Source organism: Mytilus californianus, unplaced genomic scaffold (assembly GCF_021869535.1).
Source record: "Mytilus californianus isolate M0D057914Y unplaced genomic scaffold, xbMytCali1.0.p SCAF_17, whole genome shotgun sequence".
NCBI lineage: Eukaryota > Metazoa > Mollusca > Bivalvia > Mytilida > Mytilidae > Mytilus > Mytilus californianus.
The window spans coordinates 4465679-4754036 of record NW_026262659.1 but is presented as its reverse complement, the minus strand read 5'-3'; the positions used below and the strand labels follow the sequence as shown (position 1 = coordinate 4754036).

At 32.6% G+C, this 288358-nt stretch overlaps 4 protein-coding genes and 4 long non-coding RNA genes across 17 annotated transcripts; 5 read left to right on the top strand and 3 right to left on the bottom strand.

Moving 5' to 3' along the window:
- Positions 1 to 16747: 16747 nt before the first annotated feature.
- On the bottom strand, positions 16748 to 24360 carry LOC127726271 (uncharacterized). Its single transcript, XR_007993471.1, has 3 exons — positions 24236 to 24360; positions 21355 to 21553; positions 16748 to 16984 (listed from the first exon to the last, which is right to left on the bottom strand). It is a non-coding gene; the product is annotated as an uncharacterized LOC127726271 (long non-coding RNA).
- A 36535-nt stretch (positions 24361 to 60895) lies between these two features.
- LOC127726454 (iron-regulated protein FrpA-like) lies at positions 60896 to 62890 on the bottom strand. The gene is made up of 2 exons (XM_052233831.1): positions 62887 to 62890; positions 60896 to 61698 (listed from the first exon to the last, which is right to left on the bottom strand). The coding sequence occupies exons 1-2, from the start codon at positions 62888 to 62890 to the stop codon at positions 60896 to 60898; spliced, it is 807 nt and encodes a 268-aa protein (XP_052089791.1).
- Positions 62891 to 80974: 18084 nt separating this feature from the next.
- Positions 80975 to 96498, top strand: LOC127726262 (heat shock 70 kDa protein 12A-like). Of its 3 annotated transcripts, none has more exons than XM_052233574.1 (6): positions 80975 to 81090; positions 83214 to 83245; positions 86651 to 86956; positions 89716 to 89958; positions 91164 to 91323; positions 95264 to 96498. In XM_052233574.1, exons 2-6 carry the CDS (start codon positions 83231 to 83233, stop codon positions 96328 to 96330), a joined length of 1791 nt encoding a protein of 596 aa, XP_052089534.1. In that variant the 5' UTR covers positions 80975 to 81090; positions 83214 to 83230; the 3' UTR covers positions 96331 to 96498. The 3 variants fall into 3 exon arrangements, with proteins under 3 accessions (XP_052089534.1, XP_052089535.1, XP_052089536.1); XM_052233575.1 differs by having other exon boundaries at positions 80982 to 81090; positions 83189 to 83245; XM_052233576.1 differs by lacking the exon at positions 91164 to 91323 and having other exon boundaries at positions 80982 to 81090; positions 95264 to 95419.
- Positions 96499 to 112836: 16338 nt separating this feature from the next.
- LOC127726275 (uncharacterized) lies at positions 112837 to 113811 on the top strand. The gene is made up of 3 exons (XR_007993475.1): positions 112837 to 113045; positions 113273 to 113509; positions 113715 to 113811. It is a non-coding gene; the product is annotated as an uncharacterized LOC127726275 (long non-coding RNA).
- Positions 113812 to 135458: 21647 nt separating this feature from the next.
- LOC127726263 (LIM/homeobox protein Awh-like) lies at positions 135459 to 143611 on the top strand. 2 transcript variants are annotated; one of them, XM_052233577.1, is made up of 5 exons: positions 135459 to 135636; positions 138117 to 138289; positions 139447 to 139661; positions 141073 to 141342; positions 143443 to 143611. In XM_052233577.1, exons 1-5 carry the CDS (start codon positions 135526 to 135528, stop codon positions 143502 to 143504), a joined length of 831 nt encoding a protein of 276 aa, XP_052089537.1. In that variant the 5' UTR covers positions 135459 to 135525; the 3' UTR covers positions 143505 to 143611. The 2 variants fall into 2 exon arrangements, with proteins under 2 accessions (XP_052089537.1, XP_052089538.1); XM_052233578.1 differs by lacking the exon at positions 135459 to 135636 and adding an exon at positions 136206 to 136467.
- Positions 143612 to 147748: 4137 nt separating this feature from the next.
- Positions 147749 to 240144, bottom strand: LOC127726261 (CAP-Gly domain-containing linker protein 1-like). Of its 7 annotated transcripts, none has more exons than XM_052233572.1 (21): positions 224179 to 224273; positions 216549 to 217328; positions 215168 to 215831; positions 211665 to 211805; positions 208206 to 208320; positions 203426 to 203507; positions 198645 to 199590; positions 193552 to 193634; positions 192391 to 192499; positions 191457 to 191564; positions 175390 to 175613; positions 172498 to 172579; positions 171795 to 171953; positions 170400 to 170455; positions 169519 to 169624; positions 166230 to 166256; positions 162113 to 162186; positions 161249 to 161347; positions 160381 to 160500; positions 159350 to 159447; positions 147749 to 152257 (listed from the first exon to the last, which is right to left on the bottom strand). In XM_052233572.1, exons 1-21 carry the CDS (start codon positions 224230 to 224232, stop codon positions 151195 to 151197), a joined length of 5190 nt encoding a protein of 1729 aa, XP_052089532.1. In that variant the 5' UTR covers positions 224233 to 224273; the 3' UTR covers positions 147749 to 151194. The 7 variants fall into 7 exon arrangements, with proteins under 7 accessions (XP_052089532.1, XP_052089533.1, XP_052089529.1 ...); XM_052233573.1 differs by having other exon boundaries at positions 215168 to 215429; positions 224179 to 224272; XM_052233569.1 differs by lacking the exon at positions 224179 to 224273 and adding an exon at positions 240065 to 240144 and having other exon boundaries at positions 215168 to 217328.
- Positions 240145 to 242018: 1874 nt separating this feature from the next.
- On the top strand, positions 242019 to 244562 carry LOC127726273 (uncharacterized). Its single transcript, XR_007993473.1, has 3 exons — positions 242019 to 242281; positions 243518 to 243684; positions 244362 to 244562. It is a non-coding gene; the product is annotated as an uncharacterized LOC127726273 (long non-coding RNA).
- A 3661-nt stretch (positions 244563 to 248223) lies between these two features.
- Positions 248224 to 251724, top strand: LOC127726269 (uncharacterized). Its single transcript, XR_007993470.1, has 2 exons — positions 248224 to 248727; positions 250980 to 251724. It is a non-coding gene; the product is annotated as an uncharacterized LOC127726269 (long non-coding RNA).
- Positions 251725 to 288358: the final 36634 nt, after the last annotated feature.

Genomic DNA, 288358 nt, shown 5'->3' with positions numbered 1-288358 from the left:
TGATTATCTGTGTGCCATTTAACCGTTTGTCCTTGTAAAGACATAGATATATACTGAAGTACTCTCTAAACTGCTTCAAGTTCTCTCCAAGTGGAACTCTTTAATCTTTCTCCATCGTTCCAACTACCCATAATTTCTTCATCTGTGGCATCTACCAAATAGCCACCGTAACCTATGCCCAAGGCATCTGTGTATACTACATTAGAGTATTGCTCAACAATGCTCAACTCTCTGCCATTCATTTTCTCAATGTTTTCCTTCCAGAAAACTTTCTCACCAAGAGATCTACTATTCAACAGAACATTAGCATTCCAGCTTGCTCTATACAAAATACATTCGTACATACTTCTTGTACGTAATCTTACTGCAGGACCAACTACCCTTGCATAGATATGATCTGACCTACTATTGATGCAAGAAAACTTGCCGAAGTGTGTACTTCTCCTTTACCTATCTTGTATATAATCTGATTCAATGTATGTAAAAATTTGGAAAGTCGCCTTTCCGTAACTGAAACCATGCTTTTGTCAAATTGCCATACCAAACCTAACCCTACGACATTTTGGCTAGGTGCCCAATTGCATTTATCTTCTGCTATTAAAAACCCAGAAGCTTTCAGTACTTTCTGAACAACTATGCTAGTTTCACGAGTCTTATTGATCTCGTCAGCCCCAAGCCATCGTCACTGAAAGTTGACGTCACACTAAACTCGAAACATTTAAATGAACTAAAATTAAATAAACATACAAGACTAACAAAGGCCAGAGGCTCCAGACTTGGGACAGGCGCAAAATTGCAGCGGGGTTAAACATGTTTTGTGAGATCTCAACACTCCCCCTATACCTCTAGCCAATGTAGAATAAACAAATACACAGCAATACGCACAGTAAAACTCAGTTCAAAAGAAGTCCGAGTCCGATGTTAGAATAGGTAGCAGAAGAAACTAAGCAAAATGACAATGATACATAAATTAACAAAGGACTACTAGTATTTACTGACATGCCAGCTCTAGACCTCAATTAAACTGATTGAAAGATTATGTCTTCATCATATGAAAATCAAGCACAATCCCTCCCGTTCGGGGTTTAGTATCACACCATCATAAATTATATGAGAAGAACATAACCCGTATCATGCCAACAACTAGTTTTAGAATAAATGTGTTTATTTCCGATGCAAAGACCCTATGAGTGAATCAATATTAATTCCAAAATATGCCATCTTCAATGACCTGACAACAGTATGGTAACTATATCACTTCTGAATAAGTCTGTAAACACCATAAGATGGTGACAAGGAAATTTCCACCATATTAACATGGATAATTAACAATAGGAAATGAGAAATCATCTCTTTTATCGTAAATTTTGGTATTTAGCTTCCCGTTAAAGATATAGATATCAAGATACAGAAAGGGCAATATTCATTGTTAGTATTAGCTTTATTTAAAGTCAGTTCAGCAGGATAAATCTCTTTAGTGTACATACTGAAGTCGTCATTATTGAGAGCCAATATATCATCCAAATATCTAAAAATGTTATTAAATTTTTGTATCAGATGTTGTTTCGATGGGTCTTTGCTGATTTTAGTCATAAATTGTAACTCATAACAATACAGAAACAGGTCTGCAATAAGTGGTGCACAGTTAATCCCCATTGGAATTCCAATAACTTGACGATATACTAAGGAATCTCCATAGCGAACAAAAATGTTATCTAGTAAAAATTCAAGTGCTGTTATCGTATCAAAGCAGGTCCAATTGACCAATTTGTTTGTTGTTACTAAAAAATGCCATTTCTGACAAAAACATTTACTTCTACATCGTCATATGAATATCAAAAATATAGAAAATATATAGATTATGCAGTCCATCACACTTCACCTTCAGACTATCGCACATCAGTGTGACCATCGCGGTTCAGAGTCTTACATATATATCTACAGAGAGAGAGAGAGAGAGAGAGAGAGAGAGAGAGAACACATGTTCATCGAAAGGCAACCTTAAAATTGAAAACAATATTGCATCCTTTGTATCGTTTTCAAAGTGATATCAATCACCCATTACATAAGCATTGCCTATTGGGTGATACGGTGTTTTTGTCCGACATTTGCTTTTTGTCCGGTGTTGTTTTTTGTCCGATAGTTTTGCTTTTTGTCCGACACTTTTGCTTTTTGTCCATTGCTTTTTTGTCTGTTTTGCTTTTTTTCCGATACTTTTGCTTTTTGTCAGTTGTTTTCGGTCCGTTTTGCATTTTTTCCGATGATTTTGCTTTATGTCCGATTTAAAAATGTGTGTATGTGATATAGTGATAAAACAATCGACCTTCTGCAGCAAAATTGGCAACCCTAGTAATTAGAATTACAGTCGAGCACATAAGCATGAACTGACAACCTCGGTTTTGACTCTCTAGTGATTATTATAGGTGAACTACTTCGATCACTCGGCCACTCAGATCCAAAAGTTGTTTATTTAATTCGTTTTGAAATGTTAACACTTGTAATTTTTTGGCCTTTTATAGGTTGCTATGCGATGTGTGCTCCGTGTTGAAGGCCGTATAACAACCTACCCATAGTACTGTTGTGTCATCTGATGTCCAAAACACAATTTATTATATTTTTCTAAAACTATAAGAAAGTTCTTACATCAATAACACTAATTCATAAATGAAATACCTAAACAGAAAGTCACGCATTCATTATAAACATTGCACTAACAATGAAACTAATTCTTGAATACAACAAATCATGAGATCATTTTAGTCTTGAGCACTTTATAATATTCTAAGTATCGGTTAGTCTATGAAAAAGTATATACTATGAAATTTGGACTTACACCAGCAGCTACCATCTTTTCATTCTGGAGTCAAGGGCCTTTTGAAATCACATATTTTACTATGATACTAGTGAGTAGATTTACAAAACGTAAAATTTAGTTAATGAACTCCGTTTTACAAACACTTGTGATAGTATTAGTTAACCAAAATAAACTATCAATAGACCAATTTAAAGAATAAATATGTGCTAAGTTGGATAGTCTATGAAAAGGTATATCATCCCAAATTTTGTTGCTAAGATCTACGTCATTTGGTCTCTGGTTGATATTTGTCTCATTAGCAATCATACCATATCTTCGTAATTTATACAGTAGAAAAGCTTAGATTACGATATTTTTGCAGAAGCAAATTTTTGTTCTTCTATCGCCGGGATTCGAACTCGTACTATTGGGATATAAAGACAACATCGCCTGCACTGTGTCAAGTGTTCTTGAATTAAAAATTCAGCGCTCTAGACCACTCGGCCACCTAGACTGAACTGAAAATTCAGCTTTCGGTGGCCTAGTGTTACCTTTCCTCGGCAGTAGACTCTAGAGTTGTAAGACAGTTCATGATATATTAGGCATGAAGATGAAATTGATTGCAGATAAGCTAAATTATCTATCGTAAAGGATCGTAAGATACAGTCACAGAAATAATTATTTGATAAATAAGTCTAAACAAGTGACAACTCTACGATAGATCCATCGATTGGATCACCAGTGAAGGTGATACACGGCTGAAAACACAAATTATATTCAGAACTACTCTAAATATCAGCACAGCAATGTTAAATCTGCAAATTTGAGGAAGCAAATTTTTGTTCTTCCCTCGCCACGATTCGAACTCGTGCTATTTGGATATCGAGACAACACGTCTAAACATGTGACAACTTTATGACAGACATTCTCCATCGGATTACACGTGGTTATACAGGGCTAACACTATATATATATAAATTTAGCCCAATAATGTTAGATCTTCAAACTTGCGTAAGCAAATATTGTTTTCTTCCCTCAGCGGGATTCGAACCCTTGAGTCTGTGACATCGTGGCAACACCGCCTGCACCGTGTCCAGCACCCTAGACCATTCGACCACCTAGGCTATATAAAAATATAGCTTTCGGTGGTCGATGTAATGCCTTTCCTCGTCGGCTTTATCTAGGGTTGTAACACAGTACATAATGTATAGTGGCAAGTAGATGGTGTACCTTTCATATCAGCTAATTTGTCTGTCGTAAAGGATGATAATGTTAATTACCATTCCGCCACATCAAATTCTATTTTTTTATACACGTCTAAACATATGACAACTTTATGACAGAAAATCAAACTATATATATATGTATATATAACTCGTCTCAAATTTAGCCCAACAATGTAAGATCTTCAAATTTGCGTTAGCAAATTTTTGTTCTTCCCTCAGCGGGATTTGAACCCTTGCTTCTGTGACATCATGGCAACACCGCCTGCACCGTGTTTAGCGCCCTAGACCACTCGGCCACCCAGACTACATTTATATATATTGTGAAAGAAGTCACTTAAAGACATGACCTTCGTATTAGTATTCATTAATGGCATTGTTGTAGCACTGATTGCCTTATACGTCTACCAGAATGAAAGAAGAATTGGGGAACTTTCAACAGGTAATTGAATGTAAAAAAATTCAAGTACAAACCATAACTTGAACCTGTAATTAACTTATTTTTAAGACTTCCTGTTTATCACGAAAGCATACATGAAACGATAATGAAGCATCTTAACATTGGAAATATAACCTTGGAAAGTATGTAAAAATCACTAAAGATAAAAAAGAATCATATATCTAAACATCGTTTTAAATTTGAACATATTAACTCATAAAATAAGCCGTACAATTTTTGTTTGCGTTTGGTGTAAAGATTTTACTTGGGCATACATGGATATATTGGTGTACACTTGTCAACGTATATTTGTTCCGCCTAACAGAAGTTCACCTGGAAACTTTGTTATAAACAATGTCATATTTCAACAGACAGTCGGTATTCCAATGGGTACTAATTGTGCACCCCTACTGGCCGATTTGGGTTTGTACTCGTATGAAGCAGAATTCATTCAGAACCTTCTCAAAGACAAACAGAAAAAGCACCTTACGAAATTCTTTAATTTTACCTTCAGATATATTGATGATGTCCTATCACATGTATCACTGAATAACCCATATTTCAGTCAGTACTTACATTTCATATATCCCAGTGAACTTGAAATTAAAGCTACTACTGATACTAGGAGGACTATTTCATACCTTGATCTTTTCAATTTCCCATTTCTCAGCAGAAACATACCCTCTGCCCCATCTTGTGGTGTTTACATATCTCAGTTGATACGGTATGCTCGTGCATGTTCACACTATACGGACTTCATATACAGGAGTGTTCTCCTTACGCAGAAACTGCTCCAACAGAGTTATAAGGAGGAAAGATTAAAAATGACACGCCGTAAATGTAGTAAAGTGGTATTTTAGGATATTTGTATTTTATATTTAAGTTTGATTATTTCTATATTTTTAATCTAACTTTATTATTTCAGAAGATATTATAATTACACATGTAATACTGTAGTATAATATTATTGCATGGTTAAATTATACGGAGTGTAAATTTCAGGTTCGCTCAGGTGTGACTTTATCAGGTGTTTCAATTGGGTTTTATTGGTATTGATTGGTTGTCAATTCTTTGGCGGGAAGTTTACATTTCTATATGGTCAGTTTGTGTGATGCACACCATTTTCTATGTGTAGTAAATTGTACTATTATATTCTGTTTGGAGTTTGGTTTTCATATTTCCACGGTCAGTTATTCTTCTTATACTAATATATTAATTATCTATACTTATAATTATATGTATGCATGATTTATGAATGTTATGGATAAATGCATGTTTGAATGATGTGTAGATGTGATATGTAAGTGTAATTATAGAAAACTTAAAAGAACTTTAAATCTCTTTAATAATTGTGATTTTATGGTTAAATACGGTAAATTATATAAAACAGCTAAATTTCAGTAAATGGGATTAAACTATTGAATCTTAAAGAATGAAAGTTTTATAATAATTTCAGATATTAAATAAAGTCATAAATTGATAAAGATATTAACTATCTCATTTTGATATGTGATTTGAATACTGTATTTCAAGCCTTCACAAATACCTGTGAGGTAGGTTATGTTATGTTGAATCTATGTGCGTTTTGCTTATTGTATTGTCTGCTTTAGCAAGTGCTTTATGCTTTGTTTGCACGTATGTTCTTGCTTTGCATGTATATGTTATTTTTAAATATGCTTATTTAAATTTGGTATTCAACAGTTTATTGCATTACTGTTATAATGTGTTACTAATGCACCGACATATGCATTATGATTAGATTTGGTATTCAGATGTATGCATGAAACAATAGAATAGGAGATCACTATTCCCGACTTAATGAAATTATATATTATTATTTTATCATTGAAATGCTTTGAAAAGTAAACAGTTCCCTTGTTCATAATTGTTAACATAATGTTTTAAAGCTTTTATATAGTTACTTGATTATATTACATCCATTAATATAATGTACTGTTACTACAGGGTATTATTTTGGATTATGATATAAACTACGAAATGAAGAATCCGTTACCCTTAGATTGTTTCTTGTGTGTTTATTGCACCGAAACAAGACTACATAAATTTTATGGAAACCATCACGAATTGGTTGATATACGATGTGTCTGTGTCTAAACTAACTTACGACATTTTTATAACGTCTTAGATTGTGGTTTACCATCTATGTCGTCTGGTCTGCTAAGTACCGAACGCGACCTATTCCCGAATATGACTGTTTTGCCGAGTGTGAATTTGCATTGCTATACGACGTGTCTCGGTTTTTATACATCCAACATTCATGTATTTAGTTATGATGTTTCTTTTGTAAGTCTGGCTTGATATTGTGTTATGTCTTATCGTTTGTGGTTTGAATTCTCTTTTTATTGTTTTTTATATGTATATGTTAAAGTTAAGATAATTAATCAGCTAGTTCATTTATATGATTTTTAAGTTTAAAACAACTATATGTACAGGATTTTTGTTTTGTTTTGTTTATACACTGTTTTGATTTAGAAGAAAAACTGACATAGTTAGAAAGTACAAATAATAACACCATTACAAACACAATTCCATTTTAATATTCTTGCCATGGTTAGAAAATACATAAAATAACACCATTACAAACTCAATCCCAATTTTATATTCTATTTTTAGAAATTTACCTGTGATAAAATAAAAGTCACAAAAATACGTCATTTTTTGTGGCGTTGATACGTTCGTGTGACGCACAGTTTATAATTATATTGTGGTGTCCTGGTGTACTGTCGTAAATTCATGGGAGGTGTCCGTTGTCATTCTGTGGTTTACATGTTGTAATGTACTAATATATTATTTATTTATGTATTTCTTTGTCCTGAGTGTTCTCGCGTTTATTTGTACTGTATTCATTGCACGTAAAGGTGTCATTTTAGCGGTATTCGTAACATTGCCATAAAAGCGGGAGGTTTTGCTAGCCATAAAACCAGGTTCAACCCACCATTTTTTCTTAAAAAGTCCTGTACCAAGTCAGAAATATGGCAGTTGTTATCAAATAGTCCGTTTCGATGTATGTTGGCGTTTGTTTTTGTCGCAGTTCAGTGTTTCTGTTGTTCTCCTCTTATAGTTGATGTGTTTCCCTCGGTTTTGGTTTTTGACCCGGATTTGTTTTCGCTTAATCGATTTATGACTACTGAACAGCGGTATACTACTGTTGCCTTTATTCATAATATCTGCTCCTGCTGGAACAAATATGCTATAACATTTATTCTGTAAGGTACAAATATGTAACATTTGTTCCAGTGGAAATAATATTACAGTATATTTCTTCCACTTGGAACTTTTATTATGAAGGAACTTCTATTTCATGACACACTCAAATGTTTTTGTTGCGTTGAGTTACTGTCTTTTTGTTATTTATAATATTTCACCAATCATCTTGCTGCTCCGAATGATGTTGTTTGTAAATGTTCATAAACATCAATTAACGATATGTACTCTTCCTCGTTTATTTGTAAGCAGTTATTCTCTCGAAGAAAGTTGACCTACATTCCATGCACGAATGACGTTCATATATACACTTTTTTTTTTCACTTTTCAAGGAATAGCCTTCTTTAGGACACATTTAGTGTGAGATTTAGAGAAAAAGAGAAAAATCCATTGGGTGATAGTCAAAGTAAGAAAAACGCAAAGGAAAGATGAAGCGGAATGTTTGAAAATCAAATATGCAAAAATCACTGATGATAAAAAAAAAACAAATATCTAAACATCGTTTTGAAATTGAACTTCTTAACTCATAAAATACGTCGTACAATTATTTTTGGCGTTTGGTGCAAAGATTTTACTTCTTCATACATGAATATATAGGTGTACAATCACAAGTTTTTGTTGCGTTGAGTTACTGTCTCTTTTAATTCATAATATTTCACCAATAATTTTGCAGCTCCGAATTCAGTTGTTTGTAAATTCCATAAACATCTTTAAATGACATGTACTCTTCCTCGTATATTATTACGTAAACAGTGATTCTCTCGAAGACACTTAACCTACATTCCATGCGCGAGTGACTCTCATATATACATTTTTTTTTCAACTTGGAATAGCGTGCATTTGGACACATTTAGTGCAAATATCGTACAAGATTAATACAAAAGAGAAAAATCCATTGGGTGGAAGGTAAAGAAGGACAAAACAAAGATGGAGCGGAATATTTGAAAATCAACTAGGAATATGATGTCTGGTACTTTTTACATCCGACTTTAATAATTATTCGAATACATGTAGGTTTCAACAATTTTCAGATTTTTACGTAAGAGTGAAACAAATACAGGGGATCTTTGTACCATCTTTTTATTTAGACATTTTTTCATCTTTCAATATTGCATGCAAAGTAGCTTGGTAATGGAATTACTTGATATAATTTGAACCCTTTTAAAGTACAGAAATATCCGTTGTGATGTTACTATGCTGTAATTAACCTATACAAATACAGATATCTTACCAGATTATGGGCCCCCAATTGATATGAATCACAAATAAGACAAATGATAATATTAATAATAATGATAATAATACAATCCTTATTGCTTTTGGTAACTTAATATGATTTCAAATAACTTATTAAAAAAAACACATCAAATACACAACCAGTAGGAGGAAGAGAGTATCAGTTGTAAGGAGACGAATAACTTTATACCAATATGATCTGAAAGAAACCTTTTAATGCATAGATTTTTTGACATATAAATATAAGCCTAGACTTACCAATAAGAAATTCAACTCACAAAAATCATTAATTAAGACATTCTTATATATTTATTTATATATTTTATATTTTTTTTTAAATACCAATGAAAAAGTATGAACATGATGTTATTTTGCACGTGTTGCATAAAATACTAGACGTTTAAGGCCATTTAAGACAGAAATAAAAATAAAATACAAAATAATTCATATTGACAGTGCCGTCCCACAATTTCAATGCATTGTGTTCCTTGTCAATATGTTTTATCAGATAAACAATAATTTGATTGATCACCCTTGTTATTTATAAGATATATAAGGATATCAAAATAAATCTCCCTCTTCTGTAAAAAATGAGAAGTACATATTCCGACCTGTTTTGTATAGTTTAATATCACTATTAGTAAAGTATGTTTAGTGCAGATTTAATAGATTGGTAAATACGTCATTTTTCCATTCATGTGTTTATGAATTACTGTAACACCTAAAGAAGAAAAAAGCAACTGGGAAACGTATGACGTTTGCATAACATAGTATATCAAGTTTGCAGGTTTGCCGTTCCGTTAGAGTAACTCTTTCTTAATTTTTTACACCAGTATAATATGTTCTTGTGTTAAGTTATTGCAGACACTAGGAAAACACATAGCACTCAATACATTCAACAAATAAAGGCACTAAGAAGATGTTCATGTATAATGATTGATGATTTTTTTTTTTGTGTAACAAGACCAGAAACTTTCCGCTTTGGAAGAGGAACTCAATGTGTTAAAATAACAAGTCGGTGGACAAGTTTCATGTGAGATAAGTGATATTATTACACCCATAACAACTTTGGCTAAAACAAAAAATCATAATTTCATTGTTTGTGTCGTCAATGACAGAAAATTACCTGCTGGTGTATAAAAATATTTAGAAAATGGCAGGCGCTTGAATACGGCAATACCGAGGGCTATTACACGCTTTATCTTGACGAAGTTCATATTGACTATGAAAATGCCATAATTTAAGTTTGATTTTCACCTTCAATTTTTATTTTCCCTCTTATTAAATTCCAACTATTTTGACGAGATGGCCCAGACCTACTGTTCAAGTCGTCTGCAGACTCAAGGATATGTGTTTGCTTTTAGAAGGGATTGTTGTAGAATTGCACCTACGTGTAACGATATCTACAGAAATGCAAAAGATGATATGCTGAATGTTATAAATTATGAAAGAAAAAAGTAAGTTGGCCTTTTTTTGAAGAACAATGATAAAAGTAGCACTTTTCAAAAAGTAAAAGTGAAATGTGTCTGTAATTTAACAGGCTCAGTTGGTTTTAATGAAAACAATAATTCTTTTTTTTTATTCTATTTTTTTTCTTTGATTAAGAAAATAGAGATATTTGAGGTTGAATATAATACTGTTTACAATGCTGAGATTGGTTAAATGAGAATCAACAATTTTAGGTTGAGTTATACACATTTTGTCACAAAATAAAAAGAAAGAAAACTTTGGCAAGGATTGAAATATTTTTTTATCAGAATGCATTGTGGGTAATATTGACAATTTGCAGCTGCTTTTGCTTTATCTTCAATATTTTTCTCTTTCAGTTTTTCCTGTTTTGATAGAGTCCAGATTCGTAAAGATCATGAAAAGCTTCAAATCAATCCTTCTAATTATCAACCTGATGCTGGGAAAATTAGTATGATGACTTTCGGGTATGGGGACGAAGGATGTACGTTCATTCCAAACATCTGTGGACCGAACTATTATTGTTGCAAAGCTCAATAAATAAATGTTGGCATACTAGATCCTGAATAGATTACAGTTAACTAGCTATAAAACCAGGTTCAATCCACCATTTTTTACATAAGAAAATGCCTGTACCAAGTCAGGAATATGACAGTTGTCATCCATTCGTTTGATGTGTTTGAACTTTTGATTTTGCCGTTTGATTGGGGAATTTCCTTTTTGAATTTTCCTCGGAGTTCAGTATTTTTGTGATTTTACTTTTTAATAAAACAATTATGTATGAAAAGCCAGTTTCATCAAATAAAATGCAACATCCGTCTGAACAAAACAAACAGTCAGTCAACCATCGGCTGGTTAATTGTGAATGACGCTCTAAACGCGCATTTTTTGAAACATTACTTATTTGAATAAATCTTAAACGAAGTTGATACCACCTTAATACTGTATTTTGTATCAAAAAAGATATTTGTTGAGTTTAGGAAAATTATTTCATTGTTAAGCATGTGTGCACCCATCTTGTGTTACTTTTTCGTATATGTTGTCAATCATGTGGTCTTAATCATACCTTTTTACAAAACTACGAGTTTTAGTAATATCATGCCGATACAAAAGCAATGACCAGAGGCGGGTCTAGGGTCAAGGGGGGAGTATGTAAAAAATTTGTGTTGGCGATTTAAGCCCTAAAGGTATATTTTCCCATCAAAAGGGAGGTGGGCGTACGCCCTCCACGTAACAATGTCACCAATTCCGATGGTCGTACTTAAGTCAGCAGAGAATCTTCTGTACACTGTTACAAACCCTCATTCAAACCAATACAAACTTACAGCTATCATTTCGGATATTACAAGTCACAGACTTTTCAAACCAGTTCGCATTGGAAAAGATGAAAAAGAGAAAAGATCTTTTTTTAAACTTTCCTTTGCCAACAAAGGTCTCGATGACGTCAACTTAGGCAATATCCTTCATCATAAATTAGTTCAGTCGAAAATACCTCCTTATTTTAAAGATCAGTCTGTACCAATAATTTCTTATACCTATTCCAAACTAATTGCAACTAAAATTTTCAATTACAAACACGTTTTGCAGGATCTCAACATTGACGACTTCAAGTCTAACCCTCCTGATTGCACCTGTGCTAGTTCCCAATTCACATATAATCCGTCTGGCCACGTTATTACCGGAGACCTCAACATTGTCAATAACATTTCCCTGCGAAATTTGTTATCCAAAGGTCCGAAATATCGTGAGCCTAAATCCATCAATTGGAAATACAATTTCAAAATACTGATGGATTCAGTCGAGGATTATGCCAGGCAATGGGCTAAACGCGAGAAAGAAGACGTAGATACTCTTTCCGAATGGATTAAGGCTGTGAGGTCGTTGATACAAATCCGAATTAAGAAACTAAATGGGTCTATCAATACCCACGCTACGTCAATTTTTAAAGACCCAAATGTTGCAAAACACTTGTCCTACCATCATGACAAATATGTTGTTGTCCCCGCAGATAAAGCCCCAAACAACATCGTTTTTGTGTGTAAATATCATTACATAAACTGCTTGATAAATGAATTAGGTATTGACAATTCATTTGGAAACCCAACATATACCCTCACGACACTTATCAAAGAGGAAATCCTGGATAATCATAGGTCTGTTCTATGTTCCTTTGGAATTTCAACCAAAGATGAAGAACTGGATCTTCCATCACTGTATTGGATACCTAAACTACATAAGTGTCCTTACAAACAACGGTATATTGCTGGGTCTTCAAAGTGCTCCACGAAACCTCTTTCTAAATTATTAACATCTATTTTATCAGCAATCAAAGCCGGGCTCCAAAGTTATTGTCAAACTGCCTATTCTAGAGGTGGCGTGAATCAGATGTGGATACTAAAAAATTCCAAAGATCTTTTAGAGTACATACAATCTAAGACTCTCTCATCTTGCAATAGTATTAAAACATTTGACTTTTCTACACTTTACACAAGTATTCCCCATTCCAAACTAAAAGACAAATTGAAAGAGTTGGTATTACTTTGTTTCATTAAAAAGAATGGCGAACGTAGATACAAGTACCTTGTCTTGGGGAGGGATAAATCCTACTTTGTAAAGAATCACTCTGATTCAAACAAAAAATTCTCTGAAACTGACATTATCAAGATGCTTGATTTCTTGATTGACAACATATTTGTTACGTTTGGAGGATGTGTTTTTCAACAGACTGTCGGAATTCCAATGGGAACCAAGTGTGCCCTCTTCTTGCCGACTTGTTTCTTTTTTATTATGAGGCTGACTTCATACAGGAACTTCTTATGAAGAAAGATAAAAAGTTAGCAATATCCTTTAACTTTACGTTCCGCTATATAGATGATGTTCTCTCACTAAATAATACAAAATTTGGTGACTATGTTGAACGAATCTATCCCATTGAACTACAGATAAAGGATACTACAGAAACAGTTAAGTCTGCCTCATATCTTGACTTACATCTAGAAATTGACAATGAGGGTCGGTTGAAAACAAAACTTTACGACAAAAGAGATCTTTTCAGCTTCCCAATTGTGAACTTTCCATTTCTATGTAGCAACATTTCAGCAGCGCCTGCATACGGAGTATATCTCCCAATTGATACGATATTCCCGGGCTTGTATTTCCTGGTTTGTCTATCATGATTTCCTTGATAGAGGATTGCTGCTCACAAGGAAGCTATTAAACCAAGAGTTCCAAATGTTGAAGTTGAAATCAACCCTTCGTAAATTTTACGGACGCCATCACGAGTTGGTTGACCGTTTCACAGATGATATCGGATATGTTCCTTATGTCGTAACTACAATACCCTTCCCTTTTCACGAATTTGACCTACCGAATTAGACTATTTACCGGATTTGCAATAACATAAGCAACACGACGGGTGCCACATGTGGAGCAGGATCTGCTTACCCTTCCGGAGCACCTGAGATCACCCCCAGTTTTTGGTGGGGTTCGTGTTGCTTAGTCTTTAGTTTTCTATGTTTTGTCATCTGTACTATTATTTGTCTGTTTGTCTTTTTATTTTTGGCCATGGCGTTGTCAGTTTGTTTTCGATCTATGAGTTTGACTGTCCCTCTGGTATCTTTCGTCCCTCTTGTATTAAACAATAAAGTAAAACACAAAAAAAAATCTCTAATGTTCACATTAGGGGTTCAAACTGGTATTTTCATGAGATGTTTTCATGTCCGAGACCAATATTCAGGTCACCAGTTGGTCAACAGGAACAAAAGTCAATGTTCTCTGTGAATCCTTTTAATGCGACTTAAATATAAAAAATTGCGAAAACCATTCATTTTGTCGATTTGATGATATATTTTGATTAATATCAGCAGCCATCATGTTATCCAGAGAAACATCAGATATTGTTTTGAATCTATAAACGCGTGGGATGGTGTTAAAAGAATGGTGTCAATTGTCTTGATGGTTCGAGGGAATATTGTTATATGCAAATTAATAATTATAGCCCAAATTTGCCTTTTAATAAGCACAAAAGTGTAACTATCAATCTTGCCGATCCGCTTTGGGTTTTTTTAAGTTCAGTCAAGACGTAAAGATTTTACTGTAGTCGACCTAATGACAAATAGCATGAACATGCACGATTTTTTTATTTCACTCAAAAATATCATTAACTGGTATAATGAGATCATCTCGTTCATGCACGATATCAAAATCCAATTGGTCGAACGATTTTAAGGAGAACTGTAAGCAGGTACCCATAAAGGTTCTATTTCGATATGCTTTAGATATCGATTCCTCTAGGCGCGTTTTCTGATCGAAATTATTCAGTCTGCACAAAAACAGTACTGTAAAAAGTACAGAAAATCTTTATTTTTTGTTTAACCTAAACTTTAAATTTACGATTTTTATACTCAATACTTTGAAAATCTTAATATATTAAAAATACAGACAGAGAATTTCACAGTGAGGAATACACATCAAAATAAGACTTAAGGTAGATGGGGTGTCTAAATTATAATCCATAGAATTTTTTAATAATTTGCCAAAATGTAGTTTATATCATGCTTTTTAAAAAAAAAAAATAAAAAGAAGGGGTCACGGGGCTTATTTTCACGCTACAGGTTGTGCAAAATTGACAGATTTTGTATAGATTATGCATGGAAAACCCAATTTTTTGCCATAAAACGAAAACTGCACCATAGAATTTTGAGATAAAATATGAGAAGATAGCTCTAATAGTATGCTTTCAGATAAGAAAAAGAAAAAATGGGGTCACGGGACGCGTTTTCTTGCTACATAATAAAATAGGTAAATTCCTAACACATTCTATTGTAAAAGTAACTTTATCTGAATTATCTGCCCTTACATTTGAGTTGCCTCCCCTTATGTGGCAAAGTTAGAAAAAATAGAATCAAACAAAAGTATTCTGTTTTTTTGTAAAATACAACCATAAATATGATAAAATATGTCATTTTCTATATTAAAATGAAAATTCTTACACATAAATTACCCAATACTCTCAAAATTTGCACCTTTAATTAAAGATCTAGACCGATTGTTTTCTGGTATTTCAAAATCCAAGATGGAGGAAGACACCCTATCTACCTTAATATGAAAATTCACAAAAAAAATTGTGCTTCTTTGCCTTTTGAAAAGTAACATTTCAGAGACGGTACGCGATACAGAAAAACTTTCAGAAAAATCTATCTGAATCAAAATAAAATGAAATAAAGTTACTAATTTTGGTATATATAATTTTATCCACCTTTCAATCTGTTCATCTCAGAAACCATACCAGCTAGGTCTAATCTGACTGAAATATTCCTATAAAATTTACTAAAAATATAAATCATCGAAATTGAAGAAGTATCTATGTTTTATCCCTTGTATCTCAGTAATAATATAGTCAGCCAAATTTAGTTACTAACAACATAAAATCCAACGTGCAATATTAAGAAATAAATTATCAGATTCAGTTTAAGAACGTGCACTTCAGTGTGAACTTTTGGGATTTTTTTCGAACAATATGCGATATTTAAAAAAGTAATAAATGTTTAGAGGTCACGAAAACATTAAATTATAAAAGATTTCAAATATGTTTAGAATACTTTGAAATATCAACAGAAAAGACATAACTAAAACCGACAAAAAATCTTTCCAAAGTGTACATTTACAATCAATATTATCTTTCAAATTCATATTTCATTTTATGCGGATAATCTTCAATGCAAAAAATGTAAAGTTTGTGATATATCATCTGTACAGAATCGAATGGATGCTTGTACATATGTTTGGAAATCTTTAAATATATATCATGTGAACAACTATTGGTCAACTTACGACCTTTAACAGTGAGCGAAAGCAATACCGTATAGTAAACTATAAAAGACCCTGGTAAGAAAAAATGAAAAATATTTCAAAAGGGGAAACTAACAGCCTGACTTATGCTTTAACAAATGAAAGACCATCAAATATGACAGACAGGAACGAACAACCACTGAATTACAGGTTCCTGGGACATGCAAATTAAGAATGTGGCAGAGTTTAACATGTTTGTGAGCGCTCAACCCTCTCCTAACCCGGGACAATGTGTAACAGCACAACATAAGATCAAAAACTTTAAAAATCTGTTGGAAAGGGTGTGATTCATCATATAGACACGAAGAACATAAATAACTTTAAAAAGACAAAGACAAAACGTATCTTTTCCATACTAATATTTCAAAACGCCATCGAAATTCTCATTGTTTTATGATTTGTTCTTTTAGTGAAAAAATGACTGCGGGAAGTGTCCATACAATATATACATTCGTATAATAAAGAACAGAGTAGTTTTTAAAATGTAAAAGGCATTCCATGGGAACAAAAAAATGGTATAGCTTGTTTTATTTGTATAACAAATTTAAGGATTTATTGCAGAAGAAATTTCAAAAATTCCTCTAATATGCCACACAACAACAGTAGTTAGGTCCACAGTGATTTGGTGATCCTGTGCATCCTCTTGGACCAAACCCATAGGTATGGAAGCCCACTAAACCAGTTGTCTGCATCACATCACTGGAATTGTATTGGTCTGTGTAAACTTTGTAAGCATCAAAGCAGACCACTCTGAAATTGAAAAAAAAAGAAGTTTAAGGCATGCAACAAAGGAGCAGAACTGTTCATTTGGCGGCAAATAAAATAAATGGCAAGACGAAAGGAATCGAATGAATGGTGACTAAACTCCAAAACATATCAATGAACTAAAATTAAAAAAAACATACAAGGCTAACAAAGGCCAGAGGCTCCTGACTTTGGACAGGCGCAAAAATGCGACGGGGTTAAACATGTTTTGTTATATCTCAACTCTCCCCCTATACCTCTAGCCAATGTAGAATAAAGAAACACATAGCAATACGCACAGTAAAAATTCAGTTTAAAAGAAGTCCGAGTCCGATGTCAGAATAGGTAACAAAAGAAACTAAGCAAAATGACAATGATACATAAATGAACAAAGGACTACTAGCAGTTACTGACATGCCAGCTCCAGACCTCAATTAAACTGATTGAACGATTATGTCTTCATCATATGAAAATCAAGTACAATCCCTCCCGTTAGGGGTTTAGTATCATACCATCATAAAATATATGAGAAGAACATAACCCGTATGAAATCAAATACGTTGTTACATACACGAGCGAATCGAACAAGTTGAGATATATAAACACCATAAGATTGCGACAAGAGAACGTCACCATCTAAAAACGGATAATTAACAATGGGAAATGAAAAATCATCTCATAAAGCTTATTTATTTATACTTAGTGACATGGTTGTCTAAAGCTTATTTTTCATACTTAGTGACATGGTTGTCTAAAGCTTATTGTTTATACTTAGTGACATGATTGTCTAAAGCTTATTATTTATACTTAGTGACATGGTTGTCTATAACTTATTATTTATACTTAGTGACATGATTGTCTAAAGCTTATTGTATATACTTAGTGACATGGTTGTCTAAAGCTTATTATTTATACTGAGTTACATGGTTGCCTAATCTTATATTGAGTTATGATATTTGAATAGATATCGATTTTCTTGTTTTATTTTACATATTCTTGGTCATATTCACATCTCATTTGCAGTGCGTGAATAAAAAATTTTATCTTTAAATTTAAGTACCTAAATATTTTTTTCAAAACTACTGGTCGTATCTATACAACGATCTGTTTTTTTCAAAATTTTAATGTAAATAAATGCAACAGTAGTATACCGCTGTTCAAAAGTCATAAATCGATTAAGATAAAACAAATCCGGGTTACAAACAAAAACCGAGGGAAACACACCAACAATAAGAGGAAAACAACGGAACAACAGAAACACTGAACTGTAACAAAAACAAACGCCAACATACATAGAAACGGACTATTTGATAACAACTGCCATATGCCATGCAGTAAAAATTTGTTATTGGAACAAACCTACACTGTTGTTATGACTCATTAGAAACGTATTTCACTTGACACATATATTTCATTTTTTAGTACTGTAAATTTTTAATGTTATTATATCCACCTATAGCCTAAATGTTTAAAATATAGGCATATAAGTTCTAAAAAATTTGAGCTCAATGAAACAAATCTGAACAATCCATGGTGAACTAAAAACAATTACTAGTTTCCTGCAATAAGTGTTACAATACTATATTCGATTGACGAATATTTCAGAATTCTCTTGTTTTAGTTTTTTGTGTGTGGAGTTTCAGTTTGATATACAGTATTTGGTAATGTCCGTCGGATGGGGACGTTAAATCCGAGTTCCCGCGTTCAGGGAGTACCACGCTCTTTGCACGTTAAAGATCCTTCTCAACAAGCTTTTTTTGAGTGGTCCATAAGTGACCGGTTGTTTGGCAAAATTCTTTCATACTGGTTTTGGCTTTGATATATTTTTCTGTGGTTTATAATTTAACTATTTGGTAATTTGGTTTTCATGCTCTAACTTTTGTCTAAAATCTGTTAGTATTCATACTTTGATGAGTTGAGCCTTTTTTCAATTAATGTTTTATAGTGTGTCCTTTTATGTCGTATTGTTACACCACTGTCTCAGGTTAGGGTGAAGGTTGGCGCCAGATAAAACGTTCGTACCCGCTTCATTACAATTACGATCCTTATAAACCAGTTGTATTTTAAAAGACCAATGTATCTACTAGCTATTGCGCATCATTTAATGTACTTTTATTCATTTGGTTAACATAAAACTATTGTCTGATCGGTTGTCAGGGGGAATTTTCGAAAATTGAAAGTATTTAAAAAAAATTCTAATTAAGTATTTCGTGAAAGGGCAAACTAAAAATGTTCAGAGGTTGAAGACTAATTACCCTAGATAACACACAAAAAAAAGTTTTTTTGAAGTTATGCATTTTTAAGATCCACTTGTTAATATAAAAAGAAGATTTGGTATGATTGCCAATGAAACAACTCTCCACAATAGACCAAATGACATAGAAATTAACAACTATAGGTCACCGTACGGCCTTCACCAGTGAGCCAAACCCATACCGCATAGTCAGCTATAAAAGGCCCCGAAATGACAAATGTAAAACAATTCAATAGAGAAAACTAACGGCCTAATTTATGTACAAAATAATGAACGAAAAACAAATATGCAACACAGCAACAAACGACAACCACTGAATTACAGGTTCCTGATTTGGGACAGGCACATACAGACTTTAAAGTCTGTCGTCAAGTACTTTTAGTAAAAAATTGTTATTCGAACACACCTTCACTGTTGTTTTGACTCATTAGAAACGTATTTCACTTGACACATATATTTTATAATATTAGTACTGTATATTTTTAATGTTATTATATCCACCTATAGCCTAAATGTTTAAAAAATCTGAATCTGAATCGAGATGATGTATGAAATATTTTTTTTATACGTTTTCAAGACAGAATAGTCAACTCAAACACGCCTGAACTTAAAAAGGTGTACTCGACTTACTCTTTTTGATGAAATTATTGCCCATTTTGGGGATTTTTTTTAATAAAATTAAAATATTTTGAAAAAAATGTTTTAAAAAGATCAATCTATTATCTTTCTTTGGAATTTTTTTTCGGCAGAATGCATGCTGTTTCTCGTTTCTCGTTTTTTATATAGATTAGACCGTTGGTTTTCCCGTTTGAATGGTTTGACACTAGTAATTTTTGGGACCCTTTATAGCTTGCTGTTCGGTGTGAGCCAAGGCTCCGTGTTAAAGACTGTACTTTGACCTATATTGGTTTACTTTTATAAATTTTGATTTGGATGGAGAATTGTCTCATTGGCACTCATACCACATCTTTTTATATCTATTATGCACAAAAAAGATCCACATGTATTTGCATCTACCACAATCGACTGTTTTGTGAAAATTTGTCTTTAATTGTAAAGTTTACAAATATCTCGAAGTACCATACCATAATTTAAGTAAAAACACATATATAAGATGCATAAAATTCTAAATTATACACATTCATTAAACTTTTAAAGCCCACAGAAACAGATGTAAACAATTCAAATTTACCAACTTGGCCTTTTTTACCTTCTCTATTCATGCTAATTTAGAGTTCCGTTTCTTTTGTTTAATTTCAACTGGGTTTCCGCCTGTTTACATTGGGATTTGATTGGGATATCTGTGTCACCGATGACTATTGATATGTTTCATTTGTCGTAGCCACAATAACGTGGGGACTCCACATTTTCTCGTTTATGACATGTCCGACTGCGATATGCCAACGGATTTTACCTACCATTCGCAACATACACGGCAGTGTCAATTATGTAACAGGAATTAACGGTTATTCCTTCCGGAGCACATGCGTTCATCGTTCTTTTATTGGATTCGTTTTAATTAATATTCTGTTTCCTATAGAGTTGCTTCCTCCTCTTTTGTCATTTGGTTATGTTGTTTTCTCTAATTTTCATGCTTTTTTCACATTTCTCTATCGATGTGAGAAAAATATTTCTTATCCCTAGAGAAAACTTTGTTCTCGTCAAATGATTCGTCGAAATTTAATTATCACGTCAGATTTTCTTATTTTCTTTTGAATTTCCTATTTTCATGTTATGAAAAAGGCGATTATGCCTGACGACGTCACATATAAGCAACACAACTTTCTGCAAATTTTTGAAAAGAAAGGATAAACATTGTTTAGATATCGTCTAAAAATCATTAGAGAAACAGATTCCACACTATATCGTGTATTACGATATTTCTCCGCTCTCAACAGTTAAATTTTAATCATTCAAAAAGATCGGCAAGCATCGCGATTTAAATATTAAAATTTTACTGTCTAGAGAGGAGAAATATCGTAACACTCTTGATGCAGTGGTGGAATCTATATGTCAGAAGTTTTTCGAATAGTTGTTTCTGATTGCCCAATTTTTATGTTCTTACTTTGTTTACCTCTTTATTGCCATGGTAAAATTATTTCACAAAATATATATTGCTTACGTGTCTTTCTTATGGTAAATCGTGCCAATTATTGCATCTTTTGCTTCTGTACAAATTGCTTTGCAGTCCTTTGTGGTTTTCTCACAATCCCTCCTCAATACAAACACGTGACCAGATGAATGACTTGCGCAGTAGGCATGGGCTGTTTTGTCAAAGGACGCATAATCCAGTCCGTTAATACAGCTTATAATGAAGATCACTACAAATGTAAACATATTTTTGTTACCCTATATTCTTTGTTTTCCTATTATAGATGTGTTTACATGAATTAGTCAAAACTATAACAATATGTATGAGAGATTGTGTGAAACGTTTAATTAAGAAATTATAATTCATTGGGGCTTGAATTTATAATGATTTTACCACGGGTTGGCCTTTTATGATAAATATTTTACCACGAGCGATAGAGAGGGGTCAAATATCGGCATAAAGGGCAAAACCGTGGTAAAATCAATATAAATTCAAGCCCATATGAATGTTTCTATTCTGATAGGACAAATACGGCAATTCGTTTGGATCGAAGCGCTCTAGTTGAAGGCAAACATTTGCTGTTCTCGAAATTAAACACACTTTTAATATTGACGTATAGGAACGGAGAAAAATGAACTAGTGACATGCTTAAAATATTTACACTAAAGTACTTAGATAGATTTGGATGAATTTAAATGATAATCTTACTTATGTAAAAAAAAATGGCTTTTAACAAATTTTATCATCGTTTGTTTATGTTTCCTTGTTTTGATGACTTTCAGTTTTACAATCGTGCCTTTTCCCGTAAAATGCGTATATTCTTACGTCTTACACCGATTGACGTCGGGTACCTCATTCATAAAAAAACATATGACTTAGGGGAGTATGATCGAAACAAATCATGACGTTGCCGATCAGCAGGGTTGCTTTCAATACCGTAGCAGCTAGAAAGCCTATATGTCCTAGATATCTATCTATGTTGAACGATATGCTAAATAGCTAGGCTATCCACATGACGTCATTAATAATAACCTATCGGACACCATTTTGGATTCTCTAGATAGCATGAATGTTTTAGGCTATCTAGATCTATTTAGAGGCTATGCTAGTTATACGTTCAGTAGTCGAAATCAACGTAGCAGCTATGATATTGAACGCACCCCTGACATACAATATATTCATATGTTACCCCTGACATACAATAAATTCATATGTTACCACGGGTGTGTACTCAAAGCGTTTGAAGAACGTCATATTAGAATAAAATTTAGGAATAGGTTCAGAAAAAGTTTTTGACACAAGAGGCCTGATAAGTTTCATTACCACATGTCAGCTATTAAGACATTGCATTGCACTGAGATTATCAAACTTAACATATGAAACGCCTTTTTTGAATGACAACAACAACTCAGATATCAATAAAAACAACCCTGAAACGATTTATAACAAACCCTTCTAAAATTATCCGTTTAAAAATTTCTAAATCATAAAGAAACTCAATCTATTTAAATGTACAGTAGATCTTTCATTTCGTTATCCTCATATACGAGCACGCGAGTTAAAATATATCTGAATTTGAATTTTAAGGTTTCAACTCCCTCGGGAAAAGTTGACCTTAGATGGATCGCCTTGTTTAGGACCTTTTTGGTCATATAGATTTCCAACTGTTTCCGTTCTTATACATCCTTGGCTTTCAAATATTTGGCTTTGAGCGTTGCTGGTGACGGTAAATCCAGAAAAGCGATTCGAATTTGAAATTTATAAAGTATTGTTTTCATTTTTTATCATTTTTTTATCATTTATTTTTTTCTTCTTTTTTTTTGTGACTTCAGGTTTATGTCTTGTTACAGTAACGTTTATCACATAGTCCCTTTTCTTTCAATAGCCACCGAAAATCTTCGCATTTGGGACTTGTGAAATCAAAAAAGACTTTTTTAAGACTCAGTCCCCTCCTTTTATAGAAAATTCAGTTCTGAAATTAACATCATATTTTAAAAAGTTAGCGGTATAAAATGCAAGGATAAAAAGGATAAAAAAAGTTTTGATTTAAAAAAATCAGGATGTGTTCTGTCACACTTCTAGTGCATAACCATTATGACTGAAGAAGTTTCTTATATAATCTTACTACGTCTTTTAAACTTTATCATTCGGAAACCCACACAAACCACAGTGTCATTGTTTACCCGGTAGATCCTTAAAACATGTACTTTATTCAACATATTTCACGTTGATTTATTTTCACGTAGAAAAGGTCAAACTTTGATCTTGCACTTGGCGAACAATAAGATAAGATAGGATAAGATATTCTTATTCCAATTTAAGATCCCATGAAGAGCAAAGTAATTTATCACAATGATTTTAAGATATTACACAGTAATTTTGATAATCATATACAAATATGAATAAAATCAACTAAATTCTTAAACCACAGCTAGACCAGAGCCATTATCATGTAAGTAAAAAAAAGCAGTAACTTAACAGTTATATATAATGTTAACAGGCAAATATTCTCAATTGGTTACATATAAACATATTTGTACTATATTAATAATATGTGAAAATTACGTTTGAAATTTCGATATTGATTTATCTTGTTTATCCATTTATATTTTCGTGAACAATGAACGAGTGAATCATAGAAGTATGATTCAAAAAATGAAACAGATTTCTGATGTACGTTCATATCATCTTATGTCTTGTGTATAGGGGGCTCCTTATTTCACCGCTGAAGGCCTTGTGACTACTTTTAAGATAAAGATCAGCAAAAAAGTTTATTTCCCTTGTAGTGTTTATTTCCTATAGCACATTTGTATTTCATAAAATAGGAAAGACATAATGAGATAGTACATACAAGAAAGATTTCTTTTGTTTCTAATTGTTGTATTTGGTATAAGAATTAAACTGAACTTACCGAAAACAAGCATGTTCAACAACATCACAACGAAATTCATTTTAAGATTTCACTGCCAGTACGCAAAAAACGTACACCTAAATATGTCGAGAAATATGTTTTCTTTAATCTGCGCATATGTGTTGTGTAGGTTTATTGTAATTTAATTGGTTGTTGCGGCATGCATGTGCAGGTAACTGATTCGATGAAAGGTTATGTAACATTTATCATATAAATTGTATGATTAAAAAGAAATTACTACCCTTCAACAATAAGCTATATAAACTGTTATAACATAACATGATTTGAAATGAATCAAAATATATAAGGATACAGCGGCATTGTATTGAATGCCTATACGTATATCGTAGGTTTTCCTGAAGTAGTTTGCCTACACTTAGCGACGCATAGATCATTTTGGATAGTTAAGAAAACTAATGTATCCATCACACTAGCAATAGTTTGATTTTTATTTTATTTTTTACTCTTAACTGTGTAGAACATATTTGCAAAAGAAACTTAACCACATCTTCTTATTTTTATATTTATTACAAACACATTAAATCTTCAATTTTTAAATCTTTTCCTTTGAAAGTTATGTAGATGTTACTGAACTCTTAAGTATGTTATATAATGTATCCTGTTTAAGTGTGTATCTGTAATATTTGACAAGTGATCAGTAAAATAAAACTTCTCTAACTTCTTTAAATGGTACATATAAATATATTTGATTTTAACAGTATATTTTGCTTCCTATTAAGGCTTGTACTTGCTCGACACAGTAAGTATATACAAGTGATTTGGGTTTAAGTTGAGATAAAACCATCAGCAGCAGACTTGTAATCTTATATCATTCCAAAAAGATGAAAACCGGAAAATAAAACTTGTACTACAATTTTAATCTTCAATACAACAGAATCCCTTAAGTGGATACCTCAGGGCTGTTACGATAACATAATCCCTTAAGTGGATACATCAGGCCTAGGGCTGTTACGATAAATACATAAAATGTGTACTTCGTCGCAAGTTTCTGTATTGTTTTATCTTGATTCCGGCGCCTTAGGCACAGAAAAACTCCGATCTCATTAAATCACTAAAGTGCTGTTTGTATAACAGTCTTTAAATTTACAATGTTTTTAATAAATGTTAATGCAAATGGAATATCTGATAAAAATAATGACACAGTCCGAAAATGGCAACAAAGCTTGTCCTTGTAACAACAGTGAAAATTCCAGTAAAACACGGATATGATAGTAGTTCATGGAATTCATACTAAGAGCATCTCACGTTATGGTTAACTACCGCCCAGGAAGACGAGTATCAACATGATCAAGGCAGTGCCTCTTTGTTGGTGGTGTACGTGACGGCAAAGGCGATTTACAAAAGACATGCGACAGGTGAAATAGTAATACACAGATAGAAAAACATATTTAAAATTGACACTCATAATATTTAGCCACCCTCTTTCCCTTGCATTGTAGCAAATTATATTAGGCTCACTGTTATTTTCATGTGGTATTTTTAATTTTTAATAAAAATGATTAATTACTAAGAAAGAAATTTGCTAGATCTTAATTTTTCGCGGATTTATTATTGTTTTTCTGTTCTTAACGAATTGAGTTTATTTATTGCTACTTAATTTTTGTCCTCCTAAGTTTGTCATAACTTTTCTTATTGGATTATCAGTTGAATTATTCTCACTTGCATTTATCTGTTAAACTACATACGTTTTTTCTTCGCTCCAAGCTTTGTTTTCACCTAGTTCTTTTTATATTATTTTTCAAATTTCAATTTGAAGCGTCGATCAACAAATTCTGTAGTTTTGAGAACATTTTTAACCCGCCCATTCGTGCTGTTTTAATAAATGTGTATTACATTATATTGTTTTCTACTGGTCTTTAGGGTAAATTTTATGTATTAACAATTTTTGAATTTCTATCTTGGTAATTCTTAAATTGATTTGTTTTTATTATTATTTAACTGTTGTGTTGTGTGATTCCATATCATTAGCCTAATAAATGTTTTTATCATAATAGTTTTTTCGTGTTTTTGAAAGTAATTTATCTGCATATGTATTGAAACAGCATCTTCCATAGATTTTATTTCCAATGGTCAAAATGGTAAAATATAATCTCTTTTTGGTGTAATCATCATGCAATCTGCATTTATTTGATACAAAATATTGCTAAAAGGGGTGACAATGTTACAAGTGTCCGTAAAATGTGACCCAAAGTAGAATTTCAATCTATTTGAGTGATAACTTTTCTGAAGCTATTAACATTTATATTACAAAAACATCGAACTTGAAGGAAAATTCAAAACGGAAAGTCCCTTATCAAAATGGTAAAATCAGAATCTCACACACATCATACAAATGAAAAACAACTGGCAAATTCCTGACTTCAAGAGATCAAATAAAAATCATATGCATTTCCCCTTATTTTTGCATAAAATTGAATTGAAAAGTTCGAGCGTAAAACATTTATTGGAAACATTGCATTGATTTCTGATCCTATGACCGGTGCGGCTGTGAAAATATTAGCATGCAATTCATAGGATGAACAGCACCTCGCTTATATATAGTTTGAAACAAGACTTGAATGGCCCTTTTGTTTATCTGTATGGAATTGAAACAAAAACCTTGTCTGCCATCTTACAGTTACGTATAAATGATAAAAAAGGTATTCACCGTCTCTTCTGTTTTCTGATTGAAGCCAATATTTTATTCTTTGCACTAGCAGATATGGCTTTGCAAGGTTTTGCTACTCTCGAACAGTATCTTCGAAGAGCAAACACCAGCCTGATGGGCGACCCACACAATAAGATTGTGCCATCTCAGTAGTTGTATGTCAGTTTTCCATCATAATTCTTTACTAGAAGCACTGAAATTTTACAAGCAATGTACCCTTTAAAATATCGTGATTAGACTTTTACTGTTAGCATTCAAAAACCCATTTGAATTGAAAGAAAAGTTTTCATCATTTTCTGTTTATGTACTATGGTACATAAATTTAGATAGAAGTACCAATTTTGAATTTACTAATATGACTAAAAATGTACTTCAGTTTCCATACTTTTCCGTGTTCCATATTTCAAAAAATTTACATATATTTTTTATTTTAAATCATACTTCACAAAAAGTAACTGACACTCTGTAAAAGGCTTGAAAATGTAGAATAATATACTACATTAAATATGTCGGGAAGTAAACAAAACATAAAATAAAAATATCGAAGGTCAACGAAACAGGAAAGATGTAATGATGAACATTGTATTGACTACAAAGGTTTGAAGACGAAACGTAGATATGTTATTATAATTTTACAACATATACATATCGTCCTGATTATGCATGAAATATTTGCCACTGAACGTTCGCAAAGAAAGTAATATCAATAAATCAATCCCTCAAATAAAAATATAAAAGGAAAGTGCAAATCGATGGATACTCATTTATTTTGAGATTTTTTCTAAATATAAATATCTCAACAACCCTTATTCATTTTAAGGGGGTATTTCTTTCAAGTTGATTTTCACAATACTGTTGGGAAAGACATATTATACTAGTATATAAATGAGTGTATGAGGATGAAATACACTGAACTAAATTATGATTTAAACATAGGCATCAGTAATTTGACGTACCACATCTTGCACATTTCCTTTTTGTCAACTATTTTTCATTTTGTCAATTAAATATCATAATTGTTAAACTTACTTTACAAAAAACTTATACAATTGGTTCGTTTTAATTTCTAAAACAAGTCATCACGCAGCGCACATTTCGTCTGCATTTTTTCTAGTTTTCTCTTAGACCTATTCTAACGAACAATTGAATAGTATTCACCTTTTATTTTTTGTCATTCAATTAGATTTTTCGGTTTAAACAATATTTATTCCGATAAATCATAACATGACGATATAATACAATTGAAACAAATATTTAGGATTCAGAAACAAGCAAATTTGCTTTCACAAATCTGTCTCCTATTACACAAATAATACACTGATTGAACAATACATATATAGAAATACTGGCAAGCTCTGTTATAAATATATAAATATGAAAAATGTGAAAAATACGATAGAGACAAAAAAAAAACATTTGTAATGTATACAATGTTAAATGCTTGGGTTCTTATTGAATGATAAAGCAGTAACATCAAAGGTTAAAACGTTTGCTTTTGGTAATGTATTTCTGCACCAAACTAAATAAATGACTATTTTGCTAATCTGAGAGTACCGTTGATTCAAAAAGCAAATTTTTTGTGTCAACTTGGACAGGAAAAACTGAAACAGAAGCTAATTGTTCATGTCTTAAATCGGTGTATAATTGGCAAGATAACAGGAAATAAACATTTGTTTCTACATCACTACAACGACAGTTCTACTAAATTACGAAGGAATAGGTGAAAATTCAATGAACATGTATCCACTCTTAAGCAAGCATGGAGAATTTGACCAAGACGATATCCTTCATAGTAATACATTGAAACCTTAATATTTTGGGTACGAATTTGTTTTTTTGAATAATGGTAGAGATTCACATTTTCTTATCTTTAAGTTAAGTGTGTTCCATAGTTTTGTTGTTACTGGGATAAAATATTTAGAATATAAACGGATCCGTGTGTAATATTATTTCTTTGTCTTGTATAATGGTCATGTCTACTTCCCACTGAATCGGGTATAAAGTCTATTAAATACTCTGAAGTTTTATTATTTAAAATTTTGTGATTAATCTATGATTGCGTCGTCTATCGGATAATTTTTCCCATCGAGTTTCCACATATGAATTATTAATACTGGTAAGTTTAGTAACCCCCCTCGTGACGATACGCGCCGTATCAACTGGATATTTTCAAGTTTATTAATCAAATTCTGATATTGAGAGTCCCAAACGATATATTCGAGAATTGGGCGAATAAATGATATTCAATTTTTTTTCAAGTGTAAACCTAGATTTTGTTAGAGTGGTTTGACGCAAAAAAAAACCCAAGTTAGAAAGTTTTTTTTTTCTTAAAATCGTTTGATTGCTAATAGACTCGGCGATTCCGGCATTAACTACATGTACAAGTGTTTATCCGATATTGGTTTTCCTGGAGCTTCAAACTACTGCCCGTAAAGGGAAATGGAAGGTACAAAAATATCAGATGACAATTCCGAGTAGGTTAAAGAAGAAGTAAGACCAGGGCTCTTGGTCATGAATCTTTACTAAGTACTCGGAGTTAAAAATTTGTGCTCGAAACACCAAATGCAATTTTTTGATTGGTTAATTTCTGAGTCTGAGTATGGTAATCGCATTCGCAACTTTTATGACCACAATGCCAGGCTATCAGGTGAAATTGTTCCTTTTTAAATTAAGGAATAAGAAATTGGGAATGGAAATGGGGAATGTGTCAAAGAGACAATAAACCAATTAAAGAGCAGAAAACAGCCAAGGCCACCAATGGGTCTTCAACACAGCGAGAAAATCCCGCACCCGGAGGCGGGCTTCAGTTGGCCCCTAACAATATATCTTCCTCATGCAAAGCATGATTCCTTACCCGATTTTGGCTATACTATTTTGTCCTTTTGGTTTATAAGCTCTTCGATTTTTTAGTAAGATTTGGATTTTCAAATAATTTGGCCTCAAGCACTACTGACATATTTATTGTCGAAATGCGCATCTGGTGCAGAAAAATTAGTATCGTCAATGTTATTACTACCACTGGGTCGATAGCTCTGCTGGTGGACTGTTAGTCCCCGAGGGTATCCCCAGCCCAATAGCAAATTCTGAGAAAGCTGTCAATTTGAAATTGTCCAAAGATAAAGAAAAAACCTTGAATTATTTGAGAAAGTTCGAGTATTCAAATATCATGGTTGATAAAACATTGTCCAAATTATGTCTTTTGATCAGGTTATCCTCTCAAATTCTTAAACTTCAAGTGATGAATCTAACAATGGAGTTAAAAACAGTATTACGACATTGGATTAGATTGAAATTTCTGATAACTCAGATTCAAGTTCAGACAGTTTTCGATGAAAAAGAAAAGAAAAACGTCTGGTATGAGATCTTAAGCTTCTGGCAAAGTTAAGACACGGCTCATCTGGCCTCAGTCTGCTCTCAAGTATGAATTAGTAAACCATTATGTTTTTGAATCAATTTGAAAATAACTTTTAATTTTTTTGTTGGCTTAAAGAATCGTATCACTAAGCAGTACCCCGTCTACAAGAAAGGAATTTTTAGGACATATTCGTGCGACACACAAGCTTATATAACGATTTCCTGAAGGCAAATTACAAGATATTCGTAAAAATTTCGCATTCAAAGTCAAATAGAAAATCTGAAAAATTACGATAAATTAAGTCTTTGGTAGGAAAGCTAAATTCTTAGCAATGAATGTCAAACCAGTGCGTTTTTTTGTCACATCTGTCACGCTTTTTTATATCAGTGTATGATCAGGTCGGATATATTTTTGTTCCTGGAATTTTTTTGTTCCTGGAATTATTCAGAAAAATATTAGGTGCATGGTGGTTAAATTTTCTCCCATCTTATAATAGAATCTCCATGATGATTCACGAGGAATGGTTACTTACAACTATGTCAACAACAAAAAACAAAATGGCATTTAGACACTTTATAGACAAAGCACATAAGCAAAAATGAAATACAAGAATACAAAAAATGACCAAAGCACACAATAACACAATGGCGGGATGTATAAATGCCGAACCACGCCAAAATGATATTACCAAAAATAAAATAAACAGTAAAGGTAAGCAGTCAGTTTGGTTCAATGTCGTCAAAATAAGTTGTAAAGCATCAATGGTGTATGATTGACTTACAGGTCAAAAATTTAACTCATTTGAAACCGTATTCATACAACCATTTAATTTGACCTTTAGATGAGATGTGTGCACATGTGTTCATCATGTGGCTCATTCATTCAAAAAGAAAAGTGAAACAAGGGAACCACCAGGAATAAACGTTTCTTTGACTGACCCAGCCACCAAAAAAAAACCATTCTTATTCAGGTAAAACGATGATTTATATCTATTTTAAACCTATTTCATGAAATTAAACAGACCTAGTAAAATCCGATTGCACGTGCTCGCTATCAATTTATATTAATATTCATGTTTGTATCGGGTTATATGATCTCCGGCAGTCTTCGGAGGTCATTTCGATTGATAATTAGATGGCGTCTGTTCTAATATACGTATAAAATGCTGATACATTATAGCATGCCCATGCATTGTTAATTGTTTCTTTTGGACGTTTTGTAATTTGGATATTCATTTTCGTATGTTATAAATAAAATATAAGAATTTGGGTCGATTCGGTGAACATGAATTTTCAATAATGCTACTTTAATGTTTTTAGTGGTTGCAAAGCGTGTAACCCTTTCTCCGATTCTATTTTCACGAGTATTTTGTCTTGCTTGTAGTCTTTCTTATTACAAAATAATTGATATAATACATGCATAGGAGAGAACATTGATCGATTTAAACTTTGATACCCATGACTTCTCTATCCTTGCTTTAGTAGACGTATCTTTTCATCAGTTTGTCTAATAGTAAATTAGAGACAACAGCAGTTTATCGATTTTCGAGTCTAGTTAATCCATTACGCAGATACAATTCAGGATAAAAACAAAACACTTTGGGAATTGCATGAACCACAAAAGATGCAAGATAGCGTGTGCGTCGATATGGTAAGCGTCTGCATGAATCATCCGCCTTGCAAATCCACACTCGGTCAAAATGTCACAAGCGAGAATAAGATACAAATGGTAAACTCAGATGACTATTCTGGTATTGAAGACTACGAAAAGATGTCGCTAGTGATTAAAGACACATATACAGCGTAAAGATCAACTAATTCGTGATTCACAGTGCAACTTTTGTAGTGTCGATTTTAGTCACTCTTCCTAACTACTGGAAAGAGTTGTTAAGGATGTTCGCTCCTCTGTTTCAAAAAAACAAGCTTTTTAAAAGACTGTTATAAATTAATAGTATATAAATAAAGAAACTAAAAAAGCAAAAAAATGAAGGGTCCATGTGCTTGTTTTCGAGATATAAGCCACTGAAAATTTGGCGGGAAACAATTCTCTCTAGATTTTTCATACCTTTAACATTGGCACCTTTTTTCTTTCAAAAACGATGAAAAAAAATAACAAGGATTTTATAAGATTTTCAAAGATGACTTTTTAAACTATATGTTATCAAATCAGGAAAGAAAAGTAGGGGTTAGTGGGAAAATTTATTAATAGCACTACATGGATAAAACCAGAGAATTCCGAATATCCAGCAAAAATTTTAAACAAGAGGAGCGAACATCCTTAATAACGCACCACATGTTACCTAACATAAACTCATTTGGATTTGTTTTTGAGCATGAGAATAATGAAATGCCGATCAGTAAATTGTTTGCAAAAGTTGTTTATTTACTTATTATCGATTAAGGACATGATTCTCCTATTTCACAACAAAGGTGGAAAGAAAGCTTTAACATAGAAATAAGTGATAGAAAATATTTATTCACTAGCGTTTAAATGTACTATAGAAAGTAAATTACAAGCTTTCCAATACAAAATCTAACATAGAATAGTCTCTCATAACTATCTATTTGAAGAATATAGATTTACAGATACTATTGACTGTGCCAGTTATAAAGAGGTAGAAACTATAGAACCTAAGTTTTTGAATGCAAAAGAGAGAATTTTCTAATTGGTAGTATTTAGTTTTTGAAGTAAGGATGTGTTTGAATAAGCACGGTTTAATTTGTTGTCTTAAATTATTGTATTGTACAGGTAAAGTATAACACTTACTATGTAAACATCACACTTTTAGACAGACTGTTAATATCTTTTTGCAAGCTTTCCTTCAATTTTTGAAAAGACGTTTGGAAATTTTTTTTGGGATTTATATCTTTATAAAGACAAACACGAGTCATTTGACGACATATGGGGGTACATTATGAAATTGATTTAATTTATTTAGAATATAATTGTACATTTAATGAGCTATTTACTTTTATAAATTGTAACTTGGATGGAGAGTTGTCTCATTGGCACTCATACCACATTTTCCTATATCTATCTAAAGTAATCTTAAGAAAGTATCATACACTATTTATATATATATATATAGATTTTCTTATCCAAAATCTTTCCCGAGTGAGTCTATCCTCCCTAGACCAAGCAGTGTTGTGGTCCATGATGGTAATAGTCATTCGATTGATTGAGATCTGCCTTAGTATGGCCAGGGATCTCAAATGGAATGTAGGGCAAGTTTCTTTAAGAGAATCGGTGTTTGTTTATATAATATACAAGGAAGAGTACAAATAGTTAATAGATGTTAAGGAACATTTACAAACAACCGAATTGTTTTGTAATAAATAAGTAAGTTTCCTCAATTGAATTGTTTCATACTTTTCATGTTGGGGTCTTTCATAGCCAACAATACTGTATGGGTTTTTCTCATTGTTGAAAGCTGTTTGTCGTTCCAGAGTTTTTTTTACTTTTAACAGTCATAAATAAGGCAATATTAATACGCTGAAGTATATCGTAATCTCAGCTTTTCTTCAGTATAAAAATATGAAGATGTGGTATGATTGCCAATGAGACAACTATTCACCAGAGTTCAAATAACGTAGATGTTAGCAGAAATAGGTCACCGTACGGCTATCAAAATTGTGTAAAATCCATACAACATAGCATGCGAAAAAATGCCCAAATACGTCAAATGTAAACAAGAAAACCAACGACCTGATTGCTTGATTGTTGGTTGAAAACATCTAGTGGCAAATATGTCATGCATGTTTAGGACGAGAACAAATTAACAATAAATACAACGGGTAAGTCCTGTAATAGATGCCGTCCGGGATGAAGGTCGGGGAAATTAAGACTGCCACTGAAATATGACTATATATTTGATAGGGACAGAAATTTTGCCTTGTAACAGGCCATCTCCGGACCCATCAAAGAGTTGTTACACGGGGTCTAACAACCTGCTTTATGTACAAAACAATACGAACAAAAATATGATATACAACAACAAACTAGAACCACTGAATAACAGGCTCCTAACAATGGACGGGCACATATAGATGTGGCGGGTTAAAACATGGCGAACATTTTTTGGACGATTTTATGCAACTTTTGTTTTCCGATCGGCCCTTTACGACCTCTGAATCCCAGAATTGTCAGAGGCAGTCTGTCGAATTTTAGATGTCATCAGGCAATATGTGTCTTTGGGTTACTGTTTAATTTACGTATACAGAATATGTAAGAAACTATCAAGAAACTCAGGTTCTAACTCCAGCAGGCAAAGTTGATCCTGTTGATCTTAGATAGCTCCTAGTGTTTCTACGAAGAGGAACAGGCAATTTCCAAATGACATTGTATGATGACCATACTAACTTTTTTCCGTGTTTCAACAGTTTGCTTTTGTTTGATATAAACCTGAAAGGAGAATTAACCTTTTTGATAGAGTTGTTTACTGTTTTTCAATGGAAAATTATTGTAAACGTAAATTCATAATATGTGCAATACTACACTGCGACTGTATACGATATTTCTATTAATATGGAATAAAGTTACAATTATGAATTTGTATTTTGACGTGAAAACAGTTCAGTTTTACCTACACGGAACATTGCGCCTTTCACAACATAATACTAGTAATTACCGAGGTTTTAATAGATGATGTCAGGAACTTTATGGACACATATTAATGCTGTAATCTGCATTTCGTCAAAATAACTTGCTCTACTTGTGGTACATGTTATGCTGCTCATGACAAGTGATAATCGGTAATAAGTCGCTTCCGCAGATGTCTCAAATCAGGTGAAGGGGTTGGAATGTAGCAATTCGTTATATTTATTTTGTAATCAGTAATGTTCTTATTTTCAGTAAAACTTAGCTATGTAAATAATAAAAACATTTTCTTTTTTTTTAAATTTGTATTTCATGTTGTCTAGGAAAATCCTTAACAATTTACTGACAGTTAACTACTGCTATTTTCATTCATTTTTTTTTTTTTTATTTTATTGAATTAAACTGAATTAAAAATATATATTTTTTTTAATAGCAGTTAATAATCCAGTAGCTAGCCTGCCATACTGTATTAATTATAAGCCTTGCAACAACACCAGTTCGGTCCACAGTGGTTGGGTTTCCACGAGAATCCTCCTCTCCCGTACCCGTAAGTTATCATACTAATTTTCCCAGCATCAGGTTGATTATTAAAAGGGTTGATTTGAAGCTCTGCGTGATTTTTTTTAATATTGATTGCATCAAAACAGGCAACACTGAAAAGAAAATACATAAACGTTGTGCAGTTAGCAATAGTTACAATTACCAAGCACTTTGTCAAAATTACCCAGCATTATAATTGAAAAATATTTAATTTCCCCAAAAAGTGTCAGAAAAGTGATTCGGATATACGTAATTTTTAAAGTGTCATTGTCATTTTTCAGCATTGGGTTGATACTACTGCTGATGGACTGGTGCTAGTGTTTCCAAAGGATATCGTAAACTCAGTAATCAGTGATTGGTAATGACATGATTATTAACAAACTTTTCTTATATTCTCCAGAAATTTTTGAGAAACTTGGTTCAAACTCCCTCAGGCAATATTGACCTTAAATGAATTTTGCTAATTTATTTTTGTCCCTTTTTGTCGTATAGATTTTCCCGGTTTTAGGTTTTGTACAACCTTGGTTTTCAAATGTTTGGATTTGATTGTTCTTTATGAAGGTAAAGCAAGAAAAACGCTTTAAACGCATGAAATTATTAGTGCTATTTTCATTTACCAGAACTGAATCGATACTACTGCTGGTACACTGTTATTACTCGAGGTTATTATCAACTCAGAAGTCAATGCGTCGGTACAAACATGATTTTTAAGAAATTTTTCTTAAATTCACCGTTAATAAATCAAAAAAATATTGCAAAATTAAGGTTAAAACTCCATAAGGGAAAGTTGACTTTAGATAATTATGGATTTTTTTTTGTCCCGTTTAGTCAGTCAAATAGCTCTTCACGTATTTAGGTCTTATATATCCGTGGCTGTTTATTGTTCTGGTTTGAGCGTTCCTGTTGAAGACGATTCATAAAAGTACTTCCGACGCACGAAGTTTTTAGAGTGCTATTTTCATTTACAGTAAGAGGAAACAAAACAATTGAAATCAGAATGATTGTTTTTCATTTAAACAAGTTGATCATGGCAAAAATATAAACAAATACCTTCTACTTTAATTATCATGACAAATGTTACTTTTATCTTGTCCTTATTACTTACTTTCTCCTTTTGATAACTTATAGCTCTCAGCATGTCATCTTTTGCATTTTTGCAGATATCATTACATGTAGGTGCAATTCCTCCACAATCTCGCCTAACAGCAAACACAAAGGCTGGAGAATTCAGGCGACTTACACAGTAGGTCTGAGCCATCTCGTCAAGATAGTTGTAACTTAATCCATATCCATTAATGGATGGCAAAAGTCCTTAATAAGATAAACGCGGCAAATGAAAACATGAAAATAAAAATGTTCATTTATGCCTGACCCATATAAACATGATAAACGTATAGACAAAGCAATAACAAAAACATCGTCACATATTGAATCATATTTGGCAAATCAGCCCTGATAAGCTTACTGTTAAATGTCCTATTATTTTAAAATGTTCAATGACACGAATTAACAATGAGAGTTTATATTGTCTGTTTGAAATTATATTCATATTTTATTTAAAATCATTTAAATAGGGGAAGTATGTGGAAAGTAAACTAACTTACCAATACAGAAGATGCTCTGCAGCAGAAAATAATTATGCATTGTGTACTTTTAAAAAAGTGTTTCATAAATCGCAAAATTTTCCGGCTTTCGCAGCAAAGACAAAAATAGTAAGGAAAGAAATCTATAGAATCTTTAAGTAGTCTAATGTCACGTGTTGTATGCATTGTTTGCTATACTAGCTCCGCCTTCTTTTTACTATCGATGATCAATAATAATATTACAAAACCACAATACTAATTAAAAATGTTTTAAAAAAGCTAAAGATCATCAACAAAAAGTACGAAAACAATCTATAGTTTCGACTAATTAAAAATATAGATTTACACTTTTAAATAATAAAAGAAACATGATATAATTGAAAGAATGTGCAAAATTAGAAGATAACATTGTTAACTAGAAGAAAAATAATATCTTAAGCATCACAACGAGGCAAATTTCAAACACAAAACCAAATTATAATCTTACAGACAATATGCCAATTAAGCTCATTTAGAAATACAAAAATCTTATATGAGTTTCAATACTGCTATTTCCATTAACAAAGTAGAAAGTCACAATAACATGTACATAAGTTGTAAATCTAGCTAAATCTGAGTATGACAAAATGCACAGCTCATAGAAAATGGAATTGACAACAATAAAAGCAAGGGCAGCTGCATGCAACCACACCATGAGAATGAAGTACACATGCAACAAGTACAATGCAGCAAACACAGCGAAATCGCCACCAGCAAGCACAATGGACTACAACTGCAGCAAGCACAACGAAATACAGATTACACATACAGAAAAGACAGAGGAGGAAATTACAATGCACTTATGAAAGTAAAGCGGACTACAGAATACAACAATAACAGCAAGGACAGCTGAATGCAACAACACCATGAGAACAGATACTAAGTTCAACAGAGTACACATACAGCAAGTACAGCGGAATAAAGATTACACCTACAGAACGTTCATCGAAATAAAACTGCAGCAAAATCAGATGCAGCAAGCACAATAAACTACAGAATACACCTACAGCAAGTATATTGGAATACAATTTCAGCACGTACATCGGAATACAACTGCGTTAAGCACAGCATAATACAACAAAAGAAGTATTGCGGAAAACAACTGCAACACGTACATCGGAATACAACTGCTTAAATCACAACAAAACAAAAGTACTGGTTTTTATCTATAGAATACACCTACAGCAAGCACAGTGAATACAACTCTAGCAATCACAGCAAAATTCATATGGTTCTTTCTTAAATAAAAACTTATAAACTATTATTTTAATTTTAATCACTTTAATTAAGAAGCCATTTTAGAACGGCTGATAATAAATGATTATATAATGTATCTGTTTGTCATGTCTCTGGGAGTTATAAATAAAATCAGAAAACAATGTGTAATGATATTAAAGTTGAGGTCCATAAAAAAATATCCAAATAAAAAAGGGGACAATTCAATCTTTGTTTTCTAAAATTGTGTACAGTTTACAATTGCGAAGTCTGCAAGTTTTGCAAACCGATAGACAAACATCAATATCTATCTCCCGTGACTTCTCATCCAAAACATTGCACAAAGAGCATTCAATTCAGCAAGGCCATCAAAATTAAGCAGAATTTTTCTTTGCCAATGATACTGCGAAAAAAGCGATTACCTAATTACCTAGTAACCTAAAACATCGTTTCATGAGCTAAATATTATTTTACATTAATTGCGAAAGTTTTGTTTAATGATAATTGTGCTCATACCAATCTTTTAATTTCATATCAGTTTTATTTCAGTGCTATGTTTTACGAAATAAAATGCATAAAGTATTATTGAATAACTTTATTTTGTGTGCATTTTTGCATTTAAAAAAAAGTAACTCAACTATTTCATTGAAAAAGAAATCCTCTCTTGACCATGGGCTTGAATGCAAAATCAATCACATGTAAATTACAAGCCTTTGTTGTTTTTGCCATGGAGAATGGTCTCTGGTTACAAAAAAAGTAAAAAGTATACATGCCGTATATACATACCGTATTAAAAAAAACGTCATATTAAATTGTAGTTCATATGAGTATTATTTTCGTGCTATGTTTTATGAATCAAAATGCATAAAAAGTAAAATAACAGAAATACCGAACACCAAGGTAAATTCAATACGCAAAGTTCCTTAACAAATGGCAAAATCAAAAGCTCAATCACATCAAACAAATGAAAAACAACTGTCATATTCCTGATTTGGTACAGACATTTCCTTATGTAGAAAATTGTGGATTAAACCTGGTTTTATATCTAGCTAAACCTCCCACTTGTATGACAGTCACATATAATTCAATTATATTGACAACGATGTATGATAAAGTATCACTGAACTACCATGAACATGCAGTGTTTGCATTTACGTATGTACATAAAAATATGAATGTCCCTTTGGTATCTTACGCCTCTCTTTTGTTGATTTCTTTTAAAAAAAATGTCTGTACTAGAAGATGGGATAGTATGCTGAAATAATCTAAACACGGTGTAAATTTCGACTGATAATAGACAAGATGTGGTTAAAAGTCTCTTAATAAAAATATGCATGAACCATCCATATTGTATATCTGAAGTCATATTAAATTGTATGTTCCTATTAAGTAATATTTTTTAGCAGTGCTTTTAGAATCAAATGCGTAATGTATTCTTGAAAAAAATAAATTGTGGATATTTGTGTATTCATAAAATATGAAGAAGCTTACTCCTTTCTTTGCAAAAAGGCCTGTTCTAGAACAGGGGGGTATATGCAGAATCAATCACATCAATTCAAACGAAAGCGGACACTTTTGGGGATGGATAAGAGTCTGGTACTAAAAAAGTATGCATTTAAAAAAAAATTGAAAAACTAAAGTTATATAAGATTGTAATGTCTTGTCAATGAATATATATGAGAAAAACTTAAATTCATTTCGCATATTGCTGGGCATGTGGATTTGAAGATAAAGTTAACATTTTTGAACTTTAAAGCAAAAAACCCAAGACACAGGTACGATCTACTAGTTCATGTTGCCTATCTTAAAGCTGAAGTGAAGAATTCAGTCAACACTAACATACTTTGAAATTTGATAACGTCAATAATTCGTAGTCTAAAGTACATGTTGACAAATATTCAAATACCAAAAATCTATAAAGAGTCAAATGTCCCGATAATTTTGCAGACAAAGAAAATTAATAATTAAACGATATTATTCACAAATATGTTACAGAACATGAAAAATAAACCAAATGTGTACATGTAAACAAGCCCAGCTGTACAAAATTCAAATTGATCAAATGACATTTTAAGGTAACTTACGGATACTTTTATAGTGTACTACATGTACTATACGGTATCGTTTGTGCTGACATTTAAAGGTCGTACAGTGATCTGGAGTTGGTTTATGCGGGGTAGTTGTCTCAATGGCAATCAAATCAAACATTCATATTTTTTTTCAAATATTGTTATTTGCAGGATGTATTTGAAATCGTTCGAGAGTACCAATGGTAATTGAAGTAAGATGTGCTTTCTTATGGCCATAATGAGGACGGATACAAACAAAATAAATTGTCTTTTCCTTAGAACCAACATAGTCGACAGATCTTTTAAACCTTTCAAAAATCAATTTTAGAATCTCCAAATTCAGTAGTAGTGATTAGCAACTCTCAACCAGATTTCAATCGATGAGAGAATAGATGTTAGAAATCTGAAACAAAGTTTTAAGGAACTTATTTTCAAATTGTGTACGTTTAATATATGTATGATTAAGAGTGATGAAAAATATGACTATTCATCTATATTTTCAATTAATAACAAATGCACGAGGTTAGGTTACAAAAACAATCTACTTCAGCAAGTGCCGTTTGTTTATATCGTAGATTTCCAAGAAATTTTACCATACTTGTTCAATGACCTGTGTTCGAAAATTCGTGTATATAGAGACACATTTGATACAAAGACAGTACCAATTATAGAAATAGAAAAAAAGTTATGACGACAGTTAAGACTATTCTTTTACGGGTGCAAAACAAGTCAAGAACATCCGAAGTTATATGAAATGGCAATGAATGTATATGATAGTTAAGTATTAAGATAATTATGGCAGACGCATTGTTGTTTATGCTAATAAGTTGGGATTCAAAACATGCAACAACATGATAAATATCTTTGATACAATTTGAAAATCAAATAAACACGTCAACCCATATTATAATACCAACCAGTTGGTTCGGATTCATTGTTATTTTCAGAGTTTTCGGTATCGCGGTTTGAATTACATGTTGGCACTATAATTAATTCAGTGTCAATATCAGATTTGGTATTTTCAAGTATGTTTGGTATGTCTTTATTTTCCTGCGGTACAAATTCACGAATCTGATCAATATGTCTCTTCCATACTAAATCTCCAACTTGGACTAGATAAGTTACTGGTCCAAGTTTATGAACGATAACTCCTTGTTTCCACTTGTAATTGTCTCTATAGTATCTAACTAACACAGGTTCTCCTTTTGCGATTATTCTTTCATTTATATTTGGTTTCAACGCGTCTAAACGAGTTCGTAATCTTCTTCCCACAAACAATTCAGCTGGAGTACGCTTTGTAGCACTATGCGGCGTGGTTTTATAGCCCAATAGAAATCTACAAAGTTTTTCACTCAAAGTTCCGGATTCGTTTTTTACTGTTTTCATAGCCTTTTGAATGTTCTAACAGCTCTCTGCCTCTCCATTCGAAGATGGATTATACGGCGCGGATAGAATGTGTTTTACTCCATTCTTTTTCAGGAAGGTCTCCAATTCACTCGATGTAAATTGAGGTCCGTTGTCCGACACAATTTCAGTAGGTATTCCATGTGAAGAGAATAAACATCGCAACGTGTTTATTGTCTTTTCTGATGTTGTACTCGACATTCGGATAACATCAATCCATTTTGAGTGTGCGTCCACGACAATTAAAAACATTTCGTTCAGGACCGGTCTGCAAAAGTCTATATGTACAAGTTACCAGAGTTTTGACGGTCATATCCATGGATTAGCGGTAGCGGCAGGTGGTGCGGCTTGCGTGTTCTAGCATGCTGTGCAATTATTGCTAACCCTTTCATGCGCACAATTCCAGGGTGATTTACATGAAGTTAATTTAGTACATCAGCTCTGTATCTTTCAGGAATGATTACTCGTATACCGCGTAATAAGCATCCTTCCTCCATTGATAGTTCATCTTTCACACGAAAATACGGTTTCAACTCATTCGAAATGTCAGTGTATTTCGGCCAACCATACAATGTAGCATGTTAACTTTAACAAGAGTTGAATCTTTTTCTGTTTCTCTTTTAATGTTATTCGCACTGACTGGTAGTTCGTTCAAAGCTTGTACATTTCTTTTCTCCACTTCTTCCCAGAAAATGTTAAACGGCGATTCACATAGGGTTTCCTTCAACGGCAGTCTAAATAATCCATCAGCGTTTTCGCTGGACGATTTGCACTTTACATCGTACTGATATCCAATCAGTTGAATAGCCCATCTTTGAATGCGCGAAGCAGCTAACATCGGTTTACCAGTTTTCGGTCCAAAAAGTGACGATAGCGGTTTATTGTCAGTTATCAACTTAAACTTTCTTCCATACAAATACTGATGAAAACGGGTAACTCCAAAAATTATAGCTAACGCTTCTCTTTTAATTTGCGAATAGTTTCTTTCAGCACTTGTTTGAAGTGCGCGACGCATGCGCCATTGGTCGCTCATCTCCATTTTCATATTTATGCGAAATTACACAACCTAATCCATATGGAGATGCATCAACGGCTAATTAAACATTCCCATTTGGATCATAATGAGCTAACATTTTGTAGGGCTCAACAATTTACTAATTTTCAAAAATGATTTTTTACAATTTTCATTTCAATTCCACTTAGATTTCTTTGCTAACAACTCATTTAACGGATGTAACACTGTTGACATATCAGGAATAAATTTCCTATAATATTTCACTAACCCAAGCCAAGATTTCAAATATTTGGCTTTGAGCGTTCCTGATGAAGGTAAATCCAGAAAAGCGCTTCGGACGCATAAAATTATTAAACGTGTTGTTTCCAATTTTTTACAGCACTGGGTCGATACCTCTGCTGGTGGACTATCAGTCTCCGAAGGTATCATCAGCTCAGTAGTCAGTACTTCGGTACTGTCATGAATTATAACAAACCTTTCTAAATTTGTCCGTTTATAAATTTTGAAATTTTAAAGAACCTAAGGTTTAAACTCCCTCTGGCAAAGTTGACCTTAGATGGATTTGGCTTTTTTTAAGGTATTTTTGTCATATAGCTCTTCAACTGTTTCGGTACTTATACATCCTCGGCTTTCAAATATTTGGCTTTGAGCGTTCCTGATGAAGGTAAATCCAGAAAAGCGCTTCGGACGCATAAAATTATTAAACGTGTTGTTTTCAATTTTTTACAGCACTGGGTCGATACCTCTGCTGGTGGACCATCAGTCCCCGAGGGTATCATCAGCTCAGTAGTCAGTACTTCCGAACTGACATGAATTATAACAAACCTTTCTAAATTTGTCCGTTTATAAATTTTGAAATTTTAAAGAAACTAAGGTTTCAACTCCCTCTGGCAAAGTTGACCTTAGATGGATTTGGCTTTTTTTAGGTATTTTTTGTCATATAGCTCTTCAACTGTTTCGGTACTTATACATCCTTGGCTTTCAAATATTTGGCTTTGACCGTTCCTGATGAAGGTAAATCCAGAAAAGCGCTTTGGACGCATAAAATTATTTAACGTGTTGTATTTAATTTTTTACAGCACTGGGTCGATACCTCTGTTGGTGGACTATCAGTCCCCGAGGGTATCATCAGCTCAGTAGTCAGTACTTCGGTACTGACATGAATTATAACAAACCTTTCTAAATTTGTCCGTTTATAAATTTTGAAACTTTAAAGAAACTAAGGTTTCAACTCCCTCTGGCAAAGTTGACCTTAGATGGATTTGGCTTTTTTTAGGTATTTTTTGTCATATAGGTCTTCAACTGTTTCGGTACTTATACATCCTCGGCTTTCAAATATTTGGCTTTGAGCGTTCCTGATGAAGGTAAATCCAGAAAAGCGCTTCGGACGCATAAAATTATTAAACGTGTTGTTTTCAATTATTTACAGCACTGGGTCGATACCTCTGCTTGTAGACTATCAGTTCCCGAGGGTATCGTCAGCTCAGAAGTCAGTAATTCGGTACTGACATGAATTATAACGAACCTTTCTAAATTTGTCCGTTTATAAATTTTTAAATTTTAAAGAAACTAAAGTTTCAACTCCCTCTGGCAAAGTTGACCTTAGATGGATTTGGCTTTTTTTTTAGGTATTTTTTGTCATATAGCTCTTCAACTGTTTCGTTACTTATACATCCTCGGCTTTCAAATATTTGGCTTTGAGCGTTCCTGATGAAGATAAATCCAGAAAAGCGCTTCGGACGCATAAAATTATTAAACGTGTTGTTTTCAATTTTTTGCAATTCTATCACATTTTCCGGCTCTGGACCATTCAACATAACTTCCACTTTTTTCGAACATGGTTGAATACCATCTTTATTCTCAATAAATGCAAAATACTCCACTTCTGATTTCATCAGAGAACATTTAGATTGTTTCAGCCTTAACCCATATTCACTTAGGCGTTTTAATATCAATTATCAATTTTTCGAATGCTCTTCATCATTTTTTCCAGTGATATCAAATCATCTAGAATACATTCTACTCCATCTAATCCTTCAAGAACTTTATCCATAAATTCTTGGAATATTGCAGGATTGAAGCGGCACCAAACGGTAATCTCGTATAGCGGTATAATCCCAAATGTGTATTAATCATAACAAGATTTCGGGAATTTTCACATAGCAATAATTGTTGATATGCCTGAGATAAATCCAATTTTGAAAACTTTTTACCACCATTAAATCTCGAAAATAAATCCTCTGCGTTTGGTAATGGGTACTGGGGTACTGGTAACTTTATAATCTCAGCAAAGACGTACGCTTCCATCTGGTTTTATTACAGGAACGATCGGCGCTCCCCATTCGGAAAATTTTATTTTCTCAAGAATTCCTTGCTTTTCAAGACGTTTGATTTCATCTGCGACTTTGTCACGCATAGCATACGGTATAGGTCATGGCTTGCAAAATTTCGACACGGCTTCCTCCTTTAACTTCAAAGACGCCTGCATTCCTTTCACTGTACCTTATTCATCTTTGAAAACGTTCATGTGCATTAGTTTATTAACCTTATCTTTAACTGAAGAAGAAGGTGTAATCACTGACCTGCTATGCTTCCAATCTACAGTTAATTTTGACAGCCAGTTCCTTCCAAACAGAGACGTCCCTCTTTCACAACGATTAACGGCAATATTTCTGTTTGTTTGTCATAAACCACATTGACAGTTATTTCACCGATTACCGTAATTGGATCTCCTATATAGGTGTTCAATTTGACATTGCTCTATTGTCACTTGGTATGCGAAAAGTACTTTTTGTAGTTTTCTTCTCCAATAATTGATACTGCTGCACCTGTATCCAATTCCATAACGTAATCGACATCTTCAATCTTGACATCTAGCTTCAGTTCCTTGTTATCGGATGTCCTACATGTTTTGACAGTGAACACTTCCCATCCGGAATTTTCCTCTGGTTCTGATTCCGAATCTTCCTCAATCTGGTGAACTTTTGACGGTTTCGCTTTAAACTTAGTATTCTTTTTATATTGCTTGTTAACTTTGTCTTGATTTTCGTTTTTTGGAAACGATTTTCTGCATTTTCTACTAATATGTCCAATTTCTTTGCACTTGTGACATCTTGAATTCTTATAGAAACAACTGTCCCCATTTTCCGCAGCGGTAGCATTCTGACGATCTCATTGTCACCTTATGGGTAGTTGAAACTTCATTTCTAAATTCATTGGTCTCCTTTCCCGCAGCTTCTATACCAACAGCAATTTCAAAAGCTTTTTTCAAATCCAGTTCACTTTCGGATAATAATTTCCTTTGGATGGTTTTTGAATACAGTTCACAAACAAGTCGGTCTCCTAACGCTTCCTGTAGAAATGCATTGAATTGACAAGTATCAGCCAGTTTTCTAAGATTTTCTAAATAATCCCTCACTTTTTCATGGCTTTCCTGTTTGCGTTGATGACAATCGCAAAAGGAGAACCTGTGTTAGTTAGAGACTATAGAGACAATAACAAGTAGAAACAAGGAGATATCGTTCTGCAATAATCAACGGTTTATGTCTTAAATGATCCGTTAAAATTTCTATCAGGTTGTCAAATGTCTTTGTGTTTGGCTTTGCTGAAGCACATAAGTTCCGTAATAAACTATAAGTTTTTTTCTGCACAGACTGTCAGGAAATTGACCTCTTCTTGTCGTCATCGTCGAATTCATTTGCAAGAAAATACTCTTCTAGTTTTTCGGTATATTCCTGAAAATTATTTTCAAACTTATATTCCTCGATTCGACCATAAGTAGGCATTTTAATGTTTTCAGGTGTGTTAAAATATCAGCAGATTGTAAAATAAAGTTGTCTAAAAGTGTTCCAAATCCTCGTCGCCAATGTTATATATTTATCGTGGGTTGCAGTGATGACTATTTCATTAGAGTATACATGTTTATTAAAGTACAATCTACACACACAATGATTACATTTGCAATACATCAGTATATATAAAATATAGAGTAATGTAATGCCATGGGAAAGTTACGCCTATTAAACCTAACAGAATACTGAAGCTGTGAACTATGATAAGAGATAAGATCAGATAATAATCTATTGACAGAAACATCCGCTAATCTGATGATTATAAATTCCTAACTGTCAGTATTAATTATAAACCAATTAAACTATAGTGATAATGTATCATGTAAACATAACAATGACTATAATACCGACTGTTATTCCCTGTCCGTGGCAAGTTCCTACGAGAGCAAATTCATCAATTTAGGAAATTTGAAGACCAGGTAAGTTAAAATTATTATTTCAAAATCTCAAATTATGGAATGGATCAAAACAAGAAAGGTGCGGTATGAACAGTGCAAAGGTAGTTCATACACACTGTATGTAATTTTAAGAGATACAATATCATATTTTTAATTCATTTAAAAAGTTTTCCATGCATCAAATTTCAAATGTAATAGTAAACTTGTGGTTTTGACTAGTAGCACAAGCTTGCCATAAACACCTAAATTGCCGAATTCTGGCAGAACTTTGGTAACTGGGAAACTCGACATTATTATAAGCTAGAAAAGAGGGACGAAAGATACCAGAGGGACAGTCAAACTCATAGATCGAAAACAAACTGACAACGCCATGGCCAAAAATAAAAAGACAAACAGACAAATAATAGTACAGATGACACAACATAGAAAACCAAAGACTAAGCAACACGAACCCCACCAAAAACTGGGGGTGATCTCAGGTGCTCCGGAAGGGTAGACTTATCAAGTACCTGGGATACTTAATTTAGTAAAATACGAATTTTGCGGTTTGTTTGTTTGTTTTTATACAAGATGCAAGATGTACCAAATTAACAGTTGTATTTAAGATGTAATTAAACAGTACTGCTTCTATAAAACGTTTTCGTAAATTTATTAGAAATACGTAGGGTTGACTGGGGTTTAGAAATAACATCTTCCCTTGTTCTTCTTCACACCGTCATAAAGAGTTGCCAAAGCGGGCGTCCGTTTTAATTTGCGAAATATGTAAATTCCTAGCTACCTCCGGTCAATACTAGGGCGTTGAATTCGAAGTATCGTGGAGAGAGAACATAGGGAATGTCAAATTCTTTGCACGTTATAGAACGTTTTAAACAATTTCTTTGGGTCGCCAAAGGTGGCATGTTGCAAGGCTTAATGTCTAACCTTTTCTATTGTATCAGCGGTAGTCACAATTTCGCCGCACATCATCACGAGCACTATTACAGGAACTTGATATTTCAATAATTTTTAAATATTCTTGTCCAGAACATGCATGAAATATTTGCAACTTGATGTATAGTAGCAGCCAACAATCAATCACATAGCTGTTAAACAACACTTGTTTAAATAAATTACTTGGTATCGTCTGTCTCCTTAAGCTTTATACTATCATTTTTTTTTCATTTTTTCAATTTCAGTCAATTAGGAATATCAATTGAATGCTAATCTGTTCAAGATAGGCGGAAGACACCAAAGGTATATTCAAACGCATATGTCGATGACAAACTGATTATGCCTTTTATTTTTTAAACATCGAAAACCTTGTTATAGCACTAGTAAAAAGAAATAAGTAACTTGTAATTAGACTTTTAATTGAACTTAACTGGAAGAAGAAATAAAACATTAAAGCTCCAGATTTTTTTTTTCATAAACTGTTGATACACTAGGAAAAGATCCACAATGACAATGACACCTACCCATTGGTTGCAAAAGCCCATAAAAATACAAGGTTTATAGTTTAGTACGCTAGTCGCGCGCTTCGTATACATAAAAACTTGTCTTTTGCCCCCGAATCGAAAGTTTATCAAGCGCTAAAATGAACCAAAAGACATGTTTTTTTTCTACCCAAAGGCATATAATGCTTTATCAAATTTTTTTGTCCTAGGTACTGCTTTCATAAGAGAACAGCTGATGAGTCTTTTGTAACATAAACTCACGTCCTGCGTATTCAATTATAATTCTGACATCTTTGATAAGTTTTCGCCCACTTTGTTGATACCACTACTGCTTCACCCACTTGGTCGATACCACTACTGCTTCACACACTTGTTCGATACCACTACTGCTTCACCCACTTGGTCGATACCACTACTGCTTCACCCACTTAGTCGATACCACTACTGCTTCACCCACTTGGTCGATACCACTACTGGTTCACCCACTTGGTCGATGCTTCACGTTTCGTCTACAAGGTAATCACAAGCATGTGTCAGTGCTCCTGTGTTGATATAAAATAGAATAAATGGTTCAACAACAAAAGAACCACAAAAGCGCCGTAACGTCAGATGTATAATTTAATGATAATATATAACTTTATTGCAAAACATAAAACCCTGACGGGTTAAAAAGAAAACATAATATACACAAGAAACATACAATACATGAAAAAAGTGCGAATACGACATATTAAATTCGCTCGAAAACGAACTTCGTGAAATATTGTCATATCAGATACCCGAGAAGGGTTATAAGAATAGTTTGAGGTACTGTGCAGGATAATCTGTACACTTGAATTAACGAAACTTAGTGAAAAGTGTAATGGAATAGAGTAAAGTTTGAATAATTAATTTACTCAACCATGTATTACTTTCTTCTAAAGAAAACCTCAAAAGAAAGAAAAAAAATATTATTGAATTCAAACAATTTATTGAATATGAAAAAAAGAAGCAAGAAGAAAGAAAAAGTCAAAATAAAATAAGCAAAAGAGAAGCAAGCAATAACTCCAATAAGGAGAGTTTACTGACAATTTCGGCCATGTTTGACTTGTATGTAGATCTTGTCTGATCAATATTCCTAAGTTTCTCTCACAATCTATTATTATTTTCAAAATAAGAGGCAAAACTGAAAAAATCTGTAAAATTTTGCATTGGAGGGCAATAACTCATATTTATAAGAAGCCGTCTGACAGTTTTGATTTAAATAGACAGAAGGTAGATCTTAACAGTCTGAACATTTCTGTCCCTGTCAGATTTTTTCTATTCATATCGGTTTTCAAGATAATAAACAAACTTGCATTTACCCCTATATTTGATGTTTAACCATGTCGGCCATGCTGGTTGACAGGCGGGTCATCACATTTATAAAACTAGATACTCTAATGATGATTGTGGCCAGGTGAGCTAAAAAAAAACCGAGTTGTATCGAATTTAGTTTGTCTTTTAACCTAGATATAATGTTACTAGGCTTGAACATTTTATAACCTGAATTGAAATATTCATGGCTATACTATCCCCTTTCAAATCAATTGGGACCCAGGTTAAGAAATATGGTCATCTGTACTTTTCCATTTCAAATGTAAGACCCTCGTTAAGGTGACTGTACTTTAGTTCGGGATATCAGACGCATAAATACGCAGCAACATGATGTCAACTTTAAATTTGATTCCCCGTTTGCAGAGAGTGTTCATCTTTCTGCAAGGTAAATCCATACACATATACTTAACAATCCCGTTTTTACGTTTGAAGTCTTAATTTCCCACCCTTCATCCCATGATCGTCTATTTTTGAAAACCATAAATAGTCGAGTAATTTGCTTTGCTATCTCCCTGAGCATATATGAAATACTTGCCACTGGACATAAGCCAAACATAATCAATAAATCACATATCCGGTTTTATGAATAAAGATCAATCTACAAATGAATAAGCGTTTTTCAGCTGGTTTGACTCCCTTATGTGAAATATTTGGCATTTTCATCCACCAATACACAGCTATATTGAATTTCACAAAACATATTTTTATTCAACGAGTTTCTTTCACTTTGAGGTTACAAATCCGAATTTTTTTCTGGATTTTAATATTCTAAAGTCAGAAATAATAATTAAATATTAAACCAAAATTTTACACATATATATCTATAAATTGAAAAGGTTATTCGGTGCTATATATTGTTGGTGGAGACAATACCCGCGGCAAAATATTATAATTTATATTCAAAATTTTGCATTGAAAGACATCACAAAAAATAATAGCTTAACTGTCAATACAGTTTTTGTTTTGATAATATATGCTATTCTTATTCGTTTTTGTGGTACATGTGCAGATTTGTTTACAATCTACCTTAGTTGCAGTTATGTCCCATAATTGTAGGTGACATTTTTTTTAAGAAATGTGAAAATATTGTGGTTAGATCTTCGAAGTATACATAGGAAGGTATCACACTATAAAATTTAGTAATGATGAAGACTCTTTTTTAAAATTGTTCGGTTGTAAAATATATTCAGGGAAATTTAGCCCTATCGTTGTGTCCCCTGAGTTACGCGTTGGGGGGGGGGGGGGGGGGGGGGGGGACATGGAAATACCGGGCGTGCGTCCTTCCGTCCGTCCGTCCGTCGGTCCGTCTGTGTGTCCATCAGTCTGGTCTTGTTAGCGCTCTCACAGGTACAATTCTTGCCAGATTTTGATAAAACTTATATTATAGGTTAATATCAGCAATATCTCGGACAAGTTTTATAATGGTGGCCGATCGACTTGGCCATGGCACCGAGGCCCCTTTATTCAGAAGAAGATACCAACATAATAATATCTGAACATATACTGCTTGACCTAATAGAATTAGATAAATTCATAACATAAGTCCATATTTTGAACAGATTTGTATGAAAAAGTGGCTGTACATACATTGTATATATGTTATGTATTTGCAGGTCTGTGTTTATTTCATTTTCTGTAAATACAAGACATGTACAGTGCATGTTTTCATCCTGGAACCCCAAGGGTGACTGGATTCAGAAATATCTTCCGACAGGCAATAAAACATTTGCCAAAGTGGGGCATCCGTTTGGCTTTGCGGGATGTATAAATACGCTGCCACGTCCGGTCAGAAAAGGAACAAACTTTGAGGCCTCGTGTAGAGAGAGTTCCACGCTTCCTGTACGTTTAGACCACTTGCAACAACTCTTTTACGGGTCTGTTGGTAGCCTGTTGAAAGGGAGAACATTTCTATTCCTATCAAATATATAACCACATTTTTCAAATTTCCCTCCTTTTTCTCGGTCAATCCCTATTACAGAACATACGTATTGCATGCATCTACTAGTATTTGTGTTTTGTTCTCGTCTTGAACATGCTCGAAATATTTGCCACTGAACATGAAACAAACTCTTAATAAATCAATCATCCTGGCTCATGAATGAAAGGAGATGTATAAAGCAACACGACAGCAACGTTACCACAAAAAATAATAATTAAAAAAATAAATTAAAATTACAAATCCAGGCATGAATTCGTTTGGCTGTGCGGGATGTATAAAATGTAAGGAATCGAAACGGTATTTGGAAGACCATATAATTTACCTCAATTTAGGATAGACTCTTGAATTTTAAAGAGTCGAAATAGGATGAACGGATCATATAAACCCGAAGGCAAATATAATACAAGCCCAAACGTAAAATATAAACAAGAGTAAATTGAAAACAACGTTCAAACCTATGATTGCGTTGGATAAAAACCGCAATTTTTATACGTGTGCATGCAAAACAAATTTCTTGGTAGAGGGGTCTAAATACAACACAAACAATATTTTCCAAAAGACCAAAAAAGTGAAAAAGTATATTTTAACAAAACGCATTTGACTAGCAGGTCGAACAACTGATGTTTTCAAACCATGCTGACTGCCATTGGCGATTGCCAAATAAACGGATCACCAGATGTAACAAAATGGATCTTAACTATTAATTTAATACCAAACAGAAAACAATAAACTTCAGGAAAAGATGGTATACCGCAAACAAAAGGTGCAAAAATTAGTACACCATATCCGGATTTCGACAATTAATGTCTCTTCAGTGATGTTAGTAATCGAAACGGTATTTGAAAGACCATATAATTTACCTCAATTTAGGATAGCCTCTTGAATTTTGAAGAGTCGAAATAGGATGAACGGATCATATAAACCCGAAGGCAAATATAATACAAGCCCAAACGAAAATATCTTTATTTTGATAAACCTTAGTCAATACAATGGTATACAGAAGTTACATGTAATAAATAGCACAGTCATATATTAAAAAAAACCATAATATGTACTATGTACTATATTAACAAATCTAAATTGAATTTAGCCAGGAGAACATATACATGAATTAATGTGCCTTATAAATATACATAGCTTTTTTAAATATGATTTATTTTGTCATATTCATAACTTCCTTACATTTAATCATATTTAGATGATCAATATACTTTTTAACAATATACTTTTTTCTTTCTATAGCCATAAATTTACACTTCATTACATAATGAAATTCATCTCCAAGATCTTTTAAGTCACATTGTTCGCATATTCTTTTATCTCTCTGAATTCTTTTCCATCTCGCATTTTCTATTGTTAATCTATTGTTAATTAATTTAGATAGACAGAGGGTGTAAATATCACGGGGTTCCAAAACAAAACATCTAAATACTTCTCGAATCCAAAAAGTTCATTAATAAGGCGATAATTTAATGTTTAAGAGTTCGTTTGAATATCTGAATACCATGTTTGTTTAAATTGATCTTGGAGAGATGTTCTAACAGCATATTTTAACCAAATTTCACTAATACAAGTTTGAATTAAAAACCAATAGTTCACTGAACAATTGAAAGTCTTTCAACTTCATAAGATTTATTTTGATATGAAAATATTAAAATTCGGTTTAAAATGTCATTACCAGTGTCAAATGATAGCTTATTGTTTGCTGATTCCAAAAATATATGGTTTCTATACAATTTTGTTTGAAATAACGGAGGTAATTTGATACTTCCGGTCTGAAAAATGTCATTTCCGGTATTTCAAAAATATATATTGTTCTATATACTTTTACATGAAATAAGTACAAAAAATAGCCACTTCCGGTTTACACAACGTCACTTATGTTTGCTTTTTCAGTCATATGGCTTGTAACCTAATGCACAAAGTACTATGGCTTTATGATGTATAAATATGAATTTAAAGCAAAGGTCAAAATCTAGAACGTCAAATTTACCTATGACTTTGACCTCAATTTCAAGGTCATAAACCAAGGACCTCAAATCAAAAGTCACTAGGTCTTTATTATATATGGTTAATGAGTTATATCATCCTACGCGTAATTCTAAATATAATAGGGGAGAAAACTCCCATTTAATGTTAGGGTACCCTTTCAACCAAATGTATGTGTTACGACATGTCGCAACTAACAATTTAGTAAAAATGTGTTGTCGATATCTTATATGGTTTTTGAAAAGAAGTGAATTAAGCCAGAATCAAAATTTAGAATATACCCTTGACCTTTGACCTTGACCTAATTTTGTTTTGTTTTTTGTTTGGTTTTTTTTTTTTGGACCAAGGACCTCAAATCAAAAGACCCTAGGTCTCTATCACTTATGGTTTACCAGTTAGAAATGCATATCACTTATGTCAAATGCATAAGAGGAAATAACTCTCATATGGAGTCTCTGGATAGCTTCGGTCCAAATGGTCATCCTAATCCTGAAGATGTAACGAGCAATTTGATAAAATAAATTTGTCGCTTTCTTTTACGGTTACGGAGGAGATCTCGGAACAATGAAAAGTCAAAATTTAGAACATGACCTTGACCTTTGACCTTGACTTCAAATTTATTTTTATGAACCCAGGACCTCATATACACGTGCCTTAGGTCTGTATTTCTTACCATTCATGTGATACATTGACATATCACTTATGTCAAATTCAAAAGGGGAATTAACTGTCATATAGAGTCTACGAATTGATTCGGTTAAATTTGACAAATCATCTTTAGGATATAACGAGCAATTTGGTACAATAAATGTGTCGCTTTCTTTTATGGTTACGGAGGAGATATCGGAACAATGAAAAGTTAAAATTTAGAACATGACCTTGACCTTTTACCTTGACCTCAAATTCATTTTTATGAACCCAGGTCCTCAAATACACGTACATTAGGTCTGTTTTACTTACCATTCATGTGATACATTAACATATCACTTATTTCAAATTCAAAAGGGAAAATAACTGTCACATGGAGTCTAAGAATTGATTCGGTTAAAAGTCTTCGACTAAACATTGTCAGTCTCAAAAGCGCAATAGCTGTTCGATATCATATGCAAAAAATCTAAGCGACATCTTGCGAAACCACAAAACAAGTTTTGAAATTTGGCGAAAGAAGAAAAAAAACAATCAAAACAAATACAGTAGGCCTTTCCACAAAATAGTGGAAAGACCTAATTAACCATAGTTACATCAAATATAGATGACCTGCTGGCTTTAGTGTTTGAGAAACGGACTTAATTACAAAAACTTAACATTGACCAATGAACCATAAAAATGAGGTCATTGTTAGATGAACACTGCCAGACAGACATGTACAACTTACTATACAGTAGTTCCAAAAACCGTGTATAGGGGACCTTCTGTTTCAAGTTAATAGAATCTAAGTGACGGACCAAAACCCGAAAACTTAAGGGCGTAAAAATCCAAAATAAAAGTTAGTAAAACACAAACACTGGTTTGTGTAAAAAAAAGGTGTAAGTGGGTTTTTTTCTTAACTTTATCGCATAGGATAGTTGTGTAGACGAAAAACATTTTTTTTTATTGAATTTACCACCATTATGTGAGTTGTGACATTTTGAACTTTTTAACACTGAAGAGCACAAAAAATGTACTTTTCATTTTTACAGCTACAAATCCGAAATTCATAACACCGAAGTAAGAATAAGATTTTTGTCACTCTAAATTTGTGTAATATATTGAAGACCGTCTTAATCAAATATCTGATTCTCTCTCCATGATACTTTGGCGTGATTTTTTTTTCGATGAATATGCGAGTTGTGTTTATACTGATGACAAAAAGAACGGAATTATGGTCGTGACGTCAAAAGTTTGAGAAATATGGCAGCTGCCTTTGTGTCGAAAAATTAAAAACATTATTTTATGTGTATCAAATTAGCGTCATTCTGACATTTAACGGGGAAGGATGTTTTAAACAATTTTCTTGTATCCATGAAATTAGCTTTAGGTCAGTTGAACCCTGTCTGAATGCGAGAAGCTGAAGACGCCAAAAGGATAGTCAAACTCATAAGTTGAAAACAAACTAACAAAGCTATGTGAAAAAAATGAAAAACGTCCAAAAGACAAACAACTTAGAAAACTAAAGACAGAGAAAAACGTAACCCCACGAAAAACCGGAGATGATGAAATTGAGAATGGAAATGGGGAATGTGTCAAAGAGACAACAACCCGACCATAGAGCAGACAACAGCCGAAGGCCACCAATGGGTCTTCAATGCAGCGAGAACTCCCGCACCTGGAGGCGTCCTTCAGCTGGCCCCTAAACAAATATGTATACTAGTTCAGTGATAATAGACGTCATACTAAACTCCAAATTATACACAAGAAACTAAAATTAAAAATGATACAAGACTAACAAAGGCCAGAGGCTCCTGACTCGGGACAGGCGCAAAAATGCTGCGGGTTTAAACATGTTTTTTGAGATCTCAACCCTCCCCTATACCTCTAGCCAATGTAGAAAAAAAAACGCACAACAGTACGCACAGTAAAACTCAGTTTAAGAGAAGTCCGAGTCCGATGTCAGAATAGGAAACAAAAGAAAATAAACAAAATGACAATAATACATAAATAACAACAGACTACTAGCAGTTACTGACATGCCAGCTCCAGACATCAATTAAACTGATTGAAAGATTATGTCTTCATCATATGAATATCAGGCACAATCCCTCCTGTTAGGGGTTTAGTATTATACCATCATAAAATATATGAAAAGAACATAACCCGTGTCATGCCACAAATGGTTTTAGAATAAATATGTTTAATTCCGATGCAAAGACCCTATAAGTGAATCAATATTAAAGCCAAAATATGCAATCTTTAATGACCTGACAACAGTATCGTAACTATATCCCTTCTTAATAAGTCTGTTTAAAGGTTTTGTTAGCTTTTGAGGTGAATACTGACATTTTTGTGCTTTGTAAAGAATATTACCATAAAAGTTTGGATGTGAAATACCCGAACGTATAAGATGTCTGCATGTTGAGTTATATTTACGAATGATGTCCTTATACCGATGATAAAATTTAGTAAATGTTTTGACTAGTTTATGATATCGAAAACCCTGGTGTAATAATTTTTCAGTAATACATAAATTTCTCTCGCTAAAATCTAATACGTTGTTACATACACGAGCGAATCGTACAAGTTGAGATATATAAACACCATAAGATGGTGACAAGGGAACGTCACCATCTAAAAATGGATAATTAACGATAGGAAATGAAAAATCATCTCTTTTATCATAAATTTTTGTATTAAGCTTCCCGTTAATGATATAGATATCAAGATCGAAGAAAGGACAGTGGTCATGGTTAGTATTAGCTTTATTTAAAGTAAGTTCAACAGGATAAATTTCTTTAGATGTCAGCTTCTCCGGAAGGGTAAAAGAGAGGCGAAGGATGCATACCAAAGGGTAAGCAGATCCTGCACCAAATGTGGCACCTGTCTTGTTGCTCATGACATTGTAATGATACTATATACGAAATATAAATGAATTATAACTAAAAACTGAACAGAATCACTTGACAAAAAAAAATGAAAATGATATCAAGGACAATTTACATATGGCAGACGGAAACTTCGTTATTTAAGTTTACTTTCTGATATACAATCTGTACATAAAGAGATAACACTGCCTCCGTATTAGCATCCGTATGTCTCGCATCCTACAACATGTTTCGCAAACGAGACAAAAATCTTGTGCACAATCCAAAAAAAAATACAAATATTTCATTATGAAAATAGTATTTTTAATTCAAATCTATTAAACAAAAGAAAAATAATTTACGTTTGGTAAATGTTTATTGATTCAATATTTATTTGACATGCTTCAGTGAATATTTGTGGAAATCAAATTTTATGTTTACCAATCCACATTCTGTTTGTAGTGTTTTAGTTGTGTTGTCAAACCGATAAAGATTACATGCGTACCGCAAAAATCCAGCCTCTTTTAGAGAATGATAAATCTGTAGAAGGTCCACATAGTTGCTTGTATCAGCATTATTTTGAAAAATATGGAACTCTATATTTAGTTGTCGAATTCTTGATGTAAGATTATCATCACTAAAAATATTTTTAAGGACTTCCCATTCATACGCCTCAATGTCCACTTTTAAGATATCCAAATGTCTCTGAAACAGATTGAAACAATATGTTTTGGTTGAAATAAGATTAAAGACGTATGATATTATGTCACTCGCTTTGGGTCTCCATTTAAAAAAAAGGAAATTAGTAAGAAAGTTAAGGTTTTCCCCCCAAGCAACTTTGACCTAAGATTCATTTGGCTATTCTATTTATCTACCTTTTTGTCATAAATCTCCTCCTAAGATTCATGTGGCTATTCCATTTATCTACCTTTTTGTCATAAAGCTCCTCCTAAGATTCATTTGGCTATTCTATTTATCTACCTTTTTTGTCATAAAGCTCCTCCTAAGATTCATTTGGCTATTCTATTTATCTACCTTTTGGTCATAAAGCTCCTCCTAAGATTCATTTGGCTATTCTATTTATCTACCTTTTTGTCATATAGCTCCTCCTAAGATTCATTTGGCTATTCTATTTATCTACCTTTTGGTCATAAAGCTCCTAAGATTCATTTGGCTATTCTATTTATCTACCTTTTGGTCATAAAGCTCCTCCTAAGATTCATTTGGCTATTCTATTTATCTACCTTTTGGTCATATAGCTCCTCCAGTATTCAAATATTTATTTTTATATGAACCTTACCAGGAGGGATGTGTACACCTCACAATTATTCCAAGTACCCACCTACCAAATATAGTGATCATATTACTTATAATAAGCGAGAAATTCACGTGATAGGAAACTTTACATTTTTTATGAAAATGTGGACAAGGACATTAGACAAACGGAAACTACAGAACAGAAGGCACACGTATAGGAATGATTTTTCTAGGTCTTCTACCTTCTGAAATATTAAGCTTTATACAAACTGTGTATGCCGAATCGGATAAGTACATCTTTGCTCTTTGTCTCGCAGTCTGTGACGTAAGGCGCAGACGATACAAAAAAGACGAAAATACAATGAACGGACAAACAACACTACACAGAAAACGGCATCTATGTGTAATTTGTCAACACTTATTTTACAATTCGAAATTTTAATCTGCTATGAATTTAACACGAAACCCTTAAAAAGCTACATTTTGGTAATTTTTAAACCCTAAGCTTTTATTCTTAGTAACTACGAGACTGTGAGTATTTTTCATGCAATCATTTATAATATCGACTCAATGTCTGCCTGGATGACTGGTCATAAAGGAGAAAACAGTGAGTCTATGGAATTTTAAAATCAGGCCTGAAATTAGGCCAACAGTCTATCAATACAATCATACTCACAGGTACTGAGTAGCTATAGTCTATTAACAACCATACTCACAGTTAATGAGTAGCTATAGTCTATTAACTAACCATACTCACAGGTAATGAGTAGCTATAGTCTATTAACAACCATACTCACAGGTAATGAGTAGCTATAGTCTATCAACACAACCATACTCACAGGTAACGTGTAGCTGTAGTCTATTAACAACCATACTCACAGGTTATGAGGAGCTATAGTCTATCAACACAACCATACTCACAGGTAATGAGTAGCTTTAGTCTATTAACAACCATACTCACAGGTAATGAGTAGCTATAGTCTATCAACACAACCATACTCACAGGTAATGAGTAGCTTTAGTCTATTAACAACCATACTCACAGGTAATGAGTAGCTATAGTCTATCAACACAATCATCCTCACAGTTAATGAGTAGCTATAGTCTATTAACTAACCATACTCACAGGTAATGAGTAGCTATAGTCTATTAACAACCATACTCACAGGTAATGAGTAGCTATAGTCTATCAACACAACCATACTCACAGGTAACGTGTAGCTGTAGTCTATTAACAACCATACTCACAGGTTATGAGGAGCTATAGTCTATCAACACAACCATACTCACAGGTAATGAGTAGCTTTAGTCTATTAACAACCATACTCACAGGTAATGAGTAGCTATAGTCTATCAACACAACCATACTCACAGGTAATGAGTAGCTTTAGTCTATTAACAACCATACTCACAGGTAATGAGTAGCTATAGTCTATCAACACAATCATCCTCACAGGTAATGAGTAGCTTTAGTCTATTAACAACCATACTCACAGGTAATGAGTAACTATAGTCTATTAACAACCATACTCACAGGTAATGAGTAGCTATAGTCTATTAACAACCATACTCACAGGTAATGAGTAGCTATAGTCTATCAACACAACCATACTCACAGGTAACGAGTAGCTGTAGTCTATTAACAACCATACTCACAGGTTATGAGTAGCTATAGTCTATCAACACAACCATACTCACAGGTAATGAGTAACTATAGTCTATTAACAACCATACTCACAGGTTATGAGTAGCTATAGTCTATTAACAACCATACTCACAGGTAATGAGTAGCTATAGTCTATTAACAACCATACTCACAGGTAATGAGTAGCTATAGTCTATCAACACAATGATACTCACAGGTAATGAGTAGCTTTAGTCTATTAACAACCATACTCACAGGTAATGAGTAACTATAGTCTATTAACAACCATACTCACAGGTAATGAGTAGCTATAGTCTATTAACAACCATACTCACAGGTAATGAGTAGTTATAGTCTATTAACAACCATACTCACAGGTAATGAGTAGCTATACTCTATTAACAACCATACTCACAGGTAATGAGTAGCTATAGTCTATTAACAACCATACTCACAGGTAATGAGTATAACAATCTACTAGATATTTACAGGGATGTTAGTATTCATAAAAGCTAAGCCTCATGTATTATGTTTATTTTCTAGCAATATGTTTTAGTCAAACAACAATTGTCTTGGCAGGGGGTTGATTTTAAAATCCAACACAATTCAAATTAATCAAATCACTATAAGCAGAGGCTGATCCAGCCATTTTTAAAAAGAGGGAGGTCCAACACCTACAAGTCATATGAAAAGGGGGTTCCAACCATATGTCCCCATACAAAAGCATTAGTTGTCAAACATGACATCAAACATAGGTAAAGCCTATGCTGGCATGACATGAAAGGCTGTGTTGCTTGTAATTAAACTTTTCTTAGTTTTGACCTTCTTGAAATATTTTACAACTTACATCCTCATGGCCTAACAATTCAATTAATTGACGCAGTGTTCGCACTTTCCACATCTTCTTTGGATCTTTTTTCGTATACTGATCCATTCTTGGAATAACAGCGTCATTAGATTTCCATCCTATAACAGCGTCATTAGATTTCCCTCCTATAACAGCGTCATTAGATTTCCCTCCTATAACAGCATCATTAGATTTCCCTCCTATAACAGCATCATTAGATTTCCCTCCTATAACAGCGTCATTAGATTTCCCTCCTATAACAGCGTCATTAGATTTCCCTCCTATAACAGCGTCATTAGATTTCCCTCCTATAACAGCGTCATTAGATTTCCCTCCTATAACAGCTTCATTAGATTTCCCTCCTATAACAGCATCATTAGATTTCCCTCCTATAACAGCGTCATTAGATTTCCCTCCTATAACAGCGTCATTAGATTTCCCTCCTATAACAGCGTCATTAGATTTCCCTCCTATAACAGCATCATTAGATTTCCCTCCTATAACAGCATCATTAGATTTCCCTCCTATAACAGCGTCATTAGATTTCCATCCTATAACAGCATCATTAGATTTCCCTCCTATAACAGCATCATTAGATTTCCCTCCTATAACAGCGTCATTAGATTTCCATCCTATAACAGCATCATTAGATTTCCCTCCTATAACAGCATCATTAGATTTCCCTCCTATAACAGCGTCATTAGATTTCCCTCCTATAACAGCATCATTAGATTTCCCTCCTATAACAGCATCATTAGATTTCCCTCCTATACCAATTGGATGAAAATGAACTCACGTTTTTCGAATATGTTTTGCTGTATTTCCCATGCTACAATAGAAAATAATGGTATCCGAATCTATTTTCTCTTTTAAATTTTCACATCGCGACTGAATACGCCATTAGCTTTTGATATGTTCTACCGGCATTAGTAGGGAATAACGTTAGGGACTGAGAAAGCCAACTCATTTTGACATGTTCTTGGTACAAACGATTGACTGTCGTAATCATGACGTTGTTGAGACGACTAACCATTATAGTGCTGACTTGGAACAGACGTTTAAAAATCATATTCATGACTTTGGAACAGACAATTGACTATCATACTCATGACCTGGTACACAAGTTGACCAAGATACTCATTACTTGGCACAAACGATTTACTATCATACTCATGACTTTGAACACACGATTGACTATCATACTCATGACTTGGTACAGACGATTGACTATCATGCTCATGACTAGGGACAGACGATTGACTATCATACTCATGACTAGGGACAGACGCTTGACTATCATACTCATGACCTGGTACAGACGCTTGACTATCATACTCATGACTTGGTACAGACGATTGACTATCATGCTCATGACTAGGGACAGACGATTGACTATCATACTCATGACTTGGAACAAACGATTGACTATCATACTCATGACCTGGTACAGACGATTGACTATCGTATTTATGACCTGGTTCAAGACCTGATTAACTATCATGCTCATGACTTCGTATAGACGATTGACTTATACTCATGACCTGAAACAGACGATTGACTATCATATTCATGACGTGGTACATACAATTGACTATCATACTCATGACCTGGTACACACAATTGACTATAATACTTATGACCTAATAAAGACGATTGATTTTCATACTCATGACCTGATACAGACGATTTACTATCAAGTCTGTACAGACGATTGACTATCATACTCATAACCTGGTACAGACAATTGAATATCATACTCATAACCTGGTAAAGACAATTGAATAGCATACTCATAACCTGATACAGACGATTGACTATCATACTCATGACTTGAGACAGACGATTAACTATCATACTCATGACTAGGGACAGACGATTGACTATCATACTAATGACTAGGGACAGACGATTGACAATCCTACTCATGACCAGGGAAAGAAGATTGACTATCATACCCATGACCTGGTACAGACGATTGACTATCATACTCACGACCTGGTACAGACGATTAACAATCATACTCATGACTAGGGACAGACGATTGACTATCATACTAATGACTAGGGACAGACGATTGACTATCCTACTCATGACCAGGGAAAGACGATTGACTATCATACCCATGACCTGGTACATACGATTGACTTTCATACTCATGACCTGGTACAGAAGATTGACTATTATACTCAAGATCTGGTCCAAGATCTGATAAACTATCATTCTCATGACTTGGTTCAGACGATTTGCTATCATACTCACGACTTGGTACAGACGATCGACTATCATACTCATGACCTGGTACAGATGATTGACTTTCATACTCATGACCTGGTAGTACACACGATTGACTATCCTACTCATGACCTGGTACAGACGTTTGACTATTATACTCATGACATGGTACAGACGATTGACTATCATACTCATGACCTGGTTCAAGATCTGATTAACTATCATGCTCATGACTTCGTATAGACGATTGACTTATACTCATGACCTGAAACAGACGATTGACTATCATATTCATGACGTGGTACATACAATTGACTATCATACTCATGACCTGGTACACACAATTGACTATAATACTTATGACCTAATAAAGACGATTGATTTTCATACTCATGACCTGATACAGACGATTTACTATCAAGTCTGTACAGACGATTGACTATCATACTCATAACCTGGTACAGACAATTGAATATCATACTCATAACCTGGTAAAGACAATTGAATAGCATACTCATAACCTGATACAGACGATTGACTATCATACTCATGACTTGAGACAGACGATTAACTATCATACTCATGACTAGGGACAGACGATTGACTATCATACTAATGACTAGGGACAGACGATTGACTATCCTACTCATGACCAGGGAAAGACGATTGACTATCATACCCATGACCTGGTACAGACGATTGACTATCATACTCACGACCTGGTACAGACGATTAACTATCATACTCATGACTAGGGACAGACGATTGACTATCATACTTATGACTAGGGACAGACGATTGACTATCCTACTCATGACCAGGGAAAGACGATTGACTATCATATACCCATGACCTGGTACATACGATTGACTTTCATACTCATGACCTGGAACAGAAGATTGACTATTATACTCAAGATCTGGTCCAAAATCTGAAAAACTATCATTCTCATGACTTGGTTCAGACGATTTGCTATCATACTCATGACCTGGTACATACGATCGACTATCATACTCATGACCTGGTACAGACGATTGACTTTCATGCTCATGACTAGGGACAGACGATTGACTATCATACTCATGACTTGGAACAAACGATTGACTATCATACTCATGACCTGGTACAGACGATTGACTATCGTATTTATGACCTGATTCAAGACCTGGTTAACTATCATGCTCATGACTTCGTATAGACGAGTGACTTATACTCATGACCTGAAACAGACGATTGACTATCATATTCATGACGTGGTACATACAATTGACTATCATACTCATGACCTGGTACACACAATTGACTATAATACTTATGACCTAATAAAGACGATTGATTTTCATACTCATGACCTGATACAGACGATTTACTATCAAGTCTGTACAGACGATTGACTATCATACTCATAACCTGGTACAGACAACTGAATATCATACTCATAACCTAGTAAAGACAATTGAATAGCATACTCATAACCTGATACAGACGATTGACTATCATACTCATGACTTGAGACAGTCGATTAACTATCATACTCATGACTAGGGACAGACGATTGACTATCATACTAATGACTAGGGACAGACGATTGACTATCCTACTCATGACCAGGGAAAGACGATTGACTATTATGTCCATGACCTGGTACAGACGATTGACTATCATACTCACGACCTGGTACAGACGATTAACTATCATACTCATGACTAGGGACAGACGATTGACTATCCTACTCATGACCAGTGAAAGACGATTGACTATCATATACCCATGACCTGGTACATACGATTGACTTTCATACTCATGACCTGGTACAGAAGATTGACTATTATACTCAAGATCTGGTCCAAGATCTGATAAACTATCATTCTCATGACTTGGTTCAGACGATTTGCTATCATACTCATGACTTGGTACATACGATCGACTATCATACTCATGACCTGGTACAGACGATTGACTATCATGCTCATGACTAGGGACAGACGATTGACTATCATACTCATGACTTGGAACAAACGATTGATTATCATACTCATGACGTGGTACATACAATTGACTATCATACTCATGACCTGGTACACACAATTGACTATAATACTTATGACCTAATAAAGACGATTGATTTTCATACTCATGACCTGATACAGACGATTTACTATCAAGTCTGTACAGACGATTGACTATCATACTCATAACCTGGTACAGACAATTGAATATCATACTTATAACCTGGTAAAGACAATTGAATAGCATACTCATAACCTGATACAGACGATTGACTATCATACTCATGACTTGCGACAGACGATTAACTATCATACTCATGACTAGGGACAGACGATTGACTATCATACTAATGACTAGGGACAGACGATTGACTATCCTACTCATGACCAGGGAAAGACGATTGACTATCATACCCATGACCTGGTACAGACGATTGACTATCATACTCACGACCTGGTACAGACGATTAACTATCATACTCATGACTAGGGACAGACGATTGACTATCATACTAATGACTAGGGACAGACGATTGACTATCCTACTCATGACCAGGGAAAGACGATTGACTATCATATACCCATGACCTGGTACAAACGATTGACTTTCATACTCATGAACTGGTACAGAAGATTGACTATTATACTCAAGATCTGATAAACTATCATTCTCATGACTTGGTTCAGACGATTTGCTATCATACTCATGACTTGGTACAGACGATCGACTATCATACTCATGACCTGGTACAGACGATTGACTTTCATACTCATGACCTGGTAGTACACACGATTGACTATCCTACTCATGACCTGGTATAGACGTTTGACTATTATACTCATGACATGGTACAGACGATTGACTATCATACTCATGACCTGGTTCAAGACCTGATTAACTATCATGCTCATGACTTCGTATAGACGATTGACTTATACTCATGACCTGAAACAGACGATTGACTATCATATTCATGACGTGGTACATACAATTGACTATCATACTCATGACCTGGTACATACAATTGACTATAATACTTATGACCTAATAAAGACGATTGATTTTCATACTCATGACCTGGTACAGACGAATACTAATGACTAGAGACAGACGATTGACTATCATACTCGTTAGGGACAGACGATTAACTATCATACTCATGACTAGGGACAGACGATTGACTATCATACTAATGACTAGGGACAGACGATTGACTATCCTACTCATGACCAGGGAAAGACGATTGACTATCATACCCATGACCTGGTACATACGATTGACTATCATACTCATGACCTGGTACAGACGATTAACTATCATACCTATGACTTAGTACCCACGATTGACTATCATACTCATGACTAGGGACAGACGATTGACTATCATACTCATGACTTGGTATAGCTGATTGACTATCATACTCATGACTTAGTACACACGATTGACTTTCATACTCATTACCTGGTACAGACGATTGACTATTATACTCATGACCTGGTACAGACGTTTGACTATTATACTCATGACATGGTACAGACGATTGACTATCATACTCATGACCTGGTTCAAGACCTGATTAACTATCATGCTCATGACTTCGTATAGACGATTGACTTATACTCATGACCTGAAACAGACGATTGACTATCATATTCATGACGTGGTACATACAATTGACTATCATACTCATGACCTGGTACATACAATTGACTATAATACTTATGACCTAATAAAGACGATTGATTTTCATACTCATGACCTGGTACAGACGAATACTAATGACTAGAGACAGACGATTGACTATCATACTCGTTAGGGACAGACGATTAACTATCATACTCATGACTAGGGACAGACGATTGACTATCATACTAATGACTAGGGACAGACGATTGACTATCCTACTCATGACCAGGGAAAGACGATTGACTATCATACCCATGACCTGGTACATACGATTGACTATCATACTCATGACCTGGTACAGACGATTAACTATCATACCTATGACTTAGTACCCACGATTGACTATCATACTCATGACTAGGAACAGACGATTGACTATCATACTCATGACTTGGTATAGCTGATTGACTATCATACTCATGACTTAGTACACACGATTGACTTTCATACTCATTACCTGGTACAGACGATTGACTATTATACTCATGACTAGGGACAGACGATTGACTATCATACTGATGATCTGGTACAGACGATTGACTATTATACTCATGACTAGGGACAGACGATTGACTATCATACTCATGACCTGGTACAGATGATTGACTATCATACTCATGACCTGGTACAGACGATTGACTATCATACTCATGACAGTACACACGATTGACTAACATACTCATGACCTGCTACAGACGATTGACTATAATTTTCAAGACCTTGTACAGACACTTGCAAAAATGTATTTGGTTGGTCCAGATTCCATTGCCCGCCAAACCTATAAATTGTTCGACCCACATTTCAGTTCAAATTTTCAACCCAAGAAGTACGTTACGGTACATCTCTCACTTCAGCAGGGAATCTGTAAGGGTTTTGTCAAAACGAGTCTGGCATGCAATCTTGAATTGGAATAAAGTTTCTGATCAGTTAAGTTATTAATGCGTGTTTATCCGACGCGAAAAAACTGAAAACGACATCAAATAGTTGTTATCTATTTCCAATCAATCAGCTGTGCCGAAAGTACATGACACACACGGCCACAAATATGTGAACATCATATATATATATATGTGTATTTACAACATCTTTTCAGACTAGGAACGATCAGAAGATTTGCATACTGAAAACACACATATGTAGTGTTGAAGATGGCATGTTGTCTTCCCAAACTTGTTGATCTTCAATTGAGAAACGATAAAAGATGGAATTGATTTCATTTGGTGTCTTTGTAGAAGCACACATTAACCATTTCACCGGATACAGGATTCGAGGAAAAGAGTAGTGGGACAAGAAATGACGGTTTTATGCTAATACCTTAGGTACTAGTACAAAAAAATGCTGTTTACATACCTTGGATCGAATGAATGAACTTCGCAACCAAGGTCAGCCATTACGTCATCAAATCGGAAATCGTAATTTATTCTGGAGAATACAAAATTCATGCCTTTAAATATGAAACGCTTAGAGAGTTGATAGCTGTTTCGAGATGCAATCAATAAGAATCTTATGAAATCCTATAGGATTTTTTATGCTCTTGCAAAAACATTAAAACGATAAAATAAAGTATACATTTTAAGTGACAAGGACACAGGCAGTTGTCTCTGAACAAAAAAAACCAATAGACTGCCTGTCCCAAGTCAGGAGCCTGCAATTCAGTGGTTGTCGTTTGTTGCTGTATATCATATATGATTTTCGTTCATTATTTTGTACATAAATCAGGTCGTTAGTTTTCTCGTTTGAATTGTTTTACATTTGTCATTTCGAAGCCTCTTTTAGATGACTATGCGGTATGGGTTTTGCTCATTGTTTGAGGCCGTACGGTGACCTATAGTTGTTAACTTCTATGTCATTTGGTCTCTGGTGCAGAGTTGTCTCATTGGCAATTATACCACATCTTCTTACTTTTATATTTATATTAAAGTATACACGTATTTTTTTTTCTTCAGAAACAACTGCCTGCGGACAAGGAATGAATAAGAATTTCTTTTTTACCACTGGAATTCGGAAATCGTTTAGAATTCTACGTTCTATTGATCCTGATATTTCAGATTCTATTACAAATGCATGCGATCTTAAAAATTTCGCTCTAAATCTTTTTCAATATTATGCATACACGTGTAACATCTGACCCGAGTTTCTTGTCTACAATGCCGATACCATTGATGGTGAACTATTTGTCCCGAGGACAGCTCAGTTGTCAGTGCATCTGTACTTATCTGATTTAGAATACTTCTTCCTTAAATGATCCGTTCATAAATTTTGAATTTACTAAGAAACTAACGTTCAAACTTCATCAGGAAAAGTGGACTCCTATTGGCTATTATTTTAAGGTCCCTTCTGCTTATATAGCTCCTCAGGTGTTAAGGAATTATATATACTTTTCTTTACTTTGAGCGTTCCTGTCGAAGGTGATTCCATCGGACGCATACAATTGTTTCCCGTTTTCCCATTTATTTCCAAGCTGAGAGTGTAATTTTCAAATCTAATCTTTAAAACCCGTCAATGAAGTTATGTGGTGTTTTTTTTTAGTCTCAAATGCAACTGATTTCATTTTAAAAGATTTGTCCTGTATTTCTTGATTTTATAAATGAATTTATAAAAAGAATGAAACTGAGAGTATGCATTATATTCTTTCATAAAAAAAATCCCCGTCTAAACGTAACAAAACCAAATGCAAAGGAAAGGCGCTTTATTTTTGTTCTTGGTCTAAAAGTCTGGGACGTTTTCGTGATCAAAACTCACGAGAAGACAAAAGATGTCAAGACGTTTTTCCTGGAGGTCGATGACGTCACGACTGTGCAATAAAGCCGACAAATATGTGGGGGTGATCAAAGACTACTTATTAGCAAAAACACTATACCCACAAAAACTGTCAACATTTAACAAACAATCGCATCGTAAGATACAGAAATTCAAATATTTTAACAAGTCAACCACACGACACAACTAGATATGTTATGTGATATAATTTATGTAAATGCGACAATATCAAAAAATTTCTATATTTTGGCAAGGGGGAAAAACAAAAAAGAATATCTTTGGAACCTGTATTTTAATAGCACAAAACAAAGAACAAACATTGAGGATTCAAGAACTGTTGTCTGCAATTAAAAAAAACATACATGCATGGTAACTATAGCAATGTAAAAAATGGTACCAATAGTTCCATTTTTTTCCTTTTACCAAAGTGCCTCAATTTAAAAAAAAAAAGTTTCTAATGTGAAAAAAGATATATTGAAAATACTATTTGCTGTTTACTTGTACTTCTTGCAATATTCTATCAAAAATCGATAAATTTATTAAACAATACAATACTGTATTGTAAAGTTTACATAAGTTTAAGAAATTTTTCCATAAATTGATACAGTACCTAAGTTCTAAAGATCATACTTTTTTTGTGTTTTGGTTCATCTAGAAACTATTATACTATAGGAAGAAAAACCTTTTACTGTTAGTTTCATGTAGAAATAATTTACCTTTGTTGTTCAAACCATTTTTGTTATTATAGATAAGTGTCATAGATTTTAGAAATAAAGTAAAATATAGACGGTAACATGAAAAATCTTCAGTAACAGGACAAACATTTTCACACTTCTGACGAAAAGAATTGACCTGAGTTTTGATACATCAGTCAATTGGATTCATTAAAAATAATACATACCTAGATGAATACACCAAACATGGTTTTCTTACTACGAACGGGGAAGAATTGCAGTCGTACCAGTTTCCTCGATTTTTTAAATTTGGACATTTATATTCAATTCCACCTACTTGACGTAACTCTCTAAAACAAATAAAGAGTAATTTGACAACCGTATTAGTAATCAATAAAACAGTATCAGCAAAATCGTAATAGATAAGAATTAACTAATTTTCTTCCCAGAATGCATTCGTCTTCTGTTATGTAATATTTAAATGCTCAGTTTTGGGTTTGTAGTAATTGGTAGAAGTGTTTCTTTGTATTATCAACTTTCTTGACTCGGTCTATGTAAATCTGAATTCTATGCGACTGTCATACACGTGAGAGGTTTAGCTAGCTATAAAACCAGGTTTAATCCACCATTTTCTACATAAGAAAATGCATCTACCAAGTCAGGAATATGACAGTTGTTTTTCCACTCATTTGATGTGTTTGAGCTTTTGATTTTGCCAATTCATAAAGGACTTTCCGTTTTGAATTTTCCTTGGAGTTCGGTATTTTTGTTCTTTTACTTTTTTCTGAACATATGGTATTGACACGGACCTGTTGTATGTGGACCTGCAGATGTTTTCTGGCCTAATTCTCGGAAGTTTGGTTGTACAAAAATGAGTACTTCTTATCTTAGCAACAAGGCAAACATGCCCTCCTACTTTAATTTCATAGATTTTTTGTCATTCAAGGGAAAATTTCAACAAGGGTTCTACAGAGATCATAAGTCCTTAAGATTTAATGTGATACCAAAAATACCCAAATATTTAATTATGGTTAAAGTTACGCGAAGGAACTATTTTGTTTAAAATGTGCAGTTTGCTCTTTCTGACCAGGCCCAAATTAGTGGTTCAATACCTTGGACACACGTAGCATTTAACCTCGTCCAAAGAAACCGGTAAGCCAAATTTGTATAGCTAAGTAAAAAAAACAGTTCTAAGAATAAAGAAATCATTTGTGGTCAACTGTATTACAGTGACTGTTAAAAAACTATCAGTGGGTATATTACCGACGGTCGATTAATGACGATATTCATTTAAAAAAAAAGTCGAAAAATACATGTAGGGGACATTTAAAACTCATTGAAAAGAGACCGGTAAAAAAAAGTCGAAGAAAAGACTGACAACGCCATGACAAAAAACAGAAAACGAGGAAATTGGGATTGACAGCGAGCGTATAGGGCTTCCACATTGTGCACATGCAACAGAAAGGGTATTGATGGACTGATCAAGGACTTGAAGTATCCCTTAAAATATTTTGAAGTTTGCACACACACCCCTCCCCCGCACCTCGAAATGATGCGTTTCAGATTTTTTTTTAATTTGGTGGAGTGGGGGTTGCACGCTAACCACGTGCACGCAACCGCCTGAATTCGCCATTCAGATTTGTCATACGCTTTTTTTCAACAATTAACTTACTTGTATTAGAAATGTGAAAAAGATGCCACTTCGAAAACGATAAATAAGGTGTACGTATTGAATCAAGTACTCATTACGGTTTCTTGAATTTGCAAAAATGCTTACGTTGTCAATGCTTCAAATGCTTTGTCCCGTTGCTCGGTGGATTCTAACGAGATTTGTTTTGATATTGACACCCTTTTCCCTGAAAAAGATAATTTGAATAATGTAATGAACTCATCAATCTTTGTATGAAGCATATATGCTCCAAATGTTGGAATCTAATATTTTTTCATATATCAGACGTCCTGTGTTGGCTGTATTCGACATATTGTGTGTTTGTTTGCCGATTCGTTTGAGGATGTGTCCATCCTAAGATGAGATTTCCATTTCATTTTTTTTCTGCTTAATTTACTTGTATGTTTATGTCAAGTCTTAATCCATATTCTTTCTTTTACATTTTATTTCACACTTTTCAATAGCTTTTTCTAAGTAATGTTATTGAAATATTGAATTTCAATATAATTGCAATTTCACTTGGGTCCAGCTTAATAATCGTAAAACAATCTGACAGGATTGATAACAAAGTCGGCTAGGCCACCCTTAAAAAATGCTTTGTTTGATGTTGCCTGCCCGTGCCTTATAGGGTTGGGTAGGTAGATAGGGATTATTTTTTTTGCCAACAACATAAGTTACTGAAAAGTAATCAATTATACATATGTTACAAATCAATGCATCTTGTATTTCTTGTTATTGCTATTAACTTATTATTAATTTCTTCACCTTATCTACATTAGACATTGCAAGAGGTCGTGATTTTTTCTGCGTGAAATTGTTGCAGGAAATATTTTAGGAAATGCTGCAGTCGATATCAGAGTGAACATGGTTTAAGGTTCATCATAACCTTTTGGCAAATATGCCCGTATTTACATCACTAACTTTATTCTGAGTACAAACATGTGCACCTGGTAAAGTTTTAAGGCATGACAGGAACTAGATCATTAAATTTTAGATCTAAATGCATTTTATAATTCAGAAAACTGTTAACTTTTATGGATTTTGAGAATCCTTTTTAGCTCACCTGGCCCAAAGGGCCAAGTGAGCTTTTCTCATCACTTGACGTCCGTCGTCGTCCGTCGTTAACTTTTACAAAAATATTCTCCTCTGAAACTACTGGGCCAAATCTAACCAAACTCGGCCACAATCAACATTTGGGTATCTAGTTAAAAAAATGTGTCCAAAACCAAGTGACCGACATGGCTAATAAATAGAACATAGGGGTAAAATGCCGTTTTTGGCTTATATCTCTTAAACTCTCTATTAAGAGCAAATCTGACGGCATAAAAATGTTAATCAGGTTAAGATCTACCTGCCCTGAAATTTTCAGACGAATCAGACAACCCGTTGTTGGGTTGTTGCCCTTATATTGGTAATTTTAAGGAAATTTTGCAGTTTTTGGTCATCATCTTGAATATTATTATAGATAGAGATAAACTGTAAACAGCAATAATGTTAAGCAAAGTAAGATCTACAAATAAGTCAACATGACCAAAATTATCAATTGACCCCTTAAGGAATTATTGCCCTTTATAGTCAATTTTTAACCATTTTTCGTAAATTTTTGTAATCTTTTATTAAAATCTTCTCCTCTGAAATTACAGAGACAAATTAAACCAAATTTGGCCACAATCATCATTGGGGTATCTAGTTTAAAAAATATGACCGATGACCCCGCCTGGCAACCAAGATAGACGACATGGCTAAAAATAGAACATAGGGGTAAAATGCAGTTTTTGGCATATATCTCTTAAACTAAAGCATTTAGAGCAAATCTGACGTGGGGTTCAAATGTTCATCAGGTTAAGATCTATCTGCCCTGATATTAACAGAAGAATCAGACAACCTGTTGTTGGGTTGCTGCCCCTAAATTGGTAATTTTAAGTAAAATTTGCAGTTTTTGGTTATCTTGAATATTATTATAAATAGAGATAAACTGTAAACAGCAATAATGCCTAGCAAAGTAAGATCTACAAATAAGTCATCATGACCAAAATTGTCAATTGACCCCTTTAGGAGTTATTGCCCTTTATAGTCAATTTTTAACAATTTTTCGTAAATTTTTGTAATCTTTTATAAAAAATCTTCTCCTCTGAAATTACAGAGACACATTTAACCAAACTTGGCCACAATCATCATTAGGGTATTTAAATTAAAATACGTGTCTGATGACCCCGCTTGCCAACCAACATAGCCGACATGGCTAAAAATAGAACATCGGGGGTAAAATGCAGTTTTTGGCATATATCTCTGAAACTAAAGCATTTAGAGCAAATCTGACGGGATAAAAATGTTCATCAGGTTTCGATCTATCTGCCCTGAAACTTTCAGATGAATCAGACAACCCGTTGTTGGGTTGCTGCCTCTGAATTGGTAATTTTAAGGAAATTTTGCAGTTTTTGGTTATTATCTTGAATATTATTATAGATAGAGATAAACTGTAAACAGCAATAATGTTCAGCAAAGTAAGATCTACAAATAAGTCAACATGACCAAAATTACCAATTGACCCCTTAAGGAGGTATTGCAATTTATTTTGTTTGAGATGTTCCCTTATGTAATAATATAAGTAAGTTGTTTAAATTGACATGGACAATAGATGGACAACACATAACTGCACAACAATAGGCGATTTAAACAGTGTAATTGAGTGGACCGTATGAAATGAAATTCAAGAGTTTCTTTATTTTGGCACTCCTAAGGAAACGAAACAAAAAGGAATCTCAAAACCGAAGTAAGTTATACATTTTCTGAAACATAAAATGCATTTAAAATGTAATTATCTAGTTCCTGTCATGCCTATAAATTTTACCAGATGCACAGGTTTGTCTGTACTCAAAGTAAATTTTGAGGTGTAAACACGGCCATATTTTTCAATTCCTTCTGATGAACCTTAAGTCGTGTATAGACAGACTGAGTACTTCAAGCGTACTTCCAATGATTGCAAGTTTTCTTTGGTATCTTTGTTATATGATTGCCATTGAGACAAATATTCGCCAGGACCCAAAGGCCGAGGATAGAGACAACTATAAGTCATGTCTATACTGTAACAACATTTCCTATTTTGTAGTAGTTGAAAAAAGTTTCACATGAAAAGTTCTTGAAATACAGAAATATTCTTTGATAATATAAATAAATATACACTAAAATAACATACATTACCATTTTTCGAAACGGACTTACGATATTTGACTAGGTTCCTAATTTCAGTTTGTGATCTGTAGTAATGATGTTGCAACAAAACTATTAAAGCAAAGATCATTAGCGATGGAATAAAATAGTTGTGTTTTAACATTTTGCTGATCACTTGCTGCTGGGACATAATACATTGACCTTCCAGCTGGGACACAATATATGTTCTTGTACTCTATGCGTTAGTTAGCGGACAGTGTTGACCTCGTGGCATTGTTTATAAAGATTCGCACGGGTTCACTCTATTCGACGTCAGTATTGTGTGAAATAGAATCAATTTATATGCAATTTTTTTATATTTATATATATCATGGTCTACTCGATTCGTTTGCTATATATTAACATGTATGTATTTTCGCTCCTGTTACGCAGTTACTGCGGATGAGCTGTATTTTGAAATAAACATCTAAACCCTGTCTGACAGTGGCGTAGCACCAGTGTAGCATTGTAAGCATGTGCTTACAAATAATTTTATAAAACAATTTTGTTTTCAATAAATTTTATTATAATCGTTCAGCTTAAGGGGGCTACTGACCCAAACCCCATACCTACAATTTATTTTCCAATGTCTACGCGAGTATAGTTTTAACTATACTATTACATAAGTAGCAATTGAAAATATTTCGCAGTGGCGTGGCTTGACTCTTTATTTCCAGGGAGGCACACAATCTGAGGCTTGGGAGTCAAAGCCTCGAACGCGGGTCAAAGACTGCAATGTGAATTAGGAGTGAACGGTTAATGGTCAACCAGTTTTAGGCATAACAGTTTTCAGCATTTAGCAAAAGGAAGAATTTTATACAGTATTGATCTATTGTTGTTTGCTTGACATCACATCAAATGACAAATATTTCATGCAAATTCAGTAAAAGAACACATAACCAATAATCCAATATATACTAGGGCTCTACAGAAAGGGTCGACCAGGATGAGTACACGAACTTCGACTGTATCTTTAAAGTGACCATTTTAGACATGGGCATATATCTTGCCTTTCAACCGGTCCCTTATGGACCCCTGACAGTTTATTATGGATTCTGTAACGTTAAGACCACTGGATGTGGCTATATATCCCACACAACCAAACGGACGCTCCTTTTAAGCATGGGTTTTACTGCAGGATAGGGTCTTGTATATAGTACCTACAGGTACTTTCCCGCGAAGCCAAGCGAATGCCCCTTTCGGCATAATCTTTTCTGTCACACGAAAGAATTTTTGGGTGAACATATATCTATATCGCAGTCCTATTTGTATACAGGGTAATAATGAATTAGGTAGATACTTATGAAGATACTTTATTTTTTCATGTTGCTGATTTTTTATCAACTCTGTCAGACTGTCACTGTAAACTGACATTTGGCCTGTTAGCTAGTTACTCGCATAAAGCTAAGGAGCAAGACAATACTATTTTATTTCCAGGAAAATATATATGGTCAGAAACCTCTACACAAAAACTTCAAGATACTTTATGCCAGCCAATTATTAGAAATAGTATCAAAAATTTTTTAGACACAAAATTTAATCTTTCAGAGGACTATATTGAAAAGGCAGCTAATGAATGTTTTGATATAATAGATAATGCTGCCAGTAAATGTTTAATATTCCGTAAAACCAAGAAAAAAGTTGCACGTAAATACAAAAACAAAAAATGGTTTGACAAAGACCTGGTACAAAAACGTAAAAGCCTTATTTCTAAAGGTGAGATGTTATCAAAATTCCCCTGGGACCCAATTATAAAAGGGTCTTACTATAAATGTTATAGGGAGTATAATAAGCTACGTAAATATAAACAAAGGAAATTTAAACAAAACATTCTTGACAGTCTGGATAATCTAAGGGATAATAATCCAAAGAGTTATTGGAATCTCATCAAAGAATTAAAAGAAGACAATTTGGATGGTCCAGAACATTCTATTCAAACTAACGTCTGGTTTTCATATTTTCAATCTTTAAATCTCAACTCTGACAAATTTAAAGACAGATTAGAGGAAATTAACAAGAAAGTAAAAAATTTAGAAAATAATCCAACTTTTTGTGAACTGGATTACAAAATAACCCTAAAAGAAATTTTGGATGCTATAAATAAACTAAAGAATAATAAAGCTGCAGGACTAGATGGTATCCCAAACGAGATATTAAAATCAGGGGGTAGTATATTTGCACCTGTTTTGCAGAAACTTTTTAACTTGATATTCTGCTCTGGAACATACCCTCGCAAATGGTCATTGTCTTATATATGTCCAATTTTTAAAGCAGGGAGTCCTAGTAAACCTGAAAATTACAGAGGCATAGCAATTAATTCATGCATTGGAAAATTATTTAACAGTATTCTTAATAAAAGACTTGACATTCATCTTGATAAAAATAATATAATTCATCCATGTCAGGTTGGTTTCTCAAAAAAGAGCAGAACATCTGACCATATGTTTGTTTTAAAAACCATATTAGATAAATATACTAACAGAAAAGGGGGGAAAATTTATGCTTGCTTTGTGGACTTTAAAAAGGCTTTTGATAGGGTCATACACTGTGGTATTAGATACAAATTATTGGAAAATAACATATCTGGAAAATTTTATACTATTTTAAAAGACATGTACAGAAAAAATGAAATGTCGGTGAAAGTGGGTAATGTACTAACGCCATCTTTCAGCTCGCTAGTTGGGGTTAGGCAAGGGGATGTTCTAAGCCCAAATTTATTTAAGCTTTTCATTAACGATCTGCCTCCAAGATTTGAGTCGAGTCCAGATGCTGTTTATATCAATGGGCGTAGAATTGATTGTCTTATGTACGCCGATGACATTATTATATTATCAAACACTAAACAGGGTCTGCAAACCCGACTTGATAACCTGCAAACTTATTGTATTGATTGGTGTCTAGATGTTAACTTGTCCAAAACAAAAGTTTTAATTTTTAACAAGCCTGGAAAATTTTTGAAGGAATCACTTTGTTTAGATAATGAGGCTATAGAATGTGTTAACAGATATAAATATTTAGGGATAGTCTTTACTTCCAGTGGTCTTTTTCAGCAGGGGAAAGAAGAGCTATTCAAAAAGTCCTTAAAGGCAAAATTTAAACTACAAAAATCCATGTCAGCTTGTAATCCAAGTATTGATACTGCAATCCATTTATATGATCACACAATAAAACCAATTTTATTATATTGTAGTGAAATCTGGGGTTCCTTTAAGATTAACTCTGCTGCTTGCAAGAAAAAAAGTGATTATCTATTTGAATTAATTTACATAAATGATTATTTGGAAAAATCACATTTCAGGTATCTAAAATATATTCTTGGTGTAAATAAAAAAGCCTCAAATTTGGCAGTGTTATCAGAGGTTGCAAGATTTCCTCTTTATTTTTCTGTCATTATATCTATGGTAAAATATGTACACAGGCTTAACAAATTGGACGATGGGTTACTTTATGATGCTTATGTTTGTAATAAAATTTTAGATGCAGGAAACATTAATTGTTGGTATTCATCTATGAGATATGTCCTTCAATCACTTGATATACAAAATTTGAATACAAAGCTCAATAGATTAATTAAATTTGTAAAATGTAAACTTTGTAACAGTTTTAAAACATTTTGGGAGGTCAAAAGATCTGATACCTTATCACAAGGTAATAGTAAATTAGAAAATTATTTCAACCTCAAGACTGACTTCGTAAAGGAGGCTTATTTATCAATTAAAGATTTTAATATAAGAAGAGCTATATGTAAATTGAGAATAAGTGCACATGATCTTAAAATTGAGAAAGATAGGTATAGTAAAAAATACATAGAGAGAAGTCAGCGTCTATGTCATCACTGCCTATCACATGGATCAAATTCTATTGAAGATGAGACCCATTTCACAGTAAGTTGTCCTTTATATAACGAACAGAGAAAATTATTATGGGATAAAGTAAACAGTTTTTGTAATAATTTTAAAGAATTACCCAAGGATAAAAAATATTTCTGGCTGTTCACAAATGAGCATTTACCAACTCTTATGTGCCTAGGCAATTATATAATTAAGTGTTTAGAAATAAGATCCAGGTGGATACAAAATATATAAAATTATTATGCAATTATTGTTAATGTTATGTAAGACACATGATGTGTTAGGCTCTGATCCTGTCCAATATATGATAGTATTATATTAGGATATAGTTTTTCTTTTTTCCAATCATATTGTGCTTAATATTGTTGTAAATGATGCCCTTTATGGGTTCTTGATTAGATTAATAAAATTCTTATCTTATCTTATCTTATCTTATTCATGATCATAACAAATTACATCTTTTTGCAGTCTCATAATATTATTATTTGACAGAGGATTTTTCATACCTTTACTACATGTACGTTGTATTTATAATTGGAATCATGATATCATTTTTTGGCGAGGGGGTGGGATGAGGTGGGAAGGAGTGCTCTTGATTGGTCACACACTAGCACAAAGTTCTATTCGAAACAAAAATAACTTCCGAAATAATGACTTCCCCTATAAAGCTTTTGTATAGATTCGGTGATGTTTTAAGATCCACTGTCTTTGTCGTTTAGGGGGTTACCTAGGTGCATTTATGTATTAAAACTGGTTAAACTATGAATAAAAAAAAGAAGATGTGGTGTGATTGCCAATGAGATAACTTTCCATCAGAGTTCAAAAGACGTATAAGCAATTACAGGTCACTGTACGGCCTTCAACAATGAGAAAAAGCAATACCGTATAGTATGAAGTATGGCTTATATGAATTAAGATACACATCTATGTGGATAGGAGCACGATTGATTCCCATAGGAATGACAAGTGTCTGTTTAAACCACGTCATCATAACGTAAAACAATTGTGGTCAATAAAAAAAATCAAGCACATGTCAGCTTCACAGTTCAGACCTCTTCAGATGTAGATCAACGATATTGAAAAAGGGAAGAAAAGGGGGAACTAGGTAACGTTAGGAGTTTGACATGTTAAGTCTGTGCATTTACCAGATACAAGTATGTAGCTCCATTAGGGGTCCCTCCCCTTATAATCCACCTCTGTCCTTGTTTTAATCAGGGTTGTTGACAAAGTATAATTTGTCGCTCCTAAAACAAGTCGGTTTTCTCTACCTCAGTCATTTTTTGGAACAAAGTTTAACATAATAGTTTTTAATTTAATAATGAGGAACGAGCGGTTAGGGGTAGAGAAGTCACATTTTTGGAACCATGTTTAATATATACTCTAAACTATGAAATATTAGTACGTGTTTTACATTTATCTTCTCAAATTCATTTTTTGTAAACCATTTGGCGAGTCAGTTGCCTCATTTCTCCAAGGGAAGCTACGCCACTGATTTCTGTGAGTTGAGAGACTTCAGTAGTTGAGAAATTTATATGAAATAATTTTAATCTGTCGCAATTGGCTCCGTTCTATGGAAGGGTTATACTAGCATTTAACCACATGCTTTTGGTAACTATTGTACATGTCTTGCGCTTTGTGTGGACTTTGACAATAAAGGGTCAACACATGCATACAGCTATCCTGTTTAAATTACTTTGTTTCTGTAAATTTAGCTTTTGCTTCTTAAGCTAAACAGATCAATTATAAGCAGTCTATTATAAATCACAGAAATAAACAAGTATTGTATTATACAGCGGTAATTCAGTATATGGTAGTAAATCTTGTTTACAGTACATATACTAGTACTAATTATATATAGAGATATACAGTGTATTAATCCAGTATATTAAATTTGAATCTTCCCGCCTTATCAAGGTTCATATCTTGAACTAAAACAAGGAAGGTTAATCAATGAACCGTGTACTGTAATACTGTTTTATAAACCGAAACTAGATTTTTATTGTAGAGACAGCTATAGATCAATTAAAATGGTCAGCTAACACTCAGTCATATTTTATCAGAGAATTGGTAAGTTTATATAGAAGACCTTAACGATAATTTTAAACAATTGCTTTTTTTATTTGTTGTTTTAATTAATGTTTGCTGACTGCAACGTTTGTCAATCAAATCAATATGTTATTAAAAAGCTAGATATTCTGAACGACAACTATTGAACAGAATGCTGTATAGAAATTAATAGGAAAAGACGAAGGTAGGCCTAATCATTGTAAAAAACAAAACTGTTAAGCTATTGACTGATAGGTTTCATATTTAAACCGATACTATAGAATTTGTATAACAATTTAAGTATTTAGTTCTTATAATCGAAAATACTGGAAATGTTAATGGAGCCAAAAACAAAAACAATCATATAAAAAAAAAGAATGAAAATAAAAAGATAAAAGATATGCCATGATTACCAATGAGACAATTCTAAAGCAGAGACGAAATGACATAGAGGTTAACAACTATAGGTCATCGTACAGCCTCCAACAATCAGCAAAACCCATACCGCGTGGTAAGCTATAAAAGGCCCCTAAATGACAACTGTAAAGCAATTCAAACGAGAAAGCATGTTTCAATTTATATAAAGATATGAAATTTAGAGACATCTGTTATCATTGCATTCAACTCTTGTTACTGTATGGTTGTGAGAACTAGTGAGTCATTAACATTGCTAAAACAAGAAAAACAAATCTCTCTCTATTTGATATTTTCAAAGAATTGGAAATGGAAAGCTTAAATTTGAATTTTGTACACACATTCTAGGTGTTTCTCAACTCTGTACAAACATAACAGTCCCTTAAGAACTTGGGAGATACCCATTATATTTGGACTTCCCCCTTCTGACCTACTCAGATTACCACATAATGATTTAAAATCTAGAAAAAAAACAGTCAATAATTCATTGTACTCAAATATTTTTTTTTTACACTTGAAAAACTGGATATAACCTATCTATTTGCTAAAAAACTTAGTATTGATTTTAGATTTGAAGAAATGTCTCCAGAAGAACGTTCTTAAGACATAGCTAGATATAAGAAATAGTTATTTATAAGATACAGGAAAACTCAGCACATATTACAAATTCAACTTTACTTTTTATTTTGAAAGTCCCTTACATATGAACAATTTTAATAACCGAAAAAAAATATTTTAAAGCAGTTTGAGAATAGAAACTTGGAGACATTAACGAAAACCAAATACAGTCTCGCGAAAATCACCAATATTATAGTTCTCAGAAAATGAAAATGTATTTCAAACGTTTCCTTACCTGAAAAAATAATAATTTAGAAAATCTTTTTATCTAGATCATGACAATAGAGATTAAGATTTTACAGTATTTAGTCTGTTTCTAAATAAAAAAAAATCCATATATATGCTCTGAATCATTGTTTTATTATTAATAATCAGTATGTATGTTAGATTGCATGTGATGTATGTTTGGATATTGTATTAACTTTGTGATTTGTATTGATCTATATGCTGTAAATCATAGATACTTGGGGGCAAGACAATTTATTTTAGCCCTCTCCCTGCGGGACGGATTTTAGAAAAAAAGAGGAGGGCTAAAAAAATGGATCTGTTCCCAAGTACCAATACTATAAATGGGCCCGAATTTTGATTTGAATTGATTAGATTTATTTATTATTCTGTTAAATATAATAAATATGAATATGTGTTGTCTACGTCGATGATTGATTGATTGATTGTTTGTTGGTGTCAATCTTGGCTGTATCTTGGCGGCGTTTTTTTTATTAGTGGTGGAAACCAGAGTGCTCGGAGAGAACCATCGGCTTTTTAACAATCGTTGGAGTCGAACGCATCTGCCACAAATGGGTATACAACAGCGAGACAGCAACCCAATAAACATAAAAGAAAACACATTAGTTTATGTGATGTTTGATAAATATGATTGTGCTTATTCTTCTTATCCTGGCTCCCTGATTCTCAAATAAACTATTCGTATGTTTGTTGTATATATTCAAGACTTGTCCTGTACATGTAAAGTAAAAAGAAATAAATGCATGGGAAATCCACATCTATCATGTAACGATAGGAATGTCCAATTGCTTGAATTATACAGCTGGCAGAAAGTATATCTATATATTTTTCATTGTTTTAGAATTAAATTCGTTTGTTTATTTGAGATGAGTGACAAGCGAGGATGAGTGACAAAGTTGTAAGTATAGATATCAAATGAAACAATTGTAAGTATAGATATCAGATGAAACAATTGTAAGTATAAATATCAGATGAAACAGTTGTAAGTATAGATTTTGGATGAACAGTTGTAAGTATAGATATCAGATGAACATTTGTATGTATAGATATCAGTTGTACAGTTGAAAGTATAGATATCAAATGAAACAGTGGTAAGTATAGATATCAGACGAACAGTTGTAAGAATAGATATCAAATGAAACAGTTGTAAGTATAGATATAAGATTAACAGTTGTAAGTATAGCTATCAAATGAAACAGTTGTAATAAAATTGAGAAAGGAAATGGGGAATGTGTCAAAGAGACAACAACCCGACCATAGAACAGACAACAGCAGAAGGTCACCAACAGGTCTTCAATGCAGCGAGAAATTCCAGCACCCGGAGGCGTCCTTCAGCTGGCCCCTAAACAAATATATATACTAGTTCAGTGATAATGAACGCCATACTAAACTAAAGTATACATACCAGATGAAACAGTTGTAAGCATAGTTATCAGATGAAATAGTTGTAAGTATAGCTATCAAATGAAATAGTTGTAAGTATAGATATCAGAAGAAACAGTTGTAAGTATAGATATCAGATGAAACAGTTGTAAGTACAGATATCAGATGAAACAGTTGTAAGAATAGCTATCAAATGAAACAGTTGTAAGTATAGATATCAGAAGAAACAGTTGTAAGTATAGATATCAGATGAACAGTTGTAATAATATAAATCAGATGACTCGTTGTATGTATAGATATCGGATGTGCAGTTGTAAGTATAGATATCAGATGAAACAATTGTAAGTATTGATATCAGATGAACAGTTGTAAATATAGATATGAGATGAATAGTTGTAAGTATAGATATCAGATGAACAGTTGTAATTATAGCTATTAAATGAAACAGTTGTAAATATAGATATCAGATGAAACAGTTGTAAGTATAGATATCAGATGAAACAGTTGTACGTTTATATTTCAGATGAAATAGTTGTAAGTATAGCTATCAAATGAAACAGTTGTAAGTATAGATATCAGATGAAAAAGTTGTAAGTAAAGATATCAGATGAAACAATTTTATGTATAATATACATCAGATGAAACAGTTGTAAGTGTAAATATCAGATGAACAGTTGTAATAATATAAATCAGATGAACCGTTGTATGTATAGATATCAGATGTGCAGTTGTTAGTATAGATATCAGATGTAACAATTGTAAGTATAGATATCAGATGAAACAGTTGTAAGTATAGATATCAGATGAAACAGTTGAAAGTTTAGATATCAGATGAAACAGTTGTAAGTATAGATATCAGATGAAACAGTTGTAAGTACAGATATCAGATGAAACAGTTGTAAGTATAGCTATCAAATGAAACAGTTGTAAGTATAGATATCAGAAGAAACAGTTGTAAGTATAGATATCAGATGAACAGTTGTAAATATAGATATGAGATGGACAGTTGTAAGTATAGATATCAGATGAACAGTTGTAAGTATAGCTATTAAATGAAACAGTTGTAAATATAGATATCAGATGAAACAGTTGTAAGTATAGATATCAGATGAAACAGTTGTACGTTTAGATATCAGATGAAATAGTTGTAAGTATAGCTATCAAATGAAACAGTTGTAAGTATAGATATCAGATGAAACAATTTTATGTATAATATACATCAGATTCAACAGTTGTAAGTGTAAATATCAGATGAACAGTTGTAAAAATATAAACCAGATGAACCGTTGTAAGTATTAATATCGGATGTGCAGTTGTAAGTATAGATATCAGATGAAACAATTGTAAGTATAGATATCAGATGAACAGTTGTAAATATAGATATGAGATGAATAGTTGTAAGTATAGATATCAGATGAACAGTTGTAAGTATAGCTATTAAATGAAATAGTTGTAAATATAGATATCAGATGAAACAGTTGTAAGTATAGATATCAGATGAAACAGTTGTACGTTTTGATTTCAGATGAAATAGTTGTAAGTATAGCTATCAGATGAAACAGTTGTAAGTATAGATATCAGATGAAAAAGTTGTAAGTACAGATTTCAGATGAAACAATTTTATGTATAATATACATCAGATGAAACAGTTGTAAGTGTAAATATCAGATGAACAGTTGTAATAATATAAATCAGATGAACCGTTGTATGTATAGATATCAGATGTGCAGTTGTAAGTATAGATATCAGATGTAACAATTGTAAGTATAGATATCAGATGAAACAGTTGTAAGAATAGATATCAGATGAAACAGTTGAAAGTTTAGATATCAGATGAAACAGTTGTAAGTATAGATATCAGATGAAACAGTTATAAGTACAGATATCAGATGAAACAGTTGTAAGTATAGCTATCAAATGAAACAGTTGTAAGTATAGATATCAGAAGAAACAGTTGTAAGTATAGATATCAGATGAACAGTTGTAAATATAGATATGAGATGGACAGTTGTAAGTATAGATATCAGATGAACAGTTGTAAGTATAGCTATTAAATGAAACAGTTGTAAATATAGATATCAGATGAAACAGTTGTAAGAATAGATATCAGATGAAACAGTTGTACGTTTAGATATCAGATGAAATAGTTGTAAGTATAGCTATCAAATGAAACAGTTGTAAGTATAGATATTAGATGAAACAGTTGCTAGTAAAGATATCAGATGAAACAATTTTATGTATAATATACATCAGATTCAACAGTTGTAAGTGTAAATATCAGATGAACAGTTGTAAAAATATAAACCAGATGAACCGTTGTAAGTATTGATGTCGGATGAAAAAGTTGTAAGTAAAGATATCAGATGAAACAATTTTATGTATAATATACATCAGATGAAACAGTTGTAAGTGTAGATATCAGATGAAACAGTTGTAAGTATATATATATCAGATGAAACAGTTGTAAGTAAAGATATCAAAGGAAACCGATGTTACAGATATTGAAATATTTTATGCTTTTAAAAATATTATAGTTTCATTTTTTTAAAGTTTTAATATATATTGGATAGTATTTTGTCACTTTAAGGAACCAAGGGGTTTTTTTAACAAGTGTTCTATTTACGATTGGCCAAATATACCCTTCCACTATAGGCGACTGCATATTTGTTTAAGTGCTGGGTTGAAATAAAGTTGTGAATCAAGAAACTTTGCATGTGTCCAAAGCGCTTTTCTGGATTTACCTTCATCAGGAAAGCCAAGGATGTATAAGAACAGAATCAGTCGAAGAGCTATATGACCAAAAAGGACCTTAGAATAATAGCTAATTCCATGAAGCGTTCCGTTAATTGTCCATTGGACTCTTCCATCACTCTTCTGAAGCAGCTCCAAAAGGGATGTTCATCATTTTTCTGTATTGTAGGATATAAAACATGACAAGCTGTTTGTCGCAGCTATAGACTTTGGGACAACCTATTCTGGATATGCCGTTTGCACTCGGGATGAATATACCAAAAATACAAACAATCCAAAAATGAAAGTTCGAGAATGGAATGAAGGATCCTATATAACAGATAAAGCCCCAACATGTGTTCTGTTTAATCCAGATAAAGAATTAGACAGTTTTGGGTATGACGCAATGACTAAATTTCGGACAAACCCAAACAGTATGGATTTCAGGAAATGGTACTACTTTGAACATTTCAAAATGATGCTATTCAAAGAAAAGGTATTTTTATCTATATAATTTTTTTTCAATATGACTTTCTGTTGTTTTTACATAGTTTGTGTCATGCGTACACTGCAAAATATTTACATGTTTTTCTTTTTTCCTCGCTGCGTTGAAGAGCCATTGGTGGCCTTGGCCTGTTTTCGGCTCCTTGGTCGGGTTGTTTCCCCGTTTCCATTCTCCATTTTATTTTCTATTACATATTAGAATAAGAAGACGTTGTATGATTGCTAATGAGACAACTCTCCACCGGAGACCAAATAACAAAAGTTAATAACTATAGGTCACCGTACGGCCTTCAACAATGAGCAAAACCCATACCGCAAAGTCGGCTGTAAAAGGCCCCGAAATGATAAATGTAAAACCATTCAAACGAGAAAACTATAACTGCCTGATATATATACAAAACCATGAACGAAAAGCAAATATAGTATACAGCAACAAACCACAACAACTGAAAAACAGGCTCCTGGCTTATATCAATGATATAAATAAATTTCGAAAACAATAAACAAAAAAAGATAAATCAGAAATGCTTCTATGACATAAAACACGAGTTTAATGAAAGAAATATTTATTAAACTCATTTTGTCTTGCCTATTGTAGATTAAATATCTACGGAAGTGGTTTTGTTCATTGTTGAAAACCGTACGATAACCTATACACTGTTTCTTAGATCCATGTCTTTTTTTATACGCCCGTTTACGGGACGTATTATGGTATACCGTTGACCGTCTGTCCGTCCGTCCGTCGTCAACATGTCGGACATTAATTCAAAAACGATTTAACCAATATGTATGAAACTTTGATGAATTGTTTATATCTATTGACGTGAGCTCCCTTTCGTTTTTTATAAATTTCAGATTTACCATTTCCGAGTTTTGGGGTCTTATTCATTAAAAAAGGGGGGTTTTACAGTTTTCGGACAATAACTCAAAAACCATTTCACCAATTTGCATGAAACTTTTGTGAATTGTTCATATCTATTGACGTGAGCTCCCTTTCGTTTTTTATAAATTTCGGATTTACCGTTACCGAATTTTGGGGTTTTATTCATAAAAGAAGGGGGGAATTTTCCAGTTTTCGGACAATAACTCATGAAAAAATTTCACCAATTAGCATGAAACTTTTGTGAATTGTTCATATCTATTGACGTGAGCTCCCTTTCGTTTTTTATAAATTTCGGATTTACCGTTTCCGAGTTTTGGGGTTTTATTCATTAAAAAAGGGGGGATTTGCCAGTTTTCAGACAATAACTCAAAAACAATTTCACCAATTTGCAAGAAACTTTGGTGAATTGTGTATTTCTATCGACATGAGCTCCCTTTTGATTTTTATAAATTTCAGACTATACGTTTCCGATTTATGGGGTTTTATTCATTACAAAAAGGGGGATTTTCCAGTTTTCGGACAATAACTCAAAAATGCTTTCAGCATTTTTTATGAAACTTTGGTAAATTGTTTATATCTATTTTTGTAAGCTCCCTTTTGATTTTTATAAATTTTCGATTTTACGTTTCCGAGTTATAAGATTTTATTTGTTTATAGTCTGACAACAGATTTACTAAGTATTGCGCAACAGCACAATGTATTGCACAACAACAAGAAATCTTTCATATAACCAATTTCAAGTTCTTTGACTACATTTATTCAGAAACCTATAATATATCAAATATTTATTTACAATCCAAATTCAGACCTGTATCAAGCTTGAATATTGTGTCCATTTTTGCCCCAACTGTTCAGGGTTGGACCTCTGCGGGCGTATCCAGCTGCGCTCAACGAAGCAGTTTATTTTGGTCTGTGATGGATAGTGGTCTAATTGCCAATCATACCACGTCTCCTTTTTTTATATTGATTGATACTTTGGAAGTAGGCAATTCTGCTTAGTGAGACGAATGCGTTTAAGGAAAATGAAATCAAAGATATGCTTAAACAAAAAAATAGCCATAATTGGTTGCGCAATGAATTTACTACCTTAGTTTTTTTTTTGTTATTATTTTAAAGCTTGCTTGATAAAGGAGTAGGCCCGGTAAGACCCCTTTTTGGTCCCAAAATATAGCATTTTTACTGAATTTCAGGCTCCTGGCTTATATCTTTGTTGAAATGTAAACTTTTATCTATTTATTGGAAAGTAGAATACTTTTGTTCCATAAATATGGGCTGTTTTTGACAATACAATGCACATGTAATACTAGTAGCATCATATTAAATTCATGCAAAATTACTGAATTATTCACAATTGTAGCATTTGTGCTAATTTTAAGACGGTTTTTGTCTAAAATGGAAGTGACCGCATGTGTGTTCAGTCTTAATATTTAGATATATGTTGTATTTGATGATAATACATAACATATATAAAAGTTGAGACTGAACACGAATGCGGCCACTTCATTTTAGACAAAAACCATCTGAAAAGTCATATTTGATAGATTTTTCATATTTAAGCTCGGATTTGAGCGTCTTTAATGACCAAATCAGTGCAAATCTTTAACAATCACATAAACTAATTTAATCGACTGAAGTAGACACTGAAGTGTTTAAAAAAATGTAAAAAATCTTTCATCAGATGCACTTCGAATATTAGGCCAAAACTAGCCCTTACCGGACTTTCTCCTTTGTTCTGTTTCCAATTTTGTAAATTGGAAATTTCAAAATATATCTATAACATATACATATACATATACATATACGTCAAACAGTAACTCATAATAGACACACAAAAAACCTAAAAGACGTCAACATTTTCCATTTTACAGGACATGTTGACTAAGGAAACTATGCTGGAAGAATCACTGGAGGTCAAAAACCCAGAAATGAAGAAGAAAATGAAAGCAGTTGATGTTTTTGCTGCTGTCATAAAATATTTCAAAAAAGATCTCGTGCAGTCTAAAAACCAACAAGGAACCGTGTTTACAGACGCCGATATACAGTGGGTGATTACAGTTCCCGCCATCTGGGATCTTAAAGCGAAACAGTTTATGCGTGATGCAGCAGAACAGGTACAGAGTTTGAAGATTATGTTACTTAAAAAATGGTTGAATGCAAAAGTTACATTTTTCCAGTTAATAAGCGAGTTGCTTCATTGTCCTCTACAATAATTTGTAGCGTGTCGACTTTGTGAGTGTATTGGATAATTTAAAGATAACTTTTGCATATAATATACAGCTACTTGTTGATATAGAATCTTTTAGTTTTTGCGAGAGTTTTTGATATTTTGGAAGAAAGGAAATCCGGATGCATTTTTTTTTTGGCAGGATGATTGTATCATTTGGTTGTAATCTTTTAATTGCAGTTGCTAATACAACTGTTTCGACCATAAGTACATACGAGATTTTTTTAACACTAGTATATTCAGTATATATACAAATTACAAAATAAAATCTTGTTTTGTACCTGTGGTTTCGACGGTAACATTTGTTCATGAATAAATCAAATCTTCATGAAACTGAAAAGACTGTTACAAATAAATATCATTTTAGCTAATCTGGCACAAAGGGCTTGAAGTCTGACGTCCGTCGTCGTCGTTAACTTTTACAAAAATCTTCTCCGCTTAAACTGCTGGGCCAAATTTAACCAAACTTATCAGTAAAGCCACAATCATCATTATATAGGGTATCTAGTTTACAAAATTGTGTTCAATGAACCCGCCCGCTAACAAACTAACATTGCCAACATGGCTAAAATAGAACATAAGGGTAAAATGCAAGTTTTTTTCTATTATCTTGAAAACCGTTATAAATAAAGAAAATCTGTCAAGGGCAGACATGAGTTCTATCAATTGGCTATTCACATAAAAACTGTTCGACGACTTCTTATAGGAGAAATTTACCAAATGTTTACCATTTGTGTCTTAAATAACAAAATGGTTAGTAAGGCAAGATTTACAAATAATTCAACATGGTCGAAATCGTCAGACGACTCCTTTATGGATTTATTGCCCTTTAGTGACGATTTTTTTTTTTTTTTTGCGTTTTGACCTGATATGAAAAATATCATAACAGATAGGGGAAAACTTTAAATAGCAAAAATTATCAGTAACACAAGATCAACAATAAATCAGCAAGGTTGATATCATATGACGACCCATTATTGAAGTTATTGCCCTTGAAAAACGATTTTTAACAATTTTTGGCGCTTTTCCCTAACTGAGCGACACAGGCTCTTTAGAGCCTATGGTTATCGTTATATCTCAATTGTCTTGTAGGCTGGTATATTACGTGATAATTTGACCTTAGCATTGGAACCAGAAGCTGCCTCATTGTACTGTCGTAAAGTACCGGTCAGTATTAAAGAGGAGGATGATGGCGGTAAAGTTATTGCAGCAATGGATGTTGGGTCAAAATATGTTGTCCTTGATCAAGGCGGTAAATACAAATGACATAGTGTCGTATATAAATTATATATAAACAAGTCTAAATTGAAAATAACGTTCAAACCTATGATTGCGTTGGATAAAAACCGCAATTTTTATACGTGTGCATGCAAAACAAATTTCTTGGTAAAGGGGTCTAAATACAATACAAACAACATTTTCCAAAAGACCAAAAAAGTGACAAAGTATATTTTAACAAAAACGCATTTGACTTGTATATATATATAAAAATTGCGGTTTTTATCCAACGCAATCATAGGTTTGAACGTTGTTTTCAATTTAGACTTGTTTATATTTTTTCGTTTGGGCTTGTATTATATTTGCCTTCGGATTTATATGATCCGTTCATCCTATTTCGGCTCTTTCAAAATTCAAGAGTCTATCCTTAATTGAGGTAAATTATATGGCCTTCCAAATACCTTTTCGATTCCTAACATCACTGAAGAGACATTAATTGTCGAAATCCGGATATGGTGTACAAATTTTTGCACCTCATGTTTGCGGTATTCCAATCTTTTCCGCAAACTTATTGTTTTCTGTTTGGTAAAAAAATTGATAATAAGATCCATTTTGTTACATCTGGTGATCCGTTTATTTGGCAATCGCCAATGGCAGTCAGCAGGGTTTAAGAACACCAGTTGTTCGACTTGCTAGTCAAATGCGTTTTGTTAAAATATACTTTTTCACTTTTTTGGTCTTTTGGAAAATGTTGTTTGTGCTGTATTTAGACCCCTCTACCAAGAAATTTGTTTTGCATGCACACGTATAAAAATTGCGGTTTTTATCCAACGCAATCATAGGTTTGAACGTTGTTTTCAATTTAGACTTGTTTATATATATGTATACATAACAAATCCTACAATGTTTAACTACATTTCCGTATAATTTTATTAGTTTATCCAGTTCTTATCACTGAAATCCCCGTCCTTTTTAACAATGTCTATGCTATTTTTCCTTGTCTCCTGTTCTCTCCTCCCAATTGCAGCTCACATGACCTACATTCCTTAACACTTTTCATACTTTGTATGTTCGCCTAATACCCGCCGTCTGTCTAATTATAAAACTGGTGAATTTGTAATTTGTGTGGCTATCTCTCAAAATACTATAATACTATATTTTGCACAAATCGTGATTGATAAAAAAAATCCATACAAGTTTCTGGAAAACTTTTAACGAATATTATCGAGACCAAAAGTGAAGCCAAAAAATTAGGCTTCTAATAACAACAAAAACAAATGTTGACTTTTCCTCTCCATTCAGATTATTGCTTTGATATTTGGTATCCGTGTGTTCTTGGGTAGTGACAAATTAGAGGCTCTCTTTTGTGGCGTGAGGTCTTGTTTTAAGTCGATTAAGAGCTAGTTAGGTACATGGCCCATGTCAATTCCTCCCTCTTTTTTGTTTGGAATACCCTCCTCTCGTACATGTTTTGTCTTTTGCATTGAAAACGCTCAAGTGGTAGCAAGCACATATAAAGTTCATGTCCCATCCTTGCTTTTCTGCGGTATTTTATGTTTCATGAGAGCGTCGCCAAATCAACTGTGTAATTCGGAAACCATAACCATTTCTTTTTGGTAAGGGGTAACAGATATGCTTTCATTACTTTTTAAAAACTCAAAAATGTGCGACCTCAAAAGTAATAGTTGAACAGGAAATGATAACCTTGAGCTCTTCCATACGACAGTAACACCCACGGTTAGTGGGCCGTTTGGTAGTGTGGGATGTATAAATACGCTGTCACGTACTGGTGGGACGGGGAGTTTAAATACAATACCTTATGTTTAGAGACTGTAAAACAACTCGAGGGTGGGGGTCCAAACGGATATGACTGGGAATGTATACACCCCGCACAGTTTTTAAAGCAATTGCTTTTATGCCATCGCGTATGGCCATCTTTGTGACGCAAATCAGAGACTCCGCCCAGATCAAGCCATAGTATTTTGTTAAACAGGCTCCTGGTCTGTCATTCTTAAACACCTATGTATGTTTTCTAATGCAATACATAGCTTAAAACTTTTGAAAAACGTTAGTGGATTTAAGAGGTTTCAGCATATGTTCTTGTAGATGTATTTTTGTATTTAGGGGGACAACCGTTTGACTATCAAAAAACATAGAAGTCCGAGTGAAAAAAGTGCATTTTTATACCTGCTATTCCGTTCTCCTTTCGTACGATGTTTCAACAAAATATCGAATCATTTCAGTTGTTGATTTAGTATTGAAAATTTTACTGAATTATCTCTTATTAAATACGGTTTTATGTGTTTAATTGGTGTTTCTCTAAGAAAGAGGCCAGGTGCTCTTGTTCATTCATAAAATTATCGTTCATTCATAAATTTATCGTAAAATCAAAATCACTACACAGGTTATACGTAGTGTCAAATGATTACCTGTAATCTAAAAATAGACAAACTTAACTGACCTATTTTGTTGATTTGTTTGCGCAAGTAATTTAGTGGAACGAAACCCTTGTTAAAAACACATAACAATAAGTTCGTTTTCCTTTTTTGTCATAACTCCGTAAGATTTATCGATCACCTTACTAATGAAATGGACCCGTCAAAACGTGATAGATGCCAAGTCCAGATGAAGAGATATTTACAATTTGGAATTTTCTAGTTTCATAGATTGAAAAAAGTACGTCCTTTTGGATATCATAATCAAAACTGGGTATGCATGACAAATGATGAAACCATTATCCTCGTCTTTCCAGTGGACGAGTCTACTACGTGTGTTGACACTCGACGGTCCACCGTCTTTGCAATTTTATTTCACATGTTTTCGAAATATTGAAGATCATTTTTCGCAATGTTTCCTGAAAATTGATAAATATCAAAGCAACGAAGAGCTGTTTGTTCTTGTTCGTATAATGACGATTTAATGTCATGTTTGTCTGTAATTACCCCCCTTTTCGGGATTGCATGATAATTATAGTTATCTCGTACCGCATGAGGATGACACATATCAACTGAGCAATAATGTTTGGGACTTAGTTTTAAGAAATGAAGACAAAGTAACATTATGAAAATATTTTTAGTAAGCTGAAATATATATTTATTTTTTACATGTTTATGTCTTGTAAGATATTTTATTTCTTTCCCGTTTTTCAACATTTGCGTCTGGAAAGTTGAAATGTTTTAATTGAATGGTTAAATTTAAATTAATTATGATAGTTACTTAAATTAAACCAATAAAGGAAATTATTGCCCAGTTACAAACACTACCAGGGGATAATTTCTTTTTGGGTTATATGTTTCAGCACATGTAAATGTGACCCCAACTTTAGCCTGGTAAACGTGTTGTCTCCTTATGAAATATAAAACATATCAAAAATGACTTTCTGCTAAAGTCTTTTATTGATACAAAGTTAAAACCTTCTTACTTCTCACTAGACAACACTCCTGTCAGGTTTAATTCTTATATATATGTGGATGAAAAAGTCCCCAAAACATTAACATGGCAGCAATTGCTTTTACAGCCTTTAAGGCTTTGATTCCTTATAGGGACACTCAATATTGGTCTAGGTTAATTGTATGAATTTCTAACTAAGATCTCTTTTTCTCTATTCTTGTGACAGATACAACACCTTTTTTTTAATTAAAACAAGTCATGCTGTCGTACACTTCTTGCATTTACCTTCCATTCAGGGGTTATGGTGGGATGTTAAGTCTTAAGTACCATATTATAAATAATTATTATCCAATAAAAAGCATGTCTTGTTCTTACAATCTCTGTCAGTCTTTTTTTTTTACATTTTTGTAGTACATTGATATAAATTCTGATAAATATTCAGATCTATCGTAACTCGCTTACTCGTCGAAGATCGTATGAGGATAACGAAATCGGAGATCTATATTTTAATCAGATTGATTATCATCTATAATGTTAACCTTTTTCATTATTTACTTATGAATTTCGTTTTGTATTTTCGACAGGAGGAACAACTGATATAGCAGTACACGAGGTTACTGGGAGGAATACATTAAAAGAAATTCATCAAGCGTGCGGGGGACACTGGGGTGGAATCACAGTCAATGGCGAGTTTTACAACTTTTTGATAAGACTTCTTGGTGGGGACGTTATTAATGAAGTAAAGAATAATAATCCTTCCGATTATTACCAATTACTTTATAATTTTGAGCACACAAAGACCTCTTTTACTGATGAACACTCGAAACATCCAAATGACAAGCAAACTTTGCGAGTACCATATTCATGGTTGCAGCATTTCAAAATCATTACAGACTGCGAGCTAGAAGAAACTGTCAAACAAAGCACGTATAAAGGGAAAATAACAATAAGTAGGGATAAACTGAGGATAAAAAATGAACTTTTCAGAACATTTTTTGATTATTCTCTTCAACACATTGTTGAAAAAATGGAAGAATTACTAAAGAAAAAACAACTGGAAGGAGTTGAGACAATCTTAATTGTTGGTGGCCATTCCAACTCTACAGTTCTTACAAATGCAATCTACAAAAATTTTGGAAACAAGTACGGTATTGTTATTCCGAAAAATCCTGATATCGCAGTGATGAAAGGCGCAGTTTTATTTGGATTCAATCCAGAAATGATAACAAGTCGAGTTTCACAATATACTTACGGTATAGCCATGCAACGACCTTTCACCCCCGGCGTCGACCCCGAATCCAAGAAAAAATATTTGATAAATGGTCTTGTCGACAATGTGTTTGATAAACATGTTGAAGTTGGTCAAGTCGTTAATATTGGAGAATTTTTACCGGAACATGATTATGTTCCAGCTGGTAGAGAGTATAAAGGAGTTCATTTTGAGTTCTATGCAACCCAAAAGAAGAATCCTAAATATGTGACCGACGACGGATGTAGTTGTATTGGGGTGCTTTACTTTGAGTTGACCGATATTTCAAAAAGAAAAGACATGACACTAAAACTAAATGTGAGTGGAACGGAAATTGTTGCGATCATAACCGAAAAATCAACGGGAAAACAAAGTAACGGATATTTCAGTCTACTCGATTAGTTTTATCTGGCATGCAGACAATGTGATAAACGTGATACAATCATACAATATTAACTTTACCTTTTAATACCCTTTTTAGGTCTTTATTATTTATAACCCTTTTCGCTCTCAAGTGTTCATCTAATACATTATCTTGCAGAATGAATCTGAATAAATCTATAAACATAACTTTACAATTTTCTCAAACATGAATAAATGGTACCAGAATGATAGATTTTTAGCTGAAGAAGGAACAGTAAAAAGGAACAGACCATTAAATTTGGGGATCTTTTTTTTTTTTTTTTTTTTTTTTTAGATAAATAATTATTGTGTCATACAAATTTCTTGAAAAATACACCATTTGTTTAAGAAGGAAAAAATATTTGCTTTTTAAATTAATAGAATTAGAATATTTTTTTTGAAATACACTACAATACAATACAATTTTACAATGCAATGCAATACAATACAATACGTTTCAATTCAATACAATAATATAATGCAATACCAATTACAATGCATAACAGTACAATACAATTCAATGCAACAATACTATACAATGCAATACAATACACCAATTATATACAATATCCAGTACAATGTGATACAATACAACAATATACAATATCCAGTACAATGCAAATACACTACACTACAATACAATTTTACAATTCAATACAATACAGTAAAATACAATACGGTTCAATTCAATACAATAATATAATGCAATACCAATTACAATGCATAACAATGCAATACGATACAATGCAACAATACTATACAATGCAATAAAATACAATGCAACAATACTATATGGCAATGATGTTTTCGAAAATATAAGTATTTGGTAAACAGAAATGTGAGAAGCGATGAATGAATCTGAATACGCACCTCGCAGTGTAGCATGCTCACATAAAGCCTGATACCGAATTTCAGGAAGCTCAGGTTTATATATCCTGAGAAGAATGCAACGGACATTTCTTGGGACGGACAGACTGAGGTAAAACGGTATACCCCCTCCTCCGGAGCGGCCATGTAACTACATATAACAAACAATCCTAGCAAATATGAGAGCTCTCTGACGAACGTTGTCGGTTGAGTTGCGTTCACAGAGTATCATTGTGGACAAAAGTAAAAAAAGTCATCTTTTTTAGCATTCGATACACGATTTTTATTAGTTGTTATTGGCTTTAAACTAGCTTTCAGTAACTGGCCTCTGTGAGTACTATCAGACCTGAACGATGTCTTTAGTGTTTGAGTGCTTTGTATTGATCTAATGAGTTGATATAAAATAAGATGTGGTATTTTTGCCAATAAGCCAACCATCTACGGAGTACAAATGAGGTGGATATAAGACCAAAGTAACAATCAGTACACATCTAACAGCTTTAGTGTAAAGACGTCATAAACATTCTGAGAAACTATATAATTATGACCTTTTGCTATGCCAAAATATAAGCAAACAGTATCGACAGGATGTATGTTCATGAGTTCTCATAACTGTACATATATATTTAGTTATGTTTTAATTTTTCAAAAACAAAATCAAAGTTAGTAGCGATAAAACCATGTTTGAAGATTTTACTACTGTGTTAAATTTATAACCTTTAAGAATAAATGAATCCAACTTATCATTTTACGGGCTCTATAAACAAAATCATCGTAAAAATTGGGATGTGATAACCCGTTTTTGATAATAAAAAAAAATAATCTACAGGGACAGCCAAACTTCCTAACCAAATCTTTGTATTTATTGAAGAAATTGGTAAAGGTTTCAATTAATTTGTGGTGACGAAATCCAGGACTTAATAGTTTGCCAATTATATGTATAAATTACGTTCACTGAAATCTAAAACGCGACTTCAGACACGGGCATAGCGAACACATTGTGAAATATACGGTAAGAAGCGGCCTAATGAACTTCAAAGTCAAAGAGGTAAAATTAACCATCAGGAACGAAAAATCGTCTCTTTTGTCGTAAACTTAGCCCTTTCAACTGCAATCTGATTAAAATTCAGATATTTCGTAACTCGTTCAATCGATCGTCGGAGAGCATAACGAAATCAGAAATCTGCATTTTAATTAGATTGTTTCAACGGATTTTTATGGTGTGTTCTAGTGTTGTGCGTTTACACCATTTGCCAAGGTTGGGGGTGCTTCCGCAAGCATGTGTTATACCGCCACATTCTGTATGTACCTGTCCCAAGTCACGAGCCGGTAGTTCAACGGTTTTCGTTTGTTGCTGTATATCAAATTTATTTGTCTTTTATTGTTTTTTTAGGGCGTTAGTTTTCTCGTTTAAATTGTTTTACATGAGTCATTTCGGGGACTTTTGTAGCTTGCTATGTGATATGGGGTTAGCTCATCGGTGAAGGTCGTACGATGACCTATAGTTTCTAACTTCTACGTCATTTAGTCTCTGGTGGAGAGTTGTCTCATTGGCAATCATACCACATCTTCTTGATTTCATAAAGTCCGAAAACTCTTATGATAATTAAAAATCAAAATGATGGTACAATATGGTCAATAGAAATTGTGTCAATTATGAGGGCTTTCTGTCAAATTATGGTGTCAAGTTCAAGTTCAAATTCTTTATTGTATGTGTTATGTGTACCATGTAATGTATACAATAATTTATACAATATACCTGATGACTTACTTGGGTTTTGAAATAATTTCTTCCAGAAGTTCAACATTCTAAGTTTTACTTGAATGTGCAGCGGATATCTTCCACTTTTCCATAAACCATATAATTTGGTGTACTAGTACGAATTCCCAGGATCTTCTTAATAAACTGCAAATGAACTTTGCGGTATGGGCTTTGCTCATTGTTGAAGGCCTTACGGTGACCTATAGTTGTTAATTTCTGTGTCATTTGGTCTCTTTTGGAGAGTTGGCAATCATACCACATCTTCTTTTTATATTTCTCAATATCCTTCATATTTTCGTATCCCCAGACCTCAGAGGTATATAGCAAAGTAGTTGACACTAAACTGTCAAATAATTTTAACTGAAGATCTACTGGAATAATCAAATTTCTAGTACGTCTAAACAGAGGAAAAAGTGATTTTTTTGCTTGCTGCATCAAGTTTTTTTTTGCTAGAAAGAAATTACCGTTATATTTTAGAGTTAAACCCAAGTAAGAGCAATCATCGACAACTTTTAATGTTTCACCAAATAATTTAAAATCATAATTCAGTCTGGATTTTCGTTTTGAAAAAATAACAATTTTTGTTTTCTGTGAGTTCACCTTTAGTTTCCATTGTGTACAGTAGTTCTCAAATTTTTCTAACATAGTTTGCAATTTTTCGGGACTCTCAGCTAATAATATTGTGTCGTCAGCATATAACAATAGAAATAAATGTACATAACACTGAATTTTTTTCACACAAGTTGGTAATCATGTCAAGTCCTGAAACATCATTGAGTGATCATCAGTGTCAGAAGAGTTCCGTTTACAGGGTGTCATTTTGCAACACTCCAAAAAATGGTCAAAGTCCCATAACTCTTGTAAAAATGGTCAAATCAAAAATATGGTACAGTATGATCACGACAAATAATCCCTCCAACAATGCAAGCTTTTTGTTAAACGATCTCCGAGTGTTGACGTGTTATGGTTATCGATTGACGGATCGTGGATATGAACAAAAAAGGGGATTAATTAATTGCCGTTTAACATCCATGAGCGGCTAATGTGACATGCATATGCATGACAGTTACATGATACATAAATATGAATGACTTTAAATGTGCTTGCTCAAAAGGTCCGAATGGAGATACAATACGTCTACCCGGACCCATTATTCTAACTCCGAACCAACCGGTCTTTCCACTTCCTCATAAATACCGCATGTATGAAGGATAAGCAGCAAATGTCAATTTAAGGATCTTTACATTGCTTTACCTAGGAGATGATGAAAGTTTAGATCTCCAGCACCAAAGGCGGGCACGCTACCACTAAACTTACGAGGGTGTTGAGTTCTGGAAAAAACAGCCGTTGGTCATTCGTAACTGAGACAGTAACCAAACGACACAAATGATTAAAACATCTACCGATATCAATATACAATCTTCAACAATATATATTTATCTGTCAGGCTATAACATCTACCGATATCAATATACAATCTTCAACAATATATATTTATCTGTCAGGCTATAACATCTACCGATATCAATATACAATCCTCAACAATATATATTTATCTGTCAGGCTATAACATCTACCGATATCAATATACAATCTTCAACAATATTCATTTATCTGTCAGGCTATAACATCTCAGCCGTGACCGATATCAATATGCAACCTTCAACAATATACATTTATCTGTTAGGGTATAACATCTACCGATATCAATATACAATCTTCAACAATATACATTTATCTGTCAGGCTTTAACATCTACCGATATCAATATACAATCTTCAACAATATACATTTATCTGTCAGGCTATAACATCTACCGATATCAATATACAATCTTCAACAATATACATTTATCTGTCAGGCTATAACATCTACCGATATCAATACACAATTTTCAACAATATACATTTATCTGTCAGGCTATAACATCTACAGATATCAATATACAATCTTCAAAAATATACATTTATCTGTCAGGCTATAACATCTACCGATATCAATATACAATCTTCAACAATATATATTTATCTGTCAGGCTATAACATCTACAGATATCAATATACAATCTTCAACAATATACATTTATCTGTCAGGCTATAACATCTACCGATATCAATATACAATCTTCAACAATATACATTTATCTGTCAGGCTATAACATCTACCGTTATCAATATACTATCTTCAACAATATATATTTATCTGTCAAGCTATAACCGCCTTCCCAAATAGTGAATTAATTAAAGAAAGAATTTGGAATATATTAAGGGTATAATTTGTTGTTTAACACCCATGATCGGCTAATATGACATGCATGACAGTTACATGATGAATTAATATGAATGACTTTAAATGTGCTTGCTCAAAAGGTCCGAATGGAGATACAATAAGTCTACCCTGAACTTAGACTTAATATATCATGGTTGGTTTTCATTTCAAATTCATCACCTCCATCGTGAGTTAACAATGAATATGAATCATCGCTCAATATCGACAAGTGTACACGGTGGGTTGCTTTAATGGAATAGAAACTTCTTCCAGTTCGAGATCCCTGCGTATCCTCTGATTTTTCATGAGGTTCATTTTGTTAGTGTTGTGGATTTCTGTTTATAGATTTATGGGTTCAGTTTTTCTTGTGAACGGAGGTCGCAATTATAATGGGAGAAAAAAAATTAAAATCCGGTTTCATATTTCTGATACATGCGCTCGCTGTATTGCGAACGGAATCTATGAGATCTAGAGTAATGATTTTGGTTAAAAAAAAAACTTCTTTTGAACCCACTTCTATTGACGGATTAAGCATAGACTCGCATGGAAATGGGGTTGATTCAAAAAGGAAGCCTTGCCTATTTCTGTTTATATATTCATTTTATTTTATTTGGTTTTTATATTTCTATCGGTGGCTGGTTGTATTTATTCGGTTTACCGTTTTGTTTGTTTTTTAGGTTATGTTTTGTACGAAGCTGTCTAAATTAAAAATGTTGAATGACATCATACATAAAAAGGATAAAACATAATTTACAAACAAATGTACTCCGTACAACAGACCACACCAACCATCATCATCCGTCTCTGACGAAAAGAAAGATCCAAAAGAAAAATCAATGAACAGGTCTTGATAGTCTGACTTCGGTACTGGCACTAAATGTGTTGTCGTCCAAAATTAGTTTTTGCAGATTGATGGAATTCTAGTTTTACTGTTTATTCGTGTATACTAGTCATTCTATGCAATGGACTGTTGATACTAACTTATTTCATGTGCATTAAATATATATACTGCTAATGAAACAATCAGATTTCATGTAATATATATTCATTAGGAAACTGCATATCCTGTACATTATAATATTTGGACTTATTCATCACGGTTTCTAGCATATACCCACCGTCGATGATGACTTTTAGGGAAGTGCTTTAATCAATCTAATTAAAATATAGACCTCTGATTTCGTTATCCTCATAAGAGACGAAATCAGAGATGTATGTTTTAATTCTTTTTATGTTCTTTTTCGCGTTCTATCTTTTTATGGAATATATTATTTTTTCATTTTCTTTTAATCCAGAATTAAAATATCATTATGTTAAATAATTGCTTTACTAGCAGTTTTGTAAGTTTGATTTTTTATAAAGTTTTATACTTATTCTCTATATATTTATCTTATCTTCTACATGAGGTTTGATTTTAAGATTAAGGTGGAGGTTTTCTCTAAATAAGCCACAATAATTATTTAGAAAAAAACCTTAAATGTATGTGCATTTATTTTTTTTGTTTCCTACTATTTGATGTTCAAAATTTGTTATTTAATATTATACAATTACTGTCTTTTGATGAGGTAAATATGCGGTTTTATTGACTTTTGAAAAACTGATATTCACTGAGGCCGACGGCCGAAGTGAATATCAGTTTTTCAAAAGTCAATTAAACCACATATTTACCGAAACAAAAGACAGTAATGGTTTTATTTCATATTCCGAGAGAAAACAATGTATTTAATGACAAATATTTACCCAAACCAATAGTACATCAAACATTTTACCATAACGTTGCATGTAAAAGCGCGTGATGTTTAGCGCGGTGAATAACACTTTTCTCCAGGTGAATATGCTTTTTTATTTAAAATCCAATTCATATAGAGAAACCTACTAAAATAATACTAATATGGAATATACATCATTGTCTATTATGTATTTGTTATTTAACGCACAATTTTGTAAAAGGTTAAAATGTTCCATTTTAGAGAAAAAATATTCATATCTATAATAAATTTCAATGTACAGTTTATTTACGTTGTTCAGAAAGTTTGAATGATAGCTAGGTTACCTAATTGAGTATTAATTAAAAGTTAATTTATCGGTGACCACTGATTAATGATCAATCATGTTCAGTAATGTTTTGTTTGTAGTGGTAAAGTTTTCCTACCCCAAGCTGACAGTATCGTTAACTGTACTCACACCCGTGAGAGTAGTGAACACTATTCTTACTTTCTATAAAACCCCCTATTCCACCATCAAAGGTATCACATTTCATATCAACATTTCTTCCAACTACTACCATGGGTATATCAACAGACATTGCACACAACAGCTTTGAGTTTGAAGATTCCGGAAACTTTACTTTCCAGTGCAGTACAAGTTATGAAGATGACACCTGTTCATCACCGGACTCAATATTTGAATACACATTCCCAACGGTAAATATATTTATTTATTTATTTGAATTGTTCATTGAACTGTTTACAAAAGAAGAGGTTAAACACTTTGTTTTTAGTGTGAAACGGTTTCATATTTAATTTAATTTATTCATAGGAACTTTTACACAGAAATCTGTTTGTTTACTGGGTTTTAGTAGAACGATATTTTTTGTATTATTAATCCACTATAAATTATCTCTCGTTTATCGTCCTGAACATGCATGAAATATTTGCCACTGGACGTTAAGCAAGCCAATCAACAACCAAACTCATTTGTATTAATATTTTTATCGATATTATTGTTGAATTAACATTTTAAATTTATATTATATATTTTTATTTATTTTTTAATTAAGTGTAATTACTTATATAACTTACTTTTAATATTGTCAGGTTACAGTTCATATATGTTACGGTTGTAATGGAGTTATAGAAGACCAGTACGTCCTCCGTCTAAATGACCAGTCCTGGCATCCGACCTGTCTCCGCTGCTCACATTGTCATACCATACTGGATAATCATAATACTTGCTATGTCAGAGAGGGAAATATCTACTGCAGAAAAGAGTAAGTATGATAATATATTATCACACTTACAGCTGTATTTGACAATAACGAAATTTTGAGTTCTTAATTCAAACTACATTTGTCATCTTGACTGCGTAACCGATGAAGCTTTTAATGGGAACGCGTGTCTGGTATTCACAATTATAAGCCTGGTATCTTAGAATGAGATAGACAACAACACTATTCAGGGACCTATCCTGTAGATACACTTAATTTAAAATACACTCTCACGATAGCGTAACCAAGAAGCAGCTTCTAGTACGTTCTAGCCTCTTATACTTTCCAAATATTTTGCCATCTTTATCACATTTTATTACATTTTTTGTATTTGCAGGGAATTTTGTATGCCATGTTCCAAATGTAACGCAGGCATCCAGAGTGACGATTGGGTGAGGAAAGCACGTGACAACTGTTACCACTTAGCCTGTTTTAACTGCGATATCTGCAACAGACAACTCTCAACAGGGGAACAGTTCGCTTTACACAACAACAGACTTCTCTGTAAAATCCACTATCTACAAGTTTTACAAGGGAACAGACTTGGTGATGGTAAGTGTGTTTATGATTTGCATATTATCATGGTAAAAGATTTATTTATTAGACTTTTATGTTCCGTTTTTAACAACCAATCATACCACGTAATAACAAAAATTAAAGTAAAGTTTAAGTAACATTTGAAAAGAATTATAATCTAATGTCTGTTCTGTTGAAGCCATACGATCATTTTTTATAACTAAATAGATTAGTAAGCTAACTATATGCATAAACTTTTCAGAGCGTCTTGGGAAACGTAAATCCAAGAGAATGCGTACAGCTTTCACTGATGACCAGATCCATATCTTCCAATCATACTTCGATGTGACACAGAACCCAGACCCCCAAGACTTAGATACCATCGCCGAACAAGCTGGAGTCGCCAGACGTGTGGCACAAGTTTGGTTCCAAAACGCACGTGCCCGGTCCAAGAAAAATATTCAAATGTCTATGGCCTCTCCTGTTTCAAAAGAATCTAGTAAGTATACCTAACATAGTTCATCTTGAAAGTTTAAAGCTACATGCTTCTGTATTATTTTTGCAATTTGCAGACATAATCGATGTTACCTCAGCGACTTAAAATTTCCTTTCACAACTCATCCAGTTTTCATTTTCATTTTACAACAGTCGTTATTTATACTATAAACATATCTTATTATTTAATTTTTTGTTTTGCAGGTTCCCCAGAACACAGCTTTGGGAGTTTAGATGACCTGACCTACAGCGACTAAAGCCTGATCTTTGGATTGATATAACGTGCTAAAAAAGTGAACAAACATTTTATTTGTAAATAACTGTTATTTATTTGTATTTATATTGTTATCGATGATGTAGCTTATATAAAATGTATAAACAGAAATATTTTAGTTTTATTATACATATTTTTCCCTATGAATAAGATACAAAGATGTGTGTATACTTCAATGAGAGAGCAAACCACAAAGATGTGTGTATACTTCAATGAGAGAGCAAACCACAAAGATGTGTGTATACTTCAATGAGAGAGCAAACCACAAAGATGTGTGTATACTCCAATGAGAGAGCAAACCACAAAGATGTGTGTATACTTCAATGAGAGAGCAAACGACAGAAAAATAATCGAATTCCTGCATGATTTACTGTTTAACCTTGAAACAGCGTCCACCCCATGCAGCAAACTTAGCTAGTTGAATAGACATATCAATTTGAAAAAAGTTATTTCTGTAATACGAAATAAAATTGAACATGTGTATTAAAGATACAACTGTATAATTAATACAATTAATACTCAATGTGAAGAGTTACACACATATTGTGCTTCCCGGATCCCCCTTCTTTTTATGGTAAGAGATCCCTTTCATAGAAGGATTTTTTTGTATCTCCTGTACAATGCGAGACATTGATTACAATGCGACGGTGTAAACTGTTTGTATTCAGCTTTATATTCCAGAGAGTAGAAGTTACTTATATTGCTGTTAGATTTGAGAGAGACATTTTCAGCTGATCCTTCATGTTTTTGATGGTTTTAGATTATTCACAGGAAAGATTTCATAACAGTAGCAATTTTAATAATACCTGATTACATGTAACTCATCAAATTCAATACTTGTATTGTATAAAGATTAATCCCATCAAGCATTACTGCCGAGAAAAATGATAAGTCTGTACTTTAGCTGTTAACAAAGCATTATCTATTTCAGCTGTACATTTTCAGTTTATAAAACTATTGTTAAAGGCCATATGGCTACTGATAGATGCATACGTTTGCTAACTTATGTGTTCTCCCCAGATTTTTTCATATTGCCGATATAAGTTGCTATCAGAAATGATTTTTATTATAGACTGTTTTATTAATGTGATGCTATAATGTCTAGAACAAGATGGTATTCCCTGTTTAGCAGGATGCTATATGAAATTTGTGATAAGAACACTGAACTTGAGATGTTGGGTTGGTGCATTATAATAGAAAAACAAAGGATATGGGTATCCATCCATGACACAAAATCAGTACATGCACAGCAAAACAACACAACAAAAAGCAAAGGAACAGTGCTTTTATTGCTGTTCTTCATCTCAAAGCCACAGTAAGGCATTCAACACTGATAAAAAAAACTCTCACCTCACTGCAAGTTTTAAGACGGTCCCTAGCACCGGCTTGAGCGTAATTCTTTGCAAAAATAATTTGATAGACTTTGTAAGATATAACACCACCTAACCGGGCACGGTAAAAAAAGAACATACTGGAAAGAAGTACATATTTAAAACAAAATAGTTCCTACGCATGTTTACTCTACGTCTATTTTCTATTATTCATACGACAGCAAACACTAGGTAATACCTTACATTATAGTGACCAAGTTAACAGTTATATATTGATAATGTCCAAAGATTTTTATACGCCCGTTTATGGACGTATTATGGTTTACCGCTGTCCGTCCGTCCTTCCGTCTGTCCGTCGTCAACATGTCGGACAATAATTCAAAACCGCTTTCACCAATTTTCATGAAACTTGTGAATTGTTTATATCTATTGACGTAATCTTCCTTTCGATTTTTATAAATTTTCGATTTTATATTTGTTTTTCGTTTATTGTTTTTTAGGGAGTTAGTTTTCTCGTTCGAATCGTTTTACATGCGTCATTTCGAGGCCTTTTAAAGCTTGCTTTGTGGTATGGGTTTTGTCCATCGGTGAAGGCCGAATAATGAACTATATAGGTTCTTACTTCTACGCCATTTGGTCTTTGGTGGAGAGTTGCCTCATTGGCAATCATACCACATCTTTTAAATTTTATAAAGTCCCAAAACTCTAATAATAATGAAAAAATCAAAATGACGACCTATAATATGATTAAAAGCAAGTATGTCAAGTATGAGATCTTTCTGTCAAATAGTGTCAGAAGAGTTGCGTTTACAGGGTGTCATTCTTTCGATACTAAAGAAATGGTCAAAGTCCCATAACTTTTGTAGAAATGGTCAAATTTAAATGCTCGTACAGTACGGTCACGTGAATATGACGACATATAATACCGCCAACTATGCATTATTTTTTGTAAGATCTCTGTATTGATGTGTTTCAGACGGTGGATATGGATATAGATTGACAGATAACTGACTATCATGAATTTGACTAAAGGAAGGTGATTGATTAATGATTGTTTAACATTGACGGTCCAGTGGCAAATATTACATACATATGCATGTCAATTACATGATAAATAAATATAATTATACCATTATGTGCTACATTGTACCTCACAAGGTCTAAAAGAAGATACAAGAAGCCTATCCGGAACCATTATTCTTACCCCGAACCAACAAGTCTCTCAACTTCATCTTAAATACTGCATGAATGAGAGATAAGCGGGAAATATCAATTTAAGATTCTTCAAATTGTTATACATAAGGGAAAGGATGAAAATTTATTGATTAACTCTTGTTTTACTGTTAAATATTTGAGTCATCTATGCAATGGACTGTTGATACCAACAAATTTGCATGTTCTTTATTAATGCATACTTCCTAATAGAATTTAACTGCATATTCTCTATATCAAAGTATTATGAATTTATTCATCTTTCTAGAATTTACCCACCATAAAAGATGAATTAGTGGAAAATTCTATATTTCTGTTCTCTCTTGTTTTATGTCATTATGGAATATATCATTTTTACAGAGGATGACCTTGAGGTCACTCCGATGTATTGCTATCGCCTAAATTTCCATTATGCAAATTAGTTTTGGGATTTCAACCGATCTATAAAAATTATAGATCCGCGGTCATTACAAGGGAAAAAAGTGCATTTTTATACCTGCGATTCCGTTCTCCGTTCGTACGATGTTTCATCAAAAAATGGAATCATTTCAGTTGTTGATTTAGTACTGAAAATTTGACTGAATTATCTCCTTATTAAATACGGTTTTATATGTTTAATAGGTGTTTAAGAAAGAGGTCAGGTGCTCATGTTCATTCATAAAATTATCGTTCATTCATGAATTTATCGTAAAATCAAAATCACTACACAGGTCACACAGGTTGTAAAGATTACCTGTATAGTATCTAAAAATAGACAAACTTAACTGACTCCCATTACTGTAGTGTGTGATAACATTTTGTGAGGGAATTCTATGTTTGCTATACCACTGTTCATTTCAACGCACTTTATGGCGATACCACTTTATCAATATGAATGAAATTTTTTGCAGTGTTTTAAGAAATAATTTTACTTTAAAATCGCGTATCATTTGTGAACTATTAAATATTTTACACGGACGAATTTTCTGTATGAAGTCAATAATTGTGTGAACTTTTGAAGCCCAAACTTTTTATAGCCTTAAATACGCTAATGAAAGATCCGAAAACTATACCCATACAGAACGACATGTTTTTGAAATTGTAGCAAAACTTTTGGTTGACAAATTTTAATTCGTTATTGCATAAATATTAACTTGAAATATCTGTCATTTTCTCCCTACCCAGTTTACCTCTATTACTCATTATGATGTGGACTTGACATTGTTATTGAATCTTATGCAATTTGATTGGATTAAGTTATTATTAGATTACCTTCAAACTTTTCATGCTTTTTCGTACGAGTATATTGATTAAATCAGAGCGTGCATGAATGTGTACAGAAAATTAAATGACCTGCAAACTGGACACTGGACCAGTCCATATTACGTTTTATCAATGAATAGATTTATTTTTATTTCCCAAATTACAGGGCCCATAAAGGGCATAAAATCAGATACAATTGATTTACATAATTGGTAACAACAACAATAATAGCGGCATATAAATAGATATTTAGTATATAAGCATTGGTCAGAATTAGATGAACGAAACTTAAGGTATGAAAGGTAACAATTGCCACTTTTTATCTTTTCACATAATTTTCCACATACACATTAGATAAATTATTTTTGATAGCCTATTGCGGAGAAAAAAGAGAAAGTTTACTGTATTAACGTTCTATTCCATTAAATACGCCATTTTTCGAAGATAAATGCAGAAAAACATTTATGAACGGCTACGCCAGGTAAAATTGTTGTTTATCCTAAAAAAAAATACAATTTTCAGTTTCATTAGAATATTATAATAATAATTAATCCCAAATTTATGTAGTCATTAGATAAAGTCCTTATATGTCCGATCTGCCTATTTTTGGACATCAAAAGACAATACGATCGTTTTAAGGTCAATTTCGTCTACCTCACGCAATCTTGTTAGGCACTATAATGAAATGGACCTGAAATTTATTTCACATGTTTCCTGAAAATTGATAAATATCAAAGCAACATAGAGCTGTTTGTTCTAGTTCGTATAATGACAATTTAATGTCATGTTTGTTTGTGATGACCCCCCTTTTCGGGATTGCATGAGAATTATAGTTATCTCGTATCGCATGAGGATGACACATGTCAACTGAGCAATTATGTTTGGGACTTAGTTTTAAGGAATGATGTCAAAGTAACATTATGAAAATATTTTTAGTAAGCTGAAATATATATTTATTTTTTACATGTTTATGTCTTGTAAGATATTTTATTTCTGTCCCGTTTTTCAACATTTGCGTCTGGAAAGTTGAAATGTTTTAACTGAATGGTTAATTTAAATTAATTATGAAAATGGTTAAAATTAAATCAATAAAGGAAATTATTGCCCAGTTACAAACACTACCAGGGGATAATCCATAATGATTTTTTTTTCAGTTATATGTTTCAGCACATGTATAATTAACCCCAACTTTAGCCTGGTAAACTTGTTGTCTCCTTGTAAAATATAAAACATATTTAAAATGATTTCCTGCTAAAGTCTTATATTGATATAAAGTTAAAACCGTCTTGCTTCTCACTAGTCAACACTCCTGTCCTGTCAGGTTTAATTCTTATATATATGGATGAAAAATAAAAGTCCACAAAACATTAACATGGCAGCAATTGCTTTTACAGCCTTTAAGACTTTGATTTTTTTTTACAGAAGAGTGTCCACCATGCACTTGCATTACACTATAATAATAGTAGAATAGTATGATATACATATAGAGAAAAATTATATATACATCCAACCGTAATATTAATATAATATATAACAACAAACCAGTGTATTCTCTGGAACTATTATTATATTAGTATAATAGTCTAAGGTATACTGATTTGTATCACTACAATATAATAGTTATTACGGTGAGGTTGAATTTCCTGTCATTTATTCATCATCCAAGCACGAACTTGTATAAAAAAAAAAATCTCTGTAAATTAACCTCAGTTTCAGGTATAGAGATGTGATCTGTTTCTGTGACATGTGCTTTTGACCATCCACAAGAACCTGCGGTCATCCGATGTTCAGTACTTCAGTACTTTGATTATCTTTATTTTCTTTTAATCTATAATTAAGATATCATTACGTTAAATAATTGATTTACTTGTAGTTTTGAAATTTTAATTTCTTAATAAAGTTTTGAATATATATCCTCTATATGAAGTTTGATTAAAGATTTAGGGGAGGTTTGCTCTCAATAAGTCAAAATAATTATTCAGAAATAAACCTTGAAATTATGTGGATTTCTTATTTTTTCCTACTATATGATGTTAAAAATCGGTTATTGAACATTATAAGATCTTAAACATCATTATCTTTTGTGTATTTGTTATTTAAAATACAATTATATTTTAATCTTAAAATGTTCCATTTTAGGGGGAACAAATATGATCAAATGTTACAGTTACGGTAATTCAGTAAACTAAGTATTTACATTTAAATTTACAATGTTCAGAAAGTTTGAAAGATCTGGTTTCCTAATTGAGTATTAATTAAAAGTTAATTAACGGTGACCACTGATTAATGATCAAGGATGTTCAGTAATGTTTTGTTTGTAGAAGTAAAGTGTTCCTACCCCACGCTGACAGTACTGTACTGCAAGTAAAGTGTTCCTACCCCACGCTGACTACTGTACTGCAAGTAAAGTGTTCTTACCCCACGCTGACAGTACTGTACTGCAAGTAAAGTGTTCCTACCCCACGCTGACAGTACTGTACTGCAAGTAAAATTTTCCTACCCCACGCTAACAGTACCATTAACTGTACTCAACCCCATGAGAGTAGTGAACACTATTCTAACTTTCTATAAAACCCCCTATTCCACCAGCAGAGGTATCACATTTCCTATCAACATTTCTTCCAACTACAAACATGGGTATATCAACAGATATTGCTCACAACAGCTTTGAATTTGAAGATTCCGGAAATTTTACGTTCCAGTGCAGTACAAGTTATGAAGATGAAAACTGTTCATCACCGGACTCGGTATTTGAATACACATTACCAACGGTAAGCGAAAACATAATAATTTATTTCTTTTAATTGTCCATCTATCACTGTTTACAATAAAAAAGGTTAAATCGTTTGTTAATTTTTATCAAACAGTTTCATTTATAATTTTAATTTGTAAATAGAACTTGAAGAAACTTCACTGGATTTTAAAATAACGGTATTTTTCTCTCTTTTATATTCACATTTTTATCCACATTATAATTAAATCATCATTTTATATTTATATGCTTATTTTGTTTTAAAAGTGTCATTATTTATATAAATTACTTTTTTTATATACTGCCAGGCTACAGTACATGTATGTTACGGTTGTAATGGAGTTATAGAAGACCAGTACGTCCTCCGTCTAAATGACCAGTCCTGGCATCCGACCTGTCTCCGCTGCTCACATTGTCATACCATACTGGATAACCATAATACTTGCTATGTCAGAGGGGGAAACATCTACTGCAGAAAAGAGTAAGTATAATATAAGTACACTTATGTTACCGTAGCTGTATTTGGTTAATTGTTGGGTAATTCCCATGTAGATACACTAAATTAATTGTTTAAAGTCGGAACTACACATAACAGAAGAAGGTTTTGGCTCCGTCTTGAAATCCTACATCTGCAAACTTAAATGATCTCACAAGCTCACAGTTTCTGGTTGGAAACTTGTAAGTCGACATGTGAAATTACCTTTTAAACCAACATTCCAATTTCTTTATATACTTTTCAACCATTTTACAATTTATATCAATATTAGTAAATAGTATTTGTTTTTGTATTTTCAGGGAATTTTGCATACCATGTTCCAAATGCAACGTAGGCATCCGGAGTGACGACTGGGTCAGGAAAGCGCGCGATAACTGTTACCACTTGGCGTGTTTCAACTGTGATATCTGCAACAGACAACTGTCAACAGGGGAACAGTTCACTTTACACAACAACAGGCTTCTCTGTAAGATTCACTATCTACAGGTGTTACAAGGCAATAGACTTGGTGATGGTAAGTGTGCTTATAATTTGCGTTTAATTATGATAAAATATGTATTTCCAAGAACATTATGTTCTGTTTATTTGCAACCAATCGTAATAAATAAGAATAAAAGAAATTAAAGTAAAATTTTTAGAGGATTCTAATCTAAATTCTGTACTGTTGAAGACAAGTATCAATTTAAACAAAGCTATAACTAAATAGATTAGCAAGCTAAATATATGTATCAACTTTTTCAGAGCGTCTTGGGAAACGTAAATCCAAGAGAATGCGTACAGCTTTCACAGACGACCAGATCCATATCTTCCAATCATACTTCGATGTGGAACAGAACCCAGACCCACAAGATTTAGATACCATCGCCGAACAAGCTGGAGTCGCCAGACGTGTTGCACAAGTTTGGTTCCAAAACGCACGTGCCAGGTCCAAGAAAATGTCTATGGCCTCTCCTGTTTCGATTGTCTCAAAAGAATCTAGTAAGTATACCTAAATTAGATCATCTCAATGAAAGTTTAAAGCTACATGCATCTGTATTATTTTTGCAATTTGTAGACATAATCGATGTTACCTCAGTGACTTTTAAAATTTCCTTTTACAACTCATCCAGTTTTCATTTTCATTTTACAACAGTCGTTATTTATACTATAAACATATCTAATTATTTTATTTTTTGTTTTGCAGGTTCCCCAGAACACAGCTGTGGGAGTTTAGATGACCTGACCTACAGCGACTAAAGCCTGATCTTTGGATTGTTACAACGTGCTAAAAAAGTGAACAAACATTTTATTTGTAAATAACTGTTATTTATTTGTATTTATATTGTTATCGATGATGTAGCTTATATAAAATGTATAAATAGAAATATTTTAGTTTTATTCTACATAGTTTTCCCTATGAATAAGATACAAAGATGTGTGTATACTTCAATGAGACAGCAAACCACAAAGATGTGTGTATACTTCAATGAGAGAGCAAACCACAAAGACGTGTGTATACTTCAATGAGAGCAACCCACAAAGATGCGTCTATACTTCAATGAGAGAGCAAACCACAAAGAGGTGTGTATACTTCAATGAGAGAGCAAACCACAAAGATGTGTGTATACTTCCATGAGAGAGCAAACCACAAAGAAGTGTGTATACTTCAATGAGAGAGCAAACCACAAAGAGGTGTGTATACTTCAATGAGAGAGCAAACCACAAAGATGTGTGTATACTTCAATGTGAGAGCAAACCACAAAGATGTGTGTATACTTCAATGAGAGCAAACCACAAAGATGTCTATACTTCAATGAGAGAGCAAACCACAAAGATGTGTGTATACTTCAATGAGAGAGCAAACCACAAAGATGTGTGTATACTTCCATGAGAGAGCAAACCACAAAGAAGTGTGTATACTTCAATGAGAGAGCAAACCACAAAGATGTGTGTATACTTCAATGAGAGAGCAAACCATAAAGATGTGTGTCTACTTCAATGAGAGACCAAACGACACAAACATTTTCGAATTCCTGCATGTTTTACTGTTTTATTACATTAGAACATGGTTAATTATGTTTTCTCTAATTCTTCGTCAATTTATCCCTTTCTGCACCCATTGTATAAAAAAAAATTTAATCAACGTGTGGTTCGTTTGATCTCAGTTCTTCATTGGTTAAAATCCGATTATGACGTCGAATTTTCTTGCTTTCCTCTGAATCTCCTATTGTGACGGCATGAAAAAAGGCGACCATGCCTGATGACGTCACATAGAAAGAACACATCTTTTTGCAGATCATTCGAAAAGAAGGAATACATTTGCCTGCGTATTGTTTGAAAATCATTAGAGAAACAGATTCCAAAAAAACATACAAAAAGCAAAGGAACAGCGCTTTTATTGCTGTTCTTCATCTCAAAGTCACAGTGAGGCCTTCAACACGGAGCAAAAAAACTCTCACTTCACTGCCAGTTTAAGACGGCCCCTAGCACCCGGCTTGAGCGTAATTCTTTGCAAAAATAATTTGGATAGACTTTGTAAGATGTAACACCAACCAATCGGGCCCGGTCGAAAAAGAACATACTGGAAAGTAGTACATATTTAAAACAAAATAGTTCCTACTCAAAGGTGCAAATCTTAAACTATGTAGCATATATTTTAGTAATTAAGGTATCAAATATCGTGTAATACGATATTTATCCACTCTCGGCAGTAAATTTTAAATATTTACAACGCTCGGCGAGCCTCGCGTTTTAAATTTGAAAATTTAACTGTCTCGAGTGGATAAATATCGTATCACACTCGATGCAGTGGTAGAATCTATATTTATACAATCTATTGACATGTTATAACATATAATCAGTGGCAAAACTTTCAATGAGGCAACCGAGCGAGGCAGCCTATTTAACCGAGGCAGCCTATTAAACAGCTTCCACCCCCAAGCAGCAAACTTGAATAGCCACCTCCATTAAAAAAAACTTTCTGTAATACGAATTAGCTTTATACGTTTTCAAGACATAATAGTCAACTCAAACACGCCCTAACATAAAAAGGTGCACTCGACTTTCTCTTTTCGGAGAGATTATTGCCCATGTTTAGGATTTTCCCCCATAAAACTATAGCCGGGGACAGAGCTGCACATTAATGCTTTAAAAAGATCAATCTATTATCTTTGTGTTGAATTTTTTTCGGCTGAATTTATGCTTATGCACAAAAAAGATCAACTTGTAATTGCACCTACTACTATCGACTGTTTTATGAAAATTTGTCTATAATTTAAAAGTTTACAAATTTCTCAAAGCTCCATACTATAATTTAAGTAAAAACACGTATATAAGATGCATAAAATTCTTATTTATGCACCTTTATTAAACTTTTATAGCCCATAGAAACAGATGTAAACAATTCAAATATACCAATTTGGCTTTTTTATGTTCTCTAACAAAGAGTTCCATTTCTTTTGTTAAATTTCAACAGGGTATCCGCCTGTTTTATGCGCTTTCAAGACAGAATAGTCAACTCAAACGCGCCGGAACATAAAAAAGGTGTGATCAACTTTCTCTTGTCGATGAAATTATTGCCCATTTAGTGGATTTTTTCCCCAAAAACTGTCGCCGGTGGCAGAGATGCAAATTAATGCTCAAAATATTTGAGACTTACATATTTTTGGTAAATTTTGAAATTGACCTAAATTCCTTATAAAAATAAGGAGATGAGGTATGATTGCCAATAAGACAATTATCCACCGAAGTTCAAATAAGGTGGATGTAAGCAATTATAATAGAAAAACAAAGGATATGGGGTATCCATCCATGACACAAAATCAGTAAATGCACAACAAAAACACATACAAAAAGCAAAGGAACAGCGCTTTTATTGCTGTTCTTCATCTCAAAGTCACAGTGAGGCCTTCAACACGGAGCAAAAAAACTCTCACTTCACTGCCAGTTTAAGACGGCCCCTAGCACCCGGCTTAAGCGGAATTCTTTGCAAAAATAATTTGGATAGACTTTGTAAGATGTAACACCAACCAATCGGGCCCGGTCGAAAAAGAACATACTGGAAAGTAGTACATATTTAAAAAAAATCGTTCCTACTCAAAGGTGCAAATCTTAAACTATGTAGCATATATTTTAGTAATTAAGGTATCAGATGAAAGGTTAAGGACTGGTGATCCTTGTAGAACACACGATTTACTGATAATTTTGAATAGTACAAAGATGTATGATTGAATTCTAAAATTGAGGATATATATAGCCTGTTTCTCAGATACGAAATGACTGGTTTAGTGTATCCAAAATTCCAGTAACCAGTGCAGTACGGTCTGATGTATAAATACAGGTATATTGATCCCGCTTCCATAAAATGTTTTGAAGTGGAAAATTTAACATGGATAGGAATGAGGGCCAAGAATAGGTGGTGTGCGTCTTTTTAAAATTTTAGTAAATAAATTGTCCTAAAATTGAGAGAACACATAAGAGAAGTTATCTCAAGAATAAATACACCATAACTTTAAAAAAAAAAACAGAAGAGCATACATATCAAGCACGGGGAAACTTTCTACGGCCTCCACACAGCACGAGAAACAAACTCCGTTAATATAATAGAAAAACAAAGGATATGGGGTATCCATCCATGACACAAAATCAGTAAATGCACAACAAAAAACATACAAAAAGCAAAGGAACAGCGCTTTTATTGCTGTTCTTCATCTCAAAGTCACATTGAGGCCTCAACACGGAGCAAAAAAACTCTCACCTCACTGCAAGTTAAAGACGGCCCCTAGCAAATAATTATTTTTTAATGTCTTTTTTGAAATAGAAATAAAAGTTTAATTTCAAAAACGGTAAAAACAGGGGAAGTAACTCTAAACACAATTAAGTCCGATAGTTAAATTTAATAACAATCATCATCAACTCTAAAATATTATTTATAAATACATTTTCAAGTATATCATTTTGTTTTTGTAAAACAGGAAGTGTACCCAATTCGGGTAAAACTTCACAAAGGAAAAGATGGATATATATATATGCTAAATAAAAACTTGAAACTTCGGACCTCGGATCAACTTGTGTAACTCAACTCGAGATTGGTGTATTGGATCAAAAAATCATCATAGTTTGTTACGTGTTTTAAATCAGAATTTCGACATGAAATGAATGGTTTGGGTCCAGATATACTTAACTTAATTAATTTTGTCTTATGTTTAACTTATCATCATGTTATGATAGACAAATATAAATTAGGCCGTTAGTTTTCTCAATTAAATTGTTTCATATTTTTCAAGTCGGGGCCTTTGGCCTTTTATAGCCGACATTTACGGTATTGGTTTTCTCATTGTTGAAGGCTGTACGGTTGCCTATAACTGCTTACATGATCCACTTCATTTTAACTTGGGTGGATAGTTGTCTCATTGGCAATCATACCACATCTCCTTTTTTTATATAGAATAGACACGTTAATTACAAGATTTATTATAAGTATTGTCTCTCTTTACTTAAGAAGTTATATATGGAAGAGTTACTGAAAGTTCTCTTATAAACATACACGAAGGTGCGGATGGGGTTTACAGAATAGATGGGAAAAAACATAAAGAATAGAGCAAAATGGCATAAAAAGAATAATAAAGATATGAAGAGCCCCATCTAGACCCTCATACACAGGACTTAGATACCACTTCATTTCAGCATCACAAATGCCTTGAACATTTAAGCTGTGGAAATTCTTTCTACAAGCAAATGTTTGCTCATCTTCACATGGCCTGATTATTGGTATCAAGGTATCCGTCAACTGCACCAACAACATTTGACATACCAGACATTGAATGGAAATTCTGTTTTATCTCTTTCAGGGTCCAGGGGAAAATTAATCTTATTGAGAATAGTCATGACGATTGATTCTGTAACAGCTAAAATGAATCGGCTGACTAACGACCGACTTATACCGTGTATATATCTCCTATCTCCGACAGGAACCTACCCTTGGCATAATACCTTAAAGTTGTCAAAACTTGATGCATAGGGAGGATGGCAAAGTTCCTCATCGTTGCTCTTTCCAGGTGAGAGACAAGAACATCAACAAGCTCGAAAATGCTCTGTCGGTCAAGACGATATCTAGATATTATTTCTATATCATTGAGATTTTCCATGATATTTGTTCTGTCTCGGAAAACTCTTTCTCTTCGAAGTGCTTTGCGTCCATTGTGTCTATTTCGATCTGATAATCACGAAGCTGTTAATATGATTTTTCGTTTTTTTAATTCAACGTATGAAGAAATGTCGAAAGAAGCATTATGCCATATCCTTATGTTAAATAATTGTCGTCATCTTTACACTCGTCATTGGAAAGATTAGCGACGACTTCATCTCGTTTTTCATTTTTTTTTTTTTCAATTGTTGTCAACCCCTGAGATAATATATGCTATATGGTTTCCTTGGACATCAAAACGACGCCACACAGTTTATGCTAATGCGACTAAAAGGTCAGGAATTCTCTTTTCCCGATGACTTTTTTTTGTTAGCAGACAAAATTTATCGGTATCCTATATAGTACTAGTATAAGGGACTGGTTATTTGAAACCTGAAAGGGAGGGGATTAAGGGAGGCCTTGAAAATATTTGAGAATGGAAAGGGGGTATCCATTTTTTTCGATACTTCAGAGTGGGGGTGGGGATGGGCATCGAAAGATTTGAGCACTTGTGCAAACGTTTTAGCTTATTTGATGAATACTCTGAACCAGTATCTGATTTTTTAGCAGATGTGTCTAGCGCTTGATTCAGGTGTCATGTGTTATAGTTTTTGGCTTCAAACTTCATTTCAATGTTTTATTCATTTGAGTCAAAATCATCTTCTGTTTGTTTGTTGGACATGAAGAATGGCAATAATAGGGAATAATGGTTTGATGTCTTTTTTTTTAAGGTTTTTTAGAAGGTTTTCTTATTATACCGCTATCGTATAATAAAAACACTGATAATATCAATAGTTGTTCCCTTACATGATTAATCGTAAAACTCGTTATTGAGCATACTGATATTTCAGTGGTTCAAGATGATATCTAGGAGTCACGTGTTTTTGTAATGTGTTTACATCAATAATTCTCCTTTATACCCTGGAGCTGTGGAGTCAAGCAACCCATACACAACCCCTTACATAGAAAAAAGAAAGAAATATTTTGTTTTCTCCCTGAAGTCTCAAGTAACTTCTTCACTTGAAGCTTTTTTTCCACTTCTGATGCACTATTTTATTAAATAATAATCATATAAATAGAAATTGAATGCATACATTTGTTTTAAATAGTAATATTGGAAATTAGGTGGTTGAAATGTTCATGTCAAGTTGGAATGGGATGTCTTGAATTTAAAGTTTCCTTCTTCAAGGTGGAGAATTGAAGAAAAAAATAAGAGAAATTCAATTCAGTTGTGTCCCCCCCCCCCCCCCCCCCCCGCACTAATATTTCCATATCGCTAGAAAACCTGCCAAACATAAAGTGGAAATGCAACAAATTTAACAGACTGTAAACGGGATATCGAGTAACAATAGAACATAAGACTGTTAATCGGATTTCGCGTTAGAGTAGAACATTAGACTGTTAACGGCATATTGCGCAACGGAAGAACATTTGATAGTTAACGGCATATCGCTTTACGGTAGAACATTAGACTGTTAACGGCATATTGCGTTAGAGTAGAACATTAGACTGTTAACGGCATATTGCGCAACGGAAGAACATTAGATAGTTAACGGCATATCGCTTTACGGAAGAACATTAGACTGTTAACGGCATATTGCGTTAGAGTAGAACATTAGACTGTTAACGGCATATTGCGTTAGAGTAGAACATTAGACTGTTAACAGTATATTGCGTTAGAGTAGAACATTAGACTGTTAACGGTATATTGAGTTACGGTAGAACATTAGGCTGTTAAAAGTGCCGGGTTAGTTTATCGTCGACGTCATCTATCTATATCTGTTCTCCTACATAAAGTATCATATCATCTATATATTTATACGTTTTCCTTAATAAGTTTCTGTTTCTGTGTAAAGTTCTAATAATTTACACAAACCCCTCCTTTTTTTTACAAAGCAACAGCTACTAAACATAGCCAATAAAGTAACAATTCATTGAAAATGTTTTTGTATACAATATTTAAAATGTAAATTATATAGATATTTTATAAATGCCTGTACTCGTTGTACATCTTGAGATGACTCTTTTTCAAAAGGTTACCTTAGAGGTTTTTCTGTTAAAATATATACACGTATTCCTCATTATTTATAAAAATATATATACTGGCGGACTTTAAAGACGCAATACACATTTATGTGATTTTTTTTTAACCAAATCATGATTAATCTTCATATAATTGCTACCCATTCTTACCATACTTCGTTCTGTTTAGAAAAATTCAATTACTTGAGGTAAATGAACATAACGGCTTATTGGCGTCACACGAATTTCTTGATGCGAAATTTGAAACCCTTCCTCATTCCCCCTTAAAGAATACTGCTCCCTCTTTCGGTTTTTCAGGAATAAACATTATAGGTGTTTTTTTTATTTTATGTATTTTGTAATGTTGATTTGGTCTATTGATACTTTATTCCCATATTAACCTTGATATATTTTTCATTACATCATGCTTTCCGTAAAACATAAGTTTCGATATTGAAAAAAATGTGTATTTTTTTTTATATTTTTATATATGTTGAGTATGCATTAATGCAAAGACACATACAGCAATATACTTATCTCTGATGGATGTCGGATGGATGTCATTAGTTTATGTCTCTTTTCCATTTACTGAAATATATTTTAAAGTATGCACGGTGATAAAATTATTAAAATATCCATCTTGTATGGGAAAGGATGTATATAGGCTGAGCCTTTATTCAATCCCTTTGTTTGAATATAATTGATTTAAGCAATAAAATCTTTGAATTGAAATTAAAATATCCAAGAACGAGATTAAATGGGGTTAATGTATTTTTTATTTGATGCGCCTTTCGTTAAAAGTTTAATATATTCTCTTGAATGGTACACAAATAGTTTTTTTTAGTACTTTATTCACAATTCATCATGTAAAAATACATTCTGCAGAAAGATAGGGTTTCCCAATTTAGTATTAATTAAAAGTTAATTAAACGGTGTCCACTGATTAATGATCAAGCAGTGATGTTTTGTTTGTAGTGGTAAAGTTTTCCTACCCCAAGCTGACAGTACCGTTAACTGTACTCACCCCAGTGAGAGTAGTGAACACAGTTCTTACTTTCTATAAAAAACCCTATTCCACCATCATAGGTATCACATTTCATATCAACGTTTCTTCCAAGTATATACATAGTCCTATCATGGGTACATTAACAGAGATTACACATAATAGCTTTGAGTTTGAAGATTCCGGAAACTTTACGTTCCAGTGCAGTACAAGTTATGAAGATGACACCTGTTCCTCACCGGACTCAGTATTTGAATACACGTTCCCAACGGTAAATATATTTATTTATTTTTCTATTGCATACTAGTTTAAAAAAAAAACTGAGCTAATAAGTCGTTTTCAATCGTTATCTTGGACCATTAAATAAAGTAACCTAATCTTTCATTTCACTTTCATTTTCACTTTACTTATTTTTGTCTTATTTTTTTTATATTTTCTTTTCTTACATGTCATTTCAACCCACTTAGTATTTTTAAATTTGAACTCCATCGTTATATATATTAATCTTCTAAGTTTCGATATTCAATTGTACTACTATATTTACAGGCTACGGTACATGTATGTTACGGTTGTAATGGAGTTATAGAAGACCAGTACGTCCTCCGTCTAAATGACCAGTCCTGGCATCCGACCTGTCTCCGCTGCTCACATTGTCATACCATACTGGATAATCACAATACTTGTTATGTCAGAGGGGGGAACATCTACTGCAGAAAAGAGTAAGTAACAAATTAGTAATGTAGATATAGCAATACCATCTAGGGTACGTCTGCTTAAGTTCAATATATCGAAACTCCGTTTTTCTAATACGATAGCAATAAGTCAACTATATTTGGTGTATGGAATGATTATAAGGTGTACATGTCTGTTCTTGTTCTCGTTAAAAGGAAAAAACAAATCAGTTTTGAAAATGATGCCGACAAGCCACCAAAAGCTTAAGAACCAACATTTCAGCAATTTTTTTCTTACAATCACCGTCATCAAGGCGTGGTTATCAATATGCTTATACTTAGTTGTCTTTTTCATTTTCAGAGAATTTGGTATACCATGTTCAAAATGCAACGTCACAATCACTAGTGACGACTGGGTCAGAAAAGCACGTGATAACTGTTACCACTTAAACTGCTTTTGTTGCAGTTTCTGCAATAGACAACTCTCAACAGGGGAACAGTTTGCTCTACACGATAACAGACTTCTCTGTAAGATCCACTATCTACAAGTTTTACAAGGCAACAAATTTGGCGATGGTAAGTGGGCTTAATATCAGTCTGAGTCATGGTGAAAGATTAACTTTTTTAGTAAAGGATAATTTTTTAATTTATATAATTATAAACGGGAATGTTTAGATGTTTCACTTCGGTGCAGATAATTTTTCAAATATTAAACAAAAGTAAAGGACTTTTTATTCTCATTTAGGTTTTATCTTCACATTAATTTTTACTATATTAAGATTAAATGAAAGTTTGACTGAAAATTTCGGTACTAGTATACGATAATCATTTATTTTTTCAGAGCGTCTTGGCAAACGTAAAGCGAAGAGAATGCGAACAGCTTTTACAGACGAACAGATTCATGTATTCCAGTCATACTTCAATGTGGAACAGAACCCAGACCCCCAAGACTTAGATACCATCGCCGAACAAGCTGGAGTCACTAGACGTGTGGCACAAGTTTGGTTTCAAAACGCACGATCAAGGTCAAAGAGAAATATGCAGATGAGCATGGTGTCTCCAGTTTCAAAAGAATGCAGTAAGTGTATAACTTAACCATTATATTCATCTTAATATGTCCTATGTATATATACATATGTACCAACATGTATAAATTATAACAATAACATCATTGAAAATGGAGTCGTCTTCTGGACATTTGTTAATTTCATAAATAAATACATAATCTTTATTTCAAGAGGATAATCCCATTAGTTAAAACTAATTTTCCCGAGAATCCTTAAAATCATATTTACATATTCATAAAGTACGTGCAATATTATAATGATATAAACACAATATACAATTTAATATAGAAGTTTATTTTTTCTTCAAGAACTGGTCATTCTTATTTACTATTTGTCTATAATGTATATACTTTATAATTCTAAGTATTTATTATTTGTTTTGCAGGTTCTTCAGAACACAGCTTTGGGAGTTTAGGTGATCTGTCAAACAGCGACTGATACCAAATCCACGTACTTATACCAGATCTACGTACTGATACCAGATCTACGTAATAATACCAGATCTACTAACTGATACCAGATCTACGTACTGATACCAGGTCTACATACTAATACCATATCAACGTACTAAAAACCAGATCTACGTACTGATACAACGTGCTAAAAAAGTGAACAAACATTTTATTTGTAAATAACTGTTATTTATTTGTATTTATATTGTTATCGAAAATGTAACTTATATAAAATGTATAAAAAGAAATAGTTTTTCATTTGACCAAATGGGATATGAGGTATATGTTATAAAATGAAACAGTAAAAAAATCCTATGCAAGTCGTGAGACAGTTTGTGTATACCAATAGACAATCGTACATATAGTTTTAACCAAAATATATAGTACAAAAACAAACAAAAAAGTCGGTTTAATTTGGAAGTTAGCCTCTTTGTTAAGTAAGTAATTTTTATTGAAATAACTGAACTATCGTCAAATACAAAATGAACATATGTATATCTATATACATATATATAAACCGGGCAGATTTTATCTTTTACCTAAAATTCATAAGGCCAATAACCCAGGAAGACCTATAGTTTCAGCGAACGGTCATCCGACGGAAAAAAATATCGGAATTCGTAATCAATCTTCGTCAACATGTTGAAGACTTACCATCTCACATCAAAGATACTACCGATTATCTTAGAAAATTGCAGGCCTTAAATCCCCTCCCCTCCGACACGACACTTGTCTCTATGGACGTCACCTCCCTCTACACGAATATTCCACATGCAGATGGCATTGATGCATGTAAAGTAGTTTGGAATTCCCGACCAATGAAATATCCACCTACTGAATGCCTGGTCAAAATGCTCACGCTGGTACTAAAAAACAACAACTTCACTTTTGATGGAGATCATTATCTGCAAGTTAATGGAACTGCTATGGGCACCAAAATAGCTCCATCATATGCCAACATATTTATGGGCAAATTAGAAAAAACAACTCCTTGAATCTTCCATCGAAAAACCGCTTTCCTGGTTTAGATTTATAAATGATGTGGATATGAAATGGAATAAAAGTGACGAGGATTTAGATACTTTCATCACTCATGCCAACAACATACATCCAAGTATCAATTTTACTCATGAGAAATCTAAATCCAAAATCACCTTCCTCGATACCTCCAGCTCGCTCACAGATGGCATCATATCCACTGATCTATATTCTAAGCCTACTGACACTCACCAATATCTGTCCCCTAAAAGTTGCCATCCTGCTCATTGTACTAAGAGCATCCCGTAGTCAGGCACTCAGAGTCAAGCGAATATGTTCCAACACAGAAACAACTAAAAAACAACTACGTCAACTCGAAACCCGCTTGAAGAGAAGGTGCTACAAACACAGAACTATCCAAAAAGGTTTTCAGAAAGCGGAAACTATTCCAAGGAGTAAACTGTTAGAATACAAATATAAAAAGAAAAATAAAAGGACTCCATGTGTTCTTACTTACCACCCATCTCTCAAAAACAGCTTCGGTGTTATTCGTGAGCTTTGGAAAACAGTTGAAAAGAATTCCAAACTATCCAAGATTTTTCCCGAGCCTTCCATGATAGCTTTTAGGCAACCCAATAGTCTGCGGAACCTGCTGGTGCGGGCTGAAGTGTCTGATAATAGAAGTTCTTCTAGAGAATGTCGATGAAAAACGCTGCAAATGCTGCCTACAGATGCATCACTCATCAACTTTTCACAGTAAGGCAACCGAAAATAACTATAGGATATTTTGCAATGTTAACTGCAAAGGTATGAATGTTATTTACATCCTATAATGTTCGGTTTGTGGCCTCCAATATGTTGGTGAGTCAAGGCAGCCTTTCCACAAACGCCTCAATGGCCATAGGAGTGATATCTCTAAGAAGCCACTTCTCCCAGTTTCTCAGCATTTCAGACAGTCTGGTCACAAACTTGATGACTTTAACCGCATGAAGATCCTAGTGATTGAACAGAACATTCACTGGAGTGATGCCCAGCGACAGGTTCGGGAAAGCTTTTGGATAAAGGAACTAAATGTACATCATCCAAACGGCATCAAATAAAAAAATACTAAGTTTTATTTTTCACTCATTTTGGGATGTAAATATACACAGTCACGTATATTTGAGTATTGAGTTTTGTTTTATATTATGATGTTCAGGATTTTGGATTAAATCAATAGACCAAAACTTACCTGTATTACTGAGCTATTTATACGACCGCAAAAATTTTTTTGGGATCGTATAATGGTATGATGTCGTCGTCGTCGTCCGAAGACACATTGGTTTCCGGACAATAACATTAGTTTAAGTGGATGGATCTCTATGAAATTTTTTAAGAAGGTTAAATACCACAAAAGGAAGGTTGGGATTGATTTTGGGGATGATGGTCCCAATCGTTTAGGAATTAGGGGCCCAAAAGGGACCAAAAACAAGCAATTTTCTAGTTTCAGGATAATAACTTGTGTATAAGTATTTCCATTGCTCTGAAATTGTACCACAATGTTTAATACCACAAGTAGAAGGTTGGGATTCATTTTAGGGGTTATGGGGCCAATAGTTTAGAAATTAAGGGCCAAAAAGGGGCCAAAAACAAGCATTTTTCTAGTTTCCAGACAATAACTTGCGTGTAAGTGTATGGATCTCTCTGACATTGTACCACAAGATTTCATATAACAAACATATAACAAATGGAAGGCTGTGATTGAGTTTGGGGTTAATTGCCCCAAACATGTAGAAATTAGGGGCCAAAAAAGGGCCAAAAACAAGCATTTTTCTAGTTTCCAGACAATAAATTGTGTTTAAGTGTATGGATCTCTCTGAAATTGTACTACAATGTTCCATACTACAAAGGAAAGGCTGGGATTGAGTTTTGGGGTTATTGCTCCAAGGGGGGTTTCAAAAAGTTGGGGGGGGGGGGGATTTTTTTCCCAATTTTTTTAAGCGATTCATATTTTTTTTTCAAAATTTTTCAAATTTCGAATTTTTGAAAAGTTTCAAGAAGAAATCTTCAATTGCACAGTATTGCGCAATAGATTAATAAGATCTTTGACCACATTTATTTTGTGTCAGAAACCTATATTATGTCAAAAATTTGATCACAATCCAAATTCAGACAGTATCAAGCTTGAGTATTGTGTCCAAATTTGCCCAAACTGTTCAGGGTTCGACCTCTGCGGTCGTATCAGGCTGCGCTCAGCGAAGCATTTTATTTTATACATATAATTAGTATTGTTAAAATTATTGACACGGAAGAAGGCTTTTTGTTAAGCCGAAATATTTGTCAACACGATTTAATAACAACATCTTCGTATAATACCATCTTATATTAGTATCGTTGTGCAAATCTCTAGACTTATATAATTTTTTCCTTATCTGCACAGTATCGTCTATTCTAGACGATCCGGTACATAGTAAATTTGCTGGTTGGTCTTTTTTATAGACTTCTATATATATATATATATATATAAGTGCCTATAAATAGCAGCACATGACATACAAATCTATGGGAGTGTGGATTAATCAGTACAGAGATTAATTCAATTACACAAATAAAATTATAGATTGCCTAACAATGTAATTTTAACACACTATTTAGTATGTAAATATAAGAACGTTTAAAATATTTACAAAATGATGAAAATAAACGCAATATTTCGCTAGACTAACTAGCTTTATCAAGCGTGCATCTATCCAGGTGAAATCGGATGTAGATGATAAGAAACTTTTGCAGCTCAATGTATATGTTGCACTTGAATTTAGCTGCCTTGAAAATAATACATAATTTGGATGAAGTTCAAGATTTTTACAAAATTGGTAGTTGAAGTTAGCAACGTCCATTGGCCAATATTACAGGATAAAAAGGACGATATTGTGTACTAAATTATTCTTTATCTTTCCTGTATCTTTTCTCATCTTTTTCGTTAAGACCATCAGGTTCTAAAGTGTGGAGTTGGTGGATCCAAAAATTTTCTCTTCTCCTTCTCGCCGTGGTGTCCCACTCGGTGTTGACTTCTATGATTTGGAAGGTAATGTTACCTTCCAAATCATAGAAGTCAACACCGAGTCAACACCACGGCGAGAAGGAGAAGAGAAAATTTTTGGATCCACCAACTCCACACTTTAGAACCTGATGGTCTTAACGAAAAAGATGAGAAAAGATACAGGAAAGATAAAGAATAATTTAGTACACAATATCGTCCTTTTTATCCTGTAATATTGGCCAATGGACGTTGCTAACTTCAACTACCAATTTTGTAAAAATCTTGAACTTCATCCAAATTATGTATTATTTTCAAGGCAGCTAAATTCAAGTGCAACATATACATTGAGCTGCAAAAGTTTCTTATCATCTACATCCGATTTCACCTGGATAGATGCACGCTTGATAAAGCTAGTTAGTCTAGCGAAATATTGCGTTTATTTTCATCATTTTGTAAATATTTTAAACATTCTTATATTTACATACTAAATAGTGTGTTAAAATTACATTGTTAGGCAATCTATATATATATATATATATATATATATATGGCTTTCCAAATACCGTTTCGATTCCTAACATCACTGAAGAGACATTAATTATCGAAATCCGGATATGGTGTACAAAAACCTTTGCACCTTTCGTTTGCGGTATACCATCTTTTCCGCAAGTTTATTGTTTTCTGTTTAGTATTAAATTTATAATAAGATCCATTTATTACATCGGTGATCCGTTTAATTTGGCAATCGCCAATGGCTGGCAGTCAGCAGGGTTTAAGAACATCCGTTGTTCGACCTGTTAGTCAAATGCGTTTTGTTAAAATATACTTTTTCACTTTTTTGGTCTTTTGGAAAATGTTGTTGTGCTGCATTTAGACCCCTCTAACAAGAAATTTGTTTTGCATGCACACGTATAAAAATTGCGGTTTTTATCCAACGCAATCATAGGTTTGAACGTTGTTTTCAATTTAGACTTGTTTATATTTTTTCGTTTGGGCTTGTATTATATTTGCCTTCGGGTTTATATGATCCGTTCATCCTATTTTGACTCCTCAAAATTGAAGAGTCTATCCTATATGTATAAGGATATTTAAACAAAACGCATTTGACTAGCAGGTTGAACAACTGATGTTCTTAAACCCTGTCGACTGCCATTGCCGATTGACAAATAAACGGATCACAAGATGTAACAAAATAAGCAAAGAAACATCGCTGATGAATTGTTCACTTGCAAGTGAATAATTCGACCTCATTGAATCCGTATTCATGTGACCTTCAATTTAACCTTTAGCTACAGTTGGGTTAGGCATGAATTAGACGTGTTCAGTTGTTAAAAGGAAAAGAATGTCAACATTAAAAGTGAAACAAGGGTTAACCATTTAATTGACTGATCGATCCACTAAAATTCATTCTTATACAGGTAAACACGATGATTAACATATATTTGTAACCTATAATATGAAACCAAACAGACCTAGAAAAATCCAATTGCACCAATTCGCTGTCTATTAATATCTATATTTATGTTTACATCGGGTTAAATGACCGTCGGTAGTCTTCGGAGGCCACCTCGATGGTTAATTAGATGGCATCTATACTAAAATACACACGAAATCCTGATACATATAATCGGGCCCATGCATTGTAAATTGTTTATTTTATACGTTTTAGTATGTTATTATTCAAAATGAAAATTTGAGTCAAATCAGTAATCATGAATTATTGAAACATTAAAGTAACTACAAAAACAACTGTATAGCTTTATAACATTTTATCTAACAATTTATAAATTTACATGTTAATTATTATTATACCGAGTTTTTTGTTGAAAGAATTGCAGTCTTTCCATTTAAACACGAAAGCCTTTATGAGTAGAAAGTAGATATATTCGCTGAACAATCGGACAGTTTTAAAATTGAAAATTGTACCATTCTTTATATGTCCTCATGACAAATATCTGTAGCTCAATGCAGTTTGAAATGACATATAACAAAGGAACTAGCCATGATTCTATGTGGTATGGGTCCACTACTGTGTGGTATGAGTTTTGCTCATTGTTGAAGGCCTATATTTGTTGACTTCTACGTCATTTGGTCTCTGGTGGAGAGTTGTCATATTGGCAATCATAATACCGGTATCTTCTTGTTAATAGTCATGAATAAAGTTGTCTCTACAGTGTATCTTATAAGGAATCGTCGTGTTTCCACATACATTTGGTTTTCCTTCAAACATAAACAGACCTGTTCACAATATATATTAAGACAATTTGATTTGTAAATCGATGCAGGTCATTAAGATTTGTGTTCAGATTGAATATACATACAGAGTTTTCGAAATCTTTCTTTTCCTGGTGGTCCTCACTATTATTTCTATTGCAAAATACCAAAATTGTGGTGGTCCTTCGCAAATTTTGATGGTCAAAACCTTCGGACCACCACTTTTCCAGAACTCTGTACATAAACGCCTTTCTTATATATATATATTGCTGCTAAATTTTTTTTTACAAAGGCCAATATAAAAGAAAGTCCACACTCTATACCTTGTACTGTGGTTACATTATATTTCCGAGTTAACAAGATCGATAGCAAGAGATCGCACTTATTTTGAGAGGAACTGGGTTAGTGAGTGTTCGAACAAGCGCGTTAAAAATCGGTGATATGACACAATCCCTACACGGGTACACTGTAAAAAAGGATGAAATGTTACACCAAAAGTTACACATAATTTAGAACAACTATTCCAGTGTGTTTGAGAGTGTTAACACCATAAATCGTGTTATGTATCGACACCGAAGGTGTGAATTCACTCTTATTTAACACTGAAAGGTGTTGGTTTTGAGCAACTCGCCGCTGGAATTAGTGTTACCTCCATCTAAGATGTACAATGTAAAAAACTTACAATGTAACCCCATTTTTGTCTCGCCTTGACGTAGTCAAAAGGCGAGACATAGGTATGCGGTTTCCGGCGTCGGCGGCGTCAACAATGTATTAGTTTGTGATGATGGTCTAGTTTATGGTGAACCACTAGTGGTAGGTCAATGATATTTGGTATGCAGTTGTATTAGCATTGGCACATCTCATTACCATGGAGATTATTTGGCCCTGTCCCCTCAGTCATGGTCTATTGACTTCTAAACTTTGCTTAGTTTACATGTATTAGTTTGTGATTAGGTAGTTTATGGTGAACCACTAGTGGTAGGTCAAAGATATTTGATATGCAGTTGTATAAGCATTGGCATATCTCATTTCCATGGAGATTATTTGGCCCCGCCCCTCATTCATGGTCTATTGACTTTGAAATTTTGCTTAGTTTTCATGTATTAGTTTGTGATTAGGTCAGTTTAAGGGGGACCGTTAGTGGTAGGCCAATGTTAATTGGTATGCAGTTGTATAAGCATTAGCACATCTCATTTCCATTGAGATTATATTACCCGACCCCCTCATTTTGGTTCATTGACTTTGAAACTTTTACATAGTTTACAAGTTAATGTTTGTGTTTAGGTTTGTTTAAAGGGAACGACTTATAATAAGTCAATGGTATTTGGTATGAAGTTGTATTAGCATTGGCACATCTCATTTCCATGGAGATTTTTTTAGTCCTGTACCTTCAGTCATTGTTTATTGACTTTGAATATTTGCATAACTTACATGTTATAGTATTGCTATTTTAATTTCAACATTTGCATTATCAAAATAACAAATAGGCGAGACATATCTCTGTGTTAACAGTTTATTAGATCAACTATTCCAGAAAATGGTGTGATTGAGTGTTTAGCACCATAAATCGTGTTATGAATTTAAGGTGTGATATCACACTAAATCAAAACTTAAAAGTGTATGCTGGTGCAACTCGCCACTCGAATTAGTGTAACCTCCGTGTAAGACGTACACTGTAAACCCATGTAATGTTACTCAAAAAGTTACACCATATTTAGGACTAATATTCTAGAAAATCGATGTGTTTCAGTGCTTTAAACCATAAATCGTGTTGTGTATCACCTAGGTATGATTTCACACTTAATTGTGTTGGCACTTGTGCAATTTGCTACTCGAATTAGTGTAACCCCGTGTAAGATGTATATAGGATATGACACACAATCCCTACACTGATAGGATATGACACAAAATCCCTACACGGATAGGATATGACACAAAATCCCTACACAGATAGGATCCGATTGACACACAATCCCTATACGGATAGAATATGACACAATCCCTACACGGATAGGATATGACACACAATCCCTACACAGATAGGATATGACACACAATCTTACATGCTTGTGGCAAAACCTTACTGAGCAATGGCGTTCGTATGGAACTTTTGAAAGTTTGTACACTTCATATCGCACGCAAGGGGTGATGGTTTGACAAGATTTATACATGTGCATTTTTTAATTGGTGCATAAAGATAGTAATCATATGCAGCCTGTTCTTTTTTCAGTACAAATTAACCCGACTATTTCATTCATTCAGAGAAATAAAAACACTTTATCATTTCTACATTTTACACAGGTGTTCAGGAAGAAATGATGTCTTTCATCATTGATAAAATAACGAAATCTCTCTTATGACATGAATTTATCACGGTTGTACAAAAAAGAACACAGAAATGGAACCCATGTGCATGGAGCGTTGAAATATTGAGTTACTTCCCTTAGATTGTATTTTCCTCAATCGAATTACAAAAGAATGATCCCCATTCTCTTTGATCAACCCTAAAACTCATCAAAATTACCCCCTAACCTCCAAAATAAACCTACCGGACTGACCCTTGAGTCAATTATGGTTACGTATTAAAGCGACAGGTGTTCTTTTCATCGGAACCAGTCTCGCCTTACTGAGAAATTTAATCTAATTAATTTAGTTTTTTGTTGCATCGGGTATTCAATTGTCAGGCGGAAACCCAGTTGAAATTAAACAAAAGAAATGAAACTCTTTGTTAGAGAAGGTAAATAAGACCAAGTTGCTAAATTTGAATTGTTTACATCTGTTTCTAAAAAAATAATGAATGTGCCTTATTTAAGATTTTATGCGTCTTATGTTTGTGTTTTTGCTCAAATTAAGGTATGGAGCTTCGAGATATTTGTACATTTTTGAATTATGGACAAATTTTCACAAAACAGTCGATTGTGGTAGGTGCAAATACATGTGGATCTTTTTGTGCATAAGCATAAATTCCACCGAAAAAAATTCCAAAGAAAGATAATAGATTGATCTTTTCAAAGCATTAATTTGCATCTCTGCCCCCGCCGACAGTTTTTTTGGGAAAAAACCCAAAACTGGCAATGATTTCATCAAAAAGAGAAAGTCGAGTACACCTTTTTATGTTCAGGCGTGTTTGAGTTGACTGTTCTGTCTTGAAAACGTATAAAAGAAAAACATTTGATACATCATCTCGCTTCAGATTCTATTATTTTTATATATTTAGGCTCCAGGTTGATACAATAACATTAAAAATTTACAGTACTAGAAAATGAAATGGGTCAAGTGAAATACCTTTCTAATGAGTCATAACAACAGAGTAGGTGTGTTCGAATAACAAATTTTTACTAAAAGTACTTGACGACAGACTTTTCAAGTAGATCTTAAAAATGCATAATTTGTTTTCTAGGGTATAATTAGTCTTCAACCGCTGAAAATTTTTATTCTACCCTTCCACGAAATATTTAATTAGAATTTTTTTTAAATATTTTTGAACTTCGAAAATTCCCCCTGACAACCGACCAGACAATAGTCAGTTTAAGTTGACCAAGTGCATAAAATGATACATTTGTCTTTTAAAATACAACGGGCATATAAGGATCGTAATGATGCTATGTGGATAAATTTATCGGTTTTCAAGAGCTAAATTGACAGCGCGTCATCACTACAATGTCTTCCATTTTTACGATTATAAAAATTAGGTAGCGTAATGGGGAGATACTTTTGACGAAGTAGAATCCTTACTGTAATGTCTAGTTCGAAAAAGCACATTTTCTGGATAAACCTTATGTTTAAAAAGTAAAGTAACAAGTAAATCGGCCAACATCTTCGCTAGCCAAGGGTAACGATCCACTTGTGGAGAGGAGGGAAGTGGATCGTAACCCTTGGCTAGCGAAGATGATCGGCCAACGAAGTGATAAAGTATTAAAAGGAACAAAACAAAAAGTATTATCATGTTATATAGTAAAAATAAAACAAATAAATATCTGAGATCTCATATTAAACGTATTTTGTAATTGCAATTTAAAGATTTTTGCGCCCTAGCTCATTTGCGCCAATTATATGTATACGATAACGCCAATTCTCATGTATGGATTTTTTTTTTAAATACAATGACTCTCTCCTTCTTTTATCCGGGTTTACATTGACAAAGTTTGTTTTTTCAAAGACGTTTAATTGCATAATATAAAAGGATGCAGATAGATATAAAAAAAACTATTTATAGTCAGAAATGTGTATCTTTAACATACAACCAGTTTCTTCAGATTTTTTTTTTATACTGCTGGACTTTTTTAACGTCAAATGTTTTTTTCCTTCTTTTTCTCTTGAACTTTGTCTCCTTCTTACGGCTATTACAATATTTAATGTAACCGAGTAGTAATGTTCATAGCATGCAATTGTTGGAAATACTTTGTACAGCTCTTTAATGTACTATCAACAAATACATTTAATGCATTCAAACAGAGGAACATTCTCAAAATCACAATTTACATTACCACTTTAAAAATCATGGAGCCATTTTCTTAGAAATATCTTCTAGCGACTTAACTTTCTAGAAGAATTATGAACATGGACTTACTTACTTCGGAAAAAAAGTTTAGTATCGGACCGAATTAAATGTTGCGTAATGATTACCGCCGAATACTTTATCCTTCAGATGGAGACCATTTTTGGTTCATACTTTCCTACAGGTTTAATTTAGATCTCTCCTTTTAAACATGTCTTTTTTTTTACAGCACCGTTGACGAAAGATTATTATTTTAACGCACATAATTAAGCTACTAGTCATATACTAGTAATTAAATTCAGAATTTTGTACAATGGCGTAATTGATTTAATCGTCTTTCGTGGTGTTTAACGACTACTGTGAGGGTTGGTGCCCTTCATGTTCATGTCTCGCGCGGTCGTATGGGCTCCATTATATTCCGTCAGTGTCATTTTAGTAATACATTTTGTACCGTCGTCCACCAGTGGGCTGAATTCATCCCGAACATCCCGAATTGTTTCTTATTTGAAGACCATAAAATAGTCTTGTATTTAGTTTAAAGTTTGAGAAAAATACTAGTAATCATGTTTTAAGTAAAAAACAATAAATTTACATTAAAATTATTAAAAGAAATAGGAAAGTAAAATTATTAAAAGAAATAGAAAAATGGATGTATCCATATCATATTTTTCACACATCAGCTCTGCTAACTGCGCAATCAAATAGACACATGCCATGTTATGACATCAAATACCCCAGCCGTTTGACCACCGGGTCGAATCGCCAGTTTTGTCATAGAATACCCGCAATCTGGAATCAATCAACCGTTTCAATGAACAATACTTATCAATAAATCCAGCACGCACTGTTCATTCACGACTTTCACTCACAGACAACACATGTCAAAAAAATCTAACAATCCACAGACATGAAGTTAGATACCCGAATTTTCGAGGATTCAGGCAATTTTACATTTGGTTCGGATGAAGATTCTAATTCACTGGACCATTACCCGTTTTCCATCGCTGCACTCTTAAAGGTATTTGCATTAAATGTTATTTTATTATTGATTTTCTGGTTTCTATTATTACCTGTTCTATAGAGAGGAAGTTCTTCATTAGATCACCTGTCCTCATTAATTATTAATTATGTCAATACACAAAGGCTTCATTACAGATGAATTTTACGCGAGAGTAAATTTTCAATTTAAAACTGAATAAAAATAAAAGATTTTTTATGAATTTGTCCTGCCATTTTCGAGTTATTTTATATCTTTTCCAAAATTATAGGTTGAAACTGTAAATATATATATCTAGGATAAGAATATACCTAAATTATTTCATTTCTTTATTAATGTTTTAGTTTATAAAAAATATATTTTATTTATTGATATGATATTAAACGAAAATAAAAAAAATTGAGATTTTTTTTTTCTTTAAAGCGTCCTTTTATTTTCAAATTGGAAATATCATTATATATTCATTATTATGATAAATAATGCTAATGGGAAATAATTTATAGAAATTTTATTACCGACATAATCGTTTTATGTGGTATCTTTGATACTTTGGATTTTATTGTGAGGAAAGCCAGACGTTTCTGAATAAAATTCCTTAGAAACACAACACACGCACATATCATATACACACACGGCGCGTGCAGAGAACAGCGTATCCAGATGCAGAGCAAATGTTCTGGTGTTACGTCACAAATACTACATCAGTAAATATTTACACGAATATTGAATAGATGCTTTAGGGAAACGGAACCAGATAAGCGGCTTCCAGTAGAGTATTGAAATGTGTGAATTGTGTCTTTAGATTATAGCCATATTTTGATATTTGGTAATTCAAAACCGCCAAAAACCATGGTAAGGTTACATGTTGCATGTTTTGTTGTGTAAAATAATTATAACATATTTCATTATAGTGTTTTTAAAAATTGTTTAACATTTGAAGTAAAAACTTCTTTGTTGACAATTTTCTTTGTTTACTGATAATAATTGGAATCAGACACTCTTGGAGTATAAATCGATTCCACACGTGTATCTTTATACAGAACACAAATCCATCATTAAATCAATATGGCAGCTTTAGAATAGAGTAGTTATGGTCAGACTATTCAAATAAATCATTTCTAGTGTATGAACCAGACCGTATTCTGAGAAAACACTCAATACAAGGATATAGTAAAAAAGATAAGACTTGATACAAGTTTTATAAGTCATTTAAAATTTAAACTATTTTTTAATCTTGACTGGGTATAGTAACCTATAGATGTAATGATGGGCCCACCAAGAGAATTTAACATGACAACAACATCAATAATTGACTATTGCTTGCTTAACGTCCAGTGTCATTCCATCAATTATTCAAACAGATTAATGCATTAACGGTAAAGTAAGACAAATTTAGACAAGATCGAGCGATTAAATTTCAAATTTGAAAAGAACTGATTTTATCAGGATTGATGAATCGAAATGATGAGTATGATCATTACTAAAGTTCTGATTCTATTATATTTGAATATATATATGAGACAGCAACCCAAGTTTTTTTCTTTCTAGTATTAATTATCACAGAACGGGGAGATTAACCATACCACTTTTTTCGTTCACACAAGGTGAATATTTATGTACACATGCTGAAAGAGGTTTTGGGTGAATGGGTTGCTACAAAGGTGACTGCACGCCGTTTAGCATTTTAAAAAACTTGTGTTTTAAGTACAGATTAATTGACCTGATGCAGAATGTTTTATACGTTGCTATCGGACAAAAATATTAAACCGAGAACACATGAAACAATGAAAGTAGAACATGCAAAATGGAATCAAGCGTAAGACAGCAAATACGATAGAAGGATTCTGGATGGGGGATCCTTCATTTCTGTAGTCTTTAATTTTTGCTCATTATTCTCTATTCTTTATTTTTTGGTCCATTTTCTCTATTGTTTATATTTTTTGCCCATTATTCTCTATTATTACATTGGTAGCAATGAATTACATTGATTTCCCAGTCAAATAAAAACCGATAATTTCACATGTGAAATAAACGTGGTTATTTCACTCTCTGACGTCATACAACAATAGGCGTTGTCAAGACGTCGATAACGTCGGATCAAAACAAATTGTGAATGCGTAGAAAAAAGATATAGTTCCTTACATTTTCTACATAATTTCATTAAAAAAAAACATTTGCCAATGTAATAAAAAGAATAACTAATCGAAGAATTCAAATATCGAAAAATATTCAACTCGTGATCGAACAACACTGATAATTAACTCATGCGCTACGCGCATTCGTGAATTAATGTGTTGTTCGGTCACTCGTTGAATATTTTTCTCTATTTGAATTCTTCGATTAGTTATTCTATAATTATCTTTTTTCGAGGAAAAGTATTAATTCGTCACACACAATTTTTACCCACTTGGCAAAACCAAAAACATTTTAAAAAGGGCTGGTATTTCCATTCGATTTTAAAAATCTATATTTTTTAAATTGATATATTTATTATTTCGCAGACTGAAAAGGATATATGCTATGGTTGTGGAGATTTGATAACTGACCGACACCTACTGAAGGTCAATGACCGTTACTGGCATATCCACTGCCTTAGATGTTCTCTTTGTCAGACGGCACTAGATCGGGATTCCTCATGTTACATTAAAGATGGCAGTGTCTTCTGTAAAAATGAGTAAGTTTACTGGCATTTGTATTGAAGTTTGCACATTTGTACTTCGTCAGTTGTAGCAATGAAGGTGTACTTGAACAGTTACTGATTTTATGGAGCAGTGAAGGTGTCCTTGGATATTTAATTACATTAATTTACTTCGAATTTGTGTGCATATAAAATAAATGACACTTATAATATCAAAAGATTGTACATATTGATTGATAGATTGTTGTTTGCTTATTATTCTAGGTTGTATACAGCTCATATGTGCATGTAGGATAAAAGATATTTTTGTAATATATTATTTCTAACTTTTGATAATTCAGAAATATAAGAAGAACACATATTATTTGTATAGATCAACTGTTAAATTAGTTTTGATTTTGCACTATTATAATAGTTTTACAATTTGATTAAAATTTTGAATATATTGTCTCAATTGTTAAATTTCACAAGTACATGTATTAACTTTTGTGACTCTCTATTCTGGCCAAAGGAGTAGAGCCAGTAATCTCAATAAACAGCCCTTCAAAGGCAAATTTTTTTAACTTCAATTGTTTGAGTAAATTTAATGTGTATGTATTGCTAAAAGTAGTATTTTTGAAAGTATCATAAGAAAATTTGTATATCTGCTCCATATATTACAAATATATTAGCCTGATATAGGAATAGATTTCATTTTAAGTCAATTTTTTTTAGAAATTTGTCATCTATTTCGACTTTATTTCATGATTTCATATGTTGCGCCACTGTCGCCCTTTGAAAATTTGGTTGAAAAGTAAAGAATATGGTATATAAAGAATATTTCAGCAAAAATATTTGTGGGCGAGAGGTTGCGCCACTGTCAATTTTTCAGAAAACTGTTGTAAATTATGCAAAAATATGGTTCATGAAATTCACCTACATTTATGATCACTAATTACACAATTGGTAAAAATTTTCATTCATTGAAACAATTTGACATAATCAAGTCATTTAACATATATTTTCATCAACTTATCCCAATAGTATTGCTTTTAAAATTTTCCAGTTCTTTAGGGTCAAAATTATGAGTTGGTGAACCAACTCCTTTGCAAGAGTTTACAAATTTTGACTTTTTACATGTATTTTTCCAAAAAATTGTCCAACATGAATCCTTGCAAGAATTTTGTTAATGATATTGTGGATTGTTTTTACAGAGAATTCAACAGAACCGATTGTGCTAATTGTGGTAAAACCATTCGTGGAGAAGACTGGGTAAGGAAAGCCAGAGATTTGATATATCACGTGGCTTGTTTTTATTGTGAAACATGTGACAAACCATTATCTACGGGGGAACAGTTTGGACTTCTCGGCAAACGACTTCTGTGTAAAAGACATTTTATTGAAAGTATGGATGGGAATAGCTCAGATGGTAAGTTTTTTGAAATTATAGGTGGAAGTAGCTCTGATAATAAGTTATAATGAAAGTATGGAAAGAAATAGCTCAGACAGTTTATTGATAGCAGGGTTTTTTTTCAGAGATATTTAAATTAGTCCTTTTTTATTGGTATTTTGGAAGTGTTGCTGTCATACACCCCACATCTCTTTTTATTGATATGATTACACCAGAATCAGGTAACATGAGAATCAAGGTTGATAATATTAGGTAATTCAGCATGGTTTTGAATTCTTTCTTATTGGGAATAACCCAAATGGGTCCTTATATCGCACTGTGAGGAATGCTAGAAAATGCTGTATTAATTCATATATATGACACAAAATTACAACACATGCTTGACAAACACAAAAATACAACACAAGCTTGACAAACATAAAATCAAGGAAGCTTTTATTGCTGTTCTTCATGTTAAAGTCATACAGTGAGGCCTTCCTACATGAGACAACATTACACACACTCTCATCAATGTAGGAGTGCATAATGGACTGTATCCAATTATTTATTCTTTAAAAAGTGATCAGTGGTGGATCCAGAAATTTTCATAAGGGGGGCCACTGACTGCCTAAGAGGGGGCCCCACTCCAGTCATGCTTCAGTGATTCCCTAAATAATCAACAAAATTTTTCCCATAAAAGGGGGGGGGCCCGGGCCCCCTGGAAACCCCTCTAAATCTGCCCCTGGTGATGACCGTGAGAAGTAAATTACAGATAGTCAATACAGATTTATATCCCATATTATAAAATAAATTCTTTGATACAAGTTTTTTTACCATCTGGTATTAATTTGGGTATAAAATTCCACAAATTCAATAAATGTTTCAACAATTAATTGCAGATTTGGGTGTATGTGCTTTCATCTGATATATTCACTACAAGGGTATCTATTCACCCTAAAGTTTACTTATACATTTATACTAAGGGAATTGGCACATCAACATGATCAATTTGCATTATCTTTTGGACTGCATAGAGGTCTGTTTGACCAAGAATAGTATACAAGTACAAACTGTTGGTTTACTGTCTAAATATATAATTGGTTACAATAATGTCCTGCATATAACCAGTTTACGTCTTTGGCAACATCGTCAATGAAAAAGAATTAAACAAATTGTTTTTTGTTTTTTTTGTGAAATTACAATATTTAGAGCCATATACAATAATATAGATTTCAATCAAACGATACTACAAACACTCTTAATGAGGCCAATATTTGACTGTGTCAGCTTTTGTGTAGAATCATAGTAAATATTTGAGTAAAATGACTAAACTGAATCAATGGATTAGCTTCCAAAGACTACAAAATGATTTTCTTTATAAGAATTCAACAATGGGCATTAAGTTAACTGTTTACTTTGTTTTGGGTTTAATCAGGACTTGTTTTTTTAGGAGCCAGTATACCAGAGACGATACATACAGATACCAGTAGTAACGATGGAACCTCAAAACCACGAGCCAAACGACCACGTACCTGTTTTACCGAGGACCAAATACAAATACTCCAGTCACACTTCATACTAGAAATAAACCCAGACTCACAAGCCATGGAGAAAATAGCTAATAAAGCTGGGATTCATAAACGTGTGGCACAAGTATGGTTCCAAAATGCACGAGCTAGACAGAAAAAAGAAAAGGGCAAGAAGAAAGCTCCTAAATTTGGTGAGTTTAATTTCCACCTCATATAATAAACAAATCAATCAACATGATCAATGGCGATTTGGGAATTGATACCTTAAAATCAGTATGTGATATTTTTTTTTAATTTTGAAACAGATCACCAAAGATAACAATTAGGTTTGCTCTTAGTAAACCATAGCAATGACATTTTCTGACAGAAAATCATTGGCAAATTTGATGAGGTCAGAATATTTATTTCCAACTTAAAGGCTACCAGATTATTTATTGTCACTCAGACCATGGCCAGAATATTTATTTTCCTTTTGTCCCTACCTCAGAATCAAGTGGTCATCCCCTAAACTAATTTAACTTTTATGGTACAGATCACTTTTTAGTAGGATACACATTGCAATGCTATGATTGGGATATCAAAATATAAAAGCATAAAAATCAGGGTGGATTGAGGGTGCTTGGAAAGGGTTATCCAAAATGGCAAGAAGTTTTGCCAAGCGTAGCGAGTCAAAATATTTTTAGACGATTTTAAGCAAAAAATATATATATTTTCTGGTTGAAAGAGTAAGCTCTCTATGGCCCTTGCATTTTGCCATTGCCTGTATTTCATAAACTATTGTATACTTGGTAAATTTGGTGAGCAGAGCTAGCCAAAAAAATTTTGAATAAATATTTTTGGTCCATTATATTTTTTTTATTAGTGAAAATTGGGGCCAGAATATTTATTTACAAAATCTGCTAGGCCCCCACAGTCAGAATCTAATGGTTGTCCCCTTAACCTTAGCTTTGACATTTGGTGAGGGAAAATCACTTAGTAACCTTAGTTTTGACATTTTGTGACAGAAAATCACTTAGTTAATCTTAGCTATGACAGAAAATCACTTAGTTAACTTTTGCTACGGTATGACATTTGGTGATTGAAAATATCTTAGTTAACCTTAGCTATGAAATTTGGTGATGGAAAATCACTAAATGACATATGGTGACAGAAAATCACTTTTCTCTGCAAACTTTGAAAACACCATATTTAATAAAATTGAGAATGGAAATGGGGAATGTGTCAAAGAGACAACAACCCGACCATAGATCAGACAACAGTTTATTTAGCTAGACTATAAATAAAAGGAGATAGTAGGTGTACATCAATGAGACAACAATCCAACATCACAAATAACCAAGACATAAGATGGCAAAACAATATCTGACTTTAACAATAGACGAGGAGGTGGACAGGGGGATACTCCCACCTCCCACTTTTAGAATCTTTTTTTCTCTCCCACCTCCTGCCCCCTTTCTCCCACACAGACAGGTGTTTATACAATCTAAAAGAGGTGAAAGGTACCAAGGGGAGATCCAAGTGTAGATAAACTAACAATGCCATGGCAAAAAAACAAAAGAAGACGAAAAGACTTAACAAGTTCACAAAACACTACATAGAAAAATAAAGATTTAGCTACACGAACCCGACCAAAAACTAGGGGTGATCTCAAGTTCTCCAGAACTGTTAGCAGATCCTGCTCCAGTAGTGACTCTTGTCATGTTACTCCTATATTAAAATATAATAGATAAGTTATATTAAGTGATTATGGATATCTTTATATCATCTAAGTCTTAAAAGAATGTCTATATATATGAGTTCTCGAAATCTTTTTCCCCTGGTGGTCCTTGAAGAAAATATGCTGGTCCTCACTATTATGTCTATTGCAAAATTTTGTATATTGTGTTCAATGGGTCTTTGGAAATTTTGGTGGTCAAAACCGTCAGACCACCAATTTCGAGAACTCTGTATATACATTTTTTTGGAAAAATGTATGAAACACGTTTATTTTTTTATGCCCCTGCCACTAGGCAAAGGGGGCATTAAGTTTTACTCTTGACTGTCCATCCTTCCGTCTGTCTTTCTGTCCATCCCAAAAGTATTTTTTACATATTATAAGCAAGCTTGAGTGGGGGCATTTGTGTCCTCAGACAAAATCTTCTCTTATTTATTCTTTTTTATCCAAAAATTCATCCAATGTTACACTATTCAGCTCTAAAATTTGGAGAGCAGAAACCTATTAACAAACCAAAAACTTTTTTATGAACTTTATTTTATTGTAATGTTTTATTAAATTTTGACCTTATTTTCAGTAAGACCACCATCATCCAGTAGTTCTGATGGAAGTGACAGCCAACAATCATACTCAGAGTAACAATATAGTGCCAAATTTTATGTGTGGTTTTAATTTTTATCTTGTACATATTGTCTGTCTATTTATTTTATTTGTCCAAATAAAGACAAAATGATTTTATGAAGAAATATGTGTATTTTACTTGTTGAGTTGTATTAATGTACTGAATTTGTCCCTGCTGAGTGTTTTTGTGTTCCTATCAATGTTTAAGTTACTCTGTTTTGTTTGTCACATGTACCAATTTTCTTAGTAATGAAAACTTTTACTTGAGAAATGATATGGACAAGTTATGAATGAAACTGGACAAGTTATGAATGAATCAGGTTATAATAGAATTGAGAATGGAAGTATGAATCTATTTAAGAATGAATCTAGATGATTAATGATTGAATTCAACACAGAGAACTGAGGCTGATATCTACACCAAAACCAAGTCTACATTCAACGCAGAGAACTGAGGCTGATATCTACACCAAACCAAGTCTACATCACTTCCCTCAATTATTTGCTACTTGACAAAGTAGGTCACTTGGAAGTATTCACTTGGCTTTGTCATATCTTTTATTATCAATAAATATTTTATAAAGCTTGGAAATTTCCTGATCATTTTAAAATTGACTGTGATTCATTCTTGGCACATTTTATTATTTCAAGTAAATGGTCATCCTGCTGGAAGCTGCACTGTGCAGGTTTTTTATGACATGGTCTAGATTTTCTAAGTGAGAGGTTTATGTACATATAAAACTGGTACAACTCCGTCACATTTCATACCTGTATCAACTGGATTATCTTGACCATGTTATTTTGTTCACATGTTTTTTCTAAAAAGAGATGAGTGTTGTTAGTTGATATGGTCTGTTGTGCTGTACAGTAATTGCAGCCATGATACCAAAATTGTTTTAACATTATTCAACCTTCTACAGATGATGATTGATTCTTCAAAATCTAGGGAAATATAGAACTCACTTCCAAAGACATGATCTATCTAATGTATAGACATTTTTGTTTAGGGGCCAGCTGAAGCCCGCCTCCGGGTGTGGGATTTTCTCGCAGTGTTGAAGACCCATTGGTGGCCTTGGGCTGTTTTCTGCTCTTTCGTCGGGTTGTTTTCTCTTTGACACATTCCCCATTTCCATTCTCAATTTTATAAGTCCATATTATGATCTTTCCTTTGATCTTTGGTTCAGTGAAGGGTCAACGTTGAAATTAGATACCAAAGTGGTTAAAACAGTAGCATACTAAACAACATACTTACAAAAGTCGTTCTCCTTTAAATGACCTTATAAATTATTTTAACGTAAATTTGCAAAAGGCCAAATAATATCCAATGTAAATGCAACTGCATACCAAATATCATTGAATTACTATACTTTTAGAAATTCTCCTTAAACATTATTAAACTGACAAAACTAGAAAAAAAAAAACGATTCTGGCATTGATTAGGCATTTTGAAAAAAAGTATATTTTATAGGCCAAGATATTTGGTTTGCTGTTAAATTATCAATGCATTTCAGTTTCATTGACTGTGCAACACATTCTCATTCATTATTCAGTGACAGGAATTTTTAAAAAAAGTTAAATAAAATTTAATGCACACAAGACTAAACACATGCTGTTGTTGGCTAGTCACAAAATTTAATAAAATTTGAACAAGACAAATATTTCAAAGTTACTTGAGCATTCCTATGATATAATTTCATATACAGCTAGTAGGATAGATGCTATTTCAACTTTACACCAAATATGAAAGTTCTGTCATAACCTTAAGTACAGATACTAAAAATTGACTATATTGGAAAATTGTATCAACTGGCGATGATGACGATTAAAGTGGCACCAATAGGTGATCTGTCTTGCTTCACAACAAAGTTTATGGTGTAGAACAATAAAGTGGATTCATATGGCGGGTGATGCATGCTTAACAGGAGACACTTCCCCGTTGACACACCTAGTCTTGCTCCTTTTGGAGTTCCCTGTTGACACACCCAGTCTCGCTCCTCTTGGAGTTCTTACAATTCGCCAAGTTTTTGTTGTTACCTTGATTTGTATCTTTTTAATTTAATAATGAGAGATTTGAACATAGGCCAACTACTGTTGCCTATATATACAATAGTTAATTGTAGAAGTCAGTTTGTTGACCTCTGTCTTTTGTTTTTCATGCGTTGTTAGATTGCTGTCTCCCAGATACACCCCACATCTTTTTATTCAAACAAAATTTTAAAACCTTTGGCTAAATAACAAAACATCCAAGAGCAAAGGACAAGAAATGACCATAAACTAATATTCAGTAACGAGTAAAGACCCATACTGTAAGGTAAGCTACAAAGGTTTCATAAAAACATAATGTTAAATTATTTTGGGAGTGTTGATACATGGTTTAGTTGCAGATCTAGTATTTTGATTTTTCATGTTCACAGTAAAGGGACTCGCATCCAGATTGATCTTGTTTCTTAGATGATTTTTTTTTCAGATCATGAACAAGACAGTCTTATTCAGGCATTTATTGAACCTTAGTCAACATCAAAGAATTCTGGTGTTGATAAAAAATTATCTCATTTATCACCCTTGCACTATTCAATTTCTCTAGATAACAATCACAGGGGCTGATGAAGAGTATTGTTAGCCCTCAAACTTGTGCCATCTTTCACTACTTTAGGTTATAAAGTAATACCATGGAGATTTGATAATATTGCCTGTAATATAACAATCAACTAAAAAACAAAAGCACAAGACTGATTGATTGATTTTGGTGTTTAATGCCACTTACAGCACTATTGGCTATTTGGTGGTGAACAGTTATTATTGGTGGAGGAAGCAGGAGTGCCTAGAGAGGACCACAAACCTCAGCAGGAAAACTGACAATCCTAGTCCATTAAGATTGGAGTTGCACGCACCTGCCACATGTGGGGTTCAAACTCACCTCAGCAGGAAAACTGACAATCCTAGTCCATTAAGATTGGAGTCTAACACACCTGCCACATGTGGGGTTCAAACTCACAACCTCAGCAGAAAAACTAACAATCCTAGTCCATTAAGATTGGAGTCTAACACACCTGCCACATGTGGGGTTCAAACTCACAACCTCAGCAGGAAAACTGACAATCCTAGTCCATTAAAATTGGAGTCTAATGCACCTGCTACATGTGGGGTTCAAACTCACAACCTCAGCAGGAAAACTGACAATCCTAGTCCATTAAGATTGGATTCTAACGCACCTGCTACATGTGGGGTTCAAACTCACAACCTCAGCAGGAAAACTGACAATCCTAGTCCATTAAGATTGGAGTCTAATGCACCTGCTTCATGTGGGGTTCAAACTCACAACCTCAGCAGGAAAACTGACAATCCTATTCCATTAAGATAGGAGTCTAATGCACCTGCTACATGTGGGGTTCAAACTCACAACCTCAGCAGGAAAACTGACAATCCTAGTCCATTAAGATTGGAGTCTAACGCACCTGCCACATGTGGGGTTCAAACTCACAACCTCTGTGTTAACAGGATAGTGATACAGTACTACTTTGACCACTCTGCCACCAAGGTCCCTCCAAAGCACAAGAAGATGGGATATTGACTTTGTGGTCTCATGGTAGTGTGCTTCTCTCCAGTCATACCAGACTTGTAAATTGATATTTGCTGCTTCTCCTCATGGCAAGTGGTGTTTAGGAGTAAGGTCAAAGACGGGTCAGCTCAGTCTATAGGCTAAGTAAGGTGATATGCCCTCCTGCGGACGTTACCTTGTGAAATAGCACCTCAAAATCCTTCTCAACTTGTTGTCTAGTACAAAGCAGGGTTCAAATTCATATCAACATGTTCTCATCCTAAATATGCATTTAACTTTCCACTAGATGTTAAATAGCCATTCATCATCATCATTATCACATCAGAAAGAAGAAATTAAACTATACAAGCCCATAGCATACAAAATGTTAATAATTCAACAGAGACTACCATGGACTTAATCTAAAATACTAAGGACCTTTCAACAATAGACAAATTAAGATGTTTTTTCGGTTTTTCGGTCATATGGAGTGGCCGATTCATTGGTGTATTCTGCACCCTTCCTTTTATTCGTGATGAACTAAATTTAATTTATTTGGAAACATGTTCTTCATTTGTTCCAATAGAAAGGACATACAGACATATATACCAAAAATTCTTATATTAGAATTTCAGGAGAAAAAAAAAAAAGAATGAACATTGGAGTGAAACAAAATTTTGTTCAAGTTATAGAAAGGGAACAAGAGCAGATTGATAACAAATGATATTTTAAATAGTTTTATTTTAACTTCTGCAGGTTGAACACAGCCTTATTAAATAATCATGATAAATAATAAAATGACAAAATGTGAACATGAAACATCTAGCAACGTTTACCTGCAGACACAACTACGTATTGTCACCACAATCTATATTGGTCTTTTCTATGGATAATCTACTTCACTGCCAAAGAATCCTGTATGGTTGGTATGGTTCAATTACAAATGCATAAAAAACTAGTAATTGGGAACCACCTTAAATAGGACAGCACCACCATTTTATTGGTGCTACACACTTGCAATAGTACCATGTTTGCAGAATATTAAAAGTAAACTGAACTTTAGACTTGTCAAGGTCAGCTTGATTTGACCTCACCATAAAAGAAACATGCTAGTTAAGGGATGGTTTGGGCACTTACTATAGGAGCTTGAATATATAATCAAATGAATTTAAAAACATAAAGATCATTCTATGGAGATTCAATATTGTTACCAGTGACATGACTATCAACTAAAAGGTCATTGTAATGGAGAACTAACATATATGATTCTTATACAATAAACACCTATCTTAAGGCAATTCAAATGAAACTAAGACAACTAATTTTAAGTCAATTAACACAAAATGAATTTAAATCTTGACCAAAAAAGATCAACTAATATAGATTGTGGTAAGATACATCTTACATAGTACACTTCTAGAGAGTATAGTGATTCACAAAACACATAAAAAATCATAAACTAATTTTAGTTGTATCATAGAATTAGTCCCCATGAAGTGGATATTGTAATAATACATTTTCTATAAAACATTGCAAATTGACCACATGAGTCAAAATTCTGTTTCTGAAAAACCAATAAAGAGTTAATTATAAATTTTGATACATGTTCTCTCAAATATTTTTATAATCGATTCAAAATTTTCTGTAGGAATTTTGTTTTAAATATGTTATTTCATCCTTGATATAAACTTGAACTAATCATGTGACCTATTCCATGGTACAGCCAAAACAGTTTATTAACTACACAACCATTTATCACAACATTTAATTCATCACATGACACATAAATAATATGACAACATACCACAAATAATGATTTGGAAAAGTAACCAACTACTGTTTGGTATTATAATATCTAATATTAACATTTATAACAAATTTGTCAACATAATTTACAAAATTCTCTCTGAATTTATCATACATTAAGGCATAATCACAATAAAAAAAAAAATAGAATTTTTTTTTTTTAAACAAGAATGTGGAATTGTCTCCCTTTCCACATTAGAAAAACTTTTTTCAAGTTTGTTTTTAAGAAAGCTGTTTTTCCCAAATATTTCATCAAAATTTGGTTTCAAAACAATGTCTTAACATGTAAGCAATATGCTCATTTCAGAAGTAATACATTCATTGAAAAATCTTCAAAAAGTAGCATTAATGAAAAAAAATTGAACAAGTTTCAAAATTCTTACATTTCAATAGCACTAACTGTAAACAAACGAATAATTTCTATGTACAAATAAATAAATAAACCAAAAAACATGACCAACAGACATATGTAAATACATAAACAATAAGAAACCAATTGCTTGAGTTAGGAAAATCAGAATCTTCATTTTTCTTCAAAAACTCAATTTCTTGCTTAAAATTTCTGAAAAGAAATTCTATCAAAAATCAGCTTTGATTTCAATACTCAAAGCATAAGTAAAGCTAGAGTAAAAAAAAATTGAGGCCACCACTTTAAATCACAAATGATCAATATAGATTTCTAGTGACATGGTATTAGAATTGCAATTACATGTATTTGTAATATCTAAATAATCTTAACATATATAAGGGGAGATAACCAAGAAGATTTTCATTATTGAATGAACAGTGAATTTGTCTTCTTTTAGTAAGAAACTTTTACACTGACCCTTTTCTTGTTTTCTTATTTTCAGGGGTCATTAATAGATTTATCACAAAACCAACATTTAAAAACGCCTGTACGTAAACTTTGTAATATTATATCTGAAATAGCATATCAATATATTTCTACATTTTCTTTTAATAACTCTTATTAATTTTTAAATTTTTTTTTCATGTGTTTATTCATAATAGAATAATTATTGCTTTGCATATGTTATATGACAAAAAAGATATATTATTTAATCAACCATTTATTGTTTATACTGCTCAAATATATAACAAGTTTGTTCGGAGTCGAATAGTTTCAGCATAATTTTCAATTCTTAGATTCCTAATTCAAACAGTTAGTTTAATATCTATACATATATTATTAATCTGTGAGATCTACATAATTATTAGTGGATTTCAATGATCCTATGCTAAAGTCTTCTGGATATTTATTCACTGAATTTTTAAGATTCTTTCACTAATCTTTATTTTGAAATTGATATTCTCAGTATCAAACACCAAGTTTCCACAAGAAACAACTCTCTTATTTCTATGAACACCAAAATATAATACATCATCTTAGTATCATACAATTTTTATTGATTATCTCCCTTGTCGTAACAAATATCCAGAAGATTTGAACATGTAATATCAGCTGAGATGTTCTTATTGTTCCCATCAATTATAATGATTAACTAAAATGTTTATTCCAGCTACCTATAATTATATCCAAAAGCAAACTTTCCTGACAATATAAAAATCATGGATGATGACAATATGTCATGAAGTGTTATACCTCTTCTGTATTAAATGAATGAATTTATAAAATGATCTGTAAATTGGACTTCTCTGTATATGTTCCAAGGCTGGTGGCAGTGATAAAACTAGCAAACTTTATCCTTGAACCAATAGATTCATGTATTAGTATCAGGTTTATCACAAGAAATTTTTACTTCTATGCAATTATAATGCCTCCAATCTTTCACTAACAATGATTATCAGTTCAGTTTTTTAATTACTCTTCAAAATAATAGAATGGTCTTTTGAACAACATGTCTCAATATATAATGTCCAGCCCTGGAACATAGTAAGAATATCCAAGGAATGTTTATTTGTATCTAGTACCAATGTATGTCTGTATCCCATTCTGTAAAAAGCTTTACTATTAAAAAATGTATTTATCAAGTCAAAATGGTTTTGTACAGTAGGATGGTAAAGCTATAATATCAAACATTTAATAAATTTGTAATAAATGCATGTACATTGTATTTGCTTACTTGCAAAATTGAATTGCATAATTATAACTAATATCATTTACGATAAATCAAGATCCAAACAATGTTTTATCTGCTTTTTCAATAAAGAGATTTTTACTATAGCTGAAAAGTTTATATTGGTTAGCCTAAAGCTATATCTAAACAATAAATATGGCAGGTACTGAATTTTCAATTCAAAATTCTCAAGTAACATTTAATTTGGACAAAAAATAAACATTGAAAGTTTCAAAGCAAAACATCTTTTCTGTCGTTTCTCTCTTCTCTCTCTCCCTCTTCGTCATTACACAGTAGATTCACGCATGCCTATAAATGAGGGAATTTTACTTTTTGGTAAATCACTATTTGACTTAGATTGAACATCCTCCCCCTTCGATTCTTTGACCTCATTTTGAGGAGAAAACTCAACGACACTGTCTAATGTATTACACTCTTGTGACATTGTAATTTCTCCTCCTTTGTCAGGAGAATGAGGCATAGAAATATCCTCTACTGTGCTTGAGTTAGAGAAGGTACAGTTATCTGATGCGTCATTCCCTTCAAGTATAGTATCACTTGCAACACTTGACTCCATTGATCTACTGGATTCCATTGACTTACAACTAGAGTCAAATTTCTCGTAATCCCAAACCAAAGAATTTACACCATTAGAATCAGTGGAGTGTGACATTTCAGAAATGTCCTCATGGTTAGTGTCTGGGGACATTACTCCATTTGATTTTTCAAAAATTGTTACGCTAATGGAGTCTTCAGATTGAGAAATGGTTGTTGAAGTGTCTTTATCACTAGAATCTGTTTTATCACTTGTAAAATAATCACTGTCTAAAGAGTTAGATAACTCGGGAGGGGCCACTGGTGAAGGCAGGGGTTGTGGCCCTTCAAATACATCAGCATCGTTACAAGAATGAGACATGCGATTGTTCCTCCCTGAGGTTTTTGTTCTTGGACTGTTTGGTAATGAGTCTGACCCTAAATGTGTCCGATACGTTGGACTACATCTACTTGGTGATGTTCTTTTTTCCTCATATAAATAAGATGCTGATTTACGTTTCCATTTTTTGTCCTGAGATTTTTCACCAACGTTTGACGAAAGAGATCGTCTGTATGCTGGACTTCTTAGTGGAGATTGCTCACTGACAACAGGTGACACTGTCTTACGTCTAAGCACAGGTGAACTAGTGTCACCAGGATTTTGTGATTCGCCGACCTTGAGGAGATTTTCCATGGAGCCTTCTGATTGGCTCATCCGCCACATTAATTCTTCATAATCCATAGAGAGCCTCTTGTTTACTTTAGATTCCTTATCAAATTTCTTCATCAGCATTTGACATTTATCATTCATTTGTCTGAAAATTAAACATCAAGATTAAAGCATTGATATTAATGTAGATTAATACAAAAACGTTTTCAATTTATCAAGCCTAACATGTATTACCCTGGTTAACATCTATGTCTATTGCAGCTCATTGGGCAAGTTTTATAGAATGAATAATGAGATAAGTTATACATATATATTTACTGCTTACCAAACTTTGATTTATACAAACAATATTGTCTTGTAGTTGTGCATGGTGTAAATTTTGTGTTGTGTAACAATTGTTGTCCAATAATGTAAACATACATTTTGAAGGTTTTTATTGGTGGTGTTTTATCTGTAATTGTCTCCTGGTATGTAAATATGCATATAATTTTCTGTTTGTATGGTAATGAAACAAATCCTTATAGATCCAATGTTTTCTTATTTCTGATGTATTAAACTCTCTTGATAGCCAAACTCAAATATAAATCACAATCCACAAAGTCCCAAATGGTGAGTTTTAAGTCAAAAGTAAATTGTAACAAGTCAAAATTTTATAAACTCACCATCAGTGAAATTGAGCATTATGGATATAAACCAACTCCCTAATAATGAAATGTTAGCATAAGTAATAAAGGGGGTATCTGTGTGTAAACCAAAACATAGTCCCAATAAATCATACTGGCTCAAAGCAGACAAAACTTTCAAATGAATAATATTTATTAATACAATAAACTCAATAACAAAATATTTTGGCCCTTGAGAAACACTCAGCATAATTAAGAATTTAGGAGTTCCTGCCGAGCAAGTCAAATAGCAACCTGTAGTGTGAGGAAGAACCTGCCTGCCCGACAATACGCCAGCCGGGAATGTGAAGCGAGGGGTCTCCACGAAGGGGATGAGACTAGGCGTCTCATCTGCAGCCAGGGTGTGCAAGGTCTGCATGGGGGATAGCCCATGTGGTGCTATTACAAGTAGTAAGTAGCAGGGTCTATCAATCTGGCGCTGGAATAAATTTGATAAAATTTGTCCCCGAAATGCTTGGGGATGAATGAAATTTTAGAAATGACCAGTGATAAAATTCCATCAAGGAAAACAAGTTATAAAATAAAAAAAAATATCACTGGTAAAAGCTGAGATGTTCCTCATGTCATGAACATTATTGAAGGTGTTTGGAAGGGGTTGGTGGGGGGTAAATTGAATTCTAGCACTGTAAAACTGTTAAGTTGAACTTAGTTTGACTGCTTTGAACCAAGAAACTGATTGCACAAGACCATGCATATGGCTTAACACACAGATTTTGGGTACATCAATCATCTAGTGGGTGGAGACTGAAACCACTGACCTTCAGTTTATATATACTAATTAGTGTGTAATTATTTTTATGAGACTGAAATTATTCTGCCTTTCATCACATACAGTGAATAATTGTAATATGTATCAGATTAAGAATAGATTAGTATGTCCCCTGGTGAGATTGCAGTGTAACTTCAAAGTGTCAATTGCCTGAGAAATTAATCTCAAGATGTAGCAAATGGTCTGTGTATGTTAATTAAATGTATCCAAGATGTCAGCATGTTTACTGGAAAGATTAATTATCAAAGTTGGCTGGAAATATTGTTTGAATAAACAATACTTATATTACATATAAGTAACCTATTTATACAAACAATATTGTCTTGTAGTTGTGCATGGTGTAAATTTTGTGTTGTGTAACAATTGTTGTCCAATAATGTAAACATACATTTTGAAGGTTTTTATTGGTGGTGTTTTATCTGTAATTGTCTCCTGGTATGTAAATATGCATATAATTTTCTGTTTGTATGGTAATGAAACAAATCCTTATAGATCCAATGTTTTCTTATTTCTGATGTATTAAACTCTCTTGATAGCCAAACTCAAATATAAATCACAATCCACAAAGTCCCAAATGGTGAGTTTTAAGTCAAAAGTAAATTGTAACAAGTCAAAATTTTATAAACTCACCATCAGTGAAATTGAGCATTATGGATATAAACCAACTCCCTAATAATGAAATGTTAGCATAAGTAATAAAGGGGGTATCTGTGTGTAAACCAAAACATAGTCCCAATAAATCATACTGGCTCAAAGCAGACAAAACTTTCAAATGAATAATATTTATTAATACAATAAACTCAATAACAAAATATTTTGGCCCTTGAGAAACACTCAGCATAATTAAGAATTTAGGAGTTCCTGCCGAGCAAGTCAAATAGCAACCTGTAGTGTGAGGAAGAACCTGCCTGCCCGACAATACGCCAGCCGGGAATGTGAAGCGAGGGGTCTCCACGAAGGGGATGAGACTAGGCGTCTCATCTGCAGCCAGGGTGTGCAAGGTCTGCATGGGGGATAGCCCATGTGGTGCTATTACAAGTAGTAAGTAGCAGGGTCTATCAATCTGGCGCTGGAATAAATTTGATAAAATTTGTCCCCGAAATGCTTGGGGATGAATGAAATTTTAGAAATGACCAGTGATAAAATTCCATCAAGGTCCAAAAACTCAGATGGTTACAGATGAGTGCCCCCAAGGATTTTGGTTAATTATACCTTCAATAATGTCATGAGAGTAAAAAAAAAAAAAAATATTAAAAATTAATGAAAAAGATAATATACATGTACACAACAAGACATACTATTCACAATATAGTGTAAATGAGATGCCATATAAAAAAAAAAAATGATATTCAATATTCAAAGTTTCAAACATGATAATACTATAAAAATGATATTCAGTATTCAAAGTTCTAACATGAGAATGCTATATAAAGATATTCAGTAATTCAATGATGAGATTACTATAAAAATGATTATCAGTAATCCCGTGATGAGAATGCTATAAAAATAATTATCAGTAATTCAATGTTGAGAAAGCTATAAAAATAAGTATCAGTAATTCAATGATGAGAATGCTATAAAATGGTATTCAATATCAAAGTTTTTGAACTGAGAGCTACACTAGATTGATTGATATAAATTTTGAACATCATGACAGATGCATTCAGTATTGTAATTCAGAGAGCAAAAAACTGCCTGTATGGCAATATGCCAGTTTGGGAATGTGGAGCGAGGGGTCTCCACAAGAGGCTGAGACTTGGTGTCTCATCTGTAGCTGTTAGTGTGCTAGGTCTGTATAAGGATATCACATGTGCTAGTAGATTAGCCAAAGTCTATCATAACTGGTACTGAAATACAGGCAATGATAATGCTATAAAACTATATCTAGTATTCAAATATGATAATTTTTCGAAAAAGAATTTTGAAGAAAATGCCACTGTTCAGTTCTGCAGTTAATAAATAATTCTTTCGAATGCCTGAAGCTCTCATCATTGAATACATGTTAAATGCAGTTATATATTTAAAGATTTTTTCGATCTGTTTGTCTAAAGTTCAAAGTACACAGCTATAAAGAACTGTTAGATTCTGGGGTGGTATTGACTGTTTGTATGTACTGCTGTCTCCAATGTGAACTTGGGTGTGTAAATATAAAAAGTTTGAAATGCATTTATACTATATAAATATCTTTAACAAATTAAATTTCAACAGTAAAATCTCCACTGTGTATAGAGCAATAAAACCTATGTACATACTGTCTCTGCTATTGTAAAAAGTGGTAAAAAACACCTGTCTAAGACATAATACAATCTCTATAATATCTAAAAAGTAATAGGCAAACTATACAGTTCCTTGGTTCATGTGGCTTGCTATATTTTAAATGCAAAGAAGTCTATTTAAAAAGTGTATGCTGTCAGATTCTAAGGATTCAAGTATGCTTGAATTATCAACGTCCCAAGTAAGTTTACAATTTGGTTTGAAATCAAATACTTCTGGACTTGTTCGTCACTGATGAGGCTGTAGTGCTGCCTTGTAGTCAATATGCTAAACCGGGTATCCTCTGTTTGAATAGTTGGAGAAATAATGTCCACACAGATAACAAATCTGAACATACTCTTGGGTCCATGTCGAAATACAGAGGCTCTAGTATCAAAATATGGTAGTCATTTCTGTTATAATCCTGTTTACACATGAGAAATCCTGAACTTGATAAATGTGAGACTAGTTGCTGATTGTGCTTTAAACCACAGATGAAAGATGAAATATTGTTAAAGATTATCCAACTGGTGATACTATTATTGATTAGCATACTGCCAAAGTGCATGAGAATATATATGTATGACTGAGCTCCACTTGAACAAAAGTTATAAGGCCTGTAAATAATGTTTGTCCCTTTATCATATAATTCCAGCTGTAGCCATCTCTTAGGTAAAATGAAGAACTTGATAGTGTCTAATGTCTTTGATTGTAAATCTGATGAACCTAATGTGCATACAGGAGGTGCAATCTGTCTCCATTTCCTCATTGTTTAGATATGCAAATAGAGAAAAGAAGAAAGGTGTCAGTAATAGGCGATATTGAATGCTGTACTTATGTTGAAATATAAATATATATAAATTTATATGTAAAACAAGCAAAGTTACTGTTTATGATTCCATTTAGAATCATTTTAAATCTGATATAGGATGTAGTTAGGTGAAATTAAAAAGATCTTGAGTTTAAAATTTATACTATATTAACCAGAACTCATTAGTTAAGGGGGAAAAAAATAAGTTAAAAATTTATATAAAACATTGCATTATTTGGGTCTCAAATCGTAAGAAAAGAAATCTATGATCTGTTCAATTTGGTAAGTAACCTTTAATGACCTATTGAAGTCTTATATACTAAGAAAGAAGGTGATATGAGGAAAATTTTTTTACCCTGTATCATTGGAAACCCCAAGAAGTCTGAGCACCTGACAAAAATTTAAACTTGACATGCACTACATCCTTAGATTACACTAAATGTCAACAAGTATCATTTCTCAACTTCTAAATCAGTAATGTACGTATATAGAGATGCATGCACAACGTCTGTAAAATGTATTTAAAATCTCCATATTATATACTTGATGCAAGGACTAGTAGTATTCAGCATGTTCAGCATATATAAAATATACTATTCTATGTGATTGTCAGAATTCTAAATTGAAAGAAAAAAAAAAAAATATTAAAATTACTTCGCTCATTGTGGCAGCTAGGGCCCTTAAATTTCTTTTATCTTAGCTATCTTTAGATCATGAAACTACTTAATAATTATTCTGCATAGGTGGGGTATGCTATGGAGACAACAAACAAAAATCTTATAAGAGACAAATGAACAAATAAATCAAAATAAAACACTTTATTCCAATAAAGATGATGAAAAGATTCCATACTTAGTATTTCATGAGGCTGTTTTCTGAATATGCGGTAAGATATATAAAAGAAAGTGAAAATTATATTATTTCCTTTATAAAAACCAGTTAAATCTAGTCTCTAGTTTGCCTTAAGTTTATAATTTTCAAAGAAAATCCCCAGCACAAATACATCTGTATATAAGAAATAAAAGTTCAATACAAAATACTTGCCTAGAACAGTTGTATAGAAGGTAAAGCCAGTGCATAAGCACTCGATGGAATGATGGAAATCTCTGTATGGTCACAAATACATATGGATCTGATGATGTTAGATTCTGCTCTTCCACACAATACTCTCCGACACAGTTATCCATGTTATAAACTCCACAAGTATAATACACACAATGCAATGCTGCTTTATGTAAGTCATCCAAATTCAGATATATCCAAATAAAATGTGTACATGTACTACACAAGTTTTTAAACATTGAAAACTCAGCTAAGTATAGGTTAATTAGATCCAAAGGTGAAAACAAAACAAAGTTCATGTACAAAGTATTTCAAATCAGTGTGGTAGCGGTTCAGTAATGCAGCCACATTGTGACAATGTTCAAGTTAAAAAAAATAAAAATAAAATAAAGTCCAGTTGTAAAGTTGAAATAATAATAAATTGAATTCTAGCACTGTAAAACTGTTAAGTTGAACTTAGTTTGACTGCTTTGAACCAAGAAACTGATTGCACAAGACCATGCATATGGCTTAACACACAGATTTTGGGTACATCAATCATCTAGTGGGTGGAGACTGAAACCACTGACCTTCAGTTTATATATACTAATTAGTGTGTAATTATTTTTATGAGACTGAAATTATTCTGCCTTTCATCACATACAGTGAATAATTGTAATATGTATCAGATTAAGAATAGATTAGTATGTCCCCTGGTGAGATTGCAGTGTAACTTCAAAGTGTCAATTGCCTGAGAAATTAATCTCAAGATGTAGCAAATGGTCTGTGTATGTTAATTAAATGTATCCAAGATGTCAGCATGTTTACTGGAAAGATTAATTATCAAAGTTGGCTGGAAATATTGTTTGAATAAACAATACTTATATTACATATAAGTAACCTAATTGTTCAATATACTAAGGATTTTCTGCTGCGGGAATAGATAATCTAAGCTGTATTTGGTAAAACTTTTTCTCATTGCTCTTCAACTTCATACTTTATTTGGTCTTTTAACCTTCTTGATTTGAGCGTCACTAATGAATCTTTTAAAGACGAAACCCACTTTGTGTACAAAATCATAAGCCTGGTATCTTTGATCAGTTTTTTTAAAGATAAAATAAGGGCCGTCTCAGAAATAAATGTACCAGGGAAGGGGGAGTTGGAGGGCACTTATTATTCTACCCCCAACTTGCATAAAATTTTGATTATATCCTAAAGTTAATGGGGTGTTATTTGATTGGTGTGTTTAATGTCACATAGGTACAAAAGGCTTACTTCATGACACAAACTGATGTAATGCAAGCAATTTTTTACACTAAAGGTTCAATTTTCTGGTTAATTAACCAATGATGTTGTAAGTACAAATCATGTGATCAGCTGTTTAAACATTGCTGCCATCATTTTCTAGAAAATGCAACAGTACATATAAAATACCCTGTGTGTGAGAGTTTGTTAGCTACTCAGCTAGGGCCAATTAATTGATTGATTGTTGGTTGCTTAATGTCCATAAGGTCAATTAATTAACCATGACAGCTACTTAGCTGTGGTCAGTAGTTTTCCCTGGTCAATCATTTTCTTAACAAAATAACAAATTTTGAAGTATCTGTAAAGAAATTGGTGTTAAACAGAATCAAACAATCAATCAACAAAATCATTTTATAATACAATTAAGTCACTTACTTTTCATGGTCTGTTTTCATGGTTATAATGGCCTCTAGGTTCTCTATCTTTTGATTTAAAGCCAGTATTTTATCTTTTGCAACATTCAACTCGTCCACCTGTAAAACATATTAAAAATAAAGTTAAATTAGAATCTGCTATATACTAAAATAAATGGGGAAATGCCCCCTTTTGCATATAACGTTATAAAGGGACATAACTCAAGAACTGAAAAAGTGACGCTATCCAAATTTGTACTTGATCTGAGTTTTGTGGTAATAAGCATTGTTTAAAAGTTTCATAACACTTAGTTGAGGCCAACTTAAAAAAGAGAACGGAAACGAAAAAAAATTCAGCAATTTTTCCATTTGTAAAGGGGCATAACTCTAGAACGGTAAAAGTGACGCCACCAAAATTCAAACTTGATCTGTGTTTTGTGGTAATAAGCATTGTGTATAAGTTTCATAACATTTGGTTGAGGCAAACTAAAGTTAGAGAATGAAAACAAATTTTGGGACATACGTATGTACGTACCTATGTATAGACGGACAAGGGTAAAACTTAATGCCCCCTCCACTACGGCCAGGGCATAAAAATATCTAATTATAATATGACCAACAAAAACATGAATGAGGCCATTAGTTCTACTTTTTCTGTTATCTTTAATAGTTGGCCAAATTCTTGTTGCTGTACCTACAAAAATTTACCTGACTTCCTGTATGCACTTGCAAAATGACTAATTACAGACCAAACTTTATATTCCTTCGAACTGATGTACTCTCAATTGTATTATAATTCTTAGATTTTGTCATTTTATCCAATCAGCAGTGGTTAGAGTCGATGTCCCAAGCTGATCATTTGATAAATATTCATTGAGTTAAATGATAAAGGTATAGTGTGACCTTTCTATTATTAATTTGTTTGTAAATCAAACATTGTAGTGCAATGCAAAATGTTTTACCTTCTTTTGGTAGGAATTTATTTAAGTGAAAAAGCTCTTAAATTAAATCATGTTCCATTTAAAAGTCACTACACAGTTTAAAATAATTTACCGCTCTTCCAAGATCGATATTTTTGTTTCTTAGTTTAAAGATTTCTTCATTCCTCATGTCTAGGACTTGTTTCAGACTTTCTATCTCAGCTGGCATGTGTCGATATCTAGCTACTGCCATCTGAAAGGAAGGGAAATAATTCATAACCAGTTAAGGATATTTACCAATAAACTTTTGTAAATTCCTACCGGTAAATGCAGAGAGATTCACTCTAGAAATTTTCAATAACAAGTGCAAACAACACTTATCCTGTAGACACTAATATTTATATCAAATATGATTTGCCATTGACACATATCAACTGAATTCCTTTGCCGGTAATATTTATGATAGATAGATTTCGGTGCTGACACATTATAACTGCAATCACTCAATAAAATAAAGGTCATTGATAAAGGTTATGAACTCAGATGAAAAATACAGAGAAAACTGATATAAAAAGGTCTCTAAACACTATTACTCCAATGGAGATTTCTTTGGTTGAAGTATATTAATTATTTGTATCAACAGTAATAAAATACGTTTACAGTAACAGATTTATTATTGGTTATTACGACTTATACTTTTTCATAAGTACAGATATGTACAGACTACCAAATCAATTACCATATTGGTTCCCTTGTGGTAGATTACTTTACTGAGGGGAGTAACTATTTATTTCCATGGTCAGGCCAAACCAAACATTTAAAACTTGTTTTGCTACTTCTGCACTCAGCACACAGTACTTGTAAACAAGAGCAAACTTTGCCAGGATTGGTAGTCTGAATAACATGTCTTATCAAGGTGACATGTCTTTCTGTGGTCCTAGTTGAAACATTGCCTATATGATTATCAATCTAAATTGATGTGGTTTAAGATTGTAACCAACCTGTACTTTAATATCAGAATCTCGTAACAACATCTCCTCGCTGTCTCGTGCTCTCACCCTCAGTTCATCACATTCAGTACGTAACGTCTCAACTTTGTCCTATAACAGATAAGGAAGTAATATTGATATTTTTTTCTCTTTTTTTTTTTTTTTTATATTGGTCATTAAAAGAATCTGGTCATCTCATTTTATTTTTAGTATTGCATCTATTTGATATAACGAAAAGAGGTGTGTGGGTATGCATCAATGACGAAATTTGAAAAGTGATGAATAAGTTTTTGTTTCATTCTGATAGGTCCGGTCCATATAACATCAATATGATAAAGTACAAAATCTTTAACATTAAAATTAAAAGTTTACATGATTTGGTATGCCCAGTTGAAGTCTGCATTCAGTTAGAATTTTAGTTTCATATTCAATGCATTTGATATGGTGAATAAAAGAAATTGTGTTTGAAATATATGATTTAGAGAATAAGATATAAAATTTTTCATATCAGTCCTGCTATGATTCCTCAACCTTATATCAGACACTCAAATTATACCTTGGGTTGATATTATGACTTATATGGAAAAAATTGTGTAATAATCTATATCTTAATGAATATCTGATCATCTGTTTTTTAAATTTTCATATTTTTTTCTAAACAGTGACTCTTGCGAGAAAAATACTGAAGTTTCGTAAAACTTACGAACAAGTTTTATTATTAGATTTTCAAGGAGAAGAGCTCAAGATTACTTTTAAAGATTGTGTAAAGAATATTGAATATTAAATTGTTCTATGGTCTTGTATTTTCCCTTTACCAATTGCCTTGTGTATTTTTAAAAACATTCCTGATTTTATTATATTCATAAACTATCTTACAGCTAAGTTCAGCTTCATTGCTTCAAATCGTTTTGTGATTTCTTCTAGTTTGTCTCTGTGTTGCTTGTGAAGTTCTGAAAATAAATTTTAATAGATTTGAGAAAGTTTTTTTTTTAATAAAAATATGTTGTTAACTAATGTTTATGAGATATTTTTAACCAGTTAAGTTTGCAATTTCCCCGATGCCAGATCTCCAAGCAAACTTGGTATACATCATAGTTTAGTCCTTTTCACCACAAATTCTTAATTTGTTCAATAAAAGTACATCACACAGTAAAATGAGACTAAATTTCTGCCAAAATATTTATTAAATAGTTTGAATCTGTAATCGGTATTGCATAAGATTGAAATGAAATTTGATGATAGTCACCATTAGTTTGTATTCATATTACACATTCAGCTATAGCTGTACTTTTACCTAACTACCTCGACACAATTATATCTACATGTGGTAGAATTATAATAAAGGTATGAAAACGATATAAAATATATATCCTTTTTATCAAATGCAATCAAGTGAAAAGACATTATATATTACATAAAACCTCACTCTTTGAAAGTTTAAACATACTGAATATTTAACATGTAAATAAAATTTTCTCAGGCAATAGATATTAGATAAAGAGAATATAAATTTAGGCACATCATTAAATATCTATCACCTATTGAAATCTTAATGTCTCGTAAGGCTCAGAACTGCTTTTGAGTCCTTAAACAAATCATTTTAGAGTAAGCTGATTCTATTCTTTTAAAGGCAGATATACGTCATCAGAAATGTGCAACTTCAGAGGAATTTGATGATTTAAATACAGGTTTTATCATAGGCTTACTTCTAAAATTCATTCATTTTAAACTACTTTTTTTCTAATTTAAAACAAAAGAAGACTCACTGGCACATTTACTGACCAACAATTGGAACGGTAGTAGAAAGGAAGAAGGTTTAGGAACTTTTGCATTATAGAAGTAGATGGAGAATTATGTCTTCCTTCAAGTACCGTATACAATCTAACTTGTTATGAAAAATGAGATTCATTTCAATTACTATACATGAAACAATGTAGAAAAACCTGATAGCTATAACTATTCTGGTAAAATTTTTGCAATATAATATCCAATATCTTTTTTAATTAAAAATAAAGTATTGTTGATAATGTTTACCTAGCTCCTAGCTCACTATCTCTACATACATATATATGCCTATCCCCTGATTTTTAATATGTAACTTTTTACCTAATTAGGACTGATTTGACTTATGAAATCCATGCTATGTACACCAGATACTTTCTTTTCTAAACAGATAAAATATCTTATTCAAAATATCAGCTTGGAAAATATTTTATTAAAATTATACTGGCTGAAGTCCAATTTATACAAGTCTTTACAAGATCGCTGATTTGTTCCAAATTAACATCTAAGATGTCTTTATTTTTATATTTCTAAGACTTTCTTTAATTTAAAGTTTAAGAGAGTAAGAAAGAATAAAAGAAGATGGGTTTATCTATGTAAACAGTAAATTTGTAATGATTTAAGAGAATTTGGAACAGAATACAAAAATTTATCCATGTCCAGTGGCAAATACTACACAGATATTTATGATGCTGCCAAGTTTAACAATATGAAAAAAAAAGTATAAAAAAGTAGCAGAATTTGATACATAAGGACCATTTCTTTTAATAGCCACAAGAAAATGTGGAAAGTTGGCTCCAATCTGGGAACTAACCCTTATGTACCACCTGTATTAAATTCAGCTTCTTTCTTCAACAGTGAAAAAAGAGTTTGAAATCAGTGGCAATAATCAAAATATTCAATGAGTAAATGTCAGAAAAAATATTTTCCGAATATGACCCACTACGTTAAAGCTTAGTCACCAGCAAATGATAGGAAGGTATATCATTCTTAAAATGTAAAACTGTATAAATGGCAATGCATACACAAAGATAAACATTATGATGTATGACTGAATTGTAAGAAAAATAAAATACACTATAAATACCTTTGGCTGCACCTAACACAGTAGATAGAGGCTTCTTGCCATTTTTTACTAATGCCAAAGCCATTTTTGAATTTTTGAATTTAAATCACCATTCCAAAAAAATAATCTTGTCACATTAGTTCTTAAATTTGACTTTCTGTAGGAGGCAATCCACTTATATCTAAATGTCAATGTTGTTCCTCGAAGGCCACACGACTATAACACTGCTATAGGTATCCACAAATGATTACACTTCACCTCCTTAATTCAAACTTTACCCCGATCATTTCAAACAGTAAAAATAAATATTAAATCCCAACGCAAGTCAAACAGTTTAATCATATAATTGTTGAGAATTCTTTTATTATCATTATGTCTTCAATTATCTAGGTAAATACTTCAAAATTAAACAAAAAAGTTTCGTCCTTCAGGGGAAAATATAACTGTTTTAAATGTAGATGTCATAATGTAAATCAATTTAAATGTCTATCATCAAATCTTGACTTTAACAACTAATAATTCCCGATGTTACACATTTAATAACGATTTCTATTCAATACTTCTTCATTTAACGACTTGCTCCATAAATTGGTCACTTTCCTGTGGACATCCTAACTGACCAAAGTCATCAATTCAAATGAATGGAACATAAAACTTTACATTCTGAGTAGGCAGACACATTTGAAGCTCCCATTCAGTTATATTTCATTCAAATTTTTATGGTTCTTAAACATATTATCCCTAAACATAAAACGGTATGTCGATTGTCAACATTTTTATCTAACTACCTATACTATTGTAGGCCCGGTATAAAAGGACGATATAAAAGAAATTTAGCTGAAATCTTATATTGTTTGTCTATTTATCTAGTTAATACACGAGTATTAATAAAATATAAATATTCTTTTGTATGACAAAACATGATATAGAAATTAAATTTAAAGTGTGTTATATAAAATAGATAAAAGTGATCCTATACGTGGTGCCGACTGTTAGTGACGTTATATCAACTCAACATAAATGACTCTTTGGACGAACAGTCACTTTTTCAAGCAAAAGTAATTATAAAATTTGCATAACATCCAATTTTATGCAACTGATTCGTTTATATTAACATCCATTTAAAGTTATTATTGCTGGCAGTCACGTTTACATCTAGCCATATAAATAAATTTGGGAAGTTGTGTTCTTCAAATCTATATTAATTCATTCTTCATATCACATATCACATATCAAAAGTTGGATTAATTTACACCAATTAGAACACAGAATATTCTATATATCCAATTGTAATTCAATAGTTCCAAATATTTGTTCTAACTTTTGAGACATACCATGGGTTGCATTTTTAAATTCAATAATTTAAAACCAGTTGAGCTTACACTGTATTCCAAGAATAAAGCAGGAGTAATTCTAACTTTCTACTGCTTTTGTTAGAACAAAGATTATCATTTTTATCCTATACATCACCAAATTAAAAAAAAAAAAACGGGGAAAAACATTTATAAATAAAAACAGAGAAAATTTCAAATATTTAACAACTGCAGTTGATTATCTCTTTGTTATTTCTGTTTTCAAACATTTGCTTCTGATGAGGAGATATTTAAGACAGAGGAAGATATTAACTATCTAATTATAGATTTTATATTTGGCACTCATCTTTCCAGTTCAATAGTTAAAATACCAATCAAGATATATTTGTTAATAATAAAATCTTGAATTCATCAAATATTTTAAATACAATACAGAGAGATACAAGTGGGCGGTGTGATCCTGTCACAAATTATAAAGGAGATCTTTTAGTTTTGGAAAATTGTCAAAAAAACATCATTTATGTTAAGTGTGCAGGAATAAAACATTTATTTCTAGACCTCTAAAATGATGAAAGTGAAGAATACAATATCTATTTTACTTTAAATTAAAAATAAGCAGAGATGTCTGCATTTATTAACAGACTCTATTCACATGGCAAGCAATTTTATCCCACAATGTACCATACTCTTCAAAGGGAAATAGGATTATCTACCAATTCCCATAAGCTAGGATACCAAAGCCAAATAAAATAAAAAATAAAATCCAAAAATGCCATTTCCCAAAACAAGAATAATTTGCTGGATCTGAAAAAGTCATAAGAAATGAACGTACCCCACAATGCCATCTGGTACCAACTGACTGGAAACATAAAATATTTGTATCAAAATAAAGATTTTATTTATATATCCCAGGTCTAAACTATTTTTAAAGCTATAATACAGAAATTTATTGTAGGAATAAAGACAAGTCTACAAATTGTTTTCCTGATTTCTATATGAACCTTAGACTTTGGAACATCCATAATCTATTAGAACACTGGCAGAATCTATTTGTAATCAATCTGTTGCATGTTTGTTTCAAATTGTTTTTTTCAAATTATTTTTTGTGATATTCAAGTACTGGCAGCAATTCTAAAGTCATTATGGGTTATAATGCAAGTTCTTTTTGTACTCATGTATCCTCTAAATGTCATCAATAAGAGTTGTTTTTTATTTATCTTTGAATATTACAATAAATCTATAGTTTGTTTCCATGGTAATTTATAGGTTTCCATTGAACAATAAAAATAATACAAACTTCCAAATCAAACATTTAAGTAGATTTATGACAAGTATATAAAAACATATCTTTCAGAATTTTATGATTAATGATTTCAATGCACACAAATTTAGATTTTTTAAGAGTCCTTTCAAATATTTACAGACAAGATTTACTTCTTTACCTTTTTCAAATTCAGCAAATGAAATAAATAAATGATTTGTCATGCTTTCAAACAATGGGCCAGGAGACCAAAGGTAAAAGAGGTATTGGAACCAATGTCTAGGATTCAAACTGAAAGTAAGTTTAATTCTGCTCCAAGTCCAGATATCCTTTTCACTTAATTTCTTGAAATAAAAAATGTTATAAAATTCAAGATTTACTAATAATATGCCTGTTTGTACAGAAAACATTCTGATTTAAAGTTTTTTTTTTGCAGAAGCACAACCATTTGCCAAGCCAGTAGGATAGAATCTTTCCTGCCAAATACCCCCTAATCCTGTGATATATGATCTCCCCTTTTCCCCTGAAAATAATAATAAAAAAAAAGAGGCAGAATGGGGTACATCAGCTGTTGGTCAAACTGATCATAATAAAGCACTGGTCAATATACCATGCTTCAACTGTTCTTGTTTAACAAATCAAACACAAGTGGTTATCAATATCAAGAAATAGACTTAGGTCTTGTTCTACTGTTTGAACAATTACTTGGAAAAATAAATCTGATGGATTTACAAAAGGCATGAACTATGTCTTATCTCTGGATAAGGGTGTTTAAACATTGACAAATACTAGTATTTATACTACATATTAAACCTTGATAGCAAACGAGAGGAAAAATAACAAAAGTGTTTTGTAAACAAAGACATTCAAACAAATCAAGTTTATCAACAAGGTAGGTCAATAAATACAATTTGGTCAGGTAGGAAAAAAAATACTGAGTCAGCACTTCTGTGAGAGAACAAATAATTTCAAATCAATTTTTTATTGACATTACTAGTTGATATGATTTCAATTAATGTCCATTTAGAAAATATTTCAAAAGTTCACTGAGGTGAAATAAAAGGTGAAAAAACACATAAAAAATGTAGACATGTGTTAAAATATTAATATTCAATTAGTTGCCCTATAACTCATGTGGAATAATTAACAAAATATTGAAAACAATTTAAAATCATAACTTAACACTAATGCCCTTATCCACATAAAACCTACTATAAACAATTTCATTTGGTAAAAGACTATAATTAAGTGATGCAGAAGCTAATTTGTTGTGAAGTGCAAATTTCTAAATTTCAACAAAAATGTGATTTTTTTTTCAGCTGCAGACGAAGTAAAAACATTTAACAACAGAAACCTTTTTTCAACAATATCCTTCAAGGATAAAAAAGTATTATACAGGTAACATGACCAATCATGTGACATTTGTTTAAGTCACCTTTCACAAGTATATTGTTATAATTAACTTGCCTGATAAATTAATAGGAATCATTGTAAAGAGGGAATGACAAGAAATGATGGTTCTCTGGAGGTAACAGTAATAACTATGCAAGATCTTCTCCAAATATAGTTCTCCATTATCAATTTAATGATAACTAGATACCATTGAGATGGAAGCCATCTCTGTGGGGCCCACTGTGAATAACGTGTGGTAAAAAATTGGTATCTTTACCATAGGACATGGGGTTGTCAACTGAAACCATAGTTTTTGACCTTGACCTTGACCTTTGACCTAGGAAGTTGTACATAAATTATGACACACCCTCTGGTGTTGGTTTATATTCATGTCAAGTATTAACTTTGAAATCATAACGGTTCTCAAGATAAAGAGCGGACACAATCTTTACCATAGGACATGGGGTTGTCAACTGAAACCAAAGTTTTTTTACCTTGACCTTTGACCTAGGAAGTTGTACATACATTATGGCACACCCTCTGTTGTTGGTTAATATACATGTCAAGTATAAACTTTGAAATCATAACGATTCTCGGACACAATTTGTTACGGATGGACAGACGGACAGACAGACTGATCACTACAGGGTGTCAGCCATTCGGCGGGGCCGCCCTAATTAAATTTATCATAAGTTTCCAAAAAGTAAAACTCTTAAACTGAAAGGGGTCTGACAAAAAATGAAGGAACTGATGAGGCACACATTTTACAATGAGGAATGTTTCCCTCCTTCCAAAAAACAGTTTTTCTATTTTAATTTCTCAAAAAGAGAAAGTCATTTAAGATTTTCAAGTTATTACCAAAAATTGGACAGATCTCATACGAAATGAACAAACAATTCAGGCCCACATTTCTCAAATAATCTTATAAATTTTATCTCTAGTCTTGAACAATCAACTTTAGTTGTACAAGATTTTGAGAAATATAGGCCAGAAATTGAACCATGTGCCCAAATCATGCTGTCGTCTGCAGCCAGATATAGGCAGACTTCGTACAATAACATAAACTAACCTTCCATTTGACCTTCGTGTTTATGTTGCAAGCGTAGAATGTCAACCCCTTAACAAGTACATAAACTGGCGGTCAGTTTTTATTGGTGGAGGAGGCCGAATGCCCAGAGAGAACCACAGGCTTTCTGAAGGAAAACTGACAATCCTAGTCAATAAAGATTGGAGTCAAGCGAACAATAAACAGGTCAAATCTTAAACCATGTGCCCTTTTTATGCTCGGGTCTGTAGTCAGACACTAGATAACAATAACAAGGACTAACCTTCCATTTGACCTTCATGTTTATGTTGTAAGCGTAGAATGTCAACCCCTAAACAAGTACATACACTAACCTTCCATTTGACCTTCATGTTTATGTTGTAAGCGTAGAATGTCAACCCCTTAACAAGTACATACACTAACCTTCCATTTGACCTTCATGTTTATGTTGTAAGCGTAGAATGTCATCTTTGTGTTTTATCTGTATCCTCATGTAGTCTTCTGTATGTTCAAGTTTTAGTCTCGAAATCTACAAACATTTTATACAATATAATCACTGGTGAATATTGGAAATAAGTGTTGATACATTCTTCAACTAATAGGCTAATAAGAAAAAAAATACTTTTTTAATTCTAGTCTGACCTAAAGTCAAGTACATGTACATCATGTTATACCAAAACCTTCCTCAGAAAATAAATTGTTACATGAAATTTATCTTAAAGTTAAAATTTTAAAATATTGCATAATAATTTCCTGAAATGGATAATTCTTTTTTAGTAGCTTTTTTAATACATATATGACTTCATGTACATGTTCCCAAGTCATTTGATTATCTTTTGTCATTTTTGGATTTTAAGTGTAGATAGCAGACCATATTTATTTCTGTTAAATCTATTATTGACCCAGTACACAAACTCAAAATTTGCAGGATGAAATATATATATATATACACTGGTCTATTTTTGAAGACTGTTTCATGCCCTCTAGATGTATTTTGTTTGTTTGTGTCATTAGGTTACTGTCTTGTTGACCTAAACCTTTCATATCTTTTTATTCATACATTTTAATGGATTGAACAATCAATTTCTGACTGCAAATTCAATTATTTTTTCCTGTTAGCTCCAATGGTAAGGAAATCTTTGAATTAGTGAAAATGGTCTACTGATCCATAATTGAAAGGAAAAAAAATAATATTTAAATCTAGAAATAGAGACAAAAGTCCGAATCTGAAAATCTGGCTTAAAATCAGGAAAATTTTCAAGCACATACATAAGTTTTCAACAACTACAATAAAATTCACTTACTTCATCACTGTGGATTTCTTTCAGTTGTTTCAAAACCTTCATCTGAGTTTCTTCAGCTAAAATATAATTATATTGTGATTATCTCCCTTGGCACAATATTATGAAAACAATTATAAACTCATAAAATGACAATTCAAGAAAAATATATATATATCTTCTATAGTATGTATACCTTCATATAATATAAACCTAGTCAAACAATGACTAAGAAAAAGGCTGGAGAGTGAATGTAAGTATGAGATCTGACAAAATAATGTAGTCTGGAATCAAAACAAGAGTTACTTCCCATCCAATGTTTAAAATGTAAACATTATAGGGGTAAATTCAGTAAATAAATATACGTCATTAGGGAGCGCCCATTTGGGGGAGAGCTTTCTGTATAATACTGAAGTCCTGTGCTCTTCTGATTGGTAGATAATGTTTGTAATAAATATTTTTTGATAGATGGATCAAAACTAAGAGTTAAAAAAAATAAAAATGAATGCTGAATGCATTTACTACAGGGTTGAAAAGTAATGGGGGTCAGTATAGGAATTAAGTGTAAATCTACAGTGTTTGTAAACAAGGCCATGTGAATGCCAAAAAAATGCCGCATGACCCTATGTTTTTATTGTTGCAAAAGATGGGGCTACATTTGTACTTTAATGAATGATATATGAAAGCTTCTGATTTCTAAAGGTAAACCTAGTATAAATTTAATTCAAAACATAAGATTTCATGAATCCTAAGCACTTTTCTGGATTAACCTTTATCAGGAACACTCAGTGAGGAATAATTGAAAGCTTAGGATGAATAAGAACAAAAACAGTTGAACAGCTATATGACCAAAAAGGACCTAAAATAAAAGCCAAATCCATCTAAGGTCAACTTTGGTAAATAAATATGTGGATTTCTTACAAATACATCCTTACTTTTTTATCTGGGAATATTGTAGAAACATTTATAGTACAAAATGTTTGGAAAGTTCTGAGTATTCTGCTTTAATCTAAAAAAAAAATTCTGAACGATTTCTCCTCATTTGGTTAATCTGTTAAGTTGAAGGTTCTTGACAAATCTCATCCTCACAATAAATCCCTGTCCTAAAACTTACTTACCTGAAGTGCCCTTCTTTTCTCCAGTGTTAATTTGACGATCTCTGTTCTAAAACTTACTTACCTGAAGTGCCCTTGTTTTCTCCAGTGTTAATTTGATGATCTCTGTCCTAAAACTTACTTACCTGAAGTGCCCTTGTTTTCTCCAGTGTAAATTTGACGATCTCTGTTCTAAAACTTACTTACCTGAAGTGCCCTTGTTTTCTCCAGTGTTAATTTGACGATCTCTGTTCTAAAACTTACTTATCTGAAGTGCCCTTCTTTTCTCCAGTGTAAATTTGACGATCTCTGTTCTAAAACTTACTTATCTGAAGTGCCCTTGTTTTCTCCAGTGTAAATTTGACGATCTCTGCAGCCAAAGCTTTCTCGTTCTCCTCCACCATTCCCTGTTTTTCCTGTTCATGTTTGGTGCAGAGATCTGCTATTTCTTGTTCAAGTCTGGATTTGTGTGTTTTCAAATCATCTGAGAAAAATTAAATATTTAATACAGTAATTTCATAATTCATAATGTATACACAACAATTCTTAGGTAAATTTTTTTCCACCCTATGATCTTTTATTTTATTTCTAACAAAAAATAAGATATGAGTATTTCCTCCAAGCTTATAAGTATTACCATAGATTGAGTCAGTCATGATCTTCACAGACATATGCTCTCCTTCCCAAAACTTAATATGGTGGTTTAATAAAGATTGTATCTGATTCAAAGCTGAAGAGTCTTACTTCTAAATAAATATTCTATATATAGCTTTTTAAACTAAAATACTGGAAATTCAGAAATTAATGCATTGTTTTTATTTATGCAAAAAAATGTGACACTATCAGGTTGGAAATAATAAAACCACTCATTCATAATTTCAGTTGTGATTTTCTTATACAAATTGTTTGCAATCGCATTAATAAGATCATGTATTTTTACCAGTTTTCAGTGATTCTCAATAATTAACGCACACACTAATTTCTAATTTTACAGTTGTTTATTTATTTATAACAGTATATATACCTACCAGTTTGTGTATGTGATTCTGTCAGCTGTTGCTGTATTCTGTGTAGCTGTGCTGCTAGTTTGGGACAAGAGAAGGCTTTCAGCTGTAATATAAACATGCAATTATTCATTCTGTGTAGCTGTGCTGCTAGTTTGGGACAAGAGAAGGCTTTCAGCTGTAACATAAACATGCAATTATTCAATCACATCTTTTCAAAGATTAATTGATTGATTGTTGTTTGTTAAAAATCCAGTAACAAATATTACATGTAATTTCAGGACGAGAAAAAATAAAGTATAAATATACTAAGTAGGTTCAACAAGGCAGGTTTTGATAGAGGAGGTGTCATTTTACAAGACCAATTACACTTACTTTAAAACATTAAGAAGACAAAAATATCATTTCACCATTAAAAATATTTAAATATATAAATAAAAAAATCAGAATCATGTATATTAAAAGGAAAACTTGACTGCAAGATGTTAAGTTCATATGCATTAAAACACGTTTTAATTATAGAAGCACTCAGCTCCACTCTTATTAAATCTTAGAAGTACATGGTTTACAAACAAACCTCTTTTGAACACAAACATCAACAGTTGCTGTACTTAATCTTCATTTTATTCATAATAGTGAATCACAACATTCAGTTAGTAGAGAGTAATTCTATTTTGACATCACTACATGCAAAAGACTTGATATCAAGAATAAAGAGGGATTCTGCTTTAAAGATTAATAACAAAATATCCTTTAGTCCATTTTTTTTTGTGAATTTTATATTTGTTATCAAACTAAAATCCTTGAACTGATGGTAAACATAAATGGATTTTTCTGTGAACTCCATTACAAAACCAATAGGTTTCTTCAATTTTATGGTATACACGTCTTTAGTTTTATCAAATTATTAATAAAACTCAACTTATTCTGTATCACATGTATCAGTAGATTTACATTTGCTGTCAAAGGTTGAAAAATGTGTACAGTACCTATAGGGTAGATGAACTTTTTAAAAGTCAAAGGCAAAAATAAAATAGAATAAAAATACTTGGTAAATCAACCTCTAGTTCTAAGAAAAGCATTGCCTGAAAATCAGTCTGTTTATGGGGCAATTTCGATGGCTTTTTTGTGTTTGGTCATCTAATGATCATGACCCTTAACCTTAAAAGGAAACAGGATTCAAGCCATTACTGACAAACATTTAACAAGACAAATAAAGACTGATTGTAAAGCAGTTAAAACTCAAGCTGTATCATTCCTATAATGTTTTTGAAATGCCTGTCCTGCAACTGGCTCTGACCACCTATCTTGGAATTAAATTATTAGCATGAACCATTCCATCCCTAAACCTGTCTTCACTGAGCATAACAAATGGAACCCTAATACAACTTTGTAGGATAGGCTATATAGGGGCCTTTTATAGCAGACTATACGGTATGGGTTTGTCTCATTGTTGAAGGCCGTACAGTTGCCTATAATTGCTTACATCCACTTTATTTGAACTTTGGTGCATAGTTGTCTCATTGGCAATCATACCTCATCTCTTTATTTTTATATAGCATACTGCAGTAACAATGAATATTTGAACAAAACTAAATTTTCACTAAAACATAAATTTCTCTTAAAAAAGTCAAGATTTTCATATAATTTATTAATGACTTCCTTTATAATAACCACTTGGAGATCAACCTCCCACTTAGATAATTAATCTCCTGTTCTCTAATGCTGCACCAACAGCATAAACTGTACAGAAATAAAGCTGCAGATTGAGGAAATGAAATATGTTGTTGTTAGAGTGATTTCTAAGTTCAGTGTAGTTATAAATAAAGTTCTATGGCCAATATAATCAAGTGGTTAATTGTAAAGCCTTTTGATCCTACCCAGGTGGAAAGTTTAAAGTCTAATAACCATAAGTTAGGCTTCAATAATTTATTTTGAACTTAGTTTACAAACAGAATGTTATACCAATACATACATCCTTCAAAGCTAATGTTTGCACCATCTGAATGACTTTGGTCTTTTGCATAGAGTTGCACTGCCAATAGACAAATGTATAGTGTTTCTGCCAAATACTGCTTTACACAATATAAAAGTCTATATTGATTTTATATCACCTCAAGACTTTAAAATGTCAAAAAATATATTAGTATAAAGTAGAGTAGAGCAAGTAGAGCTGTAGGCTATTGCTCACTAAAGATGCCCCTGTTTTAAGTTTTTCGATAATCAGGAAAAAGAAGAGAAAAGAACACATTGCATGGTAAAGCATGTCCACATGAAGCCTGATAGCAAATTTCAGGAAGCTATTATTTGTAATTCCCAAGAAAAATGTGATGAACATTTCATACATGGCTAGGATGTGTTAGAATAATATATAGAAAGTTGATGAGGTATATATATATATATATATATATACAGCATGCTGACAGGAAGCCTGGTAGCAAATTTCAGAAAGCTCTGATTTTTACTTCTTTAGAAAAATGTGACAGACATTTCATGGGATGGACAGACAGGGGCAAATCAGTACACCCCTCCTCCTTCAGAGCGGAGTATAATTACTATCGGAATACAAAATTCATTATGGGAATGAATAAGTCAATAATTGATTTAGAACTTTCTAGAGTATTTTTAAATGCTGTGTATTGGTAGATTAAACTGAAGTGTCTGAAAAACCCAGCCACCTTAAGCAAATATTTGACTAGCTCTATCATACATTCAGTGACCAAAGCAAGAGATTAAACGTCTGAACTATATAACAGTAAAAGTATAAGGTACACATCCAAGTACATATTGAATTTCATTTGAAATTTTTCACAGAAGCAATTTAAGATTTTTCAAATGAACTTTCAACCAAAAATGATGGCTAATCTTAAAAGTGTTTTTTTTAAAGCAATGCATTGTTAATACAGATTTACTTACATCATTAGAGAGATAATTAACAAGAGCTGACATTGCATCGAAGCCGGAGAGACAGGACTTCATCTCAAACTTGGCTATGTTAAGTTCCTTTGTTCTATTTTCACATAAGGCCTCAAGTCGAAGTATTTCTTGTTTAGCATGTGACAGGGTCAGTTTAGGTTCAGGCTCCGTTCTGTGACTAGGTTTTGGTACATTCTTGGTCTTGGTTTTGTTTTTATTACTGTCTGTAAAAGAAATAATCATTGTTCATAAAATACTGACTTGATGCAATCTGTAAAACAAACAATATATGGATAATTTCAAGTTTTAAATATATAACTTTAAAACTCTATCAATAAAATGTTACATTTTTGAGTCATGCATTCCACTCATAAAAAGACTCAAAAGACCAGATACTAAAACTCACCACATTCCAACAAGTTAACATCCAAAACTGGTGCAAAAAAGAGGAATGAGAGCATAGCTATACGTGAACCATTGTCCTCATTCATTCTGGAAATCTATCCATTAATAGAATGTCTATATATCAACAACAAAAAATACTTTCCAGTGTTTTTTTGTTACAAATTTCACCATGTGAGATATAAGAAATGCTCTTGGTGAACTCAAAATGCTTATTTTACCCTGCTAGGTGATTGTGGAAAAACGTTATCATATTTAAATCACATCTTTTGTATGGATTTTATTTGACAAAACAACCTTATTTAAAATCATGTTAAATTCACCACTTTGTTCCACTGATAATCTATCAGAATGTGAAGATTTAGTGTATTGCTTGTAAAGTGTATTTAAATGTTTGAGGAGTCATGGACAAATAAAAACTTGTGTGGTGATTTTATATACATTTATAAATAAGTTTAATAACTTTCCATATTAAGCATAATTATTTATCTCTCCTTGATGGATAGGCACATACATATGAAAAGAAAGAGATAAGGGTATACTGGTAAATCAATGAGACATCAACCTAGATCACAATTACACTAGAAAATACATGCAGTGATCAACTTATTGTCTTTAATTATGGAATAGGCCTAAATTTCACATGGGGTTAGGGTTGTCTGCCCTTTAAGTAAGTGAAAAACACAAACACAGAATTTTGGCCTAAAGCTGACCCTCCAGCCTTAAAACACATCTTCAACTTTGACTTTCTCATTCAATCAAATAATGAGTTTCATATCTTGTAATAGTTTAATCAAAAAGTATATTTAGTATCATTAACACTCAATCAAAATGTAGATTTCATATCTTTCACACTCAATCAAAACATAACCTCATATCTGTAATGTTGAATACCCTATCAATCAACCTTACAGATTATCATTGTATATAACAAGTGATCCCCCCTCTATAAACAACATTTTTACTTTATCTCAGCAGGGATTATCAAATTCTCATCAGGATAACTATCAACACTTCTGTCTCAACTACCACCACAGATTCCTGGACATCTTGTATCATTATGTAGTGTTTATATTTGGTAACTCACTGGATATCTTATATGTTTATGGAACTTGTATACCTAATCTTCAAACAAGACAAATATTGACTTAAACTTTCCTACCAGTTTCTGTCCAGTTATTTACTGTGTATAGATTAGTAAGTTTTCTATGGTTTATATTACACTGTTGGTTGAACCTTTGAAGTCTTTGCTTTATATTATATCTCAAAATGCAATACAAAAATTGAGAAGATATACCAACATACAATTCTTGATCATAGTTGTGAGAAACTCAATTGTCAGATATAAATAGAAACTAGAAGCCCACCCCCTTTTCCTGTCCTTCTAAAGAAAGCCAACCTTTTATCTGATCTATTTTGAACTATGATTTACAGAATATAAGAATTTTCATCAACAATGCTCAATGTCAAAGATACACCAAATCTAGGACCAATACAAATAGTCATTTTATAATTATATGCCAAAATAAACAAAAAAATTGAGAGCATTAAAAAGGACCAAAACTGTCTTTAAGTCAACTTTACCCCAGGGAGTTGTTACCTTAGTACAAGCTTTTAAACATTGGGATCATTTCTTGATTCACTGTTTTGTGATTTAACACAGTGAAAATAAAATTAGGAGACAAATCCTGTTATCATATGGAAAAACTGACAAGTGTTCTTACCTATATGTGTTAGAAGAAACATTTTCCTATTATTTAGAGGTGTAACACATGAAGAGGACCTCAGTACAGACACCTCTATACTTGGTAAAGTAACATATTTCCTCTTCTTACACAAAGTATATTCAAAAGATAAATTTCTCCTCATTTTTGAATTAGGAAATATTTTTTCTTACTTCCATTGGCAATCTTTGTTGGCTTCCCCATGTGGAATGTAAACACACCTTCGCAATACACATGAGTGAAATCTTATTCAGTTTGACCATTTAAAACAATTTATATTGATCTCACTGCACTTCACTGGTATATCCTTTTAGTCTAAATACCACATTTTGTCTCAATTGTTCACATGAAATGTTGATAATTATTCCAACAATCTATCCATTTAACTTAAATAATACACAACTCAATTATTTAGCCTTTTATAGTCAAATAAACTAAAATTACTATAATTAAGAGTGAATTTAGTTATTCTCAAGACTTAATTATACGGTCAGATTTTTAAAACTTGCAACATAAAAAATTAGCGCTTGTTCCAATATCTGACCAATCAAATTTATGTTTATATCCATATAAGTGAAAGGTATAACCCCTAATAAGAGGGTACTTGACTTTTCATTACATTCCCTCCAGGTGACGATGCTCTTATCTAAGTGGTCAACGATGCGCTCAAATCTATCACAATAACAACATTGAAATTTTAATAGATTTGAGTCAAGTTTATGAAATTTTTGATAACTTTAAATAGAGAGATGTTAATCTTTAGTGTCACCTACCATGCCTGGGTCAAAGTTATCAAAACTTATACATGCACAAGACAAGATTTTATGTCTAGATATTGTCATTTTTAAAATATCTAAAGAAGTGACACCATTTTGCATAATAACCCAGGAATATCATTTTAAAATTTTATCGTGTTATGAATAATAATGGTCTTAATATCAAGCCCATAGGTATTGTATTGTATGCATTAATTCTCAATAAAATATTTTCATTTGTTACTCTGAACACCCTTGCTACATGATGACTATTGACATCTTTTAAAAATGGTAAAGAAAGTGTTGCCTATTCTTTGACATACCTCGGGGGCAGATCCAGGGGGTAGGGGGTATACCCCCCTTGATTGTAAAAAAAAAAGTATATATTCAATTAATGGAAATCAAGCCCCCCTTTTTTCAATCCTGGATCTGCCCCTGCAACGAGTCTTTTAGTTAAGCAGCTACAGGCCCTTCAATGAGTACACTATACGATTTCTTCTATGTGTGAGTGAATCTTAGATTTAACAATTTCACATTCAAGTTCAATCAGACATTGTCATTGTTCAAAAACAAATAAGACTCTTTATTTTAAATTAAATCAAAGTATTTCATTTTATCAATGAAATCTGTTGTTTCCAATATAGACTTTTATCTCATGCACATAGAATCATATGCAACAATTTTAAAGAGCACAATTAGGTAGAACTGTACAAGTGTTTCAATCAGATTGTGATTACTTAGATTTTGTTGTTATCGTGTATTTATTAATATACAAAGGAACAATCTTTTCACTATAGAACATCAGAAGATGTCTTTATTATACAAAGGAACAATCTTTTACTATCTACTAACAGATGATGACTTTCTATCGTATCAGGAAGCTGAGCATCAATCAGCTACCTCTTCTGAAGTCAAGCATACAACTGCTATCTTTACAAGAAGTCAAGCATAGAACCTTTTCAAATATATGGTCACCTCGCTATCCAATGAAACATAAGGCTTAATAATCTTTCCACTAAGTGTTCAGTATACAAAATCATAGACCAACTGAATCTACCCATTAGAAGAAATCACAACAAGAAGTAAAACATAAGACAATATATAAATAACACATAGCTGAGAGGGTGATAGAGCAGATTGTTACCCCGAGAAAACATTGTCAACTGAGGCGAAGGCAAGGTTGACAATGTCTTTTCTAGGGGTAACAATCTGCTCTATCACCCTCTCAGCTATGTGTTATTTAATTTATTATACTGAATGTTCTGTTATTACTGTCTATTAAATTTCAAATTCAAAGTAATAAACTATGTTGTCTTGTATGTAACAATCATCTGTATTTATTAAAGTGCACACTTGAGCAAGTGTCTCCGTGAAGGATAATAGAGTATTTGCCATGGGATAGAGTAAATTGTCTCCTTCGTATTAACCAATCAAAATCTGGCATTTTGACATGAAGTATAATAATATGTCATGTCAACCTCTAGGTGGTTTATATGTTAAAAGAATCCTTAAACTACCAGTGACTAAGACATGTATAAGATATCTGTAGAGCCAAACATAGAGCCTTCTTGAGAAGGAGACAGGTCAACCAGATGTATGCTAACTAATTAAAAGCCTGCTCAATGTTGTGGACTAAATTTCATGAAAAATGTCCAGGCCTGTAGCCATGATATCTCAGAGGGGGTAATTTGTAGACATGACAATTTGTGATTGGTCAATTTAATGATGATTGATAGGAGATTGGAAAGGTGTATTCTAATAGGATCTTTAATCTGGATCATGTTCTTAAAGTCCTTTTTTTATTTGCTATATTGGGGCTGGGAGGGTTGTTCATTTGAATCCCCCTACCCTTTGTTATGTAAAACACCCAAGGAAATGAAAACTTGCAACATGTTTATCACAACAAGATGAAGTATGGTGTCATACATAAAGAAGGCTGTAACTTTAACTTGTATTTGATGATAAAAATGTGACAGAAATGTATACATGTATTTCAGACAGATAAACACACTATAGATATAAATGGGTCCCTGATATATTCAATGTATCCATGGTTTATTATTAGTTTCATACTTATCCTATCTTTGTTTTCTTTGCCTTATTCATGGGTACAAGGCAACATTTTATGTTTCATATTATTAAAAAATAAAATAAAATAAATATAACTCCTGTTTCCCTGACCACGTATTCTTTATGAACTACAGGGGTTCAAATTAGTGTGAGTACGGGGTTCAATATGGAACATTTGATTTTCAAATTAGTCAGAAACCTTCCATCCTTAACATTAATGCTATATACAGGACCTATGACTTTCTTAAGGTGGGTCTTTCACATGAAAATTCAATGGACCTTTCATTCTTTAAAAGCTTTGTACCCCTATTCTACCTTCCATGTCAACTTTCTTACAGATTTTGATATTTTTTTTAAATTCCCACTTATATGATCTGAACTACATTTTTAAACTCAGTTCTGTAAGAATACTCTTCTATACCTTTTAATTGCCATGTTGTTAAATATTCGCATGATATAATGGTGTTCTGATGAAGAAATTTAATTCTTCCATAACATGCATGTTCTACAAAGAACTCTGTTTTGTTCATCAATGTTATAATTAACTAAGTAAATACAAATCTAGCATGCACACCACCCATACTTATCAAGACCAAGGTTCTTCACAACTTTTTGACATTTAATTAATGTCTTTTTATCATTTTTGAATTATTGACAGTGCAGAAGTCACTAATATTAATTTTGATTTATATGAAAGTATTTGAATCATATAAGTCAATCTTTCATTTGAAATGAGTACTGCACTGATGAAGAAAAACTGTCAATAAGGGAGGAACAAAACAAATTGGTTAGAGACAACCTTTAAGCTTCCCAATATTGGCAAAAAAATTATATTTATTCCTATTCTAGTAAGCCAAAGTTCAAATATTATTCTCTTCCCCAAGTGGTTTAAATTTAATCAAACTTAAATTATTCTCTTTTTAATTTTTGATTAATGAGCCATAATTTGAGAAATAGTCAACTAGCAAAACTGTTTATCACTTATTCTCTAATTCTTCGTCAATTTATCCCTTTCGGCACCCATTGTATAAAAAAAATTTAATCAACGTGTGGTTCGTTTGATCTCAGTTCTTCATTGGTTAAAATCCGATTATGACGTCGAATTTTCTTGCTTTCCTTTGAATTTCCTATTGTGACGGCATGAAAAAAGGCGACCATGCCTGATGACGTCACATAGAAAGAACACATCTTTTTGCAGATCATTCAAAAAGAAGGAATAACTTTGCCTGCATATTGTTTGAAAATCATTAGAGAAACAGATTCCACCACCAAATCTCGTGTAATACGATATTTATTCACTCTCGACAGTTAAATTTTAAATATTTAAAACGCTCGGCAAGCCTCGCGTTTTAAATTTGAAAATTTAACTGTCTCGAGTGGATAAATATCGTATCACACTCGATGCAGTGGTAGAATCTATATTTATCAACATAGAAAAAGATATTTAATGATAGGATGCAATGTGTAAAATGTTTGCAAATAAAATAATCGTTCATACCTGTTCTACCAGATCTGGAAAACAATTTATCAAACTGGACACCCATCCAAGACTTAGGACGATTTCTTCCTGACGAAGACATTTCCGAAAGGTTTAATCTTCCTTTCAATGACTGAATATATTGTCAATGAAAGTTAATTAAATCCTGTCCCAACAAGCCTGCAGTAATGAAAACTATTAAGTGAATCTCTTATAATGTAGTGGAGAGAAAAAGTTCTAAACTCATGTAAACAATCCTAGGATATACTGCATGTGTTTTCCTCTGGCGAGTTGTAAATCTCCTAATGTCTGCATAATATTACTTCTAACTTGATATGTTATGTAATCTGGTATAAAATTTCCCTTTGTCTAAACAAAAAATTTTAAGCGTAAAAGGTTCAAAGTTAGTAGTTCTCTCTTTCAGCCTATTGTTCAAGTCAGATTTTTTTTAGCTGTTGGTAGTTGAACAAAGACAGCTATTTAATGCAAACAAATTTGACATTTATCTTTTTAAAAATCTTCCTGTATGGCATAACCTTCCTTGTCTATCAAAATCAACACCTATATTTATCAATCCCCCTTGTCATAATTTCAATAATTTTTTTCCGATCATTTATATGATTAAATATTTAGGTTTTTGATAGCACATATATATATATTTGGCACATAACAACACAAACTGTTCAATATCCAATAATTGTTCAAATTATCTCCAAAAAAATTGTTTGAGGAGGAAAAATTAGAATGAGTCAGCTGACAATGTTACAATGTGTTTAGCAATATTACAATGTGTGTAGTTAGTCACTATACTTGGCTTGTGATTCTATAACAAACAAAGACTTAAGCTTCAATGACAATAAAATCAGAAATTTCAGTCAATTAGCCTTCTCAATGTCCAAAACTCAAAATTGAAAATTAGCTTAGATATCTCTCCATCACTTGCTTTCTAATGTCCCAAACAAAGATAAATTCCGAAATGTCATAAATCTAACGTCCAGAAGTAGAATGTAAAACATCCCATTAGAAAAGAATGTGTAAATGTGTATTCCATGTCCAGCAGCAGCAGGTTCAAAAGGGCACTTCACATTTCAACTGCCATCGAAAAAATGAAAATCAAATGGGGCAGTGGAGAACAGAATCAGCTACTAATTGCAGAAATCTACGTGAAGCTGACAGTGGAGCTTCAGAACATGTGCTAAATTCATTTCTTGTCAATCAAAACAGTTCTAGCAAATGGGAAAGAGATCTAAGTATTTAACACTATACACTGTATACCCTTCTACTTTTACAAAGCTAACCAAAAATTGTTATGTTTTCTTTATCTATTTAACAGAGAAAATAATCAACATTAATATGTCCTTGGACAATGAACATGTTATGGTTACATGAATTCATTTTTTTTTTTAAGTCTATAATTATTAAGGAAATTGGTATGAAAAAAATCAGTCTCAAGTCCCAATCTTTTTGTATCATAACTATGTTTCTCATTATAATGTTGTATTATTGAATCTCATATTTAAGTTATTTCTCTGTTGTTTACAAAAATGAACAAAAAACTAAGTTTATTACTTTTCCCCACAGAGAAATTTAATGGACATTATAAGAACATGAATGTTATCATTTTAATATTTCATTTTCTTTACCACAAATAAAGCCTAAAGATCTTAGACAACTTTTTGAGTAGGTTACAATATTAAACTTTTTTGAATGGAGAAATATATTTAGATTTATACTGGTTAAATTTGCCAAAAGGACTTTTATTCTTTGTACACCTGTTTTTTCCTACTTAAAATGTAATTTTGCACATCAATTATTTACTGTGCAGTGTAAAAACCAGAGATACAAATCTGTTGAATAAAGGTTGTTGCTATCTATAGATCCTAAAATACATCCCTCCTTTTGAAAAAAAAAGTTTGACATGTAATTTGGTAACCAGTGAAAATACATAAGGGAGAGCAAAATGGAAAAAGGAACTCCTATTTATAAATTAGAAATAAGTAAATAACAGATTGGAAAGCCAAGTTAAGGGACTGAAAATGTTAGGTGTTAAGATACTAAAAATTGTCTTCATAAAAATATTAAAGAAAAGACAAAAAAAAGTAAACTATTACTCTGTGATATATTTCCATCAAATATTTTCTTGTAAGCAATTATTATAAAATAAGGAGATGCTATATGATTCCCACATATCCTGGCATATGAAGTGTCTTAAGCAATTATACGCCATTGGACAGCCTTAAACAATGGGCAAAACCACATCCCAATTCTGGACACCAAAAGGTTTTTAATACGACGAATGCATTATGTTGACTAGCAGAAGTTCATGATCAGAAACAAAAGTCAAATCCCATATTACTGTCCCCATACCTTACAGTTTGTGAGACCTTCAATTTGGACAGATTGTGTTATGTTAACATATTGTCGAATATACAAATGAAATGAATATGTAGGAGAAAACTGCAATCAGCCAGGAACAAGTTTCACAATATATCCAAAAAAGACGAGTAGTGAATGAACTGAAGAGTCTACCAAAATATCCAATCAGCACCAAAATTCTACATGGGCAATTGACATCAAGAAATAAGGTCAGCTACTAACTTGGGAATAAAAGGCATATTTATAAACTGGTGTAAGATTAAACTATTTATTAGAGGGCTCAACCCTGCCATCTTTCATCTCAATTAGTGAAAAATGGTAGAGAAAAAACACAGGAAACAAAAATACAGCTTCAAGTTCAATAAAAAAAAATGCCAAAAACTAAGGTTTCAAAGAATGCTCACTCCATACTGAAAGCAGACTCAAGGATACTAGAATGATAACTTAGATTCATATGTATCCCTATATTTTGTACAACCAGGAATAGATTGAAGATGATTAAGCATCAAAGAGCCAAATATTATCTCACTTTCACCCTGATTCTTTGTTAGAACCATCAAACATTTTCCCAAATCAGAAGTTTAATTGAATCAAGGTGAAAGTCTGTAACCAATCTTTTAAATCAATATTAATGAATCTGCCATATTTCACAGCTAAGTAAAAATATACATCACTGATTATAAAGAGGCATATCTGGGGGGAAAAAGTAATTTGATGAAAAAAGATGAGAGTACAATGTTTTGTATTGGTGAACATTTTTTTAAACATTATTCTCTGAATTCTCTGATACTACTGTACAAATGATGGACCTCTTAAATCTTGTTTATTTATTCATAATTTTACCTCCACCTTTTAAAATAGCTTTTTCTGAAACAAACTTCATTCAATTTTATTAAACACAATGGGAATTAATTGCTCATCAGTTTAACCTGAATACATGAGATCAGGTTAGAAAAGGTATAGAAAATTTTCAACAAAAAACTTTAAAAGACCAACCCTTGTTATTTTTATTAAATTAATAGAAAAAAACAACATTTAAATTGTTTTTTCCTTCCATTCACTGAGCTTGTGTTTATTGGGGCACGGCCTATATAACAACAGCTATAGTAGTTTTATTTTTCACATAACCAAGAATGTTGATATAGAGATAGTAGAGACTGAATACAACATACATCACCCGTTCTAGATTATAAAGCATTCTGTAATATTTTCTAAAGTGTACACCAAAAATGATGTGATTGGGTAAAAATGTCCTGAACAATGGTAATTCAACTGATAATATGATTAACTTTCTTATCATTTTGGAGGGTCTAAGTAATCCAACTACTGTACCACTAGCCTGTCAACACTGAAGTTGTGAGTTAGAATCCTGCACGGGCCACGAGGCAAGTGCACTCGACTCCAATCTTAATTGACTAGGATTGTCAGTTTTCCTACCGAAGGTCAAGGTCGTGGTTCTCTCTGGGCACTCTGGCTTCCTCCACTAATAAAAAAACTGACCGAATGAAATAACATAATAGTGTTGAAAGTGGCGTTAAACACCAATCAATCAATCAATCAATATCATTTTGAGATGCACACAAAGAAATTACCCATAATCCTTTAGATTGAGAAAAGGAAAACTTTCACATACTTTCCTTTAGCATGTTTATTTTCCTCCTTAGAACTCCCCAAACACAAACACCTTATGTGACCTCTATAAATAATACTTAAAATTGAAATAATTTCAAAACCATTTGCTAATTAATTGTTCATTACCATAAAATAGATGATTTATTACAACACTGATGGTTGTCAGATCCAGGATTTTATTTCTTGCACATTTCAGCAGTTTATTGTTAAAATTTAATGATAAGATAATGCAGTACAACTTCTCTGAACCCAACAAATATTGATTCCTAATAATAAAATATACATCGTAAAATCTAAAATGTATTACAGTTATTATAGCTTTATACTTATAGAGAGCAGAAATAGCAAACACACAATAAACCAATAAATTTTAAACCTGACTCATCATCAGACACCCTTTAATCAGATACCACCCATGGTGATGAGGGGAGCGTGTAACACAATGGTGTAACACAATGGACTGTGAGCTACTACTCACCAAGGATACCCCACTAAAAGTATTGGGTTAACCAGAAGTAGAAGAGCTATGGATGTGAAAATGTGTCAATCATGTCATACATGGCCGTCTCAGAGCAATTCTTAGAAAAGTCTGTCAGACATCAGAGAAATCTCTTATAACCATGATGTTTAAGAACATATGTATAAAATTGATGCAAAAGATAGCAAAAGGATATTCAAACTCATAAGATGAAAATGAACTGACAATGCCATGGCAAAAAAGGAAAAATGACCAAAAGACAAACAACAGAATACAAAACACAACATAGAAAACTAAAGAATTAGCAACAAGAATTCCAATAAAAAAACTGGGGGTGATAAGTATTTGGTAAGCAAAGAAAGTTGATGAGCTATGAATGTGAAAAGCATCACATGATAAAGCATGCTCACATGAAGCTTTATACCAAATTTCAGGAAGATCTGATGAGTAGTTTCTGTGAAAAATTCATCAAAATTTTCATTCTTGGCCATAGTAAGAGATTGCTCTGACATCTGACAGCCTTCTTGGGATTTGTTTGGGTTGAACTGTCTCTGAGCAAGTCTAGGAAAGGCTGTCAGACATCAGAGCAATCTCTCACTAGCATGGCCATAATTTTTAAGAATATACATGTTTAAGTATTCCATGAACAAAGATAGTTGATGAGAGATAAATGTTGAATCATATTGTTTAGCATGCTCACAATATGCTTGCTAAAAAATTTTAGGAAGCTCTGATCTGAAGTTCTTCAGAAAATGCGACAAAACTTTCACAGGACAATTGGATAGATGGACAGGGGTAATGCATTTGTAAGTATACAAGAACTTGAATGCTACATTTACTTACTCATCTTTGCTAATTGTCTGGACTGTGTAGGGGAATTAACATTATTATCAATTTTACAATTACAATAAAATGTAGCCACATATTGTAAATACATAAACATACCTTCATCAAGATGTAACAATGGAAAATTTATCCTTGAAAAAATCTTGGACCAAAAATGGACCAACTGAATCATGACATAGCATCCGGAAAGAAAAGTAAAATAATCATAGACAACCTGATGGCACCATATCCCTCCATATATGATCTTACTCTTAAAACACATGGGATACACAAAGAAATAATATCATCTGTGTGAGACATTGATATAAATCTTAACTTTACTGAGGAGTGAAATGATCTTTACCATGCTATACAGAAGCACTGAGGCAAGATGTTTATAAACAAAATTATATATTATAAAAAAAAGATTTAAATAAAGGAGACAAAGAAAGGATAAATACTGTTGTTATGTAATTAGCCTTGTATTGTTTATGTCATATGGGATTACTTTTCTGTTTTATTGTGTTTTATCTAATCTATCCTCTTTTGACCGGTGACAAAAGGCCTGTAAGGCTATAGATACAGATTTGAGTACGTTTAAATACCCACTTTACCGGTACTAACATAAGAAGTATCAAATACGGATCTACCAACATATTCTATTCAAAAGAACTTTTGACAGTTTAAAGTTTATGATTTTAAAGAGGTGAAATGTTTGATAAAGTTATCCATACAAATAAAACGGTTTGTGGTTTGGGTGTGACAATGGAGATATTACACACAGTAAAAGATCATTCAACAAATACAGTCAAAATAATGACCAAGCATTTTGTAGCACAACAAAGGAAAAAATAACAAATTACTATTTAAGTCAATATGTCATTCAATTACTGATCTGATTGGTTTTGAATAGTAAAACTTTAGTAGCAAAGATGACCAAAAAATTTAAAGGTAAAATTACTTTGAGTCATGATATCGTTTTTCAGCCTTCATTTTGTTCATATCCAAACAGGAATGATTCTATTCTGCCAGACTAATATTTTCACTAGGTCATCTTAGTATCTATAGTGTTGGTCTCTAAATCATAGTACAAGCACCAAATATTTCTTTCTCTACTACAAATCCTTAATATGATGGCTAAAATGTTCTTATATGGGATGATCAATAGATGATAAATGAGCATCATTTCAAATATCAATGGTCTGTCAAAAGTTATTCATTAAAAGCATATGATTTTTAAAAGTTTTATTCAATGAAGAAAGATAGAGGTGTGGTTCTGTTAGCAGCTAATATCAATGGTCTAATGTTTTTATCAAGTGTGAGTACTTCTACATAAAGGTTCCTTACAACCAATATAAAATTTACGATGACATTAAAAACAAGACTTAAAGTGTGGAACCTTATACAAATATATTCTACTCTACATCAAAATAAATGGTTGTCCTGTCATATATGCAACAGCATACCAAACTTTATAATATTTTATGAGAAGTCATTTCTAAACATTCAAAGTCAATGAAAAATAAATGACCTTCTGAAATTTTACTTGAAACTGACATGGATGGTGTAATGCAATATTTCATCATTTATATGACCTATGATTACAAATGGTCAATCAATTTTACCAAAGTGATTATGATTTTGGATGATGTGACTATCATTTTAATTATCGGTTTAGAACTTATAAAGTCAATCTAAACACTGTTAACAATGAAAACCAAGATCTTAAATTCTTTGAACAGTTCTCAAAAAAATTTTTCCCTGGTGGTCCTTGAAGAAAATTTTATGGTCCTCACTATTATTCCTATTGCAAAATACCAAAACTTTGTTGGTCCTTTGCAAAATTTGGTGGTCAAAATCTTTGGACTCCTCTTTGAAATAAAAGAGGAAATCACCATGTATTCATTGATAATGTGTTTGTTTCAGATTCTCGTCAGGCTTCGAACTTCAAGAAAAACTAGATATTTTTGGTACTTTCTTGTAACAAACCAGGAGAAATGTGTGTGGAACAAGTAAATATTGCTCAAAATTATCAGAATAAGAAACAATATGCAAATCTGACATATCCAAATTATTACTGACAAAACTATTTGTGAGAACCTGCACTTCTATAACTATTTATAATTAGTTACTATCAAGAGTCTGCAGTATTTTTCTCTTCAGAACATTAGTTTACACTATACAGCAGTAATTTTGTCAGAAATAATTATCCTTTTATCTTACATAACCTAAGTTTTATCATTAATGTAAAGGTTTCCACCCATTTCTCATAGAATACCATTCTACTGTTTTATATAAACTGCTTCAAATCAGAGTGTTAGAAAACAGATTCAGTGATTTAAATGGAGTTTCAACCCAGAACATTTCAAAAAAGAGTTAAAATTGTGAAGGATATACATCATTGTCTCTTTTCTGTAAACCCTGTTAGGCTTTATCCTTCTGTCTGATGGAAAACTGTCATTTTCTATGAAGATTTTGTGTCTAAAGCACTTTTCTTATTTTAACTTCACCAGTAAATTTCTCAAACCCAAAAAATTGAAAGTCATTAGAATGTACAGACACTTGAAAAGCTATATGACCAAAAGAAGAAGGGCCAGAACCATCTACAGTAAACTGCTTGATGGAGATAGAAACCTAGTTTCTGAATTATTTTTTATTTATCAACAAATTTTTTTAAAAGAAATGTATGTTATAAATCATGCCAGAAAGAAAGCAAGCATTGATTACTGGGCTAATGAAGCTTAAAGATATATTTTAAACTATTAGTTACTTTCAGACTTGTCAATAGCTATATAAAACAACATTAATTATTGGTAAAACATTGAAGCTAATATGTTAACACATCTTGAAAGGAGCTGATAAAGTAATAAGATAAGAATTTAAGATAAGAATTTTATTAATCTAATCAAGAACCCATAAAGGGCATCATTTACAACAATATTAAGCACAATATGATTGGAAAAAAGAAAAACTATATCCTAATATAATACTATCATATATTGGACAGGATCAGAGCCTAACACATCATGTGTCTTACATAACATTAACAATAATTGCATAATAATTTTATATATTTTGTATCCACCTGGATCTTATTTCTAAACACTTAATTATATAATTGCCTAGGCACATAAGAGTTGGTAAGTTTCAAGTAATGAAATTAAATTCTAATTTATCTGTTAATTTGATCAGGGAAGCTAGGTATTAAATTGTAATCAAGCCAAGGTAATTCTTTATTTATACTGTAAGTCTATTAAGCATGAAATGAATACCTCATGTCTGAGATAAACACATGGATCTAGTGGTAATGGACTAAATGTGTTAACCCTCGCACAACAAAGAACATTAAGTCAAACTCCATTAAGATTTTTCGTGTTATGTTTTGCTGAGGCAGTATTTGGAGAATTATTACTTTACACTTATCTCTGTAAAACCAGTAAAATTCTGACAAATTATACATCAGATAACTCACTGTATTCATCATTATAGCTGTTAATTCTCAATTTTTAATAAATTCTTCCAATATATTACGACCCCCCCCCCCCTCGAAAGCATAGAATAAGAATACAAATATCTATTGTTCCAATTAAGGGCACTTGAAGAAATTATTTTCAGACAAGTAAATTCTACATCTCTTCATGTTATAGATTCACTGTAAACAAACCATTAGATGTTTGTCTCTCCTAGACATATTTATCAGGAATCTATCAAATATATTGATGGATGCTATAAGAGGGGTTTTATTTCCCGATTTAGCATCTACTTTATGATTTATTTTTGTTAACCAATTATCATCTACAGTATACATACATCTACTAGCATGGTTTCAAATCCAATCAAAGATGTGTAAAAATATCATTTCTTTTAAGTGCTTTTTAAATTTCCATATTTTACTGATAAAAATCCCATTAAGTAAAAGTTTGATGTTAACTAAAAGTAATGCTATCATTTTAAAATCTAATTAAGTTTCCACTGCACAATGTGCTTTTGATATTCATTAATAGTTAATTTTGGATATTTTAAAAACAAATAATAATTCATGCTAACACATTAGACTGATGATTAACACTCTACAGAGTCATCTTTTTCCTTCTTCGTTAACTTTCAGCATGAAATGATCAAAATCTTAAATTAAAATTACACCCCTGGTTTTTGTTTCTTTCTGAAAGATCTGATAGAGTATTTGAACATATTAGTATTGTTATAAAACATAATTGCCTGTTATAAGGGTAGAGATCTGGGAATCATTTTTGGTTACCAATTTTCACATGACCGAATGCCTGGCTGGTATCCCCCTCCCCCCCAATAAAATCCCCACATGCACTTACTGGTGTCTCTCTTTGTTGGTGATGGTAAATCTTTGATGGTGGCAAGTGTTTTGTTAACTTTGTTAGTCCCTGTGTTAATTCTAGAGGCCACAGATGATTTCCTGGGTACTGTTAATAAAATGTCATGGTTAGTGGTTAGTGTACAGATAGGTAGAGAGATCACAGTCTTATCCATTAAAAGTGGCAAAATCTATTTAAAGTCGGTTAAAGAGCTCATCAGAGCTCATGTTTTCTCTGTTAGTATATAGTACTGTACATATATGCCAACTATAATTTACTTACTTACTAAAATAAAACCCTCCACAACTAAAACATCAACATAAAAAAGTTGCAGTAGATAATTTTTTAGTTTCCATAATTTATCATTGAAAAAAAAATTGCCACTTTTGAATGCATGACATTAGTCATCTCCCTTTGTTATCTCAAAACAATGTTGTGTAAACAAAACAAAAAAAAATAATGATATTAAGATAATGATTTCAAAACTGAAAATCAACATAAACAGATTGTGCAAAAAAAAAATTGACCAAGCAGTATCACCAAGTGATTTTCCATTCTGGTGTGAGGAGTGATTTTAGTACAGTTAGAGTTATCTCCCATACAATGTTAGATGGATGAAATCTAATTCCTTGCCAATTCAATTATGCTTTCATTGCTAAATACATTTATGGTCAACAAGACGTACAATTCCCATAAACTGAGGAAAATGTGCCATTCCAATGTGTATATTTGCATATTTTTCCTTCACCATAAAGTGGATAAGAGTGTCAAAATGGACAGGAGACAATTTTCAAAAATTTCATGTCAAGAGTAAAATTAATGTTTCACTATATCAATATCAATCTCTTTTGTGTGTGTTTAGAGATTAATCTAAAAAGGCCCATTTAATTTAGATCATAATGAATGTGATAATTCTTACGACACCCAGACTTACAGTCAGTTGGAGGTGGTATACTACTCTTGACTGGCATAGACTGCCTCCTCAGACTCACTCTTTCTCCAACCTTGTTACTTCTGTCTGTCACAGCTCGTGATGATGATCCCTACAAATAAGGTGCACATATCTCTTGAACTTTTTCCCCTTGGAAAGTTTTCAATTTATTAAGGTTTTTTTAAACTTAAAACCATGCTAAAGATTTCAGTCATTTTAATCCATGGAATATGGTACAGAAAACTTGTCTCATTGAAAGCTGTGACCTCTAGATGTCTATTTTGGTAAAAATGTATTGTTGGCTTACTGACTCATTGATATTTACAACACATTCCTTTTATTCATACTATCATTATAGCAACATTTTATGTGAAATAGTACAAGTAAATTCTTGGAGATTAGAATATTGTAAGTATTTTGACTGAATATGTTGTGTTAATTTGTATTTTTTTCTAAGCATTTGTGTTGCATAGAGAGATTTATGACTTTGCCCTCTGGATCCTTTCTAGAGTTCATATATTCTACAAGATATATTAGCACATTTTACTTTTTGTGGTTAAAAGAGAGTTTCCCAAATTGCACCTAATTTTTTCACCTTTGTTTGATTAAGAAACAGACAAAATTTTCCATTCTGTGTTTACTTTGTACATGTTTCTTTATTTACTATATAATTTCACAAATTTGATTTTGAATCTATACTGAATCATTGTAAAATGGATTTGAACTGACCTCCAAAAAATAAAAGATTATGTAATGAGTACATAAATTACAACATTCATAAAAATCAAATAACTGATGTTTTGTTTTATTTTTAGTAGTACAATTTGACAAAAGTCCATGCTTATAATGCATTTTGTAAGAAATGGATGCCCATCACATATGCAATTGCTCATTTTTAAAGTTGACTTTTTGTTAAACTTATGTTTCGGTAAATTTTACTTTTTTAACTCGGGATTTCATCTGTTGAAATATAACATGTATAATGTGACCATTTTGTATGTATATTTTAGTATATTTAGCAATGCTAAAAGAAAAGCATAAAGACAAATGATAGCTACAATACAAATCAATTAGTCTCTAAAAAAAAACCTATAAGATTATGTTGTTTTTTTACAAAATGGGTGCAAATTGGTACTCTGTGCAATTTGTGTACTGCGAAATTACCTGAGATATATTAGAAATAGTGCTGGAAGTACTATCTCGTCTTTCTCTTTTACCAGGCATTGATAACCGTCCAACTGATGGATCTGAAAAAAAGACAAATACTTACTGTACATAGAAATTGATCAAACAATTTAACTCCATTATAACTTTAGACAGAATAAACTCTAGTATCATGAAGTTCAGATATTTGATTGACTGATTTTTGTTGTTGAACACCACTTTCAGCACTATTGGCTATTTTGTGGCAAACATATATATATATTGATGGTAAGCAGGATTACCCAGGAAGAACCACGATCTTTGGCAGGAAAACTGGGAATCCTTGTCAATTAAAAGAGGGGCGAAAGATACCAGAGGGAAATTCAAACTCATAAATCGAAAATAAACTGACAACGCCATGGCTAAAAAAGAAAAAGACAAACAGACAAACAATAGTACACAAAACACAACATAGAAAACTAAAGACTAAGCAACACGAACCCCACCAAAAACTGGGGGTGATCTCAGGTGCTCCGGAAGGGTAAGCAGATCCTGCTCTACACGTGGCACCCGTCGTGTAGCTCTTGTTAGTACAAACCTGGTAAATAGTCTAATTCAGTAGGTCATATTCGTGAAAAGGGAACAGGATTGCAGTTAGGAACATATCTGCTATCATATGTGAAACGGATATTCCATAACGGTCAACCAACTCATGATGGCGTCTGTAAAATTAAGATTTAGAGTCGAACACAAAGTTCAAATATATGTTGGCTATATAAGTGGTCAGTAGTTATATGTTTAACTTAATGTTTTTTGTTATTTAGAGAATTGGGTATTGATGGAAGATCTTTGATAGTCTTTGATAATATTCACAACTTTTACACACTCTGGATGAAATAAACAAAAAGAGCAGTTTTCAATTTAAATAAGAATTGGTAGTTTATTGTAATTATCTTTTAAAATCTATTAGTTTTTAACTTTTACTTTATAATTTGATAGATCTGATGATAACACTACCACCAATCCCCTCAAACATTGATTAATAAAACTCTTCTAACATATCCTGATATCAGAATATTGTCCTCAGATAGAAACCAATCAGTCAATATGTCTATTATGTTCACTTTTAATTGTATTAATCACTGATCAATATGTCTAACATGGACATCCTTCCGAGAAACAAAATCATCGATATATAGGTTCTTACCTGGGTAAACAGCACAACGATTCCGAGTCCATGAAGAATCCAAACTAAATTTTCTTTGCAGTTTTTTGTGAAAGAATTTGAACATTTTTAGTCCCTATTTATTTCTGAGATGATGTCAACAACTGATTATAAAGTTCCTAATACCACAGTTTGTCTTTTTTCATTAATCACTGTTTTCTTTACTAGATTTACGAAAACAGGTCAAACTACTTAATAATTAATCACATTTATTGATTCAAAATTAATATAAACATAATTTATGTCATTAAAACTTTACTTCGCCTACAACTTGTGAAATACTAGGGTAGTGAACACAGTAATTGGTCATTCATATTTATCAAACAATTTAATCAGTGACTGCTAAAAGATAAATATCATGTAATTGTCCAGTAATCAAATATAGCCTAAACCAATGTCAATTTCTAAAACAATATTGATCTGTTTTGATCCAGTCTCCATGACAAGCTCATTCCCAATACTCCCTATATGAATATTCCTGGAAAGTTTACAATTAAGGGGAAATAACTGCAAATTTTTTAAGTCAATATTTTCATCTATTTCTACACTTTATAACAAATACTTTCAATTGTTATTTCTCTTGATCTCAATGAGCGTTAAATTGGCTAAAATGGGTTTTATACATTTATGTGTATTTTATTTTCTTTTCTGGATGGTGGTATGAATTTGTTTAAACAGTTTTAATACTGCTATTATAAAATTCAGTTTATTAATGGTCTACAAGTTTTCTTTTTTTATATTGATTTTTAAGCCCTTAATGGATACTTATATAGATAAACAATGCATTATTAATTATAGCTTTCCAATTCAATTATGTTTTCCATAAACAATCATTCTCTTCAGTGATAAAACAGATGATTGAAAACTATAATATATTTCTCTTTTAACCTTTAATATAATAGCCAAAGATTGTATGATCAATACCAAACTAGCTGAGCCTGAGTGCATTCACTTGGAAGAATATCATGTTTTGTGTTTTCCTACATATTTATTCATTATTCATCAAGTTGATACAACAATCAATACAGACCACCATGACACAGAAACAACACATAAAATCAGGGATCTATTATAGCTCCAATCAGAGGAACGTGACACAGAAACAACACACATAAAATCAGGGATCTATTAACGACCCGATCAGAGGAACGTGACACAGAAACAACACATAAAATCAGGGATCTATTATAGACCCGATCAGAGGAACGTGACACAGAAATAACAAATAAAATCAGGGATCTATTATAGACCCGATCAGAGGAACGTGACACAGAAACAACACATAAAATCAGGGATCTATTATAGACCCAATCAGAGGAACGTGACACAGAAACAACACATAAAATCAGGATCTATTATAGACCCGATCAGAGGAACGTGACACAGAAACAACACATAAGATCAGGGATCTATTATAGACCCGATCAGAGGAACGTGACACAGAAACAACACATAAAATCAGAGATCTATTATAGACCCGATCAGAGGAACGTGACACAGAAACAACACATAAAATCAGGGATCTATGTTAGACCCGATCAGAGAAACATGACACAGAAACAACACATAAAATCAGGGATCTATTATAGACCCGATCAGAGGAACGTGACACAGAAACAACACATAAAATCAGGGATCTATTATAGACCCGATCAGAGGAATGTGACACAGAAACAACACATAAAATCAGGGATCTATTATAGACCCAAACAGAGGAACCTGACACAGAAACAACACATAAAATCAGGGATCTATTATAGACCCGATCAGAGGAACGTGACACAGAAACAACACATAAAATCAGGGATCTATTAAAGACACAATCAGAGGAACGTGACACAGAAACAACACATAAAATCAGAGATCTATTATAGACCCGATCAGAGGAACCTGACACAGAAACAACACATAAAATCAGGGATCTATTATAGACCCGATCAGAGGAACCTGACACAGAAACAACACATAAAATCAGGGATCTATTATAGACCCGATCAGAGGAACCTGACACAGAAACAACACATAAAATCAGGGATCTATTATAGACCCGATCAGAGGAACGTGACACAGAAACAACACATAACATCAGGATCTGCTATAGACCCGATCAGAGGAACGTGACACAGAAACAACACATAAAATCAGGATCTATTATAGACCCGATCAGAGGAACGTGACACAGAAACAACACATAAAATCAGGGATCTATTATAGAAGCGATCAGAGGAACGTGACACAGAAACAACACATAAAATCAGGATCTGTTATAGACCTGATCAGAGGAACGTGACACAGAAACAACACATAAAATCAGGATCTGTTATAGACCCGATCAGAGGAACGTAACACAGAAACAACACATAAAATCAGGGATCTGATTATAGACCCGATCAGAGGAACGTGACACAGAAACAACACATAAAATCAGGGATCTATTATAGACCCGATCAGTGGAACCTGACACAGAAACAACACATAAAATCAGAGATCTATTATAGACCCGATCAGAGGAACGTGACACAGAAACAACACATAAAATCAGGATCTATTATAGACCCGATCAGAGGAACGTGACACAGAAACAACACATAAAATCAGGATCTATTATAGACCCGATCAGAGGAACGTGACACAGAAACAACACATAAAATCGGGACCTATTATAGACACGATCAGAGGAACCTATGATTAATCTATGAGGAATTGTATTGAAATATTCTGAGCCACCTATTTTTTTTCTAGTTTTATATCCATAATTTACTTATCAACTTCAAGTTATGCCTAAAAAATTATACCTGTGTTTATAATAACATGCTGAAATTTTTTTTTAGGGTTGGTAGGTATGCAAATTAAGTTTCATTTAAAAAAGAATTTCACTGGTTTAAACAGGGGAAACACTCTTTAATAATGCTTTTTCAAAATCAACAAAACCTTGAAGGCTAGGCACTGAAAATTAGGGTTGGTAGGTTTATGGGCAAACAGAAGCAAGAAAATATTCTGGCCGATTGCATGTACAAAATCATGTTTAATAAAGATGGAAATTAAATAAAAAGGAAAACATTGAATGTCTTCATCATTAACTTAACATAAACATGATAAATAAACTATTTTTTCAACAGCTCAATTCAACAATTTCCTCTCAGTAAAAATTACTTTTTCTGTACTCAAGAGATGTTATTATCATTAAATTCCACAATATTAATTATGATATTATTTCATGATGATCATAACAATAAAAACAAACTTTCCTTCTATCAATGTAAAAAAAAAAACGTTTGATGTGAAGGACCCCCATTAACACATTATTACTTTTGTATTGCAGTAAGGAGAAGTATCAGTTATTATATCACATACAAATATTGATATAGGTTTGTTGCCAACACTAGCTGTAATTCTGTAGAAAAATTATTGTAACTCGACTATAAATCACAGAGAATTGTTTCACGATAACTGCATCCTGGTATAATATACTTGCATTTAGTATTTTTTTACTTAACAAAACTTTTATGTTTAGAGTGAATGTACTAAACTGAAAAAAAATTATTAAGCTTGCAATTAGAATAGAAAGAGATTTAGGGTAAACATCAATGAGACAGAAACTAAAAGAAAAGATATCTAGCGGAAAACTTGCAACTTCTAAATGTTGTCTAAATAAATATTTCAAGCTCTAAATCGCTTTAAGTTGAGAAAAGTTGACAAAGATTCTCTAAGATATACCATCTATATTAACACCAATGCTTGCTTGGTCACTTAATAAAAAGAGGCTTCTTTTGAAAATTATACAAATTTGGCTTACATGAAGGTTTATCATGTGACTTAGTACTTACTTGAAGGTTTATCATGTGACTTGGTACTTACTTGAAGGTTTATCATGTGACTTGGTACTTACTTGAAGGTCTATCATGTGACTTAGAATCCTGAGACACCTCCTTATGTAGATCAGAACAACTGCTCCTAGCCGAGGTAAGGGCCGATCCAAACACTTGACTACTGCTGCCGACTGAATCATTTAAATCCAATTTCATTAAAGAACTAGCATTAGAGCTGACAGAAGAATGACGTTTAAGATTTCCAGGTGCAGGTAGTTTACTCTTCTTTTTATTGTCTATCTTTTTAGAAGCAGGAGGAGGCGCTGCTAAATTTAGTTTACTTTTTATTTTACTATAATCAGGCGTTGGCATATTTGAAACTTTTTTTGGAGGTTTAATTTCTGTTTCTTTCTTTACTGGAGTTGGTGCACTGAGATATTCCTGTAGTTTACTTTTCACCTCTGTTTTTGGCTTAGGAGGAGCACTTTGGTTATTTTCAATCTTATTCATTACGGCATCCCACTTACTCTTAGGAGGAGTCCGTTTTATAATTTTTGGAGGTTCTTTTTCAACCTTTTTATGTCTTTCTTCAGAATGAGATGTATTTTTATCCTCTTTCTCAACCTTTTTTACAACATTCTTTTGAAATTTATTTTTTCTATTTTTAGCCCTTTCTAGTTTTTCTTCTTCACTTAATTCAGGTACTGGTTGGTTTATATAATCAGCAAGTCTTGATGCAACTTTAGGTTTTTTGTAATCTGATTTTTCTAACTCTTTCTTTTTTGGTGTCATTTTCCGTGGAGTTTTTGAAGATTCTTTGTTTGCATCGGTTTCACCATCTCCGTCTTTCTTTTCGTCTGTTGTTGTTGTTGTACCATCTTGATCTACAATCTCAATATTCACTTGAGGAATCTCAGCTTTTGCAGAATCTTTATCCTGATTTTTTCCTCCTACAAGATCTAATTGTTGATCAGCCTCTATTCTCTCATCTTCTACATTCTCATCTGTTGGAGCAGGAGTCTGGACCTATAAAATAAATATGAGAAAGTAGAACGAGATTCATCTTTAGGAGAGGATTATGGACTTGTATCATAAATATGAGAAAACATATAACATTGTCCATTTTCCAATAAATCATAATATCAGTTAAATGACCATGAACCATTGATTGATTTCTTGTTAACTTTGCATCAGACCGAAACAGTTATATCAGATTATCCTGAGCAAGATAATCCTCAATTATCATGTCATTGGTTTTTCCCTAAAATATGTCAAAATCTTACAGTTTTGAAGAACTACTCTTGGACAACTGTTTTTGTACTCCACTTATCAACTTCAATGAAATGTAACATCAACATACATTCCACTTGTAATTTACTATCATGTGCAAAAATTCATAACCTATTGTCATCATAAGCCAATTAGATATTTCTGACTTTATTCTATATAATGTCCCTCAGGCCACATATTGCAATAGATAATTAATTGTCCCCCTCATTATTCTACTAAAATAACAATGCTGATATAAGAGAGAAAGAAAAAACAGTGGACATTAATCTTTAATAAGAGATAGTTCATGAGGTCGTTTTTTGACCCCTTAAATTCTAATATTACAAAGTATGATTAATCTCATAAATAACACACCCAGAAGTTCACAAGACTTGAGTCCTTCAAATATCAATAAAAATATATTCAAATTTATCATACATTATAAATAAGATGATGTGGTATGAGTGCCAATGAGACAACTCTCCATCCAAGTCACAATGTATAAAAAGTTAACAATTATAGGTCAAAGTACGTCCTTCAACACGGAGCCTTGGCTCACACCGAAACAGCAAGCTATAAAGTGCCCCAAAATGCCTAGTGTAAAACAATTCAAATAGGAAAACCAACAGTCTAATCTATATAAAAAACGAGAAAAGAGAAACACTTATGAACCACATCAACAAACGACAACCAATGAGCAATAAGTTCCTGACCTAGGACAGGTGCATAAAAATGCAGCGGGTTTAAATGTTTTAACAGGCGCCAACCTTCACCCTAACCTAAGACAGTAGAGTGTAAGTTTGTTTCAAGTTAAAACATTTTAATCTTGTGAAATTAAGGGAAATCTGCCGGAACAAAACTTTCTCTTCTAAAGTTCAATTCTCTTTAAGATATGAGAAACAGTATTATTCAGCAAGATGTTTCATTAAAAATGTCTAAAACAAAGATGTTGGTGTAATTGAAATATATCTTTTGGTAAGATTTTCACTTAACCTTACCAAAAAACTATAAGTAATGTATCTTTAACTCTCAAATATTTGAATCAAATTGGGTTTTTTTAATACTGTATTTTGATTGCTAGGTATGACTTTTGGATGATTATTTAGGTCTTCCAATTGGAGTCCAATTAACATATATATTGCAAGTCTCTTTTTATTCATGTTTATGTTGCCATAGTAACTGTACAATTGACACAGCACTTGACTTTGTCATTTTCAATAAATTAAATTGTATTTACACATTGTTCTATGATCCGGAATATAATGCATCCTTTCTGAAGAAGTTATTAAAACAATAAGAATTTTCAAGTTTCAAATAATTTTTTTTTAAATTTCATTCTCAAAGTAACTGAATACTAAAGTGAAAATATTATAAAAAACAAAATGTCCTCTATATATAAATTCTCCTTACCAATTTATCCATTGCCTTTACAGAGCTACAGTCCCATCCTAGAATGATAACCCTGTCACATGTTTTGTTATATATTTCCTAGCTTTAGGAATGTACATATGTCTACATATATCAAAACATCTTTCTCATCTGTGTCAGAATAATGGTATATAAACTTCAGGGTTATTGTCTGCTAAATTCTGCACTTTTTACTTTAGTCTTTACTGTCTTTGATTATGAAGTTAAAGAGCTGTGCTTTTCAAATTTTCTGTTCAAATTTCTATTTGACATTTAAACTAAGCATTTTGTGTAAGGCAAGTACCCCTTATGCTTGTTTGAAGCACATTTTTTTTGTAGTTAATTTTTTAAAACAAGAGTGATAGGAGGGAGGATGTAAATGGGAAGATGTGCATTGAATAACTTGTGTTGTTGGCTTGCTATTTCACCAACGTGTACCAAACAGCTTTTTCACATTATAATTCGAATATAATACATAGGTCCATTTCTAAGTATCACAATTTATAGTATTCATGAAGTATCAGTCTTTGGCACATATCTAGAAGAACTTTCAATAATTCTCAAACCATAAAAACAGCCTAAAAAAATACAGCTCCACTGCTTGCTTATTCTATTAATCCCATTCTATTGTCATTTTGTTACTTATATATTTCTAGTGTTCTCATCTCTAAAGCAAACAGTCATAATGCTCTAGGGTTAATTTTGTAGCACAAAATCATTTTAAAAGAAGAAAACATTACTTGCCTGTGAATATTTTATATAAATATGTGAAAAACACTTTCCATTTTCTTCGATAAAAAATCACCCATCAAAAATTAAATCAACATGAATTTAAGAACATTAAGAAACTGATCGTTTAAATGTTCAATACTGACTTTGTTACTTATTTATATAATGGTATTTATACAATTATGTCATTTAAAAGCTATAAGGATACTTTAATTGTAGTTTAAATATTAAATCTTAAATTAAGGAGCTTAAAGCTGAATGTGTGTGTGTGTGAAGTTACACAAGAAATATACCACCTGATGGATTGTATGGATAACATAAGTTTCCTATTTGGTATTCCAAGTTTAATACTAGATGTAGAATATGAAAATAGAAACACAATTATTGTGGACAGATAGATGGTTTTTTTTTTTAAGTCTAGGTCTAAACGACTTTAAATTATATTGATTTTTAGGTCTGAATTTCCCAGGACTTGTATTTAAACAGCAGTATTCACAAATGTTAGCTTTAAGGTCTGTAGTTCCGTTTACAAACTTAAGATTTAGGTTGATGGTAAGTTATATTTATTTGACTTACTTATCTCATAAGATTTTTTGTGAAAATACTAAGTGAGGTTTTGAATAAAGTAAATTCGTCATGAAATGACAGGAATTTTGAACATCAGCGGTTCATATCATTTCTTTCTTTTGTTTACTTGAATTCCTATTCACCTGAACCTTATTTCACCAATCAATTTGTACATTTTTGTAAGTGACATGTGCAGACCATATGTTTCACCTAATTTTTTCTTTTGACTATTATGCAATATTATATCAGCTGAATATTCTTAACAATATAATAAACTGTCTGATATAATAAACAAAAGAACAATCATATTAAATAGGGAAATAACACCTCATTGATCTTATGCTGTTTTTTTACTTTAATCTGTCTATTCAAATTCTAAGGAAATTCTTGGTAGGTGCAGATAAGAATATGTGTCAATAGGACATGATGCCTTACTTGTACAATATCCTGTTTCTATGTTCAGTGAACTATGAAACCAGGGTCAAAACCATAATTTGGAATATAATTTCAAACATTTACATCATAATGAGCATAAATAATTTACTGAGTTTCAAGTTAATCTGACCACAACTTCATGGTAAACTATCTTTACCAAAAATAAATAAATGGAGAATGTGTCTAGATGATGCCCCTGCTTGCATATTACACCATAAAGGGATATAACTCAAGAACAGTAAAGGTGACGCAACCCAAACTCGAAATTGATATGTGTTTTGTGGTAATAAGCATTGTGTGTATAAGTTTCACAACATTTGGTTGAGGCAAACTAAAGTTAGAGACATATGTAGGGACGTACAGAGGGACAAGGGTTACACTTAATGCCCCCTCCACTGCGGTACTGTCACATGTACAAAGACAATATAGTACAGCTATGAACAACAAGACTTACCTTAACTTTTTGTAGATCCAAACTTGGTACTTGTTCTGACAGAACTTCCTTTGCTTCACTTAAACTACCACAAATAATGTCACTGAAAAAACAACAACAAAGGCCATATTTATCTGGCAAATTAACAAAACAATGCCGCAACCATTTCTCTATACTATAATAATACACAATACATACAGCAAAATAATCTCTGGAATTAATGTCAGAAAAATATAAGTTAAACAATATTATCTGAATAACCAGTACACTGACATTTGGGTAATGGTATTTTATAATATATAAGACTGAAAGCAGGTTAATTCTGTTAAACAAATCAAATATAAGATACGCTTATGGATTTGCTACTTAAATCTATTAAGTTTAAAGTACATGTACAAAATACGGCTGTAATGGCTTAATGGCTTATATACAGTAAGTAACCTACTTAGAGCTAGCTTACTGACCACAAAATATATTTTGAAAATCACATGGTTTGATATAAAAAAATAATCGTCTTATTTTCTATTTTCAGTCAAAAACTGCTAGACCCCTCAGTCATTGATCCAGAAAATTTGTATATTGGAGGTTCCAGTGTAATCTTCAGGTCTACAACAAAAATTCTGAAGAAAGAGGTTTAATCCCTCAGACCCCTCTACCTAGATCTTTTTTCTCTTTACTCCTGACCAAAAACCAAAATGTGAAATTATATAAAAAATAGATGTGATATGATTGCAAATGGGGTAACTATCAACCATGGACTGAAGGACATGGAAATGTAGACCCACAGGTCACTGTATAGAATTAAACAAAACCCATAACAAATAGTAAACCAAGGACCAAAGGACATAGAAATGTAGACCCACAGGTCACTGTACAGACTTAAATAAATTAAACCCATAATATATAGTAAACCAAGGACTAAAGGACATAGAAATGTAGACCTACAGGTCACTGTACAGACTTAAATAACTTAACCCATAACATATAGTAAACCAAGGACTAAAGGACATAGAAATGTAGACCCACAGGTCACTGTATGGACTTAAATAACTTAAACCAATAACATATAGTAAACCAAGGACTAAAGGACATAGAAATGTAGACCCACAGGTCACTGTACAGACTTAAATAACTTAACCCATAACATATAGTAAACCAAGGACTAAAGGACATAGAAATGTAGACCCACAGGTCACTGTATGGACTTAAATAACTTAAACCAATAACATATATTAAACCAAGAACCAAGGACATAGAAATGTAGACCCACATGTCACTGTACAGACTTAAACAAAACCCATAACATATAGTAAACCAAGGACCAAAGGACATAGAAATGTAGACCCACAGGTCACTGTACAGACTTAAACAACTTAAACCCATAACATATAGTAAACCAATGACCAAGGACATAGAAATGTAGACCCACAGGTCACTGTACAGACTTAAACAACTTAAACCCATAACATATAGTAAACCAATGACCAAGGACATAGAAATGTAGACCTACAGGTCACTGTACAGACATAAACAACTTAAACCCATAACATATAGTAAACCAAGGACTAAGGACATAGAAATGTAGACATACAGGTCACTGTACAGACATAAACAACTTAAACCCATAACATATAGTAAACCAAGGACTAAGGACATAGAAATGTAGACATACAGGTCACTGTACAGACTGTAATAACTTAAATCCATAACATATAGTAAACCAAGGACCAAAGGACATAGAAATGTAGACCCACAGGTCACTGTACAGACATAAACAACTTAAACCCATAACATATAGTAAACCAAGGACCAAGTACATGGAAATGTAGACCCACAGGTCACTGCACAGACTTTAATAACTTAAACCCATAACATATAGTAAACCAATGACTAAAGGACATAGAAATGTAGACCTATGGGTCACTGTACAGACTTAAATAACTTAAACCCATAACATATAGTAAACCAAGGACCAAAGGACATAGAAATGTAGGCCCACAGGTCACTGTACAGACTTAAACAACACACTTAACATATAGTAAACCAAGGACTAAAGGACATAGAAATATAGACCCACAGGTCACTGTACAGACTTAAATAACTTAAAACCCATAACATATAGTAAACAAAGGACCAAAGGACATAGAAATATAGACCTACAGGTCACTGTACAGACTGTAATAAAACTTATCAGAACCCATAACATATAGTAAACCAAGGACCAAAGGACATAGAAATGTAGACCCACAGGTCACTGTACAGACTGAAATAACTTAAACCCATAACATATAGTAAACCCAGGACCAAAGGACATAGAAATGTAGACCCACAAATCACTGTACAGACTTAAACAAAACCCATACCATATATAGTAAACTTCAAAGTCATAGGGATAACAAAATCTGAAACATTTCAAAAGAGATAAATAATGGCTTGATTTCAGCTAATAATTCTAAAAGAAATACAATTAAGGCAGTCAGCTAACAATGACAACCACTGGACTAAACTAAAGGTTCCTAGCTTCAGACAGACATAAACAGAATGTGGCATGCTTAATAAACCAGTTGGTGTACACTCAACCCTCCTTAATATGGTACAGTGGTGTTACAGCACAAAATATCAACAAACTGTAAAAATCCAATGAGAAGTGCTTGACTCATCAGATTGGCATCACTAACAAAATGACAATTTATGACACAAATTACAAATCTTAGAGTAAATACTCACAATTACTGAAAGCTAGTTCTAAGCCACAAGTTAATATTAGGTTTTCCCCGGACCATAAAAAATCAATCAGAATATATCATTTGTATCAGCTAGTTTTGTGTAAAGTGAAATCCAGAACAAAATCTTTAATAAGCTTTCTAGAAGAGCTAAAGGACAAATTTAGAAATTGTGAGATTGCTAAGTAGATAAATAAAGGTATTAGTCAGTCAGTATTGTTATTTTCCTGGCTCTATAGTAAAGAAACTTAAAGATGGCAGGTTTTTAATGTGTGTGTTGTTTAGAATGATCATTATAAAAAACTTGATTGATCATACATTTAAGTATCTTACTTTGTAGAAAGAAATACTACATGCCCTTATGTAAATGATTGTTTTTTACTGATTATTATGGAGGACTTGAAATAGTCATAAAAAAAACATGAAAAATCCAAGAACTGTTTGGAACAACTTTATCTAATATTTCCATCAAAGACAATTCCCCACTATGTCTTAATATACCAAGTAGAAAGTGTGTAGTGTCAACATCTATTCTATCAATTTTACCCATTAATGTGAAAAATCTGTCAAATAACTGGAAAAAAATCCAGAATGTTTAGTAACTACTTTATCTCAAATTACATTTAAGATAATTTCCCTAATAAATCAGAAAATACCCAGTGCAAAGTGTCACCATCTATTCTATCAATTTTAACCTTTAATGTGTAAAAATCTGTCAAATATCAAAATCCATATCATAAGAGATCAAACATTATATAATTGTGTATTGCCTCAAGATATGAAAAGGATTACAAATAAAATCTGCAATACACTCCTCGAAATACATAATAATATTTTGATCTAAGACAATTATTTGCACATCTCTTGTCAAAATTATTTATATAAGAAGATATTAGAGATCTAGAACACACAAAGAGATACACCCTGGGGATAATTTTCTACTTATTTGTAATTTATTAAATGGGTATGTTGTTTGTCGATGTTATTTGTTTTGCTTCACCAAAGAAACAAAAATATGTTACAAATATTTCTATGTATTTGTCATCTGACTCAGGACACTGTCCTTTCAAGGTCAGACTTACAATGGCCAGTCGGTTTATGTTGAATGTTATGCTATCTTGTATATTAAATTATTCAAACAAATTTTTTTTTTTTTTCATTCACTTCATTCAAAATATTTAAATTCAAATTGTATTTTGAAAAATGAGATTTGGAAATGTTTGCCTAAATATATCTGATATTGTTTTATGTTAATTCTTGTGAGTCTATTTAAATGAAAATAAACATATTCTACTTCTTCTCCTATAGAGTACATGTAAAAGGTATTTTTAACTGAATTTGAATTTTTTGGTAAAAATTATACTATTGTGAGCAAGTATTACATTTTTAGTGCTCAATATTACATAGATAAATCTGAGTGGTTAATTGATTGTTGGTGTTTAAGGCCACTTTCAGCCCTTTTGGTTATATTATGGCCACCAGTTTTTATTGGTGGAGGAAGCCGGAGTAGATAAATCTGATAACAGTTTCTACATCACAATGCATGGTAATATAGGATGTCCTATAAAGTAATGGAAACTAATTGAGCTATTGATATGGGAAGACTTAACTTTATAGAAGAAATAAAATGATAATAAAATGTCATAATAGACGGAAGGAAGCTCTTATAGAGTCTGTTATATTAATGACTTACTAGTATAAAAAGTCTTATAGCTTCAGATATTGGAATACTGATGATCAATATGAACCCTATAGAATTGATGTCTTATTGCTCTCACTAAAAGAACTCCAAAGTTTTAAAAATCAGTTTTTCTCTCTTTTCTAAATAGCTTTTATATTCAATATGCTATTCCCTCATCTTGATTGAGCAAAATATTTTCAAATGGATTTGTTTAGAGATATAGCTGTGGCTATGCATGATTGCACTACTGTTATAATAACATTTACACAAAGCTAAGAAATAAGATTTTCAATGTCCTCAAATATTAAAGGAATACTAACATTTTTCATCTAATTCTGTATTGCTATAGGATTCCTATTTTACAAACTGCACATATTCTATGAAAATGTTAACTTACATATCAGATGAAATCTCTCTAAGAGTATCCGTATCTGCTATAATAGTCCCGGCATCACTATACATGTCCGAATCACTTTCAAGGTCCTTGGCCCGTCTCGTACCTTTTAACACGGCTACAATACAAATGAAATTGATCACTTTCTAATGTATTTAAACTTTTATGTCGAAAATACATTTGATTTCATACAAAAAGAAAAAATATCTTTGTGATAACGTAGTAGAATGTGATAAACGATATGGCCCCTTGACAGTTCAACCTGTTGACAACCAACTCAGGTAACAGTGACACTATATACTTTAAGATGTTTGCAGGTGAAATAAATAAAAATTAAGATTTATTACTAATGGAGGTACATGTATTAAATTTCTAAATCAGTTACAACATGCTCATTATGAATTAAACATTTCACCTATTTAACAAACTGTAACAATAAAGGTAAACTTTAATTTGGTTCTTCATACTTTTTGTGGTTCTTCTCTTTAGAATAAGAATTAGCATTTAATATATTAACCTATTTGCAAAAATACATATATATATATATATATATAAGTCAATTTTGGTTAATATTGGTCCTATGTTTTCTTAAAACAATATTTTTCACAATAACAGTGAATGATGGATTGAAGAGCTGTTTGGGTAATGTGAGGACGGTAAACATAACGTATTCAGGTGAGGTGTTAAATGAGTGAAGTTATTTCAGCATTTCTATACCTGCCACCTTCTAAAATTCTTTCAGGGGGGATTTAAGTGGGGGCAGAGGTGACCAGGCCCCCCTTATGGAGCTTCATTTATGGTTAATCCAGACCTTTTACCAGTTTCACTACAAATTTTGTCTTGTTTGGGGGCCCATGCCCCCCCCCTCCCCCCCCCCCTTTTCAAAATCCTGGATCTGCATCTATAGAGTCTGTAAGCACAAAAGAACCTATGCTTTACTTGCATGTAATCTAACATTGTATGTTTTTGAATGAGTAGAGATTTAATGCCATTTTAATGTCTGTTTATGGTATTCGGTTCATTTTTAGATGTAGTCTCTGTATATCTGAGGGGCATCAGCCACAAAGATAAGAGACGATTAAATCTGATTTACATAGGAGTAATAAATAAATATTTTATCTTTTCTCTTGTTCTAAAAAGAACAATTAGTTTTGATAAAACAGGAATAGTGTCATTATATCACATTTTTCAGATGCAGTAACACTTTCAGAAGATGTTTTGTAGTTATAGACCTTATCACTAGCTGCTTTTGTATGGCAATATGAATCCCTGTACTATCTTGAATTACCAAAATCTGAACTTTTTGCTGACAAATAATAACACTTCTATGTAAATATTGGAAGATTTAAAGTCAGGCCAACCCATCTCATGTTCTCATCCCCATAAATCAGGAAAGAAGATCTGAATTTCACTAAACCACTAGCATATTTATTTCAAAATCATGTGATTTCTAGGACAAGTTTTAAGCTATAAATCAAAAGTTTTATGTATTTACTATTAACCAATTTAAATAAATCAAGTATTGCATCTTGTTTTAAACAGCAGTATTACTAGCATGGCCTTGAAAGATTAAAAAACGGGCTAAAAACAAAATCCGTCTGAAAATTTCTTGAATAGAATACCTGTACAAACAAATGTCATAGTGACAAACATTATATGTTCAGAGACCAATATTGACAGGTACAAATTAAAAAGCACAAAAACCATTGTCTAGTAAAATAAGTTTCTTCCTATATATATTGCAGCCACTGAATGTGATACTGCATACAAATATCACTCAGACATCATAATGACAGGGGATAAATATACTATTTTTAAAATGGGGCCTCCATCAAGTCAACTGTGACTGTTTGTATTGTAATATACAGCATGATATGGAAAAATTATCTCCAAATGAAACGTTTTCAGTGAATGTTTGCATCTCAGAGTTAAGAAAAAACCCTTAAAAATTAGGAAGAAAGATGCTTTTATAATGTTATAAATTTTGATGAAAATATCTCACTATTGTGTAACAGCAAATAATGCTCATATAATAAAGAATAAAAAAAAGATTTTTATAATTGTTGCGACTTGGAATATTTCCTGTTTAATGTAAATGTGACCTTTAGACAGCCCAAAATCATTCCCATATGTACATATAATTCAGCAGCAAATGGTACATCATGCTACTGGCCTAATTTGAAATCTTTCTGTTTTAAAAGTAGTACGTGAAAATAATGTGATAAAATATTTGTTGGATGACAAACAGACAGACCAGACAGACAAACAAGGTGCACACAGTAGGATTATAAAAATATATTAATGGATGAAAGAAAAGAATATGAAAACTTTCAAAAAAATTATTTTTTACCCCACAAAATTAGTTAAAGCTAAATTATTAACACGACAGATACTGAAAACCCAGCTTAGATGTTTCTTGCTCTTAATTTCATTATTATTTAAGATGTGTCATTAATATCAAGCAATCAGATTTAAAGCTTATATATTTTTTTCAGATAGAATCCCATACTATGAATCACTACAAGAGAAGCTGTTGGTATAAAATCAATACTATACTATTCTCTTGAGAAACAATGGAGACTGAAACTATTTGCTGTTCCTCAATAATACAGTCTAATTATAGCTTAAATTCAATAAAGACTCTAGAAAGGTTTGGTAAAGTGTGGAATAATGTCATCATATATCTAATTTCTGTATTAGATTGACTTATTTAACCTTCGGATGCTACTGTATAATTTTAGAAGAGGTCGTTTGTATTTTAATGTATTGTCTTTAGCAAGAAGTGACTTGCATGAGTATGTTTTTTTTAGAAGTATAATGTTTAAAATATCCAAGATAGATACTAGTCATAGGGGCTGTATTAAGTTTTACTTGTTTTCAGAGAAAAAAATACTTTCATTATCTTGCATGTTGACTGGTACTTTTCCATTTGTAGGTGGTACTTTTCAATACATTCCATGAATATCCAATATAAAAATTCCTTAATTCAGGCGGTACTTATCAGAAGCACAGAAAAGTAAAAGTACCAGGTATTGCCTCCTAATGAATGTTAACATACTAAAACAATACATTCACTGTCCACAAGAAGTTTTTAAAGCAAAATACTATTTGTTTTTGTGCTCAAATAAAACAAAAGGAAAAACTTCAATGGAATAGTAGATGACTATAAAATGCATATTTTAAGTGCCTCTTCTTTCAGTTGCATTTTAATTGAGATAACTGTATTGTATTCAAAGATTTGCAAACATCAGTGTTTGATTTGATGGTCAGAAATACTGTTCACTAGGTCTGCTCACATGTCGTCTGTAAACTTAATTTGTGACCATCAAATCACCTATTGATACATGCAAATCTTCAAATACAATACTGCTATTTCCTAATATTTGCTTTATAGTATAAATATTGTCTATCTGTGTGGCTGTTTGTCTGTCTGTTAATCCATTGTTAGTATCACTACCCTACCTGATTGATAATGTTTGAAAGTTTCAGCATAAGCTTGATCTAGGTCAGTGACCTTGTGGTCATCTGTTTTCCGGTCTGTCCATTCTGTTGGTGAATTCATGGTCACAGTACCCATTTCTGAATCAGTGTCAGGCACATATCCTACAAAATAAAACACTTGTAGGTTAAAACAATAATTCATTTTTTGGAAACTTTTAACTGGTTTTATTTGCTGACTGACAAAGATGAGAGAATTTCCAAGTTGTTGATCGATAGTTATATTTAACAGGACAGAGGATCACATTGCTACATGTTATAATTTCAATATTTTAAATAATGTTACTAACTCTAAATAAATTTCTCCAAATAAATAAAAATGAATTGTTATGATAAAAGTAAGCGTCCTACAAACACCAGATGATGATTTTATGCCATCACCAAAACTTCCCACTCGTAATGGAGGAATAAAACCAATATGGCCATCACCAAAACTTCCCACTCGTAATGGAGGAATGAAACCAATATGGCCATCACCAAAACTTCCCACTCGTAATGGAGGAATGAAACCAATATGGCCATCACCAAAACTTCCCACTCGTAATGGAGGAATAAAACCACTATGGCCATCACCAAAACTTCCCACTCGTAATGGAGGAATAAAACCACTATGGCCATCACCAAAACTTCCCACTCATAATGGAGGAATGAAACCAATATGGTCTCCTTTTCACAACATATTCAATTAGAAGAAATGTTTTTGAGATGGAAATTTTAAGAAAATGTTTGGAAAGATAAACTGTTAATACAGAAATATTTCAAGCCTATGTAACCTAAATCACAAGTGTTAATCCCACCAACGCCAATATCAGCACACCCCAAGTCTTTATTCCATGAATATTGTTGCAAGGAAGGAATTTGGAGACTTCCAATTAGTCTAACTGAGGTATGGACATGATGTATGAACAGATGAATGGTTCATAGAAAAATCTGCATTAAAAAAAGGTACTGGTAATGCAATATTGTGCACCACTTTCTAGAGGCAACACATCACCACTCTGACATCCTTAATCACTGGAGTCAAAGTTTGTAACAGTTACATGGTTTAAATTTTCTTTTTTTTAATTTTCATGTGGCTATAAAATCATAGACTTACATTTACAAATTGAATTTAAAAATAAATGGTGAACTCAAGAACGGTAAAAGTGACACCACCTAAATTCGACCTTGATCTGAGTTTTGTGGTAATAAGCATTGTGTATAAGTTCATAACATTTGGTCAAGGCAAACTTAAGTTGGAGAACGGAAACAAAAAATTCAGCAATTTTTCCATTTGTAAAGGGGCATAACTCTAAAACAGTAAAAGTGACACCACCCAAATTCGAACTTGATCTGTGATTTGTGGTAATAAGCATTATGTATAAGTTTCATAACATTTGGTTGAGGCTAACTTAAGTTAGAGAACAGAAACCAATTTTTGGGACAGACAGACGGATGGACAAAGGTAACACTTAATGCCCCTCCGATGACGGAAAATTATCATGGACTAGGAAACCTTGCTTGATGTTTACTGGTGTCACCATGAACCACAAAACTGGAAGGCCAAGAATTAAACAACTTTATGGAAACTTAATTAAATGAAGTACATGTAAAAAAAATCACTTCATAAGTGCAAAATTCCCAAAATGTAGTATCATGTTGTTCATAATGAATGAATGAATAGATGAAGAATTTAAAATCCAAAACCAGAAAATGTACCTTTTATTCTCACATTCTTTTTCTTTTTCTTGAAGACTACAAAGTTATTGGACTTTTAATCACTTAACAAAATTTTGGAATGCAGAATAATATTTTATAATTATCTGGGATTTTTCCACAAATTAGGTAAATTTCTCAAAACTTTGGTTGGGCAAATATATTCTGAAACTGCATGATTTTTTCTGCTGTTCAAAAAGAAATAGAGAAATGAATTTTTGGTAGAATGATTTGAAATAATGTACTTAAAATATAAAAACAGGGCAAAAAAGGTGAATTTTCCGCCTATTCATGTAGTCAAAAGTACTGAACTTGGAGATGGATGTTCGTAGTCATCAATCATTTAGACAAATGATGAACTCCATATAGACAGCCTGCCTTTTTAAAACTTGAAAATTCATTTTTTTTTTAAATTGTATTATGGTAGGAATTTAAAACATTGCATTAAGATTTTTTGTGGATGTGATCAATTAACCTGATTATTTTTTAACTCAGTGTATTGTCTATCATATGTATTATTTTACAATACTTTACTGAAGTAATTACTTCTGATTTTAAGAAGAAAGTTAATTTTAGAACAATTCAGACATTAATGTGCAGTTAAAACAGGTTTCTCTTGGCATCATTTCTACATATTACATATTGTAAAGTAATAAACATTCTACTGTGTGGAGCATGTTATTTTATTTCTCAGTTTTTACCATAAATTTCTATACAATAAACATGACACAAGTTTCCGGTAAACAAAAGGTATTCAAGAATGGAAGAAAACACTGGACTTTAAATGTCTTATTTTCCTGATTCTAATGAATGTATTTAGAAATGTACAACACTACAGTGCTGTGGATGGATTCATTATTATTCATTAAGTTTTCATGGGCATAGATAAACCATCAACTGAAATGTTCAACGAAGTATAAATTGTTCATAGAATCGTTATTTCTTAGGTACCAATTTTCGTGGATTTCATGGGCAACCAATTAAAAAAGTCAACAAAGTACAAATTTCTCAAAGGATTGTATGAAATTTGGTAAAACCATGTAATCAAGTACCTAAGAAAATACTTTTTTTTTTTCAATCCACTAAAATTTATACCCAAGATAATAAATGAATTTACAGTATCTGGTTATACATGGCGGAGAAGCTATATCTAAAGCCACCCGTCAGGAGACTGCCACACTGTAATGAAGCATTATAACATCTCCTATCTGAGCTTTATGTCAAATCTAAGTCCCTTTCCAATGTAATCATCATTACTTATTTCAGAATCTATCAACCCTTTTATCATAGAGATTGATCTATAGACCTTATTACAACTTCCAACTTGTGAGCATTAAATGTTAGATTAACCAATACAATGGAAAAGAACAATTCTATGGTGCACTACTTCTTCATACATAACAATTCCTACACAAACTTGACAAAACTGTTACCAAAGGAACAGTGCTTTAATCCTTATTCTTCATTTCCAAGTCAATGTGTGGTCTTCAAAACGGTGCCAAAGCTTCCAATTAACAAAAAATTTAGTAAAACCAGTTTCAGTAAAATTCCTTCCTACATGCCAATAATGCTACATCTGTGCATTCAAGCACATACACATAAGATACAATACAACTCTACAGTGTAATTTTAAATAATAGAAGAAACAATGTACCTATTTTGTTGGAGTTGAGCCTTTCTGTTGTGGATAAAACTTACAGAACAAGAAGTTTAGAAAGCCAAACTATTTTTTTGTTCACTACTGACCTATTCTATCAAACATATAATCTTACCCGTGTCAGCACTAGTGGTAGATATTAGAGAAAGGGGGCGGTCCCTCTTCTTATGTCCTGCTTTTAAATCTCTCTCCAGTTGCGTTGGATCACCAAACTGTTTCTCCTCTAAACCAGAGTTCTCTGTTAATTCTTGGAGACTGTCTAAATTCTGTGACCATCTCATTTCCTGTGAATCTGCCATCCCGTAATCGCTTTGTAAGGATATTCCAGAATCAGTCATAGGTTTTCTCTGTCTATATATTATACCTTCGGTTGAACTCTGTAAAGAATTTGTAGAATCTGTTAATCCTTTGACAGAGATCCCAGAATCGGTCATAGGTTTATCAAATTTTTGTATTTGTTCTCTAGTTAGCCCACTTTGAACCTTTTGGAAACTTAGTTCCTTGTTGCTATGAATACTATCTTCCTTATCGAGTCTCAGATTCTCTAATTTTTCAGACAAACTGTCATTTCTACTACTACTATTAGTATTAGCATCTAATCCAGACGTGTATGTCACATTCAGATTACCCTTCTCATTGTACCCTTGGAGCAGGTTTTTACTGTAAGACTCCTCTAGACTATCATCAGACTGTTGCTCTTCTGAGTCTGAAGCTTCTTGTCTCCAGTCAAGCGTATCGTCTCCTACAATCGGTAATTCAACACCTCGTGTCTGATCAGCCTGAAAAGTTGAATTTAAATTATGTCTAAGATTTTGTAAGATTTGATCATCAGATAATTGTGCCACCTCTTCAGGTATACCAGTGCTGATACCAGATTTGGAATTTGATATAGTACGTGTACGATCAAGCAGGGATTTGGATTTTTCCGTCACCAATGGCGTGGAAGTGATTACACTTTTATTTTCAAATGTGTCATTTAATGAAGCAACCCTCTTTGTTTTGTCACAAGATTGAACAATTTTTTCAATGTCGGTAAGATTTGAAGAATCGATTAAATCATCAGTTAATAACTCTGTTTGGAATAGAACGTCCTCCAAATCAAGTACACCTAAGCTTGAGCTCATGCTCTCGCTCATTTGATTTGATTTTGGAACAGGAGTTGTCTTTACTTCATACTCATTTGATATTTCATGATGAATTGTATCAGAATTTCTTGAATTACTAAAATGTTTTGGTGAATTATTTCCCTCAGTATCAAAAGTTAAATTAAAATATTTCCTGCCATCAGAAGAAAGGCATTCTTTTAATTCTGGACCAATAGAATCATCGCCGCTAGACCCACTATCATTATGGGTACGATTTAATTGTTCAATCTTTTCACTAGGAAGGATAAAGCCACTATCAGTATAGATACGATTTAATTGTTCAATCTTTTCAGTAGGAAGGATATAGGTATTATTCAAAGCATTGCCAGTCACCTCAAGCTCAGTACTTACACAACCTTGTCCTTGATATTGCTGATGTCCATAGTTTTGTGATCTCCTTGGAGATTTATGAGAGAAATCCTCTGACTCAGATCTACGAGAACCCTCGCTCAACGTAAATGTTGATGACAACTTTTTCACACAGGAATCTCCATATTGTTCAGTTAACAAATCATCAATGTTTAAATTTGAGCGGTCATATAGATAATCTTGTTGATAATGAGCTTTCTGTTGTTGTGCTATCCTGGGGGGTTCACTACGATACTGAAACTCCTCTTGTTCCTCGAGTATTTTAGAACGTAACAAACTCTCTATATTTTCGGGTTTATTAAATGCTTTAGGTTGAGGTAAGAGTCTCCTGACCTTGGTTTTAGGTTGAGGTAGTTGTCTTAACGTCTCTGTTGTATCCTCCACAGATCCTTCAGGTTTTGATACTCTATCTGCAGGAGCAAATATTCCATGTCCAACACGGCACTCGAAATATCGAACTCCTTCTACTGATCCATCATGTTTTCCGTCAGGTTCGTCAAGTTCAATTCCACACCAAAATCCAGATGCAATATGGGTTTTTCCAAAATAAAGCAGAGTCCCCGACTTAACTCCACTAATTACTATTCTATCACCGACATGTAACTCCTCATCTGCATGATCTTCGGGTGGAGGCGAAAAAAGACGTGGTTCTTCTTGTTTTTCCTTTTGCAGTCCGAAGGTTTTAGGCGCTGGAAGAAAAGATCTCCTTTTCTCTTTAGCTTTTCCCTCGGGTATGGGTATTCTTTTGTTGGAATAGGAGGCCTGGAATAAAACCAATAATAAATTTTAAATTACCGGTAAACTGAATTTAATAAAATCATTTATTTCAAAAGCTCACCATTACCAATCCAATCAAACACTCATTAATAATATAATGTAAATTGAGAGATTGTGACATGAGATTTCATTTCCTTTTATAACCTGTAATTTAGTAGAATTTTACCAGTAACAGGTTAGAAATTTCCAGTATACCTATTATATATACTGAGATTAAGATCTAAATCAATTTTATTTTAAAATGAATTCAAAAGAATTGTGTGAATGTATTGTGTACAACACACAAGAATTTTAATAAACAAATTTTTGATACATTTAATATAGAAAGTTCATTAAATTTTCAGATACATTTATTTATTTAAATTTGACTTTAATCTACTATTTCGATCTGTTATGAGTTTTAATGTAAGAGGAAAATCTATTATAAAGTGAAAACAAGAGTGCCATAAAAACTGGTTTAACCAGACACTTAGTTGTAAGATTAGTCAATATATATATATATTGTCTTTTTTCAACATCGGATCCAGGATTTGAAAAATTGTTGTCCTTTTTATTTACCTTTTTATGCCAATGGCGTAGTCACTGGAAAATAAATTGTAAGCAATGGGTCTGGGGGGGGGGGGGGGGGGGGGGGGTGAACAATTATGGTAAAATTCTTATTGAAAAAAATGTTTTATAAAAGTATTTGTAAGCACATGCTTACAATGCTACACTGGTGCTACGCCACTGTATGCCCATAAAACCCTTCGTCGGAAGCTACTGGGAACATATCACAAAACTGGAAGGTCAGTAACCAGCAAACTAAGTCACTTTTAGAAATGGGGCCATTATATAAAGTCAGTTCTTGTAAAACAAGGTCTAAGATGGGTACTACCAGCAAACCAAGTCACTTTTAGAAATGGGGCCACAGAAAGTCAGTTCTTGTAAAACAAGGTCTAAGATGGGTACTACCAGCAAACCAAGTCACTTTTAGAAATGGGGCCACAGAAAGTCAGTTCTTGTAAAACAAGGTCTAAGATGGGTACTACCAGCAAACCAAGTCACTTTTAGAAATGGGGCCACAGAAAGTCAGTTCTTGTAAAACAAGGTCTAAGATGGGTACTACCAGCAAACCAAGTCACTTTTAGAAATGGGGCCACAGAAAGTCAGTTCTTGTAAAACAAGGTCTAAGATGGGTACTTCCAGCAAACCAAGTCACTTTTAGAAATGGGGCCACAGAAAGTCAGTTCTTGTAAAACAAGGTCTAAGATGGGTACTACCAGCAAACCAAGTCACTTTTAGAAATGGGGCCACAGAAAGTCAGTTCTTGTAAAACAAGGTCTAAGATGGGTACTACCAGCAAACCAAGTCACTTTTAGAAATGGGGCCACAGAAAGTCAGTTCTTGTAAAACAAGGTCTAAGATGGGTACAATACAAAGAATTTACATACATAGTTCTGCTTACCTATGAACAGTTATAAGATAGAAACATAATGTTATACACTTATACTGAACAGTTATAAGATAGAAACATAATGTTATACACTTATACTGAACAGTTATAAGATAGAAACATAATGTTATACACTTATACTGAACAGTTATAAGATAGAAACATAATGTTATACACTTATACTGAACAGTTATAAGATAGAAACATAATGTTATACACTTATACTGAACAGTTATAAGATAGAAACATAATGTTATACACTTATACTGAACAGTTATAAGATAGAAACATAATGTTATACACTTATACTGAACAGTTATAAGATAGAAACATAATGTTATACACTTATACTGAACAGTTATAAGATAGAAACATAATGTTATACACTTATACTTCATATTTGTATAACTAATTTATAGATTTAAAAGAGGGTACAAGGAGACTGAACCACACATCTCCTTTTAATCATATGTTATTTAATTCTTGGTTGTCTACATCTTAACTATTTTTTTGTTATTTTGATGTTTGGTGTTTGGCGTCTCGTCATACTACAACTTCTTATTTGTTATACTGCAGACCATATTTCTGTGTTATAGTTATTCTCAATAGGATTTCATTATCATTTCAGGTTATAGTTATTCTCAATAGGATTTCATTATCATTTCAGGTTATTTCCTTTTATGAAGTGTTCTTCTTTCCCTTAAAACATCATACATGGAAAACGGTAGAAACGTATTGCCCCTAATTTTTTTTTATAATAACTTATTTTCCAAGAGTGCACAAATATACTACTTCCACAATTAAAATTGTGTTGGTCTGAACAAGAATAAGTTAAACAGAGTAAAATACACTGAAATAATGAAGAATTTCTTGATGAAAATATCTATTTTTAACAGAAAACATTAAATCAATACATGTCCATACAACATCATGCCTATTAATTGTTACATTTCCATGTACAGTGAACTGCAAAATATTGGTCGAAACCCTAATTTGTCATATAATTTTAAAAATTATCATCATAATGAACATGATAACTGAGTTTCAAGTTGATGTGACTACAACTGCGTGGTAAAATACATTGCAAGGTATAAATAAAATGTTGACACAAAGATATGTCTCGCCTGTCAGCAGAAAATTCAGAAATTAATTTAAAAATGCATGACCATAACCTAGGGAACAGGGCTTCAAAATGGTCGACAAACTGACATGTACTGGTACTGATAGTAATGTAACTTTATAGGAAGTATCATTGATATATCACAAGTAGTTCTTATCAAACTGAATTAAGCAGAAAACTTAACATAGAAAATTGGTAATTAATTCAATGTAACTGGACCATCCCCTACAGGTGCAGGGCCTCAAAATACGTGTCAAACTGATATGTTCTAAAAGTAGTACAACTTTATAGAAAATATAATTGATCTATCACAAGTAGTTCCTATCAAACTAAATTAAGCAGAAAACTTAACAATTGTTGACGCAGACGACAACGATGCCTAATGCCGTAGTTGTCTCTGGTAAAGCAACACTTATGTCTCGCCATCTGCGACTTTCGACTTTTGTCAAAAGCGACATAAAGATTTATTTTTTTAACACTTACAAAACAGGCCAACAGAAGGATGATCAGACACATAGATAGGAAAACATAATACCTTCACTATTGTAAGCGTAGGGCATAATAATAAAAGAGGGAAAACAGCTCAAGTTCCTTTAGAATACACTTCTGAGCCACAGAATAACAAATTGACTTAAAAGTGCTCCTTTGGTCTGACCTTCATAAAAATATGCCTAGAGCTAAAAGTCTGATAAAGATGAGAATATATCTATACATAATGAGCAATCGTCAATGGCAGTCAGCAGGGTTTAAGAACATCAGTTGTTCGACCTGTTAGTCAAATGCGTTTTGTTAAAATATACTTTTTCACTTTTTTTGGTCTTTTGGAAAATGTTGTTAGTGCTGTTTTTAGACCCCTCTACAACGAAATTTGTTTTACATGCACACGTATAAAAATTGCGGTTTTATCCAAAGCAATGATAGGTTTGAACGTTGTTTTCAATTTAGACTTGTTTATATATAATAAGCTACATAATCAAGATGATCCCTAACAGAATCGTCAACAATTTTGCCTGAAGAAGTCCTGACCATCTTTTGTAAGAATTTATCAACTTATATATATATTGAATAGCTCAGATATCAATCTGAGGATATGATTGGAGAATATCTAGGAAGATTACAAACTAATAACATCTGAAAACATCTAAAGTGAATATTAAGACAGAAAAAGCCAATTATTTCATATTTTTATATCATAAGATTGATTAACAAGCTGAACATAGGATCTTGTTGATTAAAGGTTATGTTTTTTGTAAGGGTTCTTGATCTTACTATAATCAATGAACCTTCATTCTGATAATTATTTACAGGAACTAAATTGCTTACAGAGGCAATTAAAGAAGAGATGGAATTATATTTAGGCCTGACCAAATTATATTTTTTTCATTATCCATGTTTCCAACTTATAACTAGATAAATATGAATAACATTTTGGTTTGAGAGTTCAAATCTTTCTGATGGTTGGTCTAAATTTGTCGGCAGACAATTAAAATCTTTTTAACATGTAAGATTCATTTTCAGTCCAATTGAAATTAGACATATTTTTGTTCGAAAATGTAATAAATTTATAATTCAAAAGTTTAGAAACAGGTAGAAAAATAACCACACATAAATTTGAAGACAATGTACATGCAGATAAAATATTAAATTCAAAGTGAGCTTTATATAGTCAGTGAAGGATAAAAAATAGGTCAATATGACTTGATTCTGTCTGCTGTCCTTCTTATACAATACAACTGACATTATGTACTGAATACCAACTTGGATGTAAAACCTAACCTAACATTTAATGACATATTTCCAAAACATATAAGTCATCTGTAAGGATATAATAAACGCTGCATTTATGAATCTTTAACATTGGATACCACAAAAAACAGAACACATATCCATGTAACAGTGGAGGCCATATCTCTTATCCTATTTTTCAGATGAACTTAGAACTAAACAAGATTCAAGCGTTCTTTCTAATGTTTTTTCGTCACTCTAGATCTCCTACCTAAAGTCATTTGAACCATATAATCTTTATCATATCTCATGCTCATGTCCTCAAGAAATACTGAATCAAAACAGTACAACAGCAAAAATATAATATTTTTTCTAAATATATTTTACCTATCTGACCACATTAAAATATGTCTATATTTGTATTAAGATATTTAATATTAATTATGTTCATAGATCATCAATCAACAGATCAATGTAAAGGACACATTAATCTGACTTTTAATGACTTAATCACAGGTAAAAACCAGGTAATCAATGTAATGGACACATTAACCTGTCATATAATGAATTAATCAACAGGTCAAAACCAGGTAATCAATGTCATCTGTAACTTCTATCTAACTATTGTGTGAGATTAAAAAAAAAATAACAAAGGATCACCTTCTTTAAATTATCTACATTAACAGTTAAGAGGATGGGATCCAGGTATAAATTCTCCAACCTTGGTATTTGCTGGAGTAATATAATAAATGAATACAGGACATAAATAAAAAAATCTTCAGCAAAGGAAACAATGACTAATTGATATTTTATTTGTCGGTCTTTCATAATGTACTCAAAATTGTTCATGAAATTTGCTATAAAAAGCTATTCTGTTCTGGTCTGAGCCAGCAGGTAATAAATATATAGACTTCTCGATTTCTGATGATGATTCATGACATTATAAAAATGTTAATTACATGAACATATCAACAAGGGAGGTAATTTGATAAATTAAAATGTTTCATTAATCAGAAAATATTCAATATTCAAAATAATAGATTGATTGATATTGTTATTGATAATCAATACAATTATAAGAAAGATACTGCAAGGTGGGACAACCATAATGAAGGGTTAGGCTGAGGAAATTACAGGTATGTTGAATACAACAGCAACTTTGTCTTGCAACAGGACATCTACTGATCCCTCATATAGTTGTTGCAAGGGTTCTTTAAAGTGCCGCAGAGAGCATGGGACTCGCCCTATACTAGGAATGGAGTTAATATTACCATTTTGAACCAGATATTAAATCTATAGAAGAAATCAAATTCAAATGTATATTCAGGAGAACAATACAAATTGTTACATTAAAATTACTTTCTTATTTGATTCTGGGCCCACTGTAACTTTGAAGGCCTTTAAATTCTCTATATATAGATATAAGAAGATGTGGTATGAGTGCCAATGAGACAACTCTCCATCCAAGTCAAAATTTATAAAAGTAAACCATTATAGGTCACAGTACGGTCTTCAACACGGAGCCTTGGCTCACACCGAACAGTAAGCTATAAAGGGCCTATGTCTACTTGTGTGTTAATATCTTATACATGTAATCTTTTTAAAGTAGTTAAAATGTTCTTTTTCCTTATTAGTTATCTCCCCTAGGTAATTTCTAGTGGTTAGTCAGTTTTTACTGTTCACATTAATTAAACTGTTAAAATGAATGAATAATACATTAACTACTGACTATAAAATATATAAAGCCAATATATAACTCTACGGTCACAAGCCTGATGTTAATGACAGTATTTGTATGCATGTGAACTCTATAGATAAAGAAGTTAAGTCAGGACAATGAATATTTTATCATGTTTATAGAAGACTGTAGTGTCAAGATACATGTAAAATATTCATCTTATTATCTAACTTATTGATTTATTTATAGTACATACATGTACGCACTGGCAAATAATAGTAAGAAATAGATTTTTAAACAAAACTCAACAGTAAAGAATTTTGAGACAGATTTAAACATTTTTGTTATATCAAAATAAGAAGATGTGGTATACATGTACCGTAACACTGTACTCAACCACAGTGGGGATATATAAGTATGTTCTCATGTCAGGACTTGTGTGGTGGGTAGCTGTCTCATTGATAACTTGAACTTTCCACACATTTTTTTAAAGAAGGGTGGTCTGTAAGGTTTCTTTTGTGATTTTTTTTATAGGGTGGGGTAGTCATATGGAAATCTTGCCAAAATTTGCAAAATAAATATTTAGCTCCCAACAATCAATAAATGAAAAAAACTGAAGAGATGTGATGAAATGATGAACAATGATTTGACAGGTACCCACCCACCCAGGACAATAGGTTATACAGAGATAATGTCCCATTTTCAGATTTTCAGATTTTCAGACTGTCAGATTTAATATTTAACTGTCTCAGCAAAGGAAAATAATTTTGTTTAACAGTCAACTACATTGATTTCCCACTTTACCACACACGTACCCCATTAAAAAAATATATTTCAGTTTCCCAAATTTGTATGTTATGAATTTAACTAATGATCCTACCCATCCTGTATACTTTTGAACACAAATAAGTCCAACAAATCCAGTATCATCCATGTTTAACTAATATAATTTCTTCACATCTGTATTAATCATAAAAACTGTCTCGTCCTTTTAAATCTTTGTTTACACAATCAAACTTTTTAGTTTGTTTTCATATCGAAGAGATCATAATATGTTTACAACCCATGAAAATAATAGATATACAACTATTCTGTTTAATTAGTCGTTAACGAACTAGTATTAATTACTCCTACCTGTTTAACGAATATGAAGGAAACGAAGACTTAGTACTTTACACCTGTCCACGACTTAAACTGTTAGGTAAATGTTATCATGATAGATTAAGAGATTGTAGACCTGTCAGAAACCTGTATTAAATATGACAGAAATTGTCACCACTTTACATATCTTCATCTAAGAGGGACATAAACCAAGACATTTTTATGTTTGTTATAAATTGTAAAAATAACACTTACCATTATAAATCTCAGGACAAAATGATAATTTAAATATCCATCATAACAGATTATACTTTTACCAGTGGCCAGTGGTCATCACATAATTATTTAAATCCTTCAACAGTTAACATCATATTGGGACCTAATAAATTCCTCAGTTTAAAAAGTTCACATATGTCCCACGAAAAAATTCTATTAATCTGCCTCCATGTTCCTCAAAATACCAACAACTCGACAGTGAGTAAAACTGTGCCAATTCTAAATGAACATGTATTTTATCTGCATCTTCTTAACAGTTATATTAATAAACAACAAGCCTAAGACAAAAACATGTCTTAGATGATCCCTCACAACGAAAGATAAATATTAAACATCACTACAGTATAAAACACAAGTCGTAGTGTATTCAATATGTGCAACTTTATTGATCTGAATACTAATCAAGTAGATTCCTTTTATGGGTTAACACTGATCAATCAATTTCTAACTTATATTGGATTTCTACTCATAGTGCAATAAATTCTATTAAAAAAATACATTTAATGAAAATATAGTCTATTAGTTATTAGCTTAAATAATTTTGAAAATTGAAGGAATGGGTTATTGAAGTATATATATATATAATATTGATGTTTTTAGTTTATATTTTTGTACATGTATGATGTTCAAGCAGATGTTACCTCCTACGTATGGAATTCACATACCTTTGTAATAATACTCAAAAGCTGCAATTCAATTGGAATTTTTGGATAATCCTTAACAAACAAAAAAAACATTTTTTAGTTCTGTCAAAACAGAGAAATATGAGTAAAACAAGAAAATGTTATATAATACTGACTACCTCAAGTAAAAACAGATCATGGTCAAATATTAGAATATGAAAAGTCAATTAGTCTAAGACAAGTTTTGATAAATATCAAATCACAGTAAGATGGTCAAAGTTGGTCATAAGGGTTTCACCTCCTTAAGGGTCAGTTGTAAAAACTTGTAATATTTGAATGATTGATTCCATCATAATTCTAAAACCACTGTTCATTATTATCAGGGTAAAAGTTACGATTCTTTACGAAAAAAAAGGGGGGACTTTCTGTGCGCACTTTGAGGAAAATGAAGATTATGAAACAAAACTTTGACGTTCTAACTGTGCATTTGAAGAAATTCTAAAATTTTTAACAATATAACCCATACCTTATATAATGGTAAAACAAAGGTTTTCAGTAAAATGTCGATTTTCTGTAAAGTATCAAGCATTTTCAGTTCCTTAAAAACCTTCCAGCTTATTAAAGAATTGTTCAAACATACAAAGTATTACAATGTAGTGCTCATTGAAGGGTTGAAATATTGAGTTGTCTATTCATGTATAGTAGGACCCGATTTGAGAGGGAAAAAAAATTTGAACATGCACTATAAATTGTTGTCAACAAGACTTCATATAAGAATCCATTACAATATAGATCTCTTATCGATTGTTGCTGGGGGAAACAGCAAGCATTATTATACCACTTTATTTCATTGATTTCCAATATGCCAGCATAAACCAATTAAAATGAGGATTCCAATGATTTGTAGTGTTGTTTACTCTGCTGTATCAATGGAACACTACTTCATTGATTAAATATCAGAGTATTGAGATTTTTTTCTTTCTAATAATAAAATGACTAATGATTTAGAGTGATGCTCCACATCTTTATTTCCATGCTTTGCAGAATTAGTTATCTCCCCTTGAACTTGGATAAAACTTTATGTATGTGTAGTTGTAAGGCAAAAATTTAAATACATAAAAACCTAAGGTACAATTTTTCTTTTCACAAACGGCTAACTTAAAGAAGGCCTCCCCCTAAATAATTATAAAAAATAAACATAAAGCCTAGGCTGAGCACAGCATGATGGGACCACAACATCTCACCTCTGTAAGTTATCAATCAAGTATGTTGCTGTTCATTACTTCACCTTTCATCTGATACCTTAATTACTAAAATATATGCTACATAGTTTAAGATTTAACCTTATGCGTAGGAACTATTTTGTTTTAAATATGTACTACTTTCCAGTATGTTCTTTTTTGACCGGGCCTGATTAGGTGGTGTAACATCTTACAAAGTCTATTCAAATTATTTTTGCAAAGAATTCCACTCAATCCGGTATTTGGGGCCGTCTTAAACTTGCAGTGAGGTGAGAGTTTTTTTGTTACGCGTTTAAGGCCTCACTGTGAATTTGAGTTGAAGAACAGCAATAAAAGCACTGTTCCTTTGCTGTTTGTGTTTTTTTAGCTGTGCATGAACTGATTTTGTGTCATGGATGGATACCCCATATCCCTTTTTTTTTCTATATATATATATATGAAAGAGTACCAGTGAAAATAGTATTGTGGTAGACATAGTAAGAAGTTTGATGAAAGATTCGGCCAGAGAACAGTTATTTCGTAGTGCATTTCTTTTTGACAATAAAGTAAAATTTAAAAAATCACACCTGCTCTATCTCAAAAAGATTTTTACAGTGTAGTGTACTACTATTGGGACAAATATAATCAAAATTATAGAAAAGTCTACCAGCTCGAACTCAAAATATTGACAATTCTATGTTAAGGGGGTCTAAAATTCAGTTTAACAGCTTCAGACATACTAGTTTTTGACCTTTTTTAACTGGACCAAATCACTACTTAACATAAAGATTCAGCACCCAAATTTTTTTAACATGTAATTTCATTCCCTTACTTAATATTTCATGCATAAAATATAAAGAAATAAATCTGGAAAGTGTATGAAAAAAATTGCAAGTTATACACTGTCCACACTAGGGACTATATTTGTAGACAATGAAAATCTAAGGATGATAACCGTGTCCTCGGACCTAATAGTATAGAAAGACTTGACCAATTCTAATAAAACTTTGCATGACCTAAGCTTAGGGAATTATAAGATAGTTGGCCAAGTTTCATGGCCATGGGATATACATTAAAGAAACTATGGCCATTTTAATATTGAAATTTGAATGTTTAATTTTGACGTTTAAATCAAATAATTTCAACTATCAAGATTTGGGCTTAAAAAATTTAAATATTGCAAAAATTTGCTTTTTAAATGCTCTTAAATATAATATATTAAGTATTAAAAGCAACTGAACACTCATTTGATTTATCAGATTTATTACAACTATTCAAAAGTCGAATTTATATGAGCCTGTGCCTGAAAATAGAGATTTTTGAATTAACATGATTAAGGGGAGCCTTAATACATAAACCTGCATTTTTTTCAACCAATTTGAAGTTTTTGAAGTTTTTTTACCATAAATTATTCTTCCACATATATATTAAATGTACTTTAAATGGAAAGAAAAGTTACAAAAAGCATACCAAATGAGTATAAAATGGTCTTAGGCTATGTAAGACTGAACATTATTTAGAGTCAATTTAAGCTGTAGCACATATTTACATATAAAAATGCATACAGAAGCTATAAGAAATGGAAATTTGTTACTTTTTGCTCATTTCTATGCTAAGATGTCGTGATACAAGAAGTCTAATTGCAAAAGGACTCTTGCATTCAAATTTTTTTGCAGACAGTATGGTCTGATTCACAGTTTTTTCACTTTTCAATGGAAAACTTGCATGTAGTTTTAGTCTCAACTGGCATATATTTGAACCACATACTATCCTATAGAAGAAAATAAAGGTAGTATATGAAATGGATAAGGTGCACAGATCATTGTCAAGTGCTGTTTTTACAGATTTAGTGAAAAATTTATGATGGACGACACATTTTATATACAAAGCTCTTCACATTTCACATACATTAAACAGGCCGTTCGACCAGGGCCTAAATAAAACACATTTTGCACATTTTTTTCTGTGATAATCTACTTTTCTCTATATTCAGAGTTCACAAATGGTTAATAGAATTTGAATTAATCATAGAAACACAAATATCAAAGCATAAAAAGCTGTCAGATAGAAATTCAGCATGCCTCTTAGGCATAAAAATGGAAACTGCTTTAGAATGCTTATTTTAGCCGTATAATGTCAAAATGGGACATTTTAACAGAATTTCTTTCAAATAAAGATGTAAATCCTTTAATTTTATTGAGTTTGACAAATTGAAACCAGCAAACCATTCAGGGACATTGCCAAAGTACAGAATTACATTTCCTGAATTCAAGAACACTATGAGTTATTTCATAGTGCATTTCTTTTTGACAATAAAGTAAAATTTAAAAAATCAAACCTGCTCTATCTCAAAAATGTTTTTTCAGTGTAGTGTACTACTATTGGGACAAACAAAATCAAAATTATAGAAAAGTATACCAGCTCTAACTCAAAATATTGACAATTCTATGTTAAGGGGGTCTAAAATTCAGTTTGACAGCTTCAGACAGACTAGCTTTTGACCTTTTTTAACTGGACCAAATCACTACTTAACATAAAGATTCAGCACCCAAGTTTTTTAACATGTATTTTCATCCCCTTACTTAATATTTCATGCATAAAATATAAAGAAATAAATCTTGAAAGTGTATGAAAAAAATTGCAAGTTATACACTTTCCACACTAGGGACTATATTTGTAGACAACGAAAATCTTAGGATGATAACTGTGTCCTCGGATCATTCAATCTAAGTGATGAAAATGGCTCACATTTATACTTTTAAAAGGGCTTGTTGAGCTTTAGAACAGTGGCTTTATATTTTTTTTTTCATTTGCGAATTCAATCCTTTCATAGTTTTCAAAAACATTTAGCAGCAGCGTTATAAAGAAATTTATGACAAAATAATATGACTAACAAACACAACTTTCCAAAGCGACTAACAGACTCAATTTCTATTTTTGGAAAGTTCCCTATTTCATTATTCTGAATACAAGTTTGCAATGCAGGCACTATGTATAATGCTAAAAGAAATAAAATTCACACTAATTTGTATTTCCCATCCCATAGGCAGATCCAGGGGGGCCCTGGGCCCCCCCTTTTGAGGGAAAAATTTGGTGGATTATATAGGGAATCACTGAAGCATGACTGGAGTGGGCCCCCCTTAGGTCAGTCAGCGGGCCCCCCTTATGAAAAGTTCTGGATCCGACACAGCATCCTCACCCATTTAAAAATTACAATTAATTATAAATAACATATTCGGAACATCATCTAGTCATCTATCAAGATTAACACATGCATACCTACTGCAAATCATTTTATTTTATTACTTCACCTGCACATCTGCATATTTTAATTGCTTAATCAGGGATTTGTATGATCTAACAACGCCCTAAATATTAAATACAATATACAATATACCCTTTACATATGAAATCTTATTCATGATATATTAAAAAAAAAAATGAATATCATAAAAAAATTAAAATAAAATAAATTGAAATATTAATAATCTGTAAATAATGATTTACTTAGATGAAATCTTAAGTATGCACAATTATGAAATCAGATTGCAAAATTATGCAATTTTAAGTATGAGAACTACAGTGCAAAAATTATGCAATGCATGCAAAACAACTTACAGTACTTGATGATTGCAGAAAATAGTTAGTGATATTAACAGGTAGCTGTAGGTCTGGCTTATGTCCAGTTTGCACAACCTTTTATATTAAGTACATTCCATAATAGATTCTTTGTAAACAATTACTGTCTCATGCCAACAAAGTTTCACTGCACAAACTATTCTAAGTTTTTATGATGGGTAAAGACTCTGTTTGTTACCTATCATTAGCTACCTATATATAATAACTTATATTAAAATACAGGCCAAGCAAATTCTTAATCTCTAAACCATTTACCACATTTTGATGTGAAGTAGCCTATAGTATAATTGGATGCTTAATTACTTTTTTATTCAGTTTTAAATGTACATATTTTCCCCTCCTAAGCTGAGAAATCTTTCTCAAACAAAAATATTTTATAAGGTTGTTAAATAGTTTATCTATTCACATTAACAGTTGGTACATTATCTAACTTTGTTGTTAAGTCATGTAATAGTTGATTTAATATCATTCATACATTTTTTTGCTGCAAATACATTGAAACATCAATTATTCAACTTAAATCTTTTAAAAGATTTGCTGTTTTAAAATAATGACCATATCTAACTAAAATTATTCTCACATGATAATTTTAAAATGTTGAGAGAATACAACTTACTATTTTTATTTAAAAGAATTCTATTAGTTTCCAACTTTTTAAAAGTATACCTGCATTCAGACCAACGTATCAAGGGCCATTACTCTAGCTTTGTTTATCCCAAAATATCAATTTTTGTTATTATTTAATGCTTTCTTTGACATAAAGGGCTACAACTCCATTTAATTTCCTTTACAATTTCCACAAGATTTTATAGACACATTTTAAAAAAAACTTAGACTTAATTTTTATTTTTGTTATTTGTGCTGAGACACATTGATGCTTTATAATAAGTTAAAATCCACCTGATATTATGAAACAGATCACAACACTTTCTTTCTCCTGATTTACAGTAAACTTTTATCAAACTGTTTTTTCCCTGATACATTCTATTACATAATCACCTGATATTTGAATAAAATGTTTTAGAACAAAGAAGTTATTCATCACGGTGCATACTGATTCACAAAGCAGTGATACTACAGGATTCAAAATTGTAGCATTTTGTAAATATCGAGTAATAAAAAAATTGTAAATTTCATAATTCTTTTAAATACTGTTTTTTTTTTTAACTTAAAAATGAGAGGCTATCAGTGGTAAGGAATACCTTCACAGTTTGTCAACACTTTACTCCATAATGTGATACAATTTTAGAAGCTCTATTTTCAGGTCTCTCATTTTAGGCAAAAATTACCATAATTTAACCTACATGTAACTGGTAAATTATTAAATCTTAAGTCATAAAGATTTTGATACCACCCTTTACTTAAAACTACATTGTTTCATAAAAAAATTAATTGGTTTGGAAGTTTGGCTCCTCACAAACATGTACAACACAGTCACATCCTTGATGTGCATGTCCCAAGTCAAGAGCCTGTAAATCAGTGTTTGTCATTGGTTGGAAGTTTGGCTCCTCACAAACATGTACAACACAGTCATATCCTTGATGTGCATGTTCCAAGTCAAGAGCCTGTAAATCAGTGATTGTCATTGGTTGCTTTCTGCTGTTATAGTTTTTATAACTAAATGAATACCAGTCCTGATTGTGAGATCATACACTGGATATATAATTTATATCTGTTTCATTTGACAGACTGTGACACAAAACCCTGGGCATGGCCTGGATATCAGTCCAAAATAAATGATTGTGATATCACACGCTGGGCATGACATGGATATCAGTCCCAAATAAATGATTGTGATATCATACAATTGGCATGACACTGATATCAGTCCCAACTAAATGATTATGATATCATACACAGGGCAAGGTATGGATATCTGTCCAAATTAAAGGATTGTGATATCTTACACTGGGCATGAAATGGATATCAGTCCCAATTAAATGATTGTGATATCATACACAGGGCATGACATGACTGTCCAAATTATAGGATTGTGATATCTTACACTGGGCACGAAATGGATATCAGTCCCAATTAAATGATTGTGATATCATACACTTGGCATGAAATGGATATCAGTCCCAATTAAATGATTGTGTTATCTTACACTGGGCATGAAATGGATATCAGTCCCAATTAAATGATTGTGATATCTTACACTTGGCATGAAATGGATATCAGTCCCAATTAAATGAGTGTGATATCATACACTGGGCATGACATGGATATCAGTCCTAATTTAATGATTGTGATTTCTTACACTGGGCATGAAATGGATATCAGTCCCAATTAAATGATTGTGATATCATACACTGGGCATGACATGGATATCAGTCCCAATTAAATGATTGTGATATCATACTCTAGGCATTACATTGATATATGTCTTAAATAAATGATTTTGATATTACACTGGGCCTGTAATGGATTACCTGTCCCAATTAACTGATTGTATTATCATACACTGGACATGATATAAAAGAGCTGATACTGATTACTCAGTAGTTTCGGTTAAGAGGCACATCCTTTGGTATCAAAAGTTTGCACAGGTAAGTTGACATGTAAATCTACTTGTCCAAATATCATGCTCATAATATATTTTGAAATTACAATATTTTTTTAATGAATCAGATTTTCAATTTTATAAAAGATAAATTCCATAATCCTGAACCTTATCTTTACAGAAAATATACATTATTAAATCTTTACATGTTTACACAGTTTTGAAAAAACTTCATGATGAATCATTCCTGCCACACAAAATGACAACTTCCTTTTCTTTATTTCAATTCAGACTAACAGTTAGGGTGCACAAAGAAAATAATCAAAACACATCATTATCGGTGGATTAAACTGTTACCTGTAAAGTTGTAGCTACACAGCTATTTCTTCTCAAAAGTATGCTAAGTTATTTAACTCTAATATTGATTTCAAATCTATACAAACAAATATTTAAATTACAATTCAAATGCATAAGTTGTCTGGTGTTGATTTTGCTAAATTACAATACCTCTTGAGTCAACATAATATATCCTTGTGACATTACTACAGTTTTTTTAAGCCAATTTCATTTGAAAAGGACAATCTAAATGTATATTAGTATATATATATATATATATAACAACAGTTAAGTTAAACATGATACAATTTCCTTTTTAACAAATACAGGAAAACAGGTTAAATGTTATTAAAAGGCATAAGACATGTTTGTCATGAACTACAAATAGAAATTGTACAATAATGGTTAACATGCACAATATAATATAAATTACTAAATATCCCCTCAAATCAATATTTTGTATCCTAGCTAGTCCAAAAAAGAGATGTGCAGCTCCCCTCTGTCCTTTCTGCACTACATTAGTTACATAATATTGATGTAAATGACCAATAAATGTATCCCAGAAAAATATTTCCTTCAGTGTTCTAGCAAGTTAAAACAAAGGGGGCACAGAGCTCTCTCTGTGGACTCCCCTTAATTTCTATTTGGAACCAGCGTTACTCCTGTTAGTTGTACATGAAGAGACAATAGCCTTTAGTGTTATCTACAAGAAGCTGCATTTTTATGATAGTTAATCAGATCTACTATTTTATTTTCTTAGTTTTATCATGGAAGTATTATATTGACAGGAACTCCAACAAGCGGACTTCAAACGTTTATAGTGCGATGCCGCAAAATCGTTAAGTATCTGTTAATTAACTCGACATGTCTTATGGATGCATGGGTTCCGATCAAATTTTTGGAACCTCGTGAATGATCGTAATTACGGAACATACCGAAATAACCGGATGTGTACTTAATTGTCAAGGAAATGACATTTACCGACCATGTGAATTACTAATATAATGTCAGTTTTTACGGGTTTTGCTGCTTAATAACAAATAAAAAGAAAAGAAACGAAATCCCCGCGACTGTTTTCACCGATTAAAAAAACAAAGAAAAAAAACTGAAGAGTAAAAATACTCACAAGCCATAAACATTTCAGTTTAAGTTACAATCAATTTTAAAAAAGTAAGATTTTTATTCATGAGAGGGCCGTTGGCTAAACACGCGTAACTGTTATATACATGTTAGGCTTGAAAATCATAAAATTCTCATGAAAAGTAAACGGGAAAAGTTTTTATCAGTAATTATTATCGCGTTTTACTGCTAACTTTGACAAATATTTTACTGAAGTGTTTAATGAAAGAATTTCCAATAAACAAAAATTTAATCCACTGAAAAATTGGCCGGGGGGACGGGGTTAAAGAGCTTTGATCCGAAAAAATATCAAATATTTTGATTTATTGTTTACTGAAAGTCCAATGGCAAATATTTCATGCAATTAAACAAGAAACAAAAACATAAATTGCTTAAGCATACGGTGTAAGATGTTTCAGAACTGTTAAGCTTTTAAACACATAAATAAATTCTAATTTGGTTTCCATGATAAAAAAAATTAAACTGCTTAGGGCCCATCATCATAGTGATCGTTCTTTAAATGCATCCAGAAATATTTAAAGCCATCCGTAAAAATAAATCTGTCAGACGTCAGAATAATCTCGGACTAGGTTGAGTGTTTAAGGTTGTTTACAACTTTGGATTAATTATAAAAGGTGTAACAATTCATCTGCATGTCTCGTAACCTGATATTGCTATGTAGAGGTCATCACATGCATGTAATTATTAACCTCTTTAAGTCTTTAAAACATATTTGATAAATAAGTTAATAACATTTTACGATATTTTACGATAGAGAAAACCATAAATATTTGTGTTACACTCGATAAAAGTTTACAATCTTTAACTTAAAATTTGAGTTATCAGGCACCATCCGGCTCACTACACGCGCATCACATTATTTTCTGCAAACACTCTACTTCAGAATCATGTAATTTTCATAATCGGATATTTCCCGATTTCCAATTTCCAATGATTAAAACATACTCAACAAAACTAAAAATAAGCTTGCCCTCTTTCCGAATGCAGTTAATTTTCTTATGTCATTCTGTTAAATATGGACCGATTTTTTCGATCTTTTCAGCTTTGTTCTTCATTTATTGAACGGAAACAGGTGTTGTTATTCATGTGGCGATTCACAAATAACCACGGGAGTTTCCGTGTTTATTTACATTGGTAAGTAGATAAGACAATCGATACCAAATCACGTGATAAGATCAGCTTCAGTTAAAAGAATAGGCGAAGGCGGCATCGCAGATACCCCACAAAGGAGTTATCACGTACTTGACACACTGAGTCGGAACCTTTTATTTTCTTAAAGAAATCAGTGGGATGGGAATGTGCTAATTTTTCGTTGGAGTTCCTGTCAATATAATACTTCCATGGTTTTATTCACAGATTTGATATAAAGTTAAGTAGATGTGGGGTATATCCTATTACAACTTTCATATCAGTTGTTTACATACCAGAGTCTGGAGCCTACAACATATTTTAACATGTATTAGATGTATGCTTCTCAAATCTGAGGGACTTCAGCCCCGAAGATATGATAGGTTCACATCTGATTTACATTGAAGTAAATAATTTTTTTGTTTTGTCTCTGGTTCTAAAAACATGTTTTGTAATTATGGATTTGGAATGAAATCTTAATTGTCTCTTTTATTCTGTCATCAAACTGACACCTTGTCAATACTTTTGTATATGGCAAAATGACTTCCTGTACTATCTTGTCTTTTTCTGGTTTATATTGCCAAAATCTGAACTTTTTGCTGATAAATAATAAATCTTCTATGTAAAAACAGATACATCAATGAGACAGCAACCCAAGAACATAAAGAACACCAAAAGTCATCTGGAGATCAATAATGATCTGCAACAATAGACAAGCGAGTTCATTTTTTCCCTCTAGATATAAATAAATTCTCTAAACAAGGTCTTAATTTGTTTTAGTCAGATAAAGCCCTTGCAAATCCTTTTCCTACTAACATTATTAAAAATACTACAAAAATATTTCAAACTTTATTTAGTTGAAAAAGAACATTTGATTTACTCAATAGTAGATAAATAAGACAGAAAAGAAATAGTTTTCCTACAATAGCAGTCAGTATATCATTAAATAAAAGAAATATGATATGGTTAACAAATCAAATTTAAACAAAAGTTTACACATAAAAAATACAACCAAACTATTACCAATTCAAGCCTATAAATACTTGTTTACATAAGATAAAGACACAAAGATTTTAACTTACTTTTAACACCTTACTATAATCCTAATGCCAATTCAATTACAGTGGTTTTTAAAATGATAAAGACGAAAATTTTATCACATGTCCTTTACCCCGCATTTTCTTTCCAACCCCTCAAACAATCGGAGACATTTAAATACCACACTTTTTAAGATAAACAATATCAACATTGACACAAATGGATTAAGTAAAGTTATAAGGCCAGTTTAAGCTTTCGGTATTGATAATCAAGCGTGGGTCAGAAAGACAATTAATTTGATCATGTTTATGTATTGACTGCCTAAAGCAAAGCATGTATTAATGACTTACTTTCATCTAATTGAGTTCAGTGTTACACTAATACAACATGCATCTTGTCATCCTTATAGTTAAAGGCTACATGGCTACATTAAATATTAAATACATTCTTTAAATCATAAATTTATGATTATTACAAGGAAAAACTGACATAGATGTAAGCTTGAATGATTTTTGGGGAAAAAGTGGGATATGACAATTTATATAATCATTTGTTTAGACCTACTACCAATATGACTTAAAAGAATTAACTTAGATATTTTGTTTCTTCTAGTAAGTTAAACAGTGAGAATCATCGACAATGTTCCTGATATGACCCAAGTGGTCAAAGAATTTCTTTTTTTTACACAACCTTTTCCTTTTGTCTCAATCAGTGGACTTTTTACCAAAGGTACACAGGAAAATACACATAAATTATCAGTTCAGTAAAAGTTATTGAATCAATAAATAGCATTGTCACAAACAAAACAGCTGTAGTAAAACAATACTAAACATGATTGCTACTCCACAACAAAATGTCCCCTGTAAATTGTACTAAATTGTTATGATAAGTCTCAGAGGTAGACCACAGAACAGGACCTTCACACATTACATTATCAATGTTTGTAGCTGCAGAGTTTTGTAATTTTCCCCTAATGTTACCATTTCGTGTTTGTAATTTTCCCCTAATGTTGCCATTTCCTGTTTGTAAATTTCCCCTAATGTTGCCATTTCCTGTTTGTAATTTTCCCCTAATGTTGCCATTTCCTGTGTAATTTTCCCCTAATGTTGCCATTTTGTGTTTGTAATTTTCTCCTAATGGTGACATTTCTATTACCATTTCCTGTTTGTAATTTTCCCCTAATGTTGACATTTCTGTTACCATTTCCTGTTTGTAATTTTCCCCTAATGTTGCCATTTCATGTTTGTAATTTTCCCCTAATGTTGACATTTCTGTTACAATTTCCTGCTTGTAAATTTCCTCTAATGTTGCCATTTCCTGTTTGTAATTTTCCCTTAATGTTACCATTTCCTGTTTGTAATTTTCCCCTAATGTTGCCATTTCCTATTTGTGATTTTCCCCTAATGTTGCCATTTCCTGTAAGTATGATATTTGGGGACTGTTGTGAAAATATTGGCTTCTACTAGATTTTGCCTTGAAATTATCAAAATGTCAGACATTTTCAAGGTATAGGAGAAAACAAATAATTCAAAACCTTCATTATGCTACAAACCTAAAATAGGCAAAAAGGATTAAAACAATCCTACAAAGTATGTAACAGTTTGGGTAAAACTGTTTCAAAGGAGTAATGATTACAAATGTGTCATTATATTGAAATAGGCCAAAAATGGTCGCATAACTTCCCAAAATATTGTTAGAATAAAATTGTGCCATATGGTCAACATAGTTATGAGGAACAATTCTATTAACTGTTAAAGCTATCTACTATATGGTATCAGATGAGCTGCATTCAATAAAGTGTCAATATGCATAAGTCAACGTCCCATAATTTATTCATCTAAAAATTGATCAATCAAACTGGTTGACTCTACATGAGGGCAAGCAGTCCAAGCGAGTCCTACTAGGTACTAAAGCTTTCAGGTCAATGGTCTTAGGTAGTATTACAGACAGACAAACTATTTTATCATTAATTCTACAAAATCTTAACAATTAGATTCAATTTCACTTAAAACAAATATTGCTTAATTTGTTAGTTCTAGCTTCCAAATATTTTTCATAAAAATCTTAATAATATGAAAATAATGTTCAAAGGGGTATAACTCTGATTGTAAAAATAGCAAGTCACAATGAATTTGTATAAATATTTTTTCATAAGAATGGGATGGCAGTGGGATAACTGCAGAGAAAATAATCAACAGTTGGTGTTTGAATCTATGTAACAATTATAGAAAAATTGGACATATTTGCAGGTATGCAAATTATCTGAAAAGTCACTACATATTAACTAATTTTGAAAAAAAACATCAATGGGAAAATATTGTGACTAAGCAAGTTATCAATTGATTTTGTAGTTTCTTAGAAGAAGATATATTTAAAATTCAAGTAGTATGGTGGACACTGACAACAAACAATGAAAACTAATGGAATGGCAAGATATCAAACTGACCATTTTGGTAAGTTGATCTCAGAAAAACATTTATATTACAATATGATCAGCAGCAAATATTACATACATATATTAAGAATAAGATGATAACATGATAACTGGAATATGAAGAGTCCATACTTAGAACTAGCAGACCAACACACTGATAAGTAAATAAGTTCTGCATAGATGAAGTTCAAAAACTTATAGATAATAGAACACCTCTATCCTTTCACAACACAGTGCACATTGTTTCTTCATGTCAGAGATTTTTTTTTATCAGACCTTTGTTCAGGTAAGTATTCAGTCAATACAAGTCAAAACAGTTTGCTCTGTTTCCAATTTGGCTTGATAAACATGATGTAATAAAATTTAAAAAAAATGTATATACAAGTGTATTATACAAATGGAATTTCATTTCAGTGAGAAAAAGACCAAAATGTGATCTGACATTAATTAAGTATCTGAGAAATGAACTTTGATCCTTAACCCTATGAAATATACTCTCATACAGTACTACATTCTTACTCAACGATTTTTTTTATAGATTGTTACTATCTGAAAAAAATCAAATGTAAAACTAAGTCAAAGTGCATGGAGCATAAAATACAGGTCAGGGTGATCTACTTTTTACTGAAGCCTGGTTTGCTCCCCCAAGATGCAGCCTTTCATCCAGGTCTATCTATAAGTCATAAGTCACTGAGATCAAAACCTGTATGTAAAACAGTCAATAAAGACAACATGACCTACTTTAAATGGGAGGCTGTCAGACTCCTTATATGCATCCTTGCAAAATTGATTGTAGGTCACTTAGTATCTCTGAACAAAACTAGATGTTATTAATCTCAATTAAAGTTAAATTAAAAAAAAAGTATCAAAGAAACTTAACCATGAAATATAGCTAATTGTGACCCTTCATTTCATCAGTCCACATAAGTGTTACATGCATGGTCTGACAGTCTCTGCCAACTAAATAATATTACTGTATGGCTACTAGTTTCTGAGAAACAGATCTGTGGATGGACGCTGTTGAGTTTATAGAGATGTGTAGGCTAAAGCTCTGGACAACAGTTGAACTAATAACCCAAATCTTATATCTATATTGAATTATACAGTGATCCAGGCATTTAATATTCATTTTATATCTTATATCTATTCATAAGTTCTCCGCTAGATTAAAAATAACCATAAATTTCCACAACATGAATGAAATATTTGCCACTGGCAATATTTTATCCCTCCCCCTTTTTTGTCTCTCATTTAGAGAATATAAAAAGAAGCTAAATAACTTTGCATAAAATTGACATTTTGCTCTTGGGTAATGAGTATACATTTACCATTTTTAAACCTGTCAGAGTGGATAAGTAATCTTTCTTTCCATTTTTGTATCCAGACACCAGTCCTCACGTCAACTTTACAGAAGATCATGCGCGAAAATGACTCAGACCATCTGATCGATTTTGCTTGCAACATCTGGATCTTTAAAAAGCATGTACAGTAAAAATCACTGCACAAAATCGATTTCTTTTCAAAGTGTGCTGCAGTTTATTTCTCACTAGATTAATAAAAGCCATAGAGGGTGGTAAAGGGTTATTTTCGTGCAACGTGATCGCCGTTTTTTATTTCACGTTCAACGTGTTTTTACTTTTTTATTTAACGTTCAGTCGTGCAAGACAGGTGCCTCGTTCAACGTGTTCTGCTTATTTAATTTTACGTGCATCGTGATTTTCAAATGCTTATTTTGCGTGCTCGGTATTTTTCAAATAAAATTCAAATACTTGGCAGGGATCGTCAAGAAATACTTTTTAAAAGCCGTAAACCATTTACATCATAAATGTGTATACTAAATCGGGAATAACAAGTAAAACAGAGAGTTTATATATACAAGAAGACAGTGACTCAGTCACAAAAGGTTCACAACAGTCTTTATTTTCGTGCAACGTTCATGACAGAAATTATTTCACGTTCAACGTGAAATTATGTCTTATTTCACGTTTTTTCCGTGCAAGCACCCCCCTTTACCACCCTCGCCATATAGCCCAACACCTCCGGTAAAGCTCGTTATAGTTTAACAAAACCAGAGACATATAATACATATGTCTCTGACAAAACTATTCAGATAACGACAATTTATGTATTTTTGGGGGGTGGTTGGATATTTTTCTAAGGACAAACATTTTTTTCAAACTCTAGGCTGGGACGATTTATATATCTTCTTCTTCTTCTTCTGGTATACAGTTACAGCTTCATTTATATTGAAGATTACGAACTGTTGCATGCGCGGAGTATGTGATTAAAATTTGTATATGAACAAAAATTTATCTTTAGATTTGTAGAATACTTGGTGATATTTACATGAAACAAAGACAACAAGTGATTAAAAAATATGTACATTGGTATTTATAGAATTAATCTATGTTGTGGAGAACAGTTGGTGTCAACTGATCTCTATAGGTTTCAATTTTTTGACATGCTACTACAACTTGTGGTAACATGTTCCATTGGATGATTGTTTGCGGAAAAAATGACCATTCAAGTTGTAACTGTCTTTAGAGGTGGATATTTGTCGAAATGTTTGGGTATGTAATTTTCTTGTTCTAGTATCTGATGGTATAAGGACTAGCGATGGAATTGCGATGAGTCCATGTATGACTTTATAGAACATGATTAGTCTGGTTTTGAGGCGACGCTCAGTGAGTGAGGGCCATTGTAGTTCGTTTAACATGGATGTAACACTACTGGTGTTGTGGTAGTTGTTACATACATAACGGGCTGCACGCCTCTGTACCATTTCTAGCTTATTTTTATATTCTGCTGTGTGCGGATCCCATAAACTACAGGCATATTCAAGTTTTGGTCTCACTATGGATTGGTTTGCACGGGATTTGATATTGGTGTTTGATACTTTTAAGTTTCTCCTCAGAAAGCCAAGAGATTTATTTGCATTTGATATGATGTTGTCGTAGTGATTGTTCCATTTTAAGTTAGACTGTAAGGTTACGCCGAGATATTTTGCTGATGTTACTGGTTCTAAAATATGGTTATGCAGAATGTAATCGTGTTTGAATGGTTTCTTTTTCTGTGTGATGGTTAGAATTGTGCATTTTCCTGGATGGAAGGCCATGAGCCAATCAGCCTCCCATTTAGCTGCTGCATTAAGATCTGTTTGTAGTTTTATGCAGTCTTGTTGACATGTAATTTCTCTGTATATAATGCTATCATCAGCGAAGAGTCGTAATTTGCTGTGTTCAAGGTATTCTGGAAAATCATTAATGTAAATTAAAAACAATCTAATTAAAATATAGATCTCGGATTTCGTTATACTACGTTATACTACATACGAAGATCTAACAAGTACCCTACAAGGTTTCACTTTTGTGACCTTATATAACGTAATATTTGACCCCAGAAAGTATTTATATCGACCAATCAGAATGCTCCTTATAAACGCGACCTAGGAACATGTTGAAGATGGCGACGTAGAAATGGAAAAACAGGCCTACCTAACTTCCGGATAGACGCCATATTGGAAAAAACCGGTCATAGTCAAAGAGGTAAGTGGTCAATTTGAAAGTCTGAATTTAGAAAATCGAGCAACCCAATTTAATATTTGATTAGTGTTTATGGTACTCTGAGTTGAAAATTTTGATGTTATCATATTTTGATAATTGAAATTTCTTAGGTTCTTGAGAAAAACTGCAATGTTTCTAAAAATGATGCGAAAACACATGTCTGGTAAAACCAAGTCTTGGTTTTATGAATTTTTGACAATTGTTCCTTTTTGGATAAGATATTTCTTAAAACTTAAGGTCCGATAAAACTTTAATAGGTTTTCGAATGTTTATATGACAACATCATTGCAGATCGGGTGCAAATTATGCATTTTGACGCACATGTTATGCCTCTTCATTGTTATTCAAATGAGCGACCATAATATAACCAGTTGTTTGTGTACTTCAACACATGATGTATCATTGAAAACGTGTAGGAATTGTATGGTATGAATATTTCAATATATCTGTTTAATTACTACATTAGGAAAAATGACATGATTTTACATGTAAATAATAAACTACATACATCTTGTATCAAGGGTCTGTACATGTATGTTTGTCTTTAAATTTTATTTAAATAGTAGACTCAACAGTGATATTGTTTAAATACATGTAAATTTTATTAACTTATTAATATATTGAAAACAATATAGTAGAAAAAAGAAACACCTAGAAGACATCGAAAGGACATGTAAAACCTAAGTCAAACAAAATCTACAACACAATAAGACAAAAAAGACAAATGAATGATGTAAAGACAAACAAATTTTTGAAACACTACATAGAATCATTTAATAAGTTATAATTATCTGCGGAACCGTAGCTCTATAATATAATAGCCATATCCATATTATATCCATAATATGATAGCCATATTTATATCTATATCTTTGATAGAACCATTTAGATAAACTGTATGAGTTTGATCTAAGAAGAGTAAGCATATATCTTGTTCACCATCATGTAAAATATGTGGAATTAACATTTCTAATTGAAAGTAAAAAAGTCTCACTATGGTATAACTATAAACTAGTTAATATATAGTGTTGGTTTTTTTTATATCTGTATTTGCATATAATGATTTACCATTGCAAAACAATATCCATCATTCATGAAATTATATCACTCTAGATATGTGTCCTTTAGCTAGCCTACAATATTTTATTTTTGCTTTGAATGATCCAGTACTAGTTATGTTCATATTGAATTTCATATTATGTCTTCATATAATTTCAGTCAATGGAAATACATGGAATCCAACATCCTAGCTGCTTTTGCAATTTTTCATACAGACTGTGAAAACAGTTACTATAGAGTATAGTGTTCTTTAAAACGTTGTACATGTTGTAGTGTTGTAACGAATTACTTTTCATCAACTATATGTACAAAAATGAATGAAGAAGGTAAGATATTAAAGTTATACTCAAATAGTTATTTTTACTTGTGAGAAAAGTTGCATGTAATATTTCATGGAAAATATTCTTTCTTCTTCCTGTTATTGACTTACAAATGTAACTCTGTCTCAAATGAATTGGAAGTTAAAAGATTTAAGAATACAAACAAGTGCACATGTACATAAACAAACATTAAAATATTATTGTCTATAATTAACATTGCCAAGTTCTCAAAATATTTTTTATAGCCTACAGCTATTGACCATTTTTACAACACAGACTACAAATTGTGTGGTCTCAGTGAAATTCAGTCATGTATTTGCAGATTTTTCATACTTTCGTACATGTAGGTGTAATTAAGATTGACCCCCCCCCCCTTTTGTGGGAAAAAATTTCTTAGGTCAGTCAGCGGGCCACCCTTACAAAAAGTTCTGGATCTGCCACTGAGCAGCTACATGTATACCAATATAAAATACCAGACAGTTTAAAATAAGAGAATAAAACAACCACAACCTGTTTAATAGTTTGCAATCAGGACTACAACATCATTGACCTTCTTGATTTTTGGGGTCCAGACTGACAGGGCTGCCACTTTTTAAGAACACACAATCATTGATTATTTCAATTCAAATTTTTTGGTTGAAATGCTTTTGTTTTTCACTAAATGTATAACATTATAATTTCAGGTTAGGATGGAAAACTGGTGAAGATGAAGGTTACAATTGTGATCTACATATTGATTAGTTTGAAGCAGATTTTGTTCTAAAGAGGGAAATAAATAAACAGTGTGTTTTATAAAGATGTTCAATTATTTACACAACAACAAAAATAATCATTGTATGAGAGATAAATGGATATAAGTGTAAATAAAGACACTTTATTTTCTTTTTCTATTCACACTTTTTAGTAAGTAGCTATAAATAGCTACATTACCACGCTCCAATTAGACTAATATTTTTTAAACCCTCTTTCCAAATTATTTGCAATCTTTTATAATTTTGTTCAATTTGGTGGTCCTGAGATATTGGTTAATGTATCCAGTGCTGGAAGTTTTTATACGACCACAACAAATTTTTACGGTCATATATTGGTATGATGTTGGCGTCGTTGTCGTCCGAAGATACATTGGTTTTAGCACAATAACTTTAGTTTGAGTGAATGGATCTCTATGAAATTTTACCATAAGGTTCAATACCACAAAAGGAAGGTTGGGATTGATTTTGGGGGTTATGATACCAGCAGTTAAGGAATTAGGGGCCAAAAATATGCATTTTTGTAACTTCCAGACAATAACTTGTGTGTTAGTGTATGGATCTCTCTGACATTGTACCACAAGGTTCCATACCACAAAGGGAATGTTTGGATTGATTTTGGGTGTAATTGACTCAAAATTTTAGAAATTAGGCGCCAAAAAAGGGGCAAAAAACAAGCATTTTCCTAGTTTCCAGACAATAACTTGTGTTCAAGTGTATGGATCTCTCTGAAATTGTACTGCAAGGTACCATTCCACATAGGGAAGGCTGGAATTGAGTTGGGGGTGATGGATCATAAGGGGGTTCAAAAAATTTGGGGAGGGGATTTTTTTTTCTATTTTAAGACTTATATGATGTATTAAAATTAGTAATTATGGTTGCAACCTCCATTGGAAATTTGAATTGAGATTATGACCATATGTTGAGGGAAATATTTTTTTTTGGAAAAGGGGGGAGGGGTAAAAAAGAAATTGTGGGGGCAATATTTTTTTTCATTTCAGATTTCAGAAATTAAAAAGAAAATTTCTTCAAATATTATTTCTTTTTGCCAAAAAAAGGGGGGGGGGGTAAAAAATTTTTTTGGGGGGTTCAATTTCGCAGCATAGTGTATTGCACAAAAGCAAAAAATTGAATATAAATTCAAATCATATAACCAATTCTGAGTTCTTTGACTACAGTTATTCGCTGTCAGAAACCTATTAGGTGTCAAATATTTATTTACAATCCAAATTCAGACCTGTATCAAGCGCGAATATTGAGTCCATTTTTCCCCAACAGTTCAGGGTTGGACCTCTGCGGTCGTATCCAGCTGCGCTCAGCGTAGCATTTTATTGTTGTTGTTATACCCCGCTTTAAAAAAGTGTGGGTATACTGTTTTACCTCTGTCTGTCCTTCCGTCAGTCCATCTGTCAGTCCGTCCGTCCCATGAATATTTTCGTCACATTTTTCTCAGGAACTACTTGACAAGGATTTCTGAAATTTAGTTTCAGGGTTTATATAAGCAAGTTACACCGTGTGATGCGTTTTCAGATTCATCACTCAACAACTTCCTGTTTACCGAAATATATCGGTGGGGGTATCATCAGCGAGCAGTAGCTCACAGTTTTACTTGTTTGATTTACTTTAAGATACATGGTCCTAGGAAAGGCAAAGGATACCGTTTGTATGCAGATAAAACTGGTTTATCCCTGTCGCATTGTACATTTTGGTGTTTTTATAAGTAGTGTAGTTTGTTGGTGTAAAATCAGGATCCTCACACATTTATAAATGCAAGTATCAAACAAAAGTTAATATGACAAAAAGCAACCAACAACAACCACAGAGTTTCCCACTACTTACTTAGAACAAGGTCATACAGTATGAGAATGTGGTGGGCTTACACATACTGTAAGTGCTAAATTCTCCTGTAACCTGTGACGGTGTAACAGCTTAACATTTAATTAAGAACAATTAGTTGACACACAGAAATGTCACCCTTATAATAAATAAAAATATGTGGTATGATCGCCAATCATGAAAAAGACAACTCTCACCAGAGACCAAATGAAAATTCGAGTGTCTGCATCTTTGGATGAAATACAAAAACAAAACGTTAAACACGCCTATGAGTTTTTAAGTTATCCTCTACTTGAATGCATGGACGTGGGAGTGAATTTTTGGTATCCAAGTAAATTGGAAACTCCTAGCTAATTCCTGTATCCGTATTGTTTAAAAAATATTCACGATATTGAAAGGTGTTTCGTCGGCAGCGAACGATAACATTTTTTGGAGTAACACCAGCGTCTATATAGATACTTACTTCCATGGAGAGCTCTGTTCTTGATGTTAGCAAATAAGGGTACATATATTTTAAAACTCCCAAAAGGCATACAATCTAAATCTATAGGTATTAAAGAAAAATATTTTATAAACGGTGCCTACCTGTTTCTTATGTCAAGCTTCAAATCGTCATTAATTAAAAAGGTTATTTTTTTTCATCAAAGATCTGCAATACAGATTTTATAAATATACAAATTATTCAACAAGAGACACACATATATATATACATGTATATATATGTCTCTGATAATGATGATTCAACCCTTTTCCAGATTTGTTTCACTGACGAAATATTGGATACTTCCTAATGAAAAAGTGGCATCCTTGCCAAATATTTATATTTTCCTCAAAGTTTGTGCATAACAATTAGCCATTCCAGCTAGTGGCGGACCCAGAAGTTTTTATTAGGGGGTCCGTTACAGTCATGGATCAGTGATTCCCTACTGATGATATAACCAACCAAATTTGTCCCTCTAAAGGGGGCCTAGATCCGCCTATGCTGATTCAGTGAACAATGCTGAAGATAAAGAAGCCAACTTGCATGAACACTATGTATGAGAGGTTCTTCTCTAAAAAACATTGGACAGGTTTTAAGGGCAGGATGATAATATGATTGAAATACGAAATTTCGATTAAATCCAACCACTGTATTTTATACTCGCATTATTTATATACATTGTGGAATCGTCTAGTTGTTAAATTGTCAATTTAGTGAATTAAAAAGAACAGAGAATAAATACGGAAAGATGTGAATAATGTGGTAAAAAAAAAAGAAGTTTTGACTTGATAATATTGCAGCTAGTGCTAGCTATTATCTGAGGCTATAATTTAATGAGACTCTCAGAGCTTTCAATGAGTATATTATAATACCACTACACGGAGTCCCTTTTTTAATATCCAACATATTTGGACGACTTGCACCAAATCACATTCTTTAGTCATTGTTTTTAATGGAGGCGGAGGATCATTTTCAAGTTTCAAGGGCTTTCCAATGCAGTATTATTGATATCTATAATTAAAAACAGGACATTGACATTTTTGTAATTTAAAAATCTTCAAAAATTGTAAGATTTTCATCAAATTAATGCTTACACGAGGATGCAGTGTTACCTGGTACCCGAAATCAAAATTATGTAAAAGCACCGACACTTTTTTTTCCTCAGGTGAAAATTAGTTTAAATAAAAAAAAAAAACAAACATTTTATGTAAATTTCTGGCTGAATATTGATTCATCCGCGTTGAAGAAAATTTTACGATTGTAAAGACATTTAGAATCAAACATTTAACCCCCCCCCCCCCTCCTTAAATTTGTTTTTAGATATCGTCAGGGGAAGAAAAGACATTAATTCAAGAAATATTAAGAACAGACAAACAATCTGCCTTTTTTTGAGAAAGTAATTTCGAAGTCTGAAATATTTTCAATTAGACTCCCCCCCCCCCCCCCCCCCCCCCCCCCCCCCATCATTTTCATATTTTTATAATACACGCAGAAAACACTTTTATGGAGTGCATTCGTGTGCTTTAACACACACGAGCACGTGACAATGATTTGTTATCCTATTTTGAAACTGTAAAAGAAGACCCCAAATAACCGGTCAAGGGTTCATACACTTATCGAAATAAAAACACCAAAAAACTTTAAGCCAATCGAATTAGCAGGATAATTTATCGGTATGTTCGGACTTTATGTTTATTTATTATGTAAAATCTAGATATTTCCGAAATAAATCCGCCATTATCTGAGTATCATCTGAAGCGAGTTAGGCTCCCCTCTCTATGATTTCCCCTGGGAAAAACAACATAGAAAATGCATTAACTGAAATTTTGCCTTAGTACAAAGTGAAAGAATTGAAATTTGAGAAGAGACAAATTTTGGAAATCAAAGATTGCATGGTCAGGCTTCCAACATGCTTCAAACGGGCTATGGAAAGAGTTTACATACCAGATATCTGCTACCCGATAATCAAGTCTGCATTCAAAGGTAAATTCTCGAAAATAGAGTATTAAAGGTTGACATTTTTCTATCATTGGGCAACTTCTCGAGTGTTTATTAAAAAAAATCTTTGTGGAGGATTCACAGTGTACTTTAAAAAAACATGACTATATCCCAGAAAATACATTGCAAGTCTTCATTCTCCTAATTCTCCTACCAAAAAATTATAATTATTAATTTACAAAGTCAATGAAGATATGGGATCAGATAAATCTAAATTCATTGGTAATAGTATATAAATCATAATGTCATCTTATTAATGACATTCTACTGTGTACTTGCAAAGATATACATGTATACTTATGCCAGCACATGCAGAAGAAGTTTTAATATCAGCATACTTTTTTTACTTCTGTCACACACTGATACATGTTGATATCATGAGGTGCTCCAGATAATTGTTAGGTGAAATTTTCTGCCAAGAAAGAAATTAATTGTTCACTATTCTTGGACTCGGCTACAGTGGGTCAGAATGGCAATCAGTGTTTCATCAGTGTTCATTAAATATTAGTTTAATGCTTTGTGAGAAAAATAACTTCATCCTGTTTATGTACATATAAAAAAGAAGATGTGGTATTATTGCCAATGAGACAACTCTCCACAAGAGACCAAATGACACAGAAATTAACAACTATAGTTCACCGTACAGCCTTCAACAATGAGCAAAGCCCATATCGCACAGTCAGCTATAAAAGGCCCTGAAATGACAATGTAAAACAATCAAACGAGAAAAACTAACGGCCTAATTTATGTACAAAAAAAACTAACGAATAACAAGTATGTAACACATAAACAAACGACAACCACTGAATTACAGGCTCCTGACTTGGGACAGGCACATACATACAGAATGTGGCAGGGTTAAACATGTTAGCAGGATACCAACCCTCCCCCTAACCTGGGACAGTGGTGTAACAGTACAATATAAGAACGAACTATAAAAATCAGTTGAAAGAGGCAAAAAGTGTTACTTTAACCGTTCCAGAACAAATGGTATAATTGCTGAATTTTTCGTTTCCATTCTCTAACTTTAGTTTGCCTCAACCAAATGTTATGAAACTTATACACAATACTTATTACAAAAAAAACTCAGATCAAGCACAAATTTGGGTAGCATCACTTTTACCGTTCTTCAGTTATGTCGTTTTATAACTTTATATGATCTGCAAGAGTGGGCATCATCTGTGTCCTATGGACACATTCCCCATTTATTGTAGTCTTTTATACTCAAATATTTAGCTTTAACTACATGATTGAGTAACTTTGCAGAGGCGGATTTAGAGGGGGAGCTCAGGGGGCTCAGGCCCCCTTTTTTGGTTGTTTATATAGGGAATCACTGAAGCATGGCTGTACAGGCCCCCATTATGAAGAAAATTTCTGGGTCGGCCACTGCTTTGTTTTCATTTGTAACATTACTAGTATAAATAATTTTGAAGACTTGATTAAGTAATTATGCTCTTGACTGATAGAATACTCTATCTTTAAATTCAACATGTCTAATACATATACTTGATCAATATATAGAACAAGACAGACGAGGCTATCTCTAGTATCTATCATAGTACATAGTACATACATGTATGTTAAATTGTTCAGAAAACAACCAACCATCAAACAAAATCAATAGGTATCTTATAAGATTAATGTCTGGAAATGATGATGCTAAACAAAAAGTAAAAAATGTGAAATGAAATGAAATACAAGTTTAAAGATTTGTGTACAGATTCTGATAATAAATACATGTACGTACAAATTTGATTAGGGAATCCACACCTCAAGGACTAATCCCAAAAAGGATTACTCAAGGGCCAGTGTTTTTATTTCCCCAAAAAATGTTCAAAGATAAGAAGATGTGGATCCTAGAAATGGATTCACAGTGTCAATTTATAAATTTACTTTTAGATAACCTACATGTATATCTGTAAGTAACATTTATTTAATAAAACATTCTGTCATTAACCAGAGGAACATATCAATTAAAATGTGTTTGAATAAACACTAGTATTAAGTAACAGGGTATGTACATGTAGGTAGGGAAAACCTAAACAAACATGCATGTACATTTTTTCTTCATCTTTTAGTCTGGAAAAGCTAGTAATAATTATTAAAGAAAAAAATTAAATGAGTTCCTCTGAAACGGATGTTAAATAATCTTAAATAAGCTTTATAATGGAGTCAGCATTGTTTTGAAATCAGAATATTCCATAAATATATTTAAATTGATATTTCACATGTTTCAGGAGCAGACATTCTTCCCTGGTCTATATACCGGTAGCTTCATTGAAAGGAATCAGACACAGAAAGTTTGGGGAAATGAAATTGAGAGTCACTGTGAATAATTCACACACATGCTAGACATAAAGAAATGGCCAGACACAGGCTCAGCTATAGAATCTGTATCAACTGGAAGCAACAGCATTTTCATCAGAAAACTAAAAAGGATGTGAAAAACATGAAACATGCATTTGGAAATGTTCAGCTGCCAAACAAATAGATATGCCAGGAAATGCAAATTGTTTGCTAATATAAATGTCAATGATGTCTGTACAAAAGCAAAGATATAAAAGCCTTTTTCATTTATACATGTAACAGTCATATACAATACAGATTTAAGACCATCAGACAATCTTTAAATCTTTGGAAGCCACAGTACCTAGTCCAAGACATTCCATATTTTCAACTCGTTATGAAGACATATTTGACCAATCTGGTTTCCATTTATAGAAGTTTAAAAATAAGTTCTACATGTACATGACATGATGATCACCATCAATGAAGGTGATATAGGATATAATATTCAAAGTAGAGAAGTATAAAGTGAATTTGAACCTCCCACCATAATAGCATTCTGCACATTTTGGATCACATATGGATCAAGCTGTTGTACTTGTGAACTAAAAGATTGTTGCTTGGTTGTTTTCAGGTACATTGTACATGTTGACAGTGCTATACGTCTATTAAATAAAATGCAGTTCAGAACAGTTATATTTTAGTAATAGATAGATTTCTTCTGTCTTTATTTGAACGGATAAACCAGATAATTAAAAAAAAAAATTCTGACAACTATGTCTGTTCTGGAACTGAAGACTACCTTCACTTTTTGTATCTTCCTTGTTCATTTTCCTCCAGATAAATTACTGACTATCACCATGAGGCTTATAACATGTATAAGTAGGCTTAATTCCTCCAAGGTCTCCAGTAATGTCCTGTCTGTGACAAAAGTTTCAGAATACAAGACATGCAAGACATGAAATGCTAATCGGACAACAACATTTACTATTTATATGAAGTTTTATATTTCAGAGGGTAGAAATCATGGATTTGTCATACTTAAAATCATAATCATGATAATGTATAAGGAATCCTTATGTTTAGAAGTTTCTGTCAAGACATATGTCCATTGTCCTTATTCCATTTTCATTGTTCAGTGCTCCTTAAAAAACTACATACATGTGTAGTGATTTTATCAAGTGAATTTGTGGCATATTATAAGTAATACGATATTTGGTATACATGTATGGGATCAAAGGTTTACATGTGTTGTCAGACGGGGTTCAACTTGTCTCTCAATTTTTTGTCGAGCCCCGGGTTCTCATTAAGGCGAGTCCTGGACTCATCATAATCAGTCTGGACTCATCATTTTCAAAATTTGCGAGTCCCAAGATGCATGAAAATTGTAAAATGTTGTATCAACTGAGCACATACATGTATATCACCATTTTATCACAAAAGTTAAAAAATAATCTAAATTTTGTGTAATTAGGGATAGTGATGCGGCGGCGTTAACTCACTTCTTAAAAGCTTAATATTGCAGAAGGTAGAAGATCTGGATGCTTCATACTTTGTATATAGATGCCTTATGATATGAAGTTTCCGTCTGTCATATGTCTATTGTCATTGACCTCATTTTCATGGTTCAGTGACTACTTGAAAAAAAAGTTCAGAATTTTTGTAATGTTAATTTCTCTCTTATTATGAGTAATTGGAAAACTATATTTGGTATGTGCGTACCTTGCAAGGTCCTTATGCCTGTCAGACAGTTTTCATTTGACCTCGACCTCGTTTCATGGATCAGTGAATAAGGTTAAGTTTTCATGGTCAAGTCCATATCTCAGATACTATAAGCAATAGGTCTACTATATTTGGCGTACATGTATGTAATGATTGTAAGGTGTACATGTCCAGCTGGCAGGTGTCATCTGACCTTGACCTCATTTTCATGGTTCAGTGGTACTAGTTTAGTTTTTGTGTTTTGGTCTGTTTTTCTAATACTGTATGCAGTAGGTCAACTATATTTGGTGTATGGAAATATTTTACAATGTACATATCAGTCTGGCAGGTATTATTTGACCTTGACCTAATTTTCACGGTTTATTGCTCAATGTTAAGCTTTTGTGTTTTGGTCTGTTTCTCTTAAACTTTAAGCAATATGTTAACTATATTTGGTGTAAGGAATGATTGTAAGGTGTATGCATGTATGTATGTCTGGTAGGTATCATCTGACCTTGACTTCATTTTCATGGTTCATTGGTCCATATGGAATTTCCATGGTTTGGTCTGTTTGTTTTATACTACAAGCAATAGGTCATCTATATTCTGTGTATGGAATGATTGTATTAAAGGTGTACATGTATTTCCACCTTGGTTTATCTGACCTTGACCTCGTTTTCTTGGATCATAAATGTTAATGTGATACTTGTAGTAAAACTTTATAAGTAGGACTATCAACATAAAATCAATGGTCAGTATAGTAGGCGAGACATTTCAGCGTGTGCACTCTTGTTTCAACTTATAAGTCTACAGATATCTAAATAAAAAATTAAGGTATATACATTAGGTAAAAATAAAATCAAACAAAAGACGGTGTTCATGTGACCCCAACCTCATTTTACCCATCAGTGATTAAGGTTATTTTTTTGTGCAAATTAATATATATTGTGGTTAATTCCATTTCTCAGATTCTACACAATGTATATAAAGCAGTAGGTCAAAGTTTACATATGAACAAGAAGAGATACTATACATGAAACGTTTATATATATGTTAATGATGATGGATAGCTGCTTACAGTCCAGTGGCAAATTAATATGCATATTCAGGACAAGAATATGTTTATGTGATGTGAATAATAACCCTGCTTTGTTATAGACCGACAGCAACTAAAATAGCAAAAAATAACTAAATGACATCTAGAATGAAACCTACATGTATATATAAGGCTTCAATAGAAGGAAAGGCAATTGTCTATGCAATATGTCAAGCTCTACTCTTTAATGTGTCTATAAAAGTAGTGAATAAATTCAGCAGAAATATCTTGTTCATTGTGTCTGTGATAATCATTCATGTACATGTACATCACATCACTGCATGTACAAAAATGTACCACATCTATTTTATATAGATCTGTCATATGCATTTAATACACAATTCTGAAAATAAAAATTATAGGCCATGCAACATGTACTACAAGTATACAACAGGGTTTATACTTGGTACAGGCACATGAAATGTGATTGAATTTAATGAAATAGTTTTTGTGTCACCTGAGACCATTGTTGCAAAATGTGACACTTAGGGATTACAATCAGCATAATTGTGCAGCAGCATAAACTATTTGAATAAAGTTTGATATTTCAGAAGATAGATGACCTGGATGTTTTATACCTTGTACACAGATACATTTTTGTGTACCTTATATGTGTAGTCACTAAGTTTCTGTCCAACAAATGTCCATTGTCCTTGACCTAATTTTTATGGTTCAGCGACTGCTTGATTAAAAATTATGCTTTTTTTTCTCATTTGAAATTTTCACTTTACAAATGTATTATCTCAGATTCTATAAGCAATAGGTCAACTATATTTGGTGTATAGAATAATTGTTAGATGTACATGTGCATTTTGGACTAGCAGTTTTTATTGAACCTTGACCTCTTTTTCATGGTTCATTCTTTAGTTGTTGTGGTTAAGTCTATTTCTCAAACTAGCAATAAGGCCTCTACATTTGGTGTATGGAATGATTTTAAGGTGAACATGTCCAACACAGGCATTTTTTTCTGACCTTGACCTTTTTCATGATTTATTATTTGTGATTTTGGTCTATTTTGCAGACACTTTGAAAGTTTGAAGCAATAGGGCCACTATATTCTGCATATGACTTCTGCAGCCCTTCTATGTCAAGTATATATTGATCTTAAAAAATGACAGGTTATTGATAATTTAGTTTATTGCTTTCAAATTTAAAAATTTGATTAAAAGGTAAAAAAAGCTAGAATTTCATTTTGGACTAAGGGAGCTACCATTTGATTTTTATGGGGGGGGGGGGCTAGGATGAAAAATTTTGTCCTTTATTTTTTTTTAGTTGTAATATCTGTCCTGCCTTTTTATTTTTCACTCTATTCGGTCCCTGCCTTTTTTTTAAGTTTATCCTGATTTTTTTTACCTAAATTGTCATCCTGAGGCCATAAAAAGAATATGTTTGTTTGCCCTAACCCTATCTACTCAAAATCTTTTATTGTCCTGATGTGAAAAAGTTTTTTTTTTAATCAGATAGGCATGAAGACTAAAAATCATCTGACACTTCAATTACTCTTTAGATAAAAAAAAAGAAAATGCCTACCTACCTACCTACTGTCTCTACCTTTGGGTAGGGTTTGGGCAAACCAAAATATTTTTAAGTGTGGCTTGACTTTTTTTTTTGCAAGTGTCTCATCCTGCCTTTTTTTTACTCAAAACTCCTGTCCTGCTTATTTTTTTCAAATTTCATCCTAGCCCCCCCCCCCTAAAAATCAAAAATCAAATGGTAGCTCCCTATATAACTTTTTTCAAATTAACTTGGATTTTAATAAAACTCGACAGCTTTCTCAATCATATATTGATCTTACAAAATGCAAGGTTATTTGGAAGTCAGGTTTATTGGTAACTGTAAATGTAAGGATTTATTTAAAAGGTAAAAAAGCAAGAATTTTCAGTTCGAGCTAAATTCGCAGCTATCTAAATCATATATTGACATTACAAAATGCCTGGTTATTAGTCCCCTACCGTCAAAGTCAGTCGAAGGGGACTTTAGGTTTGCACTCCGTCCGTCTGTCTGTCTGTCCATCCGTCAGTCTGGCAAATCAGTTTTCCACACTTTTGTGCTTGAAGATATTGATTTGGTTTTTGGTGTATTGTTTTATCATGACAAGTTACAGATCAAGTTCGAATTTTATTTATCAATTATTATGTCAATGATAGACTAGGATTGGTTTTTTTGTATATATGTATCTGCTACAGCATGGGAATTGTATAGGAAATACACATGTATTTAAATATATAGCCTACTACCTAAGATTTTTTTCTTACTAGATACAAAATAAAAGAGCCCCCCCCCCCCCCCCCCCCCCCCACCCTGACAGTTCACAAAAATTCGTACAGTAAGGCACCTCTCTAGTAGACTCGACCAACTGAGCTAAAAAAATCTTCACCAGAGCAGCTAATAGAGGACAGTTTTTTTTTCTTGTATGCAAGCCGAGGGGGGTGCTTGTGGCGCTAAACATATATATTTATGGTTTATCAATGCTTAGACTTTTTACATGTCCCATTCAAACTATGCATAGTTTGCACCCCCTTATCAAAATCCTTGATCCACGTCTGGCAGAGGGAAGCAGTCAGGGGCGGATCCAGCCATTTATAAAAGGGGGGAGGGGTTCCTAACCCAGGATAAAGAGGGGGGTTCCAACTATATGTCCCCATTCAAATGCATTGATCGTCAAAAAAAGGGGGGTTCCAACCCCCGGAAGCCACCCCCCCCCCCCCCCCCCCCCCCCTGGATCCGCCACTGGCAGTGCTATAGTGTACAGTTTTAAATAACAGTGTTTACTGTACTCTTTAATTTCCACGATTACGATCCGACCTCAAGTCATAAAGCATATGAGGCACATCTGAAAACTTTGACAAACGTCACATATTTCAAATATTCATGGCTATAGTTACAATATGACGACGAAAGAGATTTAAAAACTATTTCCAAACGATTAACAATCGAAGCGATAAATTTTAAGTCCCATTGTTTTTATTTTTGGATACCCTCGGGACCTTTCAATGAACCTCATTCAAGTAAATATGTTCCGCGTGCGCTGTTCAGATTGGATAACTAGAATTCTGATTGGTTGAAAAAGTCACATGCAAAATCTTTCAGAAGTGAAACCTTATACGGGTAGTTGTTAGATCTTCGTATGTAGTATAACGTAGTATAACGAAATCCGAGATCTATATTTTAATTAGATTGAATTAAAAAGAGTATAGGCCCAAGGACAGTTCCTTGGGGCACGCCTGATGTAACTGGTGCTGTATATCATATCAACCAATATCAGAAGCCAAACCATTCCTAGTATGAGGGAAAACCATTTGATATTCATGGGTGGGGAAGGAGTGTCCAGGAAGTTTTTTGCAGATTGCATATGATTTTATTTCAAGCCATCTGTTGCAACGCATTATTAATTTTTTTCGTTGCTTTTTTAAAATCATTGATGTATTTATCATTTTTTTTTCTTACTTTATTTATAGCAACAAACAAGATTTTTTTTTTTCACTTCTCTACTTAATTTATATGAATGAATTTCCAGAATACCATGAGTCAAAGTTTTGTAGTTTTGTGCTGTCTTCTTTGCATGTAATTTCTTGATGGATAATGCCGTCGTCAGCAAAGGGTCTTAATAAGTATCAAATAAAACAGCACATTTAAATGTGATCAAATGTCACATCAACAAATGAATAAAGATTCGACCACGTGGATTCGACAAATAAATATGTTGGTAACAGCATAGACATGACACTGAAAGGGTACCCACTAATTTTTTTCACTAAATGTCTTGAATTTTCTTTTCTCAGATAACATGCTGTGTTAAATGTTTAGGTTGCTTTGCGTTTTTGAAATCAACACGGACTAGTTCAATATTCATAGGGAGAACAATTTAACGGTTGATTTAAGTAGCGGTAACAAGATCAGTGGCGTAGGTAGACTTATTATGATGTGAACGCAGAAGTGTTCGCCGAGCGGAGCGAGGCGAAACAATTTTTTGGACCCTTTTTTGCAGAAAAGAAATCTTTTTTTCGATCTAAGATGGTTAAAAAGAAGTGCCTCAAAGGTCTTATAACCAATTCATAAATGCAAAACTATTCAATGATGGTTGGACTGTCGGTCGACTCGTTCGTACGTGCGGGTCCAAGGTCTGGTATAAGGCATCCGAGGGCCGCTTATGGCCCCCAGAAGGTCCAGGGCAGCGCCCGGGGAAGTCTGGGGGTGAGGCCCCAGATATTTAGCTAACAGAGAGGGTAATTTTGAAGTTGAAGTATGCACAGTTGAGTGTTTTGCTATATATCAAATCAAAGACCTAAAACTGACTAAAAAAATCTAAAAACTTTGCAATGCTCGCCAATTTATTATGCTTCAGAGAGAGAAAGGGCTAGAGAGGGGGTCTCATTGGGGGGTTCTGATCCCGGATCCTGCTTACTGTTTTGTCAGATTCCCGTATCCCGCTTACACTATGTACGTAAGCACTACACCTAATCGCTATTTATTCCATTCCGGATGAGTTCTAAAATTACACAACTTTTTCATCCAGTTGAAGCTATCTGGGACCCTGTTTAAACAATGCACCATGCATGATACTTTTTAATGAGACCTGTTCAAAACATCGTAAATACTTCAAACACAATATTTTTTTGACTATAATTTGAGTTTGGAAAAAGTGGATCATAATCTATCAAAGTTTCCTATTGATCGCTTTCTAAATTTGTCCCTCCCTCAGCTCGTTACTGATGACCTTTGTTTGCGGCCTGTTGACCCAAACAGGAAGTTGTCTAAATGACTGTTTTTTTTCGGATTGGACTAAATAGCGATAAGGTGTATTCTCATTTTTTTTTGTAATTTCCCGTGTCCCGCTAGACTTCATTTCCCGTTTTCACGGCACATTAATTTGACTTTCACGTGTCATGCTTACAAAAAATCGGCAATCCCGGGTCACGCTTAGACCCCAATGAGACCCACTAGAGAACTGGATCATCTCATGAAATATATCGTCTCGTATTGTGTTTTCGACCGTCTTACGTTTTCGACCTAATTCTACTTTCACTTCCCGTATGTGTGACGTCACATTTGGCTGCTATATTTAGTAACAATAGCAAATAATACCACGTGTGGTGAAGATGTTTCAAGTAAAGTTATTATAATTAAGTATTTACGTTATTTTATTTGATATCACATTTTTGTACCTTTTCACTAATACTTTTTTTACCTTCCACAAGAATCTATCAAAAATAAACAAATATTCTAGAAATATGGCCGAGGACTTTTAGCATGTGAAGTTAACATCAAGGTCATTACGTCACATGACTGTCATGTGGTTAGGTGATATACTTAAAAGTTATTTTTAATACGGAAATGTGGATGATTCTTACAGTTTTTTGCTGAAAAAAATAAAATATCAATTAATTTTAATTCACAGAAACAGCAGTCTGTCAGGGGAGATTACAGACAATACTCACCAACCTCACTTTATAATGCCTTCACTGAAGTATATTGAACAGAAACATGACTGTATACAAGGTCCTACAAGGTTTCCAAAGTGCCTCATGTGAAATGTGTACAACTAGTCAAATAAAGATATCAAAATAATATTTTATATCTTATAGTTGTATATGTCACCATTTAATTCATTAAATCATAAGTTTGATCGCCTCTAAAACTTTGAATAATTTGATATAAACATTGGCATCAAATTATAACCAATTCCGGATTTGTACGACATGTCATTTCCGACTTTGGACCCGTTTCTTAGATAGGTCGAAAACACAAGACGCTAGTTTTTGTCAACAAAGGTGCCATCGATCTAATGAACTGAAATAAAAAAAATATTTAAGATCGAAATATATTTTAGATACAATTATTTGATGTACAAGTATACTAGTGACTCTAAAAAATATTAGGCATGTATATGTTCAAACATATTAAAGGGGAAATATTGATAAATTGCAAGGATTTGTCACTATACAAATCCTTGATAAATTGTAAGTAGGTCGAAAACACAATACACGAGGATATATGTTAACATACGAAAACAAAGCAATTCAAACAATCAGTTTTTAATTTGGTGATATATGAATGTGACGTTCCGAGATGGGCCAGCTTCTGCTTCCACAACGTCATTTTGTCTCTCTTGGAAAAAGGAATCAATTTTTTTACTCGAAGCAGCTGCTTTCGTTAGGCTCATTTTTGATTTTCAAAATTTAGCGGAAGTAAAACTTTTGATGACAACAAAATTGTAATTGCAAACCGATATACGCACAACAAGACTGAACTGATAGAAAACACGGAAACCTTTCTGACAAATTGAAACACCTATATATATATATAGTGACAGTGACGTCAATCGTACTCTTTCTTTTTTTGACTGTTATGATTTTTTTATGATTTTTTTTTTGCCATTTCGTTTGTGCACGCAAGTGCGTCGTTGCGTCAATGGTAGCTACGCCACTGAAGATGGACATGAACTTTATGTACGCTGATTGAATTTAGTATGTAGAAAAAATGTTACATAGAATAATAAAGAAGCTGCGATTTTTCGTTAGAGTTATTATTAACATTCTAAAAAAGTCCCTTGTGTAGATATCAAGGCAATCAGAAAGTAGGAAAAAAATAATTTGAAATGTGTTACCCTGACACTGTACGCACATACATGCCACATGTGGAGCAGGATCTCCTTACCCTTCCGGAGCAATGAGATCACCCCCAGTTTTTGGTGGGGTTCGTGTTGCTTAGTCTTTAGTTTTCTATGTTGTGTCATCTGTACTATTATTTGTCTGTTTGTCTTTTTATTTTTGGCCATGACGTTGTCAGTTTGTTTTCGATCTATGAGTTTGACTGTCCCTCTGGTATCTTTCGTCCCTCTTTTACACAAAAATCGGACTTAAATATATTTAAATCTTATCAAAATAGTTTTAAATCGTGTTTAGGGAACGACCATTTAACTTCAAGGGGGGGGGGGGGTCATGGTTTTTCCTAAAAAAATATTAGATGATCCCCAATTTGATGAAACAAATATTGTGGTCAAGCAGATGACAAAAAAAAATATTCTGAATATAGATTTTCCCCATACCTTATAGTGTTAAATTTTGAAAAAAAAATAATTTGATTGATATCGACGAAAAACTAAAAAAAAATGTTCTGACTCAGACAAAAAACCATAACCCCAACCCGTCCCCTCCTTTTGAAGTTAAATGGTTTCTCCCTTATTATTAATTCTACAAACTTTCATTTAAACACTGCAGAAAAATATCTGACAAAAACACAGAACGGACGTGGCAGGGTATTTATACATCCCCACAACAAAAAAGACACTAAGTACATATCTGAGATTACTCGCAATTACTGACAGCTAGTTCAAAGCCATAAAAAAAAAATAAAAAAAGCATGCATCTAAGATTAAAATATAAATCATTACACATCCAACATCCAATGGATTTAGTATAAAGACGTCATTAACAGTCAGAGAAAAACATGACATTGTGCAATACCAAAATACAGGTATCGACAGATTGTAGATCCATGAATGTGCATATGTATATAATATTTAGTTTGCTTTTACTGAAGTTTATATCTAATAGATTTATCAGAATTGAACATTGGTAAACTGCTGTTGCCTCTTACCTTACAATATGGAAGTATTACTTAATATGATTTAGGGTAAAATGGTGTTGTCTTACACAGAGCATGAAACGACAAAGGTGTACACATTGTAAATGATTCAATAGATGAAGCAGGAGAAATATTTTCCCTTAATTTATCATATAAATACAGACTTTCTGAATATTATGACTTAAAACATTACGTAAAACAGTATATTCTTGAAACTTTATTAAAAAAAGTTTAATCTCCCATGAAAAAATAGTTACCCAAGCATTCCTAACAATTTAAAGATTTTTCTTCAACATAAGTTGACAAAGATATGATTGTAGTACGTACGTGATGGAATCAACATCTTTTTCAGATTTTTGCCTTTTTCCCCCGTATAAATATTGCGTAAACGGGAATTGCTTGTGGTAGGTTAAGTTTTGGTATCAGTACATTGTATTAGCATTTGATCTCACTTCCATGTCATTCTTGACATCGTTATGATCAACTGACTTCAAATATAGCATGTGATTGCAAAATGAATGAAGAATTCAGAGATATGAACTTCAATGAAATCATCTTTAACCGTTGTGCAAGTCAATATCTTATTTCAGCCAAACCCGTTGTTATATCATTACAACAGCTGGGTATCAGTGCTTCGGTTCTAAGAAAGTAAGATTCCAACTCTCTCAGGCAAAGTTGACCTAAGATGAATTTGGCTATTTTGTTTAAGTCCATTTTGGTCATGAAACTCATAACGTTGCAGCGTATACGCATCTCTGACTTTCAAATGTTTGTATTTGAGCTTTCCTGATGAAGCTAGGAAAATCCAGAAAAGCACGAAATGTATAAAAAAAAATAAAATTTCATTTTGAAGCTATGTAGCGCCAAATTAATTCAAAACTGGAAATATTGATGTAGGTTCCTATAATGCTGTCTAAACGTAGTTCTCACTTGTCTATTTTGATATTTTAAGTTGTTAATTCATAATTGATCGATTTTTAGAAAACTCCTTGGATATTTCAAACCTGCCTTTTGTGTCTGCAAGAATATGCCACTCATCGGTATACATCAATTTGACGACAACCTGTCAATAGGAAAAACAACGGTTAGGCCGTTAGTCTTCTCGTTTGAATTGTTTTACATTTGTAATTTCGGGGCCTTTTATATAGCTGACTATGCGGTATGGGCTTTGCTCATTGTTGAAGGCGTACGGTGACCTATAGCTGTTAATTTCTGTGTCATTTGGTCTCTTGTGGAGAGTTGTCTCATTGGCAATAATACCACATCTTCTTGTTTTTATAAGCAATTGTTCGAAGCTATAACATTGATATAACGACGTAGAGTCAACGCAGGCAACCAGCTAACCTTTGATCGAACTATCATTTAGTTGATGAACAGTATGGATACATAACTTAAAGATGATGATCAACTATCGGAGAGATATTGGACAAGTAGTTGACAAACTAGCTGATATCGCGCATTCAGATGCAAATCGAGGAACACCACATGAACCCAGGCGAGTACGTGGACTAACCAAAGAGAAGTCAAGGAGCCTACATTCAGGAACGTAAAACGTTTTACCAGGAGCTAGAAACAGAATTTAAGTTACTTTAAGTAGCCTAGCCTCCCATTGAACTCCATCAACTGCCTACATCACAGGGATCATTGATACAGCCCTATGCTCTGGATCATAAAACTTTACTCAGTACGTACTCGAAGTACAAAATTTGTGCTCGAAACACCAAAACAAGTATTTTGATTGGCTGATTTTTTAGTCTGGGTAAGATAAACATGCTCGAATTGTTATGACCACAAGTCCAATACTAAGTATCGTAGACTTACAGATGAGTATCCAGAACTTTCAAAATGGAACCGGAACGCCTCAAGGACATGGACACTGCAGTTCTTTATTGTAAGAGATTCGCCCGCCTAAAGCGGACGTGGTCAAGAAAATGCTAAGGACCATCTTCTTACCATGACACAGGCTAGTTCCACAAAAAATAAGTCCTCTAGAACCAGGAAAACTTAAGAAATTAGAAGCTCAACAAAATCGTGCCAATACAGAAGCTGCTAGAAAATAGCTTTTGCCGAAAATCAAACAGGAACCTATATAAGAAGAGCAAGCCATGTATATACAAACCGAAATAACGGCAGAAATGGACCAAGAAACAACAGATTGGAATATGAGGTTGGCAGTAGAAAAGCAGAGATTGAACAAGAGGCTGTACACAGAAGAGCTCACTAGACGAAGGAGACCGTCATGCAGTTCGAAAAAAGCAAGGTTAAAGGTCGCTTTAATCTTCTTGAAGCTTAGAATACAGCCAAGCACTGAGCAACTTTCCTGACGAAACTAAAGACCCGCTCTGCAAAACGTCGTCCCTCAACATCAACCTCAGCGATACTAGGACATACATGTAGAGACACGTCGTCTTATACATTCTGTTATATTTTGTTTACATTGTATATTCGGAGAAGTTTTATTTTCGATATCAGATAAAATCAGACGGAGAGTGTACTTGATTACATGCACTATACCTTATACCATTTATTCCATCGTTTTAGTGATTACCGGGTAGTTAATATTTTTCTGAATTAATTCTTGACCTTACAGTACAATATTTTATTATTACTGTAACCTTTCGCCTGATTTTGTTAATTGTCCTTGGCGCCACGTACATCGCGGACGAGGTAGCACTGTCGAAAGAATCATCTACTCCTGCATAATTTGTGGTTAACTGCAGCGTACGTTACTTACAACATATCCGTGTTATACGGGAATTTTCACTGTTTTACAAGGGCCAGCAACACTCATTTTCCAGACGGTGTCACGATATAAAAACATATCATATGACAAGGATGAGATTTTGGCGAATCACAAGTCTTTCATGGCTTGAATGAACATTACACTGAACAGCAAATCTGAGGACTTACCATGTTTGTATTGGATACCCAAGTTTCACAAAATTCCGTACAAACAACGGTACATTACCGGCCCATCTGCATGTTCTACAAAGGAATTGGCCATTAGATTGACAAAAAAATTGTTCGCAGTGAAAGAAGGTAAGGTCTTCACAAATATTGTGAAACTGTTTACTCGCGTAGTGGTATAAATCATATGTAGATTCTAAAAAAAAAAACTCTTAAGAACTTCTGGATTATTTTAAATCTCGATCTTTCTCTGAACTTTATTCTATCAAAAACTTTGATTTTTCGACCCCTTATACCACCATTCCCCTTGTGACATTGAAAAATCGTATAAAGAAATAATCCACAAAGCTTTCAACATACGCTATAAATTTATTGCTTTGGGATACAATACGGCATAACTTGATAAAAGTGAGCAAAAAGGGTAGAACATGCTACACCGAGGAACAAGTGACCAGTATGCTGTAACTTCTTATAGATAACATATTTTTGAATTTGGAGGTAGACTTTTTCAACAAATTGTCGGTATGCCTATGGGAACAAACTGTGCGCCTCTCCTTGTCGACCTCTTCTTATTTTCATATGAGTCGGAGTTCCTTCAGACACTTGTCAATAACAAGAAACCAAAAGAAGCCAGATCATTTAATTTCACATTCAGATATATTGATGATATTCTTTCAATTAACAATCCATACTTTTCTGATTGGTTCCATTAATATATCCTCCAGAACTAGAAATTAAGGAAACAACGGACACGGTTTCGTCCGCCTTATTATTAGACTTGTACCTCGAATTTGACATTAGCGGTCATCTCAGTACCAGAATCTATGACAAACGAGACGATTTTAATTTTGCAATTAAAAATTTATCCCACCCCGGCAACTTAGCAGCATTATACCAACTTCACCTGCATATGGGATATACAATTCATTTCCCAACTCATTCAAGAGCTTGCAGCTGCTACTCAAACTTTATAAAACGTCACCAGTGTCTGAGCAGACAGATGATGAATCAGTTTTATGTCGAAGAACATCTTGTCCTTTTTCTAAAAAAGTTCATCGGAAGATTCCAAGACCTTATTGATAAATATTCAACTTCATAAATAATACATGATGGTCTTGAAGTATAGATTCTAGGCTGACGTTGTTTATCATCTTAATTACGTGTTATAGTGTTCTTTTATTTGTCTTTGTAACTTATTAACCTTTACTGCTCAGTCCATTTTTGGTAATATACTTTTGGCTTGGCTCAGTATTTATACACTCCGCTATTGTGTTATTGTGCTTTGGTTATGTTTTATATTCTTTTCTTTCGTTTTTGCTTATGTGCTTTGTCTATAGAGTGTCTATATTCTATTTTGTTTTTTTCTTTGTTGACATAGTTGTTGTTAATATAATGGAATTCTATGCGACTATCATACAAAGTCGGGAATGTGACATTTGATTTCCTTTCGTTTGATGTGTTTGAGCTTTTAATTTTGCCATTTGATGAGGGACTTTCCGTTTTGAATTTTCCTTGGAGTTCGATATTTTTGTTGTTTTAATTTTCACTATTCATATCAGACTTTCCGCTTGCATTAACATATATCAAACATATTGTTAATGTGTAATAAAATAAAATAAAAATAACTGCAAATAAAATCAAGCCAGTGAGAGGACATTTGCCACATCTCTGGAGTAGCATGGAGGTATTATATTGTCAATATAATACTTCCATGAACAGATTAAAGAATTGAATGTATCAAATCATGTTGTTTCCAAAGCATACTGTTACAGACTAGTAATTTCTTTAATCATACAATTTACATGATTAATACAGAGAACCTTCTTCTTCTATTGGATGTCTACCCTATTTGCAGGGTCACCGCATTACAAATATATACGTTTATTTAAAAAATAATTTAATTTACCTTGTTAATATAGTCATAAATGTTAATTAAACAAAACAAAGGTAAAATAGTAAAAGGAGAGAGAACATGTACTTACACTGTACACATACGTCTGACAAGAAATTATAAAACTTATATTATTTTCAAAATGGATAAAACTTATTGATAAGACTTTGTTTACTTTATCTACAGTTAAAACTGTCCACTTGCAATAATAAAAGTATTCATGGTTATCCTTGGTCTTGACTTATGGATACGGCCTTATATATCGCGTAGGAACCCTCATATTTGAGTGAATTAAGATTTAAAAATAGTATAAAATTTAATTTACAAAATCTGAGTTTGTATGATTTTAAAATATAAGATTTAACATCATCAGTTAAGAAGTCTAAAAGGATTAGAAATGGTATTTACCTTTTATCTAGATGTAAGAGACATGACTTAGTTGGTAACGGTTGCATTAAATACATCGCATACTAAGAATCCAGTTAAGTGGTTTAAAATATGACAAAACATATGAAGTCATCGACTCTCACGACCGATAGCACAACCACTGCTGTATAGTTGTGGTGACCGTCTAGCCAATCAGTAACATGCATATGCATGGTGCAACAGCCAATCAACCAATCAATAACAGGCATATGGATGGTGCAACAGCCAATCAACCAATCAGTAACATGCATATGGATGGTGTAACAGCCAATCAACCAATCAGTAACATGCATATGCATGGTGCAACAGCCAATCAACCAATCAGTAACATGCATATGCATGGTGCAACAGCCAATCAACCAATCAGTAACATGCATATGCATGGTACATGGTGCAACAGCCAATCAAACTACAATAAACCCACACAACACTTATGCGCAGATTATAAAAAACACATTATTTGACATGTTCAGGTGTCCTGTTTTGCGTAATTTCATAATGAATTTTGTTGTGGTGTTGTTGTTGAACATGTTTCTTTTAAGTAAGTTCAATTAATTTTTATACCTAATACAACAACTGAAAACAATAATAATATGTATTGTATCTACTATCTCAATATGACTTTCCTATCTTGTGAAATAAAATGCACTATAGGAAATAAACTCTTCATCTAAAAAAAAGCACATGGCTTGCTGTTCTTTATCCTAAAGTAGATTAAGGGCCTTCAATGATGAACTAAATAGTCCCCTACCAGTAAACAAGACCAGATGTTTATATATCCCAACTCATTCGCTATGCTCGTGTCTGTAGTGACGTTTTGGATTTCAATGAGCGTAATCTATCATGTATTACTAGGAAACTATTCAGTCAGGGATTTCGTTACCACAAATTACTTAAAACCTTTACTAAATTCTTCCATAGGTACAAAGATTTGGTCTGCAAGTTTGGCTGTACCTGTAGAAAACTTATTTCAAACGGAATAGTACATTCTAAATTTTACGGTGATGTTGTAAACCGAGCCCGGAAATTTAGATACGATCCGTGTAAACTTATCAATCCTTTAAATAAACTTATTCTAAAAGGTTACCTATTCAACACTGTAGTTAAAATCTTTGAATATTGTTTTTATTGGTATAAATATTAATTTGTTATTAGTAAATTAAAACCATACTAAATATTATACATATGTACTTTCATGATATTACAATCTGTCGATACCTATAGTTTGGCATTGCACAAGGTCATGTTTTTCTCTGACTGTTTATGACGTCATTACACTAAATCCATTGGATGTTGGATGTGTATACTGATTGATATTTTAGTCTTAGATACATGATTTTTTTATTGGTTGTTATTGGCTTTGAATTAGCTGTCAGTAACAATGAGTACTCTCAGATCTGTACTTGGTGTCTTTTTGTTGTGGGGATATATAAGTACCCGTTCACGTCCACTCCGTGTTTTTGTTAGATGTATTTCTATTTGTATTCATCTGATGAGTTAAGCATTTTCAACTGCTTTTTATAGTTTGTTCTTATGTTGTACTGTTACACCACTGTCCCAGGTTAGGGGAGGTTTGAGCGCTCACAAACATGTTTAACCCCGCCATATTCTTTATGTGCCTGTCCCAATCAGGAGCCTGTAGTTCAGTGATTGTCGTTGGTTCATGTTTGTCATATTTGTTTTTCGTAAATTGTGTTGTTATAAATTAGGCCGTTAGTTTCCAATTGAATTGTTTCATAGTTTTCATGTCGGGGCCTTTTATAACCGACAATACAAAATGGGTTTTTCTCATTGTTGAAGGCCGTACGGTTGCCTATAATTGCTTACATCCACTTCATTTGAAATTTGGTGGATAGTTGTCTCATTGGCAATCATACCACATCTCCTTATTTTTATACATGACATCCTGAACTTACAAAAAACATGAAACTATCTGCTTCATGTATCTTATTATACTTCCAATACTCACTCGATCACTGTTTTAACATGTGTCTAATTATACTTCCAATACTCACTCGATCACTGTTTTAACATGTGTCTAATTAGGCTTCCAATACTCACTCGATCACTGTTTTAACATGTGCCTAATTATACTTCCAATACTCACTCGATCACTGTTTTAACATGTGTCTAATTATGCTTCCAATACTCACTCGATCGCTTCATGTATCTTATTATACTTCCAATACTCACTCGATCGCTTCACGTATCTAATTATACTTCCAATACTCACTCGATCGCTTCACGTATCTAATTATACTTCAAATACTCACTCGATCGCTTCACGTATCTAATTATACTTCCAATACTCATTCGATCGTATCTAATTATACGTCCAATACTCACTCAATCGCTTCACGTATCTAATTATACTTCCAATACTCACTCGATCGCTTCACGTATCGAATTATACTTCCAATACTAACTCGATCACTTCACGTATCTAATTATACTTCCAATACTCACTCGATCGCTTCACGTATCTAATTATACTTCCAATACTCACTCGATCGCTTCACGTATCTAATTATACTTCCAATACTCACTCGATCGCTTCACGTATCTACTTATACTTCCAATACTCACTAGATCTCTGTTTTAACACATCATATTATCTATCATTTGTCGACATGTATTAAAATTTATTAATCGTTTTCGATTGAAATACATTTTAAATGCTTACACAAATAGTTGGATATATAACAAATACACGAGAAAATAAATGAATGAACAATTATAACAATTTTAAACGTAATATCCAATCAAATGGTATTCGCTTATTTGTATTTAAGGAATGACTGTATTATTTTTATTTCTATGAAGAAATAACATCAAAAATGTGGTGCACAAGGAAGAGAAGGACACTAGAGGCAAACAAAAACAAAAAATCTGGTCAATGATTTGTCTTAATTTCGCATATATTGTTCTTTGGGTGTACCTAAAAAATATAAAAATTTGAGAATAGGTTTCCAGGCTATGCTTAAAAATATCCTTTGAAAGAGTTACCCTCCCCTTTGAAGTCCGAAATTATTTTTTTTTAACCGTTTAAATTCTTAAGTCATTAAGGTACCTGCCAAGAAATGCATATATATTTTTTTTAATTTACATGAGAACATTATGATAAATGAATATAATTTTTTTTCAAAATGGCTACCCTTTTTTTTGCAATATGCCTGCAACGAACTGGCTAAGATCAAATTTCACCTAAAAAAATTGATTGTTAAGTCGAATAGAAAAAAATGTACCAATGAATTCTTTTTTTAAATTGGTATATAAAATAACTTTTATCCATGCTACAAATTATAAAAAAATAAAGATATGTTTCCATGGAAAACAAGAAGTTAGTGGGGTTAGAACAACACCCTGTCAAATCACTTTTTTTTTTTAACTCTTTTAACTAAAGAAGAGATTAATTCTTGAATTTGCATTGGTTTTGCAGCAGCCATGTTTTTATACGTTTGTGGTCGTATATTGGTATCACGTCGTCGTTGTCGACGGCGTCGTCAGCATCGTCCGAAGACATTTGGTTTCCGGACCATAACTTTAGTAAATGAAAATAGAAATCTATGAAATTTAAACACAAGGTTTATAACCACATAAGGAAGGTTGGGATTGATTTTGGGGGTTATAGTCCTAACAGTTTAGAAATTAGGGGCCAAAAGGGGCCCAAATAAGCATTTTTCTAGTTTCCAGACAATTACTTGTGGAACGGTAACAAAAATAATGGGAAATTTTTATACAATTCAAATATGTTTTTGAATGGTAACAGTAAGTCTAATAAATCACGATATTTTAAAGGGTACATTGCTTGTAAAATTTCAGTACTTCTTCTAAACGAGTATGATGGCAAAATGACATACAACTACTTTGATGAGCTGGCTCAATCTTACTGTGCGAGTCAAGCAGCAGGCTGGGTGTTTGCTATTCGCAGACACAGTCCGAGAGAAGGATTAACTTGCAATGCTATATGTGCTAGAGCAAAGAATGACATACTGTATAATAACAGAAAGAGCCGGTGAGTACCTTAGTTGTCATTTACTGTAAGACGGCAGACAAGGTTTTTTGTCTTCGGTATCGACATAGTCAGAGGTAACGACTCCTTTTCTTAGCAATTTGTTTTCGGTATCGACATAGTCATAGGGAACGGCTCCTTTTCTTAACAATTTGTCTTCGGTATCGACATAGTCATAGGGAAAGACTTCTTTTCTTAACAATTTGTCTTCGATATCAACATAGTCATAGGGAACGACTCATTTTCTTAACAATTTGTCCTCGGTATCGACATAGTCATAGGGAAAGACTTCTTTTCTTAACAATTTGTCTTCGGTATCGAACATAGACCTGACTCAAGCTAGCGATCAATTCTATCGACCACTAAAGTTAGCAATGAGAATCAACTTGTCAAAGAATCATAATGCGGTATGTGTGAAAACCACAAAACCCCATTATGAAAAAACGTTCTGTTAAAAAGAAATTCCAGCTACCAGTACGATATATATTGTTTTTTTTATCTTTTTAATGACCAGAGAAATCCAGCATTTGAAATGAAAGTGGGACACATCAACACCAATGACGTCTGTACCTGAATGCACTGACTAGCTTGCTTGCTAAATGCCGACATATTGATATCAAAAAGTAAAGAAATATATAGTTTCTATAAAAAAGAAATGTGCCAGCAATTCGAAAAAAGTCAAAACATCTTAATAAAGCCTGTGTCAGATGTATGATGTTTGATGAAATTCTGTATATATGTCTATTATTATTACCGTCTTTGTAAACGAACCATTTTTATTCAGCTGCATCCAAACACATACTGAATATTATCATACATGTAGTTATATAAATGAAAGTGCGCACCCTCCTCAGATTTTACACCATCGGGAAAGGGACAAGTTAGGAAAAATAACCATATTATGATGTCTTCTTTACGTTTTCTGAGTTTTCCAAACTCTAAACCTATCATATTGTAAACTTGTATCAATTATTTAAAAATAAAATATTAAAGACGTCTATCTCCTAAGCATATAATGGCTATATAATAGCACATGGCGGATCAGAAATGAGAATAAAAAGTAAACACATTGAATTAAAAAAAAATATTTGTGAATGATGATTTGCTCGCACAATCATTTTCCATATTAAGTGAACTGTAAAACTTGTGTCAAAATGCTAATTTTTGCATTCGATTTAGAAAGATCACGTTATAATGAACATGTGTACTAAGTTTCAAGTTGATCTGACTACAACTTCATCTTCAACTACATTCATTAATAACGTTAATATAATGCAACATGAATGGACGAATGAACGGATGAAAGGACAAACGATCTAACGAACGAACGAACACACAGACCAGAGAATATCATGAGCTTTTCGATTGTAGGCCGAGCATAAAAATATATATTTAATGTGAGTTGACTTAAACTTATTCCTTAATACAATGTATATGCTATCAAATAAACGAAATAAGAAAAATACTATGCGATAGAATTACTATATACTGGCTTTCCATACACTCGGCATCCTCAAATATCCTCAAATATCCTGTATGTTTAGAAAACCGGATATTGACAAAATTGACAACTGAGTCTAAAAATATTTCGGTTAATAAAAACACGTGTTGTTGCATCTCAGTTTGTTATTATTTAACAGAAAAGGGGGTTTTAAAAGATAAGACAATATGCTTCAATTTTATTCATATTTTAATCGAGTATAAATAATATTTCATGATTTATCTTATCTAACAGAGGTATTTAAAAGTTTTTGTTTTAGGTGAGCATACACAAATTTAAGTTGTTTGGTAAAACAAATTCAGTTGGCAGTAAAAAAGAAATTGAATGACAAGATGATTTGTTTTTATAGAACAAATTGTTTTTATTCTCATTTTGTTGAGAGAAAAATTGTTTAAGAAGGGAAGTGAAAAAAAATATATATATTTGTTTTAGAAGGGAAGTGGAAAAAAAAACATTTGTTTCAGAAGGGAAAGGGAAAAATTATTTGTTTCAGAAGGGAAGTGATTTTTTTTCCAAAAGAGAAAATATACGGTAGTTTGTTTCTACTACTGATCAATCTTTGGGGTGGGGGCATTTTTTTTTATTACCTGGAAAATTGGAAAATTATGAAGGATAATTATGAAGGAAAACTCATTTCCTTCATGATGCACACAAACACAAAAGATGAATGGCTGGTGCCTAAAGTTTTATTCCAATTTGTTTAAAACTTTAGATATCATATTTTGCGAATGTAAGCATTTTTAAAAAGTTCTATCAATACTAGGATCATGGTTGCAGCTATTTATTAAAGGCGTTGATGTTGTACAAACTGGTTTTAAAAATTTAGAAATGGGAAAACATTTTTTGTTTGCCATATTAAAAAATTACTACATAAATCTTATACATGTAAATCGATTTCTAGACCAAGGCCTGTTCCCACATTTTCTTTGGCAATAGGTTTTGGGGTCTACTGAGTGTTTTGGACATAATACATGTATGTCACTACTATATACTAGATGTTTCGTTCATTTATGCATTTGATATGCAAATATTGCCACATTTTTGTGAATTTTTCACTTGGATTATTTTTATTAACAACCATTTTTGACACTGGAAAAACACCTTTTGTAAAAAAAAGAAGACTTAAAATGGTATTGTCTGCTTCCCTCAGAACCCAAGCATATAGCAGTAAAGACTGATCAACCTTCCCTCAGAATCCAAGCATAATAGCAGTAAAGACTGATCAACTTGGAGTCAGAAAGTTGTGTCCAGAGTAGGGTCTTCTTGTAACTGTTAAATTACCTTGTAAGCCACTGAGTTTGTTAAATTTAAATAGTATATTGGACTACTAGTGACTTAGTCTAGTACAAAGCAGGTAATCTTCATACCACATTAGTATCTAGGCTTATATGTAAGTAAAACTCTTTCTTCTTCCCAAAACGTAAAGACATGGCGGCCAAAATCTACGTGAACGACAAGCTAGATTTACAAGTATTTTTGTCAGGAAAACGAATACGGAAACGGTTTTTGAAGCTAAATGATTCAGTGGCTTATAGAAATTGCATTTTGAAACACTCGTTTGCTTAAAAGATATTGCCGAATGCAAGTCAACGCGTTATACGGTGATGCAATGAAAAAAATATCTTCCGACTCTATCAACCTATGTTATTGACACACGTTTTAAAGGTAAACTGCTTGTAATTACTCTTTGAACACTTTATGGAGGCTCAACCTTAGTTATTTATCTACATTTTATAAAAATTGACCGCATAATTCGCTACGGTTCATGAGATTTCAAGGATCAAAACTACGAGGTCGTTTTTGCTGTAGCACATGTTAAATTAATTCCGGTCAGGCAAACGACTCGTGCAAATTAAATTCCGGCCAGGGAATCCCGCGAGAAAATTAAATTCAGGAGTAAAAGTGTTAATGCCTTAACCTTTTGCTGTAAAATTTTGAATACATATAAAGAAAAAGTAAGTAGCTTAAATGAGTATGAAAATGGAAATAATCTTAGGTTGGAAATTGAAAAAAAATCCATACAGACCTTCTAAAATTCAAACTGACTACACGCACGATACACGCACGCACGGTGAATGCACGATGAATGCACGATACACGATACACGCACGATGAGCGATGCGCGTTACACGGAGGATTAACGAAAAATGAATGATGAATGATGAACGCACGATACACGCACGATGCACGATGAATGATGAACACACGATACACGCATGGTGAATGATTCATTGACGAATGAACGATAAGCGCTTAATACACGGTTCTCAAAGCCATTTTATTTGGAATTGCATTTAAAATTGATGTATGATAATGAAAATATATAAGGGTATACAAATTTTAGATATCTCGCTTTCTGTGTTGATTGGTCGACAGTTTTACTAAACATTCCATGTATTAAATAAATTAATTGTAGTATAGTATTTCCAATATCAATGAGTGTTGTCAAATTATAAAACTCATTGATTTTTATAATTCTACTTAATATAAATAAGATAAAAAAAATTTTTTTTAAATTGCTACATTTTAAATAGTGGCGATTCCAACTATTTTTAAAAAGAGGGTTCTCAACCCAGGAAAAAGGGGTGGTTTTAACCATATGTCCCCATTCAAATGCATTGATCGTAAAAAAAAAAGAAGGTTTCAACCCCCATGACACCCCCCCCCCCCCTCCTTTCTTTTTATCTGCCTAAATTTGAAACCTTAACTAATTAATTATCATTTGTTTACGTTCAGAAATTTAGGAAATAATTGTATGTTTCGAAGTTAAGTATGATATCCATTGTCACTGAACTAAAATTCATTTTTGTTTAGGGGCCAGCTGAAAAACGCCTTCGGTGCGGGATTTTATCATTGTGTTGAAGACCCATTGGTGGCCTTCGACTGTTTTCTGCCTGTACGTCTAAACACTGCTAAGGACTTATAATATGCCACTAAGGACTAGAAAAGAGGTGTTACTTGTACTCTGTTTTCATATTATGGTAGAGATAGATAGATTTTTAATACATAAATTCCAATTTTTATAGAAAAAGAACCAGCAATAAATGAGTAGTTGAACAAAATTTGGAACGTGCCGGTTTTTCCTTGATATTGCCGAAAATCAGTGATCCGACTGACACGAGCAACTTACATAACAACTGATTTAACAATCATAATCTCTTTTTTTTTTACTTAAGTTACAATGTTCCTTATATTATCAGAATCGTATGTGTTAATTTAGAGCAAAAGATATAATTTTGTCAGAAAATATGATTCGTACAAATTAATTAGAAATAGCTAAGAAAATGACATTTACCAAATAATGAGAAAATTTAAACATTTGTAATACTAAATACTTCATAATATACTTCTGAAACGACTTTTCGTCCTGAATATGCATGAAATTTTTGCCACTGGACGTTTAAACAACCACTGAATAATCAATCAATCAAATTTTGCTCTTAGTAAAAATGAATTAGACAATATTTAAGCCACAATTGTATCCATCACTTGGTGTCTGTTGTTTGTTTGTACAGTAAACATACTGAATTTGTTTATATTCCTTATATAATTTCAAGTATGTTAGAAAATTCATACATATTTTCAAACATCCTGGCACTTCAAAGTTCTAGGAGGTGATATTCTCGGGGTTTTACCTGAAACTCTTTGGGAAAATGCAATTTTTAATTCCAATTTGAAACCAAACGGTAAAAGATATCCCAAGGTTTTTTATAATGCATGTCTAATTTGATAAGGAGATTTGAAAAAACGATCTCAATGGTAGTTGAAATTATTCAGTGCAATCGTTTTGTGTCCGTCGTTGTCTTTCATACATATCAATTGGTGTATCAACTGTTTGCTGTTCGTTATCTGTTGTTTATGGTAGTCAGGCCTCGCGATCGGTCTCCAAATTTAAGCCCTCACTTAGGTAAATTAATGATCATTTATAGGGGGAGGGGCTATTTTTCTCGGGACAAACATTATTTTCCTTCCTTAAAAACAACTTGATAATTTTCTATATTTTTTCATTTAATCATAAACCGATGAATATTAAATGATTTTTAAAAAATTAAAAAAATATTTTTATGGTAAATATATCTAAATGTCTGGGTTATTTTCTTATCCAAATAGTTAATTTTTCATTTTTTTAAGGTAAAAGTGTTATCAGTTATGTAATTTGACACGTGTCTTATGGTTCGGTGATTTTCGGAAAAAAACCAAGAAAACCGGCACATGCATTGTTCAATTATCATTTGTGATTTTTTTATTGATTAAATTTGAATTTATACATTAAATATCAATCTCTATCTTGATAAGAAATTTGTTTACATGGTATAGCAGTATAGCACCCCTTTTAGTCCTTAGTAGCATATTATAAGTCATTAGTGCACTAAGGAGTCCTTAGCCGTGTTTAGACGCACCCTTTTCTGCTCTTTGGTCGGATTGTTGTCTCTTTGACACATTCTCCATTTCAATCCTCCATTTTATTCAATAAGTTGTGATTCTCTTTATCTCTCTGTTTGATGTTTTTGCAGACAAAAACAATTCGCAGAATTAATCTAAATAAGCAGACATTAAACTCTTTCTTCTAAAACATTTAGCATTAAAACCTTATTGCATGAAATTGAATTAGTATGTTATTATCAGTCTTATCACATTTTCGGATGACCTTAATAATAGTTACCTATATAATGATTTTTGACAGAAATTTACATACTTAATAATTGAAGAATTCGTTCTTTTTATCGACACATTTAAAATTGCTGTCGTAAAATGGTATTTTTCGCTACGTCAAACTGTGAAATATCGGGAAAAGATGCATTTTTTCGAGATTTAACCATTAGCTTAAAAACGAGCATATGGACCCCTCTTTTTAGAAATGACATTTGGCTTCATACTGTATGAAGATTATTCGTTCCAACTTTTATGAAGAAATTACTGACTTTTTTTTAACTAGATAAATATACAACAAAAAATACCGTTTTTTTCTTCTTAAATCAATTTCTTTTAACAAAAATGAATGATTAACAAAGAATTGTTTCACAAATAATTGTTTCACAAATGTAAAGACCAATTTTGTAACGCAGATATTCCTAGTCCCTATACCGAAATCCGCATATCTTTATCTTTTGAAATAAAACGTTAAGGATGTCTGTTCAAAGGACAGAAATGTCCAAGAAACCGAAATGTTAAGTATATGTCGAATAATTCAAACCCATTTGTCTTTTAAATTTAGCACATGAAGATATCATTTTTATTACATATACAAATTGATTTTGTAAAAATTAGCTTGTATGTGAACTTTTGTAAATAAATCACTGTGGGTCTAAAACCGTATCGCATGCCCATAATTGTCCTAAAGCTAAAAGTCATCGTCAGATTATGAGGGTCTGAATGGGGATTCATTATTTCTGTATTCTATCATTTTAGGCAATTTTTTCTATTCGTTATACCTTTTGCCGATCATTCTTTATTCCATATATTCTAGTACCTCATCATTTTCTTTTCTATATATTTGTCTGGTTATTTTCTGTATTCTTTATTTTTTGTCAATAATTTTCTATTCTATAAACCCCCATCCACACCCTCATGTATAATAGAAGACGATAAACATTTTAGTATACATACCACCCGTTGTCACTTTCACCTGACATACAAATCACATATTGTTATTTCTCACCTGGACACAGGACTTATATAATATATATATTACGTAATAATAACGGATATAGTAAATTCAGTAGAATATAACCTGTATCAACGCACTGGCTTGTTAAATGTATTTTGATCTGACAACTGTTTATCATATTTTTAGTTATTTTAAAATTGAGAATGGAAATGGGGAATATGTCAAAGAGACAACAACCCGAAAAGAACAGATGACAGCCGAAGGCCACCAGTTATATTTGATAATGTTTTAGTTTCGAATAAGGCAAAAACCATCGTATTTTCAGAAAATCTCTAAACGGATAATGAGAGTTTATTGATCTTGACTGGCTATACAGCCCAAGCACGGTCGGTCTCTAAAAGTTGCCGAATTTAAGAGCCTATATCAAGAGATAGGCTTTACCTAGCTTTAGGTGTTTAAAAATATCCATTTAAGAACCAAATTGTGGCTTCTTTGTATTTATACCAAAATTGAGTTCAAGGCAGTATTTTGTCGAAGAGAACAATTACCCAAAGTGCAACATGTGAGAAGAGGTTTCATTTCCCTAATTTTTTTTTTATTGAAGTGACTAATCTTTTGAGGTTACGTCACGGAAATATATTTTAAAATGAAAAGGTACAACTGGATGCATCCCTAAAAAACAAATTTTAAAAAATCTATATATATATAAAATGACGGGTATTCGTCAATCAGACAGCAATCCAACATAAACACAAGTAAGTTACCTGAAATCTAGAATAAGAGGTTTAAGCATACCCTGCGCTTGTATCAACTTTCTGAGTTGTGAGTAAAATTCAATATACATGTAGGACTGGGAAATATACGAAAGATTTAATTTTACCAGAGACATATAATTATTATATGTCTCTGATTTTACGTACGATGGAGTGTCATTCCCTAAATACATACGGGTCCACAAACTATTCTTATGATTATATAACGGTAAATGAGGATCTCATTAGAGGAACAAATTAATTAAAGATACATGTTGAAGCAAGAATAATTTCCACATGCAAAACATCAAATAAGACGATCTCTCAATTAGTTCGCGGCAACTTTAACTATTACATCCATAGACAATAACACAAGTAAATGCTTTATATACTGATATTGAAACAAATGTACTGCTCATAATAATTGCACATCTGTAGACTTTAATCTAGGTATCCCGCGTTATATAAACCATCGCACACCATCGAACAGCTCATCGCACTTCGGCGCAGACCAGCGCACTTCACGCGTGACCATTGCACCTCCGAGTCATACACATATATATGTATATATACCTCTTTTTACTTGATTTTGATAATTGCAAATACTTTTATTCCGATTTTCTGATAATGGTTTTTATTATTTTAATTCCCGTAGGTATTGCCCAAAGAAATAGGGTATTTAAGGGTTTACACATCTTCATAGCTAAAATATTTTGATATCACGAACAGATATCTATGACAAACATTTCTTAAATTGTCAGTATATAAATTTAGATTTTTTTTTAAGAAACGTAGGTTTCAGCTACAGCAGACTAAATTGACCTTTGATGGATTGAAGGCTTATGTAAAAATAAGAAAATGTGGTATAATTGCTAGTGAGTCAACTATTCAATAAAGTTCAAATCAAGAGGAATGTTAGCAGTTATATCTATACGACCTTCAATAATTAAAAAATACGGAAACTGTAAAGTCGGTTATTAAAGGCCCCGCCCCGACATTAAAAAATATGAAACAATTCAATTGAGCAAACTAACGGCCTTCTTTATTTCAAAGCTATCTTGCCACAAAAAAACACCCAAATACATGTATATAACAGAACTGATGTTACGAAAACCACTGAACTGCGTGCTTTTGACTTTGGACAGACACATATATACATCGAATGTTGTGAATGTGTAGGTCCTTTATTGGTCATATAGCTCTACACTCCTATCTATTTTATACATTCTTTGGCTTTCAAATATTAAGCATTGAGCGTTCCTGGTGAAAGTAAATCCAGAAAAGCGTTACGGATGCATGAAATTTATAAAGTGTTGTTTTGTGAGAGGATCAAAACGTAGGGATCGATGTTAATGTCTGTTTTATATGTGCAATAATATCGGCCTTCTAACTTTAGTGAAAATCTGCAGTTGTTTCATGTATTTGATATGCAAACTATCACAAAACTAAAAGGTTAAGATGGATGAATTAATAGTTGATCGTTTAACGTCCAGTGGCATATATTATAGATTCATTATTAGGGGGACTACAATAATTATGATATAATTATGAACATTGGCAATCATACCACAACTTCTTTTTTATAAGAACGTACATGTGTAGATTTTCGTCTTTTACTGTAAACGACAGTGTCCCCGGGAGTCAAAGCCGAAATCAAACTTGTGTAAATTTCTGAAACATACATTTCATTATTTAACCCAATGTAAAGGAAAACAAATAATAGCGTTTTGAGCTATAAAACCAAGGTAACCCTTTATACTAGTCAAAAGTTACTGGATCTTGATAGATGCATACGAAACTTCAGTTTGTATTTTTCAATCTTTTATATCCGATAAAAATGAACAAAAAATCTATCGGATAAAAACTACCGATTTTTCTATGAGACAAAATTTATTCTTATTGGAGTCAAATTTGTCATATGGATTCATAAAGGACAAAAAATGTCCTCAGTAACGGAACAAAAAATACCCCCATGGTAAAAAAATCCGTCATTCTTTAATAATCCTAGAAGGTTAACAAAGTACTATTGTGAATTATTTTTTCGGATATTAATCTTTTAGACATACATTAAAAACGGTGTCCTTGATATGCAACCATGAACACAATGAAAAGTGTTCCATGTTTATTCCACTCAAATAAAGACTCGTTATGATAATACCATATATTTAACTATTTTATCAAAAAAATTAAATAAAAAAGAATGTATCTTAAACTCGTAAACACAATTTCAAGTTTAAAAAGTTCCTCAATTTAAAATCCTTCTTAAGGAATACGTGATATATTTGCCTGATCTTATACTTGTTTAATTAAAAAAATGCCTTCAAATACATATAATGTTTATTTTTATTCAATTTTCCACAAAACATTTTTAGCTTAGTTTGAATGAAAATAAAGAACAGAGAATAAAAACACTGTTGAAGAGAAAATACGTATTTGTGTTAAATTCGCCTCAGTTTAATTTGTTAATTCAAGTTTGACATCTAACATCTAAATCCGCAATCCACATTTACCCGACAATCTTGTACATTGTTTTTTCTCAGTGGAATAACCTTACGTGCATGTGACCATCAGAAACTAAGACAAAAATGATATTTGTAATGGTATTTATCAAAACTTAAATGTTTGAAAATATCTGAGTAGAATATGAATTTGCCAAATAAGCGAAGAATTATAATCTAGCCTAGTTCAACATTGGAGAAATGACTCAAGTTGAACGTTAATACTGATTCAATATTTTATTATAGTCTCACTACATACAAACATAAAATGAGAATCACAGAAATAAACATAAAACACAAAAACATTTGCATTGCATGTACCAATCTTAAAAGAATAATGAGAGACTTTTAAGACACAATATATTTACTCATTTACATTTAAAAATTTTACAGTGTCCACCTGTACTATATGAAAATAAAAAATTTTTTTCTTTGAGAACTAGGAAATAAAATGCCGCTTCTTTTCAATAAAATATTGTTGATGTTTTTGGCAACTATAGCAGCAACATTGCCGTTATTAAATAAAAATAAAAATTTTTCGCTATCTGATAATTAAAGGTTAAAATGTTCATTAAAATGTTTAGCTTAATGTATCATAATTTGTCTTAAATCTACATATAATGGGCATTTTAAAATGACATGAAGTTCATCTTCAATAGTAGAGCTACAACACATGTCATCTCGTGGACTTCTTTTCTTTCATACTTTCCGGTTTCTATTTTTAGTGGAGCTACCCCACATCTAAATTTTGCAAAAGCACTTTTGTTTTTAATTGACAGAATATTTTTAACAAATAATAGTTGGCGAACAGTATATTTTTAAGCCCATTTCGCTCAGTTGAATAGAAATTCTAATTTTAACTGTTCTGTCGTAGAAATGTCATCATGTTATTGTTTGTACGTAGAACATGTATCATTATATTAAAATGTGTCAGTCCCAGCCAAGATTCACTGAATAACCACGAAATGTTTACAGATGATAAATAAATTTTACACAAAAAGTCATGAATCTGTATGAATGTTATGTACGATGAAGTTAATTAAGTGTTCACAAGAAAGTAAGTATGAATGTAAATTTTATTTAAAGTCGGAACATATATATACACTTTAACCGTGAGATAAAATATAAGCTTTGATGAGCCCTATAACCGACTATCATATAAAAACCGCAATGAATGAACGTTACACGATTAGAGATGAACGTTTGACAAATGCACGTTATCTGATGTACACAGTTATACACGATTGACGAACGCACGATACACAGTTAAGAATGAATGATTGATGAACGCACGATACACGGTTAAGAATGAATGATTGATGAGCGCACGATACACGCACGATGCATGATTAAGAATAAACGATGCACGCACGTTACACGGAAAATACACGGAACGATGAATGATGAGCGCACGATTGGTACACGCACGATACACGATGAACGCACGGAATGAAGGTCAGTTTGAATTTTAGAAGGTCTGTAGTTACCATGATAACAAAACAGAAAAAAAAACGAAAACAGCTTTGAAGGCTTTTAACTTGCAATAAGGTCAATAGAAGTCTGTTTTTTTATTGGAATCATTAGTTTCTTGATAAAACAAATTTAGGGGTTCAACATCTTTTGTTGTTTTCAGATATTTGATTATTTAATTTACAGTTACCATGGCAACAGACAGTATTAATTCATATTTTCATGACAATTTCTTCTCAAATGATAAAAATTAAAAACGAGGAAACTTTTCTGTATTAGAACAAATAAGGCACATTGTCATGACAAATTTGGAGTTGAAAATGCTTACAAAATATAAAATACATGTTTTTTTGTTTCCATAGCAACGGTATAATATTCAGAAATTGTAAAGAAAATTAAAAATTTTGGAGACATAATTTTCATACATCCTTTTTGAATCTTAATTAACAGCTTGAATAAAAGAAACACTGACATTTATTGATACAATAATTGTAGTATGGGGTTTGCTCATTGCCGAAGGCTGTATGCTGATAAATCTATGTCACTGACTCTGGTGGATGGTTGTCTCATTTGCAAATACCACACCTTTACATTTTTTGTTTTAATCACTATTTACGGTTTGCATGTTGTGTCGACTATTATATTATTTGTTTGTGCGTTTCTCTGTGATGAGTGTTCTTGCGTGTGTTTGTACTGTCTTTCTGTCAAGTAGTGCTGTCATTTTAGTGATATTTTATAACATTGTCATATAAGCGGGAGGTTTGGCTAGCCATAAAACTAGGTTCAACCCACCATTTTTTTCTTAAAATGTCCTGTACCAAGTCAGGAATATGGCAGTTGTTATCAATTAGTTCGTTTTCTATGTATGTTGGCGTTTGTTTTTGTTGCACTTCAGTGTTCCTGTTGTTCCTGTTGTTCCTTTGTTTTCCTCTTATAGTTGATGTGCTTCCCTCGGTTTTAGTTTGTAACCCGGATTTGTTTTCTCTCAATCGATTTATGACTTTTGAACACCGGTATACTACTGTTGCCTTTATTTAAGTATTCCTCTTTTGATTTCAGTATATGCATGATATACAAGAGTTCTCAAAACATTTGTAATGTTAGCATATTTGCGTTTCGTATGCTTATACATGTACTGTCAATTGTCACCTTTTTCCAATTTTTGATCAATTCGAAAGAAATTAAAACTTCCAAGATATTGTATATAGAAATCAGAAAAATTAATTACCAAATGTTTATTAATAAAGGAAATAAGTATGACCAGTGTCCAGAGTAGGAAGTACATCACAACACTATCAACAAAAACAAGACTTTCACATTCAGTTAGAACTAGGGCAGTAATTTCTGTATTTGGTAGTGCTTGTTTGTTAGCATTTTTTTCTAGCTTCCATGATCGAAGAGAGTATCATTTTGTCCGATTTCATTATCAAAACTGAAGAGAATAACAGTTTTAATATGAGCAGTTTCAACTGCTGGTGGTGAATTTGACCGTTCCATAAAGTTGACAGTAGCATCTGAAAAACCTGCGACAGCAATCTACTGATTGACTGCAAAATCTTTGTAATCGCTAATAAAACCAATATTGGCATTGGATTTGACAGCATGGCTTCTCTTATGATTTTTAACAGCTGAAGTTGTAACTTCTCTTTTCATTTTCTAGATTACGTTTCCTTGTTTTGTTCAAATTATATAGATGATTTTTTGTTTAAAACTGTGCTTTGTTTTTTCACAACCCTGACATTTTTCGAATTGTCTTTTTCTGACTTTAATAACTGGTTTCTTTCTGTTAATAATGGTCTTAAATTTTCTTCTTTTCTAAGGACATCCAAGTCAATTTCTACACCAACATGTATATTACAAGAAGATTGTTGGATGATTTGGATAAGATTGTTTTTTAACATGTCTATACTAATAGATATAGGAAGATGTGGTATGAGTGCCAATGAGACAACTCCCCATCCAAGTTACAATTTATAAAAGTAAACCATTATAGGTCAAGGTACGGCCTTCAACACGGAGCATTGGCTCACACCGAACAGCAAGCTATAAAGGGCCCCAAAAAATTACTAGTGTAAAACCATTCAAACGGAAAAACCAACGGTCTAATCTATATAAAAACGAGAAACGAGAAACACGTATGAACTACATAAACAGACGACAACTACTGTAACCAGATTCCTGACTTAGGACAGGTGCAAACATTTGCAGCGGGATTAAACGTTTAAATGGTACAAAACCTTCTCCCTTTTCTGAAACAATAGTATAACATCACAACATAGAAAACACACTATAAAATATCAATTGGAAGGCTTAACTCAATCAAAAAACGTAAACTAACACAAAATGAACGAATAAATTTGACCTGTGACACCTGAATGCAAATACACAGTTAATAAAAAAAGGATAAATAATTAAAGTCAAAAGTAAATAAACAAGTTTAAACAAAGTTAAAGCCTTTCCATCAGTTGAAAACCTGTACAACACATTATTTGCTTCAAAACTTAAAACCCATTTATAGTACTTTAACTGAAATTTTAAAGCAACAATTTTCATGTGAGAAGTTTTGAATTTTGATAGAAGTTTATTAACATCAGTTTTAGATTTGCATTGTCCATTTTTTAAAACATTATCTATTATCTTCTGTTTCTCTGCAACTTTTTTCATTTTTAATTTCTTTTGAATTTAATCGGCTCTTATTTGTAACCTTTCATTTTTTTTATATCTTTGGATCTTTGTCGCCACTTTTCTATAAATTTTGGCAACAGTAATTTAGATACTTTTTGCATGATATCAGACTCATTACACTGAGTATCAATCAGATGTTTTATTATTAGCATATAAATCCATTCCTGCAATGTGAGCCGTGGTTGCGTTAGGTTTGAATCTCTTAATTCTGTCTAACTGACCAAAATTTGATTAATTTGATTGATTTGTTTTCGGAAGAGATTGACTAATCTGAATCAAATTCTCACTGGTATCAGCATGCTTCCCCCCCCCCCCCCCCTCAGTTATGTGATCGACTAACTGCCTTTTAAAAACGCGTAAATGACATGAATATCAATTATATGGTCATTTTTATAAATTTCCTGTTTACAAAACTATGAATTTTTCGAAAAACTAAGGATTTTCTTATCCCAGGCATAGATTACCTTAGCCGTATTTGGCACAACTTTTTTTAATTTTGGTCCTCAATGCTCTTCAATTTTGTACTTGTTTGGCTTTATAACTATTTTGATCTGAGCGTCACTGATGAGTCTTATGTAGACGAAACGCGCGTCTGGCGTATAAAATTATAATCCTGGTACCTTTGATAACTAATTAAAATACTGGCCAATACAAGTTCTATAGCCTGTGTCGTCAAAACATTCAAGTCTTTATCCACAGCATGTAAAGCAAAGAAACCAAACAAATCTTTTTCGGGAGGGTAGTTTTCAAACATTTGATAATTTTCATCTAACATTGGAGAATAATCTTGTACTTAAGGATGTACTTAGGTGAAATTAAAAAAAATCTAGAATTTAAAATAGATACTATAAGTCGGAAGAGCATTAGTTAAGGAACAAAATAAGCTAAAAATATTGATAGGTTATGGAGCTCCTTTTCGAGATATTTGAGTTTTAAAAAATCGCGGGAAAAGGCAGACTCGGACTTTTACCTTATATTTGCATTGGTATTATTCGGGTCTCAAATCGAAAGAAAAGAAATCTAGAATCTGCTTAAATATTGGTAAATGATCTTTTATGAGCTATTAAAGTCTTATATGAAAAGAAAAATGGGTGTTATGGGGCAAAATATTTTACCCTGTATCATAGGAAAAAACCAAGGAGTCCGAACATCTGACACAAATTCCTAAACCTCAACTAAGTACATCCTTGATTGTAAGTTTTGGTAATACCGTGACATTTCACTTATAGACACTACATTACAATCAAGAAGTTTCAAATAGTGGACGATTGATATGAGCATCCACTAAACCAAGAGCTCTAACACCAGCAAGGGCAATTTTTGATTCAATGTCTGCATTCACAGATAGTAAAAGACTATTGCCTGTCCCATACATTTCAAAAAAAATTTGTATATGTGCTAATTGATCATATACTGCTCTCGCATTTTGAAATACAATATTAAACCTATTCCCACGGAAAGGTACAAGATAATTTTTTAAACCACAAATGTGCATTAGATTGCTGTGGCCTTCCAGCAGTTTCACTACCATGTATTTGTAATAAGTTGCAACATGAACGTATCAATCTTTGGGCAGCAGACTCACTCTTTGTACCCCCGTTACTGAATTGTCAGTGTATATAATGTGCGAATCCTGAAATACCATTTTTACTGTATCCGTTATGAATTTCTAATGTAGAATGATAAATAAACAGACGACAAATCATGATTTTTGAATAAAATAAGAAATAATATATATTGTGTACTGTTTTTTTAAATTCATGATATAGGTATGAGATGCGGACGGGTTTTCATCGCGCCTACAGCCATGTAGGTGTAAAATTGATAAATATTAAGAATAGTTCACGAACAAAGCGTGCAGTTCACGAACAGAGCGTGCAAGAGATTTAAAAGCAGCAGTTAAGTTTCATTTGCAGAAAAATGTACCTTTAAACATAATTATTAATGTTGTATAACTTAAAACAGGTTTTGTTATTCAGCTTGTTGATATTGAATTAAATTCCACTATGCTGTTTTCGTTATGCGATTCATGTTTACTGTCGAATAATGATATTAGACTTTCATTTTCACTGTAGGGGCGATCCATTTCTATTGTACATGCAATGCATTTTCACAGAAGGAAATTAATTAATTTTCATTATATAAAGCCTTAATTCAGCCGACTCTCTAACAAAATTTATGAAGTCAGAAGGATTGATTATATATGCATACTTTGTAAGTGAAAGTCTGAGGTAATATATCAATAAATTCCGTAAAAATTGCATTTATTTCTAATATAGTAAAATTTATTTTCCCTTATAATTTGTCAAGATCCAGATCTATTTGTAGGATAAAAGCCATCATTGAATACATATATCTTGGACAGTTAAGCCAATCCACGTCACCGAAAAGGCAAAGTTTTCGGTTTCGGTCTTAATCTACATCACATACTAATAAAACGTCATTAGAGCTATTTTATTAATGCTTGTAGTTAAAAGTGTGGTTGGCTTGCTTGCTTTGTTTGTATAAATGTTTGCTTATGCATTGTAATTTTGATTGAGAAAACATTTGTACAAACAAAGCAAGCAGGCCAACCAAACCTTAAAACTACAAGCATAAGAAAATAGCTCTAATGGATGCATCTTAGATAACAAAGAGCATTCGCAAAACGATCATCGTTTCACGATTGAGTGAGTGGTAACGTTTTCATCTCGCACAAACAATTGCCTTACATTTGACGCTTAGATGACTGGATAATTTATTTTTCTTATGCCATTTTGTATACATCTTATACAGTAAAGAAACAATCGAGCAACAATCGAGTCATATTCACATATATACTTTATATACACTGATTCTGATAAATTTTTCATTCCAATTTTTTCGGCAGTACAAATTTATTCAAATTTTTTCAATGATTTGTTTAAATAATCATCAAAATTTGTCAGCAAATGTAATCCAAAAAAAAAAAAATCATGAATTTCTATAATTGATTGGTGACATTGTTCGTTTAAAGTTTCCCAGTTTTCTAAAGCTTTAGGTAATAGCGCTTTTCGCCAGTCTTCAAAAAGCTTAATATAAGGTGTGTTTGTTGCACCTCTGTCACTCCTAGTGTTATGAATAGTTTTTTACCATTGTACTAATGACTTTTGTTTCTAGATGTTTTTCATTTGTCAATGATGTATAAATGTCACTTAATTCATTAAACAATGATTTG

Coding starts and splice junctions, on each gene's coding strand:
- LOC127726262 (XM_052233574.1), top strand. Junction 89,959..91,163: donor TGCGTGATGCAGCAGAACAG/GTACAGAGTTTG, acceptor ATTGTCTTGTAG/GCTGGTATATTACGTGATAA. Junction 91,324..95,263: donor TGTTGTCCTTGATCAAGGCG/GTAAATACAAAT, acceptor TATTTTCGACAG/GAGGAACAACTGATATAGCA.
- LOC127726263 (XM_052233577.1), top strand. CDS start 135,526: ATGAAGTTAGATACCCGAATTTTCGAGGATTCAGGCAATTTTACATTT. Junction 135,637..138,116: donor CCATCGCTGCACTCTTAAAG/GTATTTGCATTA, acceptor ATTATTTCGCAG/ACTGAAAAGGATATATGCTA. Junction 139,662..141,072: donor GGATGGGAATAGCTCAGATG/GTAAGTTTTTTG, acceptor TTGTTTTTTTAG/GAGCCAGTATACCAGAGACG.
- LOC127726261 (XM_052233566.1), bottom strand. CDS start 224,232: ATGGATGATACTGGATTTGTTGGACTTATTTGTGTTCAAAAGTATACA. Junction 211,806..215,167: donor TACCACTAGTGCTGACACGG/GTAAGATTATAT, acceptor TTTATTTTGTAG/GATATGTGCCTGACACTGAT. Junction 170,456..171,794: donor AACAAGGGCACTTCAGATAA/GTAAGTTTTAGA, acceptor ATTATATTTTAG/CTGAAGAAACTCAGATGAAG.